The sequence below is a fragment of the Balaenoptera musculus genome, chromosome 16, assembly GCF_009873245.2.
Source record: "Balaenoptera musculus isolate JJ_BM4_2016_0621 chromosome 16, mBalMus1.pri.v3, whole genome shotgun sequence".
Taxonomy (NCBI): domain Eukaryota; kingdom Metazoa; phylum Chordata; class Mammalia; order Artiodactyla; family Balaenopteridae; genus Balaenoptera; species Balaenoptera musculus.
The window spans coordinates 71,607,976-71,896,333 of NC_045800.1; the positions used below are offsets into that span (position 1 = coordinate 71,607,976).

Genomic DNA, 288,358 nt, shown 5'->3' on the forward strand with positions numbered 1-288,358 from the left:
ACCTATGTTCTAGGCCTTGGAGTGTAAGAAACCTACTTGCGAGTGTCTGGAAATCCAGGTATTGTTTTTTGTTTGTTTTAAAATGTCCTTTAAAGAAAGGAAAAGAACCTTCCATTTGCTTCTAAGAAGAAGAAAATAGCCCATTTTCCCAAATGCCTGTTGGAGAGCTAATAGCCCTAGAAACCGGTGTGGGTACTCTATGGATATTCAGTTATTTCAGCTCAGAATTTTGTCTTTGAGTTGTTCGATATCCTCTATTTCGAGCTCTTTCTTGGACATTAATTATCAACCATTCTTTTTTAAGTTGTAGATAGTTTACCCAACCCTAAGAGATGCTTTCTTTTTTTTTCTCAGCTTTATTGAGATATAACTGACAGATAAAATTGTAAATATCTAAGATGTACAATGTGATGGTTTGAATGTGTATACATTATGAAATGATTAACAAAGTCAAGTTAATTAGCACATCCATCATCACACATAAGTTACTGTGTGTGTGTGTGTCTGTGTGTGGTGAGAACGCTTAAGATCTGCTCTCTTAGAAAATTTCAAGTATCCAATACAGTATTGTTAACTATATTCACCAGGCTGTGTCTTAGATCCCCAGAACTTACTCATAACTGACCAACATTTCCCTATTTCCCCGATCCCTGGTAACCACCATTCTATTGATTCTCTGAGTTCGACTTTTTTAGATTCCACATATAAGTGAGATCATATTTGTCTTTGTGTCTGATTTCACTTAACATAATGTTCTCCAGTGTCATCCATGTTGTCACAAATGGCAGAATTTCCTTCCTTTTTATGGTTGAATAATATTTCATTATCTATCTATCTATGTCACATTTTCTTTATCCACTCGTCCATTGATGGACACAGGCTGTTTCCATATCTCAGCTATTGTGAATATTGTTGCAGTGAACATGGGAGTGCAGATCTCTCTCTGAGATACTGATTTTATTTCTTTTTGATATATACCCAGAATGGGATTGCTTGATTAAGAAAGACTTTATTCTAGGAATTGTTTTTGATGGTCTCAGGATGGAAAACTACTCAAATCAAAAGGCTCTGAGATACTGAAGCCACTTTTGTAACTGGCTCCCAGAGAATGTTCTTGAAATGCTAACCCCATAGGGAAAGTGTGTACTTGCTGGTAGGGGAACAAGCCTTAAGGGGGATTGTCAGGGTTTCCTTACACACCAAAGACACTTGAACTATGTGACACAGAGGGTCACTTCCAGTTCTGATATTATCCAGGAATGTGGGAGTTCCTTTTTCTACAACCTCCCTTCCAGGTGGAAGACATCTAGCTTTTGCCTGAGTGTCTTCCACAGTAGAGAGCTCACTCCCTGAGCAAAGCATTCTTTGGGGTTTTTGTAATTGTGAAGGTTATCTCCCCACTCCCTGGAACTCCCATGGAGCCTCTCTTAAGAGCAAAAGGGACCCATCAAATCTCTCTTCACATTACAGTTCTTCAGTGCTGTCCTATCTTCTTTAAGTCATTCTTTTGGGGGCTAAACATCTCTATGGTGTTAACTGTTGTCCAGACATTTTATCATCTTGACCACCCTTGTCTGTAGAAACTCCAACTAGTCAGGGTCTATATTAGAAAACAACGTGAAGAACTGAGGGTGTTCAGGTGACAGAATTGCGTGTCCACGCTGACAGGGATATGGTATCCTAGATGTGGTCTAACCAGTACAGAGTGGGCTGGGGCTAAGGAATCCCCTTCTGGAAGCTTTTCATGTTCTTGTTTATAGAAGAAACATCTGCCTGTAAATGCCAAAGTAATCCCAGCTCACAGGCAGTACCTAAGATTGGATATTTGCTGGGATATACAAAGAACCATGTAAAATCAAATTTATTCAAAATCCAAACTGTGATTTCTAAACTGACATCACCTTTGGCTCCTCCTCTTGACTTTGCTGTTTCTGAGAGTGGGAGCCAAATTCTTCCATGCATCTCTGACTTCCTTTTCTCCACCATCTTCCTCCAAATAGTTATTTCTTCCCCATAGCGCATCCTCTTCTTCCTGGCCCCAGTTCCTTTCCCAAGTGCAATCCACCTTCCAGCCGATACTAGGAGTGTGCAAAACATAGGGCATTCCTGTACTAGTTTATACCATCAGACCTTCTTCAGGTTGCGACAAAACAACTGGCTCTTTGGCAGTGCTAATCTGCATGTTCTTAAGACATATATGCAAGAGGGAAAAAGTGCATGTGACAAGAAGAAGATGCAGAACAAAATTATCCATCTTCTTAAAGGGCCTCATGTTGAAAAGGCCACAAGAGGAACACATTCTCAAACTGAGTAATCATCTACAAATAGTTAAAACAAAAGTTCCTTCAGCTACAACTGCACCTAGAGGAGTGGGGCAGAGGTTCTGATTGAGAACTTTGATTTCCCACAGATTGTTTGAGTCTTAAATGAAATTTGGAAAGGTTCCCTGACATCAAAGGCTGTTCCTTTTGGCTAATCAATTGAGTATGCTGTGCCTGTCCTCCCCCGAGCCCCCCAAGACTGGGAACATATGTCAGATTCTCCCTTTGCCAGTAATTTGGAGGCTTATGATAATAAAACATCCTTTTTCTATGCAAAGGAAAGGGTGGTCCTGGGGAATGTTAAGGCAGCAGAGAAGAGCAATGATTGACTCCTGCCTGAAAAAACATACAAAGCCTGATCAATCCCTATCTGAATATCATCTGCATAATTTGAAAATAAGACACTGAAGGGAAAAGGACCAACCTCACTATCTTGCTCACATATACATCTGGAACAGCTGCCAGGGCCTCTCGGAGTTGATTTTGTTCAGTTCGGCAGCTCTCACTTGAAACCCAGGCAGAAAATGAAAGTGAGCAAATTTACCTCTGGCATTCAAAGAAATGCTTTTGGTCAAAGAGAGTATTTCTGACCATGACTCATTTTCAAAAGAAGCATTGAATTCGCTTTGTCATATTTGCCTGGATAGGGCTCAATCGGCCCTTTTATGATTTTTAAAATATCCTATATAGCCGGGATGGCATTTATTAGGCTTCAGCTATTCAATATTGCATTTCAATATATAAAAGTCACTGTTCAATTGAATATTGAATTTTCTAAGGAAGTAAACCTACAGAAAAGAAATTTGCAAGAATCTAAAATAAATGAGCTTGAGGAAGATCAAAATGCCCTTTTGGCTGTTTCAAAGATCAAAAGATCTCTCTTTTATAGAAATCAGGAGTGGTTTGAATAGCCTCTTTCCTCCACCGCAAAGCCCCGTTTTTTCACTATCATTGATAGCTTGGGACTGCACCATATTGGTATGAGAGGCCCTGGGGAGGAGGGAAGATGGTTTCAATCCCCCAAAAGCACCCAGGACGTTTGTGTCTGGAATAGCAGGTTTTTCATTTAATTTAGTCTCGAGCCCAGTAGAGAGAGAAAATGAAAATCTGTCCTCAGTTCCTTCAGGAGGAGGGGTAGACTTGAAGGACATGAGAGGGTCTCTTGATAATCGTTTTTAAAGCGTGTGAGTATCTTTGTCTCTGTTTCTCAGAGAGGCTGGATTATATTGGATTATATATCAGGAGGTTATCTTTGGGTTCACACTACCCTCAGTTCTGCAAAACCTTAGGAAGTTGTCTAATCTCCCCACGTCTCTATTGCTTCATGTGTTAAGTGGGGATAATAATATGCACTTCATTGACTTAAGCTCCTTCCTACCTCGGGGCCTTTGCTCATGCTATTTCTTCCACCTAACTTGTGCTCAGCCTCCAGGATTCAGCAGGAATGGCTTTTCTTCTGGGAAGCATTCCATGAACTCCCAGACCAAGTTATACCACCTCTTTTTCTCCTATCAGACAGTGTGCTATGGTTTTCCTTTGTTGCAGTTGCCTTAACTGTAACAGAGAACATTCTGTGTGAGTACTGGTGTCATATATCTGGCTCCCTCTATAAGGGGTAGGGAACCTAGCTATTCACCCATGTCTACAACTAAAACACAAACACAAACAAAACGTTTGTCGAGTGAATGAAATTAATGGAGATAACGTGATCAAGAAATGGCAATTCCTACTATTCCCCTGTACTGTGAGCTCCTGGAGGCCCAGGAGAGCCTTGCCTCTCAACAGTGTTGAGGTGGAGCCTTGACAGAGTAGCTGATCCGGGAACGTCTGTGGATGTGCAGACAGACATCATCAATCATCTCTCCAGCCAACTGCGTACTTCACCTGCCTGTTTCTTTGTCGTCTCTCTGAGAGCGTGTTATTGGAACCCTTGTTCATCCCCTTATGATGCAGGTTTTCTCTTTCCTGGGATGATTCTTCTGATTTCACAGAGAGCTCCCTAGGAGAGGTCTGCAGTGAGAGGCAAGAAACTGGGCGATGACCCTGGTGTGTCCAGCACTGGTTAAAGTGTTGAGTGGGGGTTGGGAGGAGCTGGAGAAATCAGCCCAGTGAGGCTTACAAGTTATATCATATATATATATATATATATATGTTTAAAAGCTTTTAACTTTTAAACATCACCACCACCATTATCATCTCCATCATCATTAAGAGCTAAAACTTTCTCTACAGTATAAAAAAACCGTTGCCTCCTTCTCCAGGAAAAAAAAAAATTCCCATCAACACTATAAGCCATTTATGGTTGGAAATTCACCATTAGGATCTTTTTCCTTGGGTTAAGGCAAATACCCATAAGAAGTTATTTCATTAGTTATTAACTACTTATTGTAAATTAGTTTATCAACTCATTTAGTCTGTGAAGATGGTGGTGGAGGAGCAAGCATTAAGGGACTTGGTTGCTTATGTAGGCAGGAAGTGTCTCTGCCAGAGTTTAGTTGTAGATAATAGAATTCAGTCTAGCTATTCTTTTTAAAGCAAAAATGGATTTCATGCAAGAAATGAGGAGCTTACAAAAATCCCTAGAAAGGCTGGAGGAGGAGGCTTTCAGCAGAATTTCCAGGAGTCACACCCTAGAACAACACCTCAGAACTGACCCACTGAGGTAGCTGCTGCCTCTGCCACAATCAAGCTGGTGAAGAAGGAAGTCACCTCGACAACTGCTGGCTCTTGCACCTCACCACATCTACCCCAACCTGCACCAGCAAAGCAACCCTTGACTTGCCTCTCAGTAGTCACAGCGCTAGGGTGTGGACCCACATGTCTCCTCCCTGTGCTGGCTAGCAGAAAGGGAAGGTGCAGCCTCCACCTCGACATTTACTTTCAGCTTCAGAATGTCCTGGGGGAGTGTCTGCTTGGCTGAAGTCAGGTTTCATGTCAAACCTAAGCTGCAGAGCACCCTGGGAAACAGGACCATTTAGCTTGTCAGCCTCTGCAGGGCCAAACAGTGGCTCGTAAGGGGTTGGACTGCATGAGGGTGAGCCAGCCTACAGGCTACATGGTGGGGGTGCAGGAGAGCATTTCGGAGAGAAAGGGAGAAGGGGCCGAAAACAACCTCGACTGACCTCACCACTTTGCTTAGAGCTGGTCCTGGTTATTCAGAGGAGGCATTTTAGGAATGCCACATCAGGGAGACATTGGAGTTTTCTCTGGGCGGTGGTTTTGAGGTCTGCATGTTGACCTATTTATTTTCTTGAGTAAATAAATAGCCTCCTTCTTCTATGCCCCTGACATTTATGGGGGGTGTTTTAGTTCCTTCCTTACCAGAAGAGGAAAGGTGTTCAGACTCATCTGCAACTGGGTGGCCTTTCTTCAGGCTGGTGTCCACTGGACTGAGAAAACACTCTCACTACAGTTGTTGAAAAGAGAAGCTTTATATGCACCCCAGGAATAGGTGGCACTTCTACCTTCCAGGTAAATCGCTATTTCTCTGATGAGGAGACTCCAAATGAGGGCTCAAAGTTGTTCACTTCTGGATGGATCATGGAAACCCCTCTGGGTTTTGGAAGCAGGCAGTCAGTGGCGCTATCCTGCCATCTTCTTTTGAACATTCAATCCAGCAAACACCTTAAGCTTTAATAAACGTCTTCTCTTTTAATAGCACTGACTCCAAGCTAATAAGGCAACTAGCACATCAAGTGAACATAAATTTCTCATTAACAATTTATGTAACTTTGTTGAAGAGAGCAATTCCAACTTCTGCTAACTGAGTTTGTAAAAAAAAGATGGATCCATTTTACTACCACCCTCAGGACCTTAATCACACTCCGGGAAAGGTAAAGTGACTCTCATTAGCAGACTAAGAGCTAAAATCCAGGATGGGATAGAAGGTTCCAGAACACAGTAAGAGCCCAAAAACTTCAACAGGATTATAAAGCAGAGGCACAGACTGGCATTTCACAGTGTTTTGAATTTTATTGGCCAGAGGAAGAGCCCTTTGACTTGAAGCTAAAGCCGTGCATAAGACTTTGAAGATGCTGGCTTTAGGATGTGGGTGATGTGTTCAGTTCTCCCTCTGTACTTAAGATCTTTCTGTGGAATGTGGCACAACGTGCTGGGTAGACCTGTAAGAGGACTTACGCTTTTCAGCTGATCCAAAGCTTTTCCCTCTGGCTGCAGGAGGTGGCTGTAATTTAGGAGTTTCATAACGAAGGGCTGAGCGAGACTTCCTAAAGTGACAGCCCTGTGGGCAGAAGAACATGTGGCGTGTCTGTGATCGGCCACATGTGATTGAATTTGAAGGGATTTAATAATTCTTCTTGAAATTCTCAGCTTTTCCCTCAGACATTCCTCTGGAAGCCTGATTAAACGCGTATTATTTCTTCTTAAGTGATTTTACAGGTTGCTTATTTTGGATTTATGAGCATCAACACATTTTAAAGGGTATTAGTGGGCTCTACTGCTGGATACTTGTTCTCTAAATCATTAACTTCACTATCAGCCTCGGATAATAAGAAATCTTTCAAATGTCACTTTTTTTTTTCTTCTTACGCATTCATTCAGGCAACAAGTATTTTTTAAACACCTTCTGTGTGCTAAGTTCTAGAAATACTCCAATGAACAAGACGGGCAAGGTCTTGCTCTCACTACAGTGTAGAAATTTAAATAAAAAGTTTGGTAAAGTCTATATTGTTGTGAAATCAGGAGGAATGAATTTGAATTTGAATTAGTCTTCCTTTCCCATTCAATAAAAATCAAGGTCAAATGGAGAGACACAAACAGGTTATGGTTCCTCTGCGTTCTGTTGGTGTGTGGTAACATTTAAAGTTGGAAGATGAGGTGAGTGCGGGGGCGGGGGGAACTACTACTTTTCCTCTTGTCACCTTCTCCCAAGGTACCTGTTCCATAGAATTTGAAAGTGTCCAACTGTTCTAAGTCTGTAGCTCCAAAAGAGAAAATGTGCCGGCAGAAATCCTTGCACTGCCTGTGTGGGGAGACACATCTTCGCTACTACAGTGTATATAAAATCTTCTCTGTGTCCCGCTATCAGGGCTGGGGTGCAAGGCGCTGGGTCCGAGGGGGAGTGCGTAAAGGGACTGTGATTAAGTGAATCATTTAAATCATGATGGAGAAGAGACTCAAAAGGCAAGAACTAGGTAACTGGAACTATCTGGAGAGGTGAGGCAGACAATGGCAACAAGTGCTAGTCACAAGGTCAGGAACAAGTAGGTCAAGGTGAGGGCTCGGAATGGAGGCTGTGAGACATGCTGGGCTGCAGGATATTGTTTTTCTATTTATGTGAAGCCATGTTGTCAAGTGTCACGGGTAAGGCCTTGTCAGCTTAGAAGCCCTTGTTGGGGCCACGCACACAGAGCTCACCAGAAGTGGCGAGCTGTGCCGCAGCGGGAAGGCTGGCCTCAGAGCAGCCTGTTGACTTCTCCCGTGGCTTGGGGGAAACCTGGATGAAGAGGATGTGGGAGAAGAGCCAAGGCTGCCACCAACTTCTCAGGAGAAAACAGTGGTCAACCCAAAACAAGGAGTTCAGCAGCATCCCTAAAGCTGACACTTTACAAAGTACTTTCCCACCCATCTCACCTGTTCCTCCCGACGGCCCCGGATGCAGACGGGTGGCTGGAGGGAGGATGGTTCTTCTCACTTGATGGATGATGAAAGTGAAACCAGCGAGAGCGAGTGAGTTTAACGTCACATGACTGTGTAGGGTCAGACTGAGAGCTTGAGTCCAGAGCTCCTCATTTTAGCTGCAATTCTCTTTCCAGTACAATTTACATAGTATTCAAATGCTATGTAAAAATAAGCAATAATGAAGCACAGCATTATAAACGTATTGACCCCCTGAAACCTGCGGTTGTTAAGCCAAGTCTCTGTGATTCCTTTGGAGACTTTGGCAATCCCCCTGGCCGCTGTCTCCTTTTTCATCTTTCTGGAGTTGATTGGCACGGGAGGAAATGTGTCACTGAGCATTCACTACGTCTGCTCCCCTCAACGTACAGACTGGCATTCTATCTACAGCCTCAGTCCTATGGGTAATTACGATCGTGGAGTACCAGGAAACATTTATTCAGTAAGATTTCACTCATTTGCTTATTCGATTGCTGAATTATCTTCCAGGAGTAAATCAGAAGGTTTTACCATTCTATTTGCTTACTTTAGTTGGGAAATCTGAGGGAAATGAGTCCAATTCACTCTTTACATTTCTAATTAAAACTTGTTACATTTCAAGCTTTTTGACAGAAAAAAAAAGACAAGAAACATTGTGTAGAAGGCAGCTTTGAGAAGACACAATCCATGTGGTTGCTTGAGCAAGAAGGGTTAAAAAAGGCAACAACAAAAAGTCTGCTCGTTTTTGCTAGCTTAAAAAAAAAACAACTTAAACCATCCTCCAAATGTAGCTTAATCCATTTTCAGACTCTATACATTATGCATCAAGATTTTGTACAAAAGGGATTTGAGAGGAGCGTTTGCATGAAACCACTTCAGTGGATTAAATTTATAGTTCAGCATATTAGACTCGAAAAGTATACAAGACATTTTGAGCCCTGCCTCTTTCCTTATGTGCAAAGTTCCTACTTCAGGTAAATAACTTTTTAAGAACAGGTGGATTCCTGCTGCTGTCTTGAAAAAAAAATTAAGAAAGGATTGGGTTTTCCTTCCACTTAGCTTAGCAATGGCTACAGAATCTTGAAGAACATAAAGCATAATTGAGAAGGTTGATGTAAGCAGTTCTGCAGTTCCTGAGGTTCTTTCAGGCAAAGCCATCCTATCCAAGGTGGAAAAACTAAGGTGAAGCGACGTTCCCAATAAAAGGAGCTCATACAGTTACCTCTGCAATGACTGAAAATGCTCCCAGATTTTGTACAAAATGGACTTGCCACTATGGTTGAACAACTGGATGGAAAGCTCAGAATCAATCATCCAGATGTCTTCACCTAGTGGAAGTCAAACATCATTGACAGCACATCTGGATGTTTGGAGGGCTACTGCAATTATTATTTTGTTAAGTAATGGATCATTGGGATCTTGGAAACATAGCATCTATTTTCTCTTACCCCAGAGTACATGTGCCACCGGAGGAACATACTTTAACGGAGGAAAAGTCTGGAGCATCCAAAAAGCAACCCATTTCTGGGCTGTGAATGATGGGAGGTCCTAGGTTGACAGGCAGTGTCTGACCCCAAGGCATCATTACCTTGGGCTGTCCAAACCATGGGCTGTCCAAACAATCTAAAGAGTATCTGAGAGTTTCTATGGTAACTTTTATTTTTTTAAGTGCTGAAAAGTTTCTAGTGGCATGGCTGGTTGCCTGGGCTACAGTGTTGTGTTGACAGCTCTGGTCCTTTTCCTGGCAGCTGAAGATTAGGACAGTGACCAATGAGAGTGCGGAGTTCTCCTCTGAACTTTCTGCCAGACTGGTGATTCATTTTGAGACCTACATTTTATGAATGCTCTGAATTCAATGCAATGTAGCTGTTGAGGTGTCTACATTCAAACTGGATTCCATTAACTTTATGGTGTGATTAAATGTCTGAATCATACGGACTCTGGGTTGAACTTATGTGCCTTCTGAAAGCACTTTACAAGATGGGCAGCTTCAGTGAGTGTAATCTGAGGCATGGGATTAGGAGAACAAAACCTGAAAGGATATCAGCTCAAATATAACAAGGATCTAACAACCCAAATTTGAGAGTTGAGGCAGACACTTACTCTCAGATATGCAGAGTGGAGCGCTATTCAGCATGCACATTTTTTCCTTCAGAATACTCGATTTTTGACATTAGAAGGGACTTGGTGGTCTGCCATTAGGCTGTTTTTCAAACTTTAAAGTACCTAAGCATTAACTGGGGTTCTTGTTAAAAAATCCCAATTTCCAAGTCCTACCTTCTGATTCTGAAGGGCTGGAGTGGGGTGCAGGAATTATGGACCTCCTTGGGAGAAACTGACTTAATCCTCTTACATCTGGAGAAGTGATGTGGCTCACCTATGGCCTGGATTGCAGCTATTGGTAAGAGAGCAAGACCCAGAACTAGATCTCTTTACATTTGCTTTAGGGATCTTTTACCAGCTACTTAGTTCACGCTCATCAAGATCGATATTTATGACGTGGAAATTGTCAGGTTTGAAAGCCACATGTACCATGTTAGAAAAAGTAGAGAAAAATATGGAATGGCAGAGAAAGAGTGAGTGAATGAGTGAGTGGCATATTGCTTGCCATTTACCAAAAATGAATTTTGATATCTAAAAATTTAAGGTACTCCTGAGGTGTTAAATGGGAGCTGTGCAATGCTTCTTCATATATTTGAATCAATTTTAGGCAGTTCCTGATATAGTCATGTATAAAATACTTTCATTTCTGCATTTCTCTTTATGGATTTCTTTGGCTTCAAATACCCTACAAATATATAGCATTTGGAAATTCCAGAATTGATGAAATTAAAAACTTTTTCATTATTGCTGACCATTTGTACTTATTCTTTAATTTTTTAAATTTGTGAATTATTTTTTCAGATTCCTTCTAACTTCCTATTGCATTGTTAGCATTTTTTGTATTGATTTTTAAGAGCTGTTTATATATTAAAGTTATTAACTTCACATCTGTCACACATCTTGCTGAAAGTATTTTTCTCAGTTTTTTGTTTTATTTTTATTTATGGTAAATTTTCTTTTACATGAAGTTCAGAATTCTTCTGTAGTTAAAATTATTCTTCTTGCCTGTTCTTGTCTTTGTAATGTTATTTCATTTCTTTTATTTGTTAAGCCCTCTGTATCACGAGATCAGGAAAAGAGTCATTCATACTTTCTTCTAGTTATTTTGTAGTTTTAATATTTGCATTTAATGCTTTAACTCGTTGGTATACTCTGTGAAATGTAACATATAAAACACACACATATAACATATAAACATTTTTCCTCAAATAATTAATTGTCCCAGCATCATTTCTTATAGATTCCTTTACTTTCCCATTGGTTTATCAAGTATATCATAAGTACCCTTTATTGTACACTGAGATACTGTGCTAAATATTTTAATGAATTTTAAATTTTAATGAATGTAGACTTCATTTGATCCTTACAATAAAATTCTTGTATAGTTATTTTTATTCCCATTTTACAGATGAGTGAACTGAGACTTAGATAGCTAATAATGCTTGTCTACAAAAGGCAGATCTGAGAGGGGAATCTCAGGATTTAAGTGCCTCCAAATTCATAGACTCAGCCGCCCAAGTAAATTTCACCATAAGACAGATACTGAGTATTATGGCTCTTTGGGGGTTCTTTATTCTGTTTTACTAATTTGGTTGCTATTTTTGCACTAATATCATACTTTAAAGTATTTCAGCTTTGTAACATTTTTAAATCAGAAAGCCATCTCCCCTTGTTACTGTTGCAGTATTCATGTTGACCTCAGACTAGCATTAGTAAATACAAATCCTAAGATTTTTCAATGGAATTACACTTAAAATGACATCTTTACAGTATTTAAATTTTGTATCAAGCAAAATGCCCATTAGGACAGTTTTATATTTTTCTTCACATGGGTCCTTTACATTTCCTATTTTCACCTTAAATATTTTGTATGTTTGTTACTACTGTAATAGATTTTTTTCCCCATTATATTTTCTAACCATTATTAATTTGTAAAAAATCTATTTTTAGTCTTTATTTTTTATCTGACTTCTTATTTTTTTAGAATAGATTTTCTCATGAGTTTTCAATGTATACAATCTTATAATCTACAAATAATAATTATTTTAGCTTTGTGTTAATTATACTTTTAACTTCCTTATGTTGTCGTATTGCAGGGGTAGGAAAAGCAAAATACCAGTGGTGAAAACAGCCAGCCTGTGTTGTCTACTTGCCTTCTCTTCCTTCTACAAAACATTCATGAAGTTCCTACTCTGTGCCAGGCACTGTGCTAGATCTTGCAGATAGAGCACAGAACAAGATAGAAACAGCTCCTGCCCTCCTCGAGGTACAGCCTGGGCAGGGAGACAAACATTAAACAGATAAATTATACGACTAATTCATTAATTCCAACCCTTATCTCACTTTTGACTTTAATGGAAATGCATCTGGTGTTTTGATCTAAGCCAATTTGAGATCTTCTTTAACCTGCTGTGTTCTTCTAAGGCTAGTTTGTAGTTTTTTAAAGTCGGGGATGTCCCTGGAATTTTAAGAAAAGGCTTCTCAACGTTGCCTTTTTTTTTTTTTTAACCTATTGTCAATCCATCCATTTTATAAGCAATAAACCCAAGGCTCAGATGGGTAATGCAGCACGCCCAACATCCTGCAGTTTTTTGTGACAGAATCTTCCGTGGAATCCACCTTCTAGAAGTCATCTCAGTACCATCAGCGCAATGTGTCTATTCACCCAAAGCTATGCACTAGTGTATCCAACTCAGATTGGGAGCTTTTTCAGAATAGGAGCCGTTTCTGGGAAGCGTTCTGTGCTTCCCTGGGTCCAAACGGTACCCGATGCCTTCTAACGGTTGCTGCTGTAAAGACTCTCTACCAGAGAGGGCAGGGAAAATGGGTAACCCGGCTTCCAGTGGGTTGGTCCAGAAGCTGGCAAAAGGGCAATGACACTGAAAGGCTAGGGTGCAGCATCAGCCTCTCAGAAGTGATGTGTACTTCTTGTTAGTTAAAAAAGTTAATAGGGAATTTATGGAAAATACAGAAAAAATTTAAAAATCACCTGCAACCTTACCATCAACAGATAACTCCCATTTTATTCAGATGCTTTATCTTTGCATATCATTTTTCCCCACAAAACACATATCATATTTAATGATAGATTTTCCCTCTAAATCATGAACAATTTCCCAAGTCTGTAATTGCATCATCTTTTTGTTTGTTTTGTCTCCTCAGTTTAGCCCTGGCCCTTGAGTTTTGCTTTGCAGTGCTCTGGTGATTCATCTGTCTATTCATTTTGAAATGGTTCTAACAAATAAAGGAGCCTATGAGGACACCTTGAATAAAGACACTTAACTGAATCTAAAATGGTCACACTTGGTTGAATGAATGATGACCTTGTCATCAAAATTTCAGCAGAAAGGAAATGGTACTAATAATTCAATATGAGTCTAGCACCTTAAGAGATGAATAGATTTGGTTTCAAAAATTTCTAGCTAATTTTCATAGACATGTTGGAATGCAGTAGCTCCTTCTGTGGCAAACATTTAAAAAACCACACCCACAGATAGAGATAATAATCAGCACCAGTAGCACAATCTTTGAAAAAGAAGAAAAAAATACCTTTTGTCTATCTACCTACCTATCTATCCACCTAAATTTGGAATTGAAGAATGCTGAGAATGCTAGGACATTCCAAGGTATAAAACGTTATGGGGGCTTCCCTGGTGGTGCAGTGGTTGAGAATCCGCCTGCCAATGCTGGGGACATGGCTTCGAGCCCCGGTCTGGGAAGATCCCACATGCCGTGGAGCCTGCGCTCTACAGCCCGCGTGCTGCAACTACTGGGCCCGCGCGCCTAGAGCCCGTGCTCTGCAACGGGAGAAGCCCCCGCAATGAGAAGCCCGTGCACCGCAGCAAAGAGTAGCCCCGATTCGCCGCAACCAGGGAAAGTCCACGCACAGCAACAAAGACCCAACGCAGCCCAAAATAAATAAAAATAAAATAAACAAATTTTTAAAAATATTTTTTAAAAAACCCCCCCAAAAAAAGTTACAGAGGAAAGATCATTTGGTGGAGTAGAAATGGCAGTGACCTGCCCAAAAGCCATCTACATTTTTTTCCCTCTGGAAGGGAATCCCAGTTTTGTTCAGCTGCGGCTGACCAGTGTTTCAGGGCCACGCCCCCCGCCCCAGCTGGTGCATCCTGACTCACCTAAGTCAATCCTGACCATTCTACTTCCCTTACCAGCATCTGGTTTAGGGTTGATCATGTGACACAACTCTGGCCAATCGGACACAGGAGAAACTCTACTGGCAGGCTTTGGGAAAAGTTTTTCTTCTTGTTAAAACGAAATGTAAGAGAAGAAAACATTTGTGAGGACGTAATTGTCATCTTGGGATTAGGAGGGGACAACTCAGGACAAAAGCCAAGGTGCTGAAGAGGACACCACAGACAGAAATGATCTGGGTCCTTGATGATGTCACTGAGGCTCCCTACCTCTGAACTTCTTTTTTGTAAGATTATGTAGTGTATTTTTATAATTTTTTGAGCCATTTTGAGTTTAGGATTTTATTGACTTGTAGCCGAGAGCATCCTAACTGACACAGGTGGTCACCAATAGCAAGTAAACAACTGGTGACTGAACATGTTTAAGGGAGGGAAAAAATAAGCTCTTTCTATTTCCAACTCTGTCTATGATCTGACTGTGCTGTTTATTTTAACCTATGAACTGCGAACTACCCAAATCAGAAATAATACTTCTGAAATAAATATTAGTCTTTAGAACTGGATATAGTTAACATCAAGTAGCCAACATATCAATATTTGCTCTAGTAGGGGCCTTAGCCAGGTTCTAGAGTAGGCATCTAGTAAATAATTTTTAGTGAATCAAGGAGTATTTCAGCTGAGGAAATTACCTTGGCCTAAGGGAAAAACTATTAGCAAATTAATAATCTAGAGTCTTGTTTATACTTATTATATTAGAGAAATCCCAAGCCATCCATGGACATTTAAAAAATTACTAGCCTCACTTAAAGTAGGAAGTATTGAAGGTGTGGCCTCTCGTGGGAGTTTCCTGAGTGTGTAGTTCATCATACTTATGAGGCTCAGTCAATTATTTCATAGAATGTCAGTTTAGGAGGGACTGTGGGCTTATATAAGCTAAGAAGTAATTACTTTATGCAATAAAACTATAAGCAGGTCCCTAGGTAATGAATTTGCTGGTTGTTCTCCCAGTTTACAGACATTGACCCATATGACACATGCTACATATGCATAAACACAGAGAGACATATTCATTGAGTTAATTAGGGCAGGCTTAACTGCAGCAACAGACAGACCCAAGAGCGAAGTCACTCTCAGAAATGGAAGTTTCTTGCCCCCTCATATGACAGTCTGGGCATGTGATCTGAGTTGGTAAGTGTCACCTGTCATGTGGCCCTTCAGGAACCCAGGCAGACAGCTGCTCTATCACCTTTGAGTCGTCACTCTCCTTGCTGCCATCCGGCCAGCAGAGAGGGAGGGGAGAGAACGTGGAAGAGGTATGGTCTGGTCCTGAGCCATACCCTTCAAGCAGCACATTTCACTTGTACTCACATTCTGCTGGCTGGAACTTGGTCCCATAGTCACACCTCACTGCAAAGGGATCTGGAAAATGGAGATCAGCCATGTGCTTAGCAATAATAGGAGAATGGGTTTGCTGGACCGCTTCTGACATGTGGGGTGTCATGGAAAGAGGACCAGGGACCTCGTCCTGCCTGGTCCCTTCTCCCCACTGCAGTTAAGAGTCCTCTTTGCATAGTTCAAAGGTGCTTGTCCGTCACCAGCCACCTGCAAGTCTCTGCTGAAAACCCTTCAATAACTTACTGTATTCAGGATAGAGACAAAACTCTTTATCCCGACATACAGGCGCTGCATAATCTAATATCCTTAACCTATTCGTTTTCAACTTTGGAAAATGCCCCTTTTCCCTTTCAAGGCTCTAGCCACACAGGCCCCCTTTCACATCCTCTGTTTCCCACGTTCTCTTTTCATAGGGATTTTGCACTTGCTGTTCCCTTTGCCTAAAAACTCTTTTCTCCCTTCTTTGCCTAATTAGTGCCTACTCACCCTTTAAATGTGACTCTCCCAGGGGAACTTTCCTTGATTTGTTCAAATTCCTCTAAATCAGCTCTCATTGTGGAGTAGAACTCCCTGCCCGACAGCACCCATTACAGTTATTCTTTTATAATTGTTTGTGTGATTGATTAAAATCTACCTCTTCCACTAGATTATAAACTCCATGAGGTCAGCGGTTATGTCTGTTTCTGTTTGTGAATGCTTAGCCTAGTTTCTTACCCACAAAAGATACTCAGTAAATATTTGTTGAATATAAGCATACTTGAATGAATGAAGAACTGATAGTTTGGGCCCTGCCACAAATTAGCCATGTCATCAAAGAGGTTTTTACTATTTGGGGCCTTAGTTTCTTCATCTGGAGAGGATTGAACTAGATGATGTTTAAGACTTTCGTCACCATGGTCCTATGGTCCGAGTATTTTAAAATTGAATCCTGTGGGTCACTATGGTTGTTCAATCACTCAGCTATGTTTCCTAAGTTCCTAAGTTCTGGATCTGGCAAGTAGAATAGAAACATATTTTATTCTTTCGTCCTGAATTTTTAATTATTACAAATTCAGTGCAAACTTTAACTTTATCCTAATCCTTGAAGTCCAATCACAGCTGAAAGGGGATTGGATAACGTTAATAAAAAATAAGAGAATCAATGGTTATACAGAAAAAGATAAGGAAATAAAATCCATAAATATGTTGTTAGTCATTGTGGGATTAACTCCCATATGGGACTGGAAGATGGGTACTATGTTACTTTTATTCTGTTTGAATTTGGGCCTTGGTTTTATGAAGGTCATGTTTTGACGGTGACTGAACATAAATGTTCACTGGTATAAGAAAAAGGGCTGGTTTTTCCTCCTTTTGATTTTGAGATGGGTATTCAATGAAAATATTAATACCTAGGCTATTTAACCCTTTCTAGATGATAGGATGACAGGTGACCATTACCAAGCTTGATTTCAAGTTGCTGGATAGCCTCAATTCCATGAACTCCATGAAGTCAAGGACCTTATCTGTCTTATTTCATCCCAGTACCTAGAAGGTGCCCTGAATAAATAACAGGTTAAATTAAAAAAAAAAAAAAAGAAACAAACACCAAAATGACCATTGGAGCCTTCTGCACTCAACATTCCCTGAAGCTAAAAATTAAATCACACAAAACTCTGGCAGCTCTGACAAAAAAGTGATGAACTGATCTCCACTGAGGGTACTTCCATGAACGAGAGAGGGACCCTAAAAGCAAAATAAATTTTTAGTATTCTCTCTTCGTTTTGAAATTTGAATTCCAACAAGATGGTATTATTTTGATTTAGATTCCTTTTTGCTTAGGAAACCTAAATTAATAGGTATTTTGGCTGCTACAAAGAGGTCCTGACTTCTCTTATTTAACAAATCAATGTCCAGGGGAAAAAAAAAGACTTTGATGTCCAGAAGAGGGCCGGCTTCCTGAGACTCTGAAACTTGAGATGTCACAAGTATTTCTCCTCTACAACTGTTGGGAAAAGGAGCACGTTTCTTCTCTAGAGGAACTGAAGCATAATGAAATGCAATCTAAGAACATGCAAACTTATTATCTAGCAGGACGGTTGAATGGTTCCAATCAAATGGAGGAGGGAAAGAGGGGCTTTATATTTGGATTTTGGAAAAATGACTCCACAGCTATATTTAGGCACAAAGGTGCCTGCAAATACCTGAAATAGTGGCAGTCTGTGGCTTGTCTGTAACATAGTGAATATATTTTCTCTTTGAGACTTTTCATGGGGGTGAGTAAAAAATCACCCCAAATTATTCCTGCAAATGGAAAGAAGCTATCTTACTGTGGATGCTAAGAGAAAGGTTAAGTGCGAGGTTGTCTGAGTGCGAGGTTGATACGGTTTTCAGCTGGCTCCCCAGAGCGCTGCCTTTGTGCCAAAGAGTGCTTCGAGTAGGTGGACCCTGTGACTTTAAAAAAGTCAAAAATTGTCTTTATTTCTCCCACTCTTAGAAATTGCTAAGAAGTGGAGCTATAGCTTTTATGAGAATACTCTCTTCCACGTCTCCAATGTATAGAAGTCCTGGCACCAGGGAGATGACCTTTTTAAAAATACTGATCTGACATCACTTGCTACTTAAAACTTATCAACACGTTCCCACTGCTTTTAGGTTAAAAGTAAAAATCCGTAATGTGGGCTACAGGTCCCCGAGAGAGCTCTGGCTGTGACCCATCGTTCAGCCTCACCCTGTGTCCCAGGGACTTTGCACGTGCTTCTTTCTCTGCCTGAAATCCATCTTCCGCCACCTTCTTCTGTCTAGTTAAATTCTACCTATCCCTGAGATCACAGGCCAAGTGGCAAAACTCACAGGAAGCTTACCTGACTTCCCAGACTAGATCAAGCTCCTTTGTTCAATACTCTTATAATTCCCTGAAGCTTGTTTTTATCACAGTTAGTATTAGCTGTCTCCCTCTCCTAGATTACTAGGGCAGAGACCATGTCTGTTTGGCTCACTACTAAATGCCCTGGCACGTGGTAGGTACTCAATGAATATACAGCACACAAATGAATGAACGAATGGATCTGGGTTATACATTCCATCCCTGCATAAATTTTCTAAATATTTAATATGCTTACAATACAAGCAAGTTTGTTACCTTATTATAACTAAAAACAAAAAGAAAGGTCAGTTTTCATTTTGTTTCATATCAACTATGAGATAGCTAGATGAAGGTAAAGGTTAAGTATATGGGTTTTGTCATCACACAGGCCTAAGTTCAAAACCTGGTTCTACCACTTTACTTGCTGTGTAATCATGGGAAAGTTACTTAAATTTTTTCTAGGTTCCAGTTTCCTCATCTGTAAAATAGGTCAGACCTGGATTTCAAGCCCTGATCCATCTATCAATTATCAATTGTGCAATTTGGTTCAAGTTAATAATCTCTCAATAAATAAATTAAAAAAAAAAAAGTGACTTCCCTGGTGGTGCAGTGGTTAACAATCCGCCTGCCAATGCAGGGGACACGGGTTCGAGCCCTGGTCCGGGAAGATTCCACACGCCGTGGAGCAACCAAGCCCGTGCGCCACAACTATTGAGCCTGTGCTCTAGAGCCTGCGAGCCACAACTACTGAGCCCTCGTGCCACAACTACTGAAGCCCACATGCCAAGAGCCCATGCTCTGCAACAAGAGAAGCCACTGCAATGAGAAGCCTGTGCATTGCAATGAAGAGTAACCCCCACTCACCGCAACTAGAGAAAAGCCCGCGTGCAGCAATGAAGACCCAATGCAGCCAAAAATTAAAAAAAAAAAATCTCTCTAAGCTTCAGGCTCCTTAACTATAAAATGAGGCCAATAATATCTATCTGTTTATCTCTTAGGGTTATTAGGGGGATTAATACACATACACACATATATATGTATATATTTAAATCTGCTTATAAACATATGGAAGGTGCTCAGTCCTTGTGGAGTAAAACAATAAAAGCAAATTAAAACAATAGTTTGACAGTATTTTCTATCTATCAGGATACTAAAGATAAAAAATTGGCCAATGCATCTGTTAGTAATGATGTAGAGAAAGAGATATCATATGCTGTTGGTAAAATATCCTTGGAAGGCACTTTAACATATCTATCAAAACTGGAAACGCAACTAAATTTGACCTAGAAATTTCCCTCTCTAGGAATTCATCCTTTACGTTTAATCATACATGTTCACACAGATTGTGATAGCAAAGTACTGAAAACAATAAAAAGTTCATAGATAGAACTACTTAAAAAGTTATGGGGATGGAGTTAGAGTCTGTCATACAGAGTGAAGTAAGTCAGAAAGAGAAAAACAAATACAGTATGCTAACACATATATATGGAATCTAAGGAAAAAAGAAAAAAAAAAAGGCCATGAAGAACCTAGTGGCAAGATGGGAATAAAGACACAGACCTACTAAAGAATGGACTTGAGGATATGGGGAGGGGAAGGGGTGAGATGTGACAGAATGAGAGAGTGTCATGGACATATATACACTACCAAATGTAAAATAGATAGCTAGTGGGAAGCAGCCGCATAGCACAGGGAGATCAGCACGGTGCTTTGTGACCGCCTGGGGGGGGTGGGATGAGGAGGGTGGGAGGGAGGGAGATGCGGGAGGGAGGAGATATGGGAACGTGTGTATATCTGTAGCTGATTAACTTTGTTATAAAGCAGAAACTAACACACCATTGTGAAGCAATTATACTTCAATAAAGATGTTTAAAAAAAAAAGTCAAAAAAAATAAAAACTAAAAAATAAAACAAAACAACAACAACAACAACAACAAAGTTATGGAATTGCTAAAATAAAATACTGTATGGTCGTAAAAAGTACTGATAGAGAATTATCTTAAGATATATTGTTTGACGAAAAAAGCAATGTAAAGAACAATTCAAATTGTGTTTTAAAAAAAAAAGACCCCTCTATACAAGCATCCAATTGTTTAAATGGGCAAAAAATTGTTTAAATGGGCAAACATTTTCCTACGGACTTACTGGAAGCTGTGGTTGCCTCATGGGAAGAGAAATGAAGGTACCTAGCTAGGGTGAAATTTATTTTTATTTTTTTATTTTTTGGCTGTGTTGGGTCTTCATTGCTGCTCTAGTTGCAGCGAGCTGGGGCTACTCCTCCTTGCGGTGCACGGGCTTCTCATTGCGGTGGCTTCTCCTGTTGCAGAGCACGGGCTCTAGGGTGCACAGGCTTCAGTAGTTATGGCACGTGGACTCAGTAGTTGTGGCTCACGGGCTCTAGAGCGCAGGCTCAGTAGTTGTGGCGCACAGGCTTAGTTGCTCCGCGGCATGTGGGATCTTCCCGTCCCAGGGCTTGAACCCGTGTCCCCTGCATTGGCAGGCGGATTCTTAACCACTGTGCCACCAGGGAAGCCCAGAAATTTATTTTTCATCGTCTACACGTTTTTTGGTAACGGAGTGCATATATTCCTTTATCAACAAAATTAATTTAAAGAGCAGAGACTGTGAATTAGCTACTGCCACTACAATTGCTCTTTCTCCTATCATTATTAGATGTTACAGCCAGGCTGCCTGAGGGATCCCTGGGCTGCTCCAACATGAAAGATGTAAGAAAACAGGGTGGCAAAGTAGTTACCATGGGAGGATGTATCGATCCACAAGTTCCAGTGGAGAGACAGAGATGGCTGGGAATTCTGGCAAAGAGGCTGATCCAATAACTGGACAGTGGGTATTAGGGATGGGCAGTGGTTTTTGGGTTATCCTAGGAGGTAAACAGAAACCAAACCTTAGAACAAACATCCTTTATAACGAATTTATTGAGTTCTCATAACTACCTCAAAAATAAGTATTATCCTCATTTAATAGATGAGCAATTAGAGGGTGAACACCCTGTCCAAGGTCACACACAAGTCAGGTGAAGCTACCCTACCATCAGACCCTGGGAGTCTTACTCCAGAGGCAGGCTTTCCGCATGCTTATAGGATATTGTCTTTGTGTAGTTTTTAGGGATCTTACTGCTATTTTTTATTCAGTTTTAAACTCTTGGTACCCTTGCTCAAAATAAGAACTCTTTATTAGAAATGGAGGTCCACTCTGTGCCAACGATTGCATTTGAAGCTGTGTTTGGTGATTTCGAGAAGCTATTTTATTCCCTATTTGTGGTTTCTCTAGTTTCACCTCTATTTTCTCTGGAAAAAGACTGCTTGGCGAAATTGAGGCTTGTGAGCCCTCCTAGCGATCTCCTATGGCCATCGGCATTTTCAGTTAGGAAGGGCAGCTCAAGGAAGAGACACCTCGGCACATCTCCCGGCCTTCCAGACTCGGAACTGCACGAACAGTAAACACGGTTTCATCTTAAGGACTTCTCTTATTTTGATGATCAGTGTAGTTTAAAAAATATCAAATGCTGCCGGATCTGTCTCGGCCCCAGATGAATACATTTTGGGCAAATCCCTTTGGTACAGATAGAGTAAGTAGGTAAGGTTATAGCACAAGGCCAGAGCACCGACAGAACATATTCGACCAAGTGCCACCCAGATGCAAGTACATCTGGTTCCGGTATAAACTGGAAACTTCTTGGAGGAATGGTCCCCTCCTAGCAAGGCTCTACCCTCTAGAATACTCAGAAGTCTCAGAAATTGGGAAAGGACCGAGGTAGTAGTTAATTTAGTTTGTCCAACTAGGGACAATCAGTCAGCAAATGGATATTTTCTTTTGAAATTATATTTTAATAAAGGTATTTAAAGGCTTGAGATGTTTTCAATCATTCTACTGCAATATAATGGTTAATTTTAAGAGCTCTGTGAGTTTGATTTGTATTTAAGATTTTTACAATCTATATATAGGTTGGTCTTTAATAACCATTTATACATTGCTTCTTTTTATATAGGTCATGTATTCTCCTGGGAGAGTAACAAGATTAGAAATAACAAATACAGTACAGAATAAATTAAAGTGCTTCAAACTGCATTATATAATTTCAGAAAATTGGTTTCACACTGAAACATTTAAATAAGAAAACCAACTGATTTAAGGAGGAAAAAACCCCTAGTATATGCATTTGAATTGCTATTGTTTAGCAAGTTTTATCCTCAGCAGTGTGGTGTTGGTCTATGTTCACAAAGCTTCAGCAATGTGGCAGTTCATTTGGGTCAATACGGATAAAATTATTATTATTTTTCTTTATTTTAAAAGGTTGACTTCATTCTCCTTGAAGATGATTAACATTTACTAATCAAAATGTCAAAGGAGTATTGTAAAAGTAATTGTATCTTTATGTATAATTCTCCAAACTCTTATATACAAAATGTTCTTGTTACACACAGTGTAATAAATTCAGAGGCTGTTATGGGACAGGAGGTAGCAAAATTGGGGCCAATACTTTTCTAATTAGTTAGGATAATAAAAAGTGGGGCTTGGTTTTCCTGTCCCAGCTAAATGAAAGCGATCTGGTGCTCTAGAGAGTCTATTATTCTGGCTGGTTTTGTTTGTTTCTGTGAAGTTTAGCATCACTCTCCTTGTTTGGAGCCCTCAGGCCTTTTTCAATTTTTCTATTCGTGCATTAAAGGCCTCTTCCTGTATTTGCAGCTTTTCGTTTATCTTGGTCTGTGAAGACAATCATAAAAAAGTGGTTATGACGGAGCTATCTTTTGCTGCACATTGTCTTTGTGGTTTTGACATACTATAGTGCCTAAAGACAGACATTATCCCTCACACACCTTCCTGTTTTGCAGACATAGCTGTGTTTCAGCCTGTAGAGATGTGATAACACTTTATCATATTTCTCTGCACATTCCCAATGTATAGCATGTCTGCTATGAACAGGAAGTGGTATTTGGACAGCCATTTTTCACATAGCCTTGTGTTAGAAGATAGGCTAATTTATCTGCATTTTCAGACAGACTTTACCAATAAGCACCGAATCAGAATAACTGCTCTAGGCTCAGTTATTGCAGTGTTGTTTGTACTGCCACTCCTTCGCAATGGATGTTTTTGTCTCCTGTGTAGTACATTCTAAATGAGATCCCAGAAACCTTCTGTTGTGAAATAACAACACAAATAATTTCACAATTAGAATGATTCTCATAATTAAAGAGTATCCTTCACACATATAACTCTTGGAATTATGCCACTTTGTGGTACAGTTTTGGTAGAAAAAAGTAAGCAGTTGCTGACAGGTTTTAGTGTTTGCAGTGGCGGTGATAGCATTTAGCTTCTGGCAGAGATATTCTGTGGACTAACATTGCTACCTGCATAATTCCAAAAATATTTTCACATTATCTGAACATTTGTAGCCCTGGAAATGTCTTCCTTTTTTCATGATGGGTTATAAAACTATGTATAGAGAAACCAGTGGTGGGGCATGGTAAAACTGGTGTTTTTGTTTAGGTGATTTAAAATAGTTGACAAGTGTATGAGGAGTAGTTCATACACATAAATGTTAATAAGTAATTTGAAGTTTAAAATATTAATGTCTATAACCTAATTTGAGGACATCAGGGTAACTGTATTTTGAGAAATGTATTATTTTCGTTTATATAGAAGAAATTTTAAAAATCAAACACTGTTTTTGGTCCAGATATAACTTCATTCTTATTTCTTTATTTATAAATGTAATTATAATAGGTAGTTTTCAAAGGTCCACCTGGTTGCCTTATCTGATGAGATTTTCAGTTCAGAGTTGCTATTTCTGAAAAGATCACATTGGTGTCAATAATTCTGGGTTCTCGTGTGAATATCGATCTTTTTTGGCTCAAGTTTGATTATCAAGCCCTGGGGTCAAGTCTGGCCTCTAGCTTCTCATCTTTTCCTTTCTTGGTGGCTGGGTGAAGGAGGCAATGAGGGATGAACATGGTCCTCCGGGTTACAAAAGAACTGTCATATTTCAGGGGCCACTAATCCCCGCAGGCATAATTCTAGAAGAGCTGAAAGAAGCCAGGGTCTAGGAGTGTGGTGACCTAGGGATTAGTTTAGCTCTGTGGCCTTGGGCAAGCCACTCAACCACCTTTAGTTCTTATCTGAAAAGTTAAGCAGTTTAAAATTAATTATGTTAAATTTCACGTATGTTAGCTTTTAAATTCATAATTCCAACTCCTAATTTTGTGATATATTCACCGACGTTATACTATTTCATTAATAGGATGTTGTGATATGTTTTAAACATAGATTACTTCTGCTTCTTTACGGCATGCTATAAATTAGACCATACAGGGAATGAAATGGTTTGAAGAAATGATCTTGTTACAATTCCAAAAGGATCGGGAAGCACTGCTCTAACTAGACAATTGACTCTCCCCGCTTTCAATTAATGTATTCTATATCCACCAATAATCTCATTTCTTTTCAACTAAGAACAGATGTATTATCATCTTCCAGCTTCTGTCTCATCAAGGTTTTCACGTTAACCTGGAGGTCTTTCTGGTATTTCACTGAGACAGAATTCACTGACACAAGTGTTTGCTCTGGGGAAAAGGCTCCTGAAGGTCAGGTGCACACCTGCTAGAGCTGACAAAGGGACATGTCTCAGATCTCTAGACCATGGTGATAGGGCGCTAGATGACAAGACTCCCCGTCTGGTCAAGAGCAGGTTGTCATTGGTCTATGGTGTCTCCGTGTTAATCCTCAGAATATTGCTGACCAGACATGCTATCCTACAACCCCCAGGATAGGGTGTGGTTCCACTTCCTGTTAGGAAAGAATGGAAAATCCATGACCTGAGTTCAATACCCTTTCAGTGATCACTCCTTGAGGTGACTTCCCACTCAGCTTTTCTAACCTGGAAATTCAAGTTGACCTAAAAATACCTATGCTCCCAAGATGGCAAACTTCCCTCAAGGTTTTCACATTATTTTGCCCTATTGCTTAGACAGGGCCAACAGCCAACATTTAATGTAAGAATTTAGTGCTAGCATTCATATTTCTCTGACATATAATTCTTTAAATATATTAAGATTTGCTCCATTGGGTATAATTTTTATTACACAACTCAGGGCCAAACTAAGTTCATTTTGAATGTATCTTTAAAATTAAAATACCTAAACTATATAAGCTTAAAATGTTTGCTCTATTCAGTATAATTTTAATTAACATCTCAGGGCCAAGATAACTTCATTCTTAATAAATTTCCAAAATTATAAAGTGACTCAATGGGAAAGTAAGTAGATTAACATAAAAAATTTAAGGATTCACACTATTTTCAGAAATTTCTGAATTACAGAAAGTGAAATATGCCTGTAACCATGCTGGAGGAGAAGCTCTGAAAAAACTGTACTTAAAACATGAATTCTCTACTGCCTTTTCCTACAAAAATTATAGTAAGAGTATGATTTTTAAATAAAGAAGGAGAAACAACTATTGGAAAATTTAAAACATTTTACAAATAATAATTCATTAAATGTTCCTACAGCAAGTCAGTGTCTTCAAAAGGTTTGTATACACTGACCACTGACAAGTGGCTACCTTTGAACAGCTATGAGACAGTTTTAAGAGCCAAGAACACTGGAAGGAGGTTTTAGAAGTGGAAAATAACTTACCCATCTAAAACAGGGGGAGAAATTTAGGTAAGCAGAGAGCAATTACCCGACTTGGAATTTGACCAAGACACAAGAGTAAACACTGAAAAAGTGCCACACCACTGGAGTATTAAAAACCAAAGTAGTCTGGTCATGATATTAGACATTATGTGGTTTCTGTGGATAACACTGGAATTAGAACTAGAACCCAGTTCACAGCTCCCAATCAGGGCCTTTCATCAGTTTCTGACCCTGGAAACCCTGGACAAATGACAATCTTTCTGTGTCTCTAAATTTTCAATTTATTTATCGGGTAAGTGCCTGCCTAATTCACATGGAGTTTACTAGGATTTTTGAAAGAAAATATATAAAGGGGTTTGCTATCTTGAAACACTGTATCAATCCACATCACCACGCAATTTTATTGAAATATTGGCAATAATTTGGCCCAGGCTAATGTCCATGAATCTACTTAACATGGAAATGATCAAGGCACCTGAAAGATCTGTATCCCTCACCTCTGGTCCAAGTTCTTTCTATGCCTAATTACATTTAGATGAGCCAGCTAATGGACTTCCAAGCTCAGTAAGGATGGCTGCAGCCCAGTGGGACAATAACACACACATATAGCAATCATATTCTTTCTGCTATAGACAGTAGTGATTTAAATGCTGCAGGCTTTAATTTAAAAAGTTTTTTTTCAATGAATAGTTAAAAACATACTGCTCACTACATGGAACATGGCCTTGGTAAGGAGGTTTTCAATTTTGGGGGCCTGCAAACAATTCTATTACTGTCTAGTAGTCCTTCGATGATAATTTCAGAGCCGCAGGATCACAAAGGAGCCCAGGGCCATGATTATACATAAACTATATTTAGATGAAATGTTATCAAATCTAAAAAGGAGATATGTTCTGAACTTAGCTTAGTTCAACTGCATTCTGTCCTTCTACACAGTAAACAGTTATTACATTCATGGGGTTGTTAACAATAAAGCTTTGTGTAAAATATGTCCTTTCACTATTTCTGGTAAACACTAAACACCCCTTATTAAGCCGAGGACTTTGGCTGATTCTGTTGGCATTGAATCATTAAATATTCATGTAAATAGTACATTAACATTTGATGATTAAACAACTAACAAGGTATGCTATTGCCAAGCTAATCTTTTGCTCCTTCTAAATTAGTTGTTAATACAGTGTGCTTTTTATATATAGTCTCATGTCCAGAAAACAACTAAATCTTTCCCTGAGATGCATTCATATTTTAAACATGCAGTATATTGTCCTACTGATTCATTGTTATTGCCACAAGAAATTATAAATCCTCTCAAAATATGGAAATCACTCATTTAATCATTTTGCCTAGGAAATGATGCAAGCCTTTGTGTTGAGGTAGAAATGTTTTTTTGTTTGTTTGTTTGTTTGTTTTTGGATGGGGAAAATATATTAAGCATAAAACTAAGCCAACTGATTCATCATTGGCAGTTGCTACTGAGATGGCTGTTGCCATCTCCATTTTCATGCAGCCATTGGTGTCAGTGATAACACCATTAATATACATAGCCATTAGCTATTAGTGGTATGTGAAAAGGAGCAAACCGTCTGAGAAGGAGCTCAAAGATATGAAAGCTTCTCGGTAGGAATTTGGTGAAAGGTCTTAGCTAAGAATTATGGTCTGAGCTTTAGTGTTTACTATTTAGAAATGTTCTCCCATTACTCTTGCATGAGCAATGGCTTACAATGTGACTGGGCACGAAGTCTTTATCATGTTATTTTTTGGGTCTCTATGCTGAATGATTCTGTAAACTGATAACGCACCACACTATGTGCTGTTGGTGAATTTATTTTGTGATCTTACTGAGTCTCAGATGACTCAACTGAGAGTTATGTGGCGATGTTAAATTGAACTCCTCCATCATCAGCATCACTCTTGCTGGCAGAGCGTGGGTAGCGTTTATAGACATTAAGGTTGAGGTTGGCTAATTAACCAGTAATAAAGTAAGTGAGCACACCATCAAGGCTGAGTACCTGAATGCTGATTGAAATGTCATCTGTGACTTGACCCAGCACCAATTTTATATCTTCAATGGTGAAACCAACTAATGGATCAGTCTCTGAAGTGTCAGCTTCTGGCTGGGACTCTTCAGGGCCTTGTTCTTGATTCAACCCCTAGAATATTAAAAGTAAACAACACTCAAGTGATTTCTGGAGCCTTTACTGATAGTAAAGGCTTCTCTTGGATAGTTTTCTATCAGAAATGATGTCAGTCTGGAAGGATTTTGATTTGACGTTTTCCTGCATCTTCATTGTTCATGAGCATCATGACAAATCAAGTAATGGTGCTTTTACCTACTCTGGGGAAAATGAAGGTGGAGACTGGGGAAGATGGAGTAGAAGTAATTAAAATTGCTGAACCACCCTCAGCTGGCCCACTTGTGAATCAATGCCAAAAGAAATATTTATATTTAGCTAGGAAAAATCAGAGGGAAAGAAGATAGAAGAGCATTTTGTTCTTTTTCTCTTATCCTCTACAGAATATAATGCTTAGATAGGGTGAATTAAGAGACAAAAGGAAATATACCTTCATTTCCATATCCAGTATTGGAGGTGGCTCTATGAATGTTGAGAAAATATCAAATGAGATTCCTTCTTCTAGAGGATCAGGGAAAGGGTGACCTGCAGGCTTCACAACCTCTATCACTTGCTAGTGGGGAAGAGAAGAGCTGTATTATGACAAAGTCTTTGGTGAGTGACCACAATTTCAGACAATATTTATAAAGTTCCAAGTCTATTATTTTCTAAGTGCCATCGCCTCTGAATTCTTGATGCCACCAACCTCTTAGTTATCTAGTGCTTTTTGTGCTCTGTACCTGATAATTAGCGTTTTACTTTCCCCCACTGTCTAATTTTTCTGTACCATGTAGTTTAGAACTTCATTTTGTACTGCCTTGATCTTGAATTGTTTCATGGGTCAGTGTCCCCTTCCTCCTGTCTACCAGCTCTCTGGAGGTAGAGACCATGTTTTAGAGCCTCTGTGCCTCTTTTCCAGTTCTGGCAGGGGGTTTTGCACTTAAAACACTCAATAACAGCCTGATGGTGATTGCTATTACTCAGTAGAGCATAGCTGTTCTTGGAGACAATGGTGAAGTGGCCAAGAGAACCTGGTGATGAGGACGATAAAGGCTCTAACGGTTAATGTACATAGCCAGCATACAGTAAATCAGAGAGGAGATTTGCAAAGTCGAGCAGAAACACCTAGGGCAAGGCAAGGCGCCACTGTGAGCATTTTAATAATTCTGTGGCAAGAGTGCCAACCAGAGGAAGAGTGACGGGTGGTCAACAGTGGAAATGAAGAAATGAGTTAAAGAAGTCACCTTATGCGGTGTCCATCTCACCATGACTTGGGGGAGAGAGCGGAGATGAGCGTACTGATGGCATTAAACATCTGATGCATCTAAATGGTTCCTCCTGCTCTGATTTCATGTTTACAAGGCAACATTCTGATCGTAATGTGTGCCTTCCCATCTCAGATGATCCATAGACACACCCAGTTGAGTGCTCTGATCTTCATGCCTGTTACATTTCTCATTGGAAATCAACAAATCCATGTTCTAGTTTATTTAGTAAGGTCTCGGGAGCTTGTTTTTGTGGCCCTGAGATGAAGCCACCCACTGTATGCTGACAGTCTTTAAGCCTACAAGTTTTAAGACAAAAATCTAGAAACCATCCCATGGGGCCTGAAATCATCATATTCATTTCTAACTTCTCTACAATATTTCAAATAAACTTACATGTTATAATACTTCATCTTTCACATATTAATATTTTTGATTTAGATAAGTTTTGGAATGAACTGGAGGCTAGGTTATTGCTTGGTCATAGCAATGTATTTTGCCTTGAATTCATATTACTAATTTTAATTTGATTTTATAGGAAGTTGCTGCTTAGTATTAATATATAGAAGGACTGAAGTGTCGTAACTTTACGGTCAAGGCAAGTTGGAAATCAAGAGATTTAATGATTGTCTTAAGGTCAAATAATTACTTGGTGACAGGGATGGAAGTTAAACCCTGGTGTGCTGACTTTGTGGCTGATGCAGTTTTCGGTAAACTGTAATATGTCATCATGTTGCCACATTTGGAAATTACTGATATTATTAAGCACTTAATCTTTATTCTGTTAGATGACATCATTCCAGATTGTCTATCTTAAGTTGACTAAATGTTGTTAATCGAAATAGAAGATCAAAAAAACATATGAGAACAATCCTTTTCTCTCTTCACTTTCATAAGATGCTGGTTTTTTTCCGAAATGGGACATACAAGCATTTTCATCTTCCCACAAAATTATTTGTACCAATTTTTCACCACACTTCTTTTTTACCCTCTCGCACCTTATATTGCTCTTTATTTTACCAAGCTAGAAAAATGAAACAGCTAAATATATTTTAAATCCTCTGAAATATTATAGGTAAAATAAATAAGCTGTACATAGGAATCTAGAGACAAGGGAAGATAATGAGGTATTTAGTTGGTGGACTAAAGTAGACTAAATTTACTAAAGTAGACTTTAATATAGGGTGAAAATAGAAATTTGAGGGGAGTGGTGGTGAGTTAGACATTGAAAAAAGAAGAGAGAAGGAATTGAATGGAGTTTATTGAATTTACTGCAGGCATTGAGAAAGTAAGCATGAGCGAATCTGCAAGATAAAAGTGTTTTCTTTTAATGAAGGAGAATTTTATCTTGTTTCTTTTGCCGTATTTGTCTTACCGCTATGGTTTCCCATACACAGGCTAAGACTTTCTGCTAATTTTCTTTCTCCTTGGTGGAAGTCATCAATAGATCACCTCTCCATCCTGGTAGCAGAGAATTCTACCATCTGCCCACCTGTGCCCTTTCTTCCAACAAATTGTACACTTAAATACTTAAAGACAAGCAGATATTTGTGCTCAAGTATCTCATTTTATCCCTCATACCCGCTGTGGTCTGGATTTCTTTATAAGGCTCATCTGAACTACTTGCCAACTACCCTGTTTTCCTAGTCTTTGGCAATGGTGTGTGTGTGTGTTTGTGTATGTGTGTGTGTGTGTGTGTATGTGTGTGTGTGTGTGTATGTGTGTATGTGTGTGTGTATATGTGTGTGTATGTGTGTGTATGTGTGTGTATATGTGTGTGTATGTGTGTGTATATGTGTGTGTGTGTATGTGTGTGTATATGTGTGTATGTGTGTGTATGTGTGTGTGTATATGTGTGTGTGTATGTGTGTGTGTGTGTGTGTGTGTATGTGTGTACTCCTCAGCTCCACATCATCATTTCTTTGGTGGAGTGAAGCTCCTATTTATCCCAAGAACCTGAAGCTCTGACTGAGAGTTGGGCTTTTCTTTTCCTTGATTCTTATGAGTGTAGCTCATACAGCTATTCATTTGATTTAGTTCATGCACAAAAACTGGCAGTGAGAATTTCTTTACTTCAGGGTGTTTTGCATACTATCAATGAACAAAACCACAGCTACATTTTTCTCTTTCACAAGGAGTTACATTTGGCTACGTTAGTAAGATACCGTAAGGGAAAGGAATGTCCCAATTTCAGATAAGGGTAAATATAAAGTCATTTCATTAGTAGTAAGAAGGTACACTGTCAAATACATAGTTTGAAATAAACATAGTGCCCAGAAGCATCATAGTGATTTTTTCCCCCATTAAGTAGCCTTTTTAAAAAACAACTTGAAGGAAAATTAGAATCAATAATTGTGGTGAGAGCACAGAGCCAGCAAATATGTTTAAACGAAACCGTCTGATGCAATACTTTCTTTAAAAAATACAATTAGGCCTTTGTATTTTTTTTTTAACAAAACCTCATGTTTTACAACATCACTGGTTCTGTAATAAAATCTATTTAAAACAGAAAGACATGGTCAGCTTTATTAAGTTAGATTTTCTGAAAGAACGTTATAATTTCCTCAAGTCTATGAATAGTTGAAGCAAATTAAATAAAGCTAGTTTTATAACTATTTTATACATTCCTGTAGAACTGTAATTGTCTCATATTTTTTCCTCAAAAGTATAATATGTTACCTCTTAAATCTTTAAAATAAAAACAGAAAAAGGATCAAGTATGTTTATTAAAAAAACACTCCTATTTGGGACTCTGATTTAGCAACCCCCTCTTTTAGTCTATAAGAGAATAGCACCCATAATCTTCAGATCAGAAAACAAAGAGAAAGACTTTAAGTGACTTGCCTGAGGCCTAATGCTGAGATTAAAAATCAGGAGTTTCTGATTATACACGTACATCATTTGGCCAAATGATTGGTTTTGCTTGACTTTCAAATACCTCCTAAATATTACTTTGAATGTAAAGCAATAAATGTGTTTCTCTTGCCATTTTTGAGTGCTTGCACACAAATGGATATAATAAAAACAATCATGTTGTTCCATGTGAATGCCATTTATATTTTTTCTGATAATGAGCAGACCATTTGAACTAAGGTGAGTACATTAAAAGCTCTAATAAAGAAGAGAATAGATTTCTAAACAGAATAATGAACTGTTAAGTGAACGTACAATAAATAACATCTATAGATGTGGTCGCTAGAAATTAGTTTTGCATAACTTACCAATATACATTTCCCCCAGATGTTATCTGTTACATGAAAATTAAGTTAGTTATAGTGTTCATTAAGTGCACATTGCATTAGTGTTATTTAAGATGGTTTATAATCTGAGTTTAGTTGCATTGTGCCGTGGTATTTAAAGAATATCAAGTAAATGGCTTTTTGGCATAATTTAATACTCATAAGTACAAAATTTCATCACCAAACATTATGTAGCTTTAAAAACATCCAAGATCTTTACTTACAAGCCAAATGAAATCACTAGAGCTCTTTTAAGAATTTACATATTCAGTATGAAATGGACGTTTACCATGGGAATAAATGATAGGAATTTTGAACCTCCTGGAACTAAGGACAGGGTCAGTTTAGGTCTGAAAAATACTTGTAAGAATTAGAATCTGCTTCTTGATCTTACTGTGCCTGAGAAGAAGTATAAAGATTTTATCTGAAAATTGTGTTACTGCATGTTTTCTTTTTCTACTTTATGTGTTAACATTGGTAGCATTAACTGTAGTTTATTATTTTTGTTTGTTGTTTTCTTATTTTTTTGCTTTTTGTTTATTGTTATTATTGTTTTTCTTTGAAAAAAGTGTAGGTGATTTGTGGGTACTGTTTGTATCACTGAAACCTATGATTAAGATGGCAATTATTAACTTACTAAATTTAGTTATTAGGTTATTCAAAATATTAAAAATGCCATTGAGATGACAACTTTCTACTGTTTTGAATGGCAAAAAACAAGATAAATCTGTTAAACTCTTTTTGAGCTATAGACACATAAAAAACTGGTATGCTTCAAAAAGACACTTATTTGGAATTGTCAGATGATGACTTCATATGTAAATCAAAACTTACTACAAACTGTCAAAGTTTCAGGAAGAAAACTTTATGGCAAACTTCTCCCAATACTAACTAAGGGAAAAAAAGCACAAAACTTCCTGTGATGTTTTAACTATTTTCTCTCCTTGAAAAAAAAGGCACTACTCATTTGCAAGTCTAATTAAGAAGTACTGTGTCATTTTGGAAAATTTTAACACAAATTGTAACCCATTGCCCACAATATACTACACATAAAGTAACAACACATGAATGCCACCTGCAAAATGCAATCAACTATGGTAATGTCATACTGAAGCCATAAATTTAAAATCAAAAGAGGAAATTCAAAAGCTGAGATTATCAGAGAAACTAAAATTAATCCATTTCTCAAGTGTTTTTCTTTTGTGTTCAGGCCATTACAAACTTCTTAACATACCCTATAAATGTAGAAGATCAATTCTGCTACAAGAGTCCTCCTCCCCCTTTGCATTTTTGACTTGGAAATAAATTCGCAAATGCAGCACATTAATTTTCTTTCCTATGCTTAATATGCAGTATTTACGTTTTGAAAAGGTTCAAAATGTTGCCAGGCTTCTGCAGGGTATGAATAGACATCTAATAGCAACTTCTATTTTTATTCACAGCATACTGGTAGTTTGAACATTTATAACTTAATAGAGCTCCGAGACCCTCAGATTCACAAGCTAATCACCTAGACAGTGAACGGTAACACAGTACAACAAGTGAGGACAGGAAATAAAGACTACCCCGTCCAGCTGAAGCTGCAAAGAGGAATTTAAGTTGGCGGGCCCCAGTAAACCAATTTGCAATCTGGCTAGGGCACTCCGGTTAACACCTTGTGCCCATTTTATTTATATCTCTTGATTTGATCTTGTTTAACATGGGCTTGAAAGTCTTTCTAAAAAAGTTAGATAGTTAAAGAAACTGATTCCAGAGTATTGAAGACATCTTTGGTATTTCTAAGTGTACTTCTGCATAAGAAAACACTATAATTTGAAAAGAAACACTATAATTTGAAAAGAAATCGAGCACTCCTATCTTAATGACTTCAGGCAACAAAATCCTCTCTAATGAATTTGAAAAAGGGTACCTTCTTGTAATGTAAATGCAATTTAATAGGAAAAGATGTTTTGATCTGGCTCTGGTGCAAACACTTGTGAGGGCTAGAACAGTACTTCAGATACCCAGAGTTTCTAAAGACGGCAATAATGTGGAAGATAGACCACTGAGTGATAGGCTTTAGACTTGGCTCTATTCCTAATTGTGTGATGCTAAGAAATCCCTAGGCCTCAGTTTATTTATCTGTAAAAGGAAGGTAATGATAATCGCTACCTGGCTACTTCATCGAATTGTTTCAGGGTACAAATTAGATATTGTGGGTAAAAATGTTGGCAGTTCTTCAAAGGGAAAGTATTATTAAACCCAAAGGTGTATTATTATTATCATTTATAATTACTGTTATTATTGAAAGGATCATCTTTCTAATGCCAGAACTGGAAGACAGATTAGAGTAGCCATGTTGGGGATACTGGTTCATGCTCTTCCTATATTTAATTGTTAACATTGCCCAAGCAATCCAATTAACTCAGAAGAATTTGTCAATGAGGACATGTCATCACGCTGTTTCCATATAGTCTCAATTTTTAAACTCTCAAACATACATCCAATGCCCTTTGATTTGCCAAATTCCCTGGATCCAAACAACTTCTCTTTTGGGACCTAGCATGACATAATTAGGTAGTTAGGCGGCCTGGTCAGGACTCCTGCAAACCACCTCATTTAGAAAAGGAGAGTGTTTACGCCCAACTTCCGAAATTAGAAAACCTGCTTCTCCCCTCCCCCACAATTTATCACTCTTTTTATCTTTTGTTTTTCAGCATCCAGTGTGGCCTGTGGTTTCCCAGATGGAGTTCAATTCAAAAAAGATTTCCTTTAACAAATTTCGTCAAAAGCAAAGTTAGGGCAAACTTTCAACATGTCTTTCTTGTGAAAATTGAAATACCAGAGCTCTTACAACTACTAAGTTCAACATTGTACTTAGTTTCGATTCTTGGATTGACCTTATCTTGCAACTTCCTCAGGGTGAGAGACTGAAAATATGGTTGGTTCCATTAGAAACAGTTAGAAAATAACTAATTCTTTTCAAAAATATCTTCTAGAAGCCACTCGGTATATTTGTTTACTAAGCTTACTAAGTTATACTCTAAAAGGCATATCCTTGAACTCAGAATAAAGTATTTCAAACAGTTCTGATAATGGGTGAATTTTTGTTTGGTTTCATCTAGGGTGTTCTATTTAAATTTGAGGTTTTTAGTATTTAAAATTGAGGAAATACTCTAAATTATCTCTTGTTTTAAGAATTGGGAAATTAGGTATCAGTTAGAATAATGAGTTATGCAATTATCTTTGTGGAGAGCCTATTTTGAATTACGAAATATAAATTTAAAATTTTGATTTTATAAATGTGGCATTTTAATTACATCTTATGGTAGCTTATATGAAGATTAAGCTATTTCATGGCTTTTATACTTGGTAATACTCTTTTTGAACAAGTACCTGTAATTTGCAGAAATTATAAGAGACTATAAATCATAATGGTTAGAAGAGAAACTACAGTGGAAGAACCCTAAGTCCTTGGTTCTTGTCTTTCTCTTTTCATGGACTTCCTGTTATTTTCCCAATTTAAGTTATCTGAGTAAAAGGAGGTTGAAACTATTTGGATAAAGCTATACATGTAATTTACTTAACTTCAAAGTATATGGATTGAACTGCACTTCAGCCCTGAAGACATCAGTTGAAAGAAAAAGAAATCTTAAAACTATATTGAAACTTATTTCATTTAGAAATATAAAGCTTTTTTGGCCTAAACTAGAATGTTTGTAAGTGCTATGAAATATTTAGAGAAGTCAACATAATATTATTATTCCTGACCTCTTAGACCCAAGATGTCTATTTTAAGTAATCTGACATTAAAAATGTGCTGACAAATATAGATTAAAAAACAACACAGGAAGTTGTAAATCAGTTGGTAAGCCTTAGCATCAAGGAAATAGGAGACCACGAAAATATACTCATTTACTTTAGTCAACCTCAACCTTAATTTTTAACTAAAGAAAATTTGCAGAAGGCATAATGTTTATATTTTGGATATTTTATTCATAGTTTGTATGTTTCCTTTTTCTCCAGTGGGCTCATAAATTATTACAAGGAAACATGTTGTCACAGTTATAAATATTTCCCTCTCTGCTTAGCTCCCGCCACCTCCCTCCCCCCTCCTTTTTAAAATCTACACTAACTGATTCTGTAACTGTATTAGGCACTCTTTGGTCAGCAGGGCAGGATTTTCTTGCTTCAGAGGAAACTGCTGTTGATTACACTTATGTGCCCGGCATTCTACAAACAGGGCTCTCTTCAGGAAGCACCCAAGCCCTTCCTTCCATGCAGGGCAGCCCTTGTTATGTACACAGGGGTGTCATTGTTTCAGTGACCTAAGAAGAGGCATGTCTTCCCCTGAAAGGAACAGCTCTAGGTACCCTAAAGTTCTGAGGCTTTTCATGGAATCTGAATTCTTGGAAATTAACTACGAAACTGACTTTGTGGACAATGGCATATATGGCAATAGAATTTTATCAAAAAAGATCTTTCACCTATAAGCTGTAAATCATGCTAGTTTAGTTAAAAACAAACAAACTGAAATAACAGCAACTCTGAAAAATTTAGGTGGTATCTGTATTCCAGATTTGAATGTTTTAGAAATCTGGATTTTTTTTTTTTCCCCTTAAACGTGTAGTCAGAGTCCTAGATTGGCTCTGCCACTCAGCAGAGAGTATGTCTGAGATGTGGTTTCTTTATTTGTAAAATTAGGGGGTTGGACTAGGTCATCTCTAGTCTAGTTACAGATGTTCTATCCTATGTTACTACATTTCAAGTGGTTTTTTCTCTATTTATACAAGACTCACAGTCGCCAGCCTATACAGAACCTCAGATTCAGTATTTTTATGTCATGATGTAGAAGAATATTTGGATTACACACTCAGTACTTACTGGAATCTTGGAAAGGCTGCAGCTTGTCCATTTATTTCTACTTAATTATCTTCTCCAGACCCGCTGTTCCTCCATTTGCTTTATCTCTCAATGGCGTCACCAGCTTCTTGGTTACCAGACTCAAAATCTCGAGGTTGTCTTCAGTTGTTAAGTCTCCCTTGTCCCTAACATTAAATCCGTCACAAAACGTGTTGGGGGCACCTCCGTGATGTCTGCCAGACCTGCTCCCTTCTTTTTCATGACAGTGCCCATTGGGTAGGCTTTGGGTTCAAGTTCTTGCCTTAGAGATCTTGAGCTCCAGCCATACTGGACTACTTGGCTTGTGCCCAATATGCACAGTGCCTGGCATACAGTGGGTGCTCAATAAATATTTATTATAAGAAAAAAAAAAAAAGCATAGATGGAGGTGCTTTCCCAGCCAGGGTCTCACCTGTGTTACCGCCTCTGCTGGGAGGGCATTTCCCCCTCACCCCCGTCAGCTGATATTCCATCTGGGCTCCCAGTACAGCTCATTCACCACAGTGACCTTTTCCTTGTGCTTCAGAGTATTTGCTTGTTCTTCTTATGGTACTTGTTACATTGTGCCCTGAATTACAGCCAGGGATGAGTGATCTCCCACCACTTCGTGGAAACTTCCTGAGGGCAGGGACCATGTCTTACTGATCATGACACCCCAGATCAGGTCTCTGTAGGCAGGAGGCATTCATTAGGTGTTGAGTCTTCCGTTAGGGTAACCATTCATTTAAAAATTTTCAGGGCTGCCAGTCTGATCAGCTCTGATTCAGTTTAAAAAGTTTGTCCTGAACAATGACACCACTTGGAGAAGCAAACCTAATGGTTTCCTGTTGCATCAGGGCAATGCTTGTATTTCTCAGTTGATGAATGGAGCCCTAGAGTATTTGTTTGATTAGCACAATGCCAAACAACTAAACGACTTTTCACAGACTTGACTGTATTGCTTAAACTGACTAATAGTTGCCTTATAGACGCAGAGCAGTTTAACATTCTAAAGAATTCCTCAGAGATACCGCTCCCCCCATGTAGTTCCTGATGGGGGTAACATCAGACAATTGTTAGACTTTCTGAGTTGCCTGACTCTAGGGGCCATGATTCACATTGCTCTCCATGGGCTGTCTGCCGGCACCCTCGACCCCCAAAACAATGTGAATGGTACCCATTGGACTTGTGGCAGTGCTGGCCACCACCAGGAAGATGCACATTGATGAGGAAAAAAAGCAGCTCTCATTCATAGGGAACTTGCTCTGAGCTTGGCATTGGGCTAATTAGAAAGCACATTACAAATATTAGGTCCTTCAATTCATACTACGTTGTGAGGAGAGGTTTTATTGATCTCATTTTTTGGTGAAGAACCTAAAGTTCAAAGAGGTTAAGTAACTTGGTCAAGGTCACACAGTTAAGAGAATGTGGAATTCCCTCAGAACTTGAACCCAGATCTATTTGACTCCAAAGTCCATGTACCCAATCCTTAGGGGCAAGTGAAACCCCACTGGTTCTTTATGGATTCCCCCAAAATGTTTCTCTCCAGTTTATAAGTGAGGAAATAGAAGTTCAGAAAAGTAAAATGATATATGCATACTAGATATCTGAAAGCACAAGTTCTCAGGGAATTTCAGAAAGAGAATTTGTTCACTGGTTCCTCACAGCACCACAGTGCATTGTTCCAAAATAAGTTAACAAAAGTAAGGCATGGAGGATTGAACTTTTTTTTTAAAGATGGCAAGATATAAAAAGCATTTGGTTTATAAACAAATCTGAGAACATGCTTAATTCATCTGTGTAAATAGGAAAGTCTAGGAGCATCAGTTTGCTTTTGGTGACTAAAACTGTATGTTCCTGATCAAATAGCAATTTGTCCTATTTGTTGTAATTGTAATTACTGTTTTCATTGGAATCACAGTTGTTTTTTTTCTTCTAGGAACAGGCACGCAGAAAAACAACCAATAACCTAGATAGTTAAAAAACACATTGAGAAATGGGTATGACTGTGTGAACAAATCTCTTGTGATTATTCTTCCACTGTGTGCTGTAATGTACTTTAAATCCATTTCCATATTTCTAATTAACACTTAGCTCTGAAAAACTTTCTGGAGGCCATTTACATCACAAATGGGGGAAAAAACAAATTTGCTTTATCAGAAAATTGACTATAGACTATTTTGGTGGCTTTTATTATTTTTACATTTTAATGATTAAAATTAAATATAGCCCAGTGACTCACGACAGAAGACAGTGAAATAATTTTCATGACTGATATAATTTTAAAGTCAACCTGGGTGAATAAGATATTAGGTCTGCTGTGGACGACTTCCATTGTCCGTCCTGCGGCTCTAGTTTCTGATCAGTTCCAACCATTTCATAAAAAGAATTGGACAGCTGTGCCGAGTTACTTTTCTAGCACAAACCCATGGTGCTTTGGCTTTATCTCAACAGCTGTCCTATAGGGACTATATAGTGCTGCTTCTGTCGTGCGGATTTTAAGCCCCTATTTTCATAGTTTGAATCTTTCATTTCTTTGAGTGAGAAACAGAGAATGCACAAATATTATTTTAAAATTCTTTGCACCAAAAAAACCTATGTCATCTGCTACATTGAAACACTGTCATTGTCACAAGCAAAAGGCATAACTGCAGCTCTCTGAGGATGCTTATTCATCCATGGTCCCCCAGCAAGGGCCGCTGTCCTCATCTAGAACATGGGGATAACAATAGTTACCCACTGCATGGGTTTTTGTGAGGATTAAATCAATGTGTGTGAAGCACTTACACAGTGCCTGGCATGTCGGAAGAGCTTAAAAGTGTGAAGGTTGTTTTTAGTTTTAGATTTTCATGTCACGTATTTAAGTCTACAATAAACAAAGCCTAAACAAAACTCTTTGAGGGTAGGGACTTGGTCTGTTTTGTTGTTTTGTTCCCTACTTGACTGCCTGGCAGGTGACTGATAAACAGTGGGAAGGTAATAAATATTTATTGAATAATTGAATGTAGGAAATCACTGTGGTCTCATATGGTCAGTAAATCATTCTATTACTATTTCCCCCTGTTATATAGTCTATTGACATAGAGGGTGCCAAATTTTATGAAATTTTTTTTCTGTATCTCTCCCCCGCCCTCCCACTATGACCTATAACTCAGGCTGCTCCTCATCTGGGTGTCCAGCCTGCCTCCTTGACTTTACATTTTCCTGCAATGCTAATGGTTAGATTCTTCCAGGGGGTGTCCATGGAATTATGCAAAATGAATAGATTGCGGCGGTAAGACCAGAATACTAGGATGAGTGTAGCCTGTTCCCTGATGAGGAAATTATTCAGGCCAGGAAAACCCTTGAAGGATCGTTCTGGTTTTCACACTTGTATGAACACAGCCTTGGTATGAGGGGTTGCTAATGAAGCCGGAGAATCTGGCCCAGCATGTTAATTTACTCGATCCAGGGAACTTCCTGGTATTTATAAATGAACTCTGTACATTAGGCAACTGATATTTAGATGAGAAAATCAGAAAACAGCACATGCTGTAATATAGTGCTTCAATAGGTTGTAATTTAAGTCGATTTTAACAAAGCTAACATCATTTAAGTAATCAAAAACTAGCAAGGACAGTGAGCTACTGTTTCAAAATTCTGCTAGATATAAGAAACCAGAACTAAACCCTTTCACATAATAAAGGTGCATTGCAAAACTAAGTCATAGTATTAATTAGGTTAGTCTAATTATTCAATCTACAACTAGGCCTTAACAGATTCACGACTGGAGTATCATTGGAAACATCAGCCCATTGATTATCATCATTGCCCTAGGAGAAGATGAAGGTTTTACCTCTGAAGGATTTGGAGTTCAAGGCATGTTCTGAAGAACACATAGAGTATCAAAATGTTATGCAAAGACATATTCTATTTCTGTAGCTTCTGTTTTGTTTTTTCTTTTAAATTTTATTTATTTATTTTTTGGCTGCGTTGGGTCTTTGTTGCTGCGCGCGGGCTTTCTCTAGTTGCGGTGAGCAGGCTTCTCATCGAGGTGGCTTCTCTTGTTGCGGAGCACGGGCTCTAGGCGCACGGGCTTCAGTAGTTGTGGCACGTGAGCTCAGTAGTTGTGGCACGTGGGCTCAGTAGTTGTGGCTCGCGGGCTCTAGAGCACAGGCTCAGTAGTTGTGGTGCACGGGCCTAGTTGCTCCGCGGCATGTGGGATCTTCCCGTACCAGGGCTTGAACCCGTGTTCCGTGCACTGGCAGGCAGATTCTTAACCACTGTGCCACCAGAGAAGTCCCTGTAGCTTCTGTTTGTATTTGAAAATTTTATTCTCGTTCAGCTCAGCAGTAATGGTAAATACTAAGAAACGGTAAATACTAAGAAGATAATCTTTTACAGTAATTCTTTATTCCAAAAAATACCATTTTCCTTACAGTTTATTGGTTTGTTTACTTGCTTATTGGTAAATAATTGGATACAGAAATATAGCATTGTAACTAACTTATTCCCTTGTCAGATCAATTTTTCTATTGGTATGTCATAAGACATTTTATTATTTTAACGAGAATTTTTAAAAAGTGTTTGCTGTTATATCTCTGAACTTCACCATCTCACTAGCATCTGTCAGATTTAATCAACTACAGGACTACCTTATAAAGATTACCTTATCAGAAAAAGTGTCATCTTGTGAGCTTAGGTGTGAGAATTGCAAAATAAAGCTGAGCTACACTAACAACTGCTGTGCTAATTTATTGTAAATTATGTTTTTTTGTTTGCAGAGATAAGACAGGAGAAGTGTTTCTATTTAAATTCATTTCCTATTATTTTAACATAAATACCAAACAGCTCAACAACAAAAAATGTGAGAACATAGAATATTCCTTAAATAGGTTCTGGTGACAGTGAAATTTATTTTCTAAGCTATTGGTACCAGTCATGTCACACTGTTCTAGGTGCAGAATCAGACAGCACAATTAAGACAAAACATGGATGCTTCGAATGCTAAATGGAAACTGCCGATTGTCACGTGAAGAGTGATGATTTATAGGATATGAACTGGAAATAACTGCATAGCAAGCTGGTCTACAACAAAGCTTTAATTCACTGGGCTGACACTGTAAACTCATAATGTGTCGACCTGGCACCAGCCATGATAGATTACGGCTGTTCAGAACACACAAGCATGTCCCTTTCATGAGCATTCTGGGAACCGTAGTTCAGATGACCCCAGTAAAAACAACTATAATGGTTTTAACCAAGCTGGTTCTCTAGGAAACGAAAAAATCATGATGAGTCATTATATTATGAAAATTCAGAACTAGTTGGCAATGAATCACATGAAGTTATCACCTTTAAATCATCAGAGTATAAATTGGGTCCTGTAAAGTACCATGAGTCTCAATGTATTTTTAACAAGATGAACCTCTTACTTAAGCAAGATTTTATTATTATATTTATTATTATTATTATTAAAACTAGAGTGGAATTTAGTGCTCATAAAAGTGAAGGGCTAATGTTGCTAGCTTGAGCCAGAAAGAGTATAGGCCTGTATTTGTAGACTGCTTTATGTAGCCCTGCCAGTAAATTTTGACCGTTCTTGTTCTTATGAGTCAATGCCGAACATGGGAATTTGTATGATTCTTAAAAAAATGTATTAGCGGATAGGCATGTGGTAAGAGGACCCCAAATCTATTTTTTTTAACCTAAACTGGAAGTTGAACTCTAGTCTCGAGAACCAGTTGTAGGTCAACCCAACTACTTCATACTCCCAACCCCTTTAAAAAAAAAATACATTGGATTTTTCAAAGAAATAGAGTGGAAATACCGTTTAAGAGAAAAAGTAAAAAGCCATTTTGCTGGCTTTGCTCTGATTTTCCGCTAGTAAGCTTCATGCTGTACCAGATCACATTTAAAAGGCGTTTTGCTCCTTGTGTAAGATTTAGATTTCAGTTCAATTCAATTGATCTGGGCACATTCCATCCAGGCAGCCCCATCACAGGCAGGATTTCTGCTCTCACAGGAGTCAGTCTGAAGGTGGAGTTGGAAGGCAGGGGATACAAACACCTGTACAATCAATTATAATGATATGTGAAAATGACTACAATTAAGTTAGAAGAGAAGACTATTGGGTTAGTCACACTTTATTTAGCTGATGACAGAATGACTGAATGATGTGCCGGTTAGGGAATAAGCCAAAGACCAGAGCAGAGGAGGGAAGGGCATGGTGGAGTATGTAGGTGGACACCGTGTCAGCTAGCTACTCTTCATAATAATCACCCAAAGGCAGAGGAGTAAGTGGCATTAAACCACCTGCATATGAAAACACGTTAAAATAAACTTGGCTCTTGAAGAAATTGAGCATAATTGCTAATTACTGATAAAGACTACTTTAATAATATAGAAGAACAGAACAAATACTATTGTTGGTTGATGGTTATTTTTGCTTAAAATGTTTACAGTTGGAGGGACACAAATAGACCTCTGGTCACAGATTATGAAAAACACATTTGATAGCTAAATATAAAAAAAATCCAAATATTAATAACTACTGACATTTATGTAGCCCTTTCCTCCCAAAGCCCTGGACAAACATTACTGACTATATATATATACAAGAATAGCACTGAAATACTGCTACTCTTGCAAATGCCTGGACACTAATCCAAGACAAAAGTAGCAAATGGCTGATCTCCTTAAATATACGTCTGCAGAATATAGGTGTGCATTTAGAAATAAAAACTCAGACCACAGCACCTCCCTTCCAAAATGTTTACCAGATTTTATTTCAACTTTATTGAATTGCTGGGCTTTTCAAGCTCCATTCTCTTAGTAAGACACTTAAGGTTTTGTATTTATTCTTAGATGCTGGTTTATGATTGTTGTATGGCAGTGAATACCAGGGCTAATGGCGCCTCCTTCCTGAGGACATCAGCTCTGACTCTTCAGTGCCTCCTACCGTGAGGAGGGCTGATAGGCCAGTGCAACACAGGAGTGCCTCCTACGGAAGGGCTAGTTTTGTTTCACCACAAACCAAGATTGTTATTAGTTATCTGAGAAGAACTATCTGGCTCAAACAAGTTTCATTTATGAAATATTAGATTAAATGAACTGGTGCTGGGCTGCTTGGTGACACTGATTGAAAAGATGCCATGTTTGTTGTTACTTACTTGAACAAAATGTAAATTACACAGCAATAATCATTTTTAAAGACCAGAAAAGAAAACATTTAATGTATACTCTTAGGGCTCTTACTGTAAAATATTATTTTATTACATTCTCAATTTCATCGCATTCTGGCAATAACAGAAATATAATTTAAATTTCTTGACGTTTCCTTTAACGATGTTATATTTTGGAAATTTTCGATTCAGGGATTATTACAAATCACTTGCTTTAAATTTTAACATTCCTTTCTCCTCTATAAATCCTATATATCTTCAAAAGTTCAGCTAAACTCCCAGGTCCTCCTTAAAACTTTCATAATTTTTTCAGCAAGTAAGGCACTCTATGTTTTTAAAGTTCTCAATTATACAATCATTTTCAGTGTGCCTTTACTGAGTATGCACTATAAACCAGCACTGTCGTAGCCCTGGGTATTCAGGGATGATCATCAAATATTCCTCTACTTTCAAGGAGATCACAATCTAGAGTGTGCATGGGGTTCTTGGTAGGGATGACATACAAGATAATTTGCAGAGTGAAATAACTGCTAGAAGTATATGTAGGGTGTTCTAGAAGTAGAGAGGAAAGACAGCTATTTCATTCTGGTGGGAGGCAAGAGAGGAAGAGATTCAGGGAAACTGTAAAGGGGAGATGGTACCTGTATTAAGTTTTGAAGGATAAATAGGAGTCAGCATGCAGATGCGGTTGACAGAGAGAGAGAATCCCATACAGAAAGACAGACAGACGTACAGACAGGGAAAGTGCATGTCCAAAAGCATAGAGAGTAGGAGAGCATTACAGGACAGGAGATGCACGTGGTGTTGGCGAAAGTTAGAGTCAAGTAGGCCTAGGTTTAGTTCCAGCTTGCACATTTAAGTCATTTAATTTCCTGTAAGCCTCAGGTTTTCCATCTGTCACATGGGGCAAGTAACCTTCTGACTGACAATCATCCAATTGGTAGAGCCCATTTTCTTGGGGATTTTGTGGGAACATATATCAAAGAGTCAAAAATGAGAACAATGGAAATAAGAGTTATCATGTTAAAGTCTAACAATGACAAAATGAAATTTTGTTTGAGGGGTGCTAATGTTTTAAATATTTAAATGTTGTAAAGGTTTTAAATTTAAAATGTGATTTATAGTCTTTTAGAGTAAATCATGTCTAGAAGCAAGTGTATATTTGTCTTTTGCTATAGCTACACTGAAATGATGCAGAAAAAAATAAAAAAGAAATCAAGGGATTTATTTTCCATATGTCCAAATAATACCCAGCAATTTTTAAAACAAGTTTAGCAAAAGTTAGAACAATGTATTTCCCTCATCATTTGCTGAGAGGAAGGCTGCTTGATTAATGTAATTAAAGGGTTGCTTGTAACTCAAGACTCAATTAAAAAAATAAATTTGGCCTTATTACTTTACTTCCAACTGGTGGTTTTCCTAGTGTGATTTCTGAGCTAAAATCTGTGGCTGCTTGTTCATGACACATGAGTTGTTTAGCACATCCTTTCCCCTGCTGTGCATATGATTAAGAAAGCAGAGGTTAAATAGTGCAGCAAAGAATTGGGTAAATTCATTCTATTTTTGCTCACAGCGCCTTTTAGTCCCCCTCCCCCTTTTTGGGACTGGAAGAGTTCAGAAACCTATTATCTCCTCCTGAAATTATTTAAGATATGTTCTTAGGCTGAAAATGTAACTTCTCTCTCTTAACGTTGTCTAGTACACTGACTTTGTGATAACTGTGCTGTAGATATTATCTGTATTGGCAAGAAAACCAAATGCAAGTGCATCCTAGCATTTATTGAGTGCTCATGTATGCTAGGCACTGTGATAAGCATTTTGTATACACTGTTCTATTTTTACTTGTGGTAATCCTACGAGGTGAGGATAATCATTCTCATTTTCAGATGAGGAACAAGAGGCTCTGAGAGGTTATGCTATTGTTCAAAGAGCCCACAATTAGCAGGTGACAGAACTAAGGTGCTAACCCTGTTCTGTTTCATTCTAAACCTGGGTTCTTATCGATTTGCATTTTTTTTGTAGGTAGAGTTTGATTTAAAAGATTTAAAAATAGCTCTGGTAAAGCATCTTGCATATAGTTGGTGCAACACATGTTAAATTCAGTTGAGTGAAAATTTTATGCTCACGAGGGCAAAGAAGAGTCAGTTGTTGCCCTCTTTGAATTTATAGTCTAATGTGGGCGTGACTACAGTATAAGGTAGAAGCATCATGGAAAGGCAGTGTAGTACAGTGAGGAAATCAGGACAAACTCAGCATGTCTGAAAGAGCTCTATATTTCTTCCCTTAAACCTGTTCCTTCTCCAGGCTTCCAGGTAATGGTGCTAATATCCACCCAACTGTTCAAATCAGGATCAGGGGGGCGGGGAGCCGGGTGCACAGCATCCTTGGTTCCTCCCTTTCCCTCACCCTTTACATCCAACGCTTCAGCCACTCCGGCCAGATCTGCTCTGAAATATATTTGGAATCTACTTCTCCCTACCTTTCCTGCCACTACCCTTTCCAAGCCACCCAGACCAGAGCCGTCATCTTCTCACTCGTCTCCCTTCTCTGCCTGCCCAGTCAGAACCAGGTACAAGGAACAACCAGAGCAGGCTTTGCGGAGCCTGAAGCTAAATTATGAAAAAAATCGTGTATACAAGTGAATGTACAGAAATCACACAAGTGAATACATAGAATGATTAAGGAATTAACAACAAATTAGATATATTAAAAAGCTGACAAATTCCACAAGTATCACAAAATTTTAAAATAAGTTAAAAATTGTCAACTGCTTGACCTATATCTATAATACAGTTCGCTTTATTTCTTGGGCTTCATACTCCAACCAGCTCTTCATATGACAAACATTTTGTAATATTATTCTCCACAGAAAGACTAGAAAGATTATTTAATCTTTCCTCTAGCTGGGTTAATAGAAATTGTTATTACTATTGATATAGTTTAGAAAAATTTCAGCTTCACAACTCATTATTGGTAATATCATGTGCATTTTAGAATTGATGTCAAATTTCAAAAAACCTGTGGCAAGTTTCCTCCATATATGAACTGTAAGACTTAAGGTTCTTTTCAGGTTCTCTTAGGCAGTGAACAATTTAAAATAATCTTACTCCTTATAAAGATGGCACTCATTAACCAATTTGTGTCAATGTCTCCACTGTAGAGGAATATTATACATTTGATGTTATCTTCAATGATATTAGTATTTTTTTGTAAAAAGGCAAGAAATTAAAATCTTTTTACAACGTGTTGATGTGATTCACTCCTCTTCACTAACTGGACTATCAAGCAATCTAGCCTATTCATTGCTTCTATTTAAAATGTATTTTTTCGTCTTATTGAATTACTACTTTTGCTATGATCTGAATTTGGGGGGGGGTTACAATTTACTCACTGGTGTCAGAATAATTTCTATTGATTTAATTTCTCCTCTGCATTGCTCTTATTTCATATTCTACTGTATTTTGAATTTTTCTCAGTTCTTTAATAAATCAATTTAAAAATGACAAAAGACGGTTCTCTGAATATAAGTCCGAATCAGAAGTTGTAATTTCTCAATTGTTGAACTAAAACGTTCCAAAAGTCTGCCCAAATTACAGTTAAAATGATATATTCAAAATTTGTTGAATAAAATGTTTGCATTTCATTTGCACTTGGGTTTTTATTCCAAGTCTTCAAAAATATATTTGCCTTCTTAAAATGTCATTTAACTCCTATTACAAGACTTAAATAACTTTTTACATAGTTGATGACTATTAGAATTTTCCATAGACTAGCTTCTTCCTCCATACATTTCAAACCTGGTTTCTCCACCACTACTCACACATGTCCAGGACCCGGCCCTAAAGGACACACTCACATCACAATATGACCTTGTATCATGACGCAACCTTGTATCATGATGTCACAGTGGGTGGCAGAAGCCACACTTGCACTAAGATGGCTAGATAAAGACTATTATATAAGAGTTCTCTCTCCCAATTCAATCTACTTTCTAATGTACTTATCTAGCCATAAATCTTCAACTGTCTGTAGGAAGTTCATATTTTGTTGTTCTAGTATCACATTAAATTTAATGTATTTAACACTAAACTCGTCACCACAACCCTTAGTATCATTATGAAAATTGTCTTTTCTAATTATGTCAATGGCACAATTACTTTTTTGTTTTTTTTTTTTAATTTCATCATGCTTTTAATGCACACTGACAATTTTTTAAATTTGGAAGGCAGGAAAAATTTTTACAATTGAATAATTATTAGTGAACATTTATTTTTATATGAAGGTAATACACAATCATTAAAGATATTAGTTTTAAATCTAAAAGCAATCATTACAAGGGTTTGTTATGAAAATTTACATTTGTTTAGATTTGGCAGTTATGTCAGAAGAAAATACTTTTATTTGTGGCTTTTGAGAATAAAGCTACATCTTTTAATTTCAAAAACTAAGTATTCTCTCAATAGTGTAAATAACCAAACTTTTATCAGGCACCTCCTTAACTTCTAGGAAATTTGTAATCTGTAAAAAAAAACCCCAACAAAGACATAAAAAAGAAACACTAACATAAAAAGTTGTAAAATTTTTACAATAAAAAAGGAACATATATGGTATTTTCCCATATACTGGGAAAAAGTAACATATTTGGACAGAGTGGAGCATAAAATAGAGAAATTAGCATCTCAGTTCAAAGTAGGAAAAACTTTCGAAAAGTCACCTTGGTAGACTTGTGAAGGGGGATTTAAAAAGATGGAACTGGGATTTCTTGGTGATTCAAGAGCTATGTTTTCTATCATAGCAGCCTGGTGGAACCAAGGTGGGTAAGGTTGGGATATACTGTCCATTGCTTTCAAAAAGGAAGCTGCTCAACAAATGGAGCTGGGACACATGGACATCCACATGCAAAAGAATTAAGTTAGACCTCTAACACCTCACGCCTCACACAAAAATTAACCCAAATGGATCAAAGACCCAAATGGAAGAGTTTCATAAAACTACAGAATTCTTAGAAGAAAACATAGGTATAAAACTTCATGATCTTGGTTTAGGCAATGATTTCTTAGATATGACATCAAAAGGACAAGCAACCAAAAGAAAAAAAATAGATAAACTGAACTTCATCAAAATTAAAAACTTTTGTGCCTCAAAGGACACCATCAATGAAGTGAAAATACAACCCACAGAATGCGAGAAATGATTTGCAAATCATACATCTGATAAAAAACCCGTATCTAGGGACCTCCTTGGTGGTCCAGTGGTTAAGACTCCGCACTCCCAATGCAGGAGGCCTGGGTTCAATCCCTGGTCAGGGAACTAGATCCCGCATGCTGCCACTAAGAGCCTGCACGCCGCAACTAAAGATCCTGAACGGGGCAACGAAAATCCCCTGTGCCGCAACTAAGATCCGGTGCAGCCAAATAAATAAATAAATAGATAAATTAAAAAAAAAAAAAACCCTGTATCTAGACTATGTAAAGAACTTTTACAATTCAACAATAAAAAGACAAATAGCCCAATTTTTCTAATGGGCAAAAGATGTGAATAATTTCTCCAAAGAAGAGATATATATAGGAGGTATACATCGAAGCACAAAGTAAAAATGGGATATTCTAGAACTGCTGGTCAGGGGACTTTGTCACCCTTTTCACTAAAGGGTTAGATTTTCAGCAGCCAAAGGCAGCCATTCCAAAGTGAATGTGATAGAACATAAAGAGGTGAACTGAGATGATTCACTTTGCAGTTTGAACAGTAGTGTTTCACAGGAAGGGAAAAAAGATCAACCTTGTATTTTTCTGACCACATAAAGGCTTCTTCTCTTTGTAATAAAGTAGAAAAGCTCTCTTCCAAAAAGAATATACAACTGGCTAATAAGCACATGAAGAAAAGATGCTCAGCATCATTAGCCATCAAGCAAATGCAGATCAAAACCACAATGAGATACACTTCATACCTACCAAGATGGTTATAATAAAAAATACACACAATAACAAGTGTTGGTTAGGATGTGGAGAAAATGGAACCCTCATGCAATGCTGGTAGGAATGTACAGTTGACCTTTGAACAAGACGGGGTAATGGGCACTGACACTTCATGCAGTCAAAAATTCACATATAATTTACAGTTGGCCCTCCATATCGGCACAATTACTTTTATATTCTTTTGTTCAAATCTGTACAAGTTTTGATTCCTCTTAACTTCTTAGTTTTTCATATCCAAATTTTCATCAACTTCTATGTTAAATTTTCTTTATAGTATTTCTTACATATGTCCATTCCTTTCTACTTCCATTGCTATATCCTAGTCCTATTTTTTTTTAACATTTCTCAATTTCCTACTTTAGCTTTCTGTTCCCCAATCACTTTTCATTTCACAATGTTGTGTATAACATTGCCAAGTTACTTTGCTCAAAATACTGCTTTTATCAATTGCTTTTTATAACATTTAGATCATAGTTCTTACCAAAGATGGAATAAAAAAAGAGTTCAAATTTCTGAAAAATTAAAATTACTTTTATATCTATCAAATATTAATTTGGATGAATTGAGTGGAAAGCCATTCTGAATTTGACAGCTGTCTGATTTATAGCATATTTTCTAAATAGAACTTTACTTCCAAGTCATAGCAGTTCTCAGCCTCTCAACCAGGATTTCCAGAGAATTTAGCCCTCATGCCCAAGGCATCTACTGTTTAAAATGAATTAACTTCTCTCCTGTGCATCTAGACTCTTACTAGCTATGTACCATCCTTGAGAAAATTAATAATCATTTAAATCATTTTCTGTAGGACTTTGTTCTCTGGCAGAACCCCTGTTAAAAAGACTGTAACATTAACTGAAATAAACTGTTAATAAAATGTTACAAGTAGAGATTCTGGATCTACCTTAATGACTTAGGAAAAAAACCACTTCATTTATAATTAGCAATGTCCATTTGCATATAAACAGTAAATGCTGCCAAATTCAAACCCTGTCCTACTTAAGAGAACACAGGCTGTTTATAAACAGCCTCCATGTAATATTGTCTACATTATGTGTCTTTGTTCTTTTATAGACTGAAGTTTTACTATTAGTGCAGACCAGGTTGATGTGTCTGAAATTCTAAATTATTTGGCTTTGAATTAATGAGGCTTTTAACTGAATATAATCTGCAAGAAGTTTCAAACTGCTACAACATATACTGTCCAATATAATTGTTAGGTAATATAATGTACACTCCAAAAATGTTCACGTTAGAATTATATGAAAAATACAAATATTTTGAGAAGAGAAACTATAAAAAACATTTTGATTCTGGAGCTATCATTAAAAATGTTTTAAATCTAATTTAATTTAATTTAATTTTCAAAATGAGAATGGATAATATTTGTTTGTTAACACTGTAAAGTAGTGACATTGGTGTACTGGGATAGCATTTAGCTGTTAACGTGACAGAAAACCCAAAATTCAGCAGCTTTAACAAGATAGTATTTTATCTTGTCTTCTTATAAAAGTCCAGAAGTAAGCAAAAGAAAGCTGCTACTTTGACTCTGCTTTGTATGAAGTCTTTTGGGGCCTGGGCTCTTTCTAGCTTGTTGCTCCTCTATGCTGGCCTCCATTCCCGAGATTACCTCATGGTCCAAAATGGTTGCTCCATGTGAAGCCATCCCTTTCATATTCTACCCAGAAAAATAGGAGAAGGGCAAAAAAGAAGGGTACACTCCTTCCTTTTAAGGACAATTCCGTTAAGATTCACTCTTTACTTCTGCTTACATCTCATCAGCCAAAACTCTCGTGGCCAAGTTTACTTACGCATTTACTGGAAAGGAGGCTGGGAAATGAAGTCTATCCTAGCCAACTATGTGCCCAGCTAAAAATCTTCTGTTAAGGGGAAAGGGGAAGAATGGATGCTGGGAGACAATTCAGAGACTCTACCATATATACTAAATTCTTATCTCTTTGGGGGAGGAGAGGGTAGAATCTACGCCAGCAAATTACACCCCGCTGGGCAGACAAAGTTTAATCAGCTGGTTTTCAACCATGCTTGTACATCAAAATCACCATGGAACTTTTAAGAACTAGAGATGCCAAGTCCGATCTAGACTTACTTGAACTAGAATTATGGCGGGGGGTGGGGGTGGATCAAAAGTTAATTTTTAAAAGCACTATAGGTGATTCAGGTACATGGTCAGGTTTGGATAGGGTTCCCTTGGTGGGATATCTGAACCACATTATTTCAGAACTAAGAGAAGGGACTATAGGAAAGATTGACTCAGAACTGTTAGCACCTCCTCACATATTCCTTTCATCCATCATTTATCTGACTTGGTTACCTATTCTTGTCTTCCTTGACTTTCACCAAGCCTTCAGAGCAGTTTTGCCACAGCTCACATGGTAGAGAGGGGAATAGGAATTTATGACTTAAAATAAAAAGTTTCCTGCAAGGAACTTAGGTGACAGACAATGACAACATTCACAGCTATGAAATGAATTACTTGAAGGCAAGGCCTTCATCTTTTTCAGGAGGACTTCCAGGGCCTATGCCATGGTGGAAGCTCGAGAAATGTTGTTGCTTGTTAGTGGAACTCCCTATATTTCTGACCTTGGAAAATCCCATTCTTCTCCTGGATTCTCTTTAGGACATAGAATAATGCTCACCACAGAAGGATGCTCAGTACTAACATGCTTCAGCTAAAAATTTAAGGTTACTTTTAGGTTAGGTTGAGTTTCTTAAGTATGGTTCGAATCTCACCTGGTCTCACTAATGAAACTATTTTTACTAAAGGAAACAAATGCCATCCTCCACTCTGATCCACATTATCTCATCTTATTTTTGTTTTTATTTTAAGATTTTGTCCAACACTTCTAGTTTGGATGAGCTTACTCATAATCTCTTTGATCATGGCTATTGCTTCAGAAAGAGCTCCCCTTACTTCTCTAGTTATGAATGTTGCCAGTTGCCTGACAGTCTGTAATTACAGATGTTTAAACTTTGAAAAACCAGTGTTTTTCCCTTTCCATTTGCAGGAAACAGATTTAAAGAGATTTATGTAAGGAGACAAAAATCCATTGTATTTGTTGTTGACATAAAATGCTGCAGATAGCTTTCTGGCTTTTGTCTCAACTCTTCTTAGTGCTTTTTTTTTTTTTCTCTCTTACTTCTTCAGAAAAGTTTTAATTAGGTTCTAGTGGTTCTTAACACCTGTTTAATTTCCCATTAAAGAAGTAAGGTGTGTTTTGAGTAGTTAGCAGGCATTAGCAAATGAAAAAGGTTGGGTAGTAAAGCAGTAGGCCACCAGAGGGAAAGACTAAACAGCAATACAAAAGGGACTACAGGACACCTAAATCCACTGATCTGAGACTTTTGTACTTGAACTTGATTATAAATGTGGACCAAGAGTAAAATGGTCTTGGGATATATATGTATATATATTTATTTTATTTTATTTTTTTTACACACACACATATATATGCATATGCATGCCACATAGGATAATTAAATTACGTTACTGTACTCCTGAAATTAAGAGTAAAAGAAAGTTTAGAGCTGAGAGGAAAAGCAAACCAAATTATTTTGAAATAAATACCTAATATGTGACATTAATTTACCCTCAGAAAAAGTTTAAATCTTAAACTGGGAAAAACAAGCTTGAATTAAAAAAAAAGTCACCTCTTGCACAGTTTTTTGGTATATATAAATGAGTGTACATTCTAAACTTTTATTGTCAATTTTTCTGTTGTAATTTTAAAATATTATAGTCTTTATGCTTCTAACAATGAAACTTTTTCATGTCATAAATCTGAGAATGTCTTAGCTGAAAAATTTATCTTTCTAGTTAAGGATATGATTATTCTCTTTCCTCTTTATTATTTAATTATTTAAGGAAAAATCAAGGAAAGAAATCCATTTCAATAAAATAATGAAGAAATATAGATAAAAAGATGCCATTCCTCAATTTGTATTTTGAACTGCAAATCTTCTGAACTGTGAATGCGTTTATATTTTAAAAGTAATTTAACATCTAGTTACAAATGAAAATAAATGACCAAACTATATCAAACTTCAGTAATTTGAATGCAACGATTTTGTCACTTATTTTGAAAATCATTCTCATCAGCACAAAAATAAAGTTTTAATGAAACCTCCACAGGAGGGCACTATAGTGTGACTCTGGTATAAATTGTAACTACAGCAACCCATTCTATCATTATCTGACCCTTGATTAAACATCTAAAAGAGTGAGTCCTTCTCCTGAATTAGAAAATCCTAGTTTTCAAAACTCAAGATAGGTAGATTTCACATGTGGCAAATTTTTTTCTTGGTTAAAAAAAAAAGAGTATAGGTAATTTAATCTTTCTTTTGTGGCATACATTCAACATAAAATCTTATCATAAAATAAAGCAAAATTGGTAAGATGCATGGTCTGGATGAACCAAAATCTAGAGAGGTTAAAATTATATTATATTGTAACAACAGGAATATTTTAGAACTATCAGGCTAAGCAATCAAAACCAAAAGACATTACAACAGATAAATGCATTTACTACTTATTAGTGGTATGTATTTATAAATAGTATATGTAAATGATATATAAAATTGGTGTTACTTAAAAATGGTATACATTGCTTATAATGGTATGTCTAGCTAACTAGACAGTAGATAGGTAAATCAATCTTAGCGAATGTAGAAATAGAATCAAAACATAAATACCAAAGCATAAATAAAGCAAAACATAAATACCAATATAAAAACATAAATTTCCAAACTGGTTCACCTCATCCCAGTAAGGATCTGAAAACATTCACTGTAATGATAAAGATGGAGATTTGGTCCAAATTAAGATTTTTAAAATGCCTCTGGTCCTAAATTTCAGTTTCACTAGTGTATTTTCAAGTTGTTCTCCAGGAGATAACAATACCCTGATATTTTACTAGAGTTAAATCAATATAAAAGTAATTGTAATCTTGACAATTGCCAAGTGTCTTTGTGGGCCTTGCCTTGTTATTCTGAGGACTAACAGAATGCTGTACAAGTCCAAGAAAGCTTTATTGAATAAAAAGTTTCATTAAATTTAAAGAGCAACCAGAGCAGTGGTTATAGATGTACTTCTATAACTTTACATAACAAATCTGTTTCCATTAAAGAAATTACTTGTTTCATTATAGTTCTGCCAAAAAATGGCATTTAGATAAATCCTAATAATGAAGGGAAAGACTGGTAGAAAGTTGCAGTGATGAAAATCCCCTTATCAATGGGCTTAACTTTTGGGTGGTACATGTTCCTCTTTATAGTCTAATACTGATAGCTGCAATGTTCTGGGAATTTATAAATTGTTGAAGTGATGTAACCACAGTACGAGTCTTGACAGTTTTCTGAATCTGCATTCTATATTAGAAATGGATGGATGGCATCATATTTTCATACAAATGCAAAGCACTTACTTAAAACAGAGGAGTTCACTAAACTTTTGATGGTTCACACCTGGGTTGAATAATTAAATTTGTTGGTAATTAAAATGCTAGTTCATCACTCCCCTGGGGACTCAAGGCAGACTGTTTTAATTTAAATATCTTTTCTTCTAGCTCATACTTACAGATTCTTTAGCCAATAAAGAATTCAGACAGTAGATTTAAAAGTAATAAAAAAATCAGAAAGTAAGGCTTGGATAATCGGTTTGCACATAATAAAAATTACTTTTATATATCACTCTTAAGTAAAATTGGCAAATTATATAGTCAGATACTTAAATAATAGAATCATACAAGATCAAGGTTTTCCTTTGCTTTTTAAATCTGGAATCTAGCTAACGAGAACACAACTTACTGGATTTTTTGGTTTTTTTGAAACTTCCATTTAAAATTTTTTTCCAGCTTTACTGAGGTATACTTTTAAATACCAAAAATTGCTATATTTAATGAATACATTTTGATGAATTTGGACATATGCAAACACTTGTTGTACCATCACTGCAATCGAGGTAATAAACATATCCATCACCTCCAAAAGATTTCTTGTGTCTCCCTTGCTTCTTTTATTTATTTATTTATTTCTGTGGTAGCAACGTTTGGCATGAGCTCCATCCTCTTAACAAGTTTTAAGTGTACAATACCATATGGCTAACTACAGGCACTATGTTGCACAGCAGATCTCCAGAGCTTACTTGTCTTGCACACCTGAAACATACCCATTGAACAACTCCCCACCTACCTCTCCCTTCATCCCTGGCAACTACCATTCTGCTCTCTCTATGAGTCTGACTATTTTAGATACCTTATATAAGTGGAATCATTCAGTATTTGTCCTTCCGTGACTGGCTTATTTCACTTAGCATAATGTCCTCCACGTCCATCCATATGTTGTTGCAAATGGTAAGATTTCCTTCTTTTTAAAGGCTGAATAATATTCCATTATATATCTATACCACATTCCCTTTACCCATTCATTTGTTGATGTACATTTGGGTGGTTTCCATACATTGGCTATTGTGAATAATGCTACAATAAATATGCGAGTGCAGATATCTCTTTGAAATCCTGATTTCAATTTTTTTGGCTATATAATCAGAAGTGGGATTGCTGGGTTATATGGTAGTTGTATTTAAAATTTTTTGGAGGAACGTCCTTATTATCTGCTAAAGTGGCTGCGCTGTTTAACATTCCCACCAGCGGTACACAAAAGTTTCAATTTCTTCACATAAATAAATCTTGTTATTAAATTTTTAATAATAACCTTCCTAACAGGTGTGAGGTGACAGCTCAACGTGGTTTTGGTTTGCATTTCTCTGATGATCAGTGATGCTGAGCATCTTTCATATACCTGCTGTCCATTTGTATGTCTTCTTTGGAGAAATATCTGTTCGAGTTCCTTGCCCACTTTTAAATCAGGTTGCTTTTTTTTTTCTATTTATAGGAGTTTCTTATATTGTAATTAACACTTTATCAGATATATGATTTGTAAATATTTCCTCCCATTCCATAGGTTGCCTTTCCACTCTGTTTTGTTTCCTTTGCTGTGCAGAAGCTTTTCAGTTTGATGTAGTCCCGCTTGTCTATTTTTGCTTTTTTGTCTGTGCTTTTGGCATCATAGCCATGAAGTCACTGCCAGGATCAATATCATTTCCCCAATGTTTTCTTCTAAGGCTTTTACAGTTTCAGGTATTACATTTAGTTTTTAATCCACTTTGAGTTGATTTTTGTGTATGGTGTAAGATAGGGGTCCAATTTCACCCGTTTGCTTGTAAATATCCAGTTTTTCCAACACCATTTGTTGAGACTATCCATTCTCAATTGTGTATTCTTGGCACCCTTGTTGAAGATCGGTTGCCCATAAATGTGTGGGATTGTTTCAGTTGTAGTCAAATGACTTTACGTTAGTAACTTTAAAAAATGCAACTTCTGGGATCTGTGTTAGGGATGGGCCAAGTTTCTATTGGCTTTTCCACTTCTTTCTCTTTCTCCTGCCTCCCTCCTTTTCATCTTTCCTCACTTTCTTTTTCATTTTTTATTTTTTACCAAAGTCAGGAAGAGGTACTAATAAGATTTTTCACAAAATCTAACGTCAAAAAAAAAAAAAAAAGCAAATTTTGGTTAACCAGAATGCTTCATTTCTTAAGTACTAATCAAAATTTTCCTGCAAAAATCAATTTAAGTTCCAACTTTGACTCCAATAAAAATCAGTATTTTGAGGGTGACTGATGTTTCTATCTTAAAACGGGAATAATCAGAAGGGGAAATAAGACATTAGGTGAGTACTAGAAACCTCCACAATACAACAGGGAAAAGAGGAAGATAATGAGAAATTTATAACCCTGGATTTTATATGGGTTTCATCCTTAAGTGAATGAATGACACACTGTGCTGCCTTGGGCAGAATTATGTAACAAAATCCAAAGAAAAGGGAGCCAGAACATGTGGAAGCAGATTCTCCTAATGGCCCACATCAACATTCTCAGGGTTTCCATGATTCAGACATTAAGATTTTAAAAATATTACATAGAATTTTGATCAAAATTGCTTTTTGTTTTACTTTTTTTTGAAATAACTTCTAATTTTCACGTAAGTTATAAAAATAATCCATGGAGTTCCTGTAGAACCACTGACAGAACCATCAGATAAAGCTGCAGACCAATGCTGCATTTCTCATCAGACTTCAATATGCTTTTAGGCACAATGACACTTTCCTATACAGCCAAAGAACAGCTATTAAAATTAACTTTGATCTAATATTGCCATATAATTCCCAGACTGCAATAGAGTTTTGCCAGTTATCCTAATAATGTCATTTGTAGGTCCAGGATCCAATCCAGAAGCATGTTTTGTATTTAAGTGTTTCTTTAGTTTCTTGTAGTTTATAATAGAGTTCCTCAGTCTTTCCTTATTTTCCTTGAACTTGAAATTTTTGAAGAGCCTAGAACAGTAACTTTTAAGAATATTTTCTTTTTTTTAAAATTTTATTTATTTACTTTTGGCTGCATTGGGTCTTTGGTGCTGCGCGTGGGCTTTCTCTAGTTGCGGCGAGCGGGGGCTGCTCTTTGTTGCGGGGTGCGGTCTTCTCATTGTGGTGGCTTCTCTTGTTGGGGAGCACGGGCTCTAGGCGCACAGGCTTCAGTAGTTGTAGCATGTGGGCTCAGTAGTTGTGGCTCGCAGGCTCTAGAGTGCAGGCTCAGTAGTTGTGGCACACGGGCTTAGTTGCTCTGCGGCATGTGGGATCTTCCCGGACCAGGGCTTGAACCCGTGTCTCCTGCATTGGCAGGCGGATTCTTAACCACTGCACCACCAGGAAAGCCCCAAGAATATTTTTCTGATGTTCCTCATGATTTATGCATTTTTGACAGGAGTGCACCAGAACTGATGTTATATCCTTCTCATTACAGCATATCAGGAGGCAACAATGTTAATTTGCATTCTTTTAATATTAATGTTTATTATTTGGATGAGATAGTATCGGTTAAATTTCTCTGCTTTGAAGTTAATTATTCAGCATGTTGTGCTTATTTAATAAACAATTAGTAACAATTTTTGTGGGAAGATACACTGAGACTATATAAAGATTCAGTTCCTTATCAAACTTACATCTTCAGTTTCAGCATTCTTTGTTCACTCACACCTAAATCAATTATTATTATTGTGATGATAGCTACCAAATAGTAATATTCTAATTTCATTATTCTTTCTGATTTATGAGCTGTCATTCCACTGATGTGTCCTATTTCCCCTCATATATCTATTTTTTAAATTTGTGCATTTATGACAGTAATGCTTCATGGATATGTATTTTACTCAAATAGTTACGGTCCATAACTATCATGGTTATTCTGATGTTCAAATTAGCTAGCAGACCATTCATTACTATCATCATTTATTTTTATGTTCCATTTGGCTAGCAGGTGACCCTTCAAGCTTGATCCTGTGTCCTTTGGACAAGGTCCCATCACTCATTGTATACTTCTTTGCTTTCTAGCACAGTAACACATTCCAGAACCACCGAATTCTTTCCTTCCCCATACCCAAGTCAGACGTTTCTCTATGGAGCCTTCGTTTCTTTTGTTGGGCGATGGTATTTAGAAACCAAGAGCTGATTGCTTATTGTGCTCATTGTTACTAAGGTATCACTGCTCTGGGTCCCCTCAGCAGACAAAATTAGAAAAAAATATTACATTACATTACACTATATTATTCTATATATGTCTAGCTAGCTAGCTAGCTAGCTATCCATCCATCCACCTATCTTAAAACCCATGAGTTCACACTGATAACTCCAACACTATGTGGCTTATTGTAGTCTTCCCCCTTTCTACTTATATACCTTCCTCTCCTATAGTGACAAAGCCCATTGTTCTTGATATATTTACTTATATTCTCCATGTCTTCCCCCACATGTAACCAATTTTCAAAGCTGTGCCAGTCAAAAATTCAACCCTAGATATATGCTGCCCTCCCTCTCTCCTCTTGCTCCCAGCCAGGCCCTAAGAAGGGGAATGGGAAGTAGATGAAGAAGAAGAAGGAAGGAGGAAATTAACAATCTTGGCTCTGGCCATCACAGTCCTCTGTACTGAACTGAAACCTAGACCCTGGATAGACACACTGTATCTCTCCAGTCCCCTGCTGGGTGTGCTGGCAGAAGGTTAGCTTTGTCAAAAACTTTTGAAAATTCAAATTCTGAAGTAATCTTTTGAAGTCTATTCTATATTAATTGAAACAATCAGGTTAGCTATATAAGCATACAGAAGAAACTAATATTGTTGTATTCCCTTTATATTCTATAAAATGAATAGAAATATTATAGATTATTCTTTCTTTTTAATTGACAAGGGGATATCTAATAAATTCACTTATGAGGGTAGCCCCCTACTGATATGTTTTTGCCCAGAAATCTGCAATCACCTGGTGACATTAAGTGCTGCTTTGTAAATACTGACAGGCCAATTGCTACACTGGCAGATCTATCTTCTACTTCCATATTTCAAGAAAGATATTTTTATTACCAAACATTTGAGAACTGATATGCCAATTGTTAAAGGTCTTGTAATATAAACATGAATAAGAGCTAACTTTGTGTGTTTAAAACAACAAAAATAGAAAGAAAAATTTCAACAACACATTACAAGACTTCCAGAGCTGAAAGGATCTAAAGAAACCAGAAAAACACAATACCCATATCTTCAGATGCATTCAAAACCATGTTGAAACAAAGGAAGGTTGAAAAATGGTTTTAGTCCTATGACATTACAGTCTAAAAACATTGACTGTGTATGACCCACAGATTTTAAGGCTCTAGAAATAGAATTGAAGACCAATTCTGTAACAGATGCTAATGTAAATGATGCTTACAGGCATTGATAAAACACTCTGCCTTCCTTCTACTAACATATTCCATAATTATACTGTGATTTAAATAGTTTATATATAGAGAGATGAATGTGGAACAGGAGAAAAGTATTCATACATTAGCATTCAGAGTAAGTAATTCAAACATCTAATTGTTCCAGTTCAAGGAATATTTTAAAATACTACCAGTTAGGTGTTCAAAATTATTTTGGTTTATTTTTTATTGAGTCATGCTGATCATTTACAAAATTAGAAAATGTTCTTGATCATCATAGATGCACATTAAAGGAAATACAGAAAAGGAACAGAATGACACACAATTATCAGGAAAACATTTCTGCTTTTCTTTCATCCCAGATATACTCAAAAATCATTTTTTTAAAAAACTGAGCTTGTGCTATTTGAAGAGAGTTATGGATGAAAACAGACATTTCTAGTTTTTTTTTTTTTGCTGGAGAGAAATGCTGTGTATAAGGGGTGTGACTGTACATTCTTTGAACTCTAGAGCTCTTTTAGGTGCATTTTAATTAACTTGAAACAGTTTAAATCTCTTTCTTCAATATTCTGAGAACACCAATGAAAATCATAACTATTGTAAAAATTATTCTTGAGATTTATGCAATGGCCAATTTATACGTCTTTCCCTTTTTAACTAGTGTAGAACCAAACCAAAATGGAGTCACTTATGTCAAGGACAAAATGAAGTCAGTCAACACAGGCGCAAAAATGAATCTTAACCTAACCTCACAGCTTTTCTTAGAAATTAGCAGAGGACACTAGCCAATACCCAAATACCAAGTCTGTTCATGACATCTCTGGATTCTCTTGTTTCCTAACTCAGCTACCCTGATCCAAATAAGAAGACCACTAGGCAACAAATCAGCTGAAAAAGCCAAATAACTTATGTATTTTTCCCATAAAAATTCCTTAGTCTGTGAGCAACTCAGAACTCATTGTTCCTGTGGCCTTGAGTTTCCTGGCTTGCAGGTTGAAAACCCTGCAATAAACTCATCTTTCTGCTTTGTTTTATTCAGCATGCAGAGTTTGGTTTTTGAAACCAGAATGATTTGAAAATTTAGGATCTTTGAAAATTCCAGTTTATTAGTATTTGTATAAATATTATGATTTTTAAAAAACGGTTGCATAAGTCCAACTGGTTCAACTGAATAAATGTTTGCTGAGTACTTCCCTATGTTAAGAACTGTTGGAAAGTCAGTTAAATAAGTAAATGTCCTAACTTCATGGAGTGTATAATCTAACAGAAGGTAATAACTTAAAAATCTAATTTTAATTTATACAAGTGTCATAATGTGATGTGAGAGTTTAAAGGAAGTCATCCAATTCTGGGCAATCATATATGATTTCGTGAATAATAGTATTTTCTAAATATTGTAAGTAACATGTTCCCTGTCATAGTAATTTCCTCACCAATGAAAATGATTTTACTGCTTTTTGATCATAAAAATAAACAGAATCATCTTACAAGAGATCAGCAATATGAAATAGTAAAAATATTTTTAAAAAACTAAAATCACAAAATCCCATAAACTATTAACATTTAGATAAACATTTTCCCAGATATTTTTCTATGTAGTCAAATATGTACATAAAATAAAGTCATATCTTTTATATTGCTACATTTAATATTATACATGTGTATTATATTTATTTTAAGAAATAGGATGATATGATATAGATATTTTGTAATCTTTCCTTGCCAATCTCATGTGAAAATTCATGAGCTCATCATTTTTAATGGGTATGTAGCCTTAAATTGGATGGATGTGGCTTCCCTGGTGGTGCAGTGGTTGAGAATCCGCCTACCAATGCAGGGGACACGGGTTCCAGCCCTGGTCTGGGAAGATCCCACATGCTGCGGAGCAACTAAGACCATGCGCCACAACTACTGAGCCTGCGCTCTACAGCCCGTGAGCCACAACTACTGAGCTTGCCTGCCACAACTACTGAAGCCCGCGTGCCTAGAGCCCTCACACCGCAACAAGAGAAGCCACCGCAGTGAGACGCCTGCGCACCACAACAAAGAGTGGCCCCCGCTTGCCACAACTAGAGAAAGCCTGCATGCAGCAATGAAGACCAAATGCAGCCAAAAATAAATAAATAAATAAATTTATTAAAAAAAAAATTGGATGGATGTACCAGTATGTGCTTAGTCAATTCTTATGCAGGGACATGATTTTCCAATTTTCATGATTATAAAAAGCAACACTAGGAGGAAAATCCTCATAGATATATCTCTGCCCACACTGAATTATCTTCTTGGGATAAAGCCATGAAACTAGAATTACCAGGTCAAAGGGTATGCATTCTAAACTTTTGATACATTTTAACAAATTGCACTCTCCCAGAGTAGCAGTTTAGATTTCCAAAAACAGTTTCTCACACATAGATAGGCTAACTCTCAGCATTGCCAATCCAATAAAGAGAGGATGGTACCACATTATCTTGTCTGTATTTCTTTCATTATTAGTGAACCTCAATATATTTTTCATATATTTAGTGGCCATTTTGTTTCCTCTTTTATAAAATGCTGTTTGTGTCATTTATTTTACTGTTGGGATGGTTTCTTATTGATTTATGGGATGCTACGAATGTTAATCCTTTGTTTAACATTTGTTAAAAATAACATTTCTTTTTGAAAAAAATTTCAAACTTGTTTTTGGTGTTACCTTTCTGTTAAAATGTAATTTTGATGTTTTATAATTATCAATATTTTTCTTTATGATTTATGTGACATGCTCAGAAGGGCCTCCCCATCCAAAATTATAAACAAAATTAGAAATGAGTTTGCTCATATTTGCATCTAGTTCTAGTATGGTTTAATTTTTTAACTTTATATTTTATTTATCTGGCATTTTCTTTGATGGAAGGAGTAAGCTGGTGATCAGTATTTTTCCATTTTCTATATTTCAATCATTCACTTGAATGCCATCTTTATCATATATTAAAATCCTATATATGCTCACAGCTCTTTCTAAACTCTTGGTTGTGCTACACTGATCTGTTGGCCTTTTTCAGATCCTCCATCATTGTATCTGTAGGACATGTTTCTCCTCATAAACATCATATTTTTATTCTTCCAACTGGAAGAATAATTTTGTTATATTCTCTCTTGTCAGTCTACATAGCTCACCATAAGGGCACCCAGCCACAAATTTTAATAGGGTTTTGAGTGGCATTGCATTGCATCTAAACGTTAAGAGCTTGAATTTTCACAATATTGAGTATTTCCATGAAAGAAGAAAGTATGTTTCTTCTTTTGTTCAAGCCTTGCTTTATGTTCTTCAATAATTTATAGTTTATTCATTTGGGTTTATCATATTCTTTTGAATTTTTTCATGGCTATCTAAAACTTGTCTTATTTTTGTGATGGAGTTTTTATTCCAATACATTTTCTAATTATATTGTTTAAACGTAAAAATGCTATTGACTTTTATATTTTAATTTTTACTTGTCACCATACAGAATGCTACATTTTTCTCGTTTTCAATTGATTCTCTTGGATTTTTCAGATAAATAGTTATACAATTTGAAGCCAATCATACTTTTGCCTTCTGATTTCCAACATTAATACTTCTTGGACTGAATTATGCCTCCCCCTGCCAAATTCATATGTTGAAGGTCTAAACCCCAATGTGACTGAGTTTGGAGTAAGAAATTAAGGTTAAATGAGGTAATAAGCATGGGGCCCTGTTCCTATAGCATTAGTATCCATATCAGAAGAGACACCAGAGCACTCCCTCTCCTTCTCTGCCATGTGAGGACACAGAGAGAAGGTGGCTGCCTGCAGGCCAGGAAGAGAGCTCTTAACAGAAAGTGAGCATCTTGGCACTCTGATCTTGGACTTCTAGCCTCCAGAACTGAGAGAAAATAAATTTCTATTGTTTAAGCCATGTGGAATTTTGTTATGGCAGCCCAAGCAGAATAATATACTTCTTATTTCATTCCCTTATTAGATTGGCTATAAACCATAAAAATGGTAAATAATAGCTGGAGCCCTCATTTAAAAAATTTTTTTTATTGAAATATAGTTGATTTACAGTGTTGTGTTAGTTTCCAGTGTACAGCAAAGTGATTCATATATACATTCTTTTTGAGATTCTTCTCCATTATAGGTTATTACAATATATTGAGTATAGTTCCCTGTGCTATATAGTAAGTCCTTGTTGGTTATCTATTTTATATATAGTAGTATGTATATTTTAATTTCATACTCCTAATTTATCCCCCCCCCACCCAGGAACCCTCATCTTGTCACTATTTTTAATGGGAATGCTTGTAGTATTTTGTATCTTAGCTTTTGGTTTGGGAAATGTGTGTTTTAAAAATATTAGGTATCCTTCTACTCCTATTTTAATAACAGATCCTATCAATAATATGTGTGAATATTAAATTTTATCAAATGCTTTTTAATATTTATCAAGAAGATAACATATTTTTTCTTCTTGTCTATTAAGGGATGACATGTCAAAGGACCATCCTTGCATTCCTGTAATAACTCTATTTGATCACAGTACGTTATTCTTTTAAAGTATCACTGAATTCTACTTGATCAAATTTTACTTAGGTAACTTGCACCAACATTCATGAGTGAATTGATTTGTAGTTTTCTCTTTTAGATTAATTTTGACAAGATTTAGAATCATTATTTGCCTTCATAAAAAATATGAGCAGACTTTCTTCTTTTTCTACCCCTAGAAGAGTTTAAATACATGTCAGCCTCTATCCCTTGAAGGTTAAAAAAATTTCATCTCTGAAGACTTCTATGTTTTTAGTTTTCTCCTTATAGTTATTAGTTGGCTTAGGCTTTCAATATCATCTTTTGTCTAATTTGATAATTTTTTCTTCCCTTTCAACCACATTTCTCTGTAGTGATCTACGGTTATTCCTGCTTTCGAATTCATATTTATTTTTGTATTGGTGCTTTAGTCCTTTATGTTTTTAAAATTTAGGCTACCTAGTATTTTACCTAGTAAAGAGCAATTATTAATTCTACTGCTTTTCCTTTGAAGATTCATTAATTTCTGCTTTTATTTTTTTTTAAATAAATAAATTTATTTATTTTTGGCTGTGTTGGGTCTTCATTGCTGCACACAGGCTTTCTCTAAGTTGCGGGGAGTGGGGGCAACTCTTTGTTGCGGTGCGCAGGCTTCTCATTGCAGTGCTTCTCTTCTCGCGGAGCATGGGCTCTAGGCGTGTGGGCTTCACTAGTTGTGACACACGGGCTAAATAGTTGTGGCTCACGGGCTTAGTTGCTCTGCGGCATGTGGGATCTTCCTGGACCTGGGCTTGAACCCGTGTGCCCTGCATTAGTAGGCGGATACTTAACCACTGCTCCACCAGGGAAGCCCTGCTTTTATCTTAATTAATGATTTTCTTCTGATTGTTTTGCTGTTACTGTTGTTTATTTCCTAAACCCTTGAGTAGAATACTTTATTAATCTCTTTTGATTTTTTAATTGCTTCATATTAAAACAACTTTAAGATCCTGTGTAGAGCTTTGGTCATGTCCCACAGGTTTGGCAATTAGTATTTGGATTGTTATTTTTCTAGCAATTTTGGTTTACATTTAATCTTTGGCTAGAATCATTCCAGAGAATTTTAACATTTGCAAGCAGCTATTGTATTGTTTCTTTGTACATTTGTTTTTCATTCCTAATTTTAATGCATTATTGTCAGACAGTGTATTATGTACTATTTCTAATATAGAAATTTGTTGAGGTTTTCTTTGGGACTAAAATATTACCTTTAAAATTTTTCGTGATTTCTTAAGTTAATATCTTTTCTGTAGACAAGAAATATAAAGAAATGAAGATGAAATATAAATATAATTTGTGTCTGTGTATATGTATCACATGTTAATGCCCACCAGAGGCTCTCCGCCATTTAAGAACTAAACAACCAAGTAGACAAAATGACCCAGCCAGTTGACATCAACTAGCTTTTACCATCGATCTTCTCAGTGCTGGCATGATGGGCACATGGCTGGCCATTTTGACCTTATGTGCAAGGCTCTGATGGATAATTCTCACTCTAGAGCTCTCCGATGGGTTGGCTGAAGTTTTGGAGCTCACTGTCTACCTTGTTGTTCAGTGCCTTTCTCGGTCCAATCCTGCTTCCTCCTCTTTCCCTTCACAGGTGTTGATTCCCTAGTAAAGATTTTGCACCCAAACTCTATCTCAGAACAATTATGGGATACCCATATTGTGACCATGAATTCTTAATTCCTTAATTTTCTGCTTCCAGTTGGATTTGGGCAAATGGAGCCACAAGCAGGATGTAAGAGAGAGGGCAAGGAGGAAAGAGAAGTCAGGGTATTTACTGCCCCATTCCCTATTGCTTTGTTATGGTTCTGGACTGCACTGTGCTTCTTTAAGACTTCAGCTCCAACTTTGTGGCTGCCCTTCCATGATTTCACTTCTCATTTCTAGTGACACCTTGCCCTTACCTTTCCTTGTCAGCCTTAGGGCTAGTATACTAGTGAGAAAGGATGAATTTGCTGCTGTCAAAAACTTACTCCCAAACCTCAGCGACTTACAACTCCAATGGTTAATTATTGTTAATTATTGGTTGTGGTGCTGCTTCCTGATGTTCACTCTGGGATTCAGGTGATGGAGAAGCACAAGCTGGCTTTAAGAGCTTCTTCCCATCTGTTTCGTGACACTTCAGCTTATATTTTATTCGCTCAGACAGGTAATGGCCAAGTCTAATTTCAATGAAACCGGGAAGTATAAGCCTCCCCAGGTAGAAATAGAAATGGGTGAACAGTATTACAATCTGCCAAAGGTATTAATAATGCCTTCCCTGCTGTTGATTGTTAATAGGTGCTCACCAGGCTGTGGAGATTCTCATCCCTATGTAAATAGATCTTTAAGTTTTTTGAAGATATTGTCTGTTTCATGCCCAGAATTCTGATAAATACTGTGGTGTTCACTGAGTCTTTTACCACTATTTCTGAAACTTCAACATAAGGTAGTTTTTCTTTCAGGAATAATAAAAAATTACATTGTTTTATACTTCATTGATTAGTAATTTGGCCTTAATTTTATGCTCAACTGAATTCAGTACTCACCAACCATCTTTCATCCTGTGACTTTGCCATTTGCCATTTCTGTATTTTTTATTTGGATGATCCTCTATATCAGCTGGATTGTGTTGACAAATGGATTTTTCAAAAATGTTACCTGGATACCTGGGACATACGCTTCCTCAAACTTTGTATGTTTGAGCTGATTTCATATTGTCTGGAAGTTTGAATACCAATTTGACTGAGTGTGCAATTCTAGAGTCAAATCTCTTTTCTCCCAAAACTCCATTGACATTATTCTACATTCCTTGGCATCTAAAACTGCTAAGGAGAATTATTAAGTCTGCGTTTGTTGGTTTCTACCTCTTCCTTTATTGGTGACTTATTTTTACTGCTTGAATGCTTTAACCTTGAAGTTCAAAAACTTCACATGGAGATGTCTTGGGGTTTGTCATTCTTTACCTTTTCCTTCTAGGACATTGACACCTTTTGTTCTTCACCTTGCAGGACATTTGGTCCTGTCTAAAACATCCATAAGACATTTGGTCCATGCCTAAAGGTCCTTGAAATTTGATCTTATCCAAACATCCATGAGTATATTTGGTCCACGCCAAATGATCTGGACTAATTTACTGTCTTCCTTCACTCCAGAAATGTTATTTCAACTTATCTTTAAATAATTTTTTTTATTCCATTCATTCTGCTATTTTCTTCAGATGTAGCAGTCCTATGTACATCAGATCTCCATTGCATCTCTTGTAAGTCTTGTCTCTGTGTCCTTTCCCTCACATTTCTAGTGTGATTTTCTAAAGCTGGCTTTTGATGTCATGGATTGGTTTTTCTACAGTGTCATTTCTACTCCTCACTATTTCTAAATATTTTCCAGTTTTTCAGTGTCATCATTTTTCTCCCTCTTTAGAATATCAGTTTCCTTTTCATTCTGTTTTATATCTTTAAATGACACGTGTTTCCTTAATTTGGGGGGAGGGGAGAACAAAGCATTAAGTTTAAACTTTTTTCTTTAGGGTAAATCTTCTTCATCTATCTTTAGGGGGTCTATTTTTTTTCATTCCTTTTTCCCTCCCTCTCTTCCCTGTCTTCTTTCTTTCTTATCTACCTCTCCTCCTTCCCTCCACCTCCTCCTTCTCTTCCTTTATTCTGATTTTTTTTTTGGTTGTTATTGTTAATTATAGATCCATTTTTTAAAAACTGCTTACTTATTTTCGATTGAGGGAATTTCTGTCTGATGCCCATTAATGTCCCCTCAAATCAGTAACTGGAAACTAAGGAGCAAATCACAAAACAGGATAAACTCCTAACACAGAGAAGCATCCTCCAGTTCAGGAGTTTAAGAAAAAGCTAGAGAAAAACACGGGAGGAAGGGTCTCATACTCTACAGCTTAATGTTTGCCCCAAGATAGCACCGCTTTTGATTAAAAGAACAAGTCAGAGATAACAGCCTGCTGCTTGGAGAAGCCATTTCCCAGCTACTGACAATCTTGCTTATCAGCAGTAGAAGACTAGAACCTATGCTGAGTATTTTCTGGCTTTTCAAAGCCAACAACAACAAAAACGTGGGAATCTTTAGATATTCTGTCATATGTCACCTACAACTCTGTTCTGTGTTCATAAACTAGAGATTTTAGGCTTGGCTCTCAGTATCCTTTCTCAATGTGGTCTAAATAGAATTGTACCTAATAGTTGCTTGGTGGAATTATAGTTTTCTGTTTAGGCCTAACCTTTTTAAATTTAAGTTGGAAATCAAAGAAAAGAATTCTGTAAACATGCCTATATGTCATTACCTTTCCAAGAAGTCCATTATAACTTTTGTAATTTGTTTTATTAAGACCCAGGAAAGCAAAGATCAGACTTAATGTTTGGTTTAAGATACAGGAAGTCATGGCTTTATTAATACTTCCTGAAACTCTGAGGCACTTAGAAGTAAATTATATATTGGAATTATTTTGCTCCATTAGTAAGTGTATCCAAAAGGTAATTTATTTAACCTAATGACTTTCTGTAAAATTAACAAAGTGTTTTCAAAGCATATTTATGAAATGAAAAGTAACTGCTGAAAGTTTTTCATTGGCAGTTTTGCTGGACTTTTTATTCTGAATTGGAAATCAATTTCTCAGCACCCAGAAGATATAGGCATTGGGTAGAAATAAATATTTTTTGTGAGAAATGTACCCCATCAGAGTAATCAAATTTATTTCCATGACAGAGTGACAAGCTGTTAGGTCTCATGAAATAACACCTGTATTTAATACTTTTCATTAGATGAACTTACAGGAGCTTTTCACAATGACTTGGTAAATATTTTGTTTTAAACTTAGTTTTTTGAACTTTTTCCAGTAAACTGTCTACTTCATGAACTGACATGACCAACTTGATTCCCCACTTCGGAAATTAAAACACACACACACACGTATGCACACACATACACACGCAAATTCTGACCTTCGCTTCATGCTTAAATAATAATCTCTTTATGGAAAACCATGCTATTTTTATAACTTTCTTTAAACAAACCGAGGTTACTTTCACAAATAATTTGTAACTGTTTTAATTTAAACTTTGTTGATTGTTTTCCAGTGAATTGACTACTTTTTGGACTGAAATGAACAGCAGGCTTAGTTGCTGTGACACTGTGTAGCCCTAACCTGCCTCATGATCCTGACTTTGGAAACTAAAACACCTACACACATCATCGTGTTCATGGACACAAATATACACCCAAACTCTGACGTTTGCTTTATGTGAAAAATAATAATCTCTTTATGGAAAAATCATGCTGAATTTATGGCAAACAAGTAAGAAGATTTCATTCCAACTGTGCTTCGGGAAGAATTTTCCTATGTTAAAACTCAGTAAAGTTCCTTTCAGTTCATTAAATACTCTCACAGTCAAGTTTGAAAATGGCTTCAGGTTGCTTATTGCACCAAGCTTGAACCACACAGACTAGCATTCATTTAGAGATTGTCATAATCTAGTCTACCTTACCCATTAAATTGTATTTTCCAACACTCTCCAATATGTAGCCTTGCTCAAGATGAATAGTCTCTTCCCTGTTATCTGGTTAAAAATGTAACAATTATCTTGCTTCCATGACCTTGCTCATACTGTTACTAATTTCTACTTTCTCAAATCTGGAATGTTCTTTGCTAACCTTTCTAAATTCTGCCCTTCTTGTAGGTCCACCTCAATTCCCAACTCCTCAAACAAAATTTTATTTTGCTGTTATATTTCACAGTGATTCCTCTCTTTCCTGACCTTTTATTTTATTTTTTAAACTAAAGCCTTCCTGTTAATTCCCTAAATATTTAATTTTACCTTTTCAAATAGACTGTATATTCTCTGATGTCAGGTACCATATTACACATTTTTATTTTTCAACAGTCATAAAGAGCATAGCACTGAACACATAATACTTTTTGGCTGTCAAACAAAGGTATCAGTAATGTGTTTACTTTTTTCTAATTATAATAGTAGACTATTACCTCTAGGTAGAACACAGTTTTTTAAAACTAAATTATTGGGACTTCCCTGGTGGCGCAGAGGGTAAGAATCTGCCTGCCAATGCAGGGGACACGGGTTTGAGCCCTGGTCCGGGAAGATCCCACATGCCACAGAGCAACTAAGCCCGTGTGCCACAATTACTGAGCCTGTGCTCTAGAGCCTGTGAGCCACAATTACTGGGCCCACATGCCACAACTACTGAAGCCCGTGCACCTAGAGCCTGTGCTCCGCAACAAGAGAAGCCACCACGATGAGAAGCCCACACACCACAACGAAGAGTAGCCCTCGCTCGCTGCAACTGGAGAAAGCCCGTGCGCAGCAACAAAGACCCAACACAGCCAAAAATAAATAAATAAATAAATAAATTTATTTAAAAAAAACCAAAAACTAAATTATTGTCAGTTTTTGCTTCTCCTGTATGGGTGGTTAAAGGGTTTAACATTATATTAAAAACTATTCTAAGGTAATTTGAAACCCTGGAAGTTCCAATAAGTCAGAAAATGGATGATTTTGTTTTAAAAAATCAGAATTAATGAGATAGACCATACTCCATATGAAAATGGGAAATGTAGATTCTAATCTGGGAGGAAAGATGCCCTTTTTTTGTTTTTCTAAAGTCATTTCCTGAGTATGTTCTTAGAGTCTGGCTTTCCTCATCATGTAGCCAACTTACGTCAGAATTTCAGAAGTCTTGGAAATGTTCAGGGTTATACAGGTTACATTTTCTTTTTCTGCCTCTTTGGTTTCCTTTGTTCTTCATTCCTTGGTTATTTCTTCCTTTTCTTCAAAACCTTGTAGGGCAGTTAGGAGGATAAAGTTCTCAGAGCTGTGCCTGGCATATAGTTAAGAGCCATGTAAGCTTTAGCCATTGCGTTATGTGTTATTTTCTTTTGTTTCTTTTATTATGACATCCCCTGCCCCCCAGCCCGTCACCAACATGAGCCTGGTAAAATATACACAAACATTACTTAGTGTCATTTTGCCTATTTGTATTTTAAAAATATAATTAAGGATAAGGAAGAAAGAGGCAAGCCAAATGCCCTCAGAAGTACCTAATATCGGCCTATTAGAAAGTTTAAATTTTATTCTAATCTTCCTCAATAAATGATTACTAATTATGTCTCATGTGTAAAGCAATGTGGGGGAGGCACATATTATTCAGAAATAGATGCTGGTTATTTTCTACAATATGAATTTCTTCTTTAAGCAACTAGAAATAATGTTATTTAAAATGTAGAGGAGATAAGACTTACATAAATAATTCAAGGTTTAAAGTTAAAAGTGCCCCAAGAAAGGTACAGATAAAACGAGAGTTCATCTGTTTTATCTGAGGGAAATGGAAGAACTATTTTCAGTTTAGGGGGTTAATAATTCATAAAAGAGAGAGGATTTGAAATGAACTTTGATGACAGAGCTAGTTTTGGACAAGCATACATTTGAGGGAGGTGGGAAGATGTGATGGGTTATGGATGGCTGCAAATCCTCTGTCACTCCCCGCATTGAGAGGGGGAGTTTATTTCGCCTCCCTTTGGAATCCTAGCTGGTTCTGTGACTGCTTTCCCTAATGCAACATTGTCGAAGTGACACTGCCAGTTCTGAGCCTAACCTCCAAGAGGACTGGGAGCTTCCGCTTCCTTCTTCTTACAACCCTCACTTTTGGGATCCAAGGACCCTTCAGAGAGCCCAGCTAGCTACATGAGAGACTATGTGTAGAGACCATGTGGAGAGAGGTCAGCTTCCAGCAGTTTGCATTTTCTTGATGACTAATAAAGATGGACATATCTTTTCATTTGGATATCTTTTTTTGTGAAGTGTATGTTCTAATTTTTGCCCATTTTTTCCTATTGGTTTCTCTGTCTCATATCTTACTGATTTGTAGTTCTTTATCTATTTGTGAATATGTCTTTTATCACATATATTTTACGGCAAATATTCTCTCCCAATCTAAAGTTCTATCCTTTAAATTGTGTCTTTTGTTGAAAAAAAGTCCTTAATATTAATGTAGTACAGTTTATCAACATTTTCTTTTATGTTATTATTTTTTGTGACCTGTTTAAGGCCATGATGATATATTTTTGTTTTCTTCTATAAGCTTAAATGTTTTACCTTCATGTTCAGATCTACAATTCACTTGGAATTGACCTTTGTTTATATTGTGAGCTAAGGGTCCAGATTCATTATTTTTCTTTTTTTTTAAATTATTTTTGGCTGCGTTAGGTCTTCGTTGCTGTGTGCAGGCTTTCTCTAGTTGTGGTGAGCGGGGGCTACTCTTTGTTGCAGTGTGCACACTTTTCATTGCGGTGGCTTCTCTTGTTGCAGAGCATGGGCTCTAGGCACGCGGGCTTCAGTAATTGTGGTGTGTGGGCTCAGTAGTTGTGGTGTGCGGGCTCTAGAGCACAGGCTCAGTAGTTGTGGTGCACTCAGTAGTTGTGAGCTACTCAGTTGTTGAGCTAAGCTGTGAGCTTGCGCTCAGTAGTTGCTCCGTGGCATGTGGGATCTTCCCGGACCAGGGCTCAAACCCATGTCCCCTGCATTGGCAGGCGGATTCTTAACCACTGCACCACCAGGGAAGTCCTATTTTTCTTATGGAATATACACTTCACCCAGCATCACTTACTGAAAAGACCATGTTTCCCCCTCTGCACTTTATTGCCATCTTTGTCAAAAACCAAATGACCGTGTAAGTATGGTTCCCTCTTGTACTTTTTAATTCTCTTCTAGTGGTCTATTTGTCCATCATTAAGTCAAACACAAGTTGTTTTAATTACTGTAGATTTATAAATCTTGAAACATTGAAACATGGTAGTATAAACCCTTCAATTTTGTTCTTCAAGATTGTTTCAGTTCTTTTTTCCTTTTGAGATTCTTTATACATTTTAGAATCAGATTATCAATTATATGTACAAAACCTGCTGGAACTTTTAATGAGATCACCTTGAATATGTAGATAAATTTGGAGAGAACTGATATCTTTATTATATTGAGTCCTCCAGTCCATGGCCATTGTATATTCCTCCATTTGTTTATATATTCTTTTAATTTCATTCAATAATGTTTTGCAGTCTTCTATGTACATATGCTTTACAAACTTGCAGTTTGATATCTCATTCTTTTTGATCCTATTATAAATGTTGTCATTCTATTAAGTTTTATTTCCTAATTATTTCTTGATGATATACAGAAAAACATATTTTGTATATTGGTCACATGTCCATTGATTTACAAAATTCTTTTATAAGTTGCAATAATAATTCTTCTGTAGATTCTACATATACAACTGGGTCATCAAATGTGAAAAATAAGAGCTTTAAATCTTACTTTCCTATTTCTATACCCTCAATTTTTTCCTGCCTTATTGCACTGGCTAGGATTGGCAGCATATCCTGAATAGAAGTAATGAGAGGAGACATCCTTATTCCCATTCTCAGGAGGAAAGGTTTCAATATTTGACCATTAATTATGATGATTATGACCATTAATTCTTCTATTCCAGATTTGCTAACAGATTTTATAATGACTGGGTGTCAGATTTATGAAATGATTGTTCTGCTTCTAATGAGAAGATCATATGATTGCCCTCCTCTATTTCAATGTGGTAAATTTCACTGATTCTCAAATATTAAACAAACCTTGCATTCTTGAAATAAACAACTTGCTCATTGTGTACTATCTTTTCATATATCATTGGATTTGATTTGTTAACAACTTATTTAGAATTTTTGCATGTATGTTCATAAGGGAGATATGTCAAGAATTTTCCTTTCTTCTAATGTCCTTGTTAGGTTTAAGTATGTTGATCTTTTTCTGAACTCAGAAAGCTCATATAAGATTAGTTTTATTTCTTTCTTAAACATGAAGATACCTGACCTTGGAAATGTCCTTGTGGAAAATATTTTAAGTTAATTTAAAAAAAATTAATTAAATTCAATTTCTTTGATATAGAGCTATTAGAATTTTCCAAATTTTGTCATTTTATCTAGTATGAAAATTTAGGTTTAATGTTGCTTATATTGTCTTCTTATTATCTTTTTAATGTCTATATGATCTTCAGAGATGCCCAATTTATTACTGACATTGTATTTTGTGCCATCTCTCTCTATTTTTCTTAGTATTGCTAGGAGATTATCAATTTTATTAGTTTTTCTAAAGAATTACCTCATAGATTTCTTAATTTTCTCTACTGGTTGTATATTTTTTATTTCACTAATTTCTGCTCTTAGTTTTATTATTTCCTTGCTTATCCATCCTTTGAGTGTAATTTGGTATTTTAAATTTTTATTTCTTTAACTTGGTCTCTGGCTCAGCTGTCTGGGAGCCTTCTGCAAGCATCCATAAAACTGTGACAGCTAACTTGTAAAGTATGTAAAATTTCAGTCCCTTCACAGATCTTGACAATACTATTCCCTTATTATGCTTTCAATATTTGTAGAAATTTTAGTGATGTAACCTCTATTATTGCTGATATTGGTAATTTTGTCTTCTCTCTTTTTTCTCTGCTCAGTCTTGATAGAGATTTATCAATTTTTATTGACCTTTTAAATAACAGCTCAGCCTTTTTTGTTTTGTTTTGTTTTGTTTTATTGGTTTCTGTTCCTGATTACTGGTTTTCTTCTGTTTCTTTTATGTTTAATCTTCTCTTCTTTGCTAGTTTCTTAAGGTGGAAGTTGAGGTCAGAGATGTAGGACTTTTTGTTTAATGCTGTAAATCTCCCTGTAAATACTGCTTTAGCTCTATCCTACAAATTTTGATTTTGTTTTCATTTTCATTTCATTCAAAATACTTTTAAAATTCCTTTTTGATTTTTCCTTGATCCATGGGTTATACTGAGAACTGTGTTACTGAGTTTATACATATTTGGGTATTTCTCTTACTGATTTCTAATTTAATTCAATTATAATCAGAAGACATATTTTGTATAATTTGAATCCTTTGAAATTAGTTAGACTTGTTTATAGTTCAGAAATGGACAACCTTGTAAATATTCTTTGTGTACTTTTAAAAGAAATGTTTTCTGTTGTTCAATTATGTCAAGATATTTCATAATATTGTTCAAGTCTTCTATATTTTTACCAACTTAGTTTTCTTGGTGTTGAAATCGCCCACTATAATTGTGAATTTATCTATTTCTCCTTATAGGTCTACTCGTTTTTGTTTCATGTATCTTTTGTTAATAAATTTTAAATTAAAATTTTAAAAAATTTATTTATTTTTGGCTGTGTTGGGTCTTCGTTGCTGCGCGTAGGCTTTCTCTAGTTGAGGAGAACGGAGGCTACATGCAGTGAGCATGCTTCTCATTGCGGTGGCTTCTCTTGTTGTGGAGCATGGGCTCTAGGTGCGCAGGCTTTAGTAGTTGTGGCTCGCAGGCTCAGTAGTTGTGGTGCATGGGCTTAGTTGCTCCGCAGCATGTGGGATCTTCCGGGATCTTCCTGGACCAGGGATCGAACCCAAGTCCCCTGCATTGGCAGGTGGATTCTTAACCAACTGCACCACCAGGGAAGTCCCTGTTTCATGTATTTTGAATCCCTATTAGGCACATAAATATTTAGGATTGTCTGTCCTCTTGAATTGACCTCTGTATCATTATGAAATGATCTTCTTTCTCACTGGTCAATTCCTTGCTCTGACCTCTGTTTTATCTGATATTTACAAAGCCATTCCTCCTTGCTTTTCATTATTTTAAGCATGGTATATATATTTTCCATCTTTTTACTTTTAACCTATACGTGTCTTTATATTCAAGGTGTGTTCCTTGTAGGCATCATATAGTTGGCAATTTTATGATCTTTGCCTTTTATTTGGGTTGTTACATTTAGTGTGATAATTCATATAGTTAAGTTTACATTTCCATTTAATGTGAAAACTGATATAGTTTAGATCTACCATCTTGCTATTTGTTTCTATTTGTCCCATAAGTCCTTTGTTCTCTTTTTCTCCTTTTTCTATCTTCTTTTGGATTAATTGAGTATATTTTTATTTCATTTTATCTCCTCTGTTTGCTTATTAGCTATAATTTTTTGGTGTGTTTTTGGCAGTTGATTTAGTGTTTAACAGTACACACCCTTAATCCAGTCTACCCTAAGTGATACTGTACCACTTCATGTACAGAAACTTATAGCAATATATACTTCCATCTCTCCCTTCTTGGCCTTTGTGCTATTGTTGTCATACATTCTAGTTTCTTTATATGCTATAAGTCCAACAATACATTGTTTTTATTTTTTCTCAAAACAGTCAAATGTTTAAAATTTTTAAAAATTATTGTATATTGGCTCACATATTTACCCTTCCAGTGCTTTCATTCCTTTGCATAAATCCAGATTTCCATTTGGTATCATTTTCCTCTGCCTGAAAGACTCCCCTTAACATTTCTTGTAATGAAGGTCTGCTCGTGATGGATTTTTAAGCTTTTGTATATCTGGAAAATATTTATTTCACCAGCAGTTTTGAAAGATATCTTCACTGGATATAGAATTTTAGGTTGATAGTTTATTTTCTTTTAGTGCTCCACTGCCTTCTGGTTTGCAGTGTTTCCAAGGAGAACTCTGTTCTCATTCTTACCTTTGTTCCTCTGTGAGAAACAAAGGTAATATGTTTTTATTCTCTGGCTGCTTTTAAAAGGATTTCTCTTTATCACTAGTTTTTAGCAATTTGATGTATCATAGATTAGTTTTCTTTATGTGTCTTGTGTTTGAAGTTTGCTGATTTTCTTGGATCTGTGAGTTTATAGTTTTCAGGAAATTTGGATAAAAATTTGCAACTATTTCTTCAAATACTTTTCCCCCTCCTCCCTTTCTCTTTCTAGGAATCCAATTACACATATACTCGGCCTCCTGAAGTTATCCCACAGCTCACTGACTTGTTTTTTCTTCCTCCAGACAAGCAGAGAGTGGGAGCAGAACACCTCAATCCACTTATGGACTAGAAAATCATGGGTCTGGTTTTCAAACATTGTAAGGCTAAGTGTACCTTTAATTCATCCTCACTCCTAGGATATAAGGGTAGGTGTACCTTTAATTCACACTCCACTCCAGGATCCCAACTGACCAGGACCCTTCCCTCTCTTGGTTTCTGAACTTTAATTAGTTATGCTCTCAGCAACATAAGACTCTAAAAACTCTGCTCTGCTCTATGGATGCTCTCTGCACAGCACTTGAGTCATTTTTCCTGCCACAGCTCAAGAATTAGCATATACCTGGAGTGGATGGCTGTCATAGAATGTTAGGCTCATTTCTATACACCTACCTTCTTCTTTTGATCTTTATCTCCTAATCCTGGTACCTGTGGCATGCCCATACTCTAATTTTTGTTTTCTTAGTCTTATGAACTTGCCAAAAGTTCTATTGGCTTCTTTGCTTCTTAGGGACTGCTCTCTGCCTGCTTCTCAACTTCTTGCCTTGTACTTCCTAAAACAAATGCCCCAGGAGACAAGCAGTGCACATACTTGGGCTTACTTCAAAAATACTGGGCTTACTTCTCTCTGGGATCATGGCCTCTTAAGTCTTGACTGCCTTGGAAGATCTCCAAAGCCTTCAAATGGATTTTAAAAAATTTATCCACTTTTTTATTTGTTCCTGATTACAGCATGATCTGTTACAAGATACTCCATCAGAGCTAGAAGCAGATGTGCCAAAATGATTATTTTTTGATGAAGTATTTTTTACATTGGAAAGATACATAATTATTTGTAAAATTTATGCTTTATTGTTTAATGCCCCCAAAGAACATATTTCCACTGTTTTGAAAAGTGAGAATATTTTTGAGTTTACTTTATATTCAGGGAATATCAAAAGCATCACAACTGCTTTTAGGATCCAAATTGTGTTCAACAGAAACTTAGGGTTTCTCTAGTTAACTATAAGAGCTCCTTAAAGAAGCTATTGTAATAAAGTCTCTATCATCTCTTTCTCTATATCTATGTCTCTACACACCACACACACACACACACTCACACACACACACACACACACACACACACACACAAATTCAGCATCTCAAGCCTCCAGGCACAATGCTGTATTAGAAACTGGAAATCTGTGGCACAGAACAAAAGGTTTCCATTGACTATATACACAAAAAACTCACTGGAAAATTTATTTAAAATAGTAATTAAGTGAGTTTCTTCTTGTTTTTGGTGAATAAATGCATTACATTCTTAAATCATTCTGTCTTCATTTTGAGGTAACAAAAATTTAAATGTACAAATTATGTAAAATGCTTATTTTATGAAGTCACTCATGCTTTAATTCACGTCCTTCACCCTTTAATTCATTTTATCAATTTGAAATGGCAAGTGGAGCTTATGTTACCACAAACATTTCCTCTAATCTGAAAAATGTGTTTTTTGAAAAGCCACTTGACGCAAACAAGGCTCTAAGTAAAGCTTCTTTTTCTAAATCAGTTTACATTAGCTACATTTTAGATAGTGATACAGTGCTGAAGCCCTAAGAAAAATGAGAGAAATAGCATTGAGTTTGTTAATTATATATATTTTTTCTCTTTTTGAAGGGAAGAAAGGAAGTCAGGCCAATAGTGATTTAAATGACTTTAAAACAAATTTTTCCTTTTTTTGTCTTTTGTTTTTAGTGGTTTACTGGTTGTCAGAGTCCCTCTAGGTATGTAAAAAGAATTTGTGTAAAGGCATTGATTAGTGGATTTGTGAATGTGTGTAAAGGCACTATGCATTTACTGTGAAAATTTAAGTAAGTTTTTATGGGTATGGCATAAAGCTAATAAAGCAATCCATATATTTTAGCCATGTTTTAATTAAAGGTGACTATCTTAGACTGACTTAATTCCAAATGTCTGGCCTTATTTTAACTTAATGGCTCTATGTCTAAGCAATAATCTAATTTTAAGCTTTTTGTTTATTCCAAGTAAAGTCAAACAATATGTGCATTTGTTAAGAATAATCTTTGGGCCACACTTGAGTTGATGTATCCCATTAGAAATGATTTGGGGAGTCTCCTTTGAATAACCTATCTAAACTGTCTCTCCTTATGATTTGTAGAAATAAAAGGGATAAAATTAACTATCTCTTCTATTCAAAAGTAACTGTTGAATGTTAAATATTTTCCACATCTATCCATTTTGGATTTATTAAAATAAGGTTCAGAAGTGGGGCCTCTTCCAAATTCTTAGAGCATTTTAACCATAAAAGGCTTAAAAATATTTTGCAAACTCATGGGCAGTAATCTGATATTCAGGTTTTTTAAAGAAATGAATGGGGTATAAGCTTTCAAAATTAGAACTTCATGTGTGATCCACCATAGAAAACATTATTTCAGTGCTTATAATATGCCAGACACTTGAGATACAAAGAGGGAAAGAGAAAGGGAAATAAAATGTATGTAGTACCTCCTATTTTCCGGATATTTTAATTGTTATCTAATTTATTTCTTACAGCACTCCTGCGAGAATAAGAGGTGTTATCTAATTTTACAGATGAGGAACCCACAGCTCAGTAGAGCTAAGTAGTTTGTCCATGGTTCTAAAGGCAGCAGATGGAGACTGAATTTAAACATAGGTAGAGGAGTGGAAAGGAAGGTAAATAATAAACTGACCACTTCCATTTCATTTTCAAAAGAACACACTTATTCATTCAATTGCTCACATGGCTGGTGTCTGGTGTGTGTCTGTCTATATGTTGAGCACTGGGGATTTATATAACGAGACAAGTAGACATGCATCCTAAACTCAAGTGGCCTGCAATACAGTATGAGATATGAAGTTATAAGAGCTATGAGAGAGGAAAGCCCAAAGTGCTTGAAACCAGGGGAAGGTAAACTGAGTTAGCTTGTTAGTTGAGTCATTGTCCTCTATTTTGCTAATCCTCACAACTAAGGGAGGCAGATATTATTTCCCTCATTTTGTAGATGAAGAAATTGAGCTGCATAGAGATTAAGAGAACTGTCAGTGATAACCCAACCAGTAAGTGGGGAGGGCTTACCTTTGAACCAAGCTTATGTATCAGCTTCTGTTTCTACCTTGTGCCAAACTTGAAATAAGACCCAGTACTTTTTTGTATCAATTAAACAGAGAACATTCATTAAAGCGTTAGTAACCAGTATAGATTTTACTAGAGATTTCTTTAAAAAGGGGGTTCCATTGCAGCATTCTTTTCTCCCTACTATTATTAAAAATTCATTTAGTGGTTAAGAAAGTATAAACGTGTCATAGGAACCGCATGTGTGATCTACATACCAAACATGGTTCCCAGCCTCTTACTCCCCTGCTCAGAAGTCAGCCTACAGAGAACCACCACCATCGGGTGACCAGTGATAGTAGTGACCCCTCACCAATGCATTTCTTAATGCCTTGATGAAGAGTGTATGTCCTCTGGACACTCCCAGGGGTAATGGATAGCAAGTGGCTAAATAGGTTGTACATTATTTCATCACCCTGAACTATCTGAATTCTTCCCCTACATTATAGCATGGAAGTTCCAGCACATCAATCTAATTGACTGTAGGCCACCACTGAATTCATCCATCGGTTAGCCAGCCCAGCAGACTAATAAAGCCACTCCTCGGCATTCAAGTCATACTTTCCAGTCCTGAATCCTGAGTGAATATATCAATACATTCATCCTGCTCAGCCTCTACTGTTTCATCATTTGTTCCATTCTCTTTTGTCTGATACCCTTAAAGTCAACTCAGCCGTGTTCCTCCGTGTTGCATCCCTATTTCCCCCAACTCCTGCCCAATAAGTTATCTGGACAGTAAGTTATCACACACATATGTGGGCAGTCAGTTCAGAATCCCATTTTGAGGGTCTGTTTCCTGAGGCCACTCTTGTTACCAATTACTATACAGTCAGGGTTCTATGAGAAAATGGCATGCTTGGTAATTGAGGAGGGCTTTAAAAGGGGGCTATTTACAAAAAAGCAGACTGGCTTGGGGGAAAGTGACAAGGATGGTTTGGTACTCTAACTGTTCTCATCCTGGGGCCAAGTGGGGAAGGGAGGGAGCAGTTTCCAGAATACAGAGAGAAGAGCTGTACAGACAGGCCAGGAACTCTAACCTTCTGTAAAGGCCACACCCAACATGCAGTGACCCAACAGGGAGGGAGCTGGGAGTAAAACCACCTCAGCCTCTCTCTTCTCCCACCCATGTCCCTGCACTGGCCCAGCTAGAAGTCAAAGGGTAAGGAGCCTATTGATGATTTCCAAAAATGTTGGTTTTCTGAGGCACAGAGTGGGGTAGAAAAGGGCAGAAAGTGGATCTGGGGGGGCAAACAGAAAACATCTAAGCACTAGGCCAAATATTTAATGCAGGATTATTTAGATAACTAGATAACTGATTATGTTGAATAGGTGACTGCACTCATTTTGTGAAAACAGAACAATTAAATATTCAGAACTTCAGCCAGAGTTTACCTTAAGGAACATTTCAAGGTTTGAAAAATTTACATTTATATCCGAGTTATGTTCATTTAATGATCACATTACTTCAAAACATTCATTATTTAACAAAGAATAATGAAGTACTTTCACTGCTCTTTTCTCAGTATTGGTTGTAACTTAATATACAGTACAGCATCCATTTTCATAAACTATATAAGCTGAAGATACATATTTGGTTAGCAGTATTTATCATATAAAAAAGAACATCATGGGGTTGCTGGATAGAAAGCATAAAGAATTTGAAAGGATTGTAAAAGTGATGACTAATTTATAATAACTTTGTTGTAATATTATTTCTATTATCTTTTGTGTGTGTGTGTGTTTGGAAGGTAATAAAGTTAAACTGTGTCCTATTTTGTTTGTGTTTTAATTGCTTGAACTTTTGTGGGTAATCAATATAATGACATGCTGCTTAACTTAAAAGTGGTCTAAACTGTCTTTTTCATTCAAGGCTTTCTTTGGTGCCCCTAGGGATTAAATCAAAGCCTTTGCAGAAGTTTGGGACACTCTTTAAGCATGTGGACCTTAGTCCTCAGGTTTCATATCTCTAAGACATGGTTAAAATGTTGCCTCCATCCTATAGTTGTTGTGAAGATTGTTGACTTAATGTTCTCAGACAGTTCCTGGCATATAGTAAATGCTCGACTAACTTAACTTCTCTTCCCTCTACCCTTTTGCCTAGATAACTCCTGCTATCCCCAGGTCTCCACCCAAAAAGATAACTAGTTTAGAGGAGTCTTCTGTGATCCACTAATCCTCAGATTAGAGAGCACGCTCTAATCTCCTTTTTTACAATAATCTGTATTTTTCCTTTACAGTACTTGGCTTGTAATTATATGCCTGTGAGTTTATTAATGTCCATTTTTCTTGCTAGACTGTTTAGCATTATGAGTGATTGTGTTTATTTTGCTAACCAATGCCACATATTGGTAGTAAAAGTAACATTTGTAAACAAACAAACAAACAGTAAGTTCCCAGAGTACTTAATGTGGTAGGTGCACTGCACTTATTTAATAAACATCTTGATTATTAAAGGCGACAATAGACAACAACCTGAAGATTACAGGCAACATCTACAACTGGAAATGCATTCAGAAGACAGTGATCTTGAGCCTATAATTTGTTCCTTAAGGCAAAGTACTTGATAAGCTTAAATTGCACAGCAGCTTTGCCCACTGGAGCTGAAATGCATAACTAGTCCTGTTCCTGAAGCCAAAGGGCACATTGAGTCCAATATCTCCTGGTGAAGTTATATAGTTATCAGTAGTAAGCCTTGCTTATAAAAGGCTTAGCTTCACACACTTAAACACGTCTCTCTCTAATGCTAGTCTGAACTGTTAAAAAAATACTGTTTTTCAAATAATTTTTGTTTGCACACATCAAAACAAATTAAAATTTGGTTATACTATGAACAGATATTGATTAAGCACCTATTATGAACAGGAGCAGCCTGACACAGGGGAGGGAAAATGAAAGATGAAGAAGTGAGCACTTGGAGGGTGACTGAAAAAAGGGGCAAAAGAGACAGTGTTCAGCTGCTGTGGTGAGTGGGAAATGTATTAGTTATCTGTTGCTAGGTAACAAATTACCCCAAATCTGGGGGCTCAAGAAAACAGTTAGAATAACATCATTCTGTGAGTCAGGAGCCTTGGAGTGGCCTGGCTGAGCGGTTCTGGCCCAGGGTTGCTCGCCACGCTGCAGTCCGGCTGCAGCCATATCAAGGCCACCTGGGGGAGGATCCTCTTCCTGGCTCATTCTGTGGCTGGTAGCAGGCCCTGGGTCTTTGCCCATGAGCCACTCGAGTGTCCTCACGACACAGCCGCTGGCTTCCCCCAAACAAGCCTCATGGAGACAAGACAGAAGCCACAGTTTCTAACAGCCTAATCTTGGAAGTGACATCCCATCACTTCTGCCATATTCCACTCTCTGTAAGTGAGTCACTAAGTCCAGCCAACATTCAGGGGGAGGGGAATTAAGCTCCACCTCTTGAGAGGAAAAGATTTAAAGACTTTGTGCCCTCACCATGCGGCATACGGGAATCTTAGTTCCCCGACCAGGGATCGAACCCGTGCCCCCTGCACTGGAAGCGCGGAGTCCTAACCACTGGACCGCCAGTGAATTCCCTGTGCACATATTTTTTAAAAGCAACAGCGGAAACTCGGAGGGATACAGGAATATACTGATCTCTTTGTGACGTCTTATGGATAATGTCGGGGCTGACCTTTTAAAGAAAGCTAAAGATATAAAGAGTCACCATTTCCCTCAAGCTCCTAGGAATCAACTGCGAGTTTATGTGTATGTATGCGTGGGTATGAGTGTGTGTCAAAAGGCACGGGCAGGCCTCAAGGCAACCCAGCTATAGTCAGATGACGTGTATACTAACATTTCAAGGCACAATGCCTCAGTGTCAAATCCCAACAGTGGTTTACAGGAGGGAGAATTCAGCATGGCCTATGGAAGTCAGGGATGGCTTCACAGAAGAAACATGAGTTGTTCCAGATTATAAATATTAATATGCGACATTTATTTAATATATTTTGCTTTTTGTTAAGCAAAAGATAATTTAAGTCAGATTTCCATTGTTTAAGTGGAGCAAAATTATCTGTATTCATTTGCTAGCTGCATGTGTCATTTTTTTCCCATTTAAAATACTTGATCTCTTTAGCTGAAAGCCTAATTATTTAAGCTACTGTGTATTGAATAAGGGCAGAAAAACATTCTCTGAATAATGGAGAGTCTACTCTATTGGTTCTTCCTCTTTTTAAAGTGTGTGTGTGTGTGTGTGTGTGTGTGTGTGTGTGTGTATGTATCTTCCCACAAGCATTGGCACATTTATATGATCCTGTGTGTACTGGGCATGCAAATCCTGAAGTAAAGGAAAGTAGGTTGCTGCCCCCATCTAAATTCTTATTAGTCCAAAAGCCAAGCTCTGGGAGGTACAAAACTCCATATTCATCACTGAAACTTGCCATGTTTGCTGTGGTCATTAGTGCTTCAAGCAAAGAGAAGAAATAAGCAACTAAAAAAACACAAAAAACAAAAAGCCCACTCTACCTCATCTACCCTTATATTATTTCCTTGATCAAGCACAGAGCTAGTTTGCCACAGAAAACTTTGGGTTTTTTTTCCCTCTTCACTTCTATAGTGTCAATGGTGCTGATGCAGCTGCATAATTTGCATAGAAAGTTGCTCGATTCTGTAGTCAGAATACCAATAAGGTGGCCTCTTTCTAAGCATGTTTATTCTCTCTTGATTGACTCTTCACTTGCATGCTTTTCTGCACAATGCATACTTACTTGCATATTCTCAGCCATCTGTCAAACACTCACCAAGTCTTAAGGCTGGCCTTGTAATCAAACTTGAACACTCAGGAAACGTTGCCATGTGGCCCAATATTATAGAACTGTGACCAAAATCTTCTTTATAAGAAAATAATCAATAAAAATATATCATCCTACAGTCTTGGTTGACTTACATTTGATTACATAAATTTATTAACAGTTAAGTCTGCATTCACCAAGATAGAGCTAGCTCTATATTTATAGTAAATGACTTCCTAGTTATAAACAACTGCAGTTTTCTATCCACACCAACTGTAGCAGTCCAACATGATCTTCAGTCTGTAGAAGGGAATCTATTTTGTCATTCTATTAGATATGCTACCCAGAATAAGACAGGCTTATAATAAATTTGGGACTTTACCACCAAGAAGAATATTTAGAAGTATACTTAAGGGAAGAATAGGACAAAATAGTTTAAATTCGAATTGTCCTAGGAAATTCTAGAAAAATCTGGGATAGATGGTCACATACCCATAGATGATCTGGCTCAATCTCACATTTAATACTATAAACTTTACAAAATATCTTTCAAAAATCATATAGTTAAATTTAGAATATATTCAATGAAGATATAATTTATTACCTCTCAATTCATTCAATAAAATTTATTAAGTGCCTTTTGTTTGCCAGGACCTGCGCTAAAGTTGGTAGTATAAAAGTGAGGAAGACATGGGCCCTGCGCTCCCACACCTTATCCCTTCCATTTCTGGGTATGTCATTCATTATTGAGAAAGTGACTGCATATACCTACACAAGACCTTCCCCCAGAAGAGCTAGCCAATGGTCTTTTGTCTGCATCTGGAAGTTATGCAGACAAGACACATCTCTTTTTTTTTTTTTTATCCTGTCAGACTGTTAGATTTGAAGACAGCTATTATATCTTCTCTGAGTTTTTTCTTCTTCAGAGACCTCTGGTCCTAGAAAATCCAGGTTATTTTCCTCTGAACGCATTTTGATTTGAGCATGTCCCTTTTCAAATGTGCATTACTGAACCTTATATAGTCTATTTTAGACATGTCTGCACATCTTAGAGAAGATTGAAAAGATGGCTTTTTCTTTAAACCAGAAGCTTGGATTTTTAATGGGTTCTGCTAAGTATGTAATCACAGAATAGAGACATATTGATTTTTCTTAGACTCCATTCATCCCCTCACTTCTTGCCATCTATTGGCTAGGTAAGTATCTTAAATTATAGAGTAAATCCCTATAGCTAGAGTCTTTGTTTTCTAGGTCTTATTGTGATCACCTTGGACATTTTGGTGATTTATCTAACTCACGAATAATAAGATGCTCATCCTATGTAACAATTAAATCTTCATTTGCAGTAGAACCTTTTGCTTTAGGGAAAAAGAACACTGCCTAATTACATAAACATGAAATGCATCTCTTCAAAATAGAACAGACATTTTCATAATGTTATGCAATCTTTTAAAGTTAAATAAGCAAGAAAAAGGAAATAATGCTGAATAAGGAAAATAAAGGGAAATGGAATAAAACTTTGCTAATTTAAGTCTTTACTGTTAGAAAACAGCTGCGTGTTATAATACATGCTGATTGTAAAAAATAAATTCAGGACATATAGACAAGTGTAAAGGGCAAACAAAGATTATCTGGTATACTATCAACATCAAATGACTACTGCTAACAATTTGATGTATGTCCTTCAGGATCTATTGTCTATATATACCTACATAGATATGGATATAAAATTATAAATTGCAATCACAATAGACACATTTAGTAGCCTGTTTTTTTCACTTCCTTAACATAGTGTGAATAACTTTCCATCATGAGTATAATACTATATGAGTACTTTTAATGATTACAGAGGTATATTACATAGAGACACCACACATTTTGAACACTTCCTTCTAATAGACCTTTAGGTATTTCACAGTTTGAGGGTTTTTGTTTTTGTTTTCTATCATTAAAAAACCCTGCACTGATAGTGCTGCCCATCGCCTGATTATCTTCTTGGAATAAACTCAAAGAAGTATAACTGTTGGCTCAAAAGGTAAACATATTTTAAAATTTGATATACCTTGTCAAAGTGCTCTCTGGAAAGTTTACAAATTTACACTCCTACCATCAGCTTATGTGAGTGCCAGTTTACCACACTCTTAAGACAAGGTGTTATCATTTTAATTTTTGAGAATCCGATAATTTTCGTTTAATTTGTATTTCTTTGAGTTCTACAAAGGGTGAAATCTGTATAAGTTTATTGGCTACATATATATTTTCTCTTCTAAATACGCTTTGTTATTTTTTCCATTAGTATGGTTACCTTTTTCTCATTGCTTTGTAAGAAATCATTACATACAATATTAACACTCTTACGCCTTTCTTCCACCCATGCTGTAAATTTTATTTTTAGAGTGTGTTTGATTTTTGTCTATGGTGTTTCCCTCCCTTCCTTCTTTTTTCTTCATTCTTTAAAAGACGTGTCCCTCAAACAGCTATGAGGGAATAATGGATTTGGGTTGGCAGAAAAAATGTTGAGGATTTTAGGCAGCAGGAAAAGCTTACTTCAAGGCAAAAGTAAGTAGAAAACCTGTAAGTATGAAAAGACCAACCTAGCTCAATCAGAGAACTGGTCACAGAGGAACTGAGATTAATGTTAGTGGGCCAACAGATGGAAAGACTTGAGTGACAGGTTTAAGAGTTTAGGTGCCATGTGATCTGTGATGGAAACCATCTTTAAATTATGCTCCTGCCATTTATCAATTATTTTACTAGAGACAGATTCCCTGAATTTCTCTTAAAAGATTTATATTTAGGGAGGGATGATTATTTTTCTGTGCTTTGGAGAAAGAGGACTAGAAGTCTGATAAATTGTATACTCAAGCAACAACCATTTGCTTTAAATGATAGATTCTAAAGTCAGGCACACATGCCAGGCAGAGCAGATAGAGTTATTTTAACACAACAATTTCTGATTGATTTTCTTTAGCAACACCCAATGTGAGTAGGTCAAACTACAAATTACGTCCTATATGATTTTCCCTTCCAGCAGTTTGCTAATAGGATCATCCAACAACAACAAAAAAAGCCTTTTTCAAGATTAAAAACATCATCTGGATAAGTTTAGATTATTTTGATAGGTACATCTCAAGGGTAAACTAAAGAGAAAAAAGATACCTTTATAGCTACGCTTCAGTTGACTTACTCCGTTCCAAAATACGATCAGACACTCAAATGTTGTTTTTGCTTTTTTTTTTTCCTTAAAAGGGTGAGTGTTTATATAAGCCTCATATTTTGTTTATTCAGGACACCATAATTTTATAGTTTAAAGAAAGAAAATAAAATTTATATTTCTATCTGGTTATCTTTCCCCCCAAAAGCTAACATTTTTAAAGTACAGTGTCATTAACACCCGTAATCTGTGTGGGTTTTGAAATAATGAAGAAAAAAGTATTTTCTTTAGTTCGTTTTTGCTTTAGGAATAAGTGATCAGAACATAAAATTATATACAATTGACATTCACTGATTTTTAGAGACGTTTGAATTTTCTATATTTGCTGACGTTAAGTGGTATTATTTTGGGTTATGAAAGGCTGCCAAAATATGACTCTAGGCAAGGTAACCACTTAGGTATATTTATCATTCTCTTTAAATATCTTTCTAAGTATGCCATATTTATAATAATCGGATTCTGCTACAGTACCACTTTTGAAAACAGGGACTCCACCAACAGCTGTGCCAGCTGTGTAATGCACAACTCCATTAATCACACAGACCACGATGTGAACGGTGCCCCCTGGAGTTGTGCAAAGGGGGATTGTGTGAAAATGTCCATGTTATAAGGTAAAAGTCTGAAACATTAAGTATTTTGGCCTAAACAGTTAGAGATAAAATTACGTCTATTACATTTGTAAATTAGGAAAACTATTAAAGCAGTCTTAATCTTATGAAGTTTTTTATATTCAAACACAAATATGAATATGTGTGTGTGTGTTTAAATACGTATATATAATATAACCTTTGAAAGTACAAATGATCCAAGATTTGATGTGTTGTCACTTTGCTGAAATTAAACTGAATAAATATTTTTTAAATGTGCTATTTATACATAATTCATGATATCAATTTTATTTTCTTAGGGAAAATTTGGGATGTTACAGCACAATACCAGATTTTTAATCTATAAATGACTTTTCAGCTAAACCAAGTTTATACTTAAAATTAAAATATGGCAGCAACACACTCATAAAGTAATTTTATGGATCGAGAGTTCACCTATTTTTTTTCTATTCAGTCTTTAATTTTGTAAACACCCAGATGATAACTCTCTATCTGTCAATATATTAGTATGGAAGCATGTTTATATGCCTGCACTTAATTTACAAAATGTGCCTCACTACTTCTCAGGAATGAACTAGGGAACAATTTTATTATTGTACAAGTAATACAATGTGGATGAAGACATCCATATTGTAGAAGATTAACATAAATCTGAAATATACAGAATAAAATGTCCATCTTCATATCCTATCCAACTCCTACTTTTTCACTCACTTGCCCAAAGGTATGTCACGTTAAAGATTAGTTCAAATCCTTCTAGCCCTTTGAGTCTTTACTATCATTTACTTTTTTAAAAAATTAATTTAATTTATTTATTTTTGGCTGCATTGGGTCTTTTGTTGCTGCACACGGGTTTTCTCTAGTTGCGGTTAGCAGGGGCTACTCTTCGTTGCGGTGTGTGGGCTTCTCATTGGGGTGGCTTCTTTTGTTGTGGAGAACGGGGTCTAGGCAGGCTTCAGTAGTTGTAGCATGCGGGCTCAGTAGTTGTGGCTCGCGGGCTCTCTAGTGCAGGCTCAGTAGTTGTGGTGCACGGGCTTAGTTGCTTTGCGGCATGTGGGATCTTCCCAGCCCGGAGCTCGAACCCATGTCCCCTGCATTGGCAGGCGGATTCTTAACCACTGCGCCACCAGGGAAGCCCTTTCCTATCATTTAAACGCATATACATGTCTATATATTTTCATGTTTATCTGCATTTAAAAATAAATGGAAACACTATTCATATTGTTCAACTTCTATACTTTTTTCACTAAACGTGTGTTTGAGATCTTAACCATACATCAGGATCTGTTGGATTCCTTCTAAAGACTGGATAGTTTTCTATAGTGTGATTATACTTCATTTTATCTAACCATTCCCCTTCTTATTTACTTTCTGAAATTATTAGCTGTTATAAACCATGCTTTGATGAATATCCATGAATAAAAAGCCTTATATAACATGAGTATGTCCAAACAGATGATTCATGTAAGTAGATTGGGGGAGACAAAGGATATTCCCATTTGATTTTGCTAATCTGCTCTCCAAAATGGCTTTACAAATTTAACTTCTCACCAACCTCTCACCATAGAGTTGTGTTTTCTTGCATCTTCATTAATACTGGCAGTTAATCAATCTTTTTGTTATTAGCCAATATTATAGTTGAAAAATAGCTTTTCTTTTCTGTAAAGTATCTTTATATCTGTTCATCAGTAATATTTACGGTCTGTTCAAATTCTTTGCCATGTTTCTGTTGTCTTGTTTGTCTTTTACTAATTCTCTAAGAACTATTTGTGCATAAAATAATTTTGACCTTTATACATTAGTTTGCAAAAATTTTCTCCAAGTTCTGTTTTTTTAAAATAAATTTATTTATTTATTTATGGCTGCATTGGGGCTTTGTTGCTGTGTGCAGGCTTTCTCTAGCTGCGGCGAGTATGGGCTACTTTTCGTTGTGGTGCGCTGGCTTCTCATTGCGGGTCCTTCCCTTGTTGCAGAGCATGGGCTCTAGGCTCACGGGCTTCAGTAGTTGTGGCACACAGGCTCAGTAGTTGTGGCTCATGGGCTCTAGAGTGCAGGCTCAGTAGTTGTGGTGCACTGGCTTAGTTGCTCCGCGGCATGTGGGATCTTCCCAGACCAGGGCTTGAACCTGTATCCCCAGCACTGGCAGGCGGATTCTTAACCACTGCACCACCACGGGTGTCCCCCAAGATCCTTTTTTTTTTTAAAATATTTATTTATTTATTTGGCTGTGTCGGGTCTTAGCTGCGGCACGTGGGATCTTTCATTGCGACGCGCGGGCTCTTCATTGCGGCACGTGGGCTTCTCTCTAGTTGTGGCACGTGGGCTTAGTTGCCCCACAGCATATGGGACCTTAGTTCCCCGACCAGGGATCGAACCTGAGTCCCCCTGCGTTGGGAGGCAGATTGTTAACCACTGGACCACCAGGGAAGTCCCTCCAAGTTTCTTTTTAAAAACACTTTTCTTGGGGCTTCCCTGGTGGTGCAGTGGTTGAGAGTCTGCCTGCCATGCAGGGAACATGGGTTCGAGCCCTGGTCTGGGAGGATCCCACATGCCGCGGAGCGACTAGGCCTGTGAGCCACAATTGCTGAGCCTGCGCGTCTGGAGCCTGTGCTCCGCAACAAGAGAGGCCGCGACAGTGAGAGGCCCACGCACCGCGATGAAGAGTGTCCCCCGCTTGCCGCAACTGGAGAAGGACCTCGCACAGAAACGAAGACCCAACACAGCCATAAAAAAATAAATAAATAATTTTAAAAAACAAAAAAACAAAAAAAAACATTTTTCTTCATAGTATCTTTATTAAGCCATTAGAAAAATTTAGGCAGCCAATCATACAACTAAATTTAATCTCAAAATTAAAAAAATTTTCCTCCATATTTTTCTCATGTTTTTACATGAGAAATTTTAAATTTAGCACTTTAAACCAATGGATTTTATTATTCCATTTTTCTCCTCTACTAGCTTAGCATTTATTATTTATGCAATGCTTACCATAGAGATTACAATATACATCCTTAACTTATTAAATGTTTATAAATCAGTACTTTTACTTTTCTCAAAAAAATGTCAGAAACAAAATACATTAACCCATTTACCTTACCTTCCTTTCAATGTATAAGGTATTATCATTGTTTATTTTAATTCTCTATGTACTTTAAACCACATAAAATTGTTTTTTAATTCATTTTACTGAAGTATAGATGATTTACAATCTTGTGCTAATTTCTACTGTACAGCAAAGTGATTTAGTTATAAATATACATATACATTATTTTTCATATTCTTTTCCATTATGGTTTATCACAGGATATTGAATATAGTTCCCTGTGATATACAGTAGGACCTTGTCATTTATCCATTTTCTATATAATATTGGGTTGGCCAAAAAGTTCGTTTGGGTTTTTCCATAACCTTTTACAGAAAAACCTGAATGAGCTTTTTGGCCAACCCAATAGTTTGGATCTGCTAATCCCAAACTCCCAATCCTTCCCTCCCACATCCCATTCCCCTTTGGCAACCACAAGTCTATTCTTTATGTCTGTGTGTTTCTGTTCTGTAGATAAGTTCATTTGTGTCATATTTTAGATTCCACATGTAAGTGATATGATATGTTATTTGTCTTTCTCTTTCTGACTTACTTCTCTTAGCATGATAATCTCCAGGTCCATCCATGTTGCTGCAAACGGCATTATTTCATTCTTTTTAACGGCTGAGTAATAGGCCATTGTATATGTGTACCACATCTTTATCCATTCATCTGTCAATGGACACGTAGGCTGCTTCCATGTCTTGGCTATTGTAAACAGTGCCGCAATGAACACTGAGGTGCATCTATCCTTTTGAACCATGTTTTTCTCTGGATATATGCCCAGGAGTGGGATTGCTGGATCATGTGGTAGCTCTATTTTTTAGTTTCTTAAGGAACCTCCATACTGTTCTCCTTGGTGGCTATACCAATTTACATTCCCACCAACAGTGTATGTGGATTCCCTTTTCTCCACACCCTATCCAGCACTTACTGTTTGTAGATTTTTGATGATGACCATTCTGACTGGTGTGGGATGATATCTCACTGTAGTTTAGATTTGCATTTCTCTAATAATCGCAATGTTGAGCATCTTTTCATTTGCCTCTTGGCCATCTGTATGTCTTCTTTGGAGAAATGTCTTTTTAGGTCTTCTGCCCAGTTTTTGATTGCATTGTTGGTTTTTCTGATATTGAGCCACATGAGCTGTTTGTAAGTTTTGGAGACTAATCCCTTGTCAGGTGCATTGTTTGTAAATATTTCTCCCATTCTGATGGTTGTCTTTTCGTTTTGTTTATGGTTTCCTTTGCTGTGCAAAAGCTTTTGAGCTTAATTAGGTCCCATTTGTTTATTTTTCTTTTCATTTCCATTACTCTAGGAGATGGACTGAAAAAGATATTGCTGTGATTTATGTCAAAGATGTTCTGCCGGGCTTCCCTGGTGGCGCAGTGGTTGAGAATCTGCCTGCTAATGCAGGGGACATGGGTTCGAGCCCTGGTCTGGGAAGATCCCACATGCCACGGAGCGACTAAGCCCGTGGGCCACAACTACTGAGCCTGCGTGTCTGGAGCCTGTGCTCCGCAACAAGAGAGGCCGCGATAGTGACAGGCCCGCGCACCGCGATGAAGAGTGACCCCCACTTGCCGAAACTGGAGAAAGCCCTCGCACAGAAACGAAGACCCAACACAACCAAGAATAAATAAATAAATTAATTAATTAATTAATTAAAAAAAAAAAACAAAAAAACTCCTCACCAAATTCCCCCGGGGTTGGGACAACAGGTTTTCAGGGCACGAGCCCACTGTGTCCCCCCTTGCCTGGCAAAGCAATAAAGCTATTATTTAAAAAAAAAAAAAAAAAAAAGATGTTCTGCCTATGTTTTCCTCTAAGAGTTTTATAGTATCGGGTCTTACAGTTCAATCTTTAATCCATTTTGAGTTTATTTTTGTGTATGGTGTTAAAGAATGTTCTAATTTCCTTTTTTACATGTAGCTGTCCAGTTTTCCCAGCACCATTTATTGAAGAGACTGTCTTTCCTCCATTGTATAATCTTGCCTCCTTTGTCATAGACTAATTGACCATAGGTACATGAGTTTATTTCTGCACTTTCTATACTGTTCCATTGATCTATATTTCTGTCTTTGTGCCAATACTGTACTGTTTTGATGTCTGTAGCTTTGTAGTATAGTCTGAAGTCAGGGAGTCTGATTCCTCCAGCTCTGTTTTTCTTTCTCAGGATTGCTTTGGCTACTTGGGATCATTTGTGTTTCTATATAAATTTTAGTATTTTTTGTTCTAATTCTGTGAAAAATGCCATAGGTAACTTGATAGGGATTGGACTGAATCTGTAGATTGCCTTGGGTAGTATAGTCATTTTGACAATATTGATTCTTCCAATCCAAGAACATGGTATATCTTTCCATCTGCTTGTGTTATCTTCGATTTCTTTCATCAGTGTCTTATAGTTTTCAGAGTACAGGTCTTTTGTCTCCTTACACAGGTTTATTCCTAGGTATTTTATTCTTTTTGATGTGATGGTAAATGGGATTGTTTCTTTAATTTCTCTTTCTGATATTTTGTTGTTAGTGTATAGAAATGCAACAGATTTCTGTGTATTAATTTTGTATCCTGCAACTTTACTGAATTCATTGATGAGCTTTAGTAGTTTTCTGGTAGCATCTTTAGGACTTTCTATGTATAGTATCATGTCATCTGCAAACAGTGACAGTTTTACTTCTTCTTTTCCAATCTGGATTCCTTTTATTTCTTTTTCTTCTCTGATTGCCATGGCTAGGACGTCCAAAACTATGTTGAATAAAAGTGGCAAGAGTGGACATCCTTGTCTTGTTCCTGATCTTAGAGGAAATGCTTTCAACTCTTTACCATTCAATATGATGTTAGCTGTAGGTTTATCATATATGGCCTTTATTATGTTGAGGTATGTTCCCTCTATGCTCAGTTTCAAGAGTTTTTATCATAAATGGTGTTGAACTTTGTCAAAAGTATTTTCTACATCTATTGAGATGATCGTATGGTTTTTAAGACAATCTCTTTTATTGATGCATTTAAACCACTGACATTAAAAGTGATTATTGATATAGTTGGATTAATATGTACCATATTTGTTTCTGTTTTCCATTTGTTGCCTTTGTTCTTTGTTCCTATTTTTGTCTTCCACTCTTTTCCTGCCTTTCTGGTTGTAATTTTTCTTTCCATTTCTTACCATATCACATATATAGTTACTCTTTCAGTGCCTTCTCTAGAGCAATATCCATTTATAGCTAATCCAAGTCCAATTTCAAATAACACTATACTGCTTCATGGGTAGCGTGAGGACCTTATAATAACAAAATAAACCTATTTTCTCCCTGTTGTCCCTTGTATCAGTGATGAAATTTATGTCAATTGTAGATAAGCATGTATATATAAAATCAAATACATTATTGTCATTATTATTTAAACAAACTTCTCTGTTAGATAAATTAATAATAAGAGAAACAAAAGTTTTTATTTTACCTTCACTTATTCCCTCTTTGATGCACTTCCTTACTTTATGCAGACCCAAGTTTCTGACCTGTATTATTTTACCTCTCTCTAAATAACTTCTTTTAACATTTCTTATAAGGGAGGTCTACTGGCAATAAATTCCCTCAAGTTTTGTTTGTTTGAGAAAGTCTTTATTTCTCTTTCACCTTTGAAGGATAATTTCACAGGGTATGGAATTCTAGATTGGTAGTTTTTTTTCTCTCAACACTTAACATTTCACTCCACATATTTCTTGCTTGTATGGTTTTAGAGAAGAAGTTGGAAATAATTCTTATATTGTTTCCTCTTTGGGTTGAGTTTGTTTTGCCCTCCTAACTTCTTTCAGGATTTTTCTTTATCTTTGATTTTATATAATTTAAAAATGATATGCCTAGTTGTAATTTTTTTTGGCATTTATCATCTCTGGTGTTCTCTGGGCTCCCAGGATGTAAGAAAATTAATTTGGGAAAATTTTCATTCACTATTATTTCAAATATTTCCTCTGTTCCTTTCTCTCCTTCTACTCTGGTATTCCCACTGTATGTATGTTATACCTTTTGTAGTTGTCCCACAGACCTTGGATAGTCTGTTCTGTTCTTTTCTTTTTCAGTGTTTGTTCTCTTTGGTTTTTGGTTTGAGTATTCTTTTGATAATATCCTCTAGCTCAGAGATTCTTTCCTCAGCTGTTTCCAGCCTACTATTAAGCCCATCAAAGGTATTCTTCATTTCTTTTACAGCATTTTAGTATGAACTATATAATCAGCCAAACATTGAAGAAGGAGATCAGTAAGAAGGCATTGCCATAGCAGATATCAAGAAATTCTATAATGGTATGGTAATTAAAGCAGGGTGATATTCTGACAGGGATTGGCAAATAAACCAATGGTATCACTGGTCAAAATGAGTCAAATTGAGCATTAAGAAGAGTAATTAAAATGGATCAAAACACAACAAAACAAAACACAATAAAATCTATTTTAGTTTCCTATTCCTGCTATAGCAAATTACCACAAACAGTGGCTTAAATCAGTACAAATTTATTTTATAGTTCTGGGAGTCAGAAGTCCTCAACTTAATGTGTTGACAGGGCTGCATTCATTCTAGAGGCTCTACTGAAGAATCTTTAGATAATCTGTTTCCTTGCCTTATCCAGCTCCTAGAGGGCACCTGAGTTCCTTGGCTCCTTGCCTCTTCCTCCATCTTCAAATCTCTCTCCTTTTAACTGACTCTGACTCTCCTTCCCCCCTTCTCCTCTTAGAAGGAACGTTATTCAGTCTACCAGGATCACTTTTGGAGGATACTAAAAACCCAACTTATTATTTTGAAAACTATTAGAGAAAGGAGGACAATCAAGAACTTATCCTGTCTTTTCTATATAAAATGTATCTCACTTTAATCAAATAATTGAAGAGTGTAAGTTTCTGTTTATAGAAATATCCAGCTCATAAATGAAAAAAGAATGATAAAATATAAAAAGAGAGAGAGAAAACCAGACATTACCTCCTAATAAAATTGTACAAAACCACCTAAATATCATTCTTGCTAAACATTTGAACTGAAATCTAGTCAGTCTTCCAACATTAATTACCCATGTACTGGAAATATGGAAGATAGAGGGACATCTTAAGGATATCACAGAAATGCAATTAGCAAACCAGACTGTGGGAAATTCTATAGCATAGAAGATCTGGAGTCTTCAGCAAATAAAGTGCAAGGAAATAGAAAAAAATACAAATAATGAACCTATAAATTAAAAATAACTTAATCTAATTGCAATGTAGGTATCTTATTTGGATGCTACTAAAACATACAAACAAACAAACAAATATATAAATAACCCAAAACACAGACACAAACCAGTTATAATCAGGGGCTTTTGAACGCTGACTGTGTATTTGATGATCTTACAGAGTTACTTTAATTCAATACATTTTAGAGTCATACATTAAAATATTTAACAATTATGGACATAAGTTCATAATTGTTGAAGCTAGGTAATGGATATATGAGAGTTAATATTATCCCTTCTACTTTGTACATGATTGAAACATCCTACAATAAAAAATTTCGTTTTAAAGAATTACTTGGTAAAATGCTATAAAAATCATGGTATTTTGATTGTGATTATACTGAGTTTACAGATTAGAGTGACATGACATCTTCATAAAATTGAGTCTCCTCAACTGGGAACAAATTTGCTCTCCATTTATTCAGGATTTAAAATTTTTTATTTTTACTAAAACTGCTTACTTTTCTTTGCATTATTCTTGCACATTTTGTTAGATTCATTCCTAAACATTTTATGATTTTCATTATTACCAATGTAATACTTTTCTAATAGGTTGTTACTAAAATACAGGACAATATTTTCTTAATGTTGGTTTCTTATCATACCACCTGCAAACAATGGCAGATTTGTATCTTGTTTTTCAATACCTTTCTTTTTCTTCTACTTTTGGCTTCTGTTTTGTTTTATCACATTGGCTAGGAATCAAAAATCCAATGTTGGGTAAAAGTAATCAGGCTTGTCTTGTTCCTTGTGGATAGTTTAATGTTTTCATTAAGATATTTTAGTGAGACTTTAATTTTTGGTATATTCTATGAGTTAAGAGTGTAATTCTATATTACTGACTAACTAGAGTCTTTTTAAAATGAGAAGTGGATGTTTATCAAATGCTTGACCATATTTATCGAGATGATCACTTGGTTTTTTCTTCCCCTAATCTGATAATGTACTGAATTATATTAATAGATATCCCAGTGTTAAACCATCCTTCCATATCTGGAATAAACACTATTTGAACATCTGATCCTTTGCTATATTTCACTTCCTAATATTTTATTTAAGATTATTGCATCTATTTTCAGAACTGAGGTTGCCTATGACTTTGTATTATTCTTTTCCATTTTTGCTTATAATTCATTATCAATTCACAGAGTAGATTTAAAACTTTCTCAGGATTATACTAACTTCAGAAGAGGAGTTGAAAGCTTTCCATCTCTATGCTTTATAATAATTCATATAAAAGGGAATTATCTACTATTCGAAATTTTGGTAGAACTAGCCTGTAAAACCTTCCACATCTGATGCCATTTTTACATGTAGATTTTTCAATATCTTATATGGTTATCATTCTATTAAGGTTTTGTACACTCTCTCAAGTAAATTTACAGCTTCTCAAGTAAAATTTACACTTCCCTGAGTACTGTTTTTTCTAGATTTTCAAGCCTATCAACATAAAATTGATACTTTAGTAAAAGTTTTCAAATCTCATTTTTAATAAACAAGATCTCTATCAGTTCATTTATCAAGAAAACAATAAACTTTCAAATTTTTCTGAGAATATTAATCAGAGTTTATGTCTTATACCATTTGCTCTGTCAACTCTGTTCCTTAGCCATTGTTCAATCTGTTCATAGAGTTTAATGCCTTTCTTATGATTTTCTTTCAAAGTTTTAAAAATTATTTATTTATTTATTTTTCATTGGATGACTTGAATAATATTTATTTTTTTATACACCAGTTTCTTATTAGTCATCAATTTTATACACATCACTGTATACATGTCAATCCCAATCGCCCAATTCATCACACCACCACGCCCACCACCCCGCTGCTTCCCCACCTTGGTGTCCACACGTTTGTTCTCTACATCTATGTCTCAATTTCTGCCCGCAAACCAGTTCATCTGTACCATTTTTCTAGGTTCCACATATGTGCGTTAATATACAATATTTGTTTTTCTCCTTCTGACTTACTTCACTCTGTATGACAGTCTCTAGATCCATCCACGTCTCTACAAATGACCCAATTTCGTTCCTTTTTATGGCTGAGTAATATTCCATTGTATATATGTGCCACGTCTTCTTTATCCATTCGTCTGTCGATGGGCATTTAGGTTGCTTCCATGACTTGGCTATTGTAAATAGTGCTGCAATGAACATTGGGATGCATGTGTCTTTCTGAATTATGGTTTTCTCTGGGTATATGCCCAGTAGTGGGACTGCTGGATCATATGGTAATTCTATTTTTAGTTTTTTAAGGAACCTCCATACTGTTCTCCATGGTGGCTGTATCAACTTACATTCCCACCAACAGTGCAAGAGGGTTCCCTTTTCTCCACACCCTCTCCAGCATTTATTGTTTGTAGATTTTCTGATGATGCCCATTCTAACTGGTGTGAGGTGATACCTCATTGTAGTGTTCATTTGCATTTCTCTAATAATTAGTGATGTTGAGCAGCTTTTCATGTGCTTCCTGGCCATCTGTATGTCTTCTTTGGAGAATGTCTATTTAGGTCTTCTGCCCATTTTTGGATTGGGTTGTTTGTTTTTTTAATACTGAGCTGCATGAGCTGTTTATATATTCTGGAGATTAATTCTTTGTCAGTTGATTCGTTTGCAAATATTTTCTCCCATTCTGAGGGTTGTCTTTTCGTCTTGTTTATGGTTTCCTTTGCTGTGCAAAAGCTTTGAAGTTTCATTAGGTCCCATTTGTTTATTTTTGTTTTTATTTCCGTTACTCTAGGAGGTGGATCAAAAAAGATCTTGCTGTGATTGATGTCAAAGAGTGTTCTTCCTATGTTTCCCTCTAAGAGTTTTATAGTGTCCGGTCTTGCATTTAGGTCTCTAATCCATTTTGAGTTTATTTTTGTGTATGGTGTTAGGGAGTGCTCTAATTTCATTCTTTTACATGTAGCTGTCCAGTTTTTCCAGCACCACTTATTGAAGAGACTGTCTTTTCTCCATTGTATATCCTTGCCTCCTTTGTCATAGATTAGTTGACCATAGGTGCGTGGGTTTATCTCTGGGCTTTCTATCTTGTTCCATTGATCTATGTTTCTGTTTTTGTGCCAGTACCATATTGTCTTGATTATCGTAGTTTTATAGTATAGTCTGAAGTCAGGGAGTCTGATTGCTCCAGCTCCGTTTTTTTCCCTCAAGACTGCTTTGGCTATTCAGGGTCTTCTGTGTTTCCACACAAATTTTAAGATATTTTGTTCTAGTCCCGTAAAAAAGGCCATTGGTAATTTGATAGGGATTGCATTGAATCTGTAGATTGCTTTGGGCAGTATAGTCATTTTCACAATATTGATTCTTCCAATCCAAGAACATGGTATATCTCTCCATCTGTTGGTATCATCTTTAATTTCTTTCATCAATGTCTTATACTTTTCTGCATACAGGTCTTTTGTCTCCCTAGGTAGCTTTATTCCTAGATATTTTATTCTTTTTGTTGCAATGGTAAATGGGAGTGTTTCCATAATTTCTCTTTCAGATTTTTCATCATTAGTGTATAGGAATGCAAGAGATTTCTGTGCATTAATTTTGTATCCTGCAACTTTACCATATTCATTAATTAGCTCTAGTAGTTTTCTGGTGGCAGTTTTAGGATTCTCTATGTATAGTATCATGTCATCTGCAAACAGTGACAGTTTTACTTCTTCTTTTCCAATTTGTAGTCCTTTTATTTCTTTTTCTTCTCTGATTGCTGTGGCTAGGACTTCCAAAACTATGTTGAATAATAGTGGCGAGAGTGGACATCTTTGTCTTGTTCACGATCTTAGAGGAAATGCTTTCAATTTTTCACCATTGAGAATGATGTTTGCTGTGGGTTTGCCGTATATGGCCTTTATTATGTTGAGGTAGGTTCCCTCTATGCCCACTTTCTGGAGAGTTTTTATCATAAATGGGTGTTGAATTTTGTCAGAAGGTTTTTCTGCATCTATTGAGATGATCATATGGTTTTTATTCTTCAATTTGTTAATATGGTGTATCACATTGATTGATTTGCGTACATTGAAGAATCCTTGCATCCCTGGGATAAATCCCACTTGGTCATGGTGTATGATCCTTTTAATGTGTTGTTGGATTCTGTTTGCTAGTATTTTGCTGAGGATTTTTGCATCTATATTCATCACTGATATTCGTCTGTAATTTTCTTTTTTTGTAGTATCTTTGTCTGGTTTTGGTATCAGGGTTATGGTGGCCTCATAAAATGAGTTTGGGAGTGTTCCTTCCTCTGCAATTTTTTGGAAGAGTTTGAGAAGGATGGGTGTTAGCTCTTCTCTTAATGTTTGGTAGAATTCACCTGTGAAGCCATCTGGTCCTGGACTTTTGTTTGTTGGAAGATTTTTAATCACAGTTTCAATTTCATTGCTTGTGATTGGTCTGTTCATATTTTCTATTTCTTCCTGGTTCAGTCTTGGGAGGTTATACCTTTCTAAGAATTTGTCCATTTCTTCCAGGTTGTCCATTTTATTGGCATACAGTTACTTCTAGTAGTCTCTTATGATGCTTTGTATTTCTGTGTTGTCTGTTGTAACTTCTCCTTTTTCATTTCTAATTTTATTGATTTGAGTCCTCTCTCTCTTTTTCTTGATGAGTCTGGCTAATGGTTTATCAATTTTGTTTATCTTCTGAAAGAACCAGCTTTTAGTTTTATTGATCTTTGCTATTGTTTACTTAGTTTCTATTTCATTTATTTCTGCTCTGATCTTTATGATTTCTTTCCTTCTGCTAACTTTGGGTTTTGTTTGTTCTTCTTTCTCTAGTTCCTTTAGGTGTAAGGTTAGATTGTTTATTTGAGATTTTTCTTGTTTCTTGAGGTAGGGTTGTATAGCTACAAACTTCCCTCTTAGAACTGCTTTTGCTGCATCCCATAAGTTTTGGATCGTCGTGTTTTCATTGTCATTTGTCTCTAGGTATTTTTTGATTTCTTCTTTGGTTTCTTCAGTGATCTCTTGGTTATTTAGTAACGTATTGTTTAGCCTCCTTGTGTTGGTGTTTTTTACGTTTTTTTCCCTGTAATTGATTTCTAATCTCATAGCGTTGTGGTCAGAAAAGATGCTTGATATGATTTCAATTTTCTTAAATTTACTGAGGCTTGATTTGTGACCTAAGATGTGATCTATCCTGGAGAATGTTCTGTGTGCACTTGAGAAGAAAGTGTAATCTGTTGTTTTTGGATGGAATGTCCTATAAATATCAATAAATCTATCTGGTCTATTGTGTCATTTAAAGCTTCTGTTTCCTTATTTATTTTCATTTTGGATGATCTGTCCATTGGTGTAAATGAGGTGTTAAAGTTCTCCACTATTATTGTGTTACTGTCGATTTCCTCTTTTATAGCTGTTAGCAGTTGCCTTATGTATTGAGGTGCTCCTATGTTGGGTGCATATATATTTATAATTGTTATATCTTCTTCTTGGATTGATCCCCTGTTCATTATGTAGTGTCCTTCCTTGTCTCTTGTAACATTCTTTATTTTAAAGTCTATTTTATCTTATATGTGGATTGCTACTCCAGCTTTCATTTGATTTCCATTTGCATGGAATATCTTTTTCCATCCCCTCACTTTCAGTCTGAATGTGTCCCTAGGTCTGAAGTGGGTCTCTTGTAGACAGCATATATATGGGTCTTGTTTTTGTATCCATTCAGCAAGCCTGTGTCTTTTGGTTGGAGCATTTAATCCATTCACGTTTAAGGTAATTATTGATATGTATGTTCCTATCACCATTTTCTTAATTGTTTTGGGTTTGTTTTTCTAGGTCATTTTCTTCCCTTGTGTTTCCCACTTAGAGAAATTCCTTTAGCATTTGTTGTAGAGCTGGTTTGGTGGTGCTGAATTCTCTTAGCTTTTGCTTGTCTGTAAAGCTTTTGATTTCTCCATCTAATCTGAATGAGATCCTTGCTGGCTAGAGTAATCTTGGTTGTAGGTTCTTCCCTTTCATCACTTTAAGTATATCATGCCACTCCCTTCTGGCTTGTAGAGTTTCTGCTGAGAAATCAGCTGTTAACCTTATGGGAGTTCCCTTGTATGTTATTTGTCATTTTTCCCTTGTTGCTTTTAATAATTTTTCTTTGTCTTTAATTTTTGCCAAATTGATTACTATGTGTCTCGGCGTGTTTCTCCTTGGGTTTATCCTGTATGGGACTGGCTGCGCTTCCTGGACTTGGGTGGCTATTTCCTTTCCCATGTTAGGGAAGTTTTCGACTATAATCTCTTCAAATATTTTCTCTGGTCCTTTCTCTCTCTCTTCTCCTTCTGGGACTCCTATAATGTGAATGTTGTTGCGTTTAATGTTGTCCCAGAGGTCTCTTAGGCTGTCTTCATTTCTTTTCATTCTTTTTTCTTTATTCTGTTCCACAGCAGTGAATTCCACCATTCTGTCTTCCAGTTCACTTATCCGTTCTTCTACCTCAGTTATTCTCCTATTGATTCCTTCTAGTGTAGTTTTCATTTCAGTTATTGTATTGTTCATCTCTGTTTGTTTGTTCTTTCATTCTTCTAGGTGTTTGTTAAACATTTCTTGCATCTTCTTGATCTTTGCCTCCATTCTTTTCCCAAGGTCCTGGATCATCTTCACTATCATTACTTTGAATTCTTTTTCTTGAAGGTTGCCTATCTCCACTTTATTTAGCTGTTTTTCTAGGGTTTTATCTTGTTCCTTCATCTGGTACATAGCCCTCTGCCTTTTCATCTTGTCTATCTTTCTGTGACTGTGGTTTTTGTTCCACAGGCTGCAAGATTGTAGTTCTTCTTGCTTCTGCTGTCTGCCCTCTGGTGGATGAGGCTATCTAAAAGGCTTATGCTAGTTTCCTGATGGGAGCGACTGGTGGTGTGTAGAGCTGACTGTTGCTCTGGTGAGCGGAGCTCAGTAAAACTTTAATCTGCTTGACTGCTGATGGGTGGGGCTGGGTTCCCTCCCTGTTGGTTGTTTGGCCTGAGGCAACCCAACACTGGAGCCTACCTGGGCTCTTTGGTGGGGCTAATGGCGGACTCTGGGAGGGCTCACACCAAGGAGTACTTCCCAGAACTTCTGTTGCCAGTGTCCTTGTCCCCATGGTGAGCCACAGCTGCCCCACCGCCTCTGCAGGAGACCCTCCAACACTAGCAGGTAGGTCTGGTTCAGTCTCCCCTGGGGTCACTCCTCCTTCCCCTGGGTCCCGATGCGCACACCACTTTATGTGTGCCCTCGAAGAGTGGAGTCTCTTTCCCTCAGTTCTGTCGAAGTCCTGCAATTAAATCCCAATAGCCTTCAAAGTCTGATTCTCTAGGAATTCCTCCTCCCATTGCTGGACCCCCAGGTTGGGAAGCCTGACGTGGGGCTCAGAACCTTCCCTCCAGTGGGTGAACTTCTGTGGTATAAGTGTTCTCCAGTCTGTGAGTCACCCACCCAGCAGTTATGGGACTAGATTTTACTGTGATTGCACCCCTCCTACCGTCACACTGTGGCTTCTCCTTTGTCCTTGGACGTGGGGTGTCTTTTTTGGTGAGTTCCAGTGTCCTCCTGTCAATGACTGTCCAGCAGCTAGTTGCAATCCTGGTGCTCTTGTAAGAGGGAGTGAGAGCACGTCCTTCTACTCCGCCATCTTGGTTCCAATCCCCCTAAAACTTATTTATTTTTTAAAAAACTTACTTATTTTATTTATTTTTGGCTGTGTTGGGTCTTCATTGCTGCTCATTGGCTTTTCTCTAGCTGCGGTGAGCGGGGGCTACTCTTCGTTGGGGTGCGCAGGCTTCTCATTGTGGTGGCTTATCTTGTTGTGGAGCACAGGCTCTAGGCATGCGGTTTCAGTAGTTGCAGCATGTGGGCTCAGTAGTTGTGGCACACAGGCTCTAGAGCACAGGCTCAGTAGTTGTGGCGCATGGGCTTAGTTGCTCTGTGGGGTGTGGGATCTTCACAGACCAGGGATCGAACCCGTGTCCCCTGCATTGGCGGATTCTCAACCACTGCGCCACCAAGGAAGCCCTCTCTTATGATTTTATTTTCCTCAACCGCTTGTTGATTTATCTTTACATTAGATGATCCTGGTTCATTTGTCTGTTGATGTTTGTTTGCCATAGCTTGCCTCTAGAGACTGTAGGGGAGGGGTAAAGAATGATGGTACGTAGGTGTGCCAGTAGCTTATATTCAGTGTGTATTCATGGTCCCTTCTGAACATCAGTGGCCACTTCAGAACTGCCCTTCTCTTTGGTATCAATGTCCACAATAGTTTCTTTAGCTTTGGAGCAAATGCCATGGAGTCCCAGTGCTCTACATAAGCAGCAGAAGGTAAACGGGCTAGATGGTGCAGTTGCTCTACTTGCTTTATTTTCCCCCTAAAGCTTTCTCCCATTTCTTTTTTTTTTTTTTTTTTTAGAAATTTTTTTTTTTTTAAGGCATTGTTTACTTTGTTTATTTATTTATTTTTGGCTGTGTTGGGTCTTCGTTTCTCTGCGAGGGCTTTCTCTAGTTGTGGCAAGCGGGGGCCACTCTTCATCGCGGTGCGCGGGCCTCTCACCATCGCGGCCCCTCCCGTTGCGGGGCACAGGCTCCAGACGCGCAGGCTCAGTAGTTGTGGTGCACGGGCCCAGTTGCTCCGTGGCATGTGGGATCTTCCCAGACCAGGGCTCGAACCCGTGTCCCCTGCATTGGCAGGCAGATTCTCAACCACTGCGCCACCAGGGAAGCCCTCTCCCATTTCTGTATCAATTAAGGATGCCTAAATAAATGCAGCATTAACTCTGTAGCATCTTCTCAGTACATATGGGGCTGTAGTTTCATCTAATCAGTAATCTATAATTTTAGATGTCATAAAAGCTCTTATCTACAGCATTATGAATTTTGAAAATTTTGGTCTTTTATGGGATTTTAGATGGAAGAGGAGTTGTACATGTGTGCTTAGTTCACTCTTTTGAAAAAATCACTATTCCCTTTTGCAAAAGTTCTTCCTGCTGCTTCTGGGGACCTATTCATCCTCTGTCACCCATTTAATACAGTCAACTTGGGTCTTCTAATAACATCACTCCTCTGGCCATAGTGACTAATTGAGAGTGGATGCATGACACAAGCACAGACAATAAGACTGGGAGGAAGAATGTCTCTTTCTTTTGGAGTTGCTAAACTGGAGCTGCCTCTTTCATGTCTACCACCAGCTGGAGGAAGCCTGTCTGCAGTAGAAGGGAACAAGGCCCTTCAGAAAAAAGAAATGAAAAAAGTCTAGGAGAGATGAGAGACTGAACCACGTGCATGTATACACCCACCCACATGAATTTACATACACACTCAATAACACTGTTGACTACTTAGATCCAGTTGGCTTTAGTCCAGCTTTCATCCCCTGCATTTACCAATTAGTGATCTAATAATATACCCCCCCACTTTTTTATTAATTATTTTGAGTGGAATTCCTTTCACTTGCACCAAAAATATAAAATGCACTTTCTGGCTAACTCATTCACAACCTTTAGATTTCCTCTTAGATTTCACTCATTACTGGAAGCCACCCTATATTGTAATTATTTATGTACTCATCTCTCTCCTCTCATTTGACAATAAACTCCTTGAGGACAAGAATCATTGCTCGTCACTGTGTACCCCTAGAACTTAGCACAGGCCTAGAGCACAATAGGAACTGGATAACATGTGGAATAATGAATATATAATTGTTATAGCTGCATCATCTCATTTTAGTAGATGCCTGGCAGTAGATACCTGGTTAGAACCATGACTTAGGGTATCTGCTATGAGTTTTTTGGCCATCATCATTGCTAATATCCAATAGCGTTCTTTGTGTGCAAGTATTCACTGTTTCTTCTAGTTTTCAGGTAACAAAAGCGAAGGACATAGCAGTTTCCAGGTTTCTGGGTGGGTCCTTAAGGCCAAAGAAAAAATATATTCCTTAAGGAGATTCTGGTTCCCTTACAGTTCTTAAGTCTGTGGATCTGTGGTCTAATTGCATTGTCAAAACAATAGATTTGGAGAGCTCCTGGCTTGGGTGCTTAAAAGGGAATCCTCATCTCTATAAATAAAATAAGTGTCACACAGTACTTCATCCACTAAGATGGCTACAACTACAGGTATCTGCTGCCTTCGTTTTCTGCTCCATTCTGTCATTATTCTAGCTCATTCTAGTTGTTTACTGCCTTTTTCAATGTATATTGCAAACAACAACACTATTATATGCGAACCACTGAATGAACTACAACACATGCTGCTTATAGAACTATACCTATTAGATTTCTAGATTATGAAAAATCTCAGGTCAAGAATAATGACTTACCGAAAATATGCCTCTAAGGTGTAACGTGAAATTTCTTGAAAAAGGTGAGTAGAAATTGCTAGAAACAATTGTCAAATTCAAAAATACAAATTCAAATTTCTTTAAACTAAAACCCAAGAAAAGTATGAATATGATTTATTTATGTTCTCTATTAGTAATTAGAATATTTAGCCATTATTCTTAGAGGCAATTTACATGTTTTCTTATAATCATCTATCCACAATTAAGAAACTAAATTTTGTCAGTGTTATCTACCTTGAATGCTTGCCTGAGATTTAAATTTGGAACATTTATATGGCTTTTGTATGGCCCTTGTTTGGTTCACGAGCCCTGAGGTCAGTATGAATAATTACATTAGTGGGGCAGGCCTCTGCTTCCTCTATGAAAGGTTGTTAATTTAAAAAACGGTATTTGCACCAAAGGTTATCAGGCACTTCTAAAATGCCACAAAATGTTGTAGTATAACACTTGCTTTGGTTAATCCTTTAAAATTCTAGGAACGGTCTAATTCTTTAAGACCCAATATCCTTCCTTAAGGACTTTTTTTTTATAGCTCTGGTCAGCTTGGGGAAAATACAAAAGACAATAGAAAATAAATGAGCCAATCCTTGTCTGCTTTCTCCATTTTATCTTTCCATAAGCATAAATGTCACCTAAATATAACCTTACAATGGAGAAGAAAGGCACGATTGTGTAATTAACAAAGAGAAAAGGGAGTTCTTTATGAAATTTTTTTCTTGATGATTCTAAATGTCTGCATATGCTGCTATTGAAGCCACTATCATTTTCCCAAAGTTTTGCTGAATAGATGAGATAGTATTGTATTCCTAACAGATAATTACTGCAATGCTGTCACACTGTATGATGTAATTCTGAAATGGAAACGTTGTCAGTGAAAGTTTGTCAAGTGACACCTAATTTAAGCTACAGTATGAGGAGACTGCAAAGAAGCAACTTTAAGGAAAGTCAAAAGCAAAAAGGGTTCCTTGTTTTCCTTCAGCTCATTTAAAAGGCCAGCATTAGAATAAGTACCCAAGTGGAGACTGAGACACAGTAACTGAGGTGTTTAATGAAGTAAGCAATTTATAAACTGCAGAATAACAATACTAGGGAAGACAGAACAGTTGGCACATTCCACCTGGTTCTTAATGTCAGGGAAATTATAAAGATAATGGAAATATCCCCTTATTCACTTTATTTATTTTTAAATAAATTTATTTTATTTTTTATTTATTTATTTTTGGCTGCATTGGGTCTTCGTTGCTGCACACGGGCTTTCTCTCGTTGCGGCGAGTGGGGGCTACTCTTCGTTGCAGTGTGCAGGCTTCTCATTGCGGTGGCTTCTCTTGTTGTGGAGCATGGGCTCTAGGTGTGTGGATTTCAGTAGCTGTGGCCCACGTGCTTCAGTAGTTGTGGCTTGCAGGCTCTAGAGTGCAGTCTCAGTAGTTGTGGCACACGGGCTTAGTTGCTCCGCGGCATGAGGGATCTTCCCGGACCAGGGCTTGAACCCGTGTCCCCTGCATTGGCAGGCAGATTCTTAACCACTGCGCCACCACGGAAGTCCCATCCCTTATTCACTTTATGTCTGACCATGGCCATTCCCATCTCCTATATTTCTAGGCAATACAGCCTCCTCAAGCAGTTGAGAATCTAAGGAGCACTTCTGATGGCATCTTTAGCCTCCTTAAGATGTTCTCTTACCCAGGATTCATTTCTAGTAAATATATATATGTGATTATATGTAAGGCTGTTCAAAAGTATCTTTAAGTAGACCATTTCTTGTAGAACTGCTATTACATGCACTGTCTCTGAATCACTTATGTAGTATTAAGAGGGGTTACTATGTCCTGCATTATACTATATGCTGTGTAGAAATATAGCACGTGATCCTTGCCTTCAAGGAAATTACAGTTGGATTATGTTAACTATATCAATCCACAGGAAACAATTAGAAAACCATATAACATGGTACAGATTTACATGCTTATTGGTGTGCTAAGAGTAGCCAGTATTCAGCAGAAAGATATCAATTGGAATAAAATAATAGAACGTGATTAAAGAGTTTGTCTAAGCCCTTCCTTTGAGATGCGATGCAATTAAGGAAGGTCTGCTTCATTGAGGAAGTGGGATTTGAATTAGGCCTTAAACAATGAGTACACTGAAAATAAATGTGAAATTAGAAGAGATTTAACCAAATTAATTTATCTCACTTTTCCTGATTTTATTTGTACGAAGACGTACATACTCTATCCAACTGAGCTTTGTCAAATAATCCATAAATACATAAAGTATACATGATTAACAATGCTTTTAATGCCAAAAGACAGCTTATTTTCTTAATCCAAAGCTCACTCTATGTAATTATTCTTTTTGCAAACTACTAGTTGGTTATATTAACACTTGAGTAATCTTGACAAGAAGTTGCTTTAAGCTGTTAAAGATCCAGATGCTGATCAGCATGCATTAAGTGATTCAGCTTAATTGGTTCCATCTAGATAAATTACTTACCTCAGTTCCTATCACAGTTTCTTCCCTGGCAGAGAAGAACAGAAACTCATATAGCTTGTAGTGTTGAAATAAGCTGAAATATAAAATAAATGTGGAAAGCTGATAAATTTATTTCAGGAAAAAAAAGCAAATATGTAAGAATATTTATTACAGGAAAGTTGCTTGAATTGACCAAGCTAAAGACATTAAACACTAATATGAAGTTAGCCACCTCCTTTACTCCAAAATAAGTTGCCCAGAAATGCTAAAAAATTAAAGTTTTACTTTTTTGAGATACTGACAATATAACACAGTACCTAAATTAATATCAGTAAACTAATCTGTGATGAGTGGATAGGTTTGGGGTAGATTTCATCTTGACTTTTCCTGGCTCACAACCAAATATTGCACTGCCTCTAAACAACACCAAACTTCACATTCTTTTTCATGTTTTGCTCCAAACTGGAGTCAATTTCCTCTCATATGAATAGCACTGAATTCTATAGGCTACTTCCATATCAATTACTTCTCACGTTCTCAAACTGTTTCAAGATTAAGGTAATTTCTGATAACACCTGAAGAATGAGGCAACATTAACTGAAATACTTTTTAGATGAATGATTTTCTTGAAGAATATTCCATTACACATCAAAGAGAGGAATTTGAGCAAGATAATTTCTTTAGTTCCTACCTGAAAGACTAAATGGTCAGTGTATAAAAACTATAAAGAGCTAAAAGAGCTTAAAAATATATAGTTCAAGTAAGATTAAAGATATCAGCAATGTGTTACTGAGAGTTAAAAATTTACTGAAGGGTTGACTTCTAATATCCTGTTTGTGATAATATTTGAATTTTTCTAATTCTCTTCCTGCTGGTTGGGAAAATTAATAGACTCATAATACAGCAAAATGCCGAAGAACAAAGAACTGTCTTAGTGGTTTCTCTTTCACTCTGGTGCCTTTTGCTATTTAAGAAAATTGATATTAATATAACTGAGAAATTAACATTTGCAAAATGTAGCTACAGAGCATGTATAATAATGGCTTCTCCTGAATGCTGTAATGGATCAAAGTCTCAATTCATTTGAAATCAACGAAGAAATCCTCAGGCAGCTGGGTCTCTCTGAGTTATATTAACAGTTGATCTCACTACTAACACAATCCATTAAAAAGTGATGGGTGTACAGACTCAGTCATGGTTTGTTTTGTTTTGTTTTATTTTTGACTACATTCAAATTAGTCATCAACATACAGAAAACTAACTTAGCTTTTGACATTACTTTGATTTGTTGGCTAGAAAATACAAGATTAGTGAAGTTTGATGATCCAATGAAGCAAAATAAATTCAAACTCTCCTTCCCTTACATTGGTTACCTAGAGAAAGCTTCAAGGTTAAAACTATTACATTATCAATAACTGACTTTGAGTAGAAAAATTAAAGACTGTAGAACATTTTGGAAATAGCTTGGCTTCTTCTCAGTTAACTAGTCTAAAACTTTCCTTTCCCCATCTATGTCACACAGCAAAGTCAATTCATAAATCTTCCTTCCTGCAATTTCATAATCTTTCCACGTTATTCTCCTCATTGCATACAGTTATTAGATTATCCCATACCAAAAAAGAAATTCACTTCTTACAATGGAAATAAAATGCTTGACTTGGATGCAGTGGCCAAAGATACAGGGTTGGGCAAGGCCAGGACTACAGTGAGACATAGAAGGGGAGGGGGGGCCACCAAAGGGAGGCACTTATTCAGGGGCAGGTCAAGTCATACCACCATTGCCTTGCTCTGGTCCCCACCAACAGCTGGGGTTCTCTCACTTCACCAGGGAGCTATTAAATGGCCTCACATGGGAACAAAGTGACACTTCTGTTATGGGAATGTATTTTTTCCCTCTTCCTTTGGACTCCCAGCTGACTCAAGCCCCTAGACTATTTTTGTCAAACATCTTGTCTTGGTCCTAAATCAAAGGGAGACTACTCAGAATGAAAATGGTCAAGAAATCTGGCTCCACGCCAGGAAGTGCACTGTGTGAAGAGGGGCAGTGTTTTCTTATACTGAGTATATGCCTGCGCACTTTACCTTCACCTGCTTTCCAGGGAATACATAGAATATACAATGACAGAAATGTCCTTGAACTAGATACATGTCTAAATGGCGTCTTATATTAAAACGCTATGTATAGGGCTTCCCTGGTGGCGCAGTGGTTGAGAGTCTGCCTGCCAGTGCAGGGGACACGGGTTCGAGCCCTGGTCTGGGAAGATCCCACATGCCGCGGAGCAACTAGGCCCGTGAGCCACAATTACTGAGCCTGCGCGTCTGGAGCCTGTGCTCCACAAGAGAGGCCGCGATAGTGAGAGGCCCGCGCATAAATAAATAAATAAATAAATAAATAAATAAATAAATAAATAGCTATGTATATGTTGCATAGATTACTCAGTACTCATAGCAATGTTGGGGAGGAATTTTGGTATTCGTTTTTTCAATTCACAGACACATCATGGAATATATAGTGTAGACTCTATTAAAAGAATCAAATGAAATTTCAATTTTTTTAAGCTTTATTTATTTAAAAAAATTTTTTTTTGGCCACGCAGCATGTGGGATCTTAGTTCCTTGACCAGGGATCTAACCCATGCCCCCTGCATTGGAAGCATGGAGTCTTAACCACTGGACTGCCAGGGAAGTCCCCGAAATTTCAATTTTATTGTCAGTTAAGTTTCATGTGCTACAGGTCATGTTCCAAAACGCGCACTCCCAAAACTGACTAGGGCTTTCACTGGTTGATTAAGCTTAATTATCAGGTTAAATTGAAAAATAGTTATACTTGTTTTTGATAATTGAGCTAGCTTCATATTTAGAAAACTTCTTTGCAGTCATTAAAATGAAAAGTATTATATGATTTAATTGACATTAAACTTGCATTTGTGGACACATGAGACATTCTGAACAGGTGTTGCAGAAAAGCACATTTCTCTTTACACAACTTCAGAATCAATTCCAGATATCCTACTTACCAACTGATATTTTAATTTCTGTGACAGAGACACTTAAAACATGTAATTTCTTTGAAATCACAATATAAAGATTAAACAGCATAAAAGCTAGTTCTGATTTATTTTATTTGACTAAACTTTCAAATATTACTTTTTTTTTTTTTTGCAGAAGGCTAGGTATTTTTGGTGTGTGAAGTTACCCTGGTTAGGGTCAAAAGGTGACTGACACTGACATCCCCTCTTCACTTAACCGTTTTCTGAATGTCAATAAAATGTCAAGAAATACGCTGATGAACATTTGTCCAGAAGGATGATATGAAAGAGAAAAGAGCCGCCATCTTTCACCATCTAGAAAGTGCATGGGTTTTGCTGCTGTGGTTAACTATCAGTCCTGGTGCCCATTATAAAACTCTTGGGCTGAGAGCTCAGCTGAAAAATGTATTCTGCAGGAGAGACCTGGAAGGCTCAAATGGAGAGAGAAGGGAAAGAAGGATGCTCTACAAATGTGCAGAGAATTCCCCCTGCCCAGTGATTTCCAAACTCTGATGGGAGAAGAAATACCCTGGGGAACAAGTTCTCCTCCAGCTCTGGATTTGCTCGCCCTTCCCTCCCCCCCAAATAAGGATCTCCCTTTAATTGATATGAAGACTACTGTGGCTTTTAGTGAGAGACACACATTAGGAGGTATACTGTAGCATTAAGAAGTCATATTATATCAAATGCTATTACATAAAAATATATCATACACCATTATTAATTCATGCCAGAAACCAGTATATAAACCTTATCATATTAAACACATTAGTTTTTTAAAAACTTCCAGGCTACAACCAGGATCCTTGCCAAGCAAATCATGAGCATGTCTAGACCATCATACAGCACCATTTATTTTAGAATTGTAAAACTTAAAGTTGGAGAGTACTGCAGTATATAGTAATAGAGGAACAAAGAAATTCTGCAGAAACTTTTAGTTAGGCAAAAGAAAGATTTTTACCAACTCTTGTTTAAATATTTGCTAACTTTAAAAATGTCCCTTGGGAGAGATGCAAAACTCTAATGCAGACCTTGTGATAGATCATATAAAAAGAGAGATTTCTTAGTTCAACAATGAAGAATCATTGTAAGAAAAATACTTTCCCTCCATCCATCATCATTTTCGAAGCACAAAGACTTAATGAGTTTAATTGGTCAATACTACAAATATTTCAGGGTATATAATAAATTTGAGGAAGTATGTACATAAATCTCTTCAATTTCTAATACAAAGTATTTAAAATAAACGTTTAAATGGAAATAAATGTTACTCTTTAAAATGTAAAATTTTAAGGTCAAGGTCAACTACCTATAGTATAGTCTATTGCAATCAAATCTGAATAATCTGAAAGAATCATTTGATAAATAAGAACAGTATTATTTAGAGATACAGAGAAAAAAATTCTTAGACAAGAATTATAGATCTAAATGAAATTATGCTTATCAAACACAAACTTTTTTTTAAGAATGCAATGAAAGCCAAAATGTTCAATGTCCTGGTTTTTATTTATTGGATGGATGATTTGAATATTATCTAATTATTGGTTGGGTTAATTACTGCAAAAATTTTGTAAATGTCTAACTTCATTAAAAATTGGATTAGCTTCTATTTAATAGACATTTTCTAGAAAACATAAAGTGAAAACTAAATGCTACTGAAAAAAGTCCATACCTGATTTTCAAGTAATCAACAACAGCATTGGCTTGTTTTACATCAAAGATATTCCATTCCTCATTTTTTTGTGAATGGGATGGTCCTATTTCAGCCATAACTTCTCTGAGCCATTTTATGCTGTCTTCTAAGGACATATGCAGTGCTGAAATAAAATCCAAAGAAGTCTAAATCATTATTTTCATAGATGTTTTGGCAACAAAATAACCCAAGATGTCCTTAATGTATAACAATTCCATTTTTTCAGTATTTGTGAGGACAAATGATAAAACTATTGTTGTTTGTTTATGCTAATAATTACATTTTATGTAAAAGAACAGGAGCTTACACACCCAACAATTGTAAATTACCTTAATGCTATACAATTGTCTAAAGAGTTTGTTTCCATTTTAAGATGCAAAAAAAAAAAGAACCCTCAATCTATCTAAAGATTACTTTAGAATGGAAATGAAAAATTTTTTTATGATCTTAGATTAATAGATAGAAACGACACAAGGTTGGTTGGATTAGCTGGTAAGGAAGGCCTACAAGGTAGACTCAGCCACTGTAGACAGTAGAACCAAACCCAGAGCTGAAAATGTAAATGAACAGAGTCAACTAACACTAGGCCTTAGTTGATTGTTACCATGTGGGAATTTGGGTCTGAAGATTTTCAGTGGATGCCAGAAATATGGATTTTTATGTAAAAATCAAGATTTTTTTTTCTTTTCCAAGCTATAGACATGACTTATGTAAGCTGTTTCTCAAATGTATGCCTGATGGTGGTGGTGAGAGCCAGATGACAGTGCAAAAAGAGTGACACTGACACCACTTTGCCACCATTACCAAAAATAAACAAGTCAATGATTGTGGTCTATTCTCTCGCAATTAAAAGCAAACAAACAACAAAGCAAAACTATCTTCTAAGGCATCTGTCTAGTTGAAAAAGTAGATAAGTGTCAAAAGCCTTGGACTTAAATTTGATAACGTGTATAATACAAATATTAACCTCCATCTTCTTTTCATATTTTCACTTGTGGCAGACAAATATTAATAACACACACACACAGCTCCCTGCATCCTGAGGAGAATCCAGGTAACTGGAGTGTCCAAATTGTCCTTTGCTGACAAGTGAGGGGTGTCGGGACACGAGACCAAACAGCATGGAGGTGGAGAGTTGAAAGGCTCTAGCAAAAACAAGGCTGGATTGGTTGCTTGGAGGAGGTGATTGTCAGCTGGTGGCCAGGATGAGGGCCTGGGGGAGAACTGTGCTGAACAACGTGAATCCCACCTTCCCAATCCCAACCAAACTTCTGTCTCTCTTAGGAGACCATTAGTAAACTTTCCACGTCTTGTTAATGGGGTGGCTTTTTCAGCGAGGTAGAAGGGGAGAGTGCAGAGGAGTTATGAGAACACAGGCTGATTGTTAGATCCAATTATTTCTGGGTTACATAGCTTCTCTTTCTGGGATATAAGTGCTAGGTCCCCAAATTACTAATAAAATGACAGTGAAGTAATTTAAAATTTTGGAAGACAGTATAAACACCAACTTGTAATTTGTTTAGTCTAGATTCTTTTCTATGTGTAGGAATTAGAAAAGAAGCATAAAACTATATAACAATTAAAATCTGGTTTAATGAATGACAATTAGTCCAATTCTCATGGCCTCCTTCCAGATCCTGTTTTATGTCTGTCAGATACATAGAATTATTACTGGATAACTAGGCTTTCCTGTATCATTCTAAGTGGAGTTCAATTATTACTGAACATTTTTTCTTTTTAAAAAAAATTAATTAATTTATTTATTTATTTTTGGCTGCATTGGGGTCTTCGTTGCTGCGCGCGGGCTTTCTCCAGTTGTGGTGAGCGGGGGCTACTCTTGGTTGCGGTGCACGGGCTTCTCATTGTGGTGGCTTCTCTTGTTGCAGAGCACGGGCTATAGGTGCATGGGCTTCAGCAGTTGTGGCTCTCAGGCTCTAGAGCTCAGGCTCAGTAGTTGTGGCGCACGGACTTAGTTGCCCTGCAGCATGTGGGATCTTCCCGGACCAGGGACTGAACCTGTGTCCCCTGAATTGGCAGGCAGATTCTTACCCACTGCGCCACCAGGGAAGTCCCTATTTCTTTTTCTATGATAAACTTCTTTTGAAAATAGTAAGATTAATTTCAGAAATGAAAAATCTGTTGGATAAAAGCAATTAAGAAATGAATGGATTAAAATCTGAATCAATTTATTAATAAAATGGTATTAATTAGAAATGCAGAGAAAAAATTTAGATAATTCTAATTCTAGATGTGATTATACTTATCAAGCACAAAAATAAATTTATATTACTATTTCCTTATGTTAAAATATAACTGACTCTTTAAAACTGTTTTTCTATGTCTAATGTCTTTCTACAGATAATGGCTTTAAAAATTAGGAAAGTTATCATTTCACTTATCTAACTGAAATGTTTGCTCTTTTAAAAATCACATTTAGTGATGTGATTAAAATATGAAAGACTAAACCAATTAAATACTAAGGGCTGTTAGAAATAAAATTTATCCTTGAAAATTTAGGGTAATGAAAGAACATATTATACTTATAATTAGCTGGAAGGTTTAGATTGGTACCTCATAACTGCCATTTACTAGCTAGGTGATCTGAGTTTCATTTTCCTTATCTGTGAATGAGAATAATACCAATTCTCAAAATAATAGTGCTGTTGTGAAGATCAAATAAGGAATGCATGGGAAACTCTTGGTAAACTGAAAAGATACATATACATTACATGTATATAGTGCTTTCTAGAATTCAGCCCAAAGCCAGGCACATCTCACGTAGTCAGGAGGATGGGCTCTCGCTCTCTGGGGTTCAGATTTAACCTCTCTGAATCTCATATATTCTTCTCATTTTTAAAATGAGGAGAATAATGGAACTATCTCATAAGACTGTGCGTGAATTAAGTGCAAAAGTATTTGGAAAGCAAATGGCACTGTGAGTGACACAAGTTAATTCTATATAAATGTTAATTATTATTATTATCATTATCATCATCATCATTACTGTTTGGAGGAAAAACAATTCAACTTCATAGAACTGAAAAGCATTCTATGGTTATTTACCAAAGTCATGTTATATAGAGGAGAATCAATCTTGGCCCATCGACCTAGATAGAGGCCAAATACCCAGTCTAATACTCTACATCCTGTCCTTGGTCAGGCCCTGGAAAAACTAAAACTCAAAATGTATACTGTTAAGGGACTTCTCTGGCGGTCCAGTGGTTAAGACTTCGCCTTCCGATGCAGGGGGTGCAGGTTCGATCCCTGATCAGGGAGCTAAGATCCCACACGCTTGGAGGCCAAAAAATCAAAACATAAAACAGAAAGCAATATCGTAACAAACTCAATAAAGACTTTAAAAATGGTCCACATCCAAAACAAAAAATCTTTAAAAAATATATATATATACTGTTAAGATAACTGTACAAATTCTACTTTCCATAATCTTTTAGTTTGATCTACTTTGATTCCAGGTGGGTTGTCTGTAGAGTATCTTGTGGATAATGTAGCACAATCTGAGACAAGGGATAGATCGGAAACCAAGTCAGTATAAAGTAACAGTCCCCACACTAGAATTCTATTAATAACCGTCGGCCACACTACAGCTCACAGCACAAACTGTGCTCTTTGGTGCTTTTTCCATGAAGATGTTGCCGGATAGGATGGGAGCGCTCATTATGTGCTCAGGACTCCACCACCTCTTAGTTTAAGTATAAACATACTTTACCTCCTTCCCTGGCACACTTGGCTAAGATTACATTCTTTCCTGATGGTAACTATAACCTTGTTAGGTCGAAAGATTTGAGAGGATTTTTTTTTTTTTGCCAGAAGGAAAACTAGATCCCTTGCTTTTTTCCGGTTAGGTTTTACATACGTACTTTCACTCTCTCATAGTTTATGAGTACTTGGATGGATCCTGCTCAAGTTTTAAAAATTCATTTTTGAACTGATATCAACAATATAAAGTTTCACATGAAAGAAATATTCATAAGTTATGTTATGGAAAACGTTTAAAATGGAAATCTCTTGTCAAATTTGGAATGTGAGATCCATGAAATTTTTCTACTTTCCTTTATTCTGTTTCTAGTTTGTGAATTCTCAGCTCAGAGGTTGCAAAGCTTAAGACTGTTCATGTCATGTATTTCTTTTTACAATTTAATTCATAGGTGACATAATCACATGGTTCAAAAAATATATGTGAAGGTGTATTGTGAGAAGACTTCCTCCAATCCTGTTATCCATGTGCCCAGTTCCTACACCCTTCGCACAGAAAATTTTATTAGTTTTTTCTGTATTCTTCCAGCATTTCTTTGTATATATCACAAATAAAGACATAGATAAATACTAATTCTGTGTGTTTTATAAACAAAAGAATACAATTCTGCACCTCACTCTACTCAGTAACAACATATGATACCTAGAAAACCTTCCTCATTCTTTCCTTTTTTACCGCTGCACAGTATTCCAATTTAGGGATAGGCTAATCCCTACAGGTAAATTTTTAATTTTGGAGTAGCTTTAGATTTACAGAAAAGTTGCAAGAATATCACAGAGAGTCCCCATATACCTCATACACAGTTTCCCCCATTGTTAATATAGCTATGGTACATTTGACACAACTAATGAGCAAATACTGATATATTATTATTATTTAAGTTCACCCTTTGGATTTCTTTAGTTTTTATTAAAGCCTTTTTTCTGTCCCAGGATCCCCTCCAGGACACATTACATTTAGTTGTCAAATCTCCTTAGACAGCACAGTTTCTCAGATTTTCCTTGTTTTTAAAGGCTTTGACAGTTTTGAGAAGTACTGGTCAGATATTTTGTAGTATGTCCTTAAATTTGGGTTTATCTGATACTTCTGTCATAATTAGACAGGGGTTAAAGGTTTTGGAGAGGAAGACTACAGTGCCATTCTCATCACTTTATATCTAGGGTATTGCTATTTAACCTGGCTCATCACTAGTGGTGTTAGCCTTAGTCACCTAGCTGAGGTTGTATCTGTCAGGCTTCTCTACTATAAAGTTACTATTTTTTCCTCTTTCCATACTGACATCTTTGGAAGGAGGTTTGCAGCCCTCACTTAAAGGGGTGGGGAATGGTGTTCAACTTGTTGAGGGTGAAGTATCTACATAAATTATTGGGAATTTTACATGGGAGATTTGTCTATTTTACCCCAGTTAATTACTTATTCAATCATTAATTTCCATCAGTATGGATTCATGGATGTTAATTTTATACTTTGGATTATAATTCAATACTATGTTATTTCGTTCAAATTGTTCTAACTTTGGGCACTGGGAGCTTTTTCAGTTGGCTTCTCTATTTCTTTGACATACCCCCATCATTCTGTTTTTTTGGCACTTTCTTTTGGCCACTACAAGATACCCCCAGGCTCACCTTTTATGTTCCCTGCTCTAGGTCTATAATCAGCCATTTTTCTAAGGAGTCCTGGTTCCTTTTCCTGGAGAATGAAATTATAATCCAAGAACTGGGTCCTGGGTGGTATGCTCACTGCCACTGGATGTCACTGCTTTTTGGCCCTCTTTGTGAACAGAGCTAAGAAGTATGTGTATATATGTGTTTACACTTAACAACTATTCATCTGTATATCTATTAAGTTAAACAAGAATTCACACTGATGTTTTCAGTTGATGTGTCTAATCTTTTGCTTTTTCAAACATTACTGCAACTAATGACTTTACATACATGTCAGGTTACACGTGTGCCAGTGGATATGTAGGATAAATTCCCAAAAGTTGGATTGCTAGGAAGAGACAATACATTTGTCAAAGAGACAGTACATTTGTAAATGTGATAGACAGCTGCTAACCTACATTCCACAAGGGGGTTTTTACTTCCATTAGACAAATAGAGAATACTTGTTTTCTTACAGCTTTAACAGCTGAGAATGCTACCAAAATTTTACAGTTTTGTCAATTTGATATATGACAAATGACATTTCTGTGTAGTTTTAATTAACATTTTTCTTATTATCTTTAAGGCTGAACTTTTCATTTGTTTAAGAATCATTTTTATTTCTTTAGTCATATCCTTGGCATACTCTTCTGTTGCACTATTGGTCTTTTTCTTCTTGCTTCTGCATGCTCTTTTTATATTACAGAACTTAATTGTTTGTTGATGTCTGAGATGCAATGTTTTTCCCAGTTTCTAATTCTTATTTTATTTTGATTCTGGTATTTTTTCATTGCAGACTTCTGGCTTTCATATATCAAATTTAACTATCTTCGTCTTTACGGCTTCAGAATTTTGAAGCATAATTATAAAGGTCTTCCCCATCCAAGGCTATAAATAAATTAACCCATGTCTTTCTCTGACATTTTTATGGCTCCACTTATTTTACATTTAAGGGTTTGATCCATTTGGATGTATTCTGGTTTATAAACAAAGACATGTTTGAATCCAATTTCATTTTATTTTTTTCTTGATGGATACCCAGTCGTCCCAGTATTATTTATTGAATAATTATCTTTTCACCACAGATTTGAAATGCCATTTTACCAAATACTGAATTCTAGTGATTGGGTCAACTGCTTAACTTTCTGTTGTGTTCCTTTGGTCTATTTAGTGATTCACCACTGTGTTCAAATACTTGAGATTTTATAACACTACTACTAGTACTACTACTACTAAGATACGCTAAAGCTTGTTACACTTTTAAAAGACAGTTTTTCTGGCTATTTCTATTTTTTTATTTTCCACATTTTTTTGTTAGAATCACCTTGCCTAGTAACCCACCCCTAGGTAAAAACATTAACAAAAAACTGTTGGCATTTTTATTGGCTTATTAATATTATAAATTAACTTGGTGAGATTTAGCATTTTTATGACATTAGGTCTTTCAAAGAACATTGTTTTTTCCAAATGTTAAAAACTTCCTTTGTGATTTTAAAATTCTTTGAAGTTTTCTTCATATCAGGCTTGTGCATTACTTTTTTTAAAGTTTATTCTGCATAGTTTCTATTTCTTGTTAGAGCATATATATTTTCTTTCACTAAATCTTTTATCTTTGTTTTTATACATAAATATTATTAAAAATTATACAGTGAAATTGACTTTTCATTTTGGTGTACAGTTCTATGAACTTACACACTTGTAAAGATCATGTAACCACCACTACAATTGTGATACAGAACAAGTTACATCACCTCAAAAAACTCCCTCATGCTATCCTTTTATATCCTCTCCTCACCCCAGCCTCTGGCAAACACTGATTTGTTCTCCACTACTATAGTTGTGTCTTGTTGAGAATTTCCCAGAAATGTAATGATACAGTACACAATCTTTTGAGACTGACTTCAACTCAGTATGATGCTACTGAGATGCATCCAAATTGTCTTATCATGGTTCAATCACTTTTATTGCGGAGTAGTGTTCCATTGTATGGATGTACCATAGTTTGTTTACCTGTTCATCTATTGATAGACATTCAGATTTGTTTTCAGTTTTGAGCACTTTTGAATAGAGCTGCTAGACAACATTCGTGCACAGGTTTTTGGGTGAACATATGTTTTTCTTTCTTTAGAGTAATGCCTAGGAGTGGGATGGATGGGATATAATTTTATAAGATGCTGCCAACTACTGTCCAGAGTGGCTATGCCATTTTGCATTTCCACAAGCAAAGCATAAGAGTTCTAGGTGCTCTGTATCTTTGTCAGCATTTGGTATTGTCAGTATTTTTTAGTTTAGCCATTCTAACAGTTGTGTAGTGGTTTCATAGTGGTGTTTTTCTTTTCTTTGAACATCTTTATTTTATTTATTTTTTATACAGCAGGTTCTTATTAGTTATCTATTTTATACATATTAGTCATAATGGTTTTATTTTATACTTCCCTAATGACAAATGATGTTGAACAACTTTTCAGGAGTTTATTTGCTATCCTTATATCTTCTTTGGTGAAGGGTTTGTTCAAATTCTTTGCCCATTTTTAAAATAAGATAAACTTTATTTTGGAAAAGATTTATATTTATAGAAAAATTACAGAAATAGTATTGAGAATTCCTGCATACTCCACACAGTTTCTCTTATTTTTAACATCTAACATTATCATGGTACCTTTATTTACTACTAATAAACCAATTTTATACATTACAATTAACTAAAGCCCATATTTTATTAGATTTCCTTAATTTTTACTTAATGTCCTTTTTCTGTTCCAGGATCACATCCAGGATACCACATCACGCTTGGTAGTCATGTCTCCTGAGGTCCCCCTAGATTGATAGTTTCTCTGACTTTTCTTGTTTTTGATAACCTTATCAGTTTGAAAAGGACTGGTCAAATATTTTGTACAACGTTCCTCAATTTGGGTTTGTCTGGTGGTTAAACATAAGTTATGCGTTTTCATGGTTTTGCCCATTTTTAATAGGGCTGTTTGTTTTCCTAGTGTTAAGTTTTGAGAGTTCTTTATATATTACAAGTCCTTTTTCAGATATGTGATTTGCAAATATATTTTTCCCTGTCTGTAGTTTGTCTTTTCATTCTTTTAACAATGACGTTCATAAAACAAAAGTTTTAAAATTTGATGAAATCCAATTTTTTTTTATGGGTCATGTTTTGGGGTTCATGTCTAACAACTTCTTGATAACCCAAGGTCATGAAGATTTTCTCCTATGTTTTCTTCTAAAAGATTTATAGTTTTACATTTTAAATTTATATCTGAACCATTTAGATTTAATTGTATCAAGCGAAGAGTTCAGCTTGAAGTGTATTTTTTTCAAAATAGATGAGCAGTTGTTGTCCAACAACATTTATTGAAAAGGCTACCTGGTTCCACTGAATTGCTTTTGCATATTTATAAAAAAAAATCAGATGACCATTTTTGTGTGAGTCTATTTCTGAATTCTGTCTTCTGTTCCATCAATTTATGTGTTCATCTCTTCACTAATTCCACACTGACTTCATTACTGTAACTTTATAGTAATTCTTAAATTGAGTGGTAAGACGGATGCAGCTTTACTCTTATTTTTCAAAAAAATTTTAGCTGTTTTAGGTCCTTAGCCTTTCCATATAAATTTAAAAAATCAATGAGTATGTCTAGAAAAAATCCTGCTGGGATTTGGATTGATACTGCATTAAATCTACAGATCAATTTAGAAGACATCTTTACCATGTGGAGACTTCTAATCCAAGGACACAGTATGTTTTTTCATTTGTTTAGGTTTTATTTCTTTGATCATCATTTTAACATATAGTTGTGTACATTTTGTTAGATTTATACTTAAGACTTAAGTACTTCTATTATTTTTTGAGTTATTGTAAATGATATTATCTGTTAAAATTTTGGTAACCAATGTACATTGCTAGCATACTGAAATACAACTGACTTCTGTGTTTTGACCTTATTCCTGCAACCTTGCTAAACTCATTAGTTCTAGGAATTGTTTTGATTCTGTGTAATTTTGTATATAGAGCATCATTTCATCTAAGAACAGGGACTGCTTGATTCCTTCCTTTCCAATCTGCATGTGTTTTATTTCTTTTTCTCACCATACTGCACTTATTGCTAAGACTCCTATTCTTATGTTGAATAGGAGTGGTGAGAGAAGACATTCTTACCTTGACCCTGATCTTATGGGGAAAGAATCTGGTCTTTCTACCACTAAGTATGATGGTGGCTTTTTTGTAGATGTCTTTTATGAGGTTGACAAATATCACTTCTTTTCTTAATTTTCTGACTTTAAAAACATAATGAATGGATGTTGTATTTAGTCAAATGCTTTCTCTGCATGTATTTACATGATCATTTGTTTTTTGTTCTTTCAACTATTTACATTGATCAGATTTTCAATACTGAACCAGCATTGAATTTCTGGGATAAAGCCCAACTGGTCACACGTATTATTCTTTTTATAAATTGCCTGATTCATTTTGATGACATTTTGTTGGGAATGTTTTTTATGTTCATTAGGGATATTGCTCTGTAATTTCTTCTCCTTCTCCTATCCCTACTCCCCCACCTTTCCTCTACTTTTTCTTCTCCTTCTCCCCTCACCTCTCCTTCTTCTCTCTTTCTCTTTGTCACCTTTTGGTATGAAGATAATTTTAGCCCCATAAAATGAGTTAGGAAGAGTTCTTTCCTCCACTGTTTCTCGAAGAGGTTATGTATAATTGGTGGTATTTCTTCATTAAATGTTTAATAGAATTTTCCAGTGAAAACATCTGGGACTGAAGAAGTTTTTCCAGAAGTTTTTAGCAACAAACTCAATTTCTTAAATCATTATGGCAATATCAGGTTGTCTATTTCATCTTGGGTGAGTTTTGTTAGTTTGTGGTTTTTGAGAATTGGTCAGTTCCTTTTTGTTTTCTAATGTATGGATATAATTAGCATTCTCTTAATATTCTGTTAATGTCTGCAGGATCTTTAGTGATACCCCTTTTTTATATCTGATAATGACAACCTGTGCCTTCTATCTTTTTTCTTAGTTTTGCTTCATGTTTCTCAATTTTATTGACCTTTTCAAAGATCCTGATTTTTGTTTCATTGATTTTTCTCCATTGGTTTTCCATTTTCAATTTCATTGATTTCTGTTTATTTCTTTCTTTCTGCTTGATCCATGCTCTTTTTTTCTGGCTTCCTAAAGTTTAAGCTTATTCATTTTAGACTGTATTCTTTTCTAATATAAGCATTTACTGATAGAAACTTCCCTCTTATCATCAGCTCAACTATATCACACAAATTGTCATGTTTTATTACCATTTACTTAAAAATTTTTTCTAATATCTGTTGAGACTTTCTTTTTGACTCATGGACTGTTAAGAACTGTGCTGTTTAATATCCAAGTGTTCAGAGATTTTCCTGACATATTTCTATTATTAATTTCTTGTTTAATTCCATTATGGTCAGAAAACACATTTGTATAATTTCAATTACTTTATTTATTTATTTTTAAACATCTTTATTGGAGTATAATTGCTTTACAATGGTGTGTTAGTTTCTGCTTTATAACAAAGTGAATCAGTTATACATATACTTATGTCCCCATATCTCTTTCCTCTTGCATCTCCCTCCCTCCCACCCTCCCTATCCCACCCCTCTAGGTGGTTACAAAGCACTGAGCTGATCTCCCTGTGCTATGCGGCTGCTTCCCACTAGCTACCTATTTTACATTTGGTAGTGTATATATGTCCATGCCACTCTCTCACTTTGTCCCAGCTTACCCTTCCCTCTCCCCATATCCTCAAGTCCATTCTCTAGTAGGTCTGTGTCTTTATTCCCTTCTTGCCCCTAGGTTCTTCATGACCATTTTTATTTTTATAAGATTCCATATATATATGTGTTAGCATATGGTATTTGTTTTTCTCTTTCTGACTTACTTCACTCCTACCTAAGAGACAAAAGACTGTATGCAGAAAATTATAAGACACTGATGAAAGAAATTAAAGATGATACAAATAGATGGAGAGATATACCATGTTCTTGGATTGGAAGAATCAACATTGTGAAAATGACTCTACTACCCAAAGCAATCTACAGATTCAATGCAATCCCTATCAAACTACCACTGGCATTTTTCACAGAACTAGAACAAAAAATTTCGCAATTTGTATGGAAACACAAAAGACCCCAAATAGCCAAAGCAATCTTGAGAAAGAAAAATGGAGCTGGAGGAATCAGGCTCCCTGACTTCAGACTATACTACAAAGCTACAGTAATCAAGACAGTATGGTACCAGCATAAAAACAGAAATAGAGATCAATGAAACAGGATAGAAAGCCCAGAGATAAACCCACGCACATATGGTCACATTATCTTTGATAAAGGAGGCAAGAATATACAGTGGAAAAAAGACAGCCTCTTCAATAAGTGGTGCTGGGAAAACTGGACAGCTACATGTAAAAGAATGAAATTAGAACACTCCCTAACACCATACACAAAAATAAACTCAAAATGGATTAAAGAACTAAATGTAAGGCCAGACACTATCAAACTCTTAGAGGAAAACATAGGCAGAACATTCTATGACATAAATCACAGCAAGATCCTTTTTGACCCACCTCTTAGAGAAATGGAAATAAAAACAAAAATAAACAAATGGGACCTAATGAAACTTAAAAGCTTTTGCACAGCAAAGGAAACCATAAACAAGACGAAAAGACAACCCTCAGAATGGGAGAAAATATTTGCAAATGAAGCAACTGACAAAGGATTAATCTCCAAAATTTACAAGCAGCTCATGCAGCTCAATATCAAAAAAACAAACAACCCAATCCAGAAATAGGCAGAAGACCTAAATAGACATTTCTCCAAAGAAGATATACAGATTGTCAACAAACACATGAAAGAATGCTCAACATCATTAATCATTAGAGAAATGCAAATCAAAACTACAGTGATGTATTACCTCACACCAATCAGAATGGCCATCATCAAAAAATCTACAAACAATAAATGCTGGAGAGGGTGTGGAGAAAAGGGAACACTCTTGCACTGTTGGTGGGAATGTAAACTGATACAGCCACTATGGAGAACAGTACGGAGGTTCCTTAAAAAACTAAAAATAGAACTACCATACGAACCAGCAATCCCACTACTGGGCATATACCCTGAGAAAACCATAATTCAAAAAGAGACATGTACCAAAATGTTCATTGCAGCTCTATTTACAATAGCCAGGACATGGAAGCAACTTAAGTGTCCATCAACAGATGAAGGGATAAAGAAGACGTGGCACATATATACAATGGAATATTACTCAGCCATAAAAAGAAATGAAATTCAGTTATTTGTAGTGAGGTGGAGGGACCTAGAGTCTGTCATACAGAGTGAAGTTAAGTCAATTATTTTAAATTTAAGGTTGTTTTATAACCCAGGATACAGTCTACCTTGGTGAATGTTCCATACACACTTGAAAAGAATGACTATTCTGTTGTTTTGGGGTGTACTGTTCTCTGAATGTCAATTAGATCCAGTTAGTTAATGTTGTTTTTCTTTTGGTTTACCCTGTTTGTGGCCTAGTCAGCATCTTGAATTTATAGGTTTATGTCTTTTGCTAAATTTGGGAAGTTTTCATCCATTGCTTCTTCAAATGTTTGTTTAGCACTGTAGTCTTTCTCCTTTTGGGACTCTGATGATATGTATATTAGAACTTCCATTGTCCCACAGGTCCATGATGTTTTGTTCATTTGCTTGCCAGTCTTTTTTTCTCTGTATTGTGCAGATTGGATAATTTCTATTGCTCTATCTTCAAGTTCACTGATTTCTCCATTCTGCTATTGATTCCATCCAGTGAGATTTTAATTTTGGTCACTGTATGATTTGGTTCTAAAACTTTAATCTGTTTCTTCTTTATACCTTCCATTTCTTTCATGATTCTTTATATTTTAACATTTGTTTCAACAATGTGCACAACTTTTCATTTAAGTTCTTTTATAATAGCTATTTTGAAGTCTTTGCCATATAATCTCCATATCTACTTCATCTTATTGTTGGCAATAATAATATTATTATTTTCCGTGCAGGTTGATATTGACATTGTTCTTTGCCCAGTAATTTCGGCAACAGTGTTGAAAGAATATGTTTCGAGACATGTAGTACTCAAAGATTCTACAAATATTTGTGTCATGAGGAAAAAAACAGCCAAAGTCTGTCTTTTTGATGATTTACTAAGAATTCTTTTTTGGAAGGTTGTAGTTCAACAACTGAAACTGAAACAATGTTATATTATTTATCAGGTCTCTTAATAAAATATGTATTTTTAATTGTAATACTAGTCTCAGGACTAACTACCTGAGACTTCAGTTTTTGTGTTAGTTTTATACTATGTTCTTATGTGCAGGATAATTTGAAATCAGTCAGTTAATATCATACATAATTTTTTTCATTACCAATTATTTTTTTCTTCTATTGGTACAGTTATTTATGTTTAACATGGCACCCATACCTAAGTAAAAGCAAAGATGAAATTCTCCTATTTGTAGAGAAGGAAAATAATGATTTCTTCTCCTCACATACAAGAACTACCAATTCTTCCCTTGTTAAGGGTGATGAGGAGCAGAAAGAACACGTAGGGCAGAAGTGGCTTCTCTACTAATTCTGCTAACTCACTTAATATTTCCCCTGCATCTGTAGAGTTAGAAATTGATACATAGAACAGAATAAGCTTTTTGTGACCAAAAGCCATTCATAAATTTTACTAGGATGATGGTGACAATTCTTTAGGGGTGACAAGGTCTTCTACCTGCCCAAATTAAAAAAAAAGAAACTAAAAACAAGCAAAGAACCAAAAAGAAAAGAAGAGACAAAAAGGAAGGAAGGAGGAAGGAAGAAAGGAAGGAAGGAAGGAAGGATGGAAGGAAGGAAGGAAGGAAGGAAGGAAGGAAGGAAGGAAGGGAGAAAGGGAGGGAAGGAAGGAGGGAGGGAGGAAGGAAGGAAGATGTCTCCCATAGACACAAGCATGTCTTTCAACTGAGTCAGAAACACCTTTACGTTTATTGTGCTCAAGGTCTTTTGATTATATACTCTAAGATTGAAGTTCTAGTTCTTCCACTTCCCAGCTATGCAACTTTGTTCTCTGGACTGCTTGCTCAACTCTGAAATAGTGATTACGATACCTCCCCTGCAGGAGTTGCTCTGCATTCCATAATGTACGTTAAAGATTAGAACCAAACATATTGCCTAGCACAGACTTGGCAATAAATAAACGATAGATTTCTTTCTTTTCCTCCTTCCAAGTAGCAATTCTGTTTATTCTCAAACAAAAGTCATCACATTTAAAATTGCTCCAAGGAAGAATTTCCAAATTTCCTGTAGTAACTCATTTCAATTTTATGTAAGAAAAAAAGTCACAAAATATAAGTGTATGTGAATAATGTCTATTTCATGGGGTTTTGATATTGACCAAAGAACCTCCTCTTAACAGTAATCCTGAGATATCCCAATAATAATTACAGGTAAGATGAGATGAAAACACCTAAAAAAATGAAAAAATATCTAGATAAATCTGAGCTACTTGACATTTTGGGGATGGATGGCACTAATTAGATTTCAAAATGAAAGTAACATATCTAGCAAATTAATTACTATGAGAACTTTAGCCTTGTTAAGTATTATTTGAAGCTTTACAACTTAATGAAGATATGAACTATATTTTTGCTAAAAAACAATAAAATTAGGACTTTTGCTGAAGAACATTAATTTAGACAGAAGAAGATTTAGACAGTGGATTAAATTTTCTTTTCTTAAAAAAAGAAAAAATAATGTACTTACTTCTAAGATTATGAAGTAACATATCCAGTAAGGTCATAAATTTTGAATATTGAATAATAGAAAAGTCCATTCCTCTTGCCCACAAAAATCCAGATACATAATAATCTAGTAGACTGGCTTCCTTTAAACAGGTTTGAAGATTTCTGAAATTCAAAAACTTTTCCAGTTTCCTGTAACAGAAAAATCCAGATATTAAAATTGATTAAACAATGAACAGTTCCTTTTCTAAGTTTTGAAAACAGGTATTTTTCTTGAATGAAAATTCTCTAATGCTCATAATCTAAAAATATCCATGGTTATATCAAAAGCCTAAGTCAAAAATGGCATTCAAAAGAGAAACAGAGAGAGAGAGCAAGAGAGCGAGTATGCATGCAAACTCTTATTGGTCTTCTTTCTCCACTTCTTCTTCTAAATCTCTTTCTCCTCCCCTCTTCATTTCATCTTTGAAGTATAGTAACTTTTCATGTTTTCCTTTTCCCTCAAATTCAATGTCTTTTTCCATGTATACAATCAAGTTTCTTTTATTTCTGACAATGTTCTGGAACTAGATTGTTAAATATTCATTCTGTTTTCTTTTTTAAAGAATTCCAATTATGTATGTTTTACTCATTTTTTTCTGTAACTGTAATTTTCTCTTTGAACTTCAAAAAAAATTTAAGTCAATTTCCTTTTCATTTTATATGCTTTTCTTGTTACTGTCTTCTATGTCCCTTGTGTTTTCAGCAGTGTTAATTCTCCCTTGGGCTGCTTAAAAATTTCACCTCTGCGAGATCTCTCCTTTTCTACTTCTTTAAAAAATGTTTCATCACCTTTTCTTATCTCTACCTTGAATTTTTGTATCTGTCTTATGCTCTTGTGATTGCTTCGTAAGTGTTCTTAACTCATGGTAAATATTTGACCATTTTTTGTTTGTTCATGGCCATATTCTTCTGGTGTATTTTCTTTGCCTGCCATTTCTTTTTTCTATTCTTCAATTTTTTTCTTGCAGTGTCTTTGTATGTAACCTCCTTGCTTAATGCTCAAACCTGGCCATATTACAAGATGTTTTCTATATGATATAATTTTATGTCAATTATTCTAGTTTTTATTCATTTTTCAGTTAGTGGGAAAAAGGAAAAAAGTAGAATAGGTTCTCTTTACTATCACATAAACAATCTATTTCTTGTAAACATGGAAAGTATCTGCTCTAAGCCTGTGTATTCTGGTCTTGCTATTGCAAACAAGGGTTCTTGAAATGGCACTTCAGGGTTTTCTCCTCACCTGGGAGAATAAGTGTATTTTTAAGCTTATTCTCAGATCTTCCACTATGTACATCCTCCTTGTAATTTCCCCTGCACTTCTGCTTGATCTACAGTGTTTCTGGTGGGCATCCTCACATTTTGCGGTCTGTGCTTTCAGCATCTCCTTGTTAGTAGAAATGGAATTGGTATTTCCTTGATGCCTATATGTGATTTCTGAGGGAATGTCTGTGTGTGTGTGTGTGTGTGTGTGTGTGTATGTGTGTTTGTGGGTGGGTGTGTGTGTGACAACTTTATACTGCCATTTACAAAAGAAGAGTCCTTATTATTTACAATACTGAAATAAATCACACAATCGGAATAATGAATACAGCAAGATTAAACAAGTCTGGGAACAAATAAAGCTGATGTTGCATTTAACTCACTCTCTAACATACATTTCATTTACAGTAGTATCTGCGTAGACCCCAACACCCCAAATGAGATCTGAGTCTTTTCAGCCAGTCATGGTTCTCATCTCCCTTCTCATAATGCCATATAAGGCCTTTCAGTATATGGCATTCTCTATAATAATTATTGATCTACAGTGAGCACTCTCCTAAATTGTTCTAGTTAATTCATAACTAATGGTAAGGTTCATTTTCTTCTGTGGAACAAAAATCAGAAGAGTAAGTAAGTAGCTTTGGCTGCTGCTGGCAGTTATTTTATAACCATAAGAAAAATCAGTCCTAAGACTAAGCCTTACTTCTTGATACTATTGAGGACTTGAGTCAACCAACCCTGGAGTCAATCTATCTCTGAATGTGATATTTTACATACGCGCATGTATGTGTGTGTGTGTGTGTGTGTGTGTGTGTAAATGTATACTTTATTTTTAGGTCAATATGATCAGTTTTTTATGTTACATGCAATTAAAAGCATCCCAACTGATACATTTTGTCAAGCACACAAATCAAATGGTAGATGCAGAAATGAATGGGGAGGCAATCTGGGTTAGAAGGTTACCTCACTAGCCAGGCATCTTCCATTTGCACTGTATATCAGTCAGCAAGATTTATTTTCCAATGTTTAATGTATAATACCATTTAGTCTTAAGTAAAAGTCAGTAAGAAAATGTCTATAGTAATAAAAACTTTTGGTATTTTAATGGAATCAACAAATAGGCCAATGGAACAGATAGAAAACCCAGAAACAGACCCAATATATATGGGAATTGGTATATGACAGAGGTAGTATTTCAAATCAGTGAGGGAAGTATGAATTCTTCAAAAATGATGCTGGCAGCATTGACTATCCACATAGAAAATAAAATACTACCTCACCCAATACATGGATTAACTAAAACAACCCCATTAGTATTTTATTCTGAATTATATTCTTTTGACTCCCTAAATTTACCTACTTTTCACTCTACTGATTTCTGCTACCTAATGTTGCTAAGGAAAAGTCTGAGGCCTGCCTGTTAATTTTCCTCTCTAGGTGACTTTCTTTATCCCAGAGATGAGGTAATACATGAAGTTTTATTCTATTAAAATATTTAAATCAAAGCTTTTTTTTTTTGAATTTTATTTACTTATTTATTTTTGACTGTGTTGGGTCTTCGTTTCTGTGCAAGGGCTTTCTCTAGTTGCAGCAAGCGGGGGCCACTCTTCACCGCAGTGCGCGGGCCTCTCACTGACGCGGCCTCTCTTGTTGCGGAGCACAAGCTCCAGACGCGCAGGCTCAGTAGTTGTGGCTCACGGGCCTAGTTGCTCCGCGGCATGTGGGATCCTCCCAGACCAGGGCTCAAACCCGTGTCCCCTGCATTGGCAGGCAGACTCTCAACCACTGCGCCACCAGGGAAGCCCTAAATCAAAGCTTTTTTTTGGCAATTTACAATAAGAGTATATTTGTTTGATAGTTTTGAACAGCTACTTTTCTTATTTTATCTTCTATCAAACTTTTATTTTATGAAGTTTCAAGTATTTTTTTCTGATACACTAAGTTAGATGTATATTCTAGCATCTTCTACTTGCTGTAATATGCATTTTGAATGTTTTCTTAAATTTGTTTTCCATTACTGCCTTGATTTTCAGCAAGATAAGTTCTATATTGGATTTATTCTTTACCTTAGTTTCTTGCCTTAGTGCTAAAAGCTTCTTATTTACGTATTTTATAATCTCTTCTTTTATCTCTTGTTTTACGAAATCAATGCCCTCTTTAATCATCAGCTTTTGCCTAACATTTTCTTCTGTTTCCAAAAGTTAGTCTTCCTTCTAAGTGTATTCTTCATCTGCATGTTATTGTTTTAATTAAATATCTGACCTGAATAGTGGCATGTGTTCTTTGATTTACATTTTTATTTTTTCAATGTTTTAACTATATATTAATAGACAATTGCCTAAGACTATTTTGGTGAAGTCTCTTTAAGTTTCCTCCACCTTTGCTCTCTTTCCCTAATGTCCCCTCCATCACTTTCCCTAGTACCATTTGAATCTTAACCTTCAATTTGAACTGCAGGCTAAATATTTAACATTTCTATTCTTCATTCAGTTATTTCACTCCAAAGGAAACTATGCAGGGAGGCATTAGGAGTAAGATACTGCTGTGATTTGAATGCAAAGTTTCCATGCATTTTACTGGTAAATTTGTAAGCTTTTCCTCTGGGAATAAAGGGAGATGGAACAGGGGAGAGGGGAGAGGTGGCCACAGATGTAGCATGAGAGAATGTAAGGAAAGAGAAAGATGCTTAATAGTGATTTAGGAAGTTTTGCTATAGTGATAGGTGATGTAACTACCTACTTTGTCTCACCAAGAATTTCAGTAAAAATATTACATTATTCTTGCCTGCTCTTGAAATTGGAGTGCCTTTTATTTTTTAAATATGATGACATGCAGAAATAAGCCTTAAGGCAAGAGCTGAACAGCTCATGGAAACCAATTATAGAAAGGTTATTAAAAGATCTCTCCACCTTACTTCTGTGTTTAAATAGTTATTTTCAATTTAGTCCCTATCCTTTTTTCAAAAGGGATTTGGGTGGATCTGTAAATAAAATCAGGGTTACATTAAAACATGAATCATAGATAGTAGTTAGGAAATGATGAGAAATGTACCCAGACATTTAACTTTGCTTGAAGTGTATTCCAGAAATATACTTTAATGATACTTTAATGTTTCATTTGGTTGGTTGCTTTTATGCAACAAAATTTTTAAAGGTAGGGAAATGTGCTAATGTCCCATAATTTATTTTAGTAGGTTTATAACTTCGTAGACTGTATGATTTTGGCATACTTTTGCCACTTGGTGACAGGATACCTCAATTATATTTCTGTCATTTTGAAAGGTATATAATCCCCATTTATAATAATGCTATTTTAAATGGAAAATGAATGACTGACTACAAATAATTCAGGATTACTGTTACAAAAATCATGTAAAAAACCTCAAGAGAATTACTTTTCAAAGAAATGGCTCCTGACATAACACTGGTGTCATTTATCCAAAATCGATGCCCTATAATTTGAGATTACTTCAGGTGAATTCTATTAATGAGATGGCCATAGGCACATCCTAAAAGAATGACCTTTTAGGTCAACCTGCTGTTAAACCTGGTTGTTTCTATACAGCTAACTTCTGTACCACCCTCTGTATCATTTACTTTCTTCTAGACCTCACCTCTTAGAGATTAAAAATACTTTTAGAATTTAGATATTTAACAAAAAAGAGAGCCAGTAATTGAAAAAGAGAAAAAGATTGTCACAAAAGATGGTCATACACAGTACAACTTAAGATGTGATGAGAAATACACAAGTCTAAAAAGCGTTTGCAATAAATTTTATTTAATATTAACTGCATTTAATATAACATCTTGTATTTACTATTTAATACAAATAAATTATAAACTATATTAAATATATGTCATTTACATCATATTAATCTACTGTCTGCCTAGTTTTAAATACCTATTTTTTGCATTTCAATGACCAACAACATTTGGGGTTACCTAGAAATCGAAGATAATAGTTACTTGAAGCTTAATCAGTGATATTAATACAATAGATGCATTTTTCTAATCAATTCTGACACTAAAAAATAAGAATTCCCAATGAGCATTCATTTCTATAAATATGGTAACATCACCATGAAGTTCTTAAACCTGTGAAATTTTTAATTGACTAATACTTCTAAAAATGCAGATAGTAAGTAGTATGACCAAATCACAGATCACCAGGATTTCTAGCAGGATTTGAAGGCAGTGGAGGTGAAGAGCATTTCAGGAAAAGGCCTGTCAGTGTCATTTGCCTGCTCTTAATATGCCTTCCCTTCTCAAATCTCTCTTCCAGCAAGTACATCTGTCATATTTCCTTCTCAGCAGTAAATCACCTCTATTCCATAATATTTGTAAGATTTGCAAATGATAACCACTGACTAAGTCATTTTCCATGTGCCCATTATGGTCGACAATGCCCTGCTTACATCCAGACGACTGGCCTACAGAAATCTTACCCTGGAACATTACAGTCCAGAACATCATCACATCGTCCCCACACTCCACACATTATAACCGATCAGGCTTCCATTATTAGAGTGAGATAATTTTTTAAATGAATGATTACTAAAAACACCTTTTCAGAATTCGTGTGGTGGATATATCTGAGTATATATTAGAGTTCTAAGTAAATGATCTACTGTAGAAATCAATGGCCTTAAGAATAGGATGTACGTATATTAGAACTGATGCCTATAAATTCAGTTATATTCACATATTTAAGCAAAATGTATGAGATTAGAATACTTAGCATAGCTTCATATCCAATAAAAATCACAGGTGGATGGCTAATATTCAGGATTTCCAAAATTATAAAATGTATTCACTATTAATATTACAGAAAATACATCTTACTCGTCATGATGAGAAAGAAGACCTAAAGGTTCTTGTGCGTACTGACAGTTTTACAAATGAAAGAGAAAAGAAGATGGCATATGCTAATGGCTGCTTTTAACAATAAATCCCTATTCTCTATTAAGATTAGCAAGTTGGTTGAAATCCATTTCTCCCATAAAGAAGACTGCTGAGCAGTGGAAAAAGTCAGTTGTTTGAGAATTTTTGTGTTCCACAGTCCGGATATATATATCTGTGCAAAATATAATAACAAATATTTTGGAAAAAGGTTTAAAATGTGTAATAACATATCATGACCATTTATAGATGCAGAACTAGAACTGTTCCATATTTGGTTGTAATATTGAAGTACTTACTGTTGAACTCCATCTACATCCTCTGCTAGCATTTCGGTGATCTGGGCAACTGAAAGAAAATCTGGACACAGAATCTTTTCACGCTCCTGGAATTCAGTATCTTTCTACCAAAAAAAAAATGTGGAATAAGTTATTTCAATCACGTTTCACATATTAATCCCAATGATATCAAAATTTGTTCTTACTTTTGTCTCACTGCTATCAGGAAAAAATTTAAAAACAACAGTCTCCTAGATAATCTCTTTTCCTTTCTGTCTTTCAGTAATGGTACCTCTCTTCTGAAAAGCTGAATGGTTAGTCAACCTGTCTTTTGTGCATATTTAAAACTGGGTCGGGTGATGGTTTTCAATTAACAAACATTTTTGAATATCTATATATTCCTCATTGAACTTGGGGCACAAGAGGAGGCAAAGACAAGTAAGAAAGACTTGTTACCCTCAAGAAGCTTAACATCTTGTGGAAGGAACAAACTAAAAGTGACTTTAAAACAAGAAAACAGGGCTTCCCTGGTGGCGCAGTGGTTGAGAATCTGCCTGCTAATGCAGGGGACACGGGTTCGAGCCCTGGTCTGGGAAGATCCTACATGCCACGGAGCAACTAGGCCCGTGAGCCACAACTACTGAGCCTGCACGTCTGGAGCCTGTGCTCCGCAATAAGAGAGGCCGCGATAGTGAGAGGCCCGCGCATCACGATGAAGAGTGGTCCCCGCTTGCCGCAACTAGAGAAAGCCCTCGCACAGAAACGAAGATCCAACACAGCCAAAAGTAAATAAATAAATTAATTAAATTAAAAAAAAAAACAAACAAACAAGAAAACAGAATGATAAGTGAGCCATAATAAAGATGTCATTCAGTCTAAAGGAAGGAAGGGAAAAGGACAGCAACAGGACAAGGAAAGTCTACAGAGAGAAATAGCCTTTGCGAGACTGAGCATGGATAATGCCCCAGGTGAGTGCCTCAGCAACACCAAGGTGATAAAGACAGGACAGCTGGGTACCGGTTCTGTAAATATAAAGTAGTTCACAGTGGTGCCTAGGGCACACACAGGGGACTAGTTGGACCTAAGTGGAAGGTGGGCATTGGAAAAATATCACAGGAGATCTTAAATAATTTAATAAAGATTTACTGAGTGATTACAATACACAAGATACTGCACAAGGCACCATGCATATTTTAGACCATGGCTGGTTGAAGAATGACAGGCTGAAGAGTTTGTTTTTTACAGGCAATATGGGACTGTGAAGTTTTTGAGCAATGAAATGACAAAACTATGCTTTAATGAAGGGTACTCTGTAGCAGGGTGAAGGACAAAAAGGAAGAGTTAAATGAAAAGGTTGTTAGAACAGTTCAGGAATGAGGCATTGGGCTGCACTGGGCTCCTAGCAGTGTGCAGAACAGAAAGGGATAAACACAACATATTACATTTGGGGGACTAAAAGAGGGAAGAATGAATGGAGAGTCTGAGTTTCTGAAATAGGTGACTAGAAGAAAAAGGTGTTGATACTCAGGGCCTCCAACAGCACATATGCCACCTTTGTGTGAACTAGACAAAGGCATCCTCTCTGGGTGGAGGAAGTACTAAAAGGCTTAAGGCTGACGCAGCCCAGCACCCAAGTGCACCACTTGTGAACAGAGTATAGTTTCAGCTCCTGCTCAACCCTCAGCTGAGTCCTTTTGTTCAGAGTACAATCTGTAAAAGCATATGTGACACTCTTATTACACCAACAGAAATAAGAGTGTTGGAAGATGATGCTAGTGTTAAGAAGGCAAGATGATGAATTTGGTTTCAGTGGTTGAATTTTAGGTGGAATATACATAGAAGAAAGAAATGTTTAGAGGTTAATTAGAAATGCTAGAGTCAAGAAAGGTCAAGTTTACGGATGTTGGTTTAGGAGTCACTACAAGTATGAGAATGGATGAAACTGCCCAAAGCCAGAGCATGAAGAGAAGAGCTGTGAATGGGGGATGGAAAAGAAGACTGAAAAAGAGATAAGATACCAGTAGCTACATGAAAATAAAGGATTGTGAGATTTACGCCAGTCAGAATGGCCATCATTAAAAAGTCTACAAATAACAAATGCTGGAGAGGATGTGGAGAAAAGGGAACCCTCCTCCACTGTTGGTGGGAATGTAAATTGGTGCAGCCACTATGGAAAACAGTATGAAGCGTCCTCAAAAAACTAAAAACAGAGTTGCCATATGACCCAGCAACCCCACTCCTGGGCATATGCTCAGAAAAAAATATAATTCAAAAAGATACATGCACCCCTATGTTCACAGCAGCACTATTCACAATAGCCAAGACATGGAAACAATCTAATGTCCATTGACAGATGAATGGATAAAGAAGATGTGGTGTGTGTGTGTGTGTGTGTGTCTGTGTGTGTGTGTGTGTGTGTGTGTGTGATGGACTATTACTCAGCCATAAAAAAGAATGAAATAATACCATTTGTAGCAACATGGATAGACCTAAAGATTATCATACTAAGTGAAGTCAGAAAGAGAAAGACAAATACCATATGATAACACTTATATGTGGAATCTAAAATATGACACAAATCAACATATCTATGAAACAAAAAGAGACTCACAGATATAGAGAACAGACTTGTGGTTGCCAAGGGGGAAGAGGGGTAGGGAGAAAAGAACTGGGAGTTTGGGATTAGTAGAGGCAAACTATTATACACAGGATGGATAAACAGCAAGGTCCTATTGTACAGCACAGGGAACTATATTCAGTATCTTGTGACAAACCATAATGGAAAAGAATATGAAAAAGAATATATATGTGTATAACTGAGTCTCTTTGCTGTACAAAAGAAATTAACACAACATTGTAAATCAACTATACTTCAACGAAATTTAAAAAAAATAAATAAATTTTAAAAAGGATTGTGAGATTTGGGGGAGAGATGGGGCAAATGTTTTTAATTCAACAGTTATTTAGTTTTCCATGTGAATAAGCTCCAATAAGTAAGAGTAGGAAACGTTTTGCTATAGTTAACAAGATCACATCCCAAACTTGCCTTATTTCAAGAACTTGCCTTATTTCAGTTTAACGTTTGTAATTTAATATTAGGTTATTATATTTTTATTTTTAAAAATCCAACTTAGAAATAAAATATGCTATTTTATTAGCTATCTTTTCATAATCTTAGAGTTAGCAAATTAACCTAAAGTAGGTCATACTATTAGATTATAAATTTAGTAAGAAAAAATATCTAATATAATACCTTGCACCTAGTAGGCACTCAGACACTTGTAAATCGAATTAAATGCACTCAGTTTTTAGACAGAATAGTATTTTAGTCCATAATGTATGGCTATATATTTGTTTAAATATTTGTTAGTTACATGTATTTTTTTTTATTATTAGCAGTAAAGTGTAATTATTACTACTGTTAATCCCATTAGATTGTAAATTCCTCAGGGACAGTCATTCAATCTTTTACTTCTTTTTAGAATTCTGCAGGTCCTAGTTAGGTCAACATAGGTTGTTAATCAACTGTCTGAATTCATCTCCATCCTGTGATGACATTGTTAGATGACGGAGCATGATAAAAAGCAGGGCCTGGATTTGGAGATCTCATGATGGTTTGAATAGTGATGAATTCTGTGACTTATAGCAAGGCATTTGAACCTAAATTTGGATTCATGTTAAAAAATCATTCTGACATGTTTTACTACATACAAGATTGCTATCATTATTCATAATGAACAAAGATATATATGAAAGGTACATTATATAGACATTCAGATCAATTGTATTAGATTTGAAAATTTTCTGAACAGGAGAAAATAGGTCACACAAGCACTGCAAGAGAATACAATAATCTTAATCTTTTGTACAATAATAATTCTAGCTAAGGTGCCTAATATTAGTGCCTCATTTTTTATTAAAACTTGATAGCTTAAGATAATCTTCTTGTAGGAGGGTTTGCCTCTGGTTTTTTGTTTTCTTTTGTCTTAAATTGAATTCCTGGACCTATTTTAAACGAGAGCTTTTCTTTTGTTTGTTTATATACTGCCATGTACCTAGAAAGGATATAAGGTGGTTAAAAATCTTTAATCTTTTGATGCATATGTTCTGATTTGTAAAAATTAAAGATACAATGAAAATTCATGAATAGGTTAATAAAAATGTAAATATGTAATGATCAGTTTCTCTGTAAAATTACATCTCTGACTAGGAAAATCCGTAAGCTAAACTGCACTGTGACTCATTTTATTCCACCACCTGCTGGATTTTAGCTGTTATTCCAGAAGCGTTAAAATTGTAAGCCTGATATTGTCAGATAACTTTTTCTCTGAATTTTTTTCTCTAATGTCACCTAAACTTTCCACATTTGTACATATGTCTTTCTTCTAGAATTTAAGCTTTTGGGGGCATCGTTGTATCCATCAGTGGTATGTCTTACAAGACTCTTAATAAATGTTCACTAAAGAAAGATAGCACAGTTCACCAAAGATGTCTAAGAGGTGTTTCACAGTCTTAGAGAACAGAGAGTGGTCTACAACTTCCACACTTTGAAAGGCTTTCTTCAAGCCTGAAAATAAATGAACTAAGAAGCAGCGCTGCATTGAGCCATGTTGGAGCCTGAGGCAAAAAGGAAAAATCAGTAATAGTGATGCTGTTTTTATTTAAAATTTAGATCCATTATGGATTTTTTGCATTAATTTTAGTTTTTAAAATATTGCATTAAAATATAGTTTCTCTTGACTACTGAATTTTTTGGTACCCCTCACTCACCTCACTATAGTCCTGGACACCATAAGGAGCCAATTTAAGAAAAAAAGTAGATGAAAGAAAGATAAATAAAAGCAAGAGATAGTTCTTTAAAATAATGAATAAAATAGGCAAATCTTGGGCAAATGCGATTAAAGAAAAAATAAATACATGCCACATTAAATGGAAATACATTTGAAAATTACAAGGAAATGGGTGATTTCCTAGGAATATATATGTTATCAAATTTGACCAAGGGTAAGGGAAGAAATGGACGTGACCAAACATGAACTAAACTGAAGTCTACTTTTTAAAAGGTCACCATGTCCAGATAGTTTACACTTGAAGTTCTACTGAACAATCAAGAACACATAAATTCTGTTAGTCTAATAATTATAGACTGTAGATAATTCATTTTTTAGAAGCCAGCACAGTCTATACACAAAAACCTGAATTAGCACAGAAAGGAAATTATAAGTCAAAATCATTAATGAATTCAGATGCAAAAATTCTAGTTAAAATAATATCTTAGAACACTGAATCCAGCATTGTACTAAAAGAATAATAAGCTATCATTATGACCAAAATAAGGTTAATTTCAGAAATGCAAGGACAGAGTATCATTAACAAGTCTCATATACTTAAGTCAAATTAAATGATAAAATAATATGATTATAAAAATAAATAATAAACAGGCATTTGTAAGAATTCAGCAGCAAAACTCTCAGTAAAATATGAATTAAAAAAAGAAAAGCTAGGGACTTCCCTGGTGGCCCAGTGGTTAAGAATCCTCTTTACAATGCAGGGGATGCTGGTTCAACCTCTAGTTGGGGAACTAAGATCCCACATGCCACGGGGCAACTAAGCCCGCATGCCACAGGTAGAGAGAAGCCCGCGTGCCACAACAAAAGATCCTGCGCCCACAACTAAGACCCGACGCAGCCAAAAAATAAAAATAATATTTAAAAAAAAAGAATAGCTAAACATAAAAAAGATTATATGCCAAAACATTATATTGAATGAAGAAACACTGATGTATTCTTATGAAAACCAGGAACTAAAAAGGGATTCTGGCTAGTAACATTATTGTAATTAAACTCACTATAGAGGGTTTAATAATATAATAAGAAAATGAAATATGTGGCTTAAATATTAGAAATGAGGAAATTAAAAAATCTTATTTGAAGATTACATGGTTGCGCACCTAAGAAACATGACATTGTACTAACATGGTTTGAGCTAATAAGAAACTTGTAAGATGGTTACATATAACATAAACATACAAAGGCTAACTGCTTTCCTCTGTATTAGAAACTAATTATAAATGGAAATGGCATTAAAATTGATTAAACTTGATTAAAAATATAATAAGAAAGGTATAGTACCTAAAGAAATTATAAACTTTATCAAAGTTTAATAACAAGATTTGATAAAAGAGATTTATTGGAAACCTTCAAATTAAAAAAAATTATGCTTCCCTGGTGGCACACTGGTTAGGAATCCACCTGCCAACGCAAGGGACACGGGTTCGAGCCCTGGTCCGGGAAGATCCCACATGCCACGGAGCAACTAAGCCCATGCGCCACAACTACTGAGCCTGCGCTCTAGAGCCCACGAGCCACAACTACTGAAGCCCGTGAGCCTAGAGCCCATGCTACGCAACAAGAGAAGCCACCGCAATGAGAAGCCCGCGAACCGCAACGAAGACCCAATGCAGCCAAAAATAAAATAAATAAAATTTAAAAAAATTAAATCCTTCCCATATTACAAGTATAATGCAATGACAATCTCAAATCGCAACTGTATCATTCTGTATCATTTCGTAACTATCGAAATCATTTTTTCAAGTTCTTATGGAAGAATACATACATTTTGAAAAAGAAAAATAGTGAGAGGGACCTTTCCAAATTAGACATTAAAGTTAAATATAAAAGTTTGGCAGTAACACAAGAATGGACAAACTAGTCAGTGTAAAAAAATAGAGAATGGAAATTCAAAAATATACATACATGTATAAATTTATACATATACATATATAAATGTTGGATTCTCTATTCTATTCCACTGACTCTTCAGCCATTCTCGTGCCCATTCATGTACATATGTAATGTGATAGCGGCAGTCAGTCCATTCTCCATGGGAAGAGAGTATGGCTTATTTATAGTAAATGAAACTGGCATAATTGATGGTTCATGTCTAGAAGAAAACAAAATTAGATCCTCATTTCAAATATACAGTACATCCATCAAAAATTACTTTTAGCTGTGTTAAAGACCTAACTTTAGTAAAATAAAACTTTAAATATTAGAAAAAAATTGAAGATGATTTGTGCAACCTGAAAGGGAGGATGGAGTGGGGAGAAGCAGCAGGGAATAAGAATAAGATAGGAAACCCAAAGACTAATAGTAAGATGAAAGACAAGCCCAAATGTTTGTCAATACCTCCGCGCCCAAGGCCAATATTTCCAGAGGTTCTAAGTGACTGATAAATAATGCTACTGTATATTCACATTTTAAGGAATATTAGCACTGTTTTTTCAACAATATTTTGAGCAACTTTTTGGCATCCTCCTCATCTCATAGCCCTGCACAGGTTGATCTACACCATGTGCTGTAAATGGCTTCAATAAATACCACATGAATGACATTGCAACTGCAGGAACCTGGTCATCTTGGTGCCCAAGTTGAGCCCCAAGTGTTTCTCTCTAACCTGCCAATGACGGGGTGGGGGCTATTTTCAAGGTCCGTAGGGACCGCCTAATGCCGAGAGAATTGTCTATGGCCTCCCCCAAACACACTGAGGCTTTTACCACAAGTGACATCATCTTTCCACTCAGGATTATGTAAGTGTCCCCTTGTCCTGAGAAAGTCCCAAAGGCATTGAATAAATGTCATCTGTTAGGGGATTTGTTAACACTAAGGGAAATTATTCAAAAGAAGCAATTGGGAAATAATCATTTACATTTTCTTTTAGGTCTTTGATATGAGTTGAAGTATAGTCCTTTTACATATAATACTTAAATGATTACATGTTCCAAATAGTATTTTTGAAAATATTAAGAAAGTCAGCTTATGAACAAACTATTGATAAGAGACTGATGATTGAATTCTATGTATTCATTTACAAACTCACTTATAAATTAACTTAGGAGTATTTATAAACTCCTTTCAGTTACAGATCTATACGTAGGAAATACTTATTTTCAGACTGTTGTCATTTCTCTGGTCTTGTGCATTTAATTAGATATCTCCCAAATGTTTAGTCTTACCTTTTAGAAGGAGGCATTTACTCCCATGTTACTAAAGAAACTGGATTGTTGAATTCAGAAAGTTGGCAAAAAAAAGTTTAAGCAATATTATGTAAGAAATATTTTCCTGGACCTGCATCTCATGTCTGCTTGTTCAAGGTATCTTATAGAGCAGATTTTGAGCTATAATAACTACATTTCTGGCATATGTCAGACCCTCTATAATTTCAATCAGTTAAGCTATATTTTTATTGAGTGCCTACTATACGACTGGGATAATTTGTTGTTTTTATTTTAGGTACTGAGAACAAACAACAAATGGGAAACCTCAGACTATTGGAAGCTTATGCTTTATCTCCAATAGACTTGGCAAGAAAAGAAATATTTCACTACTGCTTGGCTCAGATGACTGGATGGTGCACTGGCTAAGTCAATTGGGATACAGAATTATTAAGAAATAATATTATAAGGGACTAGGTCTTGGGGGATCAACTCAGGAAAGAATCTGACCTGAGAAGAAACTTTCAATACCTAACTGAAAAGATGTAGCCTTGGGAACAGACACACCGAGAGAGATTTTTGCCATCTTTTCTATCTAACCCCTGAAACCCACAGTGGGCACAAATGGGTGGCAGGCAGGACTTACTCTAATGAATGACGTAACACTAAGGATCAACTGTCTACTCCATGAATTATAGGAACTCTGCTTTCATTAGAATGGAAAATGGAGTTCTGACCGTGCAGTGTGTTAATCTTAGTAAATGAGCACAGTTAAGCGAGTCCAAATTCCAACTTGATTTGTTCTGTTTGTTACTAACTAAAAGACTATTGATTGTCATGTGGAATACCTGCTTCTCCAAGAAGTTTACAAAAGTGCCCACTGACAGGGCTAAGATGGCAGATAATCACCTAACGTCTATATGTATTCATTTGACTCGTCCATTATAAAAAGTGATTATTTTTTTCCTGGAACATGGCACTTCTTTGCATCTTTAAAAAAAAAAAAATTATGGGGTATTTTTTCTCGAAGTGCAGGCTCATTAACCCCAAATTATCAGTCCTTCTTACAAAGGACATTATCTACATGGGAAACTATATACATAGGTGTACACTGACAACTGTACATTCTCATAAGTAAGTTTTTGTATATACTTAAATAACACGATTTAATTGGGAAATTTCCTATGCCACTTTTGAAACTATATTACTTACATTAGCGATCACAAGGGAGTAATGGGGTTAGTAACCAGTTTATCACATTAAAATGTATTTTTAATGTATGCTAATTTCAAAAGGCTCATAGGAGAATCCGCATGCTTTAGTGGTCTGCACACAGTTTTGGGAAGAATGGCTTGGGAATGACTTGCGTTATCTCTGGGCAATGCACTGAATTCACTGGCTCTGCGTTTCCTCATTTATAAAACTGCAGCTAATACGTATCTTCTGTACAAAAAAAAAAAATGTTATTTACACAAAAAAGGAAGTTGAGCCTAGCAATGTTAATTATAACATTATTCACCTTCAGAGTCTTAAAAAAACAGAAGAAAAAACTTCTTAGGACAACATGATTGACTCAAGTATGTGAAGCTTTAAACATTTTTTAGTAATATCTGGCATATATTCTTAATTAAAATCTCAGGATACAAAGCTTATGAGTAACTCAAGTTACCTAGAACCTATTTATTACTAAGAACTGGTGTTCGGAGGGGCCTGAGGAAAAAATCTTTATTTTACACAGGAAACCACTGGAGGCCCAAGGACGTTAAATAGTTTTCCTAAAAACAAGGGGCTGATGAGCAACTAAGCCATGACCGGAAGGTCGATTTTCCAGGCGTTCCTCCTTTGTCCCATCTCCTATTATGTATTTATTATTTAGAGAAATACCAAAATAATAAGGGAAACACTGGCCTTCAAATATTAATCTATCCACTACCAATGAAGAGTAATTATTCCACGACAGCTTTTGAGCAACAGGAACTGTGATTATCTTAAGTGAATTAGTAGTAATTTCCAAAAGAGTCGGGCCCATTTAAAATTGCCAGAATTCCCTTTCAAGTGCTGAGAATCCGGGGAAAAGCGCGTCCTTGTGAGGCCTTCGGGGCAACGAAGGAACCGTCCAACGGAAGGATTTCTAGTTTACACTCGAGAGCACGAGGCGCGTCGAGCGGCAGGGCTCGGGGAGCGCGGGGCGGTGGCTCCGGGACCCCCTCTCACTCCCCCGGAGCCCGCGCCGCCCGGGACCCGCTCCCAAACCCTCCGCCACTCGGGTCCGCGCACCCAACCCCTGGCGGGTGGCGCCTCCCCGGGACCAGCCTCGGCCGCGGGCAGGGGGCGGGCGCTCGGGGGTCGCGGGTACCGGGCAGGGACGGCGTACCTCCGACTCGGGCGTGGTTCCCGCCGGAGTCATCCCCGCGGGGGTCGTCCCCCCGGGAGTCGTCCCCACAGACGCCGCCATGATCCAGCCGCCGCACGGCGGCCCCTCGTCGCCGGGGCAACCGGGGCGGGGCCGGGGTCGCTGGGCTGGGGAAGTGAGCACCACGCACAGCGGCTTCCGGTCCGGAGCCGCGTCCCCAGCTGGGAAAGGGCTGGGACCCGGTGGCGGTGAGAGCGGGGAGACCCGGGCCCGGCCGCTGCGGGGCGCTCTGCCGGGAAGGCCCGCGGCGGTGCCTTGAATCACCGAGTAGAGACAGACTCGTTCCTTTTAGTAAGAGTGAAAAAAAAGAAAAAAAAAAAGAAGCAATTTAAACGAACTAGTGTACGTGGAAGTGACCACTGCGAACACATAGCAAGTTCTCAATAAGTATTAAAGTGAGATATATTATTGGAATTGACCCTTGATTGATATTTGATATTAAGGAATTGTCATTTTAAAGTGTTAGGAGGTTATTGTCATGTTTACAAGGAAAAACAGTCTTTATCTTCTAGAGACAACATGCTGAAAGATTTAGTGATGATGAAATGATAAAATGCCAGCGATTTACTGCAAAATCATGAGGGGTAGATAGATAATGAGTGGAGGTACAGTGGAAGAATCAAGACTGGGTAAATGGAGGGGGTGTGGTCATTATACTATTATTTCTACTTTATATATATTTGAATTTTTCCGTAATAAAAACATTGAAAAACAATACATTTAGTAATAGTATCAGTAGTCTTCTCTGGATGATAGTACCTGCTTTGATAATGAAATGTGCTTTGCTTATATTAACCTGCGTGGGAGTTGCTATGCAGGAAGCTTACTGCAAAAAATCAGACATTATTTAAATGCTTCACTTTCGCCATCTGTAAAATGAGATAATGACAGTGTCGGCCTCATTGCATTACTGTGAGGATTTAACATGTTAATATATGGGAATGTTTAGAATAGTATCTGGTACCTATAGTCAGATATTATTAGGATTAGTATTAGTTTGTATGTTTCTCTTGACTTTAGTCCATCCTGTACAACACCTGCCAAAGTAATATTTCCATCATAGACTTCTTCTTACATTTGCCCACTGCCTTTCAAACCAAATTGAACACTTTAGCTTTATATAACCTCATAATAATTGTGCCTTTCCTTGTCTTACTGTTAAGATTTTGCACACAGTTTGTACTAACTGGTGTTTATGAATTGTCTCTACTTTTGTATACGTTTGATTAGTCTTTTAAGTGGACTGTGGAGTCCTCCTTTCCTTGATGTTTTCATGCCTAAAGAAACTGGTTTAGCTCTTAGTACAGAATATTCACTCAACAATGAGTTTATGATTTCTAACACTGTTTAAAAAGGACTATGTTAGACTTCCTCAGTTAGTGAAAATATAGTCAATTTTTAGTGATTGCCAGAGTTAATACTTAAGTGCTACCACCTTGCAAACTCATTACAATGCTTAATTATTTGATTTTTTCCTTCTGATCGCTACTTCAAAGAAATGGAAAACAACGGGTCATCTTCTGCTAAGTAAGAACCCTTCACATTCTTTAAATTTAGCCTTTGGTACATTGCTAAAGCATTTATTTCTCTAAACTGTAGTTCTAGTTTTCTCAAATGTCTGATTTAGTTTCCTGGCTTTTAATCGTTCTGCCATTTCTTTGACAGTGTTTATGTTTTCTTCACCCCTTTTTGGTTTTGGACCCCAGAGCTAGATGGAGGACTCCATTAAAGATGGAATCAATTCTAACAGTGATAGGAGGGTTACCCCAGGGAGGGGGGAATTGTTTTGTAGGAATTTCAATTTTACTGTATTTAATATCATAATTTATTGGAGAAGTCAGTTTTGAGGAGGTAATTTAATTTTACGGGGCACAATTTTTTTGCCCAGTAAGGAGTGGTGTTGAAAACCCATTAGCCTGAAGGTTACTTTTAATTTGCACAAGTTGAAGCTGATTTTAGCTTCTCGCTTCTTTTGTACGGAGGTGCCAACAAGAAAGACACATCTCAGTAGGTGATATGCTTTCTTACACGGAAAGGTCAGTTAAGTCTTCCTTCTCAAGTCTCTTTTGAAGATAAAGGCTTCTCACTGAAGCCTGAAAATTCCATTCGTTATCTTAGTTTATTGTTTTAGGGCTAGCAGAGAAAAGGAAACATATGGGTCTGGTAGTTTACAATTATTTTCTTTTAAAAGACCTCTGACTTTTAGCACATCACAGTGAAATATGGGGTAGCTTGATACTATTATTTGCTCAATTGGATTGGCCCTTGTTCTAATGAAAGTACTCCAATCTACACACCTATAAACCTATGAGTAGCAGATTTTACAAATGGAATCAGATTTTCTTGAAGAGGGATATTTTCATAACTTTACCAATTGACGTATTGGATGTTTAAAATAAACCATACCAGAGAAACATTTAGGAAAGGGCTAGATAATTTTATAATGGGTATTGATGGTCTGGTGTGGCAACATAAGACAATGAAAACCGATGGTGAGATTCCATCTGTCTTCTTAGGGTAGGGAAACGTTTCTACTCCACTCCTCATGATTTATGTGTTACTGGCTCATTTTAAGTATAAGTGAAGTTCTTTAACAATAAATGAAATAATGTCACTAATGAGATTAATGACATATTAGTAGTTCTAACACTGTGATTCCTGAGGTCTTCAATCTATTAGGTGACACCCGTGATAGTCTAAGAGGATCAGGCTGGAAAAATTCCAATTTGAAATAATACTGAGAGACCACAAAATTGTGGAGGTGGAATTTAGATAACACTCTGTATTCAAGCCTTCAGATACATTTGTTAGATGTAGAAAGAAAAACTATAAAAAGCATTTTAATTTGTGAATAATCGGCTTCACTCTTCGTTACATATTTAATTTTTAGCCAAGAAAGTATTCCAATTGCTAATCAATTTTGAAATATATTTCATTTTCTTAACCTTTACATAATTCTCAAATCTGGTCTTCTCATTTCAATCAAGTGCCTTAATCTGTTCAAGTCATATTTGAGAACATTTTAAAGTCTCACCTTAGTAAAGCACTTTTAGGAGATGGCATAGTAAACCTACTGCAGTAGAATGCATTCTATGACTGACTATTATTGGTGGGGGGGAGGGGAGTGTAATGATTTTCAATTAACAGTTGGTATGATTTTGACCTTGTTCATGTAATACTGTGTCCTGTCTTCAAAACTCTATACTCTCCCATGGGGGGCATATCTGTTATTCTTTCTTTCTCCAGTTATTCCCTTTACAGTGGATCCTTAGGCCCTTCAGATGAAAATTGTCTTTTTCCCAAATCAGAAAATACTCTCTTTTCCTAACCCAGAGACCTCTTTAAGACAGTTTTGTAACTTGTTCCTTTTCTTCCTGATAATCTTAAAAAAAAAAAAAAATAAAGCGTCTCTTACTCATCACCTTTCCTTAACCACTCCACGCCCTGCAATTGGTCTCTTACCTCCTTTGCTCTCCTAAAGCTCTCCTCTCAAGGGCTGCCCCTGGGTCCTGTCTTCCTTGGTGTGTGGACATTCTCTGTTTGTTCCTGCCTTCTCCACTTGACCTTGTACCCTGGAAGGCTGACCCATCAGCTGGATTTGCCACGTTCCTGACCCTCAGACTTGTGATTGGGTTTGGCCAGTGGGAACACCATCAGATTCATGGTAGGAAAGTGCGGTCAGGGTCATTTAGTCTCCCTGTTTCCTTCCTGCAGGATTACAAGTTGGGAGGGGCCGGGTTCCTCCACCAAAGGACTTGATGACTGCTGCTCTCCCTCCGCCCCTCCATCTCCTCTTCAGGCCCAGGGGTAGTAATGTCTGCCTCCTGCTGCTGAGCCCCAGGCTGCTTCCCCATCCCTTGTTGGTTTCCCTGATGTCTGCCCACGTGTTTATACGTAGCTCCTTTACCAAAATCCCCTCAGTTCCCACCTTTGGGCCGTCTGTTTCCTGTTGGTACCTTGGCTGACATCGGCAAAAATTAACTCCAAAACATTTAACGTGGAAGACTAAGCCTGGCTTGATCAACACCCTTGCCGTCCTCCACTTAGTTGTTGTGCAATGAGCAGTACTGTCTGTTAAGTGACCTTGAACAATTACCCAGGTAAGACTGTATCTCACTCCCATCCATTCTGCATGTGGAGGAACTGATGGTTTGCCTCAGGACTCACGGCCAACAGGGGAGATTATAACTCCCCATGGGTCCTGCGGTATCCATGTCCTGGGCAGCTGTCTGTCCCAGTCTTGACAAGACTTCTTTAAAAGTTGCCCTATAAAAAAGGCAAAATAACAGATCACCTGGGCCCCGCCATCCCTCTCCACGGATGATGAGGGAGTGGGAGGGAGGAGCAGTGCCTTCCTCTTCTCTTCTTGTTGATCCTGGCCTTCAAGGTTTGACCTTTCCCAATAAAACCTCCCCTGTGCCCTGCGGTGTTGGGGAATTCACCTGGAAACCGGGAGGGACACACCTGGCAGGGGAGCATGCTTGTGAGAATGCATGTCATTCACAGATTCACTTCTCCCTGCCTGTGGAGATTTATAATTTGCACATTAAGTATTTTCATTTAAAAATTGTTCTTTATTGTAGCATTTACGTTAGTATTTTTACCACTCCTTTTACACCTCAGGGAACTACTTTTGAGTCCTTGATCCATATTTGTAGACTAGTAGTTTAATGCAAAAAACAAGTGAACAAACCTAAGCAACGAGACACACCTTAAGTGAAAATGCTTCCACTGAAAAAAACTGCACCGTTTCCAGAACGTTCATCCAGGCAAACGGATGCAAATTCCTGAGGTGCAAGCAGAATCTTTAAACACATGATTTGAGTTAGTCATAAACAATTTTTGTGAAACTCAAAATTTATCCTACGTTTTACATTTGTGAAATATGTATGATCAAAACAGTTTCACTGATATTTTTTTCCTCCTAAGACTGCCTAAAAGTGACTGGGTGCCATTTAATTAATGGCAGGGGGCTCCATTGCACTTTGAATATATTTTTGAGAAAATTTATCCTGGGGGTTCTGGGAAGGGCCTTGGCTGAGCAAGTATTGCCCCCTTCTCTGTGCTGCCTCCCGCCCCACTCTACTTTTAAATATAGCAAGTCTAATTTTACCTGTTTTACATAATAGCTTTCTTGTGAATTTAGGATTTTGAGCTTTAAAAAGTTTGAAAGCCATTAGGTAATCTCTAAGGAAACTTCATCTCTGAAAATTCTAGTACAGTGTAATTTCCCAAAGCATTCACAGGCTGAAATGATCACTTTGGCAAACACACAGTATTACTATTATTAAACATTTCTGATGTATATGCATGTTTATGATTGTAGGGAAGGAAAATAACGTTCATTATCTCATTTAATCATCAGAATCCACTGTCATGGTATTCCACATAGCATTGTTTTTGATCAAGGAACTTACTTCACAGCAAAAGAAGTGCAGCACTGGGGCCACGCCCATGGAATTCACTGGCCTTACCATATTCCCCCTATCATCCTGAAGTAGCTGGCTTGATGGAACAGGGGAATGGCTTTTTGAAGACTCAGTTACTTTGCAGGCCTGGGGCAAGGTTATCCAGATGGTTGTACATGCTCTGAATCAGCATCCTATATATGGTATTGTTTCTCCCACAGGATTCATGCGTCCAGGAATCAAGGAGTGGAAATGGGAGTGGCATAACTATTACTACCTTAATGACCCACTGGCAAAATTTTGCTTCCTGTTCCCATGTCCTTATGCTCTGTTAGCCTAGAGGTCTTAGTTCCAGAGGGAGGAATGCTTCTACAAGGAGACACAACAATGATTCCATTGAACTGGATGTTAAGACTGCCACCGAGCCACTTTGAACCCCATACTTCTGAATCAACAGGCAAAGATGGGACTTACAGTGTTGGCTGGGGTGATTGACCCTGACTACCAAGGGGAAATTGGGCTACTACTCCACAACAGAGGTAAAGAAGAGTATACCTTGTATACAGGAGACTCCTTAGGGCCTCTGTTAGTATTACCAGCCCTGTGATTAAGGTCAATAGAAAACTACCAAAACCCAATCCAGGTAGGACTACTAATGGCCCAGACCCTTCAGGAATGAAGGTTTAGGTCACCCCACCAGATAAAAAACCATGACCAGCTGAAGTGCTTGCTGAAGGCAAAAAGAATATGTAACAGGTAGTGGAAGAAGGTAGTTATAAATACTACCACCACTGATGAGTTACAGAAACAAAGATTATAATTGTCATGAGTATTTTCTACTTACCTTGTTTTGAATGTGTTTGTGTGTGTGTGTGTGTGTGTGTTTTCTTTCCTCTCTTATTCCCTTATGTAATATAAGGTGTACTGACTTTATATCACAGTATTTATGAATTATTAATTTTACATCACAGTTTTCAAGTTACAGGATATCAAGAAGACTAAACAGAAAAAACAAAAAGACAAAAACTCTCTGTCCGCTCAAAAATTCCATTTTAATGAGGTACTAAACCTAGATTCTATTTCAAGACATAAGAACCCACTAATTAGTATATTGGAAGGCTTTTTGTCTATGCAAATTTGAGAACTTAAGATCTGCAAAGAGCCTGATATTATATGTGATGTTTCTTTAACTGGAAATCATATCCTACTGGTTGATGGTTAATAGTTTATTAGAAAGTGGTAAGTGCTATGGGGAAAAACAGAGCAGCTTGAAGGGGAATCAGAAGTGTGGGGTTGGGAGAGTCTGTGCATATTGAAATTTCAAGTAGAATGGTCAGGATAGGCCTTGGAAAGAGATGACAATTGAGCAAGCTTATCATCACCATTATCATAACTAGCATTCTGGCTAACTGCTTTCTGTGCATTTCTTATTTAAATTTCATAACAGATATAGTCACTGAAGCTTAAAGAAGTTAATTATTTACCCCGTGTAACATAGCTATTTAGTGGAGGCTATAGAATTTAAATTCAGGACTATCTGATCAAGGGCCACGTTGTGCATCCTGTACTGTGTCTCAAAGCAGTGGTTTCCTAACTGTATTTGGAGGTTGCGGTGACATTTGATTTGACATTAGCTTTTCAAAGCATCTATTATTAGCCATATCTTTAAAACTCGGTTTAAAACCATGTACTCAAATATATAATAATTCACATGTTGACATATTGGAGGGTCTCAACCTGTTAAACTAAGGGTTAGGTACTTTTTTGCACATGTGCAAATTTTTTTCCACTTCTGTGCATATATTTGAACGTTGTACAAATGTTTCATTGTCTAGGAATGTTTAAATTTTGCACGATTAAGAAAATTCAGGTGTTAGCAGGCCTGTTCAACATAAAATTGTAAAACAGCTCATGTAGCACAAGGTAAGATCGGGAATGTCTGCTGATTGTGTGTTCTCATTATAGTGGAATCATTGACAACTCATTGAAAAAAAGAACCAATAACACGTTTATATAATGTCATATGAATGGTAATTCTAGCACCATTGGTTAGGTTTAGATGCTTTTTTGCCTGACTTATAATTGAGATATATATATAATTGCTTTTATTTTAAGCTCTGAATTACTTAATTGAAGAATATCCTGAGACTACAGGGAAACTTTTTCTTTATTTTAATCTACCATTTGCAATTACTTAATGTAGGTCAAGTTTTTTTATTAATATTATGAAGCCAAGTCAGAATATTGGAATAAATTCAATATTGAGACTGACATGGCTGGAATAGTCTCATTATGTTACTTTTTATCGTTAGAAACAAATATATGTTATACTAAGTAAATATGTTTATAGTTATAATAAATGCATGTTAAAATAGACTATATACCATACATTTATATAAATAATATAACACTTTCATCTATTTACATATTGAAGCTTAATTTTTAAAAATTCAGTAGGAGGGGGTATAGGTTGAAATCTATTGATATAAACATGGAAGTAGTTTCTATAATGACAATTACCTAGGGAATTAGGAAATAATGTAGATTGTGCCCATAGTTGCCCTAAATGAAACTAGGAAATACTGCTCCATTTTTAAATATAAATAGTTCAATAAACAAAATCATGTGTTTTCTCTCATTTATTTTAATCTATATAATCGTGACATCAAGGAAACAGAATAGTACAAAAACCTTCATGATTTCATTACTCAGTCGTTGACTTTAGGTGACTGAACTTGGAAGGAGGTGATTGCTGGGGTGTTGGTGGTAAAGGGACAATTCACTTGACTTTGAGATTGCCACTGCTGTGCCTACAGGTCTCCAAACTTTACCCCTTACCCCTCAGCTCACTTGGGGACTTACACCTAAAGTTCACCTTCTTATGTAGGCAGAATGTAAGTTGTTTTCTGCGAGGAATATGAGAAGTGGGCATTCATAATATTTATTTCCATGAGTATTACCTTAGCCACTAGAGAAAATTATCTTCAGTGTTTGATTAATATGTTGAAAATAGCTTCATTTATATGGAAGCCATGTCTTCATGTGGAAAGACTGAGAAAAAATATTAACCCAAAATTTGTATTGAATTAGTGGAATTATTGAAATGGATTGAGGTAATAAGAAAAACAAAAATGCCCCAACTAGAAAAATAGACAAGGGTGTGTACTGGCACATCTTAAAAGAAAAAACATTAATGAAAAGAAACACATGAAAAAGGTTCAACCTCAATAAAGATAAAAGAAATGCAAGTTAAAACAATCATAGTATCTCTTGCCAATCAAAATCCACAAATTCTCAGGTACTTCTTGTGGACCTGTGAATTAATAGAGTTTCTGGAAGTTCATATGACAATATGCATAAAAATATAAAGATTCGCATACTCCTTGACCTGGAAATTACATTTTTAGAAATGTGTCCTATGGACATAATCATAAATATCTGAAAAACTCATCTGTAATTTTTGGTATAACATTGTTTATAATCGTGGGGTTGGGGAGAGAAATAAAATAATGTCAAATAATGGGGCAAACATAAATTGTTAGATCCATAAAATGAAATTCTATATGGTTATGAAGTATCATGTTTGAGAAATTGTTCATGATTAATAAAAAGAAAGCACAGCACAAAGATATACACAGCATGATACTCATTTATGTATCTGTCTGTATACATATACTAATATATACGTATAATATATATGGTATGTATTATATACACATTTAGTAAAAGAACTGGAGGAATGTTCACTAAAATATGTGGTGTCTTTGTGTGATTTGTCTTTTTTTTTGCTTATTTGTACTTTGCAAATTTTCCATAATAAACAGGCAGCATAATTTTTTACTTTTTAATGGAAAATTTCAAACTTACACAACAGTACAGAGAACAGTATAATGAACCTCCGTGTATCTATCACTCCATTTCAACAACTATCAATCAACCAAAGTTTAAAAAAAAAATTCTTTTTGGAGTTCAATTACCCACAAACCATTGTACCCAAAGCTCCTGGAGCTACTTACTGTGATTCTTCATGGAGGATTTCTCGTATCTTCCCTCGAAAAATATTTTGTTTCCACTGCCTAAATCCTGTTTCTAAAACATTGGCTTAGTCACCAAAAATTTGTGTAAGAGAAAGCTCAAAGCATTTCAGTGTTGTTAATGAAAATAATCAATAATGTGATTTTTAATTTTTTTACCCAAGTAAAAGCCACATCTCTGTTTCTGGCAGTTTATCACTGTTTCTCTGAATATATAAACAAGAAGCTTATGAAAGATGAGATCCAAAAGGCGACGTGGCCAGTTGTGTGAGGTCCTTGCATCTCTTTCTTCATTTAGTTTAGGGATTAGGCAGAATTTGGTAAAGCATATTTAAGTTAAAGGGTCCATATACTCTGCGATCAGTTTGGGGAGCACTTGCATTCTTGAATTCAGAATCTGAAATACAGAATGTGCTGTGCAAACAGATGTTGATAAGCAGATTTTAGGAGAAGTTAAGAGCCAGCCATGTCTGCCCCAAAGGATTATGTGCTTCCACGCAAAAAACAGATTCCCACGATTTTAAATATTTTCCCCACTGAAGAATGAACGACACAAAGAGGTGCAAAAAACACCATCTAGTATGTTTATAACTAAAACCCTCTCTTCCAGACTCCTGTTTTTGTATCAGCTTTAATGGCACATTTTCACACTGCATGTTAGTGGGAGTGTGTGCATTTTGATGGACTAACCCCTCTGGTGAACTTTAAATGTGTGCTATTTTTTAAAATCCTAGATAACTTACTTTTGGAACGTGGAAAATTGTTTATTTCTTTTATTTCCATAAGGCCCAATACTATGCTTCCAATGCACTCAGTAGAGCTGGACCATAAAAATAATAAATGTGTGACAACATGAATATAAACATAATAAATGTCATGCTTTCACGTGGCAAATTGTCAATATGTATTGACATTTGTTCTTCTGGCATCTATTAAGGCCACACCATATTTATTAACTCTGGGTTGATTACACTGCTCCATTAACTTGGTAATTTCATTTTAGTTTAAGAGGGATTTTAGCTGCTGAATTAGTTTAAATTTTATGCACAAGCCCAGAAGTCCTTGGGCAGTGAACACATTGCGTATATATAAAATAAATAATTAATGAAGAAAAGTTGTTTTAGAGAAGCAGAAAACAACAGAATCTGGATCAGATAACTTTTTAATAACACAAACTGAGAAACTGCTCATTGAGATTATAGTCACAAACTGTGTCAGGTATGTTCACAGGCTTTTTAGTAAAATACTTTGGAGTAGAAATACTTATATCAGAGGGAAACATTACTTCAGTAGGAAAACAGATATTGAGCCCACATGGCCAGTGAGAGCAATAAAGGAAGATGCATATAAGGCGCAAGGCGGAGTAAATTTGTTTCTGAACTAATTTTAAACATGATATTGCAGAAATTTCATGAGAAACATGTTCCCCTTCTGATAGATCCCACAAAAGTTGCCAAAAAGACTAGTTAAGAGAGACTATATTGGCTGAAGTCTGTGTAACTGAGCAGGACCCTATGGGACTTTCCTGGGGTAGACCCCTCCCCCATATCCTCTGCTTTAGCTCCTCTCTGAAGTACCTAGGTAATAGTATCTGATGCACATCTCCTGAGTTGTTTTACAGGTACTGAAACCCCTGCCAAATGGAGGGAATTAACTACTTAATGACCAGGAGCACCATAGCCTCAGACCTACTGGGATCCTGAGGACTGATAGTGTTAACACCTGTGACACCGCCCCGTTACCTCACCATCAACCAATCAGAGAGATGCGCACGAGCTGATCACGTACCCTGGGGCGTTCCTCTCCCACCTTGCTTTTAAAAGTGACTCGAAGGAGGCTTTTGGGCTTTTCGAGCATTAGTTGTCCCAGGCTCTTAGTCCTGCAGAAACGCTGCACTTTCCTTCACTACAACCCGGGGCCAGTAGATTGGTTTTACTGCGCACAGACGAGCGGACCCAAGTTTGGTTGGGTAATAATTTTGGCACCCACGGTCCCGAGTGGATGTCTCCCCTTGGCACGTTGACCCTGACTGGTGGTGGCTCCCAGGACCTGTCCAGCAGCTACCTAAGCATCTTTTCCTCAGGGATGGTCCCCAGCTCTTGCTGCCACACTGGCGTCCTCGGCCCACAGCGCTTCTGTGGTGAAGAAAACAAGGCACTCGCATTGGCCGCTTGAGACGTCTTTGGTGAGTAATGGGTCGCGCTTGTGATTACACCACGGTATCCTTCCCTGTTGCATTGCCTTCGCCTACGGCAGAGCATTGGTTGGGATTTTCCGTTTTGGACAGTCATTTTGGCTTCATCTCCGATAGGGGCATTAGTTGGGGTTCTCCCTTTTAGATAAAGCATGGTCCCACGGCTGCATCTCTTGACTGCCGGAGCATTGGTTGTACCTCCCCCCACCCACCCACTGGTAACCACTAGTTTGTTTTCTATATCTGTGAGTCTGCTTCTTTTCTGTTATATTCACTAGTTTGTTGTATTTTTTAGATTCCACATATAAGTGATATCATATAGTATTTGTCTTTGTCTGACATTTCACCTAGCATAAGGCCCTCCAAGTCCATCTATGTTGCTGCAAACGGCAAAATTTCATTCTTTTTTATGGCTAATACTCCATTGTATATATATATACCACATCTTTATCCATTCATCTGTTGATGGACACTTAGATTGCTTCCATATCTTGGCTATTGTAAATAATGCTTCTGTGAATATAGGTGCACGTATCTTTTCGAATTAATGTCTTTGGTTTTTTTGGATACATACTGCTGGGTCATCTGGTAGTTCTATTTTTAGTTTTTTGAGAAACCTCCATACTGTTCTCCACAGTGATTGCACCAATTTACATTCCCACCAATACACATTCGTGTATTGCTGAGAACTTGAATTTTCCAAACTGTGTCAGATTAAAGGACATCACTAGCTGTTCTCAAAACAATATATGCTAGCAGCTGCCAACTGCAACCTTACTGTCTGAAGGTCTCCTTTTGTAATCACGAAACCTTTCTCTTGCTTTAGGAATAGTAGTGATAAACAAGACAGCTCAAGCTATAGTCCCCCAGCAGAAGGCACTAGATTCTTTAGATATATGTTAATACCCCTGGAGAAATTGAAAACCAAATAAATAGAATAATTCAAAAGGCTACTTGGTTATAAGATATTTGTAGAGAAGACCTGCATCATAACTTATTGTCCTGGTTGCCGTCTGGAATAGAAAGACTCCTTTGGGAAATACTGCAAGGGTGCATTTTGATCACGATCCTAATTGTAATATGTCTACTAATTCTCAAATGTCTGTCTGGGTGCTGTGACAAAGCCATCAAAAACAGAGGTGATATTTTCATAGTACGAAATATTGATGCTAAGCTTGGGACTCAAGACTTCTTTGAAATGAAAGTCAATGATTTTCACTCCTCTAATCCTGAAAAATTGACTTTGCCCCAGTTCAGTAGGAAGGATCTAGAGAGATCGTTTCCTCTCTTCCCCTCAGGATTAAGAAGTAGCAAAGAATAAGAGGGAATTGTAACTGAGCAGGACCCTCTGGCGCCTTCCGGGGACAGACCCCTCCCCCATATCCTCTGCTTTAGCTTCTCTCTGAAGTACTTAGACAATAGTACCTGATGTACCTTTCCTGAGTTGTTTTACAGATGCTAAAACCCCCACCAAATGGAAGGAATTAACTACTTGATGACCATAACCCCCAGACCTACCAGAATCTAAGGATTGATATTGTTAACCCCTGTGACAACACCCTGTTACCTCACCATCAACGAATCAGAGAATTGTGCATGAGCTGTTCACATACTCTGGGACTCTCCTCCCTCAACTTGCCTTTAAAAATGGTTTGCTGAAACCCCATCAGGAGTTCGGGCTTTTTGAGCATTAGCTGTCCCGGACTCCTAGTCTGGGGCCCTGCAATAAACGCTGCACTTTGCTTCACCACAACCTGGGGTCAGTAGATTGACTTTACTGCACGCAGGTGAGCGGACCCAGGTTTTGGTTCTGTAACAGCTTCTTTAGCTTGTAGTGAGTCTCACCTGTATAATATACAGAATCGTAGTCTGTGTTATTTTAGCTACTATCTATTAACAAGTCATAGGCTAGCTACACTTGATCTGACATTTCAGTTCTCACTCACTAATTTGTTTAATTTACTGTCCTCTCTGAAGGCACTTAGAACACCCCCCAAAAAAAAATGTTTTAAAAGCCTTAAAAAACAAATGAGTAAACACATGTTCTACTTATCATTTTGTCAGACTGAACAAAGTTCTTTGGATGTGCTCAAGAGCTCCTGGATGGAGACAAACATGATCAGTTAAATAAATGAACAATTTCACTGGGATCCGAAAGTTTCAGCAGAAGCTATTAATTTTTATAAGCATTAACTGACAAAAATCTATGTATTTGTCATAACCTATGTGTCTGTAGGACACTCCCTCCCTGTTAACATCAGGAACAGAGAATCGTGCAATTCAGATAAAAATTGTAGCATACGGCAGAGTCTTTACCATGGTGGAAAGATAGGCCAAAAATTATGTTTGTAAATTTCTGAAATGATTTCCAGAAACGCATTACAGGCTAAGTGCTTTATACACTATGTATTGTTAGCAGGTGTTGTGAGTACTGTATTTCTTACAATGCTGACATTTTACTCCTTTCTACTCTTTAAGGGAACAAGCAGCATAATTGGAATTCCTTTGAGAATGATTTGTTAGTTATTTTGGACCTTTATAGGGAGTAAATGGTAAATAAGAGCTGAGTTTTTGGACATTAGTATCTATTGGTTGAGCAGATTATACTGTAAATTTTAAAAAGGAAGGGCAATTTAGGCAATGATACTAACAGCTGCACAGTTATTGTGTAATAGTGGCCCACCTGGGCTGAATTGTGAATTGTAAAACAAAGCTGAATGCTTTCAGTTCCGTGATGTATTATGCTACAAGGGAAGCTCTCAGCTAAGCAACATGTAGAGCTACTGTCAGACCATCCCTCTGCCAAATTACTAGTACACTGAAAAATGACTCCAGTGATATCAGTTGGTGAGATCATCACAGCCTGCTTCTCTTGATGTTTCCATCATTCCTGATCACGATTTTACATCTCAGTAAATTATTTGTGGTAGTAAAGTGTTTTCTCCTCCTTCATTATATTAATTGTTGGTAGATGGTCTATTAATTTAAAAAAAAAAACCTATTCAGCTCTTTGAAATTGAAAACACATGAAGTCTTCTCCCACCTTCAACATGAACAGTGTAATAGGTAAACAGTATCTAGGCAGTGAATTACATGCTATGATTTATATACGTAATGTGCAATTATTTTAAACATAGAGGAATGTTCTTATGGGTAAAACTCAGCAAAAGTAAGCCTTCTTGCACTTAAAAAGTTACTACCATATATTGTGATTGATCAGCTTTCTGTAACTTAAAGAAAAAGAAAAAATTTTCTACATCTCCATCAGGGCCCCAACTCTGTATTTCTTTAATTTTCCTCTATACTTTCTAGTGAGAAAGAATGGTGAATAATGGAGGCTCTAGAAACATGAGCTTTTAGAAAAAGGAGTTGAGACATTAGGAAACCATGTGGTCTTGCTGTGAATCATCTCTAATAGGAGCCAAAGAAAAGTTGAGCATTATATCAAGCATTGTTTTCTTTCCAGGTTTTACTAAATCTGGCTAAGTTTTACAAACACTTCAGGGGAAGTTCAGAGTTCTGCATCTTATTCCTAGATCTTTCATATGACCCGGAGAAGTCACTTAAGTTTACAGACGTGTTTGCGATGGATTTTAAGCCACCTTTCAACATACATCATTAAAGAAAAGGGTTCATTTGGGTGGTTTCTCTTCACACATACTCAGACAAAAGCATGGAAACTATTCTTCTCTTTTGATGCAAAGAGGAATTCAAATTTTTAATAAAGCCAAATGGCTGCCTGGGTAAATCTGTTAATCAGTTTTTCTCTTTGCTTGTTTTCTTTTAGTAATGTGGTTTCCATTAGACATTTCAATTCTGTTTCATTGCTGGTAAGCATCTGTTTTAAAATACAGTTAAAAATTGGTACTCTTGGTCCAATTCCAAGGGGCAAAATCAGCAGGAATAAGTAATCCCACAGCCTTAAGAAGAAACTTCTAAACCATGAAAAAAAGTAATAAGTACTAAACTTTGAATAAAAGAGCCATAAATGAGTCTGGAAGCCTCATTTACATTGTAATGTGCATACCAGCATGATGTCATTATCAATTAGTGTGAGCATTTTCTAACAGCCACCTAGTCCGAGTATGCAGTCATTCAGTTTACGGTTATGATTGTGGTGTGTGTGTTGGTATCAGACAGCAATGTCCATGGAAAGTATTGATAGTAATACAGAAAAAATTTATGCCAACTGTGAATCAGTCCTACTTCATTTAATGTTATTTATTGATAGGAGGTAGATAGAATACCTCAATCTATGCGAATTCAATAGAATAATAAAATCTGGCTGTAATATAATCTTTCTACTGTACAAGTTAAAGCAACAAATACATATATAGTCAGTTTCATCACAATTTAGCTTTGTTTCTTTTGGATTTTGGAATGCTATAGATATTGTCAGGAGTCATATTTCATTCTCTGTGTTTTAATGTCTCAGTCTCTGTTTAGATTAGATTTTTTTTTTTTTTTTTTGGCTGCGTTGGATCTTTGCTGCTGTGTGCAGGCTTTCTGTAGTTGCAGTGAGCAGGGGCTACTCTTTATTGCGGTGCACAGGCTTCTCTTGTTGCGGCGCATGGGCTCTAGGCATGCGGGCTTCAGTAGTTGTGGCGCACGGGCTTAGTTGCTCCGATGCATGTGGGATCTTCCCAGATCAGGGCTCGAACCTGTGTCCCCTGCATTGGCAGGCGGATTCTTAACCACTGCGCCACCAGGGAAGTCCCTCTCTGTTTAGATTTTGTTTTAAGATTCCCTGTGCACTGATAAGTGAAGTTGTGTCTGAGGTGTGAGGTGAGACTAACCTCTTGCGTTTAGGGTTTGTTTTTTAAAACTCTGGCATTTTGGGATAATATAAGGCAGTTTGAATGGTCACTGATGTTCTGAGTAAAGTGATCTTGATGAGATGCCATGCTTCTTAGTTAAAGACACTTTCTTGGTTTTAGGCTGTCTTTTAAAATTTCATTTAATTTGTTTCTACTTGTTTCTGTATATTATGAAATATTCCATAGCTTCCATAGCTTTTATTATTGTTGGTGCTATGATTATTATTATCATTAACCCTTTCTGCTTTGCTGCATTTCTGTATATTAACCCAATGATTAGGAATTTTTTTTAAATTTATGATCTCAGAACATAAATACTTAATATGACTGAGACTCATCAGTGACAGATATCCAGGTAACTGATACCTTTGTGACAAGTATTTCTCAATAATATTGTTTAAAAATATAAAAGGGTTACCTGAGTAATGTATACCTTGTTTAAAAAAAAAAAGATTTAAAATGATGCTTGGTTTACCTGTGCAATAAAGGAAAAATAGTAAATAAAACAAAACAGCAACAATAAAAAAAAAACCCTGTTTTTGGACTCTGTTCTAATGAACTACTTTTACTTGGCGAGGCTGGTTTTTCTCGGGACAGTGGTATATATACGGTCCTCTAGGCTCTCAGGCTAAGGCTTCCGGGCTTCGCTCTAATCACGCTGCAATTTGGTGATCTGTGTAATGTTCTGTGCCTCCGTTCATCACACAGTGGAAAGAATCAGCTGACTGAATCATTTGCTTTATTACGACTCCAGAAAAGTACTGCCAGTTACTCCAGTAACTGCCTCGTGGGAACTTTGTCAGAGGGAGTATTCTGGAGGCAGACGTGTTGTGAACACCTCCCTTCAATTCCTATAAGTGGCACCAAGACATTCCTGTTACAACTCAGTTAAAAAACATGACCCTTTGGATAAGGTTTCCTAGTGGAAGTTGTTTATGCTGCATTTAATATCTTCATGGTGTTATCATGCTGAGGTGCCCGGGTGGTAACTGAATGGGATGATGTATGTGAGTGCTTTGGTACAGAGCCTGGTAGATGGTGAGGGCTCTGCACACGCTAAGTATCCGGCGATGATGCTGGCTATTGACTGTGTTCACGTCACACATGAAGTTTCAAATGGGCATCCACCTAAATGGCTGTTTTTGAAAACTTAGCTGTGCCCCTCCTTTCTTTTTTTCCAGCACGCAAATGTGTATCCTTAAAAAAGGACATAAAACTCTTCCCCTTAATCTCATCGTCTCTCACTGTTTCCTAGACTTTGCTCCATGAGGTGTCACTTTGGTCTCTCTTGCCCCACCATCCTCTTTTCTGCAATATGTAAACACTCTAAAGTCCCCTCCAAATCCTGTCCCTAAAACATAATACTTTCCTTGATCTAAGTGCCTCTTTAAGCAGTTGACTTAGTTTGATTCTTTCCTTCATAGCCAAACTTCTTTAAAAAGGCATCTACTTGATGTCATCTCCCAACTCCCTATATAATTTGAAAAGTAGCGAGTGGTGTGGCAGAACAAATATACAGTGGCGTGTCCAGCAAATCTGGGACCAATCGCACATCGAGTGTTAATCAGAAAAAGAAGATGCTGTCCCTCAAAGTCAGCCTCCCAGGATCTAAATTGTGAGCACAGGTTGTAAGAAATAGTCTTACATACTGTGGGGATGCCAAGAGAGGCAATGGGTGGTTTCTTTCCCCAAGCTGCTTATGAACTAGTTGTGGAGAGGACCACACACATAGAAAGATAACAGACTGAAAGGGAGGGCCCTTGGTTAAGAGGGGAGGTGATGGCAAGATCAGAGCTGGGTCTAAGGGGTGGGTCGAACGTGGCAAGGTTGAGGAGATACAGCTCCAGGTGAGGAAATACTACATAAATATGGTTAGTGATGGGAAAAGGTCAAATATGTTTGGTAGACAGAGATGAACAATCTGTGTAGGAAAGAAAATTCTTGTGGGAGAGTGGTGCAAGTCAATGCAAAAATGTTAATATGCACTTTCTTCAGTAAATGTTCCTGGAAAGTGGGAGGAAATAAGGACTAATGTAGCTAGTTCTTTTAGAAGTAGTGACAAGTGGCTCTCTCATCAATGAATGAATGCTGGAGGACCACGTTCTCATAGTTCCAGTCTGACCTTAGTGTAAACAAGGCAATTGCCTTAATTCTTTCGGGCCTTTAGGTGATCTATCAGTGGCTATGTAGATAATTAACTGGCACTTGCCATTTAATGTACTAATAGTGAAAATGCAGTGCTACATTCGGCGCAGAATTCTGGGTCTCTTGAATGTTATTTTAATATTTGAATGCTATTCACATCTACCCAATTTTTACTATGGACTATTTCAATAAATATCTGTGTTATGTGGTACTCTGTGGGGCAAATTTAGCGAGGAATTACACCAAATTTATAAATTACTAGAGAGGTCTCACAGGTCCTGCATCATTTTCAAATTCTGCAAAGTTCATTAAATTGATAAAAATAGAGCCATAAATGGGTTCAATTAGCCTAACTTTCCCAGGATGTAACTTACTCTTCAAAGCTACATATCAGATTTTACATGGCTGGAGGTTCATTTAATAAATGACTTCTGTGCACTAGATAGGACCCAAGAGACTTGAAATTGTTCATGTGGATTCTAGTCATGCACTGACTTCTGTGCTTATTTATTGCTCTATGGCAATATTTTATTGATATACTATATGTCAATTTGTCAGTTTGGGTCATTCTGTGTAATGCTGCAAAATACTCCTGATTTTTTTTTTACCTTCTGAAAGCCTGTGTTCCTCTAAAGAGCTTCTGTGTAATACCCATCCATTAGTAATTTTGAGAGTTGATGGAAGAGGGGGGCTACAGCTCTGGGGGTGGAAGATGTAGACAGGTTTGCTGGTTTAATGCACACTGGTAGGTGTCTGAGGAAGATGGAGTATTATTATTGAAAACCTTAGACCAGGTCTTAATTTAGTGACTTGATATTAGCATTTCATCCAAAACATCATCATCAAAGGGACACTGTGACATATTTATCCAACTCTGATCCTTTGAAAGCAGTCAATCAGGGTAGAGTTTCCATTTAACATCTGAATTTGACCTAGAGCTCTTGAGCCAATTTGGAAAACAGTGTATTAAGACAAAAATAATGAGACTTAACATAGAATACTCATCTTCCTGATTTTCCTATTGGAAACTCAAAATCATGAAGTTATTGGCAGGAAAATGCCCAGTGTTATAAGTAACATATTTTAAAGATCTACATAATGTAATATAACGGAATGAGCCAGCAGTTGATAAGAAAAATCAGAGCTAGACCAAACAGTGTTATATACATGGAAGCCCGTCTTATTTTTCTTGATTCTATTATAACACGGACTAATTTTCTGGGGATTGAAATTGTTTAACCATGGTTCAGAATCCTTATAATGAAGTTATACAAGGAATATCTACTTAATTATAATTCAAAATAGGTGAGTTTACTTCCATATTTAAAGACTAAAAACGCAGTTTCTCTGAAATCTTCCTCTGATGAGGCTTACCAGATTTTACGAGCTGGAAGGGAATTTAAGAATTTTTCAGTTTACCAGGCCATTTGCAAGTTGAGGAACCTGAAACTCAGAGGTAATTGAATTACTCAACTTCTTACAACTAGGCCACATCTCTTCTTGGTACCACGCTGCCACTTGTTTCAGGGTATGGGATTCTGAAAATTCTCTGAGATTCTACAGGTCCATTATTGTGCTATGGTATCATTTGATTTTTTTTTTTTTTCTTGTGAGTGAGGCATATATTTCTAATAGGGATGCAAACTATTGGGTGGGCCAAAAGTTTCATTTGTTTTTTTCTGTAAGATGGCTCTAGTAGCACTTAGGTGTCTTTAACTTCATTCGAAACAATTTTGTTAGATTGTACATGACAGCTGTCGTATCAGTATGCATTTAAAAAAAGACATCAAAATTGGTGAATTTTTGTGTAGCCATTTTAATATTGGAGATGGAAGAAAGAAAGCAACATTTTGGCATATTATGGTTTATTATTTCAAGAAAGGTAAAAACGCAGCTGAAACAAAAAAGATTTGTGCAGTGTACGGAGAAGGTGCTGTGACTGATCGAACGTGTCAAAGGTGGTTTGTGTAGTTTTGTGCTGGAGATTTCTCACTGGACAATGCTCCACGGTTGGGTAGACCAGTTGAAGTTGATAGCGATCAAATCGAAACAATAATTGAGAACAATCAACGTTATACCACAAAAGAGGTAGCTGACATACTTAAAATATGCAAATCAAGCGCTGAAAATCATTTACACCAGCTTGGTTATGTTAGTTGCTTTGATGTTTGGGCTCCGTGTAAGTTAAGCGAAAAAAAATCTTCTTGACCATATTTCTGCATGCGATTCTCTACTGAAATGTAATGAAAAACGTTCCGTTTTTAAAACAAATTGTGACAGGTGATGAAAAGTGGATACTGTACAACAATGTGGAACGGAAGAGATCATGGGGCAAGCGAAATGAACAACCCACCAACCACACCAAAGGCCAGTCTTCGTCCAAAGAAGGTGGTGTTGTGTATATGGTGGGATTGGAAGGGAGTTCTCTATTATGAGCTCCTTTCGGAAAACCAAACAAGTAATTCCAACAAGTACTTCTCCCAATTAGACCAACTGAAAGCAGCACTCGATGAAGTGTCCAGAATTAGTCAACAGAAAATGTATAATCTTCCATCAGGATAACGTAAGACCACATGTTTCTTTGATGACGAGGCAAAAACTGTTACAGCTTAGCTGGGAAGTTCTGACTTATCTTCTGTATTCACCAGACATTGCACCTTCGGATTTCTATTTATTTCAGTCTTTACAAAATTCTCTTAGTGGAAAAAATTTCAGTTCCCTGGAAGACTGTAAAAGGCACCTGGAACAGTTTTTTGCTCAAAAAGATAAAAATGGGAAGATGGAATTATGATGTTGCCTGAAAAATGGCAGAAGGTAGTGGAACAAAAGGGTGAATATATTGTTCAATAAAGTTCTTGGTGAAAATGAAAAATGTGTCTTTTATTTTTACTTAAACTTAATGCACTTTTTGGCCCACCCAATACCTGTAAGCAGTAATTCTGTTAATTACTGAAGGCTACTGAAGTTTGGATACATGATGGATTCAGAGCATGAGCTTTGCTGTCAGGCAGACATGTGTGCAAGTCCTGACTCTGCCACTGACTTGGTGACATTTGACACGTACCTTAGCCTAAGCCTGTTTCCTCATAAGAAAAACAGCTTTTGTTTATTTATTGGACATATTGAGGTGTCAATAAATATTGATCCCATTATTTATCATTCAATAAATGCTTATTGGTCAGTTGAATCTAGGAAAGATATCTGAGGCTATATTACTACCTCTAAATATATTTCTTACTCTATATTATTGAGAAAGTGATAGCAATAGTATTTAGAGACAAAATTTGTGAACCTGTTCAACTATGTTGCTTGTTTGTAGCTTTCTAGATTTATAGACTTCATGACCTCATCTGTATCATGGAGGAAAAAAACAACTCAAAAGGTATCTTACTGACTTGCTAGTGAGTCAAAAGTAGGTGAGAGTTCAAGTGACGTTTGATTCAGAAATTAAACAGTGTTATCAAAGATTCCGTTTTCTTTCTGACTATCCTCTCTGCCTGCCAAAGTGTCTGCTTCAACCAAGAAAGGCTCAGCTTTGGGGAACCGAAAGCTTCCTAATTCACATTAAGCAATAAAAGAGAGATCTCCCTGGTAGTTCTCAAAGAAGAGGGTGGAAACTTAATTCTTCAGAAATTCTCAGCAAAGATCTTGTGTTTCATTGACACTTGCTGGGCTCTGGTTATTATGTCAGATTGGACTTGCTGAGTGGTTTTAGCCAGTCGGCACCATGTCTGGTGTTGGGGATGAGTCAGCTTCTCATTAGAAAATGTTGCTGGGCTGAGGAGAGGAGGATATTCAAACGGAAATTAGAGTCTAGTTACTAAGAGAAAAAGACAATGGATAATGAGAAGAAGGCCAACATGTTTACTACATCTCCCCAAGCTGGTGGTGTGTCCCAAGTTTGAGATAGACTGTTAGATGTAACCACAGTTCTTTATATATCATCAGATTCTTTGCTTTTGTACTGATAAATAATAGTTACGGATATAATCACGTCAGCATGGAGATATTTAAAGAATTACACTTATTTCTAGTCAAATTTTCTCAGTCTCCTCCCAAAGCAGTGACCTATGGAAGAGTTTACTATCGCTTGTTGGACAGGAGGTTTAGGTTAATTATATTAAATACAGCACATTGCAGAATCTCTGGAGGGTGGTGTTTGAAACTTTGAAACCAAAGACAAATAATTTGCATTATTTTGTATTGAAATGTAACTGAATTTCTTCTATAGAAAAAATTCGGTTTAAGTTCTTTTCTGTATCAAGCAATTTTATGCTCTCAATTCTGACATCCTCTAAACACTGGATCACACTGCAGGAATGTCTGAGGATACAACATGTATCTAAGCTGCAGTAGACTAAAAATAATTATGGCTCCAAAGTCATTTGCATCCTCATGGAGAAAATACAGCTCACTCATAGGAAAAATAATCGTAGAACCAAATGATGCCAAGTACAACAAAATGCTACAACCAGATAATCTCAGAGAACTTTCAGAATAAGGAATTTGACTTATTTTGAACTTCATGGTTTTTAAGTGCACCAAGGTCTCAGGATAGTGACTGAGTAGCTTAGAAGAAAGCAGTACTATGGGAAGTGTGTTAGAGCTTGGAATCATGAATTCTTTGAGAATCAGATGAAAACTACAAATGCTCACACCAGAAAAATGGTCCTCCATCCAAAATTTCATGTACAATTTTGGGGGTTCATGGACTCCCTAAAGCTCACTTTTATTTTTATTTTTTTATTAAAAAAATTTTTTTATTGATGTATAGTTGATTTACAATGTTGTGTTAGTTTCAGGGGTACAGCATAGTGAATCAGTTATATCTAAAGCTCATTTTTAGACTCAAGCATATATATACACCATTTTTATCAGAATACAAAAACTAAACCCTACTTCCTTGAATTTCAAAATTTAATATCTAGTTTCATAGAGGCATAGCTTTAGAGATTTGAAAGAACTGGGTTCATTATTCTTCAAAATATATTTCTAGGGGCTCAGTCATTCAGGCCTAAGAACATGTGAAGGAGTAAGAAATTTGGAGCATGAATGGATTCTTCCAATGCCCTGCACATAGTAGGTACAATGAATCTTGTGTAAAGTAATGAAAAATCAGTCTTAGAATTCCGCTGATGTAGCAGCTCAATTCCAGTGTCATAAAGGTAATATTAGGTGAATACTTATTACAATAATTCTCCTTTATTTTGTCATAAATTACTTCCTTACTATCTAATTTTTAGGCTTCTAAGTAGGATTTTTTAAAACTTGTATATTCATTAAGATATACAAAATAAAGTACCTGGCTACTTTCCTTCCATTTCTTGCCTTTCTAACTTCAGTGAAATGTTTTTCAAAATAATATTGTGTTGATGGGTGTATTCCAGTCGTTCCATGAAGAATGTTCCTTACATTTTGCATTTTCAGGGCTATTTAATTCTGTCTTTTGATTTTTATAATCTCTAATAAGCTGTTTTCTAAAATCAGCATTCTCACTGGAGATGATCCAGCATGTCAACTCAAATCACTGAAAAAACACGATTGGTCCTAACACTGAGCAAAACTATGTGGAAAACTTGTAATGATTTGTATACATTTTCACACTTATTATGATTCAGATATGAACTGTGGCCCAGAAAAGATGTGGATGTATTTTGATAGTCCCTGTAATTAGCTCAGCAATGTTTTTCTAAGTTATGATTTCATGCTGACTATTAGAAATTGCACATTGTTGACATGCCACATGCTAAGAAGGTATGGTATTATATGGCAATAATTAAAAACACTATAAAGTAAATTAAACAGGATTTCAAATCGAGAAAGCATAAAGTAAATGTGGCATAAATACAATTGAGAAGGAAAATATCTAGTCTTAAGTTTTAGATAACATTCTAAGCACATAGTCCAATTTAATTTTGACCAAGCACAGCAAAACTAGAGTATTGATGGAGAAACAGAGAATGTGGACTTTACTCCTTCATTATGGGCATTAGTGTGGAGATGAAGGAAACATGTCCTGGCCTAAATGTTATACTACTAATGTCTTTTCTCCTAGGATGTGTGACAGGCTAGACTGGCTATATAATTGGTGGGACCCAGTGCAGAATGAAAATGCAGGACTTCTTGATCAATATTCATTTGGGAAAAAAAAAAATCAAGATGGCAACAGCAGTGCATTAAACCAAGCACGGGGTCCTGTGCAGCTGCTAGCCCTGGTGATGGGACAAGAAGGGAGTTGTAGAGACTCTTCTGAATCCTGTCTGTCCGAGTCCCAGCTCTTCCTGGGTTCTGAGGCGATGCTCAGACCCCCAGGAAAATAGCCCAGCGCTCTGTTCGGTGCAAGTTTTGAAGGCGATTGAGGTGACAAGGGCTGTTCATTCCCGAAGTCTATCCTCTAGATAGGTTGTGAGGATTAACGAATTAATATCAGAAATTGCTAGAGGGCAAATCTTCACTTGCCTAAAAGAGCATACAATTTTTATTTTGCCTTTTATGCTTTCTGACAATCCCTTCAGTCTGCCACTAGGCTTTTAGTGGAGTGTGTGGAGAATGTAGGACAAGATGATGAATCTTACTCAAGGGTATCTTGAGAGCTTTGCGAACGTAATGCAGTAACGTAGGTCTTGGGCCCTGTGTCATGTAATAAATGAAGACAGCCAGAACTTCAGGTAAAAGAGGCTAGAGCTCATCGGTTGTTACTCTTTAGGAGGCAAATTATGACAATGAGTCTTTTTATGTATTAAAATCCCTTTTATCATTGCATATCTACCTAATTTTATTTTGAGCAACCACAAAGTTATAGAGGTGCCCTATTGAGTGTTTAAGGCCATATATTCTTTTAAACAGTGCATAGAGAATACACTTTGGCCCCTTAAAAAAAAAACCCAAAAACCAAAACACCAGATGGTACGACTGGTAACTGGGAAAAGCGCCAGATGATAGCTGTTGGAAGAGTTAGGACAGAAACAAAAGTTGCAACACCTTTGTTTTCCCCACACACTTCAGAGCCCAGCGGGCGGGTTCCTGCCCCATTGCCACAGCCAGGCCCCTCGGTCACCTTAAGAGACACTTGAGGACATCTACTCTTCCAAATCACTAGAAGAAAGGTGCTCATGAGGCATTTAACACTTGGACTCCAACCCCTGAGCTAAAAAACATAGGAGACTAAAAGAGAAAATAGCCAGAGGTAGCCAAGGTGCAAAAAGAGGGAATGGGAGCCAGAGCAGCAACAGCTGAAGACGGTAGCCACCTTCAGCATTTACACTTGGAAGGTCTCTCTCTCTCCTCACCATCCGCTTTGCTGTGTATTTCAGTTAGTGAGTAGAAGTTAGCTGTTGGGGATGGAGTGACTCAGTTCCTGCCTTCAAGGAGCTTTCCAACTGGCAGTGAATATGAGGTAACGAAAAAGGCGGAAAATGACTGAGAACAGAAGGGAGATGAGGAGGAAGGAAAGAGGGAGATTAGGAAAGTTAATGCAGCGAGGCCGTCAGGGGGCAGACCCTGAGGGCTGGGATGGGGAAAACGGGCAGAATGGAAAGGAATAGAGGCTGCGTGAGGGAAAACTGTTACAACACCTATCGTGTGCCTGAATGGAGCTGAAAACTTGCCATAAATTTGTCTCCTGCAAGCTTCATGTTACCTCTGTGAGCCCAAATGCGATCCGCTTCATTTAGAAAAGATAATACACACACACACATACATGAGACATGATTAAGATTTGAAGAATAACTAAACAAAAAGATTATGGCATCCCTTCCTAGATATAATTCAAAGTAAAATAAAACATCACACAATATTCATATATATGCTAGAGTTAAAATAGGTTATCTTCAGATTTTCTCATGGCTAAATCTTGGGTAAGTTACTTGAAGGTGGACTTGTATCACATTTGAGTGGCTCTTGTTCTGCTGTGCCTTAATTAGCAATATATGGTCAGCACTGTGCCCAAGGTGACAGAGCCAGTAAGTGGCAGAGAACAGATTCAAATTTAGGTGTGTCTGATGCCAATGCCCAGGCTTTTGATAATGTGGCTTTCCCAGTGAGCCATGCTAGGTGGAGACAGAATTTCTATGTAGAGGCAAAAGGCTACCTAGGACGCTCTGAAACTGTCACAGGTTTTTAAGCAGCATAAATCTTCCCTACATCTATGGTATATTGTTAAATGAGAGAAGCACATTGCAGAGAAATGTTCATAGCATAATCCCAGTTTTCCCTAACAAAATGCTCTTATATCTATGTTTATAGATGTTATATGTTTGTATAGGTACCTTGGGTACTGGAGGGAGATAAAAAAAAAAAAAAAGGGCAGAACATCAAGTCATTCCTAGTATAACATGAAGGGAACATGGGTAGTAACACAGTTCATTCTATAACATTACCGAAAATATGGAATCAGTGAATGTGCCCATGGACAAGGTCGTCAGGTCACACATTCAAAGACAACACCGATTTGTTTAGTTGATGGGGCTGTGGGTAGTTTTGGTCTAGAATTCCTTCCTTTTGCTCTTTTAGTTTTTGCTCTAAGGTAAAATAATGAAAAAAAGATTTCCCTGAATCTGCATGGACTTAGCTGTACCTATATGTGTACAGCCAACAATGACACATCTTCTGGTCACAGAGGTCCCTCCCCAAGGCCTCTCAGCTCCCTCTGTGCTTCTGGATGGGAAACAACCCATTCTGTTTCCCTGAACCCCCCTACACAGTAAATAGTAAAAAAAAAAAAAAAAGTGGAGGGTAACCCCGGGAGCTTGGGTAAGGGCAGTGTGCCCACCCTCTTAAAAGGGGGGCAGCCGCTTTGGAGACTGTTGTGTTGCAGGATGGTGAGCCCAGTATTTTTAGATCTTCCAGTTCTTCTAGAAAACCGCAAAATTCAGATTTGTATGTGAACATTATTTTTAATGATTGGCACGAAATCACATCTGAAAAGACGCTATGCAAGTCACAATAGATGCATTTGCAGTCACATGTCATTTTGCCTTGAAGGGGAAAGGGTCTAGTTCAGTATTTTGACAAGAGCTCAGGAGAGTTCAGGCATATGGCTCTTGGGTGGAACGCAACACTGTGTGGGTGCGGTGGCGGGGTGCGGTGGCGGGTGCGGTGGCAGGGTGCGATACTTAGGAGGGGAAACTGAGCGTCCAGAGAATCACAGTCACACACTGGAGAAGAAGGGTGGCTGTGGTCCCCTAAAAAGCCATTGATGATAACTCTTGCTGATTTCTAAGTTTTGCTGAGTGCCTATCTTTTCCCAGATATTTATTCTCTCTTAGATCAATTGTTAAAATCGAACTGTGGAGCTCCAACACTGAGAGGTCACTCCAATAAGCAGTGAAGACATTCTCCAATCCTAACCACATACACACATACATTCCACACATCTGAAACATGGAGTACTGTTTTGCTCTTTTTATTACTTGAGAGTTGGGCATGGGATTGAACTGAAGTAAAATATTACAGTGCGTCAATGCATGTTCTGAATTCCAGCATAATTCAAATACCTCCCACTAAGATTTGTTATTCTGCCTCTAGGCAGGACTGTTCTTAAAGTGTTCTTGACATATGAACACCTGTGGTATTCATTAAGCTCTCCTGGAAATAAGATCTCCTTTAAAATACTCAGAAATTATCTCTAAAAGAACGGAGTTCTGTATCTCCATCAAAAAGGTGAAGGTATAGCCTTCACTCTGCTCTATCTGAAAGGGTAAGAAAAGTAGGTTAGCATGTAAGGAGTGAAATTAATTCCGTGCCAGCAAGTATTCAAGAGGTAAGGCTTACATTGCTTATGACTTACATCAGCAAATCCCTCCTCCCCACTCTGTGTTTTCAGAAAAGGGGCACAAGAATTCTGGAATATCATACCCTATTAATTTTTAAACACTGCTGGAAACTACGGCTTTAAAACATTGAAGTATTAAGAATTGTTCCATACCCAAAACAGATAATCGCATTTTAGAAAGTGCTTCTTCACTAACTATCACAACATTCTTTTGCAAGGAGCTGGCTAAAAGGGAGTAAAGTTTTTTCTTCATTGCAAGTCTGTCTCCTGCTCTGGTTCAAGCCAATGACTCATTTTATGCAGCCACAGACCAAGAATTATGAAATTTCGGAGGCATGACTGGAAATAGCATATTCTCCATGATCCCAAAGACACATTTCTTGATAACACAGTGATTACTATATCCCTAAATGGGTATTTCTGGTACATTGTCTGTCTAGCAGGCATATATTCCCACCTATTTGTCTGGGTAATTTCTGGCTCCAAAGGAACATATGGGCCATATTCACAACTTCTAACCATTTTCAGTATTTATCTTTATTCCATCAAATTTCTTCAGAGTTTTTTTTTTTTTTTCCATTTCCCTTCTGTCTCTTTATTCTCCATTTTTCTTGCATGTGCTGACTAGTGGTAATTCGTTTTTGTAAAGCTCCACTTTTAAAGTTGGTGGGATAGGCAAGCTCAGAACTAAGAAAATGGCAAATCCGCAGGCTGAAGTTTTTGTCCTTGCCCTGTCATTATTTAACATTTACAATTTGTGTAAGTCACTTAGCACACTCATGCTTTCCATTCCTCACTTACCGAATGCAATGAAGGCAGTTTCCTCCTACCAGCTTAGCAAAAATGTAGTGGCAATGAATAATGCACGTGAATTACTCTGAGAGTCTTTGGAAAAACCTGGATTCTTGACCCGACTCTGCCAACAGCACTATTTGCAGCCTGTGCAAGTCACTTTGACTGTTCTTTGCTTTGGTTTCTCCATCTGAACAATCTGAGTAATACTTTTCTTCCTCTACCTATTTCACAGAGATGCCTGGGTCTCAAAAGGCAACTGTGATACTTTGAAAAGACAAACACTACTAAGAATTTAAGGCAGTGTGGCCTAGCTTCTGGAATAGAAATAGTAATGAGCTCTGTGGTTATCAGTGCCCTACTAGGTGCAGGCACTTGTGCTTTGTGTTAATTACATGATCTCATAATCTTTTCACTGTTAATGCAATGTGGGTATAATTATCTCTATTTTTACGTGCACATCGGGAAACTAAGACTTGGTATGTGAGAAACTAATTTATAGTCACCAAAGTAATAAGAGACAAAACCTAGTTTGTGAGTCCTTGAGTATTTTTTTACCTTAAAAAATGATGGCTATTCATTTATTTATATTCATTGTTACTCATCTATATTCATGTTTGCACAATTAGCTTTTGTTATAAAATTTTTGGAATACATAGTAATTTGACCTAAACTACTGAATGTCACCTGGTCATGCATCAAAGAAGATGTTAATTTCAGAAATGGCTTTAGGGCCAAAAAAGGAGCCAAGTATGGCTTTTAATGAGGGTTTAAATATAGATGTCACAGGGAGTGCAGGTGGTATCTAATCTGTCATGACAGAAAGCAGATCATTGATTGCTGGGGTCCAGGCTTAGTTGGGGGTTAGCTTGGAAAAGGGGCAAGGGAACCTTGGTGGTGACGGCAATGTTCTGTGTTAATTGTGGAGCTGGTTACAAGGTACATGCATTTATCAAAACTCACTCTCTACACTTAAAAGGGGAACATTTTACTATAGATAAAGTATGTCTCAATAGATTTGACTTTTTAAAATACAGGTACCATCATCTACCTGCTGTCTGATTGGGCAAGTTACTTAACTGATCTCAGTCTCATGTTCCTTCTGTGAAAGTGGAGATACTAGTTGTACCCACCTCCAAAATGTTGGGGAGTATGAAATAAGATAACCTATACAAAGAGCTTACCATTGTACTTGTCCAGAGTAAGCACTCAACACACGCTTATTCAAAAAAATATGTGCCAGACAGTGTTCTTCTAGGTGGTGATGACTGTGAGAAGGGCGACCCTTTCCCTGAGTGGTCAACAAAGAATGCTGTGAGGAAGTGTCATTTAAAATGACACCTAGGGACTTCCCTGTGGTGCAGTGGTTAAGATGCCACACTCCCAATGCAGGGGGCCCGGGTTTGATCCCTGGTCAGGGAACTAGATCCCACACGCATGCCACAACTAAGAGCATGCCGCAACTAAGATTTAGCATGCCACAACTAAGCCCACGTGCCACAACTAAGGAGCTGGTGGGCCACAACTAAGGAGCCCACCTACTGCAACTAAGACCCAGCACAACCAAATAAATAAATTAATAAGTACTTAAAAAAATAATAAGAAAATTAAATGGCACCTAGATAATGTCAAGGAAATAGCCCTGGGAAGGTTTGGAGTCAAGTGTTCCAGGCACAAAGGACAGAATGTGCAAAGGACCCAAAGTGGAAGAGGAGTTCCGTCGGAGGAACCAAAGGCTGGGGGAGATGATTAAGATGTGACCTTGGAAAGCTCAACAGCAGGGCAACTTGTCTTCCCTATGGGAAGAGCCTGGAGGAAATTAAGTGCGGGATGAAGCGTTCTGATTCACATTTAAAACAATTTCTTTGACTTCTGTGTAAAGTCTGGATTCTCAAGGGGCAGGAGAAGCTACAGGGACACAAGGTGAGACATAGTGGTGCTTGGACTAGGATGGTAGGAATTAGAGATGATGAAACATGGCCAGATGTGGGATCTATTTTGCAGCAGAGAAAACAGAACTGCCAACAGTTTGGATGTGGCAAGGGACAGAGAAATCGTTTTTTGGCTTCGACAACTAGGTGTTACTTACTGGCTTGACATTTATTGATATTTAGTTACAATTATATTATTTTTTCTGAGAAGCCATTTGATGAGGTGTTAGGTGTTATAGCATAAAGGGTTTCTGGGGTGACTACTGATATTAAAGTGTTTGTGTACTAAGTGCTAGTTTGGGGTCAAATTCTTGGCTTTACATCTTAAGGTAACTAAATGGTTGTGCTGGAATCATTTCTGAAATCAGAATGGCATTTGTGCCTGTGTGTGTGAATGTGTGTGTGTGTGTGTAATGGGTTCTTGAGGCTGCCAAGTCCTGCTGGCATGAGTGACATTCAAGGACAGAGCCAGTCTCGAAGTTGCCTCTTGCACCATCCTACACTGTGTATAGGCCTTGTGGAGCTAAGGCTTTGCCCAGCTGTGGTTCCCTCATTACTGATTTGTGTTTCTAAAACAACTAGAATTCTGGTAGTCTTCCTCAGGATCTCTGGAGTGGCAAGTGGGAAAATGTCCTGGCGACTTTTATAGCTTCTTTTTACAGTTTAGAATTCAAAAGCTGAAGCTTCATTTGATCACTTTGGTGGAAAGGTTCAGAGTCAACATCACATTAGTTGATTAGTGGAGTGTTCTCCTCCACATTCACTTCCTTCCTTTCTGGCTCTTCTCCCTGCCTCCCTCCTCTTGCTTGTGTTTCTTCTTCTAGGAACTCCTGGAAGTTTCACTCAGTGTGTGTGAAGGACTAATCTGTGATCAGTCAATGAACCACATTCCCTAGGGGGGGTCACCTGACAACCTTTAATGCAATATTGCCCTCTGCTGAGTACACACTACCTGCCAGTGCTTTATAACAGTTCTCTCTCTTAATCCTTCCAGCAAGCTCAAAAGCTCTCTTGAACAAACTTGGAAAGCTCTTTTATTTTCCACTTCTAATGGTTGAGTACACAGGTTCAGAGAATAAAGTTATTTGCCTAAGGCCACACAGCTAGGAAGTGACAGAATTGGAACTTTAACTCAGGTAGGTCTGGCTCCAGATTCCAAATTTATAACTACTAAGCTATAGGGCCTCAATCTATCTAAAATTTGAATATGGGATGTTGCAGCAAGATTCCCCAGAATCTTGACTGGTTACTAAATCAACCACTGTAATGCTGACGGAGAAGCTTAGAGAGCAGTCTCACAAATATGGCAGCTGCTGTCTTAATTAATGGCCAGATTTTCTGTGTTACTTATATAGAAGGATCTGTTATGTGTTAGGCCTTCCACCAAGGCAGAGAAAATAGGATCACCTTTATTTTCAAACTCAAAGTTCCCTGATTTTCTGCTGACTAGTACATTTTGTAAAAGTACACCTTTGACGCATTGGTATTAATTTAGTAATAAAAACTGTCCATACATTATGAACCCTGAAATTTTACATTGCCCAAATCTGTCAGATTGAATTTTTAATACTTATTGTTTTTATATGAGGGAAGTCAGGTACATGATGTTCAGCAAGTAAGTTCAAACTGAGGTACTGCTGATTGACAAAAGCACAAAAGACTATTTTTCAGATTCACATTGCTTTAAGTTCTGGCGAGAACTACTTGTGAAAGGAAACAACTACACACAAACGTGCACACACATACACACATTTCTGCCCTACTTTTGAAGGATGAAATATTTGGTTTAAATAGATAATTAAACCCTGGAAGCTGGCAGTAGAACCATTCCAAACAAAATCTGCAATTCTTCCGTGGCTACTTGGAAACTTTATTTGCTGGAAATGAGGGGGCCCCAAATTATTCACCCTTCTATGACAATTTGCTATTCAGAGACTACATCTCTGTGTGACTCAGATGTACTTCATTCAAGTAATGGAGAAAAAAAGTCTGAATCACAGATTGCTAACAAAGCAATGCAGATGATTCTATTAAAGTATATCTCCTCACTGTTTTGTTTTTGACTTCCAATTGGCACTTTTTCTTGCCTCTCAGCTTTGAAACTTGAGAATAAAACGCCTCTGGAAACAAAGCAAAGAGAGCTGAAGTGTGTGTGTTACACAGAATACTGAGAGCGATCTCTGTGTCATGCACAGCTACAGCTGTCACCGATTTTTCATCTACAGTAAGGTCAGCCAGACAAAAAGACCCAAGACAATAGCATTCAGTAGCATCTTTGTTCTCAGCTCAGTCTAAAGGAGGTAACTTTCAGTGACTTCCAATTATGGTCATAGTGATTTTTCAACACATCATTGGTTTGAATATTAATTGTTGGTCAGATGGAGGAGTTCTTTCAAGCTCATCAAATAAAATAAATGTAGTTTTCATTAAAGGTGGTAACCCCAAAGCTCCAGAGATAAATGACTTAACGTTCTACCCTGAACACTGATGAGTTTACCTCCAAGTTGTTTTGTGGGGATAAGGATTAGTTAGGAATTCAAAATGATTTTCAATCATAAAGTACCTACTCTGTATTCAGTGTTTAATTATATAAATTATTATTGAGATCCTTTGGTCTACCTTTCTTGTCTTCCTTGTAGCTTTCCTCATCCCTTTCTACAACAAATGGCTGGATGATATGAATCCTCTACTTATTAGTTATCTAAGGAACAGTTAATGAGATTTAGAGATTGTTCAACTGTTGATGTTATCCATGTCCTAATTATTTGTGGCTACTAAAATGTAAATTTTTTGCTCATTTTCTTTTCTATTAATATTACCATAATACAGGCTAAGTAAAAAATTAGGGAGCTTCTAATCTTTGTCTTCAAATTTTGAGTTTTCAAAGACATGATTTGGAGAGAAACTTCCTTTTTCTTGAAGCATTTTACATAATAAGAATATATATATATATATATATATATATATATGGTGATTAAACAAAATGGAGAGTACCAGCTTAATTTTTTCCAGTAGGTGATTTTTTTTTTTTTTAATGTTGAACTTCAGCTTGCATGGAACTTAGTATCTCCTCCATTTTCCTCCTAAAAGATTGTTTTATATTCTGTCTGCTACCACAGTATTTGATTTTATAAAAAGTTCTAAGGGAAGAAATTGCACAGCATCCTACCAAGACCAGTGCAAAACAGTATTTTCCTTGTGTTACTATTTACCTTTCTCTCTCTAATACTCGTGTGGTTATGTACGGAATGGAAAGAGGTAACACAACCCTTCACAGACCTCAAAATCTATAATTAAGACTGTATCTGACAAGAGGGTTTTGTTTTTTGTTTTTTTTTTTACTGACAAATAAATGTCACTTTTAAAAGGAATGTAACAGGAAGAGTGATAAAATTAGGCAAAAGGGCAAAAATTGTTCTCTCTCTTCTTCATGGCAGAATATAGGAGTGTTTTGGTTTTTGTTTGATAAGTACTTACAATGACTACACTGTTGACTTGGCATGCAGATCAAAAGACTGACAGATTTAATTCATGGTTCTGCGCTATACAAACAATGACACGTACAAGCCAATCTGTGCTCCTTTCAGCAAGTAATTGAAGGTAGTGCAAACACAGATTTTAAAGGATCAGTGGTGCCCCACTGAACTACTCGACAAAAAGAGATCCAACAGTGCTTATCCTTTTTCCTGTTTCATTGGGATTCCGCTTTGCCTGGTCTCTGCCCTGCCCCTACTCTCTTGGCATTAATAGTGACCGATAGTCTCGTCATTGTATCAACAGAAATGGACACACAAGCATTCTATATTAACTCGCTTGTCTGCTGCTGGGGGAAGAGATAAACTCTCAAAGTGCACAAGAATAATCTGAAGACGTTTGGAAGTTAACCACAAGAAATCAATGTTTGCATAAGCTTCCATTACACAGGCAGCTTTGCTTTGTAATGTGGGGATGGTCTGGGTAATAAGGTAGTAAATTCATCCACAAATGTTTAAAGGATGACCCTGCAGGATTTTGACATGACATTTTCTGTGGATCTAACTTGGCTTGAAACTACAGGCAGCATTTTTCTTCAGTAATTTGTGTACCTGATGTATTTTTTTTTTCAAATTGCATGGTGCCAGCAATTTGGTTTTTAAATACAATAGTCTTTTGAAAAGTACTGAAGAAAATGAATAGAAAATCACCAGCATCATAGCAAATTATCCTAGGTCAACACATAATGCCTTCATTTTCCAGATGTCTCAATTTAGGCAGCTACTTTGGGCAGTTTCGTCTAAGGATGCTTATAAGTATTCCAAGTTTAACAATACATTTTCTGTTGTGTGTTACCGTAGGCTAACATCACTGTATGTGTATCTTCCACATTAAGGTTCTCAAAGAAATGAATTTAAAACAATGTACCCAGAGGCAGTGCTTTTGCTCAAATGTTTCCAATGAATTCTTTGTTCAGAATCCTTGGCTTTACTTTTGGATCATGGATAATTTCTCATGATTCTGCATCAATTATAAAACTGTAATTGTTTTACACTAAATGGTTTTGGAATGTAATTTCCAGGTTTTAAATGCCCAGAGTTTAAACACTTGGAAGTTGTCTATGCCATAATTATTAACTGACAAATTGTTTTAAGAATATAGGGTCTTTCTTATGACTGTCTTAAAAAGAGTTGCCTAAATAATGCTGGCTCATTGTAGAAAAAAATCAGAAGTTTCAAATAAGCAAAAGCAACAAAACATATCTACAATATTTTCATGCCAGAATAATTATTATCATTTGGATTCTATCTTTTCAAACTTTAAAAAATAATAGTACGTTCATTCTTTTAGGAAGTAAATACATATGTTTACTTTTTTCTCCCATAGAGTTGTACAGAGTGCTTTGTTTGATAAGTATTTTTCTGCAGTTGGTTTCTTCTGTGGATTTATTAGATTCTAGCATTTTTGAGTAGGAAAGTATACATGTTTGTTACAACACAAGTTAGGAAATGATTAAGTAATATTACCAGAATTACATGGGCTGCTTAGTGGCAGAAAGAGAAACTGACAAAGAAGTGATTGCTAAAAATTTCAACACAAAGGTGAAATATTTGAAAACTATGGATGTGAAGGATAGCAAAAGAAACTTAGTTGGAGAAAGGGCTTAAGAGAAATTTGATATCTGTCTTTTTATTTGAATGGTTGCCATATCAAATGCTTCATGAGTGCTGTCTTAGTTTGGGCTGCTGTAACAAATACCAGAGACTGTGCGGCTTAAACAACAGACATTTATTTCTCACAATTCTGGAATCTGGGATTCGGAGACCAGAGTGCAGGCATGGTGGGGTTCTTGGTGAAGGCCCTCTTCCTGGTTCACAGAAGACCATCTCCTTGTATCCTCATCTGGTAGAGAGAAAGGAAGCAAGATTGCCCCTGTCTCTTCTTATAAGGGCACTAATCTCATCATGAAGGCTCCACCCTCATGACCTAATTACCTCCCAAAGACCCCACCTCCAAATAGCACCACGTTGGGGATTAGAGTTTCAACATGTGAATTTTGAGGGACACAGACATCCAGTTGATAGCAAGTGCTCTAGAAAAAAAGAAAAAGAAAACTAGGCTACAGGGTGGAGATCACCACACAGGAAGCTTGGAAGCCTATTGAAAAGGAAGAAGGAATCAGAAACTAGAAATATTCAACAGTGGGATCAGTTATGTTTCCAGTACTGAACCCCTCATCATTGGAGGTGACCAAGGGGACACTGAATGGCTATTGGTCAGGGATGCTAGAGAAGGGTTGGCTGCATGGGGAGAAATGTTAGACTATGTGAGAAGCCCCTTCCTTCTGCAGGACCGTATTTCCTTTTTTCCATGCAATCCGAAGGGCCCAACTCTATATGGATAATGTTGTATGCACACATCATGCAGAAACTTAAATGACATCTGAATAAAAGCTAAGAGTAGAAACAAAATCATTTGTGGTTTGTACAGCTGTTTGGTTAAAACTTCCAATTATCAAAATATCAGCAGCTCTTTTGCTATGCCAGATAGAAGGGGTATTTTAATTCTAGAAACAGAAGCTCTGTAAGCTTAAAAGCCATCAATGGAGTTGTCAGGGTTTTGACATTGGTGGTGTGGATTCCGTATCCCATCTCAGGAAAGGAAGCCACGAGGAAGCCTAAGGAAACAGGGAATGATGTGTAACATACTTGATTAACTGAACTGTGTTCCTTTCTTTCTGTGCGGAGTCTAATCAGTCTGTATATGAAAGCACTGCATAATACAGTCTAGAAGCAAGCAAACGTAAATCATCATTTTGGCAACAAACCAACCCGATAGGGAAGGAAGCATAGAGATAATTCTTAGGTAGTAGAATAATAGCATAACCCAAGATGACTTTATGTTATTCCAGAGACAGAACGGGGTTGAACATTGTTTCTAAATACTGCAATACCTGCAAAGGTGAGATGATCGTTATAAATCTGGATGTTACAAAGAGAAGAAAAGAGCTGTAGCTAGAGGCAGATGCTCCAATTAGCAAGATATCCATTTCCAAATCATCATGTTTTCAAATAAATTCTGACATGCAATTTCAGAACATTGGAAAATAATACTAAACCAGCCCAAGTAGAAACAGGAAGTAAATCTTGGCAGAGCTGTATGCCCTCAGCATATTACTAGTAATTCATTCCATTGCTGAGAAGGGGGAGAGGGGAGGGGTACTGGTAAACAGAATGATTTTAAAAACCAGCCTTTAACTTGAGATGGTTTTCCCAAACTTGGAGTTACAAATCGAAACTGGCTAAGTCAGAAAAAAGTCCTCTAATTTCTAAAGCAGATAGTTCAACCAGATAGTTTAAATTGATCTATAAGGACCCTCATGTTCCAAAGTATCAAATACAGCTGAAAAGTCTTATGAGCTTAATTTTACCCTCTGGTACAGGGCACACATCATTATGCATCTCAGAAAATCTATACTGTTCCTACGCGCAGACATAAAAATCTGTTTTCTTTTCAGTAAGTCCATTCATGCTATCCATTTGGGACCAATGGAGGCCCATAAAAATATTAACCCCACTTCTACCCTTTCCAACCCCTCAAACACATAAGCCAGTTTTTCAGAGAGAAAGAGGACATGGTGATGCATATATTGACTTCAAGAAGCCGCTCTCTCGATGAAGAAGGGGAAAGAGGAGGAGCAGGCCAGTGTATTTCAAAATACGATCCTATGTAAGAATCAGCTGTTTTGCTTCCTATGAAAGCAGTTTTCTAGAATCATCCCAGTCCTGTGAAAGAAGACTCTGTAGGGGTTGGTCCTGCATTTTAAATAATCTCACTAGGATTTTAGCACATTATCTTTCTAGTATTGTTGGCTTAAGTGGAAGTGTGAGGGTTCCCTTCTCCAGCATCCTCCATAGCCTCTAGAATTTGTGGGTGCTGTGAAATCAGTATTAAGGAGTGAGTGCTGGGAGTAGAAGACATCCAAGGGAGATGAGATCAGGAAGAAAAACATAAGGGAGATGAGATGAGGAAGAAAAACATGAAGAATGACAAGTCTGAAGATCAAATAATTTGAAGTCTGAACGTCTGGGTACTGACTAACATATGACATATGTAGACACAAGCTATTGAAATCAAAAGCAACGGTTTGGGGATAGAGAGGGAAGAATATAAAATGGCTGTGTTCTTAAGCTGTCATTTATGTCAGCCTATTGCTTGTCCCTGGAAATAAGCTGAGGATCCCCTCTGTATAACAGAGCAATGAATCTTAGAAATTCTTACAAGCATGTTTAAGTGCCATTTGAAACTCAGCTGAAGCTTTTCTGTTTGAGTTCAGTTTATACAGCTGTTCCCAATGTGATACTAATAATGATGTTTTATGCCAGACAATATTCAAAACCTTTTAGATGTATTATCTCAATTAATCTTTTCCACACTTCTCTGAGGTCGATGCTATAAATCTTCTTGTTTTACAGATGAGGACATTGAGGCCCAGAGAAGTTAAATTATTTTGCACAAGGTTTCAGTTACTCACCAGCAGAACCAGGCTTTAAACACAGAATATTGACTTCAGAGCCTGTGCTTTAAACCAGGATGTTGTTCTGCCTCAAACTTTGGGACTACATTATATACCAGAGGTCAGCAAACTTTTTCTGTAAAAGGCCGGATAGTAAATATTTTAGGCTTTGTGGGCCATACAGTCTCTGCCATTACAGCATGAAAGTCATAGACAAACCATAAATCAGTGGGCATGGTTGGGTTCCAACAAAACTTTATTTACAAAAAACAGATGGCAGGCTGTGGTTTGCTGTTCTATTGTATTTTTTAAAATATCCTCTCCTTCATGGTGATGTAAAAGAACTACAAGTTACTATTTTTAAGGGAAGACTTCTGTGAACAAAAACTTTATTTTCTCTCTTCTGGTGTATTTAAAAAGTTCTGCCCCTTACTGCCAAGAGGCAAAAGGGCACATACTTGGAAGAGACTTCCAGAAGTCGTTATGAGTTTGCTTTGAAGTGTTCAGACTGTCTCACCTAGTTGTTCCTGTGATCAGAAATGTGGACAGCCCACTGGGCTCCAGGGGTGGGAATTTGCAGAAGGGAAACAGATTTGGTCCTTGGAGAATATAACTCACCTGGGAGAAGGTCACACCTGTGATCGAAGCTTCTTTACCTCCCTATTTTAAGCTAAAGGGGTGTCCACACCAGACAAAAATCAGTGGTTCTGTGGACTAAACTGTTGTGCTATAAGCTTTTTTTTTTTTTGCTTTGCATGCACATATTCCAACTGAACATTTCTTGAAAATACTTGCTTTATATTTCATCAAAATGAGGAGACCTTTCTAGTCTAAATTCTTTCAGGTGGCTTGTTAATGAGCGAGGTGCAAATAATAAATATTATCGATAGTGGCTTTCGGAAATTCTGTAAACTCTCTAGAATTTGGTCTCTCTCCAACTGTGAAGTGGGACTGTGACAGCTGCCATACTCCACAGAACTGAGAAGCTGAATAAACAAGTAGACACCCAAAAGCCTTGGTAAGTTCAGAGGGCTAAACAACTCTTGCTGGTAAGGGTACTGTTTAAATTGTTTGGGGTCAGGTAATGATACACACTCCCTACGTGTATACATGGGCTTGGTGAGCGGATGCAGCAAAGTAGCATTCTAAATATTAAATAGCACAGGACAGTATTGTCAACAGTTCATATTTGCTCATTATAGTCATTGTAGAACAGTCTGGAACTGTGGGAGGGTGAATCTATATGCACTGTAACAGCGGAGTGAAGACCCTCAGGCACACTGTGAGGAAATACGGCAAGAGTGGATGTTGGCTTTGAATCCAAATGCCTCACAGTGAGAACTGCCACTTTCTTATGCAAATAGTTATCTATGTTTTTTAAGAAAAGATGTAGAAGAAGTAGTATGTTGTCATCCTAACAAAACTGGAAGAAGTTGAGCTGTCCTCCCATGAAAGGAGTTGGCAGAGAGAATGACCCTTTTCCCTTGCTTTTTGCAATCTTTGTTTTTGGAAACGGTTAGCATTTCTGTGGACAATGGCATGGATTTTTCTAGTGATCAGCAACTACTTGGTGATACTGGGGAGATTGACAGCCACATAAAGAAAACAAACAATTGAGATCTATGTAGCTCCTCAGGATGTCCACAAATTAGGTTCATAGTTAAGCAACTTGAGGAATATATATGCATATAAGTTTCGAGCTTGCTTGCTTTCTTTTTTTTTTTTGAAGGAGCTTGGATTGATGAAGGTGAAATAAGTATAATCAGGAATAACGCAAAAGGTGGTATCACCAAGGTTGTTCAATAATAAACCCACTTAAAATTTCTGAATAATCGAAAATGTCTAATTTTTATTATAAATACTCCCTATTTATTGAGCACTTGCTCTATGTCAGTAACTGTGATAATGGCATTATGTAAATTATTTCACTTATCTAGCCTCATCTTTGTGAAGTAGGCGATTTTATTTCCCACATTTTTACAGATGAAGAAAATGGCCAAAGGCACACAGCTCATAAGTGGGATTTCAACCCAGATCTGTCTGATGCCAAAACCCATAGTACTTAATCACTAGTTAGATAAAAATACAGGGATAACTGAGGACTGTGCTTGGTTTATACAGAATTGTAACTAAGGAAATAGAGCTCATGTGTAACTTGGATGGTATAATTAAAGGAGAGGGGAAGACAGCATTTTTCTTTTCTTGGAGAAGGAACACAAGAGGTCACGGTGAAGGCACTTTCCTAGCTAAGGTCCGCAAACCAGTGTAAATGTCTCCTCCTCAGACCTTCTTTTTCTGCTCTATGGAAAGGAGCACCTGCACATTCTTTTTAATCTCCGCATTCTGTTGATCCTGTCACGTGACCTGTCTGATTTTGAAATTTTTCATTTACGTACATTTTGTTCCACGTCTGTTTTGCTCATTACACTGAACTCCATGAGGCCTGATTCCCAGTGCACCCCAGCATCTCCCACAGCGCCAGACACATAGTGAGCGCACAAAATCCGATAGTAATAATAACCTTGACTCAGCACTTGCTGGGGGTTAGGCACCCTTCCAAACACTTTACACTTATTATCTCATTGAACCCTCCCCGCGACTCTCTGCTCACATTGGGCTCAGAGGGAGGAAGTGGCTGTGCTCTGTATAGCTTCTTTCACCCATCGCTGGCTCTCTTCATTCTCCATCCTGCAGCTCCACTGCCTGCCATTTAAATGTGTCTTCTTCACCAAGTCCAGCGCAGAACTGTTATTTATTTATTCTTGACTGTTTGCTTGTTTATTATATATGTTTGTTTTTATCTAATAATAATATCACTCACACACACACACACACACAACCCGAGGGATTTATCTTTTCTCTTGTGAAGCTGGGCTATTCTTGTTGGACAAATCTCAGATAATACCAGCCATGAAGCTAGACGAAAGTCATTTTTATATACCAGCTAAAAAAGGGAGAAAATGAACTCAGCTTCTGAGAAAGAAAAACATCTAGAAGAGGAATGAATCAAGTCTATTTAATATACATCTACTGGGTTGCTGATTTATTAATATCCCCGTGCTTGTGAAGAACAGAAGTGAAATTCAAGACCCAGGCTCACCTTTAAGAAGTTGACAGTTATGAAAGTTGTGGAGGCCTGGGCATTGAGAGAAAACTTTTGAGCAGATGAGTCCCATGTCCCTTGAGGCTTGCACAGAGCTCTGGACCCACACAGTAGGTCAGCTTGCTAGTTAAAAGGGGTGTGCAGGGAATCGTGGTGTGTAGCTTGGTAAATATGTGCTGCGGTAACTACCCAATGAACATATGGGGGGAAACAGCTTTGATGACTTATGGCAAATGTTTAATCTTACATTATCACAGAATTAAGTAGAAAAATAGGAGCTGAGCAAGATTCTAGGTTAGAAGATCCAGGAGTGATAAGAAGAGAGGCACAAATTAGGTAAACATTAGGTAAAACTGAACTAGTTCAAGTCCAGAAGGTAAAATTAATAATAGTCTTGTACACAGTAAATATTCAATGAACATTTGTTTTGACTAATTTGATTTCAAGGGTGCTTATGAGAAGAAATGGCCTCCCTCTCCACCCACGTGTCAGTACAAGTCTTTCACTCAAGCAGAAGAAAAGATTAGCTGTTTAATTTTAATCATCCTTGAGAACAAGGCTCATGCAAGAGATTGCTTTATTCTCTTATCTTCCCACACAATCCCACACTTTGACCATCATAAATCACTCTCTCTCCCTTCCTCTGTTCTCTGCCTATGGGACCTGTGACTTCCATTCTTAGACACATCTGTGCCATATGGGTAAAAGAACAAAGTGAGGAGTCATTTCCTTTATCTGTTTTTATAAACATCCCAGAAACATGAGACAGCACCTAGGGAAGTTTATATAGGAAAATGAATGACGTACTTGAGTGAGGGGCTGAAGCAGGGACCATGACTTAGATTAGAGGTATCACCTCAAGGGAGAGCCTAAAGGGAGAGTCCTGCTGTTAAGAGATAATAATTAGAATTTGTTTAAGATTGAAATTAGTCTGCTTTGCTTTTCACTTAAAGAGAGTCAATTAGGAGCCTGTAAAAGGCATGAATCTGAGAGTCAAAATCCTCCCATTGAAAATGTTCAGTGGTCATTGGTAGATGCTATGCCAAAAGATATTCCTCATGTTTCTGACATGCTGAGAAGCAAGGGAGCCCTGACACAGGCTTGCCACTTAAGAGCTGATCTCTGTCTTCCCAAGATGGAAATCTGGAATGGCTTTTGCAGGAGTTTGATTTATTGGAATGTGCAAGGGACAAGTAGGGTGTAGAGATTTAATTGTTTAATTTGACTATAGAACAAATTGGAAAGTAGGCAGATGGTCATAGCTTTTGTAGGGCCACAAACCTGAACGTTTGCCCCAAGGCATGTACCACCACGCTGCACCATAGGATAGGTGGGGGAAAGGCAATAGAATAACTCCAAGGAGATCTTTCCAATGGAATCATTTGCCGCCTGCTTTATTTCCTTGTTAGCTGTGATCTCCAGCTATTCCAGGTTATCCAAAATAATTTTCCCTCTCTGTCTCTTCCTTTCTCTCTTTCTTTTTCTCATTCTCTCCCTCCAGAAGACTTAGGAAGACTCCGTAATCCTACAGTATATATTCTGTATGCTTCCCTCCATTCCTCCCCATTGTCTCCCTCCCCCTCATTTTGGGCTAGCAACTGTGATAAGATTTGTGTATATTTGGCATGTTTAAGCTTTGTAGTGAAATATTTGACTATTTTTGGAAATTGAACAGGGCCTGAAGGATATATAGATATATAACAAATACTTTGGAAAGGGTCAGAGAAATGTGAGACTAAGCAGATTCATAAATTAGGCATCTGCCAATATTGCAATTCCGTTTTGGTGGACAATTGTAGGAACAAGAGTGTTTTCTTGAATAGTTGGATCCTTTAGTGGCCTGCAAAGGGAAATCGTATTTTTTGGGGTGGGGACAGTAGTTTGCAATTACTTTAGAATCACTCTGTTTCTAATCAGGGAGAAAGGGATTGAGTTTACTTTTATTCTTATTTTTTTTAAAACCACACATTAAAATATTATTGCAGTGGAAACTCAAGTTCTTCCTTTCCTTGGTGGGCAGCAGAAAGGGTTGGGAAATTCTTCCTTGGATTCTATAATATTTTCTAGAGCATTTGGCAGGGACCTCAGTAATTCAGAAGGTTAGAGTTAAAGGGAACTTGGGAGACCCCATCAAGGGAGAGAGCAGAGGCTCTGAGAGCCTGCATGCCTTGCCCGATGGCGCAGCACCAGGATGTCACGCTCAGAAGAAGAGGACCAGATCTGAAGTGTGGTCTGGGAGGGAGTTCAGCCTTCACTCGTGCGGAGCTCTTACATGAGATACGTATTTGCTCTGAGCCTGCTTCCTCCTGTGAAAAAACGGAGATTCTAGAAAGGCTCTGAGGATGAGAAAAGAGCTGTGTATATTTTCAAGTACTGTGCACATATGAAGTTTGCAGATGGTAACATACATGAAGTAATTTAGACGGGAACTTCTAATGTAGTTCTTTTTTGTTTTTTCCCCAAGTGAAATATCCAGCCAGGATCTGCTGCTGGATTCACTGCTGGAGTAATTAATTCTTTGGGGGTCATGGGACTTTACAGGAAGTTGATTCAAGCAGTGGGCTCTCACTGCAGAGAAACAGGCTTGTGCCTATGGGCATGCGCACACACACACAAACACACACATTTTACATACGTATATGACTTCATGTCCTGTCCGCCTCTGTCAATGCCCGCACAGCATAGTGGAGTGAGCATGGACTAAAAAATGTTAATGTTAAATGTTAAGTTCGACTTGGGTTAAAGTTCTAGCCCTGCTACTTACCAGGGCCATGAATTTAGGTAGGTTACTTAACATCTTTGAACTTCAGTTAAGTTTCTTCGACTCTAATACGGAGATAACACCCGCCTAATACATCTTGGTATATGGTGGGCTTATATATTAGGTTCCCAGTAAATGGCAGGAGTAGTAGTTGTTTTCACTATTTTTATTATTACCTTTGTTTTCCACAGCCCTGGGGTTCTGACTTGCTGTATGCCTCAAAAGATTCTGCTGTTGGGGAACTTTGAGCGATGCATGGATAAAAATGGTCCCAGGGAGATTTTCAATTTTTGTCAACTTAGAACAAAGAAAATTTTAGCAAATATTTAAACCCCATCAGTGAATATGTTCCCATCTAATTTGGGAACATTTAGTAGCCATAACCACTAAAACTGTTTTTACTGGAAAGGGTAGATAAAAATGCTTAACAGGCTGACAAATGCAGTAAATCTAATTTAACATTTTTAAGACAGAACTCTTGTCTGGGTGATGCCTATCGTTTAGACTTTCATGGAGACATAAATTTGTATTATATTTAGGATAAAACATTATGAAGTCAATTAGGCCCAACATGAAGGGTTATATTGCTGGAGTATTGTACCTTCCTGGCTTTGTCAGTTTCCTTGACTTCAGTGTCATTTCCCCTATTTTGAATATACCCTAGTTTATAGTAACCACTCTTCTTATGGGCCATTTCTGTCTTGTTTTTTCTTTTAAATTGCTTCTTTTCCCAAGGTTCTGATGTTAGTCAGTGTAACATCTAACATAATTTGGGTTCCCCTTTTGCATTTGATTTTTAACAATCACATCCAGATGTTGTTTGCATTATAGCCTAATTCTCATCCAATAAGGTTTGGGTATTTCAGAGTATTTTACTATCAAAACTTCTTTCACATTCCTTTCAGATCACAGTGATTTAATTTTCCCATAATCTGTTTGGTTCCAACACAGGGTTATAGCACTGAAGGGGACTTCAGAGGTCATTTAGTCCAATCCCCTGTGTTAGAGATGAGGAAGCTGAACCCTTGGGAGACTTTGTGACCAATGCTAGTAATACCGCCAGTATTTGGCAAATCTAGGAAGAAACCATGGATCTCATTCCCCCAGGCCACTGCAAGTTTGAATACTACATGATTGACCACTAAAATATTTTTGAACTTATTAAAAAAACCATTTCTCTTATTTATACACTATAGTCTAAGTCCAACCCAGAAAGATGTTCCAAAATTCTAAGAATGACTTCAAATTAAAGCTGTTCTATTGTGACTTTTCTTGAAATACATAACTTTTAAATCAAATCATTATTTGTGTGCTTCTGAATTTGAAACAAACTTGTACTTCTTCAACTTCTGTGTTCTTTGAACATTTTAAGCAAAGAGGTCTGTTTTTAAGCAGTCTTTTCCATTTAAGTAGGTTCCGAATGTAAAGTCTGTAAATGAGGAGAAGTGAAGTCATCCATAGATCATATGTCATTTAGGGGCATGTGTAGAACTTTAATACTTTTCTCACTGGAAAAAAAAAGGTTTAAAATGTAATTCATGTGGAAAGGAAAAACCAAGAACAACTAAACCTTCTGTTAAACAAGACCAAACAGAATGTAATTTAGAAAATGGATACTGTAAATGCTAGTGCATAAAATGCCTCCATTTTAATCACAATCCACTTTTGATTTAACTGGTATTGAAATGAGGAATGCAAAGGCAAGTTTAAAGTCTTTTTTTTTTTAATGGGATATCTGCCAACTACTAGTAATTGAGTAATTATTTTCCCCATAAGACACTCTGGGCTCATTGGAATGTGGCTTAATATAATAATCAGATTCAAAGAAATTCTGATGCCAGTATAGTATGGAATTTGGTCATGATGTTCTTTTCAGTAACATACTAACCCCTTTTTTTAATTTTGGCCGTGCCACCGCGAGGCTTGCAGGATCTTAGTTCCCTGACCAGGGATCGAACCCCCGGGCCCAGGGTAGTGAAAGTGCCGAGTCCTAACCACTGCACTGCCAGGGAATTCCCCATACTAACCTTTATTTAGATAAATGTGTTCAAATTCTCTTTAGAGGGATGCACTTCGAATCCTCAGTGGGATGAGAAGAGACTTCCTGTCTGCCACCAGCTCAAAAACTCCTATAAGACTTTTCTATAGGCTTAGAAGACTGTTTTAATCATTCATTATCATCTTCAGTAATAAACTTTTGAGCACCTGCCATGTAAGGGATACTGTGCTTGACACTGAGGACAGAAGTTGATTTTATTTAAATAAATGTTATCCTCAAGTGTGTTTAGTAGAACACTAATTTTTGAATAATATAAATGTGGGAATCTATATAAAAACCAACAGTGACAGCTAGCATTGAGACACACCATGTGCAAACAGTGTACTAAACACTTCATACTATTATCCATTCCCTATTGTTTCATTTAGTCCTCACAAAAGCTCTAGAAGTAGGTACTATTAGAGTCCCTTTTTCAGGAGGGTCATTGAGGATTCAAAAGGTGAATTAAGGTGTCCCAGGTCCTGTAGGTAACATATGGTGCAGTTGAGCTTTGAATGCCATCTGATGTTAGACCTGGCACTTTTAACCCTGTAACACAATGGTGTGTCTAGAGGGCCTCAACAGTTATTTCCCATGAAGGATCAGTTTAGCTGATTCTCGGTTTTAATGTGAAAGTTGAATTATTTATATCCGTTCTTGGAATCACCTTGAAGCAAATTTTAATGTACCTAAGATTCAGTATCTTTTAGGTGTATTTTATTACAGCTGAGTGAATTGCAGCAGCATCTAGAATTGTGACAACTCATTTCCAATTCAAGTTCTGTGCTGCTTCTTCAAAACAGGCTTGAATGCTAAGGGCATCACCAAAGGATCGGGGAAGCTGAAGGCAAAAGTGTGGTTCATAGAATAGTACTTCAAGGTCCTCACCCCATGATTGACAGCATAGTTTCTAGCGTGAGGTGATGATGTCATTTCTAGGGGGTTATGGACGTTGAATTTGTCCACCTGTTTGTGCCAGGGATGTGCTTTATACTCTGAAGGACTGGGGTGACTTGGAGCACAGGAGTTGTGAAGCCTGGATCCCTGGCTTGTTCAACCAAAAAGCACGTACTCCAACATCACAAGTCCTCCTATCGAACACATGGAGTGAGAACTTTAGGAATTGGGTGGGGTTAAAGTTCTGCAATATCCAATACATGATTCAGACCGGGCACCGCTGGTCTGAACTATAGCTTGTTCTGGGCCATACAAACAAATTTTCAAATAAATGGAAGTTTGAGAAATTTGAAAAAATTGAGCTAGCCTGTTATTAGTTTCCTGCCTCTGGATTGAAGGAGTGGTGCTAGTGTGAGATCAGGATGCTTGCAAAAAGACAGGTCAGTTATCAACAGTGATAGGCTATATTTTACAGAATGATCTTGCCGCCTCGCCGTTTTTATCATCTAGTAAATAGCATGTACACGGAAAAATACTTTTGGGATACAGAGTATATCCTGTTTTGGAGACTCACCTTGTACATAGTAAGGATGCTGAAAAGTTTTATAGACTTTCTTAACAGTGTTTCTCAAGCTTATTTGACCATATAATACCATTTTCAGTAACCATTATTAACACGGAACTAGTATTCTGTGGAAAACAGCAAGGTTCACATGGGAATAATCATTCTGGTACAAAATATCTACTTTCCCCATATCCCATTAATTTCTTTTTTTTCTACTTTTTTTCTGCAAAATAATGAATCCCATATACCTATTGCTTTGATATAACAACTATGTAGATTTTGCCATATTACTTCACTTATTTGGGGGGAGGGGTGATTTAAAGCAAATCCAAGACAACATAATGTTTTATCCTTATATATTTCAGTATGCTATTATAAACAAATAGATTTTTTTTTACATATCTATCATGCCATTATCCCCTCTAACAAAATTAACGCTACTTCTTTACACATAATTGATATTCAGATTTTCTAAGTTGTTCCCCACATGTCTCCTTTATACAATTTAATAGCTTTTCGTCTATCCATAGAGTTGTGCATCCATCACTGCAATCAATTTTAGAACATTTTTATTACCCCCTAAAGAAATCCTGTAGTCCTTAGCCATCACCCCCAAATCTCCACATCCTCCCCAGCTTTAGGCAACCACTAATCCACTTTCTGTCTCTGGAGATTTGCCTATTTTGGACATTTCGTACAAACAGAATCATGCAATATGTAGTCCTTTGTGCCTGGCTTCTTTCACTTAGCCTGATATTTTCATGCGTCATCCATGTTGTACATGTATTGGTACCTAACTGTTTTTATGGCCAAATAACATTCCACTGTATTCATACCACATATTATTCATTTGGGTGGTTTCTTTTTTGTAAAAAAATCTAGAGAACAGTACAATAAACCCCCAAGTAGAATCTCATAGTTTGCCAACTTCTGACCCATCTAGTTTCATCCATAGTTCAGCATTCCCTTGCTCTCTAGGTTACTTGAAACAAATCCAAGACATCATTTCATCCATAAGTATTTCAGTATATGTTTGTAAATGGTAAGTACTCCTTTAAAAAAAAATCACTATTACCACACCTAAAAAATAAACAAAAAAACCACAATTCCTTAATTCCATCAGATATATGATTCACTGATGTCTTAATGTTCACCAAGATGTTTGTCTTCCTATGTTAGATTTGATTTACTTAGTGGATATTGAAATTGTCAAAGCCAATTGATTTTTATATAGGAACATTTAATATGTTAGAGGAAAATACTTCTCTTTCTTTGAAATTGTTCGACATGAAGACTTCGCATGGTGAGAGCTATCATTCACATGCAGAATCTGCCTCCATCTGTTATTCCTGGATCCCCCAAATGCCCTTCCCCAGATTTAGAGGTCATGAGCATAGAGCTCAGAGAGATCAGCATGCTGAGATCTGACAGAGACAACTTGTGCCACGACTCCATGGATTGGGGCAAGGTGATGTTAATCTGCTGTAGAAACAGTGACCTGCCAGCCAGGGATCCTTTCCATACTTCTGGGTCATAGAGTATAGTCTGGGCCGAGGCCATAGCCATGAGGGTAGAAGCTGTACCACTGGCTTGGATCGGGGAAGTGAGTGAAAACAAAGGTGCCAAATAAGATACAATCTGCTGTTTTAGGCAAAATATCTAGAACTCATTGATTTTATCAACTTATACTTATGTTGATGTTTTTTCTTTCTTACTTTCTTGGAGAAAAATTGTACTATTTGTCATTGAAATTGTAACTTTGTCTTTAAAATGATCTTTAAAGGCCTTTAAAATTACTTGGACCCCTAGAAATTTGTGTTTAACCTATATGAAGAGAGAAACTGCTCTTCTACTCTTTCTATTGAATGGTTATGGTTTTTGAGAGTGTGTATTTTGTCCAGGAATAGAGCAATGAACTTGTAGCGAATTTAGCAAATGTTTTGGTGTGTATCTGTGTTAACTCAAATTAGTGTTTTCATCCCACAATTTTACGTCACTGGTGTGTACGGTGTTAAAGTGAATGCTGAGGATGGGAGAAGTATGGCACTGACTGGGCATGAAGTGTCAGCAGCTAATTAATTAGGAGGATTTTGGTCTAGAGCAGTGGTTCTTAAGCATGTGTCCTTAGGTAAATTTTAGGAACACCTGAAACCTTTGAAGTAGCATGTAAAGAATGTGTGTGTTTGCCTGAACTTAGGTTTTTATTTTTTTGAAGTTGCGTAGCTTCAACAATTTCACTGAAGTCTGTGACCCTTCCCCTCTAAGAGGTTACAAACCAGTGATTTGAGAGTCTGACAAGAAGAGTCAGTGAAGATCTTTGAACATAATGGTTTTTTTCCCCTCATGTGTTCTTATCTGATCGGAAACTTTAAAAGGCCAGGCACAGATCAATATTTGAATGAATGAATGAATGAATGAAGTTAACAAATAGCTGCTTCTCTTATTTCACTCAAGTTTTTGAGACTTTGGCCAAACAGTGATTATTCCATTGATTGCTCCATTGAAGACCCCACTAGCACCCTAACTGTTCAGTAAGAGGCATAAATGTAGGGAGAAGACTGTATGTCCCATATGAGACTCAACACGTCCAGAAGTCCCATATCCTTGTAGACCATCACTAATGTGGAAGTGCCTAAATTAGAAAATTTAAATGATAGCTTTTAGAGTTACTTTTAAGGATGCAGTTGTGTGGCTCTGTATCTGTGTCTGAGGAAATGCTGGAGATCATTTAAATTCACACAAAAAGATGTGTTTGGCCTGCTGGAAACAGCTTGGATCCGTCCATCCACTTTCCATTAACCTTCTTAGAGAGATGAACCCTTACCAGTGAAAAGTATTTTGTGATCTAATGAGCTGTTATTTGGAGAAACCCAGAATAGAGTCAGATTCTGGGGTTGGCAGTTCCTTGGAGATTGTTGTTATTTGTGTAACTCTATGTTTTATTAATTCTGGTCTCTTGACTCATTGGGAGGAAAGGAATTTTTAGCCCTAAAAGCCAAAATGTGATACCATTAAAGGCAGTAGAATATATCAATAGATAATATTAAAAGATTAACACTGGCCATCTAAGGGGATCAACTGGACTTTTCACATTGACACTGAAAATGCATCTGAACCTTAATCCCTTTACCTTTGACTAATAACACTTGTGCCCAGGGTGTCCAGCTTCTGGATGAAGCTGTTGACCCAGTCACAGGGGTTCTGTGATACACAACACTGTCCTGAGAGAACATGTAACTACAAATTAGAGCAGGAAATGAAGACTGTCCTTTCTATTTCAAACCATAGGGTACTTTCCCTTAACTAGAGTATCAGCATTTAGTCAGAATATTTACGGGACAAGTGACCTAGTGTTCTCAAAGGCCCTTATGGGTGGCAAGACAAATCTACATCTTCTTTGAAAAAGGCAGTCTAAAAACAAGGGAATAATCTTTCTTGAGTGCCTGCCTCAATTTGCATTTTGGAACCAAGAGAAGGAAAATTCATTTAAAATAGATTATCTGATGACAAGGAGTCAGACTTATGAAAAGAATATTTAAGCTTTATACCAATGAAAAGAAGAATAAAATACATTTCTTACCGGAGCATAATCTTTGTGAAATTAAACATGTATAATGATTACACTCCAAACATGTCAAGAAACCCTGTAATAACAATGAGGTCATAAATGGAAAAGTCAGGAAAAACATGATCTCAGCAAAGAGGAGATATATATATATATATATATATATATATATATATATATATATTCATACACTTTGGGAATTTTTTGCCCTATTAAATTAATTAATTAGTTATATTATTATATAAACAAGATTAATATTAAGGAAACCTTAGTTCCAAATTACTCCTGAATGAAAACAAGGTAAAATATTTAAGTATGCCATGAGCGTCACAGATGTCCAACAGATATCTTGATGAAAATGATGATAAAATATTGCCTTAATACATTTTAGGGAAATTCAGATTTAGCATTTTCTTTTGCAACTAAATTCAACTCCCTAAAATTCTGTTTTCTGCTTATATTTAGATATATCTTCATAAATGCGGCTGCCCAGAGAAAATATAATAGACACAGAAATCAAGCCAAGTATAGTGTGTTGGAAAAAACAGTTGACTAGGAGTTAATCATCCTTAATATTTATTCTTCTTCTACAGTTAGACTAGTGGTGTGACCTTGGGCAGGCAGTTTAATCCCTTTGAACCTGGATCGTGTGAGCTATACAGTGAATTGGTTGGACTAGATTTTTAAAGTCTCCTTTTGGTTCTAATAAAAATAGAATTCTAAATTGCTCTGTGAGTTAAATCAACATTGCCAATCTGGTTAATTCTGGGCCTCCAGCCCCTTTAAAATGGAGAATAGTTTATGTGAATTATACAAAAAATTGATTCATCTCTTCTCCTTTCCACTTTGCCTTTGAACGCACAGTTTCAGATTTTTCATCTGTATGGTGGCATTGTGGGCCTATTTATTTTTCCAAAGACCTTCTATTCTGATTATTTGATAAGAAACAATATTTTTTTCCAAAGGTATTGAGTTATTCCCTTGGTTTGTATTAGGGTAGATAAGTCCTTCGAGTCTTTAAATGAGTTTACATTTTCATTCCGTCTCTTTGATTCAAGTTTGAAGGGATTCTATTTTGGCTATTTTATCTCTCTGCCCCTAGGAAAGCCAGAGTTTAAGTTATCCCCAAGGTATCACTGGCAGCATTCCACACCATCTGTAATGTATAAATATATACAGTTATTCAGTATATTCCAACTTAGCTAGCTCTAGTAATTTTATATTACTGGAGTTTTTGAGGAGAAAGGCATTCATTCTCTACTGATTTATTCCTTACTGTTAGTTCTGAACTTTTGATTCAGCTGACAAGTAATCTAATACAGAAACAAAACCCTAAAATTTTTCACAATGAGTTAAGTAACAGAAAGTTCTGGAACCCATTCATTGTCTTTATTGCAGTTGACTGGCTGAATACATTTGAGTACCCTTGGCAGATTCCAGATTTGAATTTAGGAGACTTAAGGCCGGTCAAATCACTCTCAATAAAGGGTGCTTTTCTTTGAATCTCCTCACTTGACAAAGCCTTTTGTTCACCTTCCCAACACAGTATCACATTAGTTTGACTATTTCTTCTCTGCTTAAAAATTCCTCTTTTCTTTTTCTATCACTGGAATGAAAGAAAACACACCTTCCTCCCACCAGTGTATGGTTCCAAAAATTTGCTTTTTAAATTTAAATATTGAATATGAATTTTTTTGACTTTCATACATGCACAGACATCTCCACCTACATGAGCGCTTGTAAATGCAAAATGCTTGGTTGCTCTAGATGACCGCTTGTAAGTTGGAGCTCTTCGGGAAGAAGTATATTGGAGAATGACGTTGTGAAAAACATCAATGATGGTAAGACAGACAAGAGTTTTAATACCAGCTCTTTCATTACTAGCTATATGACCTTGAGAATGGCTTAACACTTTTTTAGCATCAGTTTTTGTCATCTGTAAAATGGGAGACCTATTGTAAAGACTTAATCTGTAGAATTTACTGTGCAAAGTAGGCTTTCAATAATTAGAAATTATTATTTTTAAGAACTTCTTATGTTTTTAACACTTGTGCTTACCTTTGGATAGGAAAACTCATAAGACATGACTGTCCTCAAGAGTTTATTATTTAGTTGAAGTTTAGAGTTTGCTCAGATATATTGCAACAGGATTCATATACCATTCATTCATTCTTTTGCTCACTTATTAACATGTTTATTTAACAAATGCTTCTTAATGCCAAATATTATCCTTAGTGACTGGGGGTAAATCAATGAGCAGAAGTACATAGCTAGAATCTATGAAAATTTACAATTATAACTGACTTTTTTTTCCACCACCTAGACATAGCACAGTTGGTGTATTAGAATCGTTATGAAGACACTCTGGCTTCACATTGCCTTCATTTAAATCTCAAATCTGTCATGTACTATCTGGTTATTTCTGGGCAAGTTACTTTTAACTGCTATGAGCCAAACGTCTTCATCTGTGATATAAGACATAGTCGTATACACTGTAATGTGAAGATTAAATGGGTTAGTATACATAAAGTATATAGAATAATTCTTGGCACATAGGAATTACTTTGGACCAATAAAATAGACCATTAAAATGTTAACTTTATTATTATTGTTGTTATTATTAGGCACTATTTTCCAGGTATCAGATTCTTAACTTTCCTTTAGGGAACAACCTCCTTTCCATTCTCAGTCTAAGTTTTGGCCTTCATGTGCACTTGTGACTTAAGCTTAATATAATAGCATAGTTCATTTTTCTTAGTCATGGTGATTGGTCAAGTTAGGACAAAAGCAAGTCAATCAAGTTCAATCAAAGTCCTTTCTAGGGCTTTTGAGATTCATGTTCTCTTTTCTATTAGAACTGAACCTGAGTTGATGTAGCCCTAGATAGAGTTCCTGGTAATCTTCTTGTCACTATTTGGAGCAGATATCGAAACCACCATGGAACAGGGCAGAACAAGAAGGTGGAGAGAAACCAGACACTAATGATAACATGTAAGCCTCTAGATCAAACAGTACAAAGACATTACTCTGAACTTTCAGTTTTATGTGCCAGCAAATTACAATTTCCCTGTCCCATTTTCTCTTTAGTGTGTGACTAAGTTAGCCAGAGTTGGTTTCTGTTGCTTGCAAGTAACCAACTCAGTTACTTAGAGGTTGATGCAGATTTATGATTATGAAATCTTTCCTTTATCCCTCCATCAAATATAGTTGTCTCATGCCACTCTATTAGCATTTGCTGAAGTTTCCCTTTTGGGTACAAGCCTGTGATTGTCTTTTCTAGGACTAGAGCATTTTTGGAATCTACCTGAGGTGACCAGAGTATAGTCAGGAGAAATGACAAGGTAAAGAAAGCTGTAGATTAATTCAATTGTGGGTAAGTGGTGTCTTTTTGTATCTGGCAAAGAGGAAAATTGAGTAGTACAAACAGGTTTGTTACTGTGTATGTGGCAATATGTGACGTTTGGCATATTTATTCTACAAAATTTAACCAGATTAAAGAAAAACAATCAAGTAGGCTATGAAATTAAATATATGGTTACAAGTTTTAGTAAGCGGTATGAGGGGAAAAGATAGAGTGCAAATATTAGAGCAAATAACCAGAGCATTGTCTCATTCTTTCATGCTTGGGATATGCAAAAGGTCAGCAACTTTTAGGAAGTGGCATGTGACATGCTTAGTCTATGACTGACTTCATTGTTGTCGTTATTACTAAAATCACCTGAAATCAAAGCAAAGAAAACCATCACTAATAGTATAGCTGATGTTTGAGCACTTAAGCATTCTGAGTAAGTACTTGCTACCTAAAATTCACTTGACTTCTCATTCCATGTATGGGGGTGAAACTCAAGAACCCTTCTTAACTTCTCCAGAAGTTCTTGGTGTTGGGGTCCTAGGTTTCTCTGACTCCGATCATTTTATTCCATTGATTAAAAAAAATCTGACTTTTTGGTTACTGATTTGTCCCCCCCTGCACTAGATTCCACTTTGGTTTCTCATCAGAGGACTAACGACAAAATGCAGTATGTAAAAGATTTGTACAAAAATTGGGTGTGGGTGCAGAATGGAGCCAGTACATAGAGCAGGGAGCATTTTACATTTGCATTTTTGCATGATAAATGTCTTTATATGGACATCCAGCATCTGTGGTCCATTAAAAGTCTCTCAGCTGTTCTTGTTGGCCATTGTTCCTCCTGCTGCCATGGCCTACAAACCTCCATCTTGCTAGGTTTCTTCTCTCCCCTCCACCCTGAGCACTTTCCTTGCCTGAACTATCTGCCAAAAATTTGTTATTTTATTTAATACTTAGAATCACCTATGAACTATCTCTCTTATTAATGTCAGGTAAATAAATCTGATCTACTAAAATAATTTGGGGTTAGGAATTAGCAGTGCATGTTGAGGCTAGGGGAATTCTCTGGTCTAACATATCAACATCTGACAGAAACAGCAAGAAGACCCATAACTTCCTGACTCCCAGGTGAGCTGGTAAAACCTAGTATGTGTGTATGAGGGTGAGTAGAAAGAGGAGAAGTTACAAAAATTGTAAAAAAATTTTTTACAAAAACCTTTGGAGTTTTTATAAAGTTTGATTTGTGGGTTTATACATAGAAGGAACTAACTTGCTGGGAAGATAATTCAAAACCTAGGGACAGATGCCAAGAGGTGGAAAGAAAATTCTTCCTCCTTCTCCTTCATCTTTTTCTTCATAACAGAGCCATAGCTTGCAAAGTCCCTTTTTATGACTATGCAATCAAGGTGTATTGCTTTCTTATAAGACAATTAGTTCTAATTTGGGTGACCATTTTACTATTTATAAGGAAAGAGCTGAAGAATTTCTCCTATCGAATGTCTCTTACTAACGTTAAATTATAATGTTTATGTTGAAGTGAATATTCTGTTCATTCAAATTTATTCCCCAAATGGTGATCATAGGTGATAGCTTATCTGTAATAATTATGATGATGATGGTAACAATGGGAAATATTTCTTGAGCTTTTATTGTATGGCAGGCACTTGGCTTTATGTAAGCATTATCTCATATAAGTCTCTCAGCAATTCTGCAACAGAGTGTGTTATTACATATCTCCATTTTTAGAGCTGAAGAAAAGGAAACAGACACAGAACAGTTACATGACATGCTCAAGGTCAAATCAAGCCTATATGTGGTCAAACTGTTATTTGTGTAGTGAAGGCTAGCATCATAAGGATTTTGGTCCTTAGATGCTTCATGCTTGCTGGGAGGCTTTGAAGCATCATTCTAGATGCTTCCGTGGTTGATTCTGTTGCAATTCGGTATTTATAACATCAGCTAGCGAGCTGGTCACTACCAAACCTTTCTTTTCTATTTTATAGTTAATGACTCCATTTTGAAGAAATGAGATAAATAAAGGAGAAGGAAAAAAACTTGTCACACAAAAATATAATTATAGAAATTTTAGAAAAAGTTTCCTTTAGGATGAATAATAAAGAATGGAGAAACCTGAGGCACAGATATGTTGACTGACTTGCTCAAGGTCAAACAGATAGTTATATAAACACATTTTCCTTTGTCAAAGAAGTTCAGTGTTTTAAGTAATTTAGTTTAATGTTGGGAGATCTCTATAAATCTTCCTACATTACTTAGATAAATAATTTGCCACTAAAATTGTTTTTCAGTAATTTTGTTTGGCTATTTTAATGTGTGTTTTTCATAATCTCTAACGCTGAATTTCTCATCACTTCAGCCCTCCGGATTTTATTAGGTTTTGCGTGCTCGGGAAATAACACCATCAAAGCAGAGTTACCTTCATATACGCAAGACAATTATATTGATATATCATGTGCTGTATTTTAATTTCAAAATTATTGCCTCATTGTTTTCTCCTAGAGCCCAGTTTTATTTCTTTCTTCTTATCGTTAAAGGTACAGAGACAAGTAATTCACCCTTAAAAAAGAAAACGAAAGGTTTGCTTAAAAAAAATGTAGCTAGAAAAATCTCCCACAGCGTTATGGAGGATGTAAATTTAGCTCAGTGTGATTCAAACAATCAAGTTAGGAATTTTAATTTAATGGTTTGCTCCTTTGAATTGTTCGACACTCACCTCATTGTGCAAGTTGTGTTTGAATTGGAAAAAATTAAACTAAAACGTGTTGAATTTGCCCCAATCAGGTTATTCTGGGAGGTCTGATTCACGGGCTGAGTGATGGACTAGAAAGAATGAATCAACAAACAGAAGAAGAGGAGGCTTAAATTATTTCACTTTAATAATAATGACTCTATTATCTCTCAGTATTTTAGAATTTAAATATTTGGTTTTTGCGATGGCGATATCATTTCAGAAGTTTAAATAGGCTTGGGGAATTATCTTGTTTTCATTTCAACACAACCCAGAATCCCATGTTTTTGGTATGTTGGTCAGAAACCTCAATGCCTCACAGATTAGAGGGTTTGTGAATCAGTTTCTGCCCAACTGGCTTGGCTGTAGCAAATAAAATGCTGGAGGAGAAAAAATGTTGGGATGAAAGAACAGACGAGAATAAGAACCAAGGATTTTTTTTTTACGATACCTTAGGGAGTAGTCCAATCGGCCAAATGGATCTAGACAGTCAGGGCTCATGTTTGGAATTACAACTGTAAGATTTGGTAAAATAGAGCACTTTTCTTGGAAAGTAAGAAAACACATAAAAAAGCCCATCAAGAGGAAAGTGACTTGATTATAAGCCTTTTTACATGTTTACCCATAAAGAAAGAAATGTTAATAGAGTGAGCCCTTTGGCAGTAAAAGGGAGTCCTTACCTCTTATGGACTTTAAAGTTAGACCTGGTGGGGACCTTAGAGCCACATGCATTGTTCAACTCCATTTCAAAGGTGTTGAGACTACAGCTCAGACACAGAGTTTGTCATGCCATTCTAACTGGCTGAGTTAGAAAAGGTATTTCCTTTCTTCTCATGCCGTTATGTCTCCTAGTTTCCTCTTAGGAGCACTTATGTGTCAAGTAGTTGTCACTGCCCTTGAGTCCCTTTCTTTGAATTTAATTTTGGTGTTTACAGCACGTGCCTCTGCCCTTTTGAGTGATCTTAGCCATTGCCACACATTATAGTGGCGTCATTATTCCAACCACAAGTGCTGATAATATAGTAGCTCAGGATCTTTTCACCACCACAGTGGTTCTGAAAGCCTTATCCCTCTGTAGGCAGATCTGGCTCCTTTATTATGGTAACTGAGCCCAGAAGTGTGCTTCCTCAAAGCTGGGGGAGTGGCACTGACAAGGTTTAGCAACAGCAGATGGTAATACATACCTCACTGCTGCATTTATGAAAGGCACTTCTCACTTGCGGATGAAACATGTTGACATAAAACAATTAGGCCATGTGGAACAAAGCAAACATTTGAGTAGAGGTGGAATATTCAGTTCACTGCACTGATTTTACCAAGAGCCCCAGAAGACAGGAGACCTGTTCTACTGAAGAGTTAAATTACTTCAAGCCCCTTGATTTCTCCAAGTCTTAGTTTCTTCATCTGTAAACAAATGGTTTGGATTAGGTTATTGCTTAAGTCCCTTTGTGTTCTAGCAAGCTCCTTTAAAACATAGACAGTACTGTTAGCATGTTTGAAGCATGGGAAGAATTGATAAAATGATGTAGACTGATCATTTTTTTGGATCCTGATTGCAATACTTCTCTCAGCTAAGATTAACCTCATTTATATGGTTTCCCATTGGACTTTAGTCCCTTACAAAAATCTGAATGCTTTTCAGTTTAATGTGTGTTAACAACCTATTTGTTCAGTGCTTAGAACAGTAATTTTGGGAAATACTTTCCAGAATCCTCAACAAGCAATCCTTAAACACCAACTGAGTGCAAGGTACTCTTGGTACTCAAACCACAGAGTTTGGTTGGGGTCCTCAGGAGAGCTTATAGTGCTGTTAAAGAGAGGAGAATTGTGATTTGAGGGCACATTTAATTAAATGACAAAAGAGTGATTTGGAGAATAATTACAGTTTGTAGCCTGTTTTTATTTAACCACTGAATTCTCCTATATTGAGGATTTCTGGTCTTTAAACTCTTTATCATGGTTTAAACAAATCTATTAAGAGTTGACTCATACAGCAGTGAATAATTCTCTCTTGTTTTCTTTGAGATAATTCTCAGATTAAAAAAAAAAATTCTTGCACTTGACTCTAATGATGAAGGCTGTGGGAAAGAAATAATTCCAATGATTATGTGTAAGGAAATACATGTTATATATTAGCTTTTTTTTGGACTATGCTAACACTGTCCTCAAACCCCATACTAGTTAAAACAGAGCAGGTAGAATGATTGGCTAAGATGATATGTAACTACTGAATAACATTCTAGACACTGCAACACTGCTAGTCACGTATGTCATCTATTTGCCCACTCCCCCCACCACTTTTTTAAATAACTAAATGATCTCCAGTTTCACTTGGATTGGCAATGTACATGGCTTTGAGAAATTACATTCACCAGTTTCGCTTACACCAGAGGTAGCCAGCCATGTGACATAATCCTATCCAATGCGATAGAAAGATAAATCACAGGACTGCGCTCCCGTAAAGCTCACTAAAGTTAAGGAAGAGGCTGACCCAAATGGCCATGCTCCTTGCTTGCACCCTTCTCCTTTTCTGAGATGTGGATGCAGTGCTGGATGTAGGACATTCATGTTGAATTCACAGAGTAGTTCTGTGAATAGTACATCCTAAGTATGGCAGCGTGCAGAGCTGGATCGAGCCTCGGTTCCACGTGACATTGTGAGACGTCACACCAGCCGTGGATTCCTCGCCTCCAGGCTTCTCATTCAGTAAAGAACATAGAACTCCTAATTTGTTTAAGCTATTTTGGGGGGATTGCTTCTATTACTGTGGCTAAACACATCTTCAGGGATATGAGTGTATACTATGTGCTAAGCGCTAAATCTTACTGGGTGTATAGAAAGACTTCTAAGAGTTTCTAAGTCTCCTGAGGGAGATATATATATATATATACACACACACACATACATACACACACATATGTGTATATATAATGTATATGTAAATAATATATAGTATATATATTTAATCTCTATCTAGTGATAGGTGTGATTCTAAAGAACTCCATGAATATGGAAGAAGAGATTAATCTGACTGATGATATCTGAGGGTTTGTTAGGCTTTCTGTTTTTCTTCGTAAGGGTGGGTATGACATTGCAGGCAAATGGAAACTGGAAAGCCACCTGGGGCAGAGGAACAACTTGAGTGATACTGCAGAGATTCTCTAGTTTGGTCTCACCAGCTCATCAGAGATACATAAAGCAGTATAGAATGTTTGTAAACTGTCTTAGTTCGTTCTGGTGCAGATCACAAAGCGGGTTTGAACTAGAAGTGCAATTAAACTTGCAGTTTTCACGTGATTCCCAAATCAGCTTGTTTCCTGCTCTACCTCATAATTGCGTTCATGTATTACAGTCTGCAGGGACAGCCACAGAGGAGCAATATCGGGAGAAGAGAACCAAACCTACTTTTTGTTCTTGGTAATTTGTCTTGTTTCACGCCTTAACTTTTAATCCCATGGGAAGTCGCATGTGAGCTTGATAGTTAAAATGAACTTGAGAAAAATTGTGATAAACTGTATCCTCTTTTCAAGGTTTCCTAGTCCTTCCCCTCTTATTTGCCCCAAAATGGTGACCATCAAGGAATTTCTAAGATAGAGGTGGGTGAGAGTTGATATGAAGTTAATCAACATGGTTTATGGATTTGCGTATTTATAGGTGGCATTCAACTATGTATACTCATTTAGATATCAGCCATGTTCATTTAGATAACACAAATATATATTTACATACTTCCTTTTAGAATCTGTGTAAATGAGTGGTTAAATTCCATGTTTGAGCTTCTGTTGCCAGAATCTTCATTTTTACCTGAATTTCTTCTTTGGGAAATGTCTGCTTTCCGTGGCCAATTTTCTGGTTTCTTTCTTGTATTCATCTGACTTTACAAGATACATGCATTTCCATGCAAATGGTTGACTGCGTCTGGAACAAGAATGCTAAATACATGGCAGGTACTGGACCCCCTGACTCCCCTTCCACACAGGTACCCGTGTTGTTCATCCCTGGGACTCAGGGCACTTTCCCACTGAAATTAGGCTCCCTCAAGATCTTCTTCAACATAATTCTCCAAGGGTGGCAGCACAAATATTTTAATTGAGACTCAAGATGAAAGTCATTTGCCAACCATTGAATAGGTATGAAGCTTGGTACACAATTCCTTGGACACAGACTGGGCTAAAGCCTTGTGTATCCAGAGATACACCTTTGTCTTCAGGAAGTCTGAGTTTCTCTTTCAAGGGCATGAGGAATGTTCTTCTGGGAGATGGCTTCACAGAATAATTTGTGTCTAGTTATGGTCTTGAACCTGCCTGGATCCATAATCCCTGCAGTCTCCTCAGTACTGGTAGTGAACTGGTAATCCCATTCGAGTTTCCTGTCTCATAAAATAGGAATGTGTTTCCTTTAAAATTAGGAGAAAACTGACAAAATATTCCCATAAAATGCTACTTCATATGTAACTACTATAATAGTTTCCTATTGCTGCCATAACAAACGACCACACACATAGTGGGTTAAAACAAAAAGAATGCATTTTCTTAGAGTTCTGGAGGTCAGAAGTCCTAAAATCAAAGTATTGTCAGGGCTGCTTTCCTTCTGGAGGCTCCAGGGGAGAATCCGTTTCCTTGACTTTTCTTGCTACCTGAGGTCACCTGTATTCCTTGGCCTGTGACCCCTTCTTCCATCTTCAAAGCCAGCAATGGGGTGTCTTCAAATTTCTCTCTGACTCTGGCACTCCTATAAGGATCCTTGTGATTAGAGTGAGCCCACCTAGATAATCCAAGATAATCTTTCCTTCTCAAGGTTGTTAATTTAATCACATCTATAAAGTCCCGTTCGCCACATAAGGTGAAATATTCACAGGTTCTTGGGATTAAGATGTGGATATCTCTGGGGAATCTTTTTTTTTTTTTTTTAAATATATATTTAGCTGCTTCGGGTCCCAGCTGTGGCATGCGGGATCTTTTAGTTGCAGCATGTGAACTCTTAGTTGTGGCATATGGGATCCAGTTCCCTGACCAAAGACTGAACCCGGGCCCCCTGCATTGGGATTATGGAGTCCCAGCCACTGGACCACCAGGGAAGTCCCTCTGAGGAACCTGTATTCTACCCATGACTCATAGCCAATCACTTTTAGTCATATGATCGCTGATTCGTCTTCACTGTTTTACACACAGGTACCCATTGGGCACAATGTCATCCTGACACATAACTAGGAAAGCTAGATGCAGTGTTCCTCTCTGGAGAAGAAAGTAGAAATTTAGAAAAATTAAATGAGTTGTCCATGAACATAAAAGCGAAGAGCTGGCATTCAAATCCTGTGCGTCTAACTTGAAGTCGGGTTTTCAGCAATGTACTATAAAATCCTCACCTTTCATTCACAATAGGCAGTGATTTTTCAAACTCACTTTAGCAGCAAAACCTTATGTTAAATGAAATCTTACCCATGTAACCGATATGTCCCACTTCACCATCCAGGGGTTCAAAACAAGGTCATCTCTCTTTTAATATTCAAATTAAATTATTCCTAGCTCCGTCTTGCTCTCATAGAAATGTCTTTCTTTCCTGCTTTGGACCCTCCTTCCCATTACAAGCCCAAGAACAGTAGAAGTGTGTATTCAGTCCATGACATAACATGGAAAATGGGAAAAAATCCAAAATAGTGTAACGTGTTTACCAGGAGCTGAGATCTCCACTGCTGTTATTGCTGTTGTTGCCGCGAGATGTCACTGCTGGAGACGGGAGCAGTGTGTGTCCACTGCAGAAAGCAGGCAGACACCTACGTACACACACCGACATCTTTGGCTGGTGGTGGGCTCTGGATGTGAGGAGTAAAAGGAAACCCCTCTCACGCAGTGTTAGGCAGAGCTATGCCCACCCATGCTCCTGTTCTTACGGCTTTACCAAGAAATTGCCATTTTCCCGAGGCTGACCCTCCCCCAGTGTCTGGGGAGCTGGTGGGTGAAGGTTTTCCTATCTTAGAAACAGCTCACATCCTGAACCAGCTTCTCTTATAACATCAGCATCCTAGCCCATGATACTGGAGAAAGTCCTCTCTTGGTCCCAAAGTCTGTCTCATTTGGTGCATCCAAATAAGTGATATTTCTTTAGAGGTGTTAGAATTAGATTAGGTTGCAAGGAACAAAAAAAAAAAAATAACACCAAATAGTAATGGCATGAACCAGACACAAATTTCTTTCTTTCTCATGTTCTATCTTGTTGCTCTATCATGTGGTTCCTACTTTCCCAAAGACAACTCGTAGACCAGGGTGGTCACTAAAGCTGGAACCTGCAATCATCAAATTCATATTCCAGCCAAGAGGGAAGGCAAAAGGAAAGAAAGATAATGACTCTCCCTTTAAGGTTACTTTCTTTACATCCCCCTGTCTAGAACTTAGATGGCCAAAAGACCTCACTTACCTGCAAGGGAACATGGGAAATGTGACTTGTATTCCAGGTGGTCACATGTCCTGCTAAAATTGAGGGATGCTGTCAAAACCAATAGTGCCCATTCTAAGGGAAACACCCTAACTTATTACATAGTCACCTCATTTTATGAAACAGATAGGAGCACATAGCTCTGTTTGAAGCATAGGAGGTTTTCTAGAGTTCTGCACACTCAGCTTTCTACACCTTTGCTGTGGTTCTTGAGGCAATGCTGAAAAATATAGGACTGCAAATCTCAGTTTGAAAACCATACTACAAAGATGACAGCTCACAACTCAAACGGTTACCTGCTTCCTGCTTTTGACAAAAAAGTTTACTTATTTTTCCTTATAAATTTCAAACTTACAGAAAAATGAAAAGAATAGTATGGCAATAGTAGTATACCTACCTCACATCACACATCACATGTGGGCCTAGTATTATTTTAAAGAAATAAAGTATTTCAGATTTAGTTAGAATTCCTTTAAAATACCACACAGGCTCATTCTCCTCTTTCTCCATTTCTGTGTCCAACTCTGTCCTCCCCAACCTGTTTCATAATATTGGTGTTTATCCTTCTAATTCACCTGAAAAAAAATCCACACTTTATTTCTTTTGTTTTTACCTAATGTACTTTTGTTCTGTCCCAGGACCCCATCCCGGCTACCACATGACATTTAGTAGTTATGTCTCCTTAGGCTCCTCTTGGATGTGACATTATCATGCTTTCCTTGTTCTTGATGCCCTTGACAGTTATAAGTATAGGGTAAGGTATTTTGTAGACCACCCCTCTATTGGAATTTGTCTGTTATTTTCTCATGATTAGACTGGGATTATAGGTTTTGGGGAGGAAGACCACAGAGGCAAAGTGCCATTTTCTTTACATCATATCAAGGGTACCTAATACATACGTGATTTATCACTATTGAAATTGACCTTAATCACCTGGATGAGGAAGGGTTTGTCAGATTTCTCTACTGGTACTCTACTGGAAAGTTCCTCTTTTTATTCCTCTTTTCATACTGTACTTTTTAGGATAAGAAGTCACTAATGCACAGCTCACACCTAAGGAGTGGGGAATTACGCTCCCCCTTTTGAAGATGGGAGTTCTGCATGGGAGATTTGTCTCTCCTCCCTATTTATTTATTTATTTATTTATTTATTCAGTCGTTGATTTATGTCAGTATGGATTCATGGCTATTTATTTTATACTTTGAGTTATAGCCCAATACTATTTTATTTTTTTGCTCAGATTGTTCCAGCTTTGGTCATTGGGAGCTCTTTCAGCTGGCTCTTTTCAGTTTGACATGCTTCCAACATTTGTGTATTTATTTAAGCACTTCATTATTTCCTGGTACTACAAAATGCTCTAGGCTCATCATGCACCAGTCCTAGAATCAGCTATTTTTACAAAGAGCCCTGATTCCTTTTATTGGAGAGTGGTATTAAGAACCAAGATCCAGGTGCTAGGCATGCTTGAAATCACATATATATATATATAATATACATAATACTACATTATGTACATATTACATATATATATTACCCACACACATTGTATACGTACATAAGTATGCATACATGTAGATGTATATGATTTTTATTTTAATAAGACTTAGTAGTAAGCTAACAGGAATAAAATTCTAACTTTGTACTCTTTAGCATTAATGGAAGAGGTAGCAGAATTTTTAGGTTGTGGTCCTTGGGCTAACTGCCCTCCTGTGTCACATTGTGAAAGAAGTCACTTATTCATTGTAGAACTTTATCTTAACCTTTGAGTCACAAACTCCTTTTGAGATGCTGATGAAAGGTTAACAGACCTTTTGCCCAGGAAAAAAAATGTATAAGTAAACACATACAGAATTTAGTCCAGGATTCCTGAGGTTCAAGGGCTCCCTGAAGTCTGACCTGGGGCATTAGTGACCCCTGGTCAGGGGACCGTGGAGCTAGAGGAAGGGCCAGAAAGTCTACATGTCCTGTTGCTGGTTTTCTCAAGCCTCACTTCCATTGTGATCTGTTTTCTGGCCAAGGAAATGGGGTCATTTAACAAATAAATCAGAGGAGTCTGATCCAATAATGCTTTCTTCATCAGCTCATTACAAACATTTATTTTAAGCAGCTCCCTTTATGTAAAACCATGATGGAGTTGTTTGGGGTTCTCTTTTGGTTTCTAAACCAAGATTTAAAGAAAAAAATCAGAGTTAATTTGCATGGATTCTTTAATTCATATCTCTCCCAATTTTGAGTCACTTCCCCTTTGCATTAATGGTTCCTATTTAAAACTGGTACAGTGGGAAGGAGGTTATACTTAGCATAATGTTGTGTCTATGAAAACTGACATAGGTGTAGGACAGGAAGAGTTAATTGAGTTAAATCTCAGTACATTTTTCTGAAGCTGTGTTTAACACTGATTATTTCAAGGTGGTTTTTATAATCACTTCCAAATGTTTTAATGAGGCTGTTTTTCATTTTTCTCAAGACTTCTTTAAAAAATTTTTTTCCTTTCCATATTGATTTTCCAGCTACTTTCCTTAATGCCGCCGTTGGCGGGCCCAGTTACGCACTTTTATGGTTTGTTCCGGAAGCTTTCATCCACCTCCCAGCCCCTTCTCTCTTCCTGTCTGCTGGGGGCTCTTCATCCGAGGAGGAAGCTCTTCTGGGCTGATTCCTCACAGCTTCTCGCGCAGCCCGCATCCCAGGCCGTGTGCAGTTTTTATTTCAATCTGTTAGTCATTGTCAGTGTAGCGACCTCCTGTTGTCATCTTATTTCTTTAAGATCTTCCCGGAATAGAATCTACAAGCTTTGTGATTTTGTCTAGTTTATGGATGATAAGCGTTGGAAATCGGTTGAATTCTTGTTTGCATTCCTTTGGTTTCAGACTTCGCCTTAGAAGCTCTTCCCTTCCTCCTTCTGGGTTTTCCCGGCCCGGCAAGGGGCCCCTTCCCTACTGTATGAGGTAGCGAGAGGCGATTAGGCTGCCCAAGGACGGCAGGGCCGTGACACTCGTCGCATGCCACAGCTCTGGGACAGCTCTGTGTAAACACACGTTACCAGCCAGCCCAGGCTGCTTTCAGAGATTCGAGTCACCATGCGCCTGTCATTCCTTCAGACGGAGGTCCTGTTAGGTCATGATAAACAGTCGCAAGATTTATGGCTTCCCAAAGAGGAAAACAGTTCCCTAGACAATTGCTGAGATCCCTATCGGGATGCTGGACCGCTCCTTGCCAACATCATGAAACAAGATCACTCATCGAATGTGTTCCTATATCTTGAAGCAAAGAGTGTTGGGTATTTTCTAAAACGTAGTAATAATAAATGGGCCTGTTTTCCTTATTTCCTTTGCCTTACTTGTTGGTTTGAATCCAGAAGCCTATGCTCAATTTAGTCCAAAGTCTTCATAAATATAGCTTTTCCCCTTGAACTATATTACTCACACAAGCTCACTGAGGGATTCTGCACTTTTATTTTGAAGTTGAGGTGGTCATGGGTGCATCTGTTTTTAATGGAGCGAGAGGGTGTGTCTCAGGTCGATATCAAGATGTCTGCCAACGTTAGCAGAACTGAAAACGTTGATATAGTGTCCCCTATGTATATGCTTGGGCAATGAAGCCTGTTCATGGGCTATGCCCCCAGGATGAGGAACTATTTATGTATGAATGATATTAAAGTAGCACTAGCACTCAGGGGGGAGAAGGCTAATTAGGTAACCTGTTCGAGAAAAGCTTTTTAAAATTTGCATTGTGGTACAGTGTTAACATTAATTTGAAGACTAAACTCCCATTCTTCAAGGTAGTAATTCTAAAGTAATGATAAATTATAGACAAATAATAGGAATACACATTTTCCTAGGGCCATTCAAATTTAACAGTGAAGATTGTCATTTGAATAAACATGGTCCCCAAATCCCACATGTTTTCTCTACACGTATCTAAACTTTACCTGATTGTTTGGAAATGTCCATTTGGGGCTGATATTTTCTCCTCTCAACCAGATGTTTGGTATCTTGTGAACAGGGCAGTGCATCTGGCTGTGAGGTTAAAAATTCTGTAGCAAGCCAATTCATCAGCAACAGAGATTGAAGGACAAAGGCCCATCTGAAAAAAGTCTTTGGAAAATCACAGTCTCAGGGTCTCTGTAACATGAACTGGGTTCCCAGGCAACAACACCCTTTCCTGATTTCTTCACTAATACCCACGGGAGCAATTGATTTCACTCTAGTCTTAGTCGGCTTGAACTATCCCAAACCCAAGAAAAAGATGTTATTTGAATCTGGAGTCTTTTATTAATAAGATTAATTGGCATAAAATTTAATAATTGAGAAACGATACCAAAAAGGAAGATAAAGTAGGGGGTTCTAATGAGAAACAGATCCTCATCCCCAAGGAAATAAATGTGAGTGCAGATGTAGCTTAATACAAAGAAAAGGAAAAATGTGTAGCTGCCGCACGTAGTGGCAAGCTCCTTCCTAGGGCTACGGACTGGCTTCCAATTCTGTTTCCCCTATTATCTCCAACTCGGAAAAATTCTGCTTTTGGAGTTGAAATTCTCCACGCTTTGTCTTACCCTAAGGGAATGCATTCAGTTTTTCTGCAAGTTTTTATTTTGTGAAAGCTAACTCTCTTTTGCTTTTATCTAGGCAATGATGTATTTTAACGAACACAGGGCTGATGGCAGTCCCAGCAACAATTAGCCCAGTCTCAGCATTGCCCCATGTGGGCATGGGAAACACCAGCTCACTCCCACTGGCGTCTGTATCCTTGTTCATGTTTTATCTTTTCCGGCGTGCCTTTCCTTCTTTTTGTTTCTCTGACTCTGACCAATCGTAGGGTCAGCCTGAGTTCCATTTGTTCCATGAAGTCTTTCTGAAGGATTCTGGTCCCTTTTATCTCCCTTTCCTTTAGTGCTGATTGACAGTGACTCACTCATGATTTAGCCCGTGGTTATAGACTGTCTTCTATTTCTGTCTCTCTCTTGTCTGACATGTTAGCCTTCATCTCATCAGCTAGACTAAAGGGTTGCTTGAGAGACCAAAGACCGCATCTCCCATGAAGGCCTCTTCCTAAAAGCAAGCATGATGCTGGACATGTGATAGTGCACTATGTGCTACATCTCCACATGTGGGTTTGTTGGGATTGAGGAAGTAGGAGAAGATCCTCCTTCTTGAGAGAGAGCCCCGCCCCCCAAAGGATTTACTTGAGGATATTACTTAGCATAGTGTTAATAGATTATAAGACTGCGATGAAGAGTGGCCCCCGCTTGCCGCAACTAGAGAAAGCCCTCGCACAGAAACGAAGACCCAGCGCAGCCATAAATAAATAAATAAATAAATAAATAAATAAAAATTTAAAAAAAAAAAGGTTTAATAGAATATGCACAAATAGTTACAGCATATAGAATGGTCCAGAATTATATATATATAAAAAAAATAGATTATAAGAAACGACAGGCTTCTCTTATAATAAATTCATAAGAAAGTTGTCACAAGTTAATGATTGTTTACTTATTGTGAATACATTGTGAGAATTCTTAAGGCCAGTTTTTTCAGACAAAATGTTCCTGACATCATAGTTTGAGCAAAGTATCTGACAGATGCTTTTCCATAATCTCTTGGGACACTCAAACTGAGTCATATTAGCACTTTACAGATTGTTTTTCCATGTGTTAAAAAAAATCAGTTATACCTGCATTTTAAAAATATCACAAAATTTTTTATAATGCCATTTTCTCGACTGGAACAGATCCCATATTGCGCTAAAACTGCTTTTCTAAGAATGATCCTTACATTTCTGGGGTAAGATGGATGAAATGTTTTAGGGAGGTGCACCAATGGGCATTTTAGATTTTAGTAAGAATACATGTTAGCATGTAGTAGAAAGTATACAGCGGGCATATCAAACCTTGATTCACGGATATTATTGCTGAGGATGTACATATTGTGAACCGGGGTATTTGTGTGTTGGTGCATACAAAGATAGAGTAAAAATTGTAAATTTAGTAGAAGACATCACTTAGGGAAAACACAGCTTCAAACCATGAAGAGGGAAGAGAAGAGTTTATTAGCACTCATGCTGTAAAAGAGTAACATGTTCCTAACAGGGTGCTTGCCCCCATCGCCTTCCAGACATTTCTTTTTTTTTTCTCATAAAGGAAATTGTTTATTTAGATAAAATCAAATTGGAGGGTCAAAGAATTATCTGTTGAATGTAAAACCATATGGGAAAAACTATGCACAATCAATACTGACTATACTCCCTAGCTCCTTTGTATCATGCAATCTACTGTTCATCCCTTCTACTGTATTTTTTAATTTCAGTTATTGTATTCTGCATCTCTGTTTGGCTCTTCTTTGTATTCTGTAACTCTCAGTTGGACACTTCTAACTTCTCACTCTGTTCATCCAATCTTCTCCCAAGTTCTTTGAACATCTTTATGATCATTGTCTTGAACTCTTTATCAGGTAGATTGCTTGTCTCTATTTTACTTAGCTGTTCTTCTGGGGATTTATCTTGTTCCTTTCTTTGGAACATATTCCTCTGTCTTCTCATTTTGCCTTATTTGCTGTATTTATTTCTATGTATTTGGTAGGTTGGTTACATTTCCCAACTTGGGGACTTGGCCTTTTGTAGGAGACGTCCTATCGGACCCAGCAGCACACTCCCCTCTGGTCACCAGAGCTACATGCTCTAGGGTGCGTTTCTAATGAGAGCCTTCTGCGTGAGGCACCCAGGCTACTTACTACAAGTTGAACACAGCCTAAAGCCACTGATGACCCAGATGTCCACTGGGCAGTATGACTCCAAGAGTTTTAAACCTTGGTGCCACCACACTCTGATGTGTCCTGTGAAATATATCACAAACAATCTGCTAATGAGAAGGATTTATTGTACTGAAATGGACAGGATTTTCTTTTAGCTATAAACTAAAGCAGATGCTACGGCATCTCTGTAAATGCCATTACCTTCACTTGCATGCAGTACTTTTACTGGAGTAGGAGAGAAAACATGGGGAATTACAGAAGAGAGCCGGAACTGAAACTGCCTCTATATCTGGGTCCAATCTTGGGTTTGTGTCATACTTGGGACCATTGCTTATTCTATGTGGCCATCACTTTTTTTTTTAAATTGAACTATAGTTGATCTACAATATTGTGTTTGTTTCAGGTGTACAGAATGATGATTTGTTTGTTTGTTTTGCAGATTATATTCCATTATAGGTTATTACAGGGTATTGAATATAATTCCCTGTGTTATACAGTAAATCTTGTTGCTTATCTATTTTATGTATGGTAGTTTTTATCTGTTAATCCAATATTCCTAATTTGTCCTCTCCCCCTTTGGTAACCATAAGTTTGTTTTCTATGTCTGTGAGTCTGTTCCTGTTTTATATATAGATTTATTTGTATTATTTTTTAGATTGCACATAAAAATGATACCATATAGTATAGTATTCTCTAGGTCTATCCATGTTGCTGCAAATGGCAATATTTCATTCTGTTTTATGGCTTAGTAATATTCCAGTGTATATATAAAACACAGGTTCTTTTTTTTTTTTGGAAATGGTAGTCCTTTTAATAACTGCTTTTGTCACCAGGTTAAGTCATGCAGTTACAAAGTAGTTAGAAATTTCTGAAAGGATATTATTGTTAAAAAAAGAAAAGCTAATTCTTACATAAATAATATCTAGTACTTCATTGGGACACTACTGTTCAAAAGGCCCTGGCCAAACAACTCCCAAACAAAACACAACCCCCGGTTGTTTCCAGCCCACTGGGAATGAAGCTGTGTGCAGAAGATGAGGCCTCTAAATGAGGACAAAAAGTGAGGGCGAGTCGGGGCCATTGGCAATGCTCAGAGCCGCCAGCCAGGCTCCAAAGAGGGAGCCCAAGTGGTTTTTTTCTGGGGCACTCTACTTGAATTATTGTTCAATTAGTCAACACAATAGATATTCAAAAGAGGACAATTAATTAACATGATAAGGAGGTTACTGCGTTCTTTGGACTATATGTCATAATTGTGGTTAGTAAATTCCGACAGTCTTAACAAAAATAGCCTCCATCATTTGCAGGTATGAAGATAACTTAATTCTCTACCAGGCTTTTTATTTTTGCTGGATGACAATATGCAATTGACAAGTTATAAATGATACTGTTTTATGTTCTAAAAATACTAGCTTTTTTCATTTATTATGTTTACAGGCATTCACTGCTTGAGTCAAGTTTAGGCTTGTTAAGTGGTTAAAGGCAATTTTATTACAGCAGCATGTACTTATTTTATTCTAAAAGAATAAAATGAATAAAGAGAGTTTTTTTTGTTGTTTGTAACCTATAAAATTGAGTTATTTTGCTGATGTAAAATACCAATAACTCACTTGAGGACCATGCTACCTCCTGAAAATGCCATATACCTGCTTCTTAAATGAAAACACAGGTTCTTAAGGCAATCATCTGTTGATGGGCACTTGGGTTGCTTCCATGTCTTAGCTATTGTAAATAGTGCTGCTGTGAACATTGGGGTGCAAGTATCTTTTTGAATTAGAGCTTTCATTTTCTGGATATATATACCAGGAGTAGGATTGCTGGATCAGATCATAGTTCTATTTTTAGTTTTCTAAGGAAACTCCATACTATTTTCCATAGTGGTTGCACCAATTTACATTCCCATCAACAGTGTATGAGACTTCCCTTTTCTCTGCATCCTCTCTAGCATTTATTATTTGTAGATTTTTGATAATGGCCATTCTGACTGGTGTGAGGTGACATCTCATTGTGGTTTTGATTTGCATTTCTCTAATTATTAGCAATAATGAGCATCTTTTCATGTGCCTGTTAGCTACTGCATGTCTTCTTTGGAAAAATGTATAATCAGGTCTTCTGCCCATGTTTTGATTGGGTTGTTTGTTTTTTGATTTTGAGCTGTATGAGCTATTTACATAATTTGGATATTAACCCCTTGTTGGTCACATCTTTTGTGAATATTTTCTCCCATTCCATAGGTTGTCTTTTCATTTTATTGATCACTTCTTTTTCTGTGCAAAAGCTTTTAAGTTTGATTAGGTCCCATTTGTTTATTTTTGCATTTACTTCTTTTGCCTTGGAATACTGATCTAAGAAAATATTTCTACAATTTATGTCAGAATGTTTTGCCTATGTTCTCTTCTAGGAGTTTTATGGTGTCATGTCTCACATTTAGATCTTTAAGCCATTCTGAGTTTATTTTTGTATACGGTGAGTAGATGTTCTAATTTCATTGTTTTACATGTAGCTGTCCAGCTTTCCCAGCACCATTTGTTGAAGAGACTATCTTTTCTCCATTGTGTATTCTTGCCTCATTTTGAAGATTAATTGGCTGTAGGTACATGGGTTTATTTCTGGGATCTCTATTCTGTTCCATAGATCTATGTGTCTGTTTTTGTGCCAGTACCATGCTGTTTTGATTACTGCTGCTTTATAGTATAGTCTGAAGTCTGGGAGGGTTGTACCTCCAGCTTTGTTCTTTTTTCTCAGGATTGCTTTGGCAATTCTGGGTCTTCGTGGTTCCATATATATATTTTTTGGGGGGGGGGTGTATGAAAATTTTATTATATTTATTTATTTATTATTATTTTTAACATCTTTAGTTCCATATAATTTGGGGGATTTATTTGTTCTAGATCTGTGAAAAATGTCATGGGTATTTTGATAGGGATTGCATTAAATCTGTAGATTGCTTTGGGTAGTATGGCCATTTTAACAGTATTATTTATTCCAATCCAAGAGCATGGGATATCTTTCCATTTTGGGGGATCCATCTTCAATTTCCTTTATTAATGTTTTAGAGTTTTCAGCATATAGATCTTTCACCTCTTTGGTTAAGTTATTCCCAGGTTTTTTGTTTTTTGTTTTTTTTTTTACTTTTCTCGTTTTTTGTTTTTTGTTTTTTTACTTTTCTCTTTCTATATTTCATTATAAGCATATAGAAATCTAGCAGATTTCTCTATATTAAACTTGTATCCTGCTACCTTGCTGAATTCATTTATTAGTTCTAATAGTTTTTGTGTGGAGACTTCTTGGGTCCTTGACCTGGCCATCATTCTAAAGCATCTTATCATAAACTCTACCTCTTCCTCAGCTATGTCTGGAAGTATGGCATATTTCTATCCTTCAAACCAAAATGTATTTTTAAAAGTTGACTGCAGCTAAACCCCATCTTTGACTTTTTTCCAATGGTCATAAAACGGGGAAAATTAAAGGAATAGCCCTTGTTCTTTCTAAGTATCACTTTGGATGGCTAAGATTTAAGATGTTGATAAAGAGCAAGACACCTGGGAAGTAACCTGGCCAGTATTAACATGGCAGCCATCCTTTCCAAGCTACAGAATTCAGTGGCCATTTTACTGGAGACTAGAGACCACAGACTGATTTAGTTGTTTGCTGGACCTGGGAAATATCCTTTCAGAATAGCTATATGAGGAATTAAGAGCTGCCATCCTCTTGCTCTAATGAGAACACTGGTAGAAATAGGAATGTCTTTAGTGGGGATTCTAAACTCTCAGCTCCATCAGGGAGTTGCCACATGCTATTCATGGAGGAATCCTTGGTACTTAATGCAGAGCATGGCCTATGGATGTATATAGTTATTGTTACTCATAATTTTTATATTTTTTCATTCATACATTTATGAACTAATTATAGTCAATGTCTCTAGAGACTATTTACGTATTGATAGGGGGTCATGCCACTAATTGAAAAAAGGAAAAAAGGCAAAGAAGAATTTGAGGGGCAGATGAAATCATGACAATTTATTAACTATTAAAGTTAAACATACTTTTTATTACTGAAAAAAATCTCTAAGCATTAAACAAAAGTTAAGAGCATTGTTATGTAATTGTTTCAAGCTGATTTCTCTTCACTGACTTAGTAGATTATAATTATATTCCATAATTCTTACTAAAGGAGAACATTTACTCAATATTACAGTAACTTTTTAAGCAAAGCAAAACATTGATTGAGGCTGAAACAAGAATTCTTATCATTCCCATTCACTATGAACTCTTCATTAAGCACAATTGGATAATAATGTAGTGTGACCACTGCTGATCTCTAGCTCCCTTTGCCTCTGCATCAAGGCAGTGGTTCTCATGATTACAAATGTGTTCACTGAAATCAGGAATGCTACAGAAATGCTAAACCTAACAGTTTTAAAGTTTACAGATCATTAATGTGACTTAAATTGATTTAGTGACTCAAATATTGCAATTATCCTCAGCTAAACCCCTCAGTGGGGGATTTTAAAATAATGTAAACCAAAATGCTGATTAGAACTGGAATCCAATGTGGGTAATCTTTTTCTTCTCTCCTTTCCACCCTCCCTTCCTTGCTTCCTTCCTTTTCTACTTTGTTCTTTCTGTATTTCAGCTGAACTAGACTAAGCATTACTTATATGCACAGACTGCTCTGACTTCAACATCTGAGGAAGTGAAAACAATATTTCTGGCTACTGTTCTTAACACAGGGACTGGGTATATAATGACAAACATTTCTTCTAATGACAAGTATTCTGTGTTAAGTGTTTATTAAATTACATATAAGCTTTAGGTGTTAATTTATATGTATAAAGTTGAAACAGTACAAAGGAAAATCAAAGGAATTTGATTATGAAGATATATTTCAATTTATAAAAACCAGAAACTGGCCAATGATGTTTGTGTTAAAGTTTGCATTATTTACCACTCTATTACCTGAGTGAATTTAATGCATCAGTAATTTAGATACCTGGATTGCTCTAAGACTGTGGATTTTGGGAGTTCTCATTACATATAAAAGCATCCAGCACTGTTCTTTGCTTAGGGAGTCCAACCTGTGTCTATAAAACTTTGCAAGGTTTTCTTGGTTCGCCATAGGGGTTTGAAACAGGTAAGCAGATGGGGATGTTTTTAAATGATAAAGAAGAAAAACCCATTCTGTCATAATGACAATTCTATAATACTTCTGAGGAACAGTGTTAATGATCAACACTGGCTATAGAGATGATTATTTGGTCTCTGTGTGTGTATGTTTATATGCTTTACATTTACAAGGGCATTTAAAAGCTGTGCAGTAGTGACCTGCAAAAATAGAAACATTGAGACCAATGTGTAAAGTAGTGCTTCTCCCCCCATTGCTGATTCTGGGGCAGCTGGGAATGCAGACCTTCTAACATAGAATGAGGCACTGGTGGGGCTCACGTCTACAGAGATTCTATAGGGATAGTCAGGAAGTTCCTATCCATAGCCTCTACCTCAATGGTTTTCTTTACGTTTGTTCTTTTTAAAATTTAAACAGTAGAATGCTCTTTTCCCTCTTAAATCTTCTTCGTAAGCCCAACACGAAAGCAGGAAAAAGCAGATAAGCTGCTTTTGAAATGGTGGTAAGAGCAGAGCCTTGAACTTCGGCCCTTGAAGCTCTCTCCTATCCAAGGCAAATCAGTTCCTCTCTGAACTCTTGCAGAGGACGGGAAATATGCTCATTATTCATTCACTTGGATTAGGACTCTGAAGGCCTTAGCTACAATGTAAATATCTGGGAGGGCTTTCACATTCTGCCATCACTAATCAGCCATTCCTGCCTTTATTCTCTTCCGTTAGCCAGTAACTAGCAGAGCCCAGAGTGGCTGCAAGAGGAGAAATGAGCTCTAATTTGGAGAGAGATTGAGGAGAAAAGTAAAACATATTAAGCTGTGTCAGAGAGAATGTGAAAAGGCTAACACAGTAAGAGGACCTTGAGCAGTTGAGAAACAATCTTAGTACACTTGTTGTCTGGTAGGAAAACATACGTAGGCCAAAGGGAGGGAAGTATCATGGAAAGGGAGGAAGGTTATGAAATAAGACTGGTACCTGCCTTTACTTTTAGGCATTTCCTAAGCTTGCCAACCTAGTACAGCTTTTGCTCCATTTGGTCAGAGGCCTCATTAAAATGGAAGACTCTCTAAGAGCTTATTTTACCCAGGCAATGGCTTGGGAGACCAAGAGGGTGCTTCAGAAAGGAAGAAAAATGAGCTCAAACTTCCCAATGTAGATCTTGGCTTTCAGGGCACCTTTGGTTTGGAGGTCCACTTGGGAATATTCTGGAGTGCAATTAGATAACTGGTGTCTGAATCCTTTCTAGACCTAGCTCTCTATTCCTGAGGATGCTTCAGAAGCAGAGAGGCAGGCATGCCTTCTGTCTTAAATTTGCCCCAATCTCTGCTGGATCCTCAAATTCTTTCCTTAACGTACCACATGAGTTGGATGAAAGTTTTGAAAAGTTACTCTCATTTGCCAAGGGTGATGGTGGAAAGGGGTGATATATACGTAAAGGAATTCAGGAAAGCAACTCTGTAATGAATCAGTGATTGATTTTGCCTAAAATTTATGTATAAATAAAAAAGAACAGCAAATAAAGAGATTGAGAATTAGAGTGAGATAGTTTCCCCCACAATACCTACTAGATAAACTGTATTTTCCCCCATTTATTTGTAATGCTCATTTGACCATTTGTGATGTTGACACATTTGATTCAGTAATCTCTAGGTGCATCCATTTCACTGATTGTATTTACCTTGAATGCTTCTGTATGTGATACCCTCAATGCAGTGTTTGTATGCAACTTCCACATATGGTTTGTGTTCTGGGGGTTTAGTTTAACACACAAGGATGTTTTCCAGCATTACGTATCAACTCTTTCTCTAAATAATTTTTCTGTTCCACTCTGTCTTTCCTTCTGGAACTACAAATACACATCTATTAGACCATTAGGCCAGCAGCATTTGTCCTGCTGGTCCTTACAGCTCTGTTCCTTTTTTCCCTAATTTTTTCTCATTTTCAGATAGAATAATTTCTATTTACCAATCAGCTCTTTCTCTGTCATTTACATTATGATGTTAAGCCAGCTAGTGAAATTCTATTTCAAATACTATATTTTTCAGTTCTAGAATTTCCCTGAATTTCTTCCTATAGTTTCTATTTCTATGCTGAGAATTTCTACATTTCCATTTATTGTGAGTATATTTTTCTTTACATCATTGAGCATAATTAAAATAGATATTCTTAAATCCTTCTTTGATAATTCCAGCACCTTAGCTCTGGTTTGGTCTCCATTGATTATCTCTTCTATTGAGAATGGGTAGCATTAATCTGTTTGTTTTTAAAAGTAATTTTGAACTGTATCTTGGGAGTTGGGAATGATACGTTGTAGAGACTCTGGGTTCTGTTATATTCCACCAAAGAAGAGAGATATTTCATGTTAATGGATAGAAAGACTCACTATTGTCAAGGAGTCAATTCCTCCCAACTTGATTTATACATTCAATGCAATCACAATAAAAATCCCTGCAAATTATCTTATGTATCTTGAAAAAACTCATTCTAAAGTTTATATGAAGAGGCAAAAGACCCAGAACAACCAATACAATGTTGAAGAAAAAGAACAAAATTGTGTGACTGACACTACCTGACTTCAAGACTTACTATAAAGCTACAGTAATCAAGACAGTGTAGTACTGGTGAAAGAACAGACAAATAGTTCAGTGGAAGAGAATAGGGAGCTCAGAAATAGACCCACATGGATATACTCAAGTAATCTTTGACAAAAGAGCAAAGGCAATACAATAGAGCAAAGATAATCTTTCCAAAAAATAGTGTTAGAACAATTGTACAACCACATATAAAAAATACATTTAGACACAGACCTTATACCTGTCACAAAAATTAATTGAAAATGGATCACAGAGCTAAATATAAAATGCAAAACTATTAAACTCCTAGAAGATAATATAGGAGAAAACTAAGATAACTTTGTGTATGGTGATGACTTTTTAGATATAATGCCAAAGGCACAATCCATGAAAGAAAGCTAGACTTCATTAAAATTAAAAACTTGTGCTTTGCAAAAAACACTGTTAAGAGATTAAATATACTTAAGCCACAGACTGGCAGAAAGTATTTCAAAAGGCACATCTGATAAAAGACTGTAACCCAAAATATACAAAGAATTCTTAAAACTTAACAATAAGAAAACAAGAAACCTGATTTTAAAATGGGCCAAAGACCTTAACAGACACTTCTCCAAAGAAGATACACAAATAAGCATATGAAAAGATGTTTCACATCATATGTCATTAGGGAAATAAAATTTAAAACAAGGAGTTACCATCCTACACCTATTAGAAAGGCCAATACCAGAACATTGAAATCACCAAATGCTGGCAAGGATGTGGAGTAGAAGGAACTCTCATTGATTGCTGGTGGGAATGCAAAACAGTATTGCCACTTCGGAAGACAGTTTGGCAGTTTCTTAAAAAAACTAAACATACATTTACCGTATGATCCAGCAATCATGCTCCTTGTTATTTACCCAAAGGAGTGAAACTTATGTCCACACAACCTGCACACATTGCACCTGTTTATTGGAAAGTGATTCACTTTCCTATCTTGTTTTTGTTTTTTTTTTTGTACTAACCTTGAATCCTACAAACTTGCTCTAATAACTTTTTAGTTCTGTGAGTTTTTTTTTTTATTCTTTTGGATTTTCTACATAGATGATCATGTCATCTGTGAACAAAGACAATTTTATTTCTTCCTTCCCAATACGTATACCTTTAGTTTCTTCTTCTTACTACATTAACTAGAACTTCCAGTACAATGTTGAAAAGAAGTGGTGAAAGGGGAAATCCTTGAGTTGTACCTGATCTGAAAGGGAAAACTTCCAATATCTCATCATTAAGTATAATGTTATCTGTAGTTTTTTTGTAGATATTCTTTATCAAGTTGAAGTTCTCCTCTGTTCCTAGTTAACTGAGAGTGTTTTGTTTTGTTTTTTTAATTAGGAACGGGTGTTTGAATTTTGTCACATGCTTTTTCTGCATCTATTGATATAAACTTGTGATTTTTCTCCTTTAGCCTGTTGATGTGATGGATGACGTCAAATGATTTTTAAATGTTGACTAAGCCTTATATACCCAGGATAAATCTCACTTGAACATAGAGTGTAACTCTTTTTTACACACTGTTGGATTCAATTTGCTAATATTTTGTTGGAAATTTTCACATATATATGCATGAAGATGTTGGTGTGTAGTTTTCTTTTCCTGTAATGTCTTTGTCTAATTTTGGTATTAGGGTCATAGAGTCAGTTAAGAAGTATTCCCTCTGCTTTGAACTTCTGAAAGAGACTGTAGAGAATTGGTACAGTTTCTTGCTTAACTGTTTGTTAGAATTCACCAGTGAATCCACCTGGGCCTGGTCTTTTCTGTTTTGAATGGTTATTAATTATTGATTTAATTTTTAAAGTGATATAGGTCTATTCATATTGTCTATTTCTTCTGTATGAATTTTGGCAAGTGGGGTCTTTGCAGGAACTGGTCCATTTCATCTAGGTTATCCAAATTTGTGGGCACAGAGTTGTTCATAGTATTCCTTTATTACCCCATTAATGTCCATAGGATCAGTATTGATGGCTCCTCTTTCATTTCTGATAGTAGTAGTTTGTGTCTTCTCGCTTTCTTTCTTAGCTAACCACAGTTAGCTAGAGGTTTATTGGTTTTATTGATCTTTACAAAGAACATGCTTTTGGTTTTATTGATTTTCTCTATTGATTCCCTGTATTTAATTTCATTGATTTCTGCTCTAATTCTTTTTTTTCCTGCTTACTTTGGATTTAATTTGCTCTTCCTTTTCTAATTTCCTAAGATGAAAACTTAGAGGACTACTTTTAGCGCTTTCTTCTTTTCTAATATACACATTCAAGGCTATAAATTTCCCTCTAACTATACTGCTTTCACTGCATCTCACAATTTTTGATTTTTTTTTCCATTTTCATTTAGTTTAAAATATCACTAAGTTTCTCTTGAGATTTCTTCTTTGACCCATGAGTTATTTAGAAGTGTGTTGTTTAATCTATACATACTGTGGGACTTTCCATTTATCTTTCCATTATTAATTTCTAGTTTAATTTCATTGTGGTCTGAGAGAAGACATTGTATGACTTCTATTCTTTTAAATTTATTGTGTTTTGTGGGCCAGAATGCAGTCTATCTCAAATGTTCTATGTGAGCTTAAGAAGCATATGTATTCTGCTGCTGTTGGATGAAGTAGTCTATATATGTTAGTTATATCCAGTTGATTGATGGTGTTGTTGAGTTCAACTATGACTTCACCGATATTCTGCCAGCTGAATCAGTCCATTCCTGAGGGATGAGTGTTGAGGTCTCCAATTATACTAGAAGATTCATCTGTTTCTTTTGCAATTCTACTAATTTTTGCCTCATGTAGTTTCATGCTCTGTTGTTAGGTGCATACACATTAAGAATTGTAATGTCTTCTTAGTGAGTTGATTCCTTTATTATTATGCTATTCCCTTTATCCCTGATAATTTTCTTGCTTTGAAGTCCACTCTGTCTTAAATGAACATAGCTACTCCTGCTTCTTTAGATTAGTCCTGGTATGTTATATTTTCCTCCATCCATTTACATTAAAATTTACATGTATCTTTATGTTTAAAGTGCATTTCTTTTTTTTTTTAACATCTTTATTAGAGTATAATTGCTTTATAATGGTGTGTCAGTTTCTGCTTTATAACAAAGTGCATCAGTTATACATATACATATGTCCCCATATCTCTTCCCTCTTGCATCTCCCTCCCTCCCACCCTCCCTATCCCACCTCTCTAGGTGGTCACAAAGCACCGAGCTAATCTCCCTGTGCTATGCGGCTGCTTCCCACTAGCTATCTATTTTACGTTTGGTAGTGTATATATGTCCATGCCACTCTCTCACTTTGTCCCAGCTTACCCTTCCCCCTCCCTGTATCCTCAAGTCCATTCTCTAGTAGGTCTGCATCTTTATTCCTGTCTTGCCCCTAGGTTCTTCTGACCATTTTTGTTTTCTTTTTTTTTTTTTATAGATTCCATATATATGTGTTAGCATTACGGTATTTGTTTTTCTCTTTCTGACTTACTTCACTCTGTATGACAGTCTCTAGGTCCATCCACCTCACTACAAATAACTCAGTTTCGTTCCTTTTTATGGCTGAGTAATATTCCATTGTATATATGTTCCACATCTTCTTTATCCATTCATCTATTGATGGACACTTAGGTTGCTTCCATGTCCTGGCTATTGTAAATAGAGCCACAATGAACATTTTGGTACATGTCTCTTCTTGAATTATGGTTTTCTCAGGGTATATGCCCAGTAGTGGGATTGCTGGGTCGTATGGTAGTTCTATTTTTAGTTTCTTAAGGAACCTCCATACTCTTCTCCATAGTGGCTGTATCAACTTACATTCCCACCAAAAGTGCAAGAGGGTTCCCTTTTCTCCACACCCTCTCCAGCATTTATTGTTTGTAGATTTTTTGATGATGGCCATTCTGACCAGTGTGACATGGTATCTCATTGTAGTTTTGATTTGCATTTCTCTAATGATTAGTGATGTTGAGCATTCTTTCATGTGTTTGTTGGCAATCTGTATATCTTCTTTGGAGAAATGTCTATTTAGGTCTTCTGCCCATTTTTGGATTGGGTTGTTTGTTTTTTTGATATTGAGCTGCATGAGTTGCTTGTATGTTTTGGAGATTAATCCTTTGTCAGTTGCTTCATTTGCAAATATTTCTCCCATTCTGAGGGTTGTCTTTTCGTCTTGTTTATGGTTTCCTTTGCTGTGCAAAAGCTTTTAAGTTTCATTAGAATCCAACAGCACATTAAAAGGATCATACACTATGATCAAGTGGGGTTTATCCCAGGAATGCAAGGATTCTTCAGTATACGCAAATCAATCAACGTGATACACCATATTAACAAATTGAAGGAGAAAAACCATATGATCGTCTCAATAGATGCTGAGGAAGCTTTCGACAAAATTCAACACCCATTTATGATAAAAACCCTCCAGAAAGTAGGCATAGAGGGAACTTTCCTCAACATAATAAAGGCCATATATGACAAACCCACAGCCAACATCGTCCTCAATGGTGAAAAACTGAAACCATTTCCACTAAGATCAGGAACAAGACAAGGTTGCCCACTCTCACCACTATTATTCAACATAGTTTTGGAAGTTTTAGCCACAGCAATCAGAGAAGAAAAAGAAATAAAAGGAATCCAAATTGGAAAAGAAGAAGTAAAGCTGTCATTGTTCACAGATGACATGATACTATACATAGAGAATCCTAAAGATGCTACCAGAAAACTACTAGAGCGAATCAATGAATTTGGTAAAGTAGCAGGATACAAGATTAATGCACAGAAATCTCTTGCATTCCCATACACTAATGATGAAAAATCTGAAAGTGAAATTAAGAAAACACTCCCATCTACCATTGCAACAAAAAGAATAAAATATCTAGGAATAAACCTACCTAAGGAGACAAAAGACCTGTATGCAGAAAATTATAAGACACTGATGAAAGAAATTAAAGATGATACAAATAGATGGAGAGATATACCATGTTCTTGGATTGGAAGAATCAACATTGTGAAAATGACTATACTACCCAAAGCAATCTACAGATTCAATGCAATCCCTATCAAACTACTGACATTTTTCACAGAACTAGAACAAAAAATTTCACAATTTGTATGGAAACACAAAAGACCCCGAATAGCCAAACCAACCTTGAGAAAGAAAAACGGAGCTGGAGGAATCAGGCTCCCTGACTTCAGACTGTACTACAAAGCTACAGTCATCAAGACAGTATGGTACTGGCACAAAAACAGAAATATAGATCAATGGAACAGGATAGAAAGCCCAGAGATAAACCCATGCACATATGGTCACCTTATCTTTGATAAAGGAGGCCGGAATATACAGTGGAGAAAAGACAGCCTCTTCAATAAGTGGTGCTGGGAAAACTGGACAGCTACATGTAAAAGAATGAAATTAGAACACTCCCTAACACCATACACAAAAATAAACTCAAAATGGATTAAAGACCTAAATGTAAGGCCAGATACCATCAAACTCTTAGAGGAAAACATAGGCAGAACACTCTATGACATAAATCACAGCAAGGTCCTTTTTGACCCACCTCCTAGACAAATGGAAATAAAAACAAAAATAAACAAATGGGACCTAGTGAAACTTAAAGTGGATTTCTTGTAGACAGTATAGTTCTTGTTTGTTTGTTTGTTTGTTTTGATCTACTCTAACAATCTTTGTTTCAAGGTACATTTAGATCATTGACTTTCAAACTGATTTTTTTATATAGTTGGATTAATATTTACCATATTTTTTAGTGCTTTCTACTTGCTGTCTTTAGTTTTTTTTTTCCTATTCTTGTGTTCCACTTTATTTCAGCCTTTTATGGTTTTAACTGAGAATTTTATGCTTTCATATTCTCTTTTCTTAGTATATTGGTTATACTCCTTTTTAAACTTTTAAAATTGCTTACCTAGAGTTTGCAATGTACATTTACAGCTAATGCAAATCCACTTTCAGAGAACACTATACTGCTTCATGGGTAGTGTATCTTATAACAACAAAATAGTCATAATCCCTCCGTCTTCTCTCATATCAGTGTTGTCATTCCATTTACTTATATATAAGTATACATAAATATACATATTTAAATATATATATACACACACACATTACTGGAAACATTATTTTGAACAAACTGCTATCTTTTAGGTCAATTGAAAAAAACAAAAGCAAAAGTTTTTATTTTGCCTTCATTTGTTCCTTCCTTGATGGTATTCCTTCCTTTATGTAGATTTAAGTTTCTGATTTATATTATTTTCCTTTTCACTAAAGAACTTCTTTAACATTTCTTTCATGGCAGTCTATTGACAACAGATTCCATCAAGTTTTGCTGGTCTGAGAAAGTCTTTATTCTTCTCCATTTTTGAAGCATAATTTTACAAGGTACATAATAGTAGGTTGGTTTTCTTTCTCTCAGTATTTTAAATATATCACTTCACTCTCTCCACTCTCTTCTTGTTTGCATGGTTTCTTAGGAAAAGTTGAACGTAGTTCTTATCTTTGTTCCTCCATAAGTAAGAGTTTTTTCCCCTCTGGCTTCTTTCAGAATTTTTTTTTCTTTATCTTTGATTTCCTCTAGTTTGAAAATGATATGCCTAGGTGCAGTTTTTTTTTTTTTGAATCTATCCTGCTTGGTTTTCTCTGTGCTTCCTGGATATATGGTTTGGTGTCTGACATTAACTTGGGGAAATTCTCAGTAATTATTGTTTCAAATATTTTTTCTGTTCCGTTTTCTCATCCTTCTCCTTCTGTTATTCCCATTATGTATATGTTACACCTTTTGTAGTTGTCTCACAGTCCTTGGATATTCTGTTCTTTTTTCCCCCATATTCTTTTTGCTTTTCAGGTTTCATGGATTCTATTCTATCTGAGATCATTTCCTCAACCATGTCCAGTCTACTAATAAGCCCATCCTTCATTTCTGTTACAGTGTTTTAAATCTCTGGCATTTCATTTTGGTTCTTTCTTAGGATTTCTATCTCTCTGTTTACATTTCCTATCTGTTCTTGCATGTTGTGTACTTTATCCATTAGGCTGTTAGCCTATTAATCATAGTTGTTTTAAATTCCTTGTCTGATAATTCCAACATCCGTGCCATGTCTTGTTCAGATGCCGGGTCTGTCACTTTAAATCATGTTTTTTGTTTGTTTGTTTTTGCCTCTGGTATGCCTTGTTATATTTTCTTGAGAGCTGGACATTGTGTACCAGGTAAAAGAAACTGCTATAAATAGGTCGTTAGTAATGTGGTAGTAAAGTGTGGGGAGAGGGGAAGTGTTTTATAGTTCTCTGATTAAGTCTCAGTCTTTTAGTGAGCCTACACATCTGACTGAATTTCACAAGTGTTTCTCAGTTTTCTCTCCTTCCCCCACCCACCACCCCCAGGTAGGGCAGGGTGTCTAGAGTAGACTGGAGTTGGGTATTTCCCTTCATTCATGTCAGGCTCTGATACTCAGATACTAGCAGGTTAGACCCTAGTTAACTAGTTTCCCCTGAGGACAGGCCTTGTGAAGAACAGAGTGCTCTGGCATATTTCAAACATTTTTCCCCCTCTCTTCCTGCTAGAAGCATGAGGGGAAGGGGCTTTTTCTTCCACATTTACTGTGGAACCTGGGGGTAAATCTCAAAATATTGTGGGAGTCTCCATATGACTGGGTCCCCCTGGAGACTTTAATTTTCAGAGTTGTGTACACAGAACCTCCAGCAACTCATCAATTACAGTTGAGGTTTCCTTTACCAGCACTGTTTTCTGAGGTGGTTTCCACTTGTGAGTCTCTGTTCTGGTAAGCCATGACTCCCTGTATTTGCCTATCTGTCTCTCCAATCTTGAGGGCAGTAATTTGCCTATGTCCTCTCCCCTGTCCTGCAGATCTAAGAAAAGTTGTTGATTTTTCAGTATGTTCACCTTTTTACTTGCTAGGACACAGTGGTGCCTTCCAAGCTCCACAGATGAAGAACCCCTTTCGTTCCTTTTAATTTTTAGATTAATTGGCTATTTGCTTACATTTAGTTTTGCATATGAATTATAGAATAAATTTATTATCTTCTTCAAAAAATTCTGGAAACATGGTTATCTTCATATTAGTAAATTATTTACAACCAGGGATAGGGACTGTTTCTCCATGTATTCAAATCTATATGTCCTTTTATGATTTAAAAAAAAATTCTTAAAAGTCTTGTGTGTTATTTGTTAATTCCTAGATTTAATAGTATTTTTTTGCAGTATTATGAATACCCTCTTTCATTTATTATATTTTACTTTGTATTATTGCTTATTAAAGAAATGTTACTGATTATTTTTTTATTTTTTAATGGGGGTATAAATTACATATAGTAAATTGTATAAATCTTAATATTATAGCTTGATGAATTTTATTTTGTATATAGCCATGTAATTACTGCTGAGGTCAACATAGGAAATCTTTGTAGGATTCCAAAGTCTCTTTCATGTCTTGTACCATTTATCTGAGTTTTATACAAGTGGAACCTTACCTTATGTATTCCTTTGTGTCTGCATTCTTTTGTTCAACATTATGCCTTGAGATTTATCTATGATGGTTCATTCTTTTTGATTCTTGAGTAATATATTAGTGTATATACCACAATTTGTTTCTCCATCTTCCTATTGATGATTGGATTGGTTGATTTGAGTCCATTGAGAGTAAAGTTTCTATGAACACTTTTAGACATGTTTTTGATGGACATAAATATTCATGAATAATGCTTTAGATTTTCATAAGTTGATCTTCTATCTAGTTAACTTTCTTGAATGTTCACTTTTAAAATTTTTGAATCTGTTCATTTTTAAAATTATTAAAAAGTCTGAAAGTAAATACAGGAAGGAACTCTTCTGATCCTTATGCTTCCTACTTATTTTTCTTTCTTTAAAACATTCATCATGTCCTCTAGTATTTTGTTAAGTAACAGTAGTAAAATTGGGTATCTGTGTGGTATTCCCAACCTGAAAGGATCATATCTAAAGTTTCTCCAATGGAGTTAATGTATTAACATTATGAATAGGCACTGAAGTTTCTAAATTCTTTTTCTCAAACTATTGATGTAATGACATGATTTTTCTGTCTTTTTTTTTCCATCTGGAGAAATGTATTCATGGATTTTCTGATGAAAATTATATTTGAATTCTTGGGATCATGATGTCTTCTTTTAATACAATGTGAAATTGAGATAGCTAACGTTATATGGAGGATATTTACAACTATGTTTCATGTAGTGTGCACCGAAAGTTCTTTTCTTCTTTTTCCTACTCTTTTTCCCCCCCTCTTTTCCTTTTCCTGTTTTGAAAAAGTTATGCTAGCCTCATAAAGTGAGCCAAACGAATTTATCTTTTTTTTTTTTTTTTTTCCAATTGTCTGGATCAACTTGTAAGAATTATTTGGTTGCTGAAAGCTTGGTAGAATTTACCTCTGTACGTGTGTGGGTTCAGGGAAGTATCTTTGATTACAATGTCAATTTTTAAAATGCTCATTTGTCTCTCCATGTCCTATTTCTTTAGGGTATCCAAAAATTCATCAGTTTTTATATAGATTTTTTTTCTGATTTACACATATACAGCTTTTTTAATAGCACTTTAAAATTTTTCTTTTTTTCACTTTGTATTTTTTTGTAACTGCTTTTTTCACTCTTTCTTTTACTTTCTCTCTCTGTTTTCCACTGGGGGATGTGTTCTGTCCTTACCATTATTATTTTATTTTTGTGTGTGTGTGTGTGTGAGTTAGCTCTATTGCCTTTCCCCAAAACTTCTTGAAATAAATACTTAGCTCATTTGTTCCCAGCCTTTCTTGCTTTCTGATACATGTATTTAAAGCTATGTTTTTTCCTCTAAATATTGTGTTAGCTCTAAATATTGTTAATGCTGACATGTACTGTTTATTTTTTACCTTACAATATCCCTTCTCATTGCTAATTATTCTAAGGGTTATGAAATAATATATTGCTTTCTAAAATTTGATTTTTAGCAATGTTTTTCTTAGTATTTTCTAGCTTTATTGCATTATGATCAGAAAACATCTGTAAGATGTTGACTGTTTAGATTTTTTAGACTTACTTTGCAGAAGAAACATAAATGCAAATGTTCCATGTGCCCTCATAGAGGATAGTATTCTCTCTCTCATGTATAGGTATTTCTGTATAGCTAACAACTCAAGCATATAAATTGTATTATTCAATTAAATGGATCAAGAGAATATCAAGAAATCTACATTTACTTATTCTTTATCTGCTTTATCTATTAATTTCTAAAAGAGGTTTATTAAAAATCTTCCTTTTCTATCAGTTATCACTTTATATAATGAGGCTATGTTTAGGATTATATTCTTTACTGTTTTCACCTACATCATACTGAATTGTGATAATTTTTTTTTCCACACACACACACTGTATTTTATTTTTACAAGAGATAAATAGACTGACACCAAGCATTGTAAATGGATGACCACAACAAAAGCAACAATGACTGCAATTACCAAACACGAAACACACTCATGCTATGTCATAATATTGACATTCAGTCCAGTAATCCTGCACTGTAATAGCTCCTTTACTTGGCAGTGAAAATTGATTTGTATATTCTTTGCCTCTGAGTCCTTGTGGGATTTTTTTTTTTTTAATTCAAACAGAAAGTCACAAAAATTATAATCATCCTCATCAGTTCACTCAGTCCCATGTAATTAATTTTTTTTTTCATCTTGATCTTTTGTTAGTACTTTTATGAGTTCATCAGTTTTTCATTAGAGTTCTGAAAATGCTTATTCATTCAGTTCAGCAGTACAGTCAGTTACCAGAAACCTGTACTTGTCAGAGTCTTTTCCATGAATTCCTTGAAGATGAAACCCTTTTATAGGAACATATTTGCAAAAGCATCACAGTACACCCAGAACTGTTTGTAAATGACAAGACTTAAAAATGACCACGGTTAAAGATTTGATGAAAGTTCATAATAATGCAATTGACAAGGAAATTTAGTTATTTCTGAGATATACATTTTAAAGTAATAACTAGAATTATGACTTATAACATTATACCAGAATATATAAGATTTTTAGAAATTTCATGTAATGTCTGAAACATTTATATTAACATATTTCCATACAAATAACCCAATGAAAGTTTAGTATTAGTTGTTTTGATTTTTTTATACTGCAGCTTCCTATTAGTCATCAGTTTTATACACATCAGTGTATACAAGTCAATCCCAATCGCCCAATTCAGCACACCACCATCCCCACCCCACCGCAGTTTTCCCCCCTTGGTGTCCATATGTCTGTTCTCCACATCTGTGGCTCAACTTCTGCCCTGCAAACCGGCTCATCTGGACCATTTTTCTAGGTTCCACATACATGCGTTAATATACAATATTTGTTTTTCTCTTTCTGACTTACTTCACTCTGTATGACAGTCTCTAGATCTATCCACGTCTCAGGAAATGACTCAATTTCGTTCCTTTTTATGGCTGAGTAATATTCCATTGTATACATGTACCACCTCTTCTTTATCCATTCGTCTGTCGATGGGCATTTAGGTTGCTTCCATGACCTGGCTATTGTAAATAGTGCTGCAATGAACATTGGGGTGCATGTGTCTTTTTGAATTATGGTTTTCTCTGGGTATACACCCAGTAGTGGGATTGCTGGATCATATGGTAAATCTATTTTTAGTTTTTTAAGGAACCTCCATACTGTTCTCCATAGTGGCTGTATCAATTTACATTCCCACCAACAGTGTGGGAGGGTTCGCTTTTCTCCACACCCTCTCTAGCATTTGTTGTTTGTAGATTTTCTGATGATGTCCATTCTAACTGGTGTGAGGTGATACCTCATTGTAGTTTTGATTTGCATTTCTCTAATAATTAGTGATGTTGAGCATCTTTTCATGTGCTTCTTGGCCATCTGTATGTCTTCTTTGGAGAAATGTCTATTTAGGTCTTCTGCCCATTTTTGGATTGGGTTGTTTGTTTAATATTGAGCTGAATGAGCTGCTCATATATTTTGGGGATTAATCCTTTGTCTGTTGATTCGTTTGCAAATATTTTCTCCCATTCTGAGGGTTGTCTTTTCGTCTTGTTTATGGTTTCCTTTGCTGTGCAAAAGCTTTGAAGTTTCATTAGGTCCCATTTGTTTATTTTTGTTTTTATTTCCATTACTCTAGAAGGTGGATCAAAAAAGATCTTGCTGTGATTGATGTCAAAGAGTGTTCTTCCTATGTTTTCCTCTAAGAGTTTTATAGCATCCGGTCTTACATTTAGGTCTCAAATCCATTTTGAGTTTATTTTTGTGTATGGTGTTAGGGAGTGTTCTAATTTCATTCTTTTACATGTAGCTGTCCAGTTTTCCCAGCACCACTTATTGAAGAGACTGTCTTTCCTCCATTGTATATCTTTTCCTCCTTTGTCATAGATTAGTTGACCATAGGTGCGTGGGTTTATCTCTGGGCTTTCTATCTTGTTCCATTGATCTATGTTTCTGTTTTTGTGCCAGTACTATATTGTCTTGATTACCGTAGCTTTGTAGTATAGTCTGAAGTCAGGGAGTCTGATTCCTCCAGCTCCATTTTTTTCCCTCAAGACTGCTTTGGCTATTTGGTTTCTTTTGTGTCTCCATACAAATTTTAAGGTGATTTGTTCTAGTTCCGTAAAAAATGCCATTGGTAATTTGATAGGGATTGCATTGAATCTGTAGATTGCTTTGGGTAGTATAGTCATTTTCACAATGTTGATTCTTCCAATCCAAGAACATGGTATATCTCTCCATCTGTTGGTATTATCTTTAATTTTTTTCATCAGTGTCTTATAGTTTTCTGCATACAGGTCTTTTGTCTCCCTAGGTAGGTTTATTCCTAGATATTTTATTCTTTCTGTTGCAGTGGTAAATGGGAGTGTTTCCATAATTTCTCTTTCAGATTTTTCATCATTGGTGTATAGGAATGCAAGAGGTTTCTGTGCATTAATTTTGTATCCTGCAACTTTACCAAAATCATTGATTAGCTCTAGTAGTTTTCTGGTGGCAGTTTTAGGATTCTCTATGTATAGTATCATGTCATCTGCAAACAGTGACAGTTTTACTTCTTCTTTTCCAATTTGTATTCCTTTTATTTCTTTTTCTTCTCTGATTGCCATGGCTAGGACTTCCAGAACTATGTTGAATAATAGTGGTGAGAGTGGATATCCTTGTCTCGTTCCTGATCTTAGAGGAAATGCTTTCAGTTTTTCACCATTGAGAATGATGTTTGCTGTGGGTTTGTCATATATGGCCTTTATTATGTTGAGGTAGGTTCCCTCTATGCCCACTTTCTGGAGAGTTTTTATCATAAATGGGTGTTGAATTTTGTCAAAAGCTTTTTCTGCATCTATTGAGATGATCATATGGTTTTTATTCTTCAATTTGTTAATATGGTGTATCACATTGATTGATTTGCGTATATTGAAGAATCCTTGCATCTCTGGGATAAATCCCATTTGATCGTGGTGTATGATCCTTTTAATGTGTTGTTGGATTCTGTTTGCTAGTATTTTGTTGAGGATTTTTGCATCTATATTCATCAGTGATATTGGTCCGTAATTTTCTTTTTTTGTAGTATCTTTGTCTGGTTTTGGTATCAGGGTGATGGTGGCCTCATAGAATGAGTTTGGGAGTGTTCCTTCCTCTGCAATTTTTTGGAAGAGTTTGAGAAGGATGGGTGTTAGCTCTTCTCTAAATGTTTGATAGAATTCACCTGTGAAGCCATCTGGTCCTGGACTTTTGTTTGTTGGAAGATTTTTAATCACAGTTTCAATTTCATTCCTTGTGATTGGTCTGTTCATATTTTCTGTTTCTTCCTCGTTCAGTCTTGGAAGGTTATACCTTTCTAAGAATTTGTCCATTTCTTCCAAGTTGTCCATTTTATTGGCATAGAGTTGCTTGTAGTAGTCTCTTAGGATGTTTTGTATTTCTGCAGTGTCTGTTGTAACTTCTCCTTTTTCATTTCTAATTTTATTGATTTGAGTCCTCTCCCTCTTTTTCTTGATGAGTCTGGCTAATGGCTTATCAATTTTGTTTATCTTCTCAAAGAACCAGCTTTTAGTTTTATTGATCTTTGCTATTGTTTTCTTTGTTTCTATTTCATTTATTTCCGCTCTGATCTTTATGATTTCTTTCCTTCTGCTAACTTTGGGTTTTGTTTGTTCTTCTTTCTCTAGTTCCTTTAGGTGTAACATTAGATTGTTTACTTGAGATTTTTCTTGTTTCTTTAGGTAGGCTCGTATAGCTATAAACTTCCCTCTTAGAACTGCTTTTGCTGCATCCCATAGGTTTTGGATCATCGTGTTTTCATTGTCATTTGTCTCTAGGTATTTTTTGATTTCCTCTTTAATTTATTCAGTGATCTCTTGGTTATTTAGTAACGTATTGTTTAGCCTCCATGTGTTTGTGTTTTCTTCCCTATAATTGATTTCTAATCTCATAGCGTTGTGGTCAGAAAAGATGCTTGATATGATTTCAATTTTCTTAAATTTACTGAGGCTTGATTTGTGACCCAAGATGTGATCTATCCTGGAGAATGTTCTGTGTGCACTTGAGAAGAAAGTGTAATCTGCTGTTTTTGGATGGAATGTCCTATAAATATCAATTAAATCTATCTGGTCTATTGTGTCATTTAAAGCTTCTGTTTCCTTATTTATTTTCATTTTGGATGATCTGTCCATTGGTGTAAGTGAGGTGTTAAATTTCCCCAGTATTATTCTCTTACTGTCGATTTCCTCTTTTATAGCTGTTAGCAGTTGCCTTATGTATTGAGGTGCTCCTATGTTGGGTGCATATATATTTATAATTGTTATATCTTCTTCTTGGATTGATCCCTTGATCATTATGTAGTGTCCTTCCTTGTCTCTTGAAACATTCTTTATTTTAAAGTCTATTTTATCTGATATGAGTATAGCTACTCCAGCTTTCTTTTGATTTCCATTTGCATGGAATATGTTTTTCCATACCCTCACTTTCAGTCTGAATGTGTCCCTGGGTCTAAAGTGGGTCTCTTGTAGACAGCATATATATGGGTCTTGTCTTTGTATCCATTCAGCAAGCCTGTGTCTTTTGGTTGGAGCATTTAATCCATTCACGTTTAAGGTAATTATCGATATGTATGTTCCTATGACCATTTTCTTAATTATTTTGGGTTTGTTTTTGTAGGTCCTTTTCTTCTCTTGTGTTTCCCACTTAGAGAAGTTCCTTTAGCATTTGTTGTAGAGCTGGTTTGGTGGTGCTGAATTCTCTTAGCTTTTGCTTGTCTGTAAAGGTTTTGATTTCTGCATCGAATCTGAATGAGATCCTTTCTGGGTAGAGTAATCTTGGTTGTAGGTTATTCCCTTTCATCACTTTAAGTATATCATGCCACTCCCTTCTGGCTTGTAGAGTTTCTGCTGAGAAATCAGCTGTTAACCTTATGGGAGTTCCCTTGTCTGTTATTTGTCATTTTTCCCTTGCTGCTTTCAATAATTTTTCTTTTCTTTAATTTTTGCCACTTTGATTACTATGTGTCTTGGCATGTTTCTCCTTGGGTTTATCCTGTATGGGACTGGCTGCACTTCCTGGACTTGCGTGGCTATTTCCTTTCCCATGTTAGGGAAGTTTTCGATTATAATCTCTTGAAATATTTTCTTGGGTCCTTTCTCTCTCTCTTCTCCTTCTGGAACCCCTATAATGTGAATGTTGTTGCATTTAATGTTGTCCCAGAGGTCTCTTAGGCTGTCTTCATTTCTTTTCATTCTTTTTTCCTTAGTCTGTTCAGCAGCAGCGGATTCCACCATTCTGTCTTCCAGGTCACTTATCCGTTCTTCTGCCTCAGTTATTCTGCTACTGATTCCTTCTAGTGTAGTTTTCATTTCAGTTATTGTATTGTTCATCTCTGTTTGTTTGTTCTTTAATTCTTCTAGGTATTTGTTAAACATTTCTTGCATCTTCTCAATCTTTGCCTCCATTCTTATTCCGAGGTTCTGGATCATCTTCACTATCATTATTCTGAATTCTTTTTCTGGAATGTTGCCTATCTCCACTTCATTTAGTTGTTTTTCTGGGGTTTTATCTTGTTCCTTCATCTGGTATATAGCCCTCTGCCTTTTCATCTTGTCTATCTTTCTGTGACTGTGGTTTTTGTTCCACAGGCTGCAGGATTATAGTTTTTCTTGCTTCTGCTGTCTGCCCTCTGGTGGTTGAGGCTATCTAAGAGGCTTGATGGGAGGCTGTAGTGGTGGTTAGAGCTGACTTGCTGTGGTGGTCAGAGCTCAGTAAAACTTTAATCCACTTGACTGTTGATGGATGGGGCTGCGTTCCCTCCCTGTTGGTTGTTTTGCCTGAGGCAACCCAACACTGGAGCCTACCTGGGCTCTTTGGTGGGGCTAATGACAGACTCTGGGAGGGCTCACGCCAAGGAGTACTTCCCAGAACTTCTGCTGCCAATGTCCTTGTCCCCACGTTGAAACAGAGCCACCCCCCGCCTCTGCCGGAGACCTTCCACCACTAGCAGGTAGGTCTGGTTCAGTCTCCCCTGGGGCCACTGCTCCTTCCCCTGGGTCCCGATGCGCATACTGTTTTGTGTGCGCCCTCCAAGAGTGGGGCCTCTGTTTCCCCCAGTCCTATCAAAATCCTGCAATCAATTCCCACTAGGCTTCAAAGTCTGATTTTCTATGAATTCCTCCTCCCGTTGCCGGACCCCCAGGTTGGGAAGCCTGACGTGGGGCTCAGAACCTTCACTCCAGTGGGCGGACTTCTGTGGTAAAAGTGTTTGCCAGTCTGTGAGTCACCCACCCACCAGTTATGGGATTTGATTTTACTCTGATTGCACCCCTCCTACCGTCTCATTGTGGCTTCTCCTGTGTCTTTGGATGTGGGTATCTTTTTTGGTGAGTTCCATTGTCTTCCTGTCGATGATTGTCCAGCAGCTAGTTGTGATTCTGGTGTTCTCGCAAGAGGGAGTGCTGTGATAATTTTTGACTTGATTTTATTTTGACAGGGTTTAAGATTGCTATCACAACTTCTGGTCCATAATATTTTCTGTGTAACTTTTCAATTATTTAGACTCTTTTTGATTCCTTTTGCTTTAAATGTGTCTCTTACAGAAAATGTTATTTTTTTAAAATTGAGACTCTGACTTTAATTGGTAAGCTTGTTTATTGGTGTTATATTAGGATTTCTTTTCATACTATTATTTAATAATTTCTATGTGTTTTACTTTTTTTCTTTCCTATTTTCCATTGGACAGATCAGGCTTTCTTTTGTTGGTTTAAAATTTTACCTATGTATTCTTTTTTTTTTTTGGTTCCTAATTTCTAACATGTTTTAATACCCTTTTTTAAAAAATTAATTAATTTATTTATTTTTGGCTGTGTTGGGTCTTCGTTTCTGTGCAAGGGCTTTCTCTAGTTGCGGCTAGAGGGGGCCACTCTTCATCGCAGTGCGCGGGCCTCTCACTATCGCGGCCTCTCTTGTTGCGGAGCACAGGCTCCAGACGTGCAGGCTCAGTAGTTGTGGCTCACGGGCCTAGTTGCTCTGCGGCATGTGGGATCTTCCCAGACCAGGGCTCGAACCCGTGTCTCCTGCATTGGCAGGCAGATTCTCAACCACTGTGCTACCAGGGAAGCCCCTACCTATATATTCTTTAAAAAAAAATTTATTTAGTAACCTGGTTATCTGTTTCTATGGTGCTTGCATCAACGTACAAATAATACATTTACTTATCCTTAATGATTTTTGTAAGATTCTTATTATGTTAATTTCCATCAAGTTAAAAACAGAAAATGATATAATAAAACCAATGTACCACCATCCTCTTTCATCTGTTAGCAACACACTGGCAATACTGTTGTATCTCTAACATCCTCATGCCCACCACACTGCAACTCCCAAGATTATTTTGAAGCAAATCCAAGGTTTCATGTCATTTTACCCATGAAATTTTAGAACTTATCTCTAAAAGATAAGAACTCAAAAAACATAACCACAATGCAATTATCAAGAGCTAAAAGAATCAAATAATTATTTTATGTAATCAAATACTCAGTGTTCACATTTTCCTAATTGTCTATAATTTTTTTCTTCACAATATGTTTAAATCAGAGTCTAAATCATGTGCTCGCATTTGACTGGTTATAAGTCTCTTATATTTTTGGCCACGCTCCTCCGAGTTGTAGCAGATTCAGCATCACAAGGAAGTTAGGCAGAAAAGCAGAATCTTAGGCTCCACATGAGACCTACCAAATCTGAATCTGCATTTTCATAGAAACTCCAGTTGTTAAAAATACATATTAAAACATAACAAAAAAAAAATCAGATGAAAAATCTGAAAGAGAAATTATGGAAACACTCCCATTTACCATTGCAACAAAAAGAATAAAATACCTAGGAATAAACCTACCTAGGGAGACAAAAGACCTGTATGCAGAAAACTATAAGACACTGATGAAAGAAATTAAAGATGATACCAACAGATGGAGAGATATACCATGTTCTTGGATTGGAAGAATCAACATTGTGAAAATGAGTATACTACCCAAAGCAATCTACAGATTCAATGCAATCCCTATCAAATTACCAATGGCATTTTTTACGGAGCTAGAACAAATCATCTTAAAATTTGTATGGAGACACAAAAGACCCCGAATAGCCAAAGCAGTCTTGAGGGAAAAAAATGGAGCTGGAGGAATCAGACTCCCTGACTTCAGACTATACTACAAAGCTACAGTAATCAAGACAATATGGTACTGGCACAAAAACAGAAACATAGATCAATGGAACAAGATAGAAAGCCCAGAGATTAACCCACGCACCTATGGTCAACTAATCTATGACAAAGGAGGCAAAGATATACAATGGAGAAAAGACAGTCTCTTCAATAAGTGGTGCTGGGAAACCTGGACAGCTACATGTAAAAGAATGAAATTAGAATACTCCCTAACACCATACACAAAAATAAACTCAAAATGGATTAGAGACCTAAATGTAAGACCGGACACTATAAAACTCTTAGAGGAAAACATAGGAAGAACACTCTTTGACATAAATCACAGCAAGATCTTTTTTGATCCACCTCCTAGAGTAATGGAAATAAAAACAAAAATAAACAAGTGGGACCTAATGAAACTTCAAAGCTTTTGCACAGCAAAGGAAACCATAAACAAGACGAAAAGACAACCCTCAGAATGGGAGAAAATATTTGCAAATGAATCAACGGACAAAGGATTAATCATCAAAATATATAAACAGCTCATTCAGCTCAATATCAAAGAAACAAACACCCCAATCCAAAAATGGGCAGAAGACCTAAATAGACATTTCTCCAAAGAAGACATACAGACGGCCACGAAGCACATGAAAAGATGCTCAACATCACTAATTATTAGAGAAATGCAAATCAAAACTACAATGAGGTATCACCTCACTCCTGTTAGAATGGGCATCATCAGAAAATCTACAAACAACAAATGCTGGAGAGGGTGTGGAGAAAAGGGAACCCTCTTGCACTGTTGGTGGGAATGTAAATTGATACAGCCACTATGGAGGACAATATGGAGGTTCCTTAAAAAACTAAAAATAGAATTACCATATGACCCAGCAATCCCACTACTGGGCATATACCCAGAGAAAACCGTAATTCAAAAAGACACATGCACCCGAATGTTCATTGCAGCACTATTTACAATAGCCAGGTCATGGAAGCAACCTAAATGCCCATCAACAGACGAATGGATAAAGAAGTTGTGGTACATATATACAATGGAATATTACTCAGCCATAAAAAGGAACGAAATTGAGTCATTTGTTGAGACATGGATGGATCTAGAGACTGTCATACAGAGTGAAGTAAGTCAGAAAGAGAAAAACAAATATCGTATATTAATGCATGTATGCGGAACCTAGAAAAATGGTACAGATGAGCCAGTTTGCAGGGCAGAAGTTGAGACACAAATGTAGAGAATGGTCATATGGACACCAAGGGGGGAAAACTGCGGTGAGGTGGGGATGGTGGTGTGCTGAATTGGGCAATTGGGATTGACATGTATACACTGATGTGTATAAAACTGATGCCTAATAAGAACCTGCAGTATAAAAAAACAAACAAAACAACTAATACTAAACTTTCATTGGGTTATTTGTATGGAAATATCTTAATATAAATGTTTCAGACATTACATGAAATTTCTAAAAATCTTATATTTGTATTTGTATGGAAATATGTATGGAAATATGTTAATATAAATGTTTCAGACATTACATGAAATTTCTAAAAATCTTATATGTTCTGGTATAATGTTATAAGTAATAATCCTAGTTATTACTTTAAAATGTATATCTCAGAAATAACTAATTTTCTTGTCAACTGCATTACTATGATCTTACATCAAATCTTTAACCGTGGTCATTTTTAAGTCTTTTGTCATTTACAGACAGTTCTGGGTGTACTCTGATGATTTTGCAAATATGTTCCTATAAAAGGGTTTCATCTTCAAGAAATTCATGGAAAAGACTCTGACAAGTACAGGTTTCTGGTAACTGACTGTACTGCTGAACTGAATGAATAAGCATTTTCAGAACTCTAATGAAAAACTGATGAACTCATAAAAGTGCTAACAAAAGATCAAGATGAAAAAAAAAATTAATTATATGGGACTGAGTGAACTGATGAGGATGAGTATAATTTTTGTGACTTTCTGTCTGAATTTAAGAAAAAAAAAAAAATCCCGCAAGGACTCAGAGGCAAAGAATATACAAATCAATTTTCACTGCAAAGTAAAGGAGCTGTTACAGTGGAGGATTACTGGACTAAATGTCAATATTATGACATAGTATGAGTGTGTTTCATGTTTGGTAATTGCAATCATTGTTGCTTTTGTTGTGGTCATCCATGTACAATGCTTGGTGTCAGTCTATTTATCTCTTGTAAAAATAAAATACAGTGTGTGTGTGTGAAAAAAAAAAAACAAAAACAAAAACAAAAACATAACAAACACTGTACAATCAGCCCCTCCTGTTTCTCTCTCTCCTTCATTTTTTAATTGAAGTAAATGGGTCATCTGTCCCACAGACTTTTTTTTAAAATCAATTTATTTATTTATTTATTTTTGGTTGCATTGGGTCGTCTTTGCTGAGCGTGGGCTTTCTCTAGTTGCCATGAGTGGGGGCTACTCTTTGTTGTGGTGCGCAGGCTTCTCTTGTTGTGGAGCATGGGCTGTAGGCAAGAGGGCTTCAGTAGTTGTGGTGCACAGGCTCAGCAGTTGTGGCTCACGGGCTCTAGAGCACAGGCTCAGGAGTTGTGGCGCATGGGCTTAGTTGCTCCGTGGCATGTGGGATCTTCCTGGACCAGGGCTTGAACCTGTGTTGCCTGCACTGGCAGGCGGATTTTTAACCACTGCACCACCAGGGAAGTCCCTCTTCTATAGACTTTTTTAGTTTAGATTTTGATGATTACTGCCTGTGGTATTCTTAATATGTTTGTCTGAACCTCCTATTTTATGTAAATTGATAGATCTGGAGTTTGGATTACATTCAAGTACATGTTTTTTAAAAAGAATTTCATAAGTGATGGTATGTATTTTCATTTGGAGATACACAGTGTCTGATTGTGTCTGTTTTTGTGAAGCCTGTCAACTGAGATCCAGATCACATGGGAAAAGCAGAATAAATTGATTCTTTCACTTTGTTTACCAGTTTTCAAAATATGAAATAGATCAACAGCATCTGTTTAAAAAGGACCAATGACATTTTTATTTTGTATTGTTTTGTTTGCTATTCTTTCATTTGTTTATTTATTCATTTTGGCATCATTATAAACTCATGGATTTAAACACATTTGATGTATTTCAACTTATTTCCATTACTATCCTTATTGATGCTCAAATATTCCCATCTTAGACCAGGTTGGCTTCTCAACCCTTTTGGTTTAAATTTAGTAGGCTTTTGTAACTTCTCTGCTTCTTGGTATGATAAGTTTTCTGGTATGTTAATCTCGTAAACTTTCCTATCCCAAACCACTAGCCATTTCTACAACGAATCTGGTGTCTCTGGGTGTGAAATGGTTTCAAGACTACAATCTGAGTATTAGAGAGGCTCACTGATACTATCATTGTTGTCTAACATTAGTGAATCCCTGTGAAATACAGGAAAGACCCACAAGTTTTTTGAGCATGTTATACCCCAGAGACAAACTTGGACTGAATGGGATAGAGAGAGGACAAAATGAAAGAAAGCTATTGGACTCCTAAAGTTCTGCAAGCAGGAAACAGGCTGAAAAAATTACTTGGTTGCAAACATATGCTACCCTTCATAAGGAAGGAAGGATGATGATTAGGGAAGAGCTGTTTGGAGGGTAGAGCTGTGGGTCACAGAGGATTATTTCCAGGACTTGAAAGCTAAAGGAGTTTGCCCAGTTGGATTTCAAAATTGCTTGGGACTGATGACTCCCTTTCTGTCTTTCATTTTCTCCCCTTTCAAATGGGAATATCTATGACTGTTATCTAATGCCTGTACCACTACTGTATTTTGGGAGAGGATGACTTGTCCCTTGAGTTTCACAGGTTCACAAGGGGAGAGGAATTTTTCTACAAAATGGATCATACCTAGGGTCTCACCCATACCTAATATAGATGATGAGATATTTGACTTGAACTCATGAGACTTAGATGAAATTTTGGACTTGGAAATGCTGTAATGGGTTGAGACTTTTGGTGATCTTGGGATGGGGGTGAATGTATTTTTGCATATGGGAGGGATATGAATCTTTGGGGGCTAGAGAGAAGACTATAATAGGCTGAATAATAGCCCGTCAAAAATATTCATACCCTAATCCCTAGAACGTGCAATATATTCTCTTAGGTAGTAAAAGGAACTCTGCAGATGTGATTAAGGATCTTGAGATGATGAAATTATCCTGAATTATGCCGCTGGATCCAATGTAATCACAAGGGTCTTTATAAGAGAAGGCAAGATGACCAGTAGGAGTTGTGATCAAGAGAGCTAAAGGTTGGAATGATGGAAAAAAGAACCCCAAAACCTAGTTACACAGGTAGCCTGAAGAAAAGTGGGGGGAAAAGAAGGAAACGTTTCCTCTCCTAGAGACTCTGGAAGTAACCATGCTGACACTTTGAATTTAGCTCAGTTAAAGTGATTTTGGACATCTGACCTCTACAACTGTAAGAGAATAAATTTGTGCTTATTTAAGCTACTAAGTTTGTGGTTATTTGTTACAGCAGCAATAGGAATCTAATACATTGTTGATACTGGTCATTGTTTCTAGGACTTTTCATGGCTAGAGCAGAGAAAGATGGGTATTTTGTTGTTGTGGTGGTGGTGCGCGGGCTTAGCTGCTCCGTGGCATGTGGGGTCTTCCCAGAGCAGGGCTCGAACCCGTGTCCCCTGCACTGGCAGGTGGATTCTTAACCACTGCACCACCAGGGAAGCCCATGATTTTATTTTTATTTTTTTGAGTTTGTTTTTTTAAAATAGATCTTTATTGGAGTATAATTGCTTCATAATATATGTATTTTTAGAATACAAAATACATTATGTGTTTGTACTGTTACTTCCAAGTCAGGTTCAGAACTACTGGGTATTGACTTATCCTCATTAAATTTACATCAGTATTTATTTTCTCCCATGCTGAAAATTTCAGTTCTCAGTGACAAAAAAAAAAAAAAAGAAAAATTACTCATTTACTCTATCCCAGATAACAAATACACCAGTTGTAGAATGATAATACCATTACTACCACCAAAAATACAATTACCAAAATGGTTTATTCTCAGATTATTTCCCACTGAGAGTGTAAAATGAATTACTGTGTCTTAAAGTTATTTGGAATAGCTCTTCTCTTCATGATTATGCCACCAACTGGAGACTGAGTTAGCTTCATTTTTTTCATTTTTAGAGTTTTAATGATTTCTTTTTGATTGAATTTTATTTTACAATCATGTAAAATATTTTTATGGCTCCAACATTAAATCTACAAATCTAAGAAGTTTGGCTTCTATCCCTGTTTTTTCCCATTATTCTCTTTCACTTTTATAAGTACATGTTTTTTTAAATCACTGGACAAATGTTATTGATTTATTTTTAAAAATAGCTCAGAGAACATGTATTCTTTACCATGCATTAGTAATATAAATAAAAATGTGTGATCATGGAAATTTTAAAACATACTAAAATCACACAGAAAAAAAAATTTATGAAGTGCCCTGGACTCACCACCAACCTCACAATTATCTGCTAATGGCTCATGTTTTTCATCTCTACCCACCCCTGACTCATTTTTCCTCCTCTTGTATTATTTTGAAGCAAAATCCCAAATACTAAGTTATTGTATCCATAAATACTTCAGCAAGTAAAAGATAAGGAATCTCAAAAAATAAACACAATTATTATATCAGCAAATATAAAGACTTTAAATTTACAGGTCATCATTTATTTTCAGAATTCTCTTTTTTGAACTAGAACACAAATAAGGTCCACCTACTGCAATTTTTTCTTTAAAAATATTTTCAATCTACAGGTTCCTTTTTCATAGTTTTATTTATTTTATTTTTTGGTGCCATTTTTTTTCTTTTGATAAAGCTATATTGGTTGTCCTGTAGATTTTCTGATAGTTGGCATTTTATAGATTGTGTCCCAGTGATGCCATTTAATGTGCTTCCCTGATCAATCTATTCCCTGCAAATGGGTGTTTGGATATAGGGTCTTGCTAAGACTTCTTCAAAGGTAGTATTTTGTTCTTTAATCAGCAGGCATATACTACATGATTCTTCTTTCTCTGTCTCTGGTGATCAACTCCTAGATCCATTAAGTCATTCAGGGGCTGCAAAATGATACTTAATTCTATCATTACTTTCTTCATATTTAGCTGGAGTTCTTCCATAAAGTAAAACAAACTTCTCATCTACTATTTGGTTACACAGTGACACTATTTGTGTAGAAATGCAGGATACAAAATACTAGCAAACAGAATCCAACAACACATGATCAAGTGGGATTTATCCCAGGGATGCAAGGATTCTTCATATATGCAAATCACTCAGTGTGATACACCATATTAATAAATTGAAGAATAAAAACCTTATGATCATCTCCATAGATGCAGAAAAAGCTTTTGACAAAATTCAACACCCATTTATGATAAAAACTCTCCAGAAAGTGGGCATAGAGGGAACCTACCTCAACATAATAAAGGCCATATACGACAAACCCACAGCAAACATCATTCTCAATGGTGAAAAACCGAAAGCATTTCCTCTAAGATCAGGAACAAGACAAGGATGTCCACTCTCGCCACTATTGTTCAACATAGTTTTAGAAGTCCTAGCCACGGCAATCAGAGGAGAGAAAGAAATAAAAGGAATACAAATTGGAAAAGAAGAAGTAAAACTGTCACTGTTTGCAGATGACATGTTACTATACATAGATAATCCTAAAGATGTCACCAGAAAACTACTAGAGCTAATCAATGAATCTGGTAAAGTTGCAGGATACAAAATTAATGCACAGAAATCTCTTGCATTCCTATATGCTAACAACGAAAGATCAGAAAGAGAAATGAAGGAAACAATCCCATTCACCATTGCAACAAAAAGAATAAAATACCTAGGAATAAACCTACCTAAGGAGGTAAAAGACCTCTTTGCAGAAACCTATAAGACACTGATGAAAGAAATCAAAGATGACACAAACAGATGGAGAGATATACCACGTTCTTGGATTGGGAGAATCAATATTGTGAAAATGATTATACTACCCAAAGCAATCTACAGATTCAGTGCAATCCCTATAAAATTACCAACGGCATATTTTACAGAAGTGGAACAAAAAATCTTAAAATTTGTATGGAGACACAGAAGACCCCTAAAATTTGTATGGAGACACAGAAGACCCCGAATAGCCAAAGCAATCTTGAGGGAAAAAAATGGAGCTGGAGGAATCAGACTCCCTGACTTCAGACTATACTACACAGCTACAGTAATCAAGACAATATGGTACTGGCACAAAAACAGAAATACAGATCAATGGAACAGGATAGAAAGCCCAGAGATAAACCCACATACCTATGGTCAACTAATCTATGACAAAGGAGGCAAGGATATACAATGGAGAAAAGACAGTCTCTTCAATAAGTTGTGCTGGGAAAACTGGACAGCTACATGTAAAAGAGTGAAATTAGAACACTCCCAAACACCATACACACAAAAAAACTCAAGATGGATTAAAGACCTAAATGTAAGACTGGACACTATAAAACTCTTAGAGGAAAACATAGGAAGAATACTCTGACATAAATCACACAAAGATCTTTTTTGACCCACCTCCTAGAGTAATGGAAATAAAAACAAAAATAAATGGGACCTAATGAAACTTAAAAGCTTTTGCACAGCAAAGGAAACTATAAACAAGATGAAAAGACAACCCTCAGAATGGGAGAAAATATTTGCAAATGAAGCAACTGACAAAGGATTAATCTCCAAAATATACAAGCAGCTCATGCAGCTCAGTATCAAAAAAACAAACAACCCAATCCAAAAATGGGCAGAAGACCTAAATAGACATTTCTCCAAAGAAGATATACAGATTGCCAACAAACACATGAAAGGATGTTCAACATCACTAATCATTAGAGAAATGCAAATCAAAACTATAATGAGGTATCACCTCACACCAGTCAGAATGGCCATCATCAAAAAATCTAGAAACAATAAATGCTGGAGAGGATGTGGAGAAAAGGGAACCCTCTTGCACTGTTGGTGGGAAGGTAAACTGATACAGCCACTATGGAGAACAGTATGGAGGTTCCTTAAAAAACTAAAAATAGAACTACCATATGACCCAGCAATCCCACTACTGGGCATATACCCAGAAAAAACCATAATTCAAAAAGACACACGCACCCCAATGTTCATTGCAGCACTGTGTACAATAGCCAGGTCATGGAAGCAACCTAAATGCCCATCGACAGACGAACAGATAAAGAAGATGTGGTACATATATACAATGGAATATTACTCAGCCATAAAAAGGAATGAAATTGGGTCATTTGTAGAGACATGGATGGACCGAGGGACTGTCATACAGAGTGAAGTAAGTCAGAAAGAAAAACAAATATCATTAACACATATATGTGGAATCTAGAAAAATGGTACAGATGGACCAGTTTGCAAGGCAGAAATAGAGACACAGATGTAGCAAACAAACATACGGAGGCCAAGGGGGGAAAGCGGAGGGTGGTGGTGTGATGAATTGGGAGATTGGGATTGACATATATACACTAATATGCATAAAATAGATAACTAATAAGAACCTACTGTATAAAAATAAATAAAATTTAAAAAAAGAAATGCAGGATAAATGGTTTATTTTTATGTACAAGCTTTCAAAAAAAAAATGAGGTGGTTCTGCAGTGTCCAAGTTCTTCAGAGAGACAGAACCAATAGAGGGTGTATATGTGTGTATAAGAGATTTATTTTAAGGAATTGGCCCACATGAATATGGAAGCTAAGTCCCAAGATCTATAGGCCGACAAACTGGAGACCCAGGAAAGCCAGAGGTGTAGTTCCAGTCTGAGTCTGAAGCCTGAGACTCAGGAGAGCTGACGGTGTGAGTTACACTCCAAGGGCAGGAGAAGCCTGACACCCCATTACAGCAGTCGGGCAGGTGAAGTGTATTTTTATTCATGGGAGGGTCAGTCTTTTTGTTCTCTTCAGGCCTTCAACTAATTGGATTAGAAAGGACAATCCTCTTTACACAGTCTACAAATCCAAATGTTAATCTCATCCTAAAACACCCTCACAGACATATCCAGAAAAATGTTTGACCAAATATCCAGGAACCCCATAGCCCATTCAAGTTGACACATAAAATTAACCATAATACCTTGCCTCCTCAAACAGCAATCATTTTTTTCCCATTCCTTTTTCTTTTTTTCTAAAAAAGTCATGGACTCATGGATTTAAATGTATTTGATGTGTTTCTACCCATTGAAATTATTTTCATTATTGATGCTCAAATTGTTCCATTCTTGAACTCTTTAATTTGGCTCCTAAATCATTTTGACACAGTTATAGTAGTGTTTGACAGCTTCCCTCCTTTTGTTGTGATATTCACACTTATCATGTACATTTCTTGCTTTAAATTTGAATCAGTCATTTCTCTAAGGAGCCCTGCTTCTCTTTAGAGTAAAATGCTATTTCAAGGCCATAATCTGGGTGCTCCGGGTGCACATTAATTACTACTTTGTTGATAACTATTTTTAAGTATCTTCCATAGATAAATCTGGGAATATGTAATGAATTCCCATTATTCGAATTCAGAACCACAGCATTTTGTTTTGTGTTTTTTACTAAGCCTTTTTTATATTACATCTGTATGTTCTCTTTCCTACTATGAGAATCCAAGTTACCAACAGTACTGGGCCTGATAGAATTAGTCTTTCAGATAATGACTACTTGCTGGATCCTACATTACACACACAACAGTATCAGAAGAACAATACCTATACTACCACCAGCAATATGATTATTAAAATAGTGAAAGATTTTATTTTTCAGTTCTTTTATCCTTATAAATTACTCACTAGAACTGTATAGTTAAATTACTGTGTTTTAAAGTCACTTCAAGCAGTGTGTATGTGTGGTAATGCCACTATCTGGATATACATAATTCTTTTTGATTTTTAAAAATAATTAATAGTCTGACATGAGGAACTACCACATGATGCAGCAGTTCTACTTCTGGGTAAACATTTGAAGGAAAAAAAATCACTATCCCCAAAATATATCTGTACTCCCACATTCATGGCAACATTATTTACAGTAGCCAAGACATGGAAGTGATCTAAGTGTCCATTTGATAGGTGAATGGCTAAAGACGATGTGATATATATATATATGTGTTCACACATATAGCAATGCCTTGATTGATGGTAAAACTTATGTTTAGTTAATTTATGTGAAAGGAAGTATGAATTGTGTTCGGATTCATCTTTTTGCATAGGGGTGTCCAATTATTCTGGCACCATTTATTGAAAAGAGTATCCTTCCTCTATTGAATTGCATTTGTTTTCTTGTGAAAGATCACTTGGCTATATTTATGTGAGTCTAGCTCTTATCTCTAACCTTCCATTCTGTTCCCTCCATTCCCTTGTAGTTAACTACTTAAAAAAATTATGTATCCACCCACTTTCTTAAATAAAAGGTAGCATATTATACATACTCTTTTAGTCAGTTCACTTTGTTAGAACAAGAATGCAATAGACTGGGTGGCTTAACAGTAGAAACTTATTTCTCACAGTTCTGGAAACTGAGAAGTCCAAGATCAAGGTTCCTGGTGAAGGTCCTCTTCCCAGTTATGACCTAGCATGGTGGAGAGAGAGCAAGGAAGCAAGATCTCTCTTGTTCTTCTTAAAAAAGCTTTAATCCCATTATGAGGGGATTTAATTACCTCATAATTTAATTACCTCCCAAAGGCTCCATCTTCAACTTATCACACCAAGGTTTAAAGTTTCAACATTTGAATTCTGGGGGGATACAAACATTCAGTCCATAGTACATACTTCACTCCTGTCTAAATGCATTCGTCAGTAACGCCAGTACAATGTTTAACAGCAGGGGAATTAGTGGCTAGGCTTTTCTTTTCCTGACTGTTGCAGGACAGTCTCTAGTGTTTCCTTATTAAGTAAGATACCAGCTTTTTGATGGATAGATATATAGGTAGGTAGGTAGATAAAACCATGTTAAAAACATCTCCATCAATTCCTATTTTATTGAGTGATTTAAAAATGAATGGATATTGAATTTTGTCAAGTGCCTTTCTTGGGTCTATGACGATGGGGATATGATTTATATTTCTCCTTTACTTGATTATAATGATGAATTATATTAACAGTTTCCTAATGTTGAAACACACATGCATTCCTTGAGTTAACCCTACTTACTCATACTAATCATATGCTTTAATGTGTTGTTAAGGATTGATAATTTATATTAAAATTCTGCAGCATTATTTATAAATGAGATGAGTCTGTATTTTTTATGGTGAAATCTTTGTCAGGTTTTTGTATCATGTTATAATTGTTTCATAAAAGCAGAACTGGTAGAATTCTCCTATGAAATCTTCTGTGCCTAGTGCTTTTGGATCTCATTAACTATTTTTATTTCTTCAGTGGAAAATGATCTGTTTAGACTCTTTGCCTCCACTGGGGTTATTTTTGGTAAGTTACAGTTTTCTAAAAAAACTATTCATTTTATATTGATTTCTTGAACATTTATATCTTCCCTTCAAGAGATAAATACTCTCTCATGTATTGTTTCTTCTTTTGTTGATTTCTTTGGAATTTTAGCTCCAGCTTGTTTTACAGGTATTTTTATTTATGTTATCCTTACTTTTTAAGACAGCAATATATTTAAAAAATGATTTGACTATATTTATTTCCCAATATCTTCAGTTATCCCCCTGGGTTTAGCTCTATTTTTGTTTGAGTACTTCCCTTAGAGGGGTTTGAAGTCAGACTTTTGCAAACCTCATGAAGTCTGTTAAGTCCAAGGATTTTTTTCTCATCAGATTTAAATGACAAATTGGCAAATATGAAATTTTACAATCACAGACATCTTCTTTCTACAGCTTAGAAGTAATAGTGTATTGTCTTCTTGCTTCTCTTCAGTGTAATTCTTGTTTCTTTAAAATATATTTGCTCTTTCATTTTGGAAGCTTTTAGAATTTTTTTTGGATGTTATTAAATTTTACTAAAATATGTCTAGGTATAGGATTTTATCTATTATTTTGTGCTCTATAAAGACCTCTTTTCAATTTTCATCTTTCTTTAAATTGGGCAAATTTATTTTCCTTATTTTATCGTTTTATAGTTCTTCCTCTGTATTTTAAAACATACCATTGAGTACTTCTATTATCTGTAAATTTTTGCTTCTATTTCTTTTTTTTTTTTAATTTTATTTATTTATTTATTTATTTATGGCTGTGTTGGGTCTTTGTTTCTGTGTGAGGGCTTTCTCTAGCTGTGGCAAGTGGGGGCCACTCTTCATCGCGGTGCGCGGGCCTCTCACTATCGCGGCCTCTCTTGTTGCGGAGCACAGGCTCCAGACGCGCAGGCTCAGCAGTTGTGGCTCACGGGCCCAGCTGCTCTGCGGCATGTGGGATCTTCCCAGACCAGGGCTCGAACCCGTGTCCCCTGCATTGGCAGGCAGACTCTCAACCACTGTGCCACCAGGGAAGCCCTTTGCTTCTATTTCTACTCTCCAGAAGTCTTTATTTTCTTTATATGTCCCATCATTATCTTTTCCTCCTGCCTTTTGGGAAAGTTCCTCAACCTGATAGTTCAGCTCACTAATTAATTTTACAAATTGGTGTTCTATATTCACCTATCATATTTTTCACACCTTGTATTTCACCTTGTTAACTTTTCTTTCTCCTTGGTACTACATAACACTACCAATATCCTCCATTCTCTTTTCAAGAATATTTGTTATGCTTATTTGGATTATCTATTCCAACATTTTTTCTTCATAAAGTTATTGTTCAGTTTATTATCTTTATTTTATAATTTGCATCCCTCAGCTCTCTGAAGTCATGCTTCCCTGAGGATAACAGCCGTGAAGGGGTTTGACCTTATTCTACAGTAAGAAATATTGTCTATATATCTATGACCCATTTGATATATATTTACAAAATGATATTAGTAAACATATTTTATATGTATTATAATAATATTTACTTCATGATGAGCAATGCACTCTGATATTTCTGGTCAACTTGATTTTATTGAAAAATACTAGTTATTAGTCAGTATATTGATTTAATCATCCGCTAATAGGTCAACACCTACAGTGTGAAAACTCTGTGACGTGGGAGGGCAGGACTGAAAGTCAGGCAGTGGTTAAGAAGGAGGGATAAGAGGAGTAAGTCCTAGAGTCCCAGGCACCACAGGATCTCTCAGATTAATTTAGTTTTCTCCACTCCATTGGGCAATAGCTCTGTGTTAGCATTCACTTCTAAACTCTTAGGTGGGAGCAGTGCTATGAGGTGGCAGTCCCTTTGGTTTATATTATACATTTCCTTCCCTGGTGTTTGGTAGAGAAGAGGCTGGATCAATGAATATCCAAGGGTGACTCGTCAGTTTCACCTGAATCAGCTCCTCACCCTCAAAAGGCTGCTCTAAGAATAGCCACACCCATGGGCTTTGATGGTTACTGTTGATTTCTGATGCAAATGAGGAAGCAATGATTATCCCAAGGCCATGAAAGGTGAGACTAGAGCAGAACTTTAAAAATCTGCCTCAGTCTGTACTTCATTGCTGCTCTCAGGCTGCCTTCATCCTAAGGGGATTCCCAGCTCCTCCCAGACCAATTCGCAGCAGTCTTCACTCTCCTGGGACTTCTCTTAGTTTTTATGTTATTTTCTCAGATCAATAGTTCTTTTCCTTCCACAGTTTCCCCAGGGGGGGTTAATGTTTGGGAAAACCCAGCAGCCCTGTGTTAGGTCTTTCCAGGAATCTTCAAAATTTAAGGCTCAAAAATCATCCTTTTTCAACATGAAGTCCTCACTGATCAATCTGAGATGAGTCTATCTCAGAATAGAAATCAGGGTGATAGAAAGATTTATAATTTTACTTTTGTCCAGACTTGCCATTGTATTTAATTCTCCTGGGCTGCCCGGGTAGTACTCGTTCTTACACGTTCCAGGTTAGGCTTCATTGATGCCTTTCGACAGTGTCTGTACAACCAAAATCAAAGGAGAGATTTCAGTCACTAAAGCACTGAGAATGCGATCAATCAGAATAGCTCAGGGAAAACAATCTTTGCATTTGTCTGAATCATGTGGCTCATTAAATACAATTCAGGTCATTGCTTTTTCCAGGGATACATTATGGCCCATATGTGGGGATAAGCATACACTAGGGTCATCCAACAAGCACATGGGGTGGGTCTCTGGCTCTAGAGTATGACACGAAGATCTCCAAAAATTGCTTCTGTCTCCAAAAGGACCTCTATACCTGCTCTGACCTTGTCTTCAGGTTAGTCTTAAATTCTCCATCCTGGTTGAAATTTTGTTATTTATAATTCCTTTGAGTTAAACGACAAAGACCAAAGAATTATTTCTGAACCCCAGTGATAAAAGCTCTTTCAGACAGTGGCACACATTATGGTATCAATGTTGGGTTGATTAGTGATCACCTCTCCATTCCAGTTAAACAGGTAACCTCTTCTACATCTGACTTCATCATCTTTCTCCACAAAGATACCTTCCCCTCCCACATTCCCCACATCTGTATCTGTCACTACTATCCATAACATTGCCTATAGTGATCCTCAGCTCTTTGCTTGCTCTCACCAACCCACAACCAACTTCTGTTAGTTTTAACTTCTAAGTTTCTCTAGAATCCACACACTTCATCTCTGCTACCACCACCCTAGGCATCTCTCACTGGATATCTCTTACAGCCTTCTGACTAGTCTCCTGCTTTCAATCTTGTCTTTAATCCTTTCTCAACATGGCAGCCATCAACTTTTCACCATGTCAGTACTATGCTGAAACTCTACAAAGTTGCCCAATTGCCCGTAGAGGGGTTTGCAAATGTTTTCTCCACTAAAACATACCCAAGAAATACAATGCAATTCCATTAGTGTCAGCATCTAAGGCAGTTGATCTCATGATCTCATTGCATACAAACTGGAGGGGGGAATATATAGGGCACCTATCTGAATCTCTGGAATGAGAAGCACATTTTTATGACATTTTAGGTATTCAGTAAACATTTCTTGAGTGCGTGGATGAATTAAACACAAGAAAGGTAAAATTTGGTAGCAAGAAGCAGTTTGAAGGTAAGTTCAGAGCATAGAATTCTGTGAGTGGAGTGCAGGAGAGAATACTGGGAACATATGAAAACTTTGTTTTGTGTGTGTGCATGTGTGTGTGCACTCACACACATGTGCACATACGAGATAAAATGTGCTTTTCATGTAGTAGGCCCTCTAGCAATAGTTGTGCAATAGGAAGATTTTAAGGATAAAACTGTAATACAGTTTTGCTTGTGTCAACCTAGATTCTTGGCTAGATTTTGGGACCCACTGTTAATAAATAAAAAACTCAATCCAAATTCAAAGCATAATTTAATACGTTTCCCAGTATATTATTTGTGGGATTCTTAAAAAAAAGACTTCCATGGTGTACTAGTATTTTATGGCTGATGTAACTTATTGGCTTAAAACAACAAAAATTTATTATATAACAGTTCTAGAGGTCAGAAATCTGATGCAGTCTCACTAAATTACAATCAACGTGTGGGCAGGGCTCTTTTCTCTTTGGAGGCCCAAGAGGAGAATCCGTCCCTTTCCTTTTCCAGCTTTTAGAGAGGCTACTCACATTCCTTGGCTCATGGCCCCTTCCATCTTCAAAGCCAGCAATGGCCAGTTGAGTCTTTTTCATGCTGTATCACTCGAACACTGATTCTCCTGCTTCCTCTTTTACTTATAAGGACCCTTATATTACCTCTAATTTATTATATTAATTTGATAACCAAACAGACAATTGATGAGCTTAAGCCCAATAAACATGCAGTAGAAAATAAGGATGCAACACTTTGGGTTTACCTGATCATTTACAATTATATCTTAACGATATTATCACTAATATCAGCACTTCTATGTTTCTGTTTTCACCTAAGGGGAATTAGAAAAAAAAAAATTCCAAACACCAAAATTCCACAGGTAAATATGATGAAAATGTTCCCAAAACTATACTCTTGTTACTGAGTCTGAGCTCATACTGCTGGCTGCACAACAGGCCAATAAATCAAGAAACGAGTTACTGGGGCAAGGAACAGCACTTTACTTGGAAAGCCAGCAGTCCAAGAAGACGGTGGTCTGGTGTCCCAAAGGACCATCTTAGTGGAGTTAGAATTCCAGCTTCTCTTATATTAAAAGAGGCGAGGGTGTTGTTTGTTGCTGCAAACTTCTTGGTGTTGTAATCCTTTGTTCTTGCAGCTGTCCATGTAGGTCAGGTCTCAACGTTCCTGTAAACCTCCAACAAGAATGCTATTCTCTCTTCTGCAACTTTTTATCTGTATATGAATGGAAAAGTGTTATATCTTTAAAGGTCAGAGCCTTGAGAATGGGATATCCTGTACATTTCAGGCTAAAGGCAACATTCTTGTAGCAAAAGCAACAGAATACAAAGGTTAAAGTAATAGAAACAGATCCAATATGGAGGCAGATTCGTTCTTCCTTATTACACTAGGAGCTAGGACTATTCTCTAGAGCAAAAGAGTGATTAGCATATGTATATAAACCCAAATTTGGCTGATGCAGAGTACCTTAGGGGGTGTCAGTGCACAAAGTACAGAAAAATGTGTTGCATGAGTGTTGAAAACTATTTAGCTGTGTTAAATTCTTAAAAATACATGGATCTATTTTCAGACTTTCTGTTATGTCCCATTATGCCATCCACTCTATGCTGATATGATATTTTAATTATTGTAAATATGTATTTTAATATCTGGTAAAGGTTATCAAATGGAGCTGAGCCAGGACTAATAGAATAGGTATTTCTTAGATTACCTTGATTGGTCGGTCCTCTGAAAAAGCCAAGAAACAAGGGTCCACCTAGTTAAGTTCCATCAGCACCCAGACTGGAATCCTGAAGTATCATTTTCCACCTAAAGAAACCAGAGTTTCATGGAAATGACTGAATGCTGGATCTGATTTGGGAAATGTACAAGGGAAATTGGCACACCTTGTACCAGATAGGAAGGAACCTGCCAAAGAGGCCCTATTGAAAGGACTCAACCGTTAACCTGAACTAGCTCCCACTGGACAAGGATGAGACAATCCATTGGAATGGAAACATCTGAAATATCAAATAGTTAAAAATCAGAATTAATTGTGGTTTACGTATGTTAGGGAACAGCTCATTATTTTAAAAACTAGTAAACTAAGATACAGATATTTACCCTGACTTTCCAGGATGACCTGTACCTTACAGTAACTTCATGAAACCAAATTTCTCTTTATTTCTGTGTTCCAGCTAATAAATGAAGAAATGGCAGAATTAGAATATTACCAGTATTAAACTGGTAATGATAATCAATGGCTATTAACCTTAAAAAAAAATGAGGTAATAGATATTATGTCTCCTCACAGAAATACACAAAACCCCTTATAAAATAATCATGCCACACACAAAAAATTAAATCTGAATCTTTCTCTTCTATATCTCATCAAAGAGATACAATCAACAAAATTCAAATTCGGGGGGAATTCTATATGACAAAAGAGCCTGTTTCTTTAACAACAACACTAACAAAAATACTGCGAAGATTAAAAACCCAGGATGTTGAAGGAGAATCCATGAAGAGACAAGATATAAATGAAAGAACTGTGATGTGTGCACTTTATTTGAATCACAAATCAAGCAGGGAAAATTTAAAAAGGGAGAAGAAAATAACTGAGGACCTGTGAAGAATGATGAATATTTGAAGGTGTTAAGAATATGTTTTACATTATTTTAAGGTGATGATGGTTGTCTTTAAAGTAAACACAAGAGCCCTAAGTTTAAAAAATTGGTGAAGATGGATGGCAGGTATATCAGGCTTATCATATTATTTTCTCTTCCTCTGTTTGTTTTTAATTTCCATAATGACAAGTTAAAAATGTTTCCATTAATTCAAGTTTGTGTAGTTACTAATAGCAACAATGAGAACTTCTTTATCAAGAGAAGAATTTTGATGCTTGACTTTTCTTGATTAATATTTCAAGGAAGTTAATAACACACCATTAAAGTTAGAAACTCAATTACCTGCTCAAGCTTAACACTGGCAAATTTTCTTTCCAATCAATTTCCTCTGCTTCATAAAAGTTGTTTCAGGAAAGCTGATGGAACTAGAAATTATAACTGAGAGATAAGAAATAACTTTGGAAATTTATTTTATGGTTTAATTTCATATTTAATCTAGACTTTGGCAATTGCATATACATTGCCTAACACACAAAATTTTGGAAAAACTAGCCATGTGTATCATACTTAGAGATCGTTCTACTATTTTTAGCTCTCTGTTAAAGTATCTTCCCCTTTTATCCAATCCTCTGTTACTTCATTGAGTGGAACTTTTTTTATATAATAAATTTGGAAAATCAGGTCAGTGAACAAATCATCATACCTTTGTTCTAACTGACTAACCATTTGGATAAACAATCAAATTGTATCCTTACTTTATACCAAACTTAAGCCTATATGGATTAAATATTTAAATATTAAAAAATGAAACCATAAAAGTAATATAATAGAAAATATTGATGAATGTTTATATAAACTATGATGAGGAATGACTTGCTCATGTGATATTAATTCAGAACCTACATAAAAAGACTGATAGAATTGAAGACATAGAAAGTTACACCACAATATTGCAAAAGACCCCTTTATCCAAGTTTATGACCAACTGGTAGATATTTAAAATACATGTTATTCAGAGTTAATATTCTTAATAAATTAAGAACATTTAGGAATAGATGAGAAAAAGGTGCTCTTTCTGAGAGAAAATGGACGAAGGACGTGAATAAATGATGCACCAATAAAGGAATGGAAATACAAATTACCAACATATACATGGGAAAAAAGTTCATCTTGACTTGCTAGTAATAAAATAAATGCAGATTAATATGAGGATGAGATGACATTTTCTCATCTGTCACACTGGCAAAGGCAAAGAGTTTGATTGGACAGGTGTGTGGCTTTTGGCGCTCTAGCACTGCAAACTGCTGGGACAGCAGAAGTCGGCACAACCTCTCTAAAGCAGTTTGTCCGTATTAAGGCCCTTAGCATTTGCATAACCTTTAACATGGGAAATTCTCCTCTCTCTAAAAAAAAGTGCAGAAACACTACATAAATGTTTATTGCAGCATTGTTTACATGGAAAAAAGCTGTAAGCAATCTGAAATCCCAGGGATGAGGAACTTATTCAACCCTTTGGTAGGTACATTACAGATGCCAAAGAATGCCTTATTATTTATTTATTTATTTATTTTTGGCTGCTTTGGGTCTTCGTTGCTGTGCGCGGGCTTTCTCTAGTTGCGGAGAGTAGGGGCTACTCTTTTGTTGCGGTGCGCCGGCTTCTCATTGCGGTGGCTTCTCTTGTTGCAGAGCATGGCCTCTAGGCACGCGGGATTAGTAGCTGTGGCTCGCAGGCTCTAGAGCGCAGGCTCAGTAGTTGTGGCCACGGGCTTAGTTGCTCTGTGGCATGTGGGATCTTCCGGACCAGGGCTCAACCCGTGTCCCCTGAATGGCAGGCAGACTCTCAACCAGTGCGCCACCAGGGAAGCCCAAGAATGCCTTATTCATGTAGCAAGACGGTGATAGCTGTTGTTAAGTGGGAAAAGAAGGGTTCAGAGCAATTTATATTGTGTCATCCCATTTTATTTCTCTCCCATATATATATATACACACAAACACACACATATATGTGTATATACATCTATAATGTATCTGCATTCTATATAAGAAACGTATAATTTCTGCAATAAACAAAATTTTAAAAGATGTTTGTTTCCTATTGTATTTCAAAAGTTTTCTGGTAAGAATTTGTACTGTAACATTTAACAATAGGAAAGATCATAAGATTCATTCAGGACATTTTAATGCTCCTTCTTATTGAGGTAGGATGACTGCTAGATGAACTACAGCTCCAGAGGCAGAGCCCAGAGTGATCAGAAATCTGCATGATATAAGTTCACATCTGATTTTAATGCGTCACAAAGAAAAGAAATGTAATACCTTTTTGTATTTGATGGGTGGAACATGGATGAAATGATCTATTGGGTTACATAAATCATAGTATTAAAATTAATTTTACCCATTTCTTTTTACCTTTTTTAAAAAGATGAGGATACCAGAAAATGTCAGTATTAGACATGTGGCATGTGTTGTATTTCTTTTGGACACTGCTGCTGTATACTGTAGTAAAACCTATTATGTCATACCTCTGCTCATAAGCTGTCAGTGTCTTCCTGTTACTTTTAGAAAAAGACAAAAATCTTTAATGTGGCCTGTGAGCCCCTGAAGAGTCTTAGCGCTGCCTGCTTCACCGTTTCTACTAGTTCCCAATCTTCCCCTTGATTTCTGAGGTCAATTGGACCTTCTATCAGGTCCTTCAACATAGAATTTTTCTACCTGCAGATTGAGACTTACAGTGTGTCATGGAACAAATTTAGTGAATTGAGACCAACATTAAAAAACATGAAATAGAACAGAACAGAAAATAAAGAACATCACAAGTAAAAGGGTAAATGTTATTTTATGTAAATGCTTTTTATTTTACGTATATGTTTACTGGATTATGTGGTGAAATATATTTCTTACTGGAGTAAAAATGTTTGAGAAGCAATTCTCTAACCCAGGGTTTCTCAGCTTTGGCACTGTTGACATTTTGGTTGTATAATTCTTTATGGTGGAGAGTTGTCATGGTCTTTACAGGATGTATAGCAGCATCTCTGGCCTCTACCCACTAGATACGAGTAGCACAACCTTCCTCTGTTATGACAACTCAATATACCTCCAGACTTTGCCATACGTCCCCCAGCTGAGGACTGTTGCTCCAGTCCATCATATTCAATCTCACAACAAAGCTTTTTGACAAACCGTGCTCATTGACTGAAACGAGCTGCTCACCTCTCCTCTCCTGGTAACTCTTCCTCACCTTTCAGATCTCAGCTCAGTGGCACTCCTCTTAGGAAAGTCTTTCCTGAGTCCTCTAGGTAAGTCTCATCCTTCTACTATAAGTTCTCATAAAGTCACGTGCTCTATTTTAAGCACTTATCAATTTATAATTTTCCATTTACCTCTGTGATTATTTGATTAATACATGCCTCTCTCACTAGGCTGTTAGTTGAAGTCAGGGATCATGTCTGATTTTGTCCACAATACAGCATTATGCAAATATTTATTCAATGTCTACTGTGTACAGGCTCCAAACTAGATGCTAGGTGTGCATTGGATGGCTGAAAAAGCAAAATCCCTGTCCTGAGTGGCCGACAGTCTTGCTGGGGAGACCTAAAATACAGAAAGCGACCAATATTTAAGTGCAAATTAAAAATGGAAATGGTGCTAAAGTAAAGATGTGTTTTGAGTTGGCAAGACCAAATTTGATAGCGTTGTCAGGAGAAGGGTGCACTGAGGACGTGAACGTTAGGTAAAATGTGAAGTGTCAGAAGGATACAGCCATATAAAAGCAGGGAAAGAACATTCCAAGAGCAAGCATCATCTTATTTAAAGCCCTTATGACATGTTCCTAGTAGGTTTTTAAAAGATCATTCTGCTATGAAGAGAATGTATCAGAGGAAAAGAAAAGAAGGGGAAGTTACTTAAGAAGTCATCCAATCCAGGTAGGAGACCATCGGTATCTTGGACTAGGGGTTGTTGAAGTGGTAATGGAAAGAATATGACGTATAAGTACTAAGTACCTAGTATGTCAATTGTCAGATTTGACATACTAGGTCCTTAGTAAATATTTGCTGATTTAATATCTAGTCAGTGAATTCATTAACTATTTGCTAACATAATTAGATCAAAGCTTTAAGAAATTAAGACAACTTTGGAGAAAGGTTTGAGTGATTGTCTTTTATTTTTGTCACCATATCTGCCTGTTAAAGTTTTCAAATTCCAGATTGTCTAAGAAAATTTCCCTATATTCTCAGACAAATTAATGTCTGTTTCCACAGCTATTATAGCAAATTTGTTCTAGTTCCATTGTAGCATTTATCACTGTCTACCTTAGATGAGATATTTGTGTTCATCTGCCCAACTATGTTATGGGTGCAGTGAAAGTTGATAATTTTTTTTATCACTTGAACTCTGATACAATAGGCTATATATAGGAGACATTAAATAATGTTGGTTGAAAGGAATGAATGCTGCAAAAAATTTGGAAAAATTCAGTCTTTTAAAACTTTGCTTTGATGACTCAGTCAGAAATAATCTCCCAATGGATAGGAAATTATTTATACTTATTTGAAGTTAAAGTTTATTTTGAAAAGGCAGTGTTTTAAAACATGTTTCAATCTCAGACATACTAAAGGCAGGTTTCACTAATACAGTTTTTGCTGATGCATTGGAACATGTATTTTCATTTCTCTTTGATGATTACAGCTGGGAGTGGAATTGCTAGGCCATAGGATACGGGTATGCTTAACTCTCTTAGACACCACCTAATCTTTTCCCAAAGATACTTACTATTTTATGCTCTCAGCAGTCATGTATGAAAATTCCTGCTTCTCCACATTTTTATTAACTTTTGCTATGCCAGTCATTTTAATTTTCAGCCATTTTAGTGGGTGTGAAATGGTATCTCAATGAAGTTTCAATCTGAAGTTTCCTGATGACTAATGATGTTGAATACTTCATCATATCCTTATTAGCCATACATTTATCTCCCTTTTTAAAGTGTTTGAGTCCTTCACTGAGTTAAAAATTTTTCTAGCTTTTTTGAGATATAATTGACATATAACATTGAAGTAAGTTTAAAGGGTACAACATGATTCCATACACAAATATATCGCAAAATGATTACCACAATAAAGTTAGTTAACACATCTATCACCATCACCTCACATAATTACCAACTTTTGTTGTTATGGTGATGAGAACATTTAAAATCTACTTTCTTAGCAACCTGCAAGTATACAACATAGTACTGTTAACTGCAGTCACTGTACTGTACATTAGATCCCCAGAACTTATTCATCTTTTAACTCCAAGTTTGTACCCTTTGACCCACATCTCCCCCTTTCCCCCACCCACCAGCCCCTAGAAACAAAAGTCTACTCTCTATTTCTGTGCGTTCAGCTCTTTTAGATTCCACATGTAAGTGAGATCATATAGTATATTTGCCTTTCTCTGTCTGACTTATTTCACTTAGCATAATGCACTCAAGTTCCATCCACGTTGTTGCAAATGACAAGATTTTGTTATTTTTTATGGCTGGATAATATTCATATACATTATATATAGGTAACATATAGGTAAGTATATACTATATAAAATACACATGTATTCTATTATATATAGGTATATGTTACATGTATATGTATGTATGTATACATATATATATATATATGCACATATATATATAGGGAACATTTTCTTCAGCCATTCATCCCTTGATGGACACAAGTTATTGCCACTTCTTGGCTATTGTGAATAATGCTGCAGTGAGTGAGCATGGGAGTGCAGGTATCTCCTTGAGGTAGTGATAGCTTGTCCTTCGAATATACACCAGGAAGTAAGATCATATGGTAATTCTATTTTTAATCTTTTTGAGGAACCTCCATACTGTTTTCCACAGTGGTTATACCAATTTACATTGCCACCGACAGTGCAAAAGAGATCCCTTTTCTCCAAACTTTCCTCAGCACTTGTTATCTCTTGTCTTTTTGAGAATAGCCATTCTAACAGGTGTGATATCTCACTGTGGGTTTGATTACATCTCCCAGATAATTAGTGATGTTGAGTACATTTTCTTGCACTTGTTGGCCTTTGTATGTTCTCTGTGAAAAAATGTCTACTCAGGTCCTTTGCCTGATTTTTAATGAGATTATTTCAGATTTTTGCTCTTGATTTGTATGCACTCCTTATATTTTTGGATGTTAACCTCTTATCAGATATATGACTTGCAAATATTTTCTCCCATTCTATAGGTTGCCTTTTCATTTTGTTGATTGTTTCTTTTGCTGTATAGAAGCTTTGAACTTTGATGTAGTCACACTTGAGTTTTGCTTTTATTACTTGTGCTTTTGGTATTGTATCCAAAATTTCATTGCCAAGACGAATGTCAAGGAGTTTTCCCTTATGTTTTCTTAGGAGTTTTATGGTTTTAGGCCTTACATTTAAGTACTTAATCCATTTCTAGTTAATTTTTGTGAGTGGTGTAAGATAGAGGTTCAATTTCATTCTTTTGCATGTGGATATACCTTCATCGAATTTTAAAAAATTGTGTTGCATGTCTTTTTATTATTTAATTATAGGTATTCTTTATATATATATGCCAAATATTTCTATTACAGTTTTCTGAAGGAAATGATATCTTGCATATTTTTACAAGGTACATTAAAAAATTTCTTTTACTGAAGTATAACTGAGAAAGAACATTATATTAGTTTTAAGTGTACAACATAATAATTTGATATTTGTATACACTGTGAGATGATCACCAAAATAAGTCTATTTACCCTCTGTCATCACACAAAGTTTCAGAAACAATTTTTTTTCTTGTAATGAGAATTGTTAAGATTTACTTTCTTAGCAGTTTCCAATTTTGCAATAAAATATTATTGACTATAGTCAGCATGCTGTACATTATATCCCCATGACTTAATTATTTTAATATAACTGGAAGTTTGTACCTCTTGATCCCCTTCACCCATTTCTCCCAACCACCCCCTCACCTCTGGCAACCACCATTCTGTTTTCTTTATTTATGCATTTTGTTTGTTTCATTTTTTAGATTCCACATATAAGTGAAATCATACAGTATTTCTCTGATTTATTTCACTAAATATAATATTCTCTAGGTCCATCCATGTTCTCTCAAATGGCAAGATGTCTTTCTTTTTTATGGCTGAGTAGTATTCCATTGTGTGTGTGTGTGTGTGTGTGTGTATGTGTGTATGTGTGTATACAAACACATACACACACACACACATCACATCTTCCTTATCTAATCATCCATCAATGGACACTTGGGTTGTTTCCAGTTCTTGGCTGTTGTAAATACTGCTTCAGTGAACTTAGGGGTGAATATATCTTTTTGAGTTAGTGTTTTCATTTTCTTTGGATAAATAGCCAGAAGTGGAATTGCTGGGTCCATATGGTAGATCTATTTTGAATTTTTTGAGGAGTCTCCATACTGTTTTCCATAGTGGCTGTACCAATTTAAATTCCCACCAACAGTCCACAAGGGTTCCCTTTTTTCCACATCCTCACCAACACTGGTTATCTCGTTTTTTTTTTTTTTTAAATATAAACAGCCATTCTGACAGGTGTGAGGTGATATCTCATTGTGGTTATGATTTGCATCTCCCTGATGATTAGTAATGTTGAGCATCTTTTCACGTGCCTGTCGGCCATCTGTGTGTCTTCTTTGGACAAATGTTTATCAGATCCTCTGCCCATTTTTAGTCAGATTGTTTGTTTGTTTGTTATTCAGTTGTGTGAGTTCTTTATATATTTTGGTTAGTAACCCTTTATCGGACGTATCATTTGCACATATCTTCTGCCATTCAGTAGGTTGCATTTTGATTTTGTTGGTGATTCCCTTCACTGTGTAGAAAGATTTTGGTTTGATGTAGCCCATTTGTTTATTTTTGCTTTTGTTTCCATTGCTTCTGGGGTCAGATCCAAATATACATATAGTTAAGACCAAGGTCAGTCAAGAGCTTACTGCTTATGCTTTCTTCCAGGAGTTTTATGGTTTCTGGTGTTACATTCAAATCTTTCATCCATTCTGAGATAATTTTTTGGTATAGTGTAAGATGGTAGTACAGTTTTATTCTTTTGCATGTGGTTGTCCAGTTTCCCCAGCACCATTTCTTAAAAAGACTGTCCTTTCCCCATGTATGTTTTTGCTTCCTTTGGCATAAATTAGTTGACCATATGGCATGGGTTTATTTCTGGGCTCTCTATTCTGTTCCATTGACCTATATGTCTGTCTTTTTGCCAATTCCATACTGTTTTGGTTAGTATAGCTTTGTAGTATAATTAGAAATTAGGAAGTGTGATGCCTCCAGCTTTGTTCTTCTTTCTCACAATGGCTTTGGCTATTTGGGACCTTCTGTATTTGCATACAAATTTCAGGATTGATTGTTCTATTTCTGTGAAAAATGCCACTGGAATTTTGATTTAGTATGGACATTTTAACAATATTAATTCTTCCAGTTCATGAACATAGAATATCTTCCCATTTATTTGTGTCTTTTAAAATTTCTTTTATTAATATATTTTTGAGTGTATAGGTCCTTCACATCCTTGGTTAAGTTCATTCCCAGGTATTTTATTCTTTATTCAATCAAAGGTATTTTGTAAGGGGATTGTTAATTTCTTTTTCTGATTGTTTGTTGTTAGTCTCTAAAAATGCAACTTATTTTTGTATATTGCTTTTGTACCTTGAAACTTTACTGAATTTGTTTAAATTCACTTACTAGTTCTAGCAGGTTTTTTTTTTTTTGAGTCTTTAGGGTTTTCTATATATAAAATGATGTTGTCCTCAAATAGTGACAGTTTTACTTCTTCCTTTCCAATATGGATGCCTTTTCTTTCTTTTTCCTGCCTAATTGCTAGCACTTTCAGTACTATGTTGAATAAAAATATGGGTTAAGGTCCACTACTATTATGGTATTGTTGTCAGTTTTCCCCTTTAGGTCTATTAATATTTGCTTTATGTATTTAGGTGCTCCTAGGTTGGGTGCATAAATATTTATAAGTGTCATATATCTTCTTGCTGGATTGACTCCTTTATCATTATGTAATGTCTCTCTATGTCTTTTATACAGTCTTTGTTTTAATGCCCATTTTGTCTGATAGAAGTATAGCTACATCAGCTTCCTTTTGGTTTCCATTTCATGAAACATCTTTTTCCATTCCTTCACATTTGGTCTGTGTGTGTCCTTACATCTGAAGTGAGTCTCTTGTAAGCAGCATATATGTGGGTCTTGTTTTTTTATCCATTCAGCCACTTTGTGTTTTGATTGGAGTATTTAGTCCATTTACATTTAAAGTCACTATGGATAGGCATGTACTTATTGAAATTTTGTTAATTGTTTTCTGGCTATTTTGTAGTTCTTCTCTATTCCTTTCTTCTTCTTGATTTCTTCCCTTCTGGTTTGATGTCTTATAGAGTGTTATGCTTAGATTCCTTTCCCATTATCTTTTGGTTATCTACTATGGGTTTTTGCCTTGTGGTTACCATGAGACTCATATATAACAGCCTACATATATATGACAATCTATTTAAGTTGATAGCAAGATAAGTTTGAATGCATTCTAAAACTCAGCTTATTACTACCCCTCCTGTTGTGTGTTTTTGATATCTTATTTTATTTTACTTTATTTTATTTTATTTATTTATTGGCTGTGCCATGGGGCATGTGGAAACTTAGTTCCCCAACCAGGGATCAAACCCATGCCCCCTGCAGTGGAAGCATGGAGTCCTAACCACTGGACTGCCAGGGAATTCCCGATGTGACATTTTAAAGTTTTTAATTTTGTGTATTCCTTATTTAACTATTTTAGTTATAGTTATTTTTACCTCTTTTGTCTTGTAACCTTCATACTAGCTTTATAAGTGATTGATTGATTACCTTTACTATATATTTACCTTTATCAGTGAGATTTTTACTTACATGTTTTTTTGTTACTAATTAGTGCCCTTTTCAGCTTAAAGAAGTCCCTTTAACATTTCCTGCAAGACTATTTTAGTGGTGACGAACTCCTTTAGTTTTTGTTTGTCTGGAAAGCTCTTTATCTCTTCTTCAATTCTGAATGATAACCTTGCTGGGTAGAGTGTTCTTGGTTTGAGGTTTTTTTCCCTTTCACCCTTTAAATATATGGTTCCACTCCCTTCTGGCCTGCAGAGTGTCTGCTGAAAAATCAGCTAACAGCCTTATAGGAGTTCCTTTGTATGTTATTTGATGCTTTTCCTTTGCTGATTTTAATATTCTCTTTATTCTTAACTTTTGTCATTTTGATTACAGTGCATCTTGATGTATTCCTCTTTGCCTGTATGGGACTCCGTGTGCTTTCTGGACTTGGGTGACTATTTCCTTTCCCAGGTTAGGGAACTTTGCAGCTATTATGTTTTAAATATGTTCTCAGCCCCTTTCTCTCTCTCTTCTCCTTCTGGGACCCCCTATTATATGAATATTACTGTGCTTGATGTTGCCCCAGAGGTTTCTTAAACTGTCCTCATTTCTTTTCACTCTTTTTTCTTTTGTCTGTTCAGTGGCAGGGATTTCCACTACTCTGTCTTCCAGCTCACTGATTCATTTCCTCTGTATCATTTAGTCTACTGCTGATTCCTTCTAGTGTATTTTTCATTTCAGTTATTGTATCCTTCATCTCTCTTTGGTTGTTCTTTATATTTTTAAACTCTTTGTTAAAAACTTCTAACTTCTCACTCTGTGCATCCATTTTTCTCTCAAGTACCTTCATCATCTTTACAATCATTACTCTGAACTCTTTCTCTGGTAGGTAGCCTGTCTCCACTTCACTTAGTTCTTCTTCTCGGGTCTTATCTTGTTCCTTTGTCTGGAACATGTCTCTCTGTCGCCTCATTTTGTTGAACTTGTTACTTGTATTTTTAGGTATGTGGTAGGTTAGTTACATTTCTTGACCTTGCAGAAGTGGCCTTCTAGGAGAAGTACTGTGCATCCTGGCAGTACACTCCCCTCTTGTCACCCAAGCCATATGCTCTAGGGATTCCCCATAAGAGGGCTGCATGGGTTCTTCTGTTGTGGTGGGCTATGTGGGCTGTCTGGTAAGATTGGTTGGCCCATGGTCTGGTTGGTTGCCAGGCAGATGTTATAGGCTGCTGGTTAGTGGGGTCTGGTCACGAGGCAGCCAACTGTAGAACCCCAGGTGGCCCCGGGTCTCGTGCTGGCTCGCTGGTGGGCATAGTCAGGGTCCAGAAGACTCTGGGGCTGTTGCTTTCCCCTGCCCCCCACAACTGGTGGATGAAGCCAGGTCCTGGGGTTAGTGCCAGACTACTGGCAGGCAGAGCTGGGGCTTGGCATCTGGCTACAGGGCCCAGGGATCCCAGAACTGGTGTCCAATCGCTGGTGGGCAGGGGGCTGGTTCCTGAAACAGTTGGGTATGGAGTCTGGGGTGTCTGGAGGCTTGTGTTGTCCTGCAGCCCAGCTGGTAGGGTCTGGCTTACTGTGGATAGCCTGGGTCTGCAGGCTGCAGGACTGTGGTTTTCTTGTGTCTGATGTCTGCCCCCTTGGTGTGTGAGGCTGGTCTAGAGGCCAGTGCAGGCTTCCTGAAGAGGCGGGCCAAGGCTTGACCACTGTTGGGTGAAGCTGGGTCTTGGCCCTTTGGTGGGCAGGGCCATGTGTGTAGGCATGTCTAGAGGCAGCTGTGGGATCAGGAAGTTTTTAGGCAGACTGTCTGCTGATGGGTGCATCTGTGTCTCCACTCAGTTGTTTGGCACTGACACCTACAAGCTATTAGGTGGGGCCAGGTCTTGGCACTAATGAACTAGAGGAAGGATCCTACAATGGCGTCTGCCAGCACTGGCTTCCACAGGGTAGAAAGAGCTCCCAAACGTGGCTGCTGCCAGTGTCCATGTCCCCAGGGTGAGCTGTAGCCACCCTCCACCTCTGTGGGAGACTCTCCAAGACCAGTAGGTAGGTCTGGCTCAGGCACCTATCAAATTACTGCTTTCGCCCTGGGTCCTGGTGCTTATGAGATTTTGTGTGTGCCTTTTAAGACTGAGGTTTATTTCCCGAAGTCCTTTGGGACTCCTGAAATTAAGCCCCACTGACCTTCAAAGCCAAATGCTCTGGGAGCTCATCCTCCCAGTGCCGGACCCCTGGGCAGGGGCACCGGATGTGGGGCTCAGAGTCCTCACTCCTGTTGGAGAACCTCTGCAGTATAGATATTCTCCAGTTTGTGGGTTGCACCCCCAGTGGTATGGGACTTGATTATATCATGAATTCGCCCCTTTACCCCTCTCATTGTTCCTTCTTTATGTCTTTAGTTGTAAAAGATCTTTTCTGGTAGGTTTTTGTCTTTTTCATGGATAGTTGTTTTGCAGATAGTTGTGATTTTGGTGTGCTCGTGAAAGGAGGTGAGCTCAGGGTCTTTCTACTCCATCATCATGGCCGATCTCCAGGTTTGCTTTAATTTTTTTTCCAACAGTGTTATATAGTTTTCATTGCAGAAGTCTTAAACATGTAGTGTTAAATTTATGACTAAGCATTTTTTTAATGCTATTGTTCATAAAATGTTTATTTTGAAAAATTATCTCTAGGATCTGTATTGATGTCCCTTTTATTACTGATATTGATAATTTGTGTTCTCATTCTTTATCTCTTTCCTAATCATTCTATCTAGAGGTTAATCAACTATACTTGTTGATTTGTTTTCTATTTTTAATTTCATTTATCTCTGCAAGTTCTTTGTTATTTCTATTCATTTATGTACTTTTGGCTTAATTTTGAAAAGTCCAATTTAAAATTTTTTCCTCCCATCCCTCCCCCATTAGATGAGAAGCTGTTTGAGGACAGGGACAATATCTCATGCCTGACATGTAAAACCTCAACCAATATTTTAAAAATCAATTGTGGAAAGCAGAAATGAAAAGGTTCTAGTTCTCTGGCATTTCACTTGCTTAACATTTGTACTAGCTATCTACTGCTGAATAATAAGTTACCCCAAAGGTTCTTTCTGATGAGGAATGGGAAGAAATATAAGAAAATGATTTAAATAAAAATCCATTCTAAAATGATGGACGATACAGTGCAAAAAGGAACATATATATGGACCAGCCAGAGTGGGTCAAATTCAAGTCTCTAGATTTTGGGCAAATAACTTTCTCTGAGCTTCAGTTTCCTCACCAGAAAGTATGGTAACACTACCATTGAAAGGTTTGTAGCATTAATGAAGAACATGTGAAACAGCTGTAACCATACCTAGCACACATTAGGGGCTCGATGAATGCCATTTCTAAGGGTCTCAGTGTCCATATCTGTTTAAAAAAAAAAAAAAAAGAAATGCTCTCAGAGTAGGGTTGTTGAATGTGTAGAAATAGATAAATAACATGCATAGCACAGGGCACAGTCTATTTCAGGTCTACCCAGAATATTAACTCTTCTAAATATCCATGGAACCTATAAATCATGTTACGGTTATAGGAGGCAGAAAAAAATCTGTACGCACGTTTTTGTGGTTTTGATTTTTGTTTTAAAAAATTAAAATCTACATCTTGCTTCTACAACTGAAGATTTAGTTATTTTTTGCAAAAAGCCTAGCTGTGAGTCAGTGCAATATTAAAGAGAGATGGCAAAGGAAGCCAAGATATGGGACCCATGAAGCAACCTTTGGACCTCTATATTCAATGAAGGAGGGTGAAAGCTGGTAACTGGAGATCGGGAATTTTGAATTCCCTCTTTATATCTCAGTGACCACCAAATGGGAGAATCACATAGTTTCAGTCTCTTAGAAATCTTATATATTACATAAATAAATGGTTCCCTAACATAATTAATGCTTATAGAAAAATCACATTTCTGTTACAACATCAAGGGTTAGTGTCCGTTGTGATTTTCCTAGAATTTGATGAATACTCAGCACCATGAATATTACTAAAGATATTGGAGAGACACACCCTCACACTTTTCATTTCTGCTCACATATTATTGACCAAAAAAGTCATGTCTATGGATAACTTCAACTGAGAAGAAAAGTACAGTCCTTCTGTGAGCAGCAGTACTATCTATGACAAATTTAAAAAGTCTATTTTGGATAGAATAGAAAATGTACAGGTATTAATCACATGGTTCCCTCATTCTTTTTACTTAACAGGTCAAGAAAGAACTTTGAGCTTCAGAATACAGGCTGCAAACTATCTGATATAAATTCATTCAAACCCATATTTTCTTAACTATATACCACTGTTGCTAAGTGTTTTATACACATTTACTCATTTATTCCTCAAGATAATCTGAAGAGATCAGTATTTTTATCCTTACTTATAGGTGAGGAAGTTAAGATACAGAAAACTGTATCTTAACTGTTATATTGAACGGTATATTAAACTGTTGGCCCAATGGCACGCACCTGGGATTCACACCCAGGCAGCCTGACTCCAGAATCCATACTCTAAACCAGTGTACAGTCTCTTATAGACACGTAATACTGAGGCAGAGTTTCAGACAGGGTAGGCCGTCAAAAACTAGTTGTTGAAAAAAGAACTGTTTGCCAGGCCTTGAGCTGGGTATTCCACGAGTACTCATCAATCTTCACGAGATGTATGTGTCAGCATGCAGTCGTTAGGCAGACCACTGCTGGACTTCAAACATTTTGGTTCATTGTGAAGATTTTCTCAATGCTGCACATTAGGAAAGGGTATACTATGCGTTTCATATTTTTTTTTTGCTATGTTTCTACATATGGCCCTAACATACAAGCAATTTCTGTGCTCAGTGTTTAACCTTTGTCCAGCAAGGTATGAGCAAAAAACTCAAAAATGTATTCCTCTTTTGAAGAAAATGTTAACTTTGCATGGTTACATGGGACAAAAAGAATGAAAAATGTACAAAGCGTTTCTGTGTTTAGTTGACTCCTTTGTCCTATACTATAGCCTTCTATGTTTTGATATTTGGCACCTTCATACTAATAGCAAATAAGAATTAATTTATAAAGAAGACAAAACTGGAAATCATTAAGTAATTTCTATCTTAACATAATTTAACTTCCTCAATTCTGCTTTTTCAGGAGCCAAATTCTACATCAGGTGCCATATTCTACTTGACTGATTTGATCATCTATAATAGGGGTTGGCAAACAATAGCTTGCAAGTCAATTCTGGCCTGCTGCCAATTTTTTTCTTTTTATTGGAGTACAGTTGCTTTACAATGTTGTGTTAGTTTCTACTGTAAAGCAAAGTGAATCAGCTATACGTATACATATATCCCCTCTTTTTTGTATTTCCTTCTCATTTAGGTCACCACAGAGCACTGAGTAGAGTTCCCTGTGCTATACAGTAGGTTCTCATTAGTAATCTATTTTATGCATAGTATCAATAGTGTATATATGTCAATCCAAATCTCCCAATTCATCCCACCCCCCCGCTTCCCCTCTTGGTATCCATATGTTTGTTCTCTATGTCTGTGTCTCTATGTCTGCTTTGTAAATAAGATTGTCTATACCAGTTTTTAGATTCCACATATATTCGTTAATATACGATATTTGTTTTTCTCTTTCTGGCTTACTTCACTCTGTATGACAATGTATCTCTAGGTTCATCTATGTTACTGCAAATGGAATTATTTCATTCTTTTTTATGGCTGAGTAATATTCCATTGTATATATGTGCCACATCTTCTTTATCCATTCATCTGTCGATGGACACTTAGGTTGCTTCCAGGTCCTGGCTATTGTAAATAGAGCTGCAATGAACATTGTGCTACATGACTCTTTTTGAATTATGGTTTTCTGAGGGTATATGCCCAGTAGTGGGATGGCTGCGTCGTATGGTAGTTCTATTTTTAGTTTTTTAAGGAACCTCCATACTGTTCTCCATAGTGGCTGTATCAATTTACATTCCCACCAACAGTGCAAGAGGGTTCCCTTTTCTCCACACCCTCTCCAGCATTTATTGTTTGTAGATTTTTTGATGATGGCCATTAAAAGTCATCCTGTTTAACTCTGAGGATGAAAGTGTGTGGATATTGTAGACATTCTTTACTTAACAGTTGTAAGCCATGCTTAATTAAGGAGACAAAATATTGATTTGCAAAGGCAGACAGAGTGGATGCCTAATGTTATCTTATTATTTTGCTCTGAGTTCAACACACCAGCTGGCTTGAACTGTGGGTGACATACACAATGCAAACAAAATACAATTACATAAAACACTTGAGAATTTACTTACCTGGCTTCCTATTCCCTTTTATGTTGCCCAAATTACAACACTGCCATCATCTCTGCAAAATAAATCAAGCAACAATTCCTGTTGATATAATGAATATCTTATTTCTTTCAGATAAGACCAGTATCTTCTACAACTATAAGGGTAAACTAATGAACCAAGTAACTAAAAATGGTATGTCCTATTAACTAATTAGATGCTCATAAAGAGAAGAAAATTCAGTATTTAAAGTTTATATACTATTTTTTTTTAGCCATTTGACTTACCTGATCAGTTTCCATTCAAGGCAATATATTAAAAATGGAATTTTTTTCCATTTTTTTATTATGAACAATTTCAAACATGCAGAAAAGTCGAACAAAAATGAATATCCACCATCATGATTGAGCAATAGGTAATACTCATATTTGCATTTGCCTGCTTTGTCTCTAGTATTTTAAAATCTAGGAGAGTACCCTAGCTTTTAATTTATTGATATATTTAATTACATTGACTCTCAAAAGGCCAAGTCTGTTTTCTCATAGATTATACTAAATTTTGAATGTATGTGATTGTTTTCTTTTGATGTTCTCACCTTTTCTTTCTCTCCTCTATTTCTAGAAAACTGGAAGGTTGGTCTAGATTCACAGCGAACATTTTGGAAAACAGAATTTCACAGGTGGTGCTGTGTGCTTTGTTCTGCATCATATCAAGAGGCACACCAATGCCAGTTGTCCCAATATTAGTGATGCTAAGTTTGCTCACCCAGTTGATTTGATCACCACCCAACCTCTCCTTTATAGGGTTATGCTTTCCTTTGGTAATACGCATTTATCTTCTATTCCAGCAACATTTTATCTAATAGTTTTAGCCTTTATAAAAGAACTTTGCCTGAATTACTGATTTCATACAGAGGTCAGAACTATGATTTTTCTAATATTATTATTCTTTCTATGTTCATTAATTGATGCTCTTTCGTGAAAAAAGTATTTTTCCTCCTAAAAATTGCTTACCACCTTCCCTTTAATAACCACCTGTCAAGGTAAAGAGTTGGTGTAATAGTAAGATGACTATACATTCCAGTTTATCCAGGACAGTTAACATAACTATTGCTGTGCTCCCATTTATATAATTTAACATATTAAACACAAAATTATAAGAACATTCCATGTATTAGTCACCTTGACTTTCTCTCTCAAAATCTCTCTGTCATTTTGAGAATCCTAAGTGTTAATTTATTCAGTGTTTCTCAATGTATTATGCATTTTGATACCCAAATCTTTTATAGGCAAACACTTCCAATTATCCCTTTTGATACTCAAACCTCCATACTCAAGTTCCAAAATTGACTAGTGTTAAGTCCCTTAAAAATGCTTCTGTGTCCTTTCGACAGAACTCCAGTTTTGATTAAATTTTTGCTTTATGATATAATAAGGTATTACAGCATTACCTTGTATTTTCTATGCTACAGATCTGAAGTCAACAATCTCCTCAAAGATCTCTGATTTCTTTTAGTGGGAACTGATCAGGAGTATTCATTTTTACTGAGGTGTTACTGCTCTCAGAGTATTTCAGTGGATAAATCTAGGTATATGTAAATATAAATATACTTTGAATTAGAAATGAAAAATAATTTATAAATTTAACATTATAGTGCTTTTATTCTTTTGACTTGTAAATTCATATTATTTGTTTTATTCTGAAATCCTTGGTTTCTAATTAGCACATTTACTTTATTCTACGACATGCAATAAAATGGTTAGAAAATAAAATTCCAATATGTTTACCAATAATAAAACTCTAAGTATGGTCTAAAATTGTTTGACTTCTCTTTTCCTTTAAGGATATGACCTTAGGATGTGCAGTCAGAGCACTGGGTCAAAAGTAATTTAAACATTTGTTTGGCAAAAAATACCACAAGTAGAGACAAAAACAATGTTTATAATTTTTATCACAAGCAAATGGTTAATATCCCAGAACTACTAGATATATAAAAAACATTGAAAGCATGGTAGAGATATTAACAGTTAACCTAAATAATAAATGAAAATAAATCTTAAGCCTATTTTCCTATGTTAAGTTGATCATAATAAGTTAAATGTAAGTTAAAACTCTATTTAGGTATAAATTTTGACTTACCTACACTGGCAAAAATCCAAAACTTTGACAACATAATCTGTTGGCAAGGCTGCAGGGATAGAGACAATCACATACATATATTGCTGGTGACAATGCAAAATAATATAATTCTTCATGGAGAGGAGTAGGAAATACCAAAAGTCCCTATATATTTATAACTTCACAGAGATAAGAGTCTTGAGATTGGAAGATTTTAGATTAATTTAATCACCTCTGCAAATCCCTTTTGTCATGTGAGGTTCTGGGAAGTCACATGTTCTGGAGATTATGATGTGTACACCTTGGGGGCGATCATTTTCTTTCTTTCTACCACACAAGGTCATAAAACAAGTAGATTAGATTAATAATAAATTTGATGCAACTGAAGTCATACAGAATATATTCTATGATTATAATAGAAGTAAGCAAAAAAATTAATGAGTGAATTTAGAAATTCCTCAAATACTTACTTAAAAATAATGAACATACTTCTAAACTGTCCTTAGGTCAAAGAAGAAATCACAAGGAAAATTGGAAAATATTTGGGACAACAACTACATTTCAAAATTTGTGGGTTATAGCTTTAAAGCACAGTTTACAGAGAAATTATTAATAGAAGCCTAAAAGATGCTAATGTGGAAGAGTACATAATTGTCTAAGCTTCCATCATAAGAAGCTAAAAAAAGAGCAAGTTAAAGCAAGTAAATAATAATGCAAGTAAATAAAGCAATAGAGGTCAACAAAATTCAAAGCTGATTTTTTGAAAAGGTCAGTAAAACTGATGATAAACTTCTAGTAGATGGATCAAGGAAAAAAAGAAGAATACACAAATTATCAATATCAAGAATGAAAAAAGAAATGTCATTATTGATCTGTCATTAAAAGAATAATAAGGAAATATAATGAACATTTTATTCCAGTAAGTTTGAGAACTTACTTAAATGAATTGAATAAACTCTTTGAAGGGCATAAATTACAACTCAGAGAAACAGACAACTGTATACTTCCAAACTTATTAAAGAAGTTGAATTTATTTCTTAAGAGCTCTCCTAAAAAAACTCTAGGCTCAGATGGTTTCAGAGTAGAATTCTATTGAATTTTTAAGGAAGAAATAATCATACACAAATTCTTTTAGAAAATAGAGTATGCAACACTTTCCAATGCACTCTGAGTCCAGCATTGGCCTGATACCATATCCAAACAAAAACACTGCAAGAAAACCCAGAGAACAATATCCCTCATAAAACTGGATTCAAAAAATCCTTAACCATATAAAAACCAAATCAGGTAATACAAAAAACAGATAACACACAATGATCAAGTGGTATTATCCCTGGATTGCAAGGCTGCTTTAACATTCTAAACTCAATCAATGTAATTCTCCATGTAATGGAGAAAAGCATATGATCATCACAATAGATATATTAAAACATTTTACAAAATGCATCATCCATTAATTCTAAAAGCTCTCAGCTAAATGTAAATACGAGGGTAACAGAAACAGTCAGCTGACATCATATTTGCTGAGAAAGATTAGTTTCCTGCTCTAAGACTGGGAATAAAGTAAGAATGTCTACTCACTCTTAAGGTATCTCCGTTGTGTTGTAGCCTGTGCAATAAAGAAAAAGAAACACACATATATATATATATATAGGGAATAAAGACATAAAACTTTTTTTTGGATATCATTATGATGTACATAGAAATTACTAAGGACACTACAAAAAAAAAACCCCAAAAACAAACAAAAAAACAAACCCATTAGCTAACTAGTAAGCGAATATAACAGCATCCCATGATGCAAGAGCAGTACACCAAAATCAAGTCTGTTTCTAGATACTGGCAATGAAAAATTACATCATCAAAAAATACAAAGTGCTTGGAGATAATTTTAACAATATGTTTAACACCTGTACAATGAAAACTATCAAAGACGGCTGAATGAAGTTAAGGAAGACATAAATAATTTAGGAGCTACACAGTGTTAATGAATTTAAAGACTGAATGTTATTAAGGTATTGATTCTCTCTAAATTTATTTACAGATTTAACCCCAATTAAAATCCCACTGGACATTCTAAAAGTAATGGTCAAACTTATTCTATAGTTTATACGGAAATACAAGAAATTTGGAATATGGAAATGTAAAAAAGAATGTATTTGGAGGACTAATACTCCCAGATTTCAAGACTTACTCCCAATCTACAGCAATCAAGGTAGTATGATAGTGGCATAAAAATACACATTTAGATCAATGGAACAATTAAAAGTTCAGAAATGGATGTATGATTATATGGTCAACTAATTGTTGACTAATTACCAAGATAATTCAATGGGGAAGAAAATTGGTCTTTTCAATAAATGGTGCTGGAATAACTGGATATCTGTACAGAAAAAATGAGCTTTGGCATTTTCCTTACACCACACACAAAATTTGATTCAAAATGCATTATAGAACTTAAAAAAGTTAACATTCTAAAACTTCTAGCAGAAAACATATGAGAAAATCTTTGTGACCTTGGGAAAGGCAAATTTGCATTGATAGGACAAAAAATATGAATCATAAAAGAAATATATTTGCAATTGAAGCTTACCAAAATTAAACTTTCACTTGTCAGAGAATACTATTAAGAAAATTAAATGGCAAGTCACAAATGGGGAGAAAATATTTGAAAAAATATATGTTAAAAAGGACTTGGACTCAGAGTATACAAAGAAATCTTACAACTCAATAATAAGAAGACAACCAAATAAACAATGTGCAAGTGCTGTGTAACTGAACAACAAGTCCAGGAAAAGTTGTTTAACTTCACTGGTCACTAAGGAAATGCAAATCAAAACCACAATGATATACTACTACATACCCACCAGAAAAACTAAAGATAAAAACAAGTGCTGCCAAAGATGTGGAACAACTGGAACACTCATAAAGCACATGTGGGAGCACAAAATGACACAGGAGAGTGGCAGTGAGTCAGAAAGGGAATCAGCCTAGATTCCGGAGGCACCACGTGGAACAAAGCCACAGCCAATCTAGAGTTGTCCGGCAAGGAAAATGAGAAATAAACCTCTGTTGCCAATATCTCCTGAGACTTTGAGACTGTTACACAAAATAACCTTACAAAAGCTGGTGAATATAGTTATATTTTGACTTGTATTTAGTGTTTCATTTCTTCCTCTTTTTTCTATGCAAAGATTTTGTTTTTGTTGAATTTACTGAATCATAATTGGAAAGGCTCAATACTCTGTAATGAAGTATATGGGAAAAGAATCTAAAAAAGAGTGGATATATGTATGTGTACAACTGTTTCACTTTGCTGTACACCTGAAACTAACACAACATTGTAAATCAACTATACTCCACTAAAAATTTTAAAAAAGTAAATTTAAAAATAAAATACATTGGATAGTATCTTTAAAACAAGAGTACATAATAATACAAATGACAGGCAAACTTACCTTATTCCTAACTAAGAATTTATCCAGTGTTTCTCTTGTTAAGGATAAGTCTTGTAAGGACAAATTCATTTACTCTTATTTCAGAAAGTTTTTTTAAGTTAGAAATTGATGTTGAATTTTCAAATGTCTCTTAAACATCTAGGGAGATGTATGATATTGTTTCCTTAAATCTATTGATATACTGAATGACCCTAATGCCTTTTTAAATATTGAACCATTCTTGTATTACTGTAATAAACCCAACTTGGTCAGGATTATTATATTTTAATGTGCTGTTTTATCTTAGGTTTTTGCATTGATATTTATGAATTAAATTATCTTTAGTTTTAATTGTTTGAGTTTCCAGCTTTATAGTTTCAATGTCATACTCACTTCATAAAAATAATTTGAATATTTTCCTTCTTTCAGTGTCCTCTGTGATGTTATTGTTATTTGTTATTTGCTTGTCTCCTTGATTTGTATGTTTAGTGGGAGAATATGTATGGAGAAACCAGAATTTGCTAATGGCCATTATATAATGGAAACTTGGAATTTTTGTCATTATAAAACCAGTGCATGCTTATTGAAGAAATCTTACAAAGTAAAAATGAGCACAAAGAAAAATACAATAATGTAATAATGTTAATAAAAGCAACAGTCTTTTACCACTTTGAATAATCTTTTCACAAATGATTAAAAAATATAATAGTTGGGGGAGAGGCCAAGATGGAGGAGTAGAAAGACCCTGAGCTCACCTCCTCTCATGAGCACACCAAAATTACAACTATCTGCAGAACAAACATTGATGAAAAAAAAACTGGAACCTACCAGTGTGGAACCTTTTCTGGTAGGTTCCAAAGATCTCCTACAACTAAAGACATAAGAAGACTATGAGGGGGGGACTAGCGATATAATCAAATCTCATACCCCCAGGATAGACAAACCACAAAATGCAGAGTAATTATACAGCAGAGGTTCTCCCACAGGAGTGAGAGTCCTGAGTTCCACAACAGGCTCCCTACTGGGGTCTGGCACTGGGAAGATGAGCCCCCAGAACATGGCTTTGAAGGCCAGCGGGGCTTCATTGCAGGAGCCCCACAGGACTGGGGGGAATAAAGACTTTGCTCTTAAAATGGCACACACAAAATCCCATGCATACCAGGACCCAGGGCAAAAGCAGTAATTTGATAGGAGCCTGGGCCAGACCTACCTGCTGGTCTTGGAGAGTCTCCTGGAGAAGTGGGGCAAGGCTGCGACTCACCTTGGGGACAAAAATACTGGGGGCAGACATACTGAGGAACATTCAACTGTGTGAGCACTCCTGGCAGCTGCCATATTGGCTAATTAGTGCCAAAAGCTGGCCCCGCCCAACAACCTGTAGGATCCAGTGCTGGGATGCCTCAGGACAAACAACTAACTGGGCAGGGACAAAGCTGCACCCAGCAGGAGACAGGCTCCATAAAGACCAAAGAGCCCGCAGCTGCCTCTGGACACGCCCCTAAACATAGCCCAGCTCACCAGACGGCCAAGACCCAGCTCCACCCACCAGCTGGTAGGTACCAGCCCCTGCCATGAGGAAGCCTGAACAAGCCTCTAGATCAACCTCACCCACCAGGGCCAGACATCAGAAGCAAGAAAACTATGATCCCACAGGGCAGTCCAGACCCTACCCTGGGACGAGCTGGGCCCAGACCCTGGCACTACCCACTGGCAGGCAAACACAACATTTGGGACACCCCAGACCCCATACCCAACTGTGTCAGGAACTGCCCCCCACCCAAAGATATGAAACAAGGTCTGGGATCCCTGAGCCCTGCAGCCAAACTTTAGGAACCAGCTCTGCCTGTGAGTAGTCTGGCACTAACCCTAGGATCTGGCTTCACCTGCTAGTGGGCGGGCAACAGCCCCAGAGTTTTGGGGACGCTGACTGTGCCCACCAGTGAGCCAGCACTAGACCAGGGGCACCCTGGGGTTCTACAGTCAGCTGCCTCATGACCAGGCCTCACTAACCAGCAGCCTGTAGCACTGCACAAGGCAGGGGCTGGCAACCAAGCAGACTAGGGGCCAACTAAGCCTATCAGACCACCCACAGAGTCCATCACAACAGAAGGACCCATGCAGCCCTCTTAGGAGGAATCGCTAGAGCATACAGCTTGGGTGATGAGAGGGGAGTGCACTGCCAGGATGCATAAGGGTCCCTCCTACAGAGGGCCATTTCTCCAAGGTCAAGAAGTGTAAATAACCTACCACATACATAATAATACAAACAGCATCTCAGACAAAATGAGGCAGCAGAGGAACATGTTCCAGACAAAGGAACAAGATAAAACCTGAGGAGAACTAAATGAAGTGGAGACAAGTAACCCACTGGAGAAAAAAGTTCAGAGAAATGATCATAAAGATGATGAAAGAACTGGGGAGAAGAATGGATGCATAGAGGGAAAAGATAGACGTTTTTAACAAAGAGTTAGAAAATATGAAGAACAACCAAATGGAGATGAAGAATACAATAACTGAAATGAGAAATACACTAGAGGGAATCAATAGTAGACTAAACGATACAGATGAATGGATCAGTGGCCTGGAAGACAGTAGTGGAAAAAATTGCTGCTGAACAGAAAAAAAAAAAACAAAAAGGAATAAGGACCGTTTAAGA

The 288,358-nt window shown here is 36.7% G+C and overlaps 1 protein-coding gene across 6 annotated transcripts; it reads right to left on the bottom strand.

The window, feature by feature from the left end:
* Positions 1 to 14,825: 14,825 nt before the first annotated feature.
* On the bottom strand, positions 14,826 to 148,602 carry CABCOCO1 (ciliary associated calcium binding coiled-coil 1). Of its 6 annotated transcripts, XR_005016911.1 has the most exons (9): positions 148,483 to 148,602; positions 138,137 to 138,240; positions 131,660 to 131,829; positions 116,409 to 116,553; positions 111,729 to 111,801; positions 28,646 to 28,768; positions 28,093 to 28,233; positions 21,187 to 21,312; positions 14,826 to 15,613 (listed from the first exon to the last, which is right to left on the bottom strand). XR_005016911.1 is itself a non-coding variant. In XM_036829544.1 (8 exons), the coding sequence occupies exons 1-8, from the start codon at positions 148,561 to 148,563 to the stop codon at positions 21,283 to 21,285; spliced, it is 867 nt and encodes a 288-aa protein (XP_036685439.1). In that variant the 5' UTR covers positions 148,564 to 148,602; the 3' UTR covers positions 20,976 to 21,282. The 6 variants fall into 6 exon arrangements, 5 of the variants coding, with proteins under 5 accessions (XP_036685439.1, XP_036685438.1, XP_036685440.1 ...); XM_036829544.1 differs by lacking the exon at positions 14,826 to 15,613 and having other exon boundaries at positions 20,976 to 21,312; XM_036829543.1 differs by lacking the exons at positions 14,826 to 15,613; positions 21,187 to 21,312 and adding an exon at positions 21,350 to 23,156.
* Between the last annotated feature and the right edge of the window lie 139,756 nt (positions 148,603 to 288,358).

Excerpts from the sequence above, each read along its gene's own strand:
- CABCOCO1 (XM_036829543.1), bottom strand. The coding sequence starts at position 148,563 with ATGGCGGCGTCTGTGGGGACGACTCCCGGGGGGACGACCCCCGCGGGG. Across the intron at positions 131,830-138,136 it reads GATGTAGATGGAGTTCAACA|GAAACTGGAAAAGTTTTTGA; the intron begins GTAAGTACTTCA and ends TTTCTGTTACAG. Across the intron at positions 116,554-131,659 it reads GTTACTTCATAATCTTAGAA|CACTGCATATGTCCTTAGAA; the intron begins GTAAGTACATTA and ends ATTTTATTTCAG.